This window comes from Lissotriton vulgaris, chromosome 2_2, assembly GCF_964263255.1.
Source record: "Lissotriton vulgaris chromosome 2_2, aLisVul1.2, whole genome shotgun sequence".
Classification (NCBI taxonomy): Eukaryota; Metazoa; Chordata; class Amphibia; order Caudata; family Salamandridae; genus Lissotriton; species Lissotriton vulgaris.
In genome coordinates, this window is record NC_141688.1 from 114,518,262 (window position 1) to 114,806,619 (window position 288,358).

General features: G+C 46.2%; 2 protein-coding genes across 2 annotated transcripts in view; one reads left to right on the forward strand and one right to left on the reverse strand.

Annotated features, from left to right (window-relative positions):
- The first annotated feature begins 11,781 nt into the window (after nt 1-11,781).
- Nucleotides 11,782-177,376, forward strand: SH2D7 (SH2 domain containing 7). Its single transcript, XM_086959406.1, has 7 exons — nt 11,782-12,011; nt 52,195-52,284; nt 77,326-77,491; nt 96,264-96,458; nt 153,829-154,809; nt 175,560-175,935; nt 176,200-177,376. Exons 1-6 carry the CDS (start codon nt 11,869-11,871, stop codon nt 175,608-175,610), a joined length of 1,626 nt encoding a protein of 541 aa, XP_086815532.1. The 5' UTR covers nt 11,782-11,868; the 3' UTR covers nt 175,611-175,935; nt 176,200-177,376.
- Nucleotides 177,377-206,730: 29,354 nt separating this feature from the next.
- CIB2 (calcium and integrin binding family member 2) overlaps nt 206,731-288,358 on the reverse strand; it is a 517,364-nt gene continuing 435,736 nt past the window's right edge. Inside the window, exons 4-6 of the mRNA XM_086959408.1 lie at nt 274,475-274,622; nt 271,149-271,344; nt 206,731-208,250 (exon numbers count right to left, since the gene is read on the reverse strand). Of these exons, the coding sequence (XP_086815534.1) occupies nt 208,229-208,250; nt 271,149-271,344; nt 274,475-274,622 (366 nt within the window). The 3' untranslated portion in view covers nt 206,731-208,228. The remainder of the gene's footprint in view (nt 208,251-271,148; nt 271,345-274,474; nt 274,623-288,358) is intronic.

The following is a 288,358-nucleotide window of genomic DNA, read 5'->3' on the forward strand; positions in this document are numbered from 1 at the left end:
GTTTTCTACTTGCTGTTCGTTAAAATCTAATTTGAGTTCTTCCAATATTTCATGCCAAAGTTGGGGCTCTATGACTCCTTGGGGAACTCGAGCCCCATACAAATCCCTTAAGTACTTCACCCAGGCTGTCTCACTACCGACACATTTCATTTCTCCATCTGTTGGGGCGGAAGCTGCTTTTACCAGTTTCCAAAATTGTCTTAGGTTTTTATCTTCAATTGATTCTAACAAATTTACCCAACATTTCTCTTTGTATGACCTTTTTGCATCAGTAACCATTTTTTTAAACTCAACTTTCAGCTTATTTAAGTGTTTTTGTCTCTCTTGGTTGAAATTTTTCCTTTGGCTTCTTGATACTGTCCGTATCTCCCTTTTTTTAGATTGGCAGTCGATGGACAACCATTTCAGTCGGCTTGCCAGGATTATTGTACCCTTTCTTTTATAATTTTTTTAGTTCTATTCTGAGGCATTGAACTACTTGGGCTATCTTCTCCACAAACCATTCCAAGTTTTTACTCCTGAGGTCTCCTAGTTCGACCTTAAGTTGAAAGGACTTTAATTTTTCCTGATACTCCTCTGTTAGTCTTGTCGTAGCACGTTTGGGGTAATCATCTTCTTGTGGGAATACTTTCTCTCTCGGCTCCCTTCTTCCCCTGTATATTGTTAATTGCAGTGGATTGTGATCGCCGGTTTCGCTTTGATGTATCTTGAATTCCTGTACTAGAGGGAAATTCCAGGCTAACATAAAAACTTAATCAATTGGGCAGTTTTGTAAATCTATTTTGAAGGCCTTCTTTGCCAGGCAGTCTGTTTTGACTCTGCCATTTAGGCAAAAGAGACCCCTCCCCCTAAAAAGTTTACTAATTCCATATCCTGTTTCAAGGGATCACATACTGGGAAGCTGGCATAATTAATTCCATATGCATCCAACAGTTCTCTATTCCAGAGATCGGCCTTCTTTGGGTGTAGATTATGGTTGAAATCCCCCATAATTAGCAGTACGTCTGAAGCATGTTTTTAGGTTTCGACCTGGCCGGAGCACTGCGAAGCAGTGCTCCGCCCAGGCGAAATCTTTTGTTTACAGTATGGGGGACTTGAATCCGCCCCTTCTTCCATTGGCTAGCTCCATAAATGGAGGCTAATCATTGGAAGAGAGTGGCTGTCAATCACGCTTTCCCCGTGAAAACGCGATTCGGGGGCGTTTCCGTGTCTTTTTTTAAGTCCCGCCCTCTCCTCTTCCCATTGGCTGGAATTTTACCTTCCAGCCAATGGGAAGGGGAGAGGGTGAAAGATACGCCCCCGAATCTGCCGGCCGGGACACCCCTGTGACGTCATTCCCCGGGCTGCGCTGTGATTGGCTGCCGGCCCGGGACCTGACTTGTCATTTTATTATTGCCTATTCAGACCCCGGGGAACCCGCCCCACTGAAAGGTAGGCCTATTTAGAGCTTGTAAAATGTTGTGATTAAGGCCTGAGTGAATTCAGCGTATGTTGTTCAGGACGTTGAAGAAGGAACTGTTTGTCAGACCCGTGACAGCCCTGTTTGCATCCATCCTCGCCTCCTTTCATCTTTCAGAATGCTTTCGGCGCAAACGAAGAAGCGGACACCCGCAGCCCGTCGCAGTCACAGGACTGGCACCTCGTCTCCCATCACAAGGCCGCATTACACCCTTATCTCAAAAGAGTTACGATCGCCAGGCATGTACATTACCTCTTGTCTCGAAACAGTTGTGCAAGTCAAATAAAACATATGTGGTCGAGGTTATATTGCTGAATTGCCTTTCGCACTCGGTGTCCCAATTTCAGAGCGTTGCCATGCTGATTACTAAGCTGTATCCGACGCCTGCTCAGCGCCTTCCTATCACAGCCATTATCCCACCCCCTAAATCTCTTCACCTTCACCGTGCAGCGAGGCGCACTGCCTGCGCGTGGACGGTCAGGTGTCTCCAGGCGCTTCCTCCTCCTCCTCCTCCTCCTCCTGCCGAGCGCGCGAGCCCATTAAGTCTCAGCTCGTGCCGGTGTGTGTGTGTGTCAGTGCTCGTACGTCAGAGGCCTGTGGAGCAGGCAGCTCACCCTTTCGCTGCCCTCCTTTGATGCTTCACAAGGACGGCGGCGGTCGCTGACGGAGCCGCCACCGAAGATGCTCTGTCAGGATGGGCCTGTCCCTGGGGAGGGTGAGTCGAGACTCCCAGTCAAGGCAACCGAGATAGTAATGGACTGCCACCTGTATCTGTTTATTTTGTATTTACTATCGCACGGACTGTCTTTCGAAGTTAGAGTTATTTACACTTTGGAAAAAAGTCTCACAGTGGTAGACTAGTGCTGTACGGTTTTTAGCAATTAAATACACGTGAAGTCTGGTGCTCAATAAATCCTATTCTCAAGGAGTGGTCGGCTTAATTTCCATGTTCAAGGTCTTATGATCTTTATTGTCTTTAGAACACCTGGTGCTGAAGGTTGGCCGTCATTTGAGCCTTTCGGAATGCCCACGGAGTCTGTCCATTAATAAATGAAGGGACCACATAAATGCCGCACCACCGGCCCTATCACCTCAAGAATACCCTTAGAAACATTTCAGAAAACTCTATCACCCACTGACATGCACTGTCAACAGATAAGAATATGATCACATTCTACAGAGCGTGCAAAAATGTTTTATGCACTGTGCTTCCACATTACACATGGACCCTGGCATCATAAGGCTTCTGAAATGATGGTCGTGCTCAGAAAGACTTATTGTGCATTAACATGCATAATGTCACAGCTTCCTTCCAGGGAACCTGTGCAATTAAAGAATGTTATCACGCCAAGATAAACATGCAAAACTCTCTGGGGGTATTTTTAGATTTGCTAGCCTTTCACATCGGCGTATTGTACTTACCTTTTGGGTAATGGATAAGAGTAAGGATGGGGCATTTTTTTATATATATTATGTAATTTTTAAATATTTATGTTAGCGTTTTGTACAAAACTTACAGGATAGTCTGAAATTATGCTTAAATTAAAAAGTAAAGATAAAGTACAGTACAACGCCTTGTATTCTCAGTAATCACACCATGCATCTCTTTTCCCCACCCACTTCCCGTCTGACATGAGACCATTACTGGGTTAGCCATGGTCCCCCTTTTGACCCATTGTCCATATGAGCAATTTAGCAGGTTACATTAGGTATTTATTATCATGTTTTCACTAATCTGTTCTCTTTTGTGTATTTGCTACTATTTCTTAGCTCAGCTTTGTCTCAGCACCTGTATATTCACTTTATTAGTCTTTAGTCAATAGATTTTGAATGAACGGGCAATATCTCTATTTACTTATCTAATAAATCTGTATGTAATGGTCCCCCAATATATCTCGGTCTTCCAGTGGGTAGGTGGAGTAATGCACATAGTTCTAAGTTGCAGTGAATTTGATCATTTACTCATTTGCCTGTTGTTGGGGTAGGAGAGATCTTCCCTATCCAATTCCTACTTCTCTTTTTACTGGCAACAGCCTTAGCGCTGTAAATTTGCGAATGTACCTATAGCGCTTCGACGCCTGTGGGGTTCACTGAATGAATTCCCACATTGGGGCCAGGAGCGAGGCCCGGCGTCGCGACAGCAGTGTGTGCCCTGCATCCAGGATTCTTACCCTCTCCAGCCGGCCAGATTACCGTTCAAGGTTGGAGCAGCCGCTTTCCCTCCACCCGACTTCTAATTACAACACTCTCCCGGCAGCCATTATACAGGGCACATCGGCGATAAGGACAGGGCACGGACAGGAGCACACAGGGCAGGGGTGACATCTCAGGAACACCGCACAGGCTGCTGGGTGTGTGCACAGAGCAGATGGCGCGCTTCTGCCGAGCGCATGATTGGTATTCAGCAGGAGTTGCCTGGCGCCATGCACCGGTGAGTGCACACGGGCATGAGCACGGAAGAGTCAAGAGAGGGATGAGGGGGGCACAGCCATGCCACTCTCTCCGGCCTCCAGCACACTGCCGCCTCCAACCACATCCACAGCATCTCTCAGCTCCTCTTCCCCAGTAAGTCAGATCTGTTCTTCGGCCTGTCGTCTCCTTCGCACATCACCATCTCACATCTGCCTCCTCTGAAAGGACAAGCGCTCCCCATTCCCGCTGTTTATTTTTCATTGCGCTTTCACTTTAAAGTGAAGGCGAGATGCAAAAATAAATAACCAAGACCTAAAAAACACCAACTCATGATGCTGAACAGGATCCTCTCTCACATATGGGCTTGCTGATTCGCACTTAGAAGGCTTCAGGTATTATTTTAGAATCTCTGGGTGTGTCTGTGTGTGTGGCTCTGTGTGTGTGTGGCTGGCTCTGGGTGTGTGTGGCTGGCTCTGGGTGTGTGTGGCTGGATCTGTGTGTGTGTGTGGCTCTGGGTGTGTGTGGTTGGCTCTGGGTGTGTGTTGCTGGCTCTGTGTGTGTGTGTGTGGCTCTGGGTGTCTGTGGCTGGCTCTGGGTTTGTGTGGCTGGCTCTGGGTGTGTGTGGCTCTGGGTGTGCGTGTGTGGTAGTAATTGCTGTCTGATGAGCTCGTCCAGTAGGGTACAATAGGTCTCACATTTGCGAGAGATTAAGCTATTGGCAATGTAAATGACAATGCCATTTATTTATCTGTTTTCAAAACCAACACAAAAATACAAATGTTGTCATTTACAATGCCAATAGCTCTAACTTTTCCAAAGGCGAAACCGTTGCATTGTAAATGCTTGTTCTAATAAGGAATCAATGTCTTCTTTGAGAGAATAAATTAAATGTTTTACAAAGGGAGGACAGCTCGTCTATACCCCTCTTTGAAGATTTTTTGAAGGTGGTAACGTCTGTTGCTAGAAAACCTTCTCGACAAAAAAGGAAGAAAATGATTCCTAGTTCTATTTTGTGTCTCAATAGGGAAATAAATAAACTAGTTAGGGAACAATATCTTTGCAGATCCCTCGATCGAAACAATAAAATAACCCTTCTGAGAAGAAGGAGGCATAGGGTTAAAATGAAAATAAAAAAGGATAAAGAGGACACAATATGGGTTAACTTGCGTGAGGCCGCAGTGCGCGGGCAAGCAAGGTTGTTCTGGTCCTTAATTAGTGAGGGCTGCGGAACAAGGTCTTTTCCTTCTCCAATTCCCATTGCTGAAGCCATTTGGACTAGTTTTATTTCTAACCTTTATGCGAGCAACGGCTGTTTAAATGTCTATGAGGATTGTAAAGAAGATAGCTCCCTTATAGATCCTCCCTCTGAGAGGGTTATCGAACGGGCTATAACAGAATTGCGCTCCTCTGGTGCAATGGGCCCAGATGAGCTACCTGTTTTGGTTCTAAAGCAGGATCCCAGCTCTTGGAGCAAGATTTTGTTTCCAATATTTAGGTACTGCTTTATGAGCAAAACAGTTCTGCCATCTTGGAAGGGTAGCATTTTGGTGCCGCTGTTCAAGAAGGGCGATAGGAATGTTCCTCAAAACTATCGCCTAATCGCCCTTCTTGATGCAATTGGTAAGGTCTTTTCCAAATGCCTACTATACTCAATAAATGAGTGGGTAGCTAATAGTAATATATTGCCCCTCGAACAGACAGGCTTTCGTAAGAGTCATGGTACTCTTGATAATCTCACGGCGTTACAGATTATTACAGACAAATATGTGAGGGTCCGCGGCGGTAAAGTGTACGCAGCGTTCATTGATTTCTCAACAGCGTTTGACAAGGTAGATCGTCCGATGTTATGAAGGAAGCTGTCTGCGCTGGGTATGCCTCTTATTTTGTTAGAGCTGGTGCTCGCACTTCACACAGATACTTGGTGTAAGGTCCTTTTGGGGGGAGAAAGAGGGCTATCCAAGGTCATTTACTCTGTTAATGGCCTCAAGCAGGGTTGTTTGTTAGCCCCTATTCTTTTTTCTTTATATATCTCGAATCTATATTCGGGAGCGCCGTTTGCGCGCCGAAGGCGCGCCTAAGGCAAGCCCGTCTGCGCCCGTCCGCGACCAGACTGCGGCCGGGGCCAGACATGCTGCTAAAAACGGTACATCTGGAGGACAGATAGTATGGTCCGGCGAGGATTTAAAGGTATTCAACTTACCATCCGACTGCTGCCCTCACTCTATAGACCCAACAATTCCTGACACCGTCCTAACTTGTAGCAACTGCGGGATAACATTTGACAGCGCTGCCCCCGCAATACAGCCCAACCCTAAAACCCCCCCTCAAACTAACATCAAAGCGGGCCTACTCAATTGTAGATCCCTTGTCAAACACACTGATGAGATCTGGATCTTATTAGAAGAACAGAATTGGGATATCCTGTTCCTAACTGAAACATGGATTAAAGAGGACAGCCTGTCCTCTATCGCTTTGGCCATCCCTTTGGGATTTAAAATAGGCCTCGCCAACCGGCCTAGGACAAAAAGAGGCGGTGGTGTAGCGATCATTTTCAAAGAGCACCTAATACTGACATCCTCGGCTGCCACGTCGATTCAAGGTATTGAAGGTCTTCACTTCTGCTTCCAAGTAAGCCCTCAGCTCTCACTAGCAGGGCTAGTGATATATCGCCCCCCGGCCAGCGCGGATCCCATCCTTACTACCCTATTAGATACGATAGTACAGAGTTCACTTCTGCATCCCCTTTTTCTAGTGGTAGGTGATTTCAATATCCATATGGATAAAGTAGAATGTGCCTTGGCAGAGACACTCCGAACAACGTTAGATGCGGCCGGCCTCACACTGATCAATGAGGGCCCCACACATACTGGGGGCCATACGATTGATCTCATCTTTACTAATATTAAGGATGTGCGACCTGAAAAACCTCTCCCTCTGATATGGTCAGATCATTCACTTATCACATTTACTCTGAACATCCGATGCGATATCAAGGTGTCTAGTAAATGCTACTTTATGAAAAGACAATGGAAAAAACTGACCCCCGAGGCTATGCTCCCGGCGCTGGCGCGTACCACCCCCCTTCTGACAAATAATCCCAACAGGGACGCAGTGCTACTTAATGATTGGATAGGAGGAATGGTTTCCTCTATTGCCCCTGCCTCTCGTGCTCTATCAAAAAGAGAATCCCCCTCAGCCCCCTGGTTCACGCAGGAACTTAGAGAGGAGAAATCGGCCTGTAAAAAACTGGAAAGACTCTGGAGAGAAAATTACGGTCTAGAAGAAAAAACTATATATAAGGATGCACTAAAAAAATTCCAGAAAGCCATCAGGAATAATAAAAAGCGCTTCTATGCGGACTCGATTAGGCAGGCAGAACAATCCAGCAAACAAGTGTTCAAAGTTGTACAGTCCTTCCTTAAACCGCAATGTATTGAAAGAGAGGTTACCCCCACACCATTACTTTGTGAGCAAATTTCTGAATACTTCGATCATAAAATCAAGAAAGTATATGATTCCTTTGGTCCAGTAATAAATACTGAGAAACAGGACACAGCGTACAATAGCGAGTCAGAAGAAACCCTCACTCAGTTCGCGCATGTCCCTTTGAACGAGGTGAGGCAAGAGCTCATCCGTTGCAAATCCGGTTCACCTGATGACCCATGTCCGGCTAAACTTTGGAGCACCATAGCGGACTCTGTAGCGCCCACACTCCAAAGTATCTGGAACTCTTCCATTACGTCAGGAATTTTCCCTGACGTCTGGAAGCATGCCACGCTCCTCCCCCTAAAGAAAAAACCAAATGGGGACCCAGATGATCTGACGAACCTCCGCCCAATATCCCTTCTAGCCGCTCCGGGAAAAATGCTGGAAAAAGTGATACAACGCCAATTGAGTAAATTTGTGGAAACCAGCAACATTCTCCATGAAACTCAATCTGGTTTCCGGCCCGGTTTCAGTACTGAAACAGCGCTCCTAGAGGTAGCCGAGTCAGTGAGGTGGTCGATGGATGCGGGAAGCTCAGCTATGCTGGTACTCCTGGATCTATCGGCCGCCTTCGACACGGTGGACCACGCCAGATTACTCAGTCGGCTGGCAGAGATAGGCATTCAAGACCACGCGCTGAGCTGGATTAGCTCCTATCTATCTCAGAGAACGCAGAAGGTGGCACTCGGGACGATCTCTTCCACACCTAAAATCCTCAACTGTGGAGTCCCGCAGGGCTCGGCCCTCAGCCCTCTCTTATTCAATATCTACCTGGCCCCCCTCTTCACGCTTATTGCCAACTGGGGCGTTAAGGCAATTTCATATGCCGACGACACCCAGTTGGTATTTCCTTACACGGAAATGACACAGGAATCCTTTGCAAATTTTAAAGGCTGTCTCCAGGACATTGCACACTGGATGAATACCAACAAACTAAAATTAAACGCCAATAAAACCGAAGTCATCTTCTTCGGTAAAGGCCCTGTCCCCGCCCCAGAGCTATGGTGGCCGGTGGAAATGGGCTCCTCCCCCTTGCCCAGTCATTCGGCAAAAAACCTTGGAGTGAGATGGGATGATAAGATGTCTTTCTCTTCCCATATCCAACAAGTGGCCGGCTGCTGCCTTAGTAAATTAAGAAACCTCCGAAAATTTCTGAAACTTCTACCCGAGAGCTGCAGAAAAATGGTAGTCCATGCAACTGTCACTTCACGGCTGGACTACGCCAATGGTCTTTATCTGGGCCTCCCAAAATTCCTAATCCATAAACTGCAGGTAGTTCAAAATGCGGCTGCGAGGCTGCTACTGCGAATTCCTTTCAAACAGTCAGTCTCTCCGCATCTTCGAACCCTGCATTGGCTCCCTGTCGCCAACCGGATAAAATTCAAAGCCCTGACACTCGCGTTTAGATCTTTGCACGGCTCCTGCCCACTCTACCTAAAAAAACGCCTTCCTAGGTATACCCAAAACTGTGTATTACGGTCTAATGACCGTATCCTACTGGCTGTCCCACGAGCAAAAAAGGCACGTCTTGGTGGTCGCACCTTCTCAGCAAATGTTTCTGCGCTGTGGAACTCCCTACCACAAGCAATCCAGCTGGCTCCATCTGAACCTTGCTTTAAGAAGCTGCTAAAGACCTGGCTCTTTTCCCAGCCTCGATAGGTCTCCCACTCCTGCCCCAGGACCTCTGTGGTACGTTTTAGCGCCGGGACACCTCCTCGCGAGGTAGCTGTTCGCGCTCTATAAAACACAGTATTATTATTATTATTATCTCCCTATGACTCTGGCTGCCTGTGATGGAATAGCGCCCATGCTGGGAGGTGTCGGGATTTCTAGTTTACTCTATGCCGATGATATTTTATTGTTGGATTTAACGCCTAAAGGCTTAAACAACCGCCTGCATGCCCTTCATTTATTTGCTGAAACTCACTTTCTCAAAATAAATATTTCCAAAAGCAAAATAATGTGTATCGCTGGCAATAAAAAATCTAAATCTGTGAAATTTGGATGGACAGTTGGGGGACTTAAGTTGGAAGTTGTGAATAGCTATGTTTTCTTGGGGAAAGTAATAACTAATAACTCCAGTGAGAAACCCCATATCGATAATAACATGCGGAAAGCAGCGGCCCAAGGGAAAAGTTTACAAGCCCTTTATTCAGCCACAGGGAGGCGCCATTTTTCCTTCCTGTTAGAAGTATTTTGTGCCAAGATTCCGTCCACTTTGCTATATGGACTTGAAATAGTGGATTTGGGGCAATGGGGTTTTTTGCAGTTGGCAGAGGGGAAGATTTTTCGGAATCTAACCTCTACTAATAATTCATGTACAGCTGCAGCTTTTAGACTGGAGTTTGGAGCCCGTAGTAGTTGGGCCCAGGGCCTAGCAGGGTTGGTGCGCTGGGTTGCCTGTTTGGCGAAGGGGGAAGTGGGGACACTAAGACGCTTAATGAAAGACCAATTATTGGGGTCTTTCAATGAATTCTCCCTTCTTGTAAAAAATTTCAGAAGGGCAGTGACACTTCTGAAATTAGATGAGACCTCCCTTTTCTCCCTCTCCCCGGGCCAATTAAAACTAGTTTTGAAACGGGCCTCATGGGCACTTAGTTTCAGATTAGATAGGGAGTATAATGTAACTAGGAAGGGAGTCACTCCATTTATCTCATCTTGTGTAATCAAATATAGGCAACCCTACATATCCTGGAATTTATCCCATGGTGTCCGACGATTTTGGTTTCTCTTAAGACAAGATCTCCTGCCCTTAAATATACTTCTGTCCAAGTGGTATGGTACTTCCGCAGCTTGCAACTTTTGCAACTGCCCCAAACAAGATCTGAGTCACGTTATATTTATATGTCCTCCCCTGCTCCCTTTCCGTCGCAAATGGCTACGCCACATTTGCTTGAAATTGAGTATTCTTACAGCTAATGCTTTTGTACATGCATTAAATAACCCTCCTAATGAGATGTTTTGTTTTAATGTTTTTAACTTTTTTAAATGCTTTTTAGATATTTATTGAGGGGCTTCTTCTTTTAGAATAGTATGAATTATTGATTATTGTAACCCGTATTGGCCTTTTGTACAGAAATTGTAACTTTGTAATGTGCTTTGTTCTTTTTTCTGTAAAAATTGGTTTTGTATGTTGCATTCATTGTTTTATTTTTGTGGATCTCTTCGGAGTTCCGAATCAAATAAAATAAACTTGAAACTTGAAACTTTCTTTGAAATTCCCCATCTCAGTTACATACTCTGCCACATTATCCCACGGCATATACACATTTATAACATTCACCATTTCATATTTCTTATCCAAGGTCAGTAGGTCTAATCTACAAGCCAATAGTCATTTACATTTCACTAGATGTAATTTTGGGCATATGATACACCCTTGAAAAATGCTGGAGCTGGCATAGTTGAGGAAAATCTTGGCATGGGGGCCCCCATGGCAAAATGCTGACGCTAGCACATTGGAGATGATTCTGGGCATAAGGGAGGACAATTGTGGCATGTGGCAGAGCAACACTAACAAAATGAATGGCGGGACCACCCTAACAAAATGAATGGTCATGACATAACAGGTTACAAATAGCAAATTGTGGAGAAAAAAAACAAAAGCAGGGGCAACTCTTGGAGAGCATCAGATTTCATTGGTTGGGCACACCACAAAGAACTTGAAAATGTAATTATTGCCTCTTTAGAGTCCATGGCTTTTGAGCAAATTTATGTGAAAACTTTCCAATTAAATGGACTATTTGACTCTATTTTTTTCTACATTTTCTGGAGGGAGAACTGCCCTCAAACGCAGTTACAAGAAGTCAGACTCGCTCATTTTGCTCGCTCTCTACCATTCAGGGTAAGTATTATTCCCCATCACTTTCAAAAATCATGTCAGCCCCCTACTTTAGGACGGATTTAATAAAGCATATGTTTTGTGTTTTTTTATAATAATCATACAGTTACTTTGAACTTTAGCGATGTTAATTCCATGTCATTAGACTCTAGGGTTATGTCACAACACTTCCTGGGATAGAGTCAGGGTCAAAGCTCATATGAGGCCACTTCCTGTGACGTCATTAAGTTCATAGGTTGTGTGTAGTCTCACTTCTGCTGCCCCAGGTATTTTGGCGAGTCGATGCTCATGCTTTCAGAGAAACGTAACCAAGTACGCTTTTAACTTAACCTTTGTATTTGCCCCAAGGAGGTGAGTCTGTGCCGAGGGAACGATCACGCGCGCTGGTGATGCTGTGGGCTTCGAAAGTGACGTCCCCACCTCACCTGGGCAATAGTTCAAAACTGAAGCTGAATGGAAATGACAGAAGCTTCCGGAACAATAGCCGCATTGACACCTTGTTTACCAAAAATGATAACCTAGGACATACGCAAATGAGTATACAAAGTCTAGGATATAGTCAGCGCGCAGTTTTCCTGCTATCAAAGCGCCCCATGTCTGTTCGGAGGTAGCACATTAATTCTCACGTCACTATTGACGACAGAAAGGCCCCGCCGGGTGGGCTGCAGCAATGGAAACGTACACGGAAGAAGAAATCCAGTCTTTGGCCATGCTGAAACAGCTGACGCTCAAGTGGTTCTCGGAGACGCAGGCCCCCCTCCTGCTGCACAACGGCGCCTTGCCAGAGTGGTTCCATGGCTTCGTCACCAGAAAGTAAGGATGCTTCTGGAAAAGGCTTAGCATGCTGATATCAAAGGGTAAGGTCGCTCGGCAGGTCCAACGCTTACTGCTGAGATGCATCTGTGGGTATCTTTCACGTCACAGCCTTGCATCCGGGTGAACCGACTCAGCCATTCATCTTCGTAAGGTTGTCAAAAGTTGAGCTGGATAATGACACGTGTTAGCAGTCTCTGTGCAAAACTGAGAACGTTCTAGCCAATCAGGAGGCTTACAAATGCAAGTATTGAATATGTTATTATTTACTATTTAAAGAGCTACTGAACAGAAGTAAGCGCTCTGCAAAAATATAACATATTATTAGTCGTCCCCACACGCTACAGAAAACGACACTGTTCGGTAATTTGGGCACCACACCGCTAGGTGGCGATATAAGGCTGCTACTTAACATTCCATGCGGAAGTAGCCCTGGATCATGCAGCTGAAGTAAATAAACACGTTTCCCGCTTTCTTACAGCAAACGTGCCCTTCCTCTCACAAATGCAAATAAAAACTGCTCTTCCTGATAAAGCAACGTAATCTAACGCATATCATTTCCCCATCATGGTCCAATGTGGTCTTCAAAGCTTCCAAATAAAAGACATGTAAATAATAACGATATGCAAGGCTGCGTTTTTTTTTTAAAACTTTATATAAATGCAGAATAATTTAGCGTGTGATTCTACGCAATAAGTGGACCTTGTCAGTTAAACACTTTTGCAAACATAAAAAGAGAGGAGAGATTAAAGCGATGACAGGCATGAGACCTCAGGCGGCGCAGGGTTCTTAAGTGCAACACATATAATTGAATATTATTGCATGAGTGGAGAGTACCATGGTCGAAGGCTATATCATGTAGAATAAGGCACCTACATTAGGTTTAAAACATAGGCTGCAAAACATATGACAGATCACGCTATGAGCAGGCAAAGCATCTGAAAACAATGTCAGTTCAGGTGGGGCTCCTTGGTACATTGCTTTAATGGGGCCCTGGGGGGGGCGGCCGACCGAAGGGAGGCCTGCCCCGCCCGGGGGAATTTGGGGCCGGGGAAAGGGGGGGGGGGGGGGGGGGTAGAGATGGCGCCGCACGGGGACGGGTTTTGGGTGTTTTTGGTAGCTTTTGGGCTGGGGGGCGGGGCCTGGGTGGGCTTCCTTTTGGGCTGGGCTGTAGTACCCGCCCGGCCACGCGGCAGAGACACCATTTTAAGTAAGGTGTCTCGGCCGCCGGGCGGGGGGTGGACAATTTTTTCCCTCCCACCCTCCCTGGGCCATGATTCGGGGGGGGGGGGGGGGGTGCCCACGGGCAGGCACCGCTCTTTACGGGGGAGTTTCCTTTGCGGGGGGCTTGGGGGCGATGGGGATTTTGGGCATTGTTTTGTTGGAGGCTGGTGCAAGAAGGGGTTTGAACGGGGGGATGAGTTTGTTGGACGTTACATCTTGGTGTCCTTAGGCTCAATACTTTTTTGTATGAATAGAATCAGAAGAGTGTGTGCTTTATGGATAATTGCTCTTTATCTGTATAGATAAAAATGTAAACAGCCGACACGTGCTTCGCCTCTGTGGCGAATTGCGCCAGGGTTTTTTCAAGGCTATTTACAATGTTTTGTATTTTGTGCAAAAAGGGTTTTTTTTGGATGGGGTGGGGGGTTTTCGCATGTCGCTGGAGCAGGTGTGGTGCATTCTGTATGTAGGGGCGGTTCTTCCTAATATATGGGGGAAGAGTAGGAGAACTGTTTGGAGTATCGGGGGGTAGGTCAAGCACAATAAAGTATTTAGCCAGGTGGAGAGGCAAATTGACGTTATGCTAATTGTTACTGTTTGTGGATTGTGGGAATCAGTTAGGGGAGGGGGTGGGGGTGAGGCAGGAAATTACATATTTATGAGGTTTAGATTGTGCGGCGCAGGCCGAGGATGTTATTGTGTAGGATGCACCTGCTTCCAATAAAGCGGCCTTTATCACACTTACATTGAGTCTCGGGTCGGTGCTTTCTCCCCCCCCCCCCCCCTTTCTCCAATGGGCCCCAAAAAGCAGTGTGTAGTCACGTCATTGTTTAAGCATTCTCTTAGAGACCAATATCTCGCCGTGACATAAATAGCGAAGTCAGTACCTCACTAGGTGATATGAGTAATCCAAATGCCAACTGCAATTTAAACTGGTGCACGTGTGAACATGAAATTGCCTTGAACATCGGGGTATTTATTTCGCATCCTGCGTGAGAAAAGCAATGTATAGCATAATACGGGTTCATTAGTAAATGTGTTCAATTAGGTAAACAAATGTCCTTTGTTTTTAGTAAATATTCATAATTGTAAATTAAGATTCCTGAAAGCCATATGGACCTGTTAAAACACTCAGTGGTTATTTAGAGTAACTCTTTATGTGAATTTGCCGATTTATGTGTGTATTTGTGCACCCAGCAAAACGCAATTGCCTTCAGGTTCTGTGGTTGGCAGTGTCGAGTATATAGCACCATATAACACACACTACTGACAAATGATACGCGCTACAGCATACTATATAGGTACCAAAAGAACCGATTGAATCCAGACGCAGTGGAACCCTCAGCAGGGACTGTCTGGCACCACCACCCTTTTCCACCTGAGATGACACCAATTTACTTCCACCTGGTAACGCTTTTTACACGTCACGTTTGACCTCCATCTCCGACCTGTGCCTATAATGGTAACGTTCTCGCTCATACTCCTCAGAGAAGTGCTTTATTGTGGCATGTTCAGCTCCTTTTACATGGATGAAATATTTAAATTATTATTGTTTAGTATTCATTCTGTCTGTAGGAATCATCTGAGTCAGGGGTGTCCAGTGTAAGTCCATGAGGGTTGGGTTCACGCCACATTTTCAGGATAACCACTAATTAGGTACATTATTTTTTGTTGATTATTTGTAGTGCTGGGGCTCGGCTTCTAGGCACAATATACACCAGTAAGCAAGAAAAGGTACAATATTCAAAGGTGTTCATGAGCAGTCTGCATATCAGAAAGGGGAACTGTACTGTGAGAGGTACAATGAGGTGGGAGAAACATATTCCAAATCATTCGATTTATATTCATTTGCATTCGTATTACATTTACGATGTACATTCATGCAAACATTTACATTCACACTGACTGTAAGTACATTTACGTTCTATGGATAGCTTCAAAATCTGGCATGGATTCGGCTCTCTTGACCCTATATTGTTCACCTTTCACACAGGCTGATAATAGTGTTTCCATAAATAGGTTCTGGGGTTGAGGTGGCAACCTGTGTTAGTAAAGGCCACCCCCTCTCACAATCACAACCCTGCTTGATGTTGTGTAGACTCCTGAACTGTTTGGTAAGTATTTTTGTTTGCCTCCTGCTACGCACACTGGGTTGTAGTGTGTTGTACTTGCATGGGAGTGGTGTGCATTGGGTAGGTAAACTAATGAGTGGAGCACAACTCTTAATCAATTGATTGTTCAATTTATCACATCCTTAAGGTAAACTCATGAGTGGAGCACCACTACTGGTCTCAAGTTATCACATCCTTAAGGTAAACTCATAAGTGGAGCACCATTCTTGAATGGATGTTCAGTTTATCACATCCTTAAGCTCATGAGTGGGGCAAAACTCTTAATCAATTGGTCGTTCAATTTATCACATCCTTAAGGTACACGTATAAGTGTGGCAACACTATTGAATGGATGTTCAATTTATCACATCCTTGAGCACATGAGTGAGGCACCACTCTTAATCAATTAGTCGTTCAATTTATCACATCCTTAATGTAAACTCATGAGTGAAGCACCACTCTTGAATGGATGTTCAGTTTATCACATCCTTAAGGTAAACTCATGAGTGGAGCACCACTCTTGAATGGATGTTCAGTTTATCACATCCTTAAGGTAAACTCATGAGTGGAGCACCACTCTTGAATGGATGTTCAGTTTATCACATCCTTAAGCTCATGAGTGGGGCACGACTCTTAATCAATTGGTCGTTCAATTTATCACATCCTTAAGGTAAACTCATAAGTGGGGCACCACTCTTGAATGGATGTTCAATTTATCACATCCTTAAGGTAAACTCATGAGTGGAGCACCACTCTTGAATGGATGTTCAATTTATCACATCCTTAAGGTAAACTCATGAGTGGAGCACCACTACTGGTTCTCAAGTTATCACATCCTAAAGGTAAACTCATGAGTGGAGCACCACTCTTGAATGGATGTTCAATTTATCACATCCGTAAGGTAAACTCATAAGTGGGGCACCACTCTTGAATGGATGTTCAATTTATCACATCCTTAAGGTAAACTCATGAGTGGAGCACCACTACTGGTTCTCAAGTTATCACATCCTAAAGGTAAACTCATGAGTGGAGCACCACTCTTGAATGGATGTTCAATTTATCACATCCGTAAGGTAAACTCATGAGTGGAGCACCACTACTGTTTTTCACGTTATCATATCCTTAAGGTAAACTCATAAGTGGAACATCACTCTTGAATGGATGTTCAATTAATCACATCCTTAAGGTAAACTCATAGGTGGAACACCACACTTGAATGGATGTTCAATTTATCACATCCTTAAGCTCATCCGTGGGGCACCACTCTTGAATGGATGTTCAATGTATCACATCCTTGAGCACATGAGTGAGGCACCACTCTTAATCAATTGGTCATTCAATTTATCACATCCTTAAGGTAATCTCATTAAAGGAGCACCACTTCTGTTTTTCACGTTATCACATCCTTATGGTAAACTCATAAGTGGGGCACAACTCTTGAATAGGTGTCCCATTCATCGCATCCTTAAGGTACGACAAAGTACGAGGAGGCACAGGGGTGCAGTGGACTGGCTCTGTGGTCCTGCGGTTCTGAATGAGATTTGGGCCCCCTGCTTGTCCCCTGGGGTGGGTGTGGACCCATAGCTTGGAACTGGTCTCAGTGAGTACTGCCCGTGCTTTCCCAGACATCTGCTCCTGTCCCCGGCGGGATTATATCCTCCCCCCTGCCTGCGGCCCACAGACTGTTTCCACTGTGCCATTTCTGCCCGGTGGTGTGTGGCCCTGACGGTGTGTTGGGGGCAACGACTGCTGCGGGTGACTAGTGGCCCTTCCAATTCCAACTCTCGTCATTGCGCACATTGCCATGAGGACCCGACGGGGGAAGCATCCGGAGGGATATGGGACTTGCGCCAAGCTATTGAGCACCATAAGGGCACGCTTACTGCGGGCTTTAACGTCCTGCAAGTAGATCATGCCAACCTTGCAGCTACTGTCAAGGACCACACCCGCACACTGTCTGACCTGGTACCTCAACAAAAAGATCATGCCGCCCAGCTGGTGCATTTGAATGATCAAATGACCATCCTGCTGGACAGAACCGATGATGTGGGAGGGAGGGCGCGACGAAATAACATCAGCATTATTGGGCTGCCGGAGTGCTCTGAAGGTGCTGACACAAAGCACTTTGTTGAGCAGTGGCTCAGAGAGAAGGTGGCCCCGGAGGATCTTTCTGCCTTCTTTTGCATGGAACGAGCGCACCATATCCCTATGGGTAGGCCGACTGCCGGACGTCTGCCCAGACTGCTTATTGCCCGCATTCTCAATTATAGAGACCGTGATCTCCTCTTGCAGAAAGCCCAGGAAAATGCCCCGATATTGTTTGAAAATGCCAGAATTTCACTGTATCCGGATTACACTGTACAGGTGCAGCGCCAGAGGGCCTCCTACAAGCCGCTCAAGAAGAGGCCCCAAGCCCTTAATTTGAAATACGTTCTGCATTCCCCGACGTTTAAAAATCATCTACAATCAGAAGACCCGTTTCTTTGTTAGCCCCGAAGCGGCGAACGACTGGCTTGAACACACTATGCCCGCTCAGTCGCTGGATGGCTTCGACCAGCAGGAGCGTGGGGCGAAGGCGCAGTCCAACCGGCTCAGACCCCGACTTGGTGGTACTCTGCGGTCTCTGCCTTCTGCACAGAAACCAACCCTGGAACAGACTGTGAAGGAGCAAGAATCGGCGCTGGAAGTGGCCACTGCAATGCGGGACCCTACACAGATATCTTCCTCTCCAGAACAATCAGAGGATGACGTGACGCCTTTGGACACTGGCAGCAATGACCCTTTGCTCCCCTCGATCACTCCCCAGGTGGTCAAGGACGTGTTTGGCTGAGGTGGAGGCCTGGCCTCTGCGACACTTTCGTAACTATGTCTTAGACTCAGCCATATGTTGATATTATTTGTGTGGTGTGGAAACAGCTTTCCACTTAATTTACCTTTTTCTCCCTGGTTGGGCATACCTCATGGTTCATCAACCTACACGGTCCCGGCGGGGAGGTGCTCTTGGTGTTTATGCGGCGAGTGTTTGGTGTTGGGCCCGCCCCCCTAGAGTTGCATTCACTGCATGGTATAACCGTTTGGACTCAATGATTGTTAACCAGAGTTTGGACCAGCACAGTTCGATGGCTGGCCCTAGTACTGAGGTTTGTTTCTTCTGGGTTGTTTATTTTGGTTCCTGGTCCGTGCCCTATTCTTTATTGTGTTGTGTGCACGTCGTCACCCTGGGTCGCCCTTCTTTCACAAATGTTGATGCATGGCTATGCTGGCTAAGTAGAAAATACTGACATGGAGTGTGCGGGGAATGGGATCTGTGCATAAGCGACATCGCATTTATGCTCAATCGAACAGGCGCAAGGCCCACATAGCCTTACTCCAGGAAACGCACATGACTGACTCAGAGGTTGCTAAACTGCAGCAGAAATGGAAGGGGCAAATATATAATACATCCTATTCTGCCTTTGCACTTGGGTCGCTTACTTGGGTGAGGATTGGAGTGCCTTTAGAGCTGCTGGAACGAAGGGTGGACACTGCAGGGCGCTATGTTCTCCTGCGGGGCAGGCTGGATGGAACCCCAATTGTTTTGGACAGCCTGTACATCCCAAACTATGAACAGACTGCTTATCTTACTAGCCTCAATGCGGTGTTGTTGGATTGGGTGCAGTACCCCTGGATTCTCAGGGGGGGATTTTAATTCTGTTTCAGATGTGCAGTTAGACCGTTCTAATCCCCCAGTGCAGGGCGCAGTTCCTACTAAGATAGCGGAGTTCCTACATGCCTGGCTGGTGGGTTGGGGAATCAATGACATATGGCGCACACAACATCCGTCCGACCGCGAATATTAATTTTACTAATCCCCCACACCAACTGCACAAATAGATATGATTTTCTGCTCCCTGTCCCTATCATCCAAGGTGCTTGAATCCATGTACCTCGGGAAAACGTTATCCAACCACAATCCACTGGAGGTATTACTCGAATGGGGCGGGCCCTCCCCCAGTCCCAACTAGGAGACTATGGCCACTCACACTAGAAGATGGGGTGTTCAGGGACACTTTGGGGACAGCTATTGCCAATTCACAGAAAATACAGGTTTGGCATGCTCCTGTCTAGTTGAATTCGATGAATTTAAGTCAGTCATTGGGGGGTGGCCATCGGGACTACTGTTGGGGCCCGGCATGAGCTACACCGGAGGACTCCCTGAACACACTGCAAACGGAGGCTCTTGCTGACCCTACCTGGCAGGCGCCACTGCAAGAGGCCAGGATTCAATATGCAGAGCTCCTTGAACTACTTTGTCTACTAGATTACAATATGTACACCCAATATAGTCATAAAGAGGCTGACGAATCAGGGACTCTCCTGGCCCGTCTCATCCCCGATACCCAACCCCCGCACCCTATACTGGAGGTATTCCTCCCGGATGGCACTGTGGCTAATACCCAGGCTGATATTAACATGGTGTTTTTCACCTATTATAAGTCCCTCTACGCTGCCTCGCCCGCTCTGCTCCAAGATCTCCTGACTACTGTCCTGGATGACCTTACCTTCCCCGTACTGACGACAGATGCACAATCGGACTTGGAGACCCCTATATCTAGAGCAGAAATAATGGGAGCCCTTAAGCGCCTCCCTAAGACTAAAACACCAGGGCTGGACGGACTCCCAGCCGAGTTTTATTGGACTTATGCAGAACAACTCACTCCACTCCTGTTGACTATTTACAAGACAGCACTAGAAAAACACACACTTCCTGTAACAACTATGCAGAAACTCGCACTGCCTTCAGCTATAACCTAGTTGTGCTGCGCTATCAACACCTGGATGTGACTCAATTCAAATTGTGCACTAGACAAGTAATATGCTGCCTGAAAACAAATAATAACATCTTGGGAAAATCAATTACTCATAGGGAATGCAGGATTAAGTAAAACATGTAAAAAGTAAGCAGAAACAACGTGGTCTTAACAGGGTGCAACAAGGAGAAATGCTTTATTTCTCCTTGCTTTGCTGTTTTCATGTGTGCTGCATTATGCAGCACACATAAAAATAGCAAAACCCCATCCATGATTGTTTATGTATGGTAAGGTGTCCATTTCTGTACATAAACAGTCATTTAAAAAATGACAAGTTGCAACTTCTATTTGTGCTGCACAAAGCAGCACAAACAGAAGTTACAAATCCCCATTTAAGATTGTTTATGTGCAGGAAGCAACATCTTCCTACACATAAACAATCATTCCGAAGCAACGCAGGCACCCTTTTACTATGGTGCAAGGGTGACTGCATTGGAGACAGGAAGCTGAAATTATCACCAAAAAAGGAAACGCAGGTCTGCACTGTATTGTTGTAATACAGTGCAGCCCTGCAGAAGTGCTGCAGTCGGCTCAGTCACTTCTTTATAAATATACCCCATTGTTTAAAGAAAGATGACAAAACAAAAGTGGTGCTTCACTGGCAAACTTGTAAAGGGGCCCTAATGTGTTTTGTTGTGAATAAAACCAATCTGGTCACTTTGTGACCACTTTGACTTGCTTTATTTACTTATTTTTAGTATTTTGAACCATTTTGTTCTCCACCCTGAGGCTGCTCTTTGGAATTGAAAAATCTCAGAAAAAGACATTGTGGCATGCTATGCCACTATTTCTTTCTTTTAGGTCTATTTTTTTAAAAAGTTTTTTTATTTGGGTATTGAGAAAAATCACATTAATACAGTACATGATTGAACGACACAATTCAAAATAACATCAGAAAATTACAAGTCACCATCATTCAGTAACTTCAAGGTACATCTCTCACCAAGCTTTCCTGCCTGCGAATTTCCATTTCTACCATGGGTGTCATACATATATCTCCCCTATGTCTTCTTTTAGGTCTATTTTTATGTAAATTGGAATTAATAAGGCTATTGGATCCCTTCATGTCCTAGTTCGGAACTCTGTTGTGTCTGTTTGAACTCTATGTCTTTGCTATTTCTGCCCTCTTGGGACACATTTCTAAAAACAGAAAAGTAGGGGTAACAGATTGCTTAAATTTTAAGAAATAGGGGCACAACGTGCCCTTCCGATCCCGCCCACTTCGGCCACTAACTGCAGATCTCAGTAGTCCTTGTATTTAGGTACTTTCCAATGAGGTAACAGTTCGGCCGGCTCTAAGAAACAGAAAACAAAATTATTCATATACAGCAGTTCAAGATCTCCCGCCACCCGCGTCATAACAGCAAAGGTGCTCACATTTGTTGCTTTTAGTGGGTGCCATAACCCGTTCCATGCTCGTGACGGAACCGCTCCGTCACGAGCCTCGGGTGGGCTGTACTGGTGACAGAACGCGGTTCCGTCACGGCCCGCCCGCCGCGCCTGCGCGGCGCGTTCTATTGATCCGCGGGGCCGTGACGGAACCCCTCCCTCATGAGCACAGCCCACCAAGGCTTGTGACGGAGCGGTTCCATCACGAGTACGGGAGCGCCGCGCAGCCCTCCCTCCCCCATAGCGCTGCGGCGGAATAGCCGCCGCAGCTAAGGGGTTAAAGAGGTAAAAACATCATATTTAATGAGTTACCAATATATTTTTTAAACGGTGTAGCATGACTAGACACTTAAGGTTCCAAGACCGCTGTAAACATGACAAAGTTACGAAATACTGCTTGTTTCCCTTTGTGTTAATAAAATGTTTCAGGTGATACAAAAAATCCTACTAGTATTGCTGCTACGTTTGTGTGTCTGCAATGGCAGTGCAATTGTGAATTCTTATCCTGTTGTTCATTCTTATCCTTTTCTTTTGTTGTGTGGAGTCACAATTGTTTTTACTTAGAATATTAAACACACCTTTATTTTTTGTTTATTGAGCAATTGTTACTTTAGGTTTAGGTCAACACAACGAGAAGCCTGTTTTGTATCTGGTAAAATTTAACACAGGCTTTCAAACTCTGGACAGTTTTGGTTAGTCAAATGTAATGTTTTTCACTCTTGTGGTGTGAAACATGCTTCAGTGACACTTCGGGGGCCTCCGAGGCTACTGTAAAAGGAACAACATTGCCGTTTACAACGCCAATAGTGCTAACTTTCACCAATGCAAGACCAATTGCATTGCAAATGCTTGTTTAAAAATACACACTGTTTTCCTTAAAGGAAAGCAGATGCATTTAAAAAATAAAAACAAAACGTTTCAGTTTCATTTTTTAAGGGCAGGCAGAGGTCCGCGGAGTCCCTGCCTGTTCTTAAAAACATTTTTGCTGCCAATCACAAAGAGGAAGGGATCCCCTGGGGACCCCTTCTTTTTGCGACTTGCTTACCACCAATTTGAAATTGGTGGTAAATGCCTGTGTTTTAAGGCGCATTTGTGGTCGCAAACGAATCTTACATCCCCCTACGACTCGCTATTACGAATGGACTCCCTATGCAAAACCTATTTTGCGAATCGGTAACAGATTGTCGACTTGCAAAATAGTTTCGGTACATGCTACAATCCTTATAGCAGTCGCAAACCGGGCATTTCCACCATTGCGCCCACTAAAAAATGGTCCTACATCTGGCCCTCTGTCTTTTGTTACCTCTTCCTGTTTGTCCTCTTTACACTTCAACCGCCTTTCCTGTTGAGGGTGGCGATTCGTACCCTCACTCTGGAGACGGTATGCAAATCTCTTCTGTACTGAGATAGAAAATAGAATGCGATTTAAAAATATTTTAGAGCTAGACCTTTTTAAAGGGTGTGGTTGAACTAGTGGAGGCCAGGAAATGTCCAATTAAATTTAGTTTTTCATAGTTTTCAGTTCTATAGGTCTCTGGTTCTGGCATAGCTAACATAACATGTTACTATTCTTTCGATGGTACAAACACCAACTGGTTATAGGTGAGGGTCCTGGATGCCATATCCTTGTCCCATTGAATAGTGTGTGATACTTCAAAGTTCTAAGGCATGTTTGAGTTGGAAAAATAAAGTGACATGGTCAGGATGCATAGACTGACCTGGGGGCATGTTAACCCATTTATCAGTGTCACTTGTATAGCGCATGATTCATGACAGATCAATTTTCTGTGCATCTGGTGTCATTGAGGGCTAGAGGCGATAGTGTTAAAGACTCAGTTATCAATTTCATAAACTTGTAAAAATCCCATCCTTAAGATTTAAACTGAAGCTTGGTGTTTGCATCACGTGACACCTAGCAGAAAATATCCCAAACTCTTGCCCTTGGGGTACTGGGAGAATTTAATCTGAGGACATTAACACAGGTGTGTTGAGTTTATCATATATTTTGGGTAATTATTTTAGTTGGTTACATAGAATTTGCACTTGTTTTAGAGATAATATAGAATGTTTGCATGGACAATTTTGAGGAGTTTGAAAGTGACCTTGTTTCTCGAGAGTCTAGTGAAAACTTCTAGTGAGGATTGCCCATGGTTCTATATTATCTGGATGCAGCATTATGGCTGGAATGCGTAGTGTTGAGGTCAACCCAAGCACTGGAGGCTACTTGTAGGATGGGAGTGAGGTGGTTCTTCAGCAAAACCCTCAAGCAATTGACTTTTTTCTTTATGAGGTTTCAGGTGATGTTTAAAGTGGGCGAAAGGTGAGTTTCTTGGGGATTTTCTACAAGCCTTTTTGCGTGGTACGCCCACCCTGCATACATTATACCAGACTCAAGTATAATGTAGGGCAGGAGTTTACGAAAAGACGCATCTGCTTAGATGCAGCACTTTGTAAATATGGCTCAGTGTGGCATATATTTTATGCCGGCAGTGCATCTAAAAACGGGACGCACTGTCGGTGCAAGGGACTCAGAAATAAGGCCCCTTGATTTTAACATTTATATAAAAATGCTACTACGTGGGAGGGGTGGGACATCGGTCCTTCTCCTGCGCCTCTGAGAAGAGTATCAGGCTCAGTCAATGTCTGCTTTGTTCACCTCTGCATTTTGACATTTTTAATTTCCAGGCCTGTCCAGTAATAGGGCAGCCCAAAATTGTCTGCTTAAACAGCTACATAGAACCTTATTCCTTGCGCACCCATAAATTGTCTTTCATGTGCAAACAGCTGTTTTGCACAAAGATTGCAATTTTAAATAGTGCGATTTAGCACACGTGGTAATTATCACATTGATCAATTCTGAGCCCTTCGGTGTCGGATTTTATATGACAAAATAATTATTGCATCCAACAATGAGATACTTATGGTATTTTGAATAACACCAATCGAAAAAGGTATTTATTTGTCGAACTTACAGTAGCTACTAGCTACAGCGCATTCACTAGGAGACTTGCCATACCCGAGATATCTCTGTCTCCTCTGCATATAAGACGCAAAGCTGTGGAAACGGTTCAAAGTGAAACAGAGCACCTTGGATATTGTGAGACATCTGGGATAGAGGGTACCGGGGCATTTAGCAGGTACCGGGCCTTAACTGGGGTCTTGATGAAATAAAAGCATTTCTCCTTTTTAGGTCTCGCCTGTCGATGCGCATGCGCATTGAGCAAGCGAGACTATGGGGGCTTATCCACTCTTTATCCACTGCAAGGAATTGTGGCGATTCCTTGCAGTGCCCGTGACTTTTAAGCTCAATGGGCATGCGCATTGAGCTTAAAAGCGCGTGCACGTCCGTCTTGTTTTACCCGCTCCGCCCCCTCCCCTTCCCGCCGTGTCACATTTCTCCTCCCCCCTCCCCTCTCCTCCGTCCGTCTTGTTTGTTTAATTTAACCCGCTCCGCCCCCTCCCCTTCCCGCCGTGTCGCATTTCTCCTCCCCCCTCCCCTCTCTTCCCTCTGTCTCGTTTGTTTAATTTAACCCGCTCCGCCCCCTCCCCTTCCCGCCGTGTCGCATTTCTCCTCCCCCCTCCCCTCTCTTCCCTCCGTCTCGTTTCAGACTCCCTCCCATCTTTCAAGAGACCACCCTTGTGTGCATGTAAGCTGTATAGCGCCATGTGGGTGTAGTAGGGTATCCTCTCTCCCACCCCTTCAGAATTTGGGGCGGGGCATCTGAAAAGCGAGTCACCCTCTTGTCTGACTGCCTGTTTGCTGCCTATAACCCTTCAGTCATTCAGGCCGAGACTGAGTTTACGAAGGAATTCCCCCTCCAACCCCAAATAGCCTCAGAACCACAGGGGGCGCAGGATTATGAACCTGGGCCCTCAGTAGGAGTCTCTCTCTTTTTAAAAAAAAATTAGTTTATAACACAACGAGGAGAAAAGGGCAGTTACAAAAATACGTAGGCTAAAAGGAACCCAAACAAGTCCAGCCAAGGCTACTGAGAATATTCAACACACGTGATGGAAACATCCGCATTGGAACATGCAAATTATTTTTATACCAAGATGTTTTACCCCATAATATTACAATTATAGAACCAAGAGCAAAAAAGTTGGCGTCAAGGTTCTGTTTTTTTTTTCTGAAAGCCCCAAATGTATATTCCTTCTTTCCTGTGCACCCCATCCACAAATGCACCTTTTCTGTTCGTTTTAAGCAGTTAAATAGAAAAAAAACATTTCCACACGCTCGTATTTCTGCACGCGCACTAATGTACACGAAGCCACAGCTGTTTTAGCTCTAAAACGTCGCGTGGTGGCTATGCGGGCTCTAAGCCACTGCCCGGGGTGATGCCAACGGCAGGCTGGTTCTCCACAATGCCCCCTCCCTGGGCACTGAGGCTCCCGCCAGCCTGGGAATCTTTCACGAGACGCGTGTTGTTTCCGAGAGCGAGAACCCCGTATCGCTTTCTCCTGCCAGGCGGCTGGCGTCTCTCTTTTCAGGCCTGGCAGGCGATAACCACCCTCCTCCTCCCCGTGCACGAAAGGCAGGCGCTGCTGCCGCCAGTAAATAGAAGCCACGGCCGGGGTTCCATTCTTGCGCTATTTGGCCATTGAACCGCTCAGTACGAGCCTCCATATTCTCTTCCCTCAATTTTTCCAGGTGCCATGTTAATGCTCTATTTGGAATAACCCTGGTTGGTCAAACTGCAGGGTAATGTAATGCACGCTTAATTACCCCGCAGAGGCAGGCACTACAGAGCGGGGCTTTCTGAACTGTGCTTCACTTCACTGAGTTTAATGTTTCCGGCTTAGTTTTGCCCCCGATTCTTTTTTACGATGCTTGCCAAAGTTTTTATTTTTATAATCTTGGAGCGAACCTACCGCATTCTTGCGTACTGTATTTGCGGTCTCCATCAGTCGTTAGCCGTGTGAATGGTGAGTGTAGTGGGCTCTCTCTGCCTTGTACTGGTTCGCAGTAAGGGGTTGCGTTTCGAGGCCCTTCACCCATCTCTTGGCATCCCACATTCGTTGCATGCAGATGGGGTTCATGTGGACGGCCTGTGGGGGCGGGGAGTGGGCAGTGCCCTTTTATTGTCCTATTGTGGCGAGAGCAATCAACAATATTGTGATGGGCTACTAGCCTTTCTAGTATGGTAAGCAACTTTTCAATAAATATTTTACTCTGAGTGATAGAAGGGGCTCTGTTAGTAAAAAGCTGTTACGTACTTTAGGATGCAATTTAATCACTTGTTGAGTAACATTTTAAACCCCTCACCCTCCCTCACCCTCACCCACACTCACCCTCACTCACCTTCAACACCTCACCCTCACTCACCCTCACCCACACTCACCCTCACTCACCCTCAATGCCTCACCCTCACTCACCCTCAACACCTCACACTCACTCACCCTCACCCTCTCTCACCCTCTACCCTCACTCACCCTCAATACCTCACCCTCACTCACCCTCACCCTCACTCACCCTCACTCACCCTCACCCTCACTCACCCTCACCCTCACTCACCCTCACTCACCCTCAACCCCTCACCCTCACTCACCCTCAACCCCTCACTCACCCTCACTCACCCTCACCCACCCTCACCCTCACTCACCCTCACTCACCCTCAACCCCTCACCCTCACACAGTGCAATAGGTCTCGGAGCATTTGAGTTAGAGCTTTTAGGTTTAAAGTATTTTATTGAAGCAGGGTGGGATCGGACACAGAGGGGTGAGAAACATGTGACCCACAAGATCCGCGCACCAGTGCGCATCATACAGCCAATACAATAATACAGTTACAATTTCGTAAGAGGCTCCGTCCGACTCGGGAGCATAGCTTCAGCACCTGTGGGCACGGACAAACGACAAGGGGAGGGGGGGGGGAGGGGGAGGGGAGGGGAGGGATGAGGAGAGGAAAAAAAATCAGGAGGGAAGGAACAAAAGAAAGAACGCATGGGGAAGGAAAAAAGAAAAAAAAAAGGGGGGTGGGGGGGGGGGTGAGGGAAGGAGAAACAACCCCGCTCCAAAAAACCTACCCAACCAAACTGAACCCCCAACTACCATACCCCGACCCACCCCCTGTACTGTGCCAGCATCTACAGTCCCCGCCACTGTGAACTCTCCATGAATCAATACTATGCAACACCAACCCCACCCACTCAGGCAGGCGGGTCCGGCGGCGGCGTCAGCCTCAACAACCGCAGATATCTAGGGCAGGTAATCTCTCGAAACTCAGAACATAACAGGCTGTGAAAGGGCTCCCACAATTCCTCAAAGGTATCAGTAACCCCCAGGGCCACCAAGGACATCTTTTCCATTCCAAGAACATGCCACAATCTGTGCAGCCAACCAACTACAGAGGGAAGTGTTGTGGTGTGCCAGTGTATGAGAATATTCTGCACCGCTGACCCCAGCGCAATTGCGATCTGTCTACCCCTCTTGGACCTAAGGGGATACATCAACCCATTCGGCAACCCCAACAGGACATAGGCCGGGAACCTAGGCAGTTCTATCCCAAAGCATTTGTCAACCTCGCTCAGGACCTCTTCCCAGTACGGAGCCAGCAGGGGGCAATCCCACAGTATGTGCGTCAGTGTACCAGTGTTGCCACAGTTGCGCCAGCACGTCCCTGGTATCGCCCTATCCATCTCGTGCAGTTTCTCCGGAGTGCGGTACCAGTAGGTCGAGATTTTAGTAAAGGTCTCCGTAAGACCCGTGTGGTAGGCCGAGTGGCGCGCGCGGTAGGAGATGTTGTCCCATTCTTTATGACTCAGCTCGCGCCCAAGCTCTCGCTCCCATCGTTCCCGACCAGGGTTGTGAATGTGAAATGAGGGGGGCTGCAGCATTCTATACAGGTCCGAGATCAGTTTGGCGTCCGACGTGCGAGTAATTAACCAACGCTCATACTCCGTGATTTCCCTGTGTGCCGCGTCGCGCACTTGGGGTTGTAATGCCCAGTGGCGCGCCTGCATGTATCGCATGCGTTCCGTCTCAGGGAGGCCATAATCCCTCTGCAAGTCCTGGAAGGAGACAACTCCCTCGGGGGAGTACAAGTGGTACAGAGTGCAGCAGCGGGCCACCCGCCAGCGTTCATAGGCTCCCTGTTCCAGCCCCGGGCCGAAGTCCGGGTTGCCAATGAGCGGCGTGAAGGGAGAGGGGAAGGTAGTCAACCCGCATCTGGCAGCCACCGAGTCCCACGTCTGGAGCGGGACCCGCGTCACCAAAGACGCGTAAAGATTGGGGGGTCGATGGGCTCGCCTCAGGAATGGTACTTCCTGCAGCGTCCTACCCGCCACCGCCTGATCTTGGAACAACCAGTGTTTATCAGATTCCCACCGGCTCCATTCCACGAGGTATCGGAGCTGAGCGGCCTGAAAATATTTCCGTAAATCCGGTATCCCCAGCCCTCCGGATTCCGGCGAGAGCATAGCGATGCCCCTCTTGATCCTCGGCCTACGGCCCTGCCACACGAAACGCGAAATGGCAGTCTGAGTCTCCGCGAGCCACCCCGCAGGAGGGTGGAGCGGTAATGCTCTGAAGAGGTAAAGCACCTGAGGCAGAAGGGTCATCTTCACTGCGGCCACCCTACCCAGTAGCGACAGCGTGCCTTTATCCCACCGGCCCAATTCCTCCTTGATTTTAGTACCTAGAGCTGCGTAATTGGCCTTAACCATCTCCGGGAGGGAGGGCGCCAGCAGGATCCCCAAATACGGGATCCGGTCCTTGGACCAGCTCAGAGGGTAAAGCCTCTGCAGTTCCACTCTAGTGGCAGCAGATAGCGAGATGTCCAGGGCGGCCGACTTACCCAGGTTCACCTTAAAGCCCGCCACATCAGCGAATAAGTTCAGTTCCTCCACACAGGCCGGTAGCGATCTCCGCGTTCATCCAACGTCAGAATGACATCGTCCGCGTACAAGCTAATCGCGTGGCGAAACCCGCCCATCCGGACACCGATAATGTCAGGGTTCTGCCTAACCCTCTGGGCAAATGGCTCCATGTACAAGGCAAAGAGCAAAGGGGAGAGCGGGCATCCCTGTCTCGTGCCCCGTTCAATGGGGAAGGGTCGGGAGCTGCCGCCGTTCACCCGGACCACCGCAGATGGGAACCGGTAGCAGTTAAAGATCAGGTGACGAAACTTCTCCCCTATCCCGAATTTGCTCAGGACTTTCTCAAGGTAGGGCCAGTGCACCCTGTCAAAAGCTTTCTCCGCGTCAATGGACAGGAGCATCCTCTCTCCCGGGATCCTAGAAGCCTTCTCGAGAATGTGCGTCACCCTCTTCGTATTATCTACCGTTTGCCTACCGGGCACGAAGCCCGCTTGGTCCGAGTCAACCATGCCGGGGAGATGCAACGCCAAGCGTGCCGCTAAGATACTGGTGAACACCTTCAAATCGGTGTTCAGCAGCGAGATGGGACGATAGGACCCACAGGCGGTCCTGTCCTTGCCCGGCTTAGGGATCACTGAGACCGTGGCCTGGAGAAATTCGGAGGGGATGGCTCCCGGCTCTGCGAAGGAGTTAAAAAGGCGAGTCAGCAGAGGCGCCAGCTCCTGACAGAAGGTTTTGTAAAACAGCGGGATGAAGCCATCCGGACCCGGGGCCTTGCCCAGTTTGAGCCGGGATATCGCCGTAACCACCTCCTCAATGCGTATGTCACGCTCCAGATACTGAGCCTGATCCTGAGTCAGCGACGGAAGCGGAACCGAGTCCAGGTAGTCCCCCTCAGCCTGGGCCGAAGGGGGCTCCCCGGAGTAGAGGTCCGCATAAAAGCCGCGGAAGACATCCGCTATGTGTTCATCGGTCGTGACTCTGCCTCCGGCCGGGTCCAGCAGTTCCTTCACGCGGTGCTGCTGGTGCTGCACCCTGAGTTTGTTAGCCAGGAGCCGCCCACACCGATCGCCCCCTGTGTAATATTTGTGCTTCAGGCGGAGCACTGCGTACTCCGCCCGATCCGTGTCTAGGGCTGCCAGGAGCTTCCGCGCCGCCTTCAGCTGCCTCCACACCCTGGGGGCCCCTGTCCTGTGATGAACCTGTTCCAGCTCCCTCACCTGCTGGGTGAGCTCATCTCTCTTAAGTTGCCGGTCCCTATTCTCGGCAGCGGAAATCGCGATAAATTCGCCGCGGAGCACGGCCTTTAGGGCCGCCCACTGTGTCGCACGGGAAGTGTCCCCATTGTCGTTCACAGTCTGAAAAGCCAAAATGGCCGCCTTGATCTGATCCACCACCGACCGCCTATGCAAAAGCGTATCTCGGAGCCTCCAAACCCCCCTCGACCGAGCCACCGGCGGAAGAGTGAAAGTGCCCTCAACTGGGGCGTGATCAGAAAGAGAAAGGACCCCCATGTCCGCGTTCGAAGCCAAAAGAAGCAGCGGGCCCGACACTAGGAGGTGGTCTAAGCGCGCATAAGATCTATGGGCGTGTGAGAAATAAGAGTATGCGCGGGTGGTGGGGTGGAGGCAGCGCCACATGTCATGCAGGTCCAGCTCCGCAAGTCGAGTTCGAATCGAGCCCGAAAGCTCACCCAACTGCTGGCGCCGCTGCACAGACCTATCCAGCGCCGCGTCAAAAACCAGATTCAAATCACCCCCCAACACTATGTGCCTATCAGAGGTGAATGCAACGTCGTCCAAGGCCTTGTGTAAGAATTGGTCCTGATGATCATTGGGGCAGTAAACGGAGCCTACAGTCAGTGCTAAGCCCCCCACCTTGATTCCATATACCAGGAGTCTTCCCTTCTGCTCCGCCACCTTGCTCACCACCCCGCCCCCGAACCTTCTAGAAAACAAAATGGCCACCCCTGCCGTCTTGGAAGTGCTAGAGGAAAATAGCTGTGTGGGGAACTTGGGGGTTCGCATCCGCGAGCAGTCCTTAGCCAGCAAGTGGGTCTCCTGCAGCAGGCAGATATCCGCTTGTGAGTTTTCCAACAGGGATAACACTGCCCGCCGCTTAACCGGATTATTCAGCCCTTTCACATTGAGAGTAAGCACCTTAAGAGCCATCAAAGAGAGAGTTCAGGGAGCACATATCAAAAGGCAAAGCCCCGTCAGCAAACACAGAAGGCACCCTTCGAGACCTCAAAACAGAGCAACGTTGAATCAACCATTGGCACAGTACAGTCCCCGAACCCCAACACCCCACGACCAAACACCCCCCCCCCCCGCCCCTACACCAGCAAATCCACACCACCCCCCGCTACTGGCCCCCCCTCTAGGTCCCAAAATCAAAACAGCCACCCGTCCGCCCCAACCCCTTCCCCCGCTTCTCAAACTTTTCAAAAAAGACATTGTCCCAGTCCGGCCCGAAACGGGCAAGGCCGTGGAAAGTCAACCTAGTGGACGTCCAGCCACCACCTTCAGCACTCGCCCTTCCTCCCGTGCCACCCCCCGAAACCCCGCACCTGCAATAAGAATGTGCTAAAATAGACTCCCCCCGGAGTGAGTTCAGGCCGTCAAGGCCACTTCGCCATTCGCCGCCACTCTGGAGGCCTCCTGGATGGCAGCCGCCATTTCAGCCCGGATTGCAGGCGAGCCCGGGCGCTCCGCCGGGGGAGAGGCCCCCCCCTCAGCTCGTTGCCAGCCGTTACGATTGCTGCGCCTCCGTCGCGGGGCCGGGGTATCCGTGTCTGTTGCAGTGAGGCCCAGCACCGCGCAAACATCTTGAAGGGACCGAAGTTGATGTAAGACACCGTTCCACCTGAAGATCAGGCGGAAGGGGTGCCCCCAGGAGTACTGCGTTTCATGCTCCCGCAGGAAGTCCGTAGCGATCTTGAAGGATTTCCTCTTCTGTAACGTGACTGTGGATAAGTCCTGAAACAGTGTCACAGGATGGTCCCGGAATCGAAAAGGCTGCTGCCCTCGTGCCTCACGGAGGATCCGCTCCTTCAAAGGAAAGTTCGGGAGGAAGGCCAAAATGTCCGGGGCGGGCGCCGTGGCCCTGCGGGGGCGACCCACCCGGTGCGCCCGGTCAATGCGAATCCGAAAGTCCTCCGGCTCTCCCAGGATCGCTCGGAAGAGGGCCACCAGATATGCCGTCACGTCTTCACCCTCCTCACCAGACGGCACTCCGCGGACCCGGATGTTGTTCCGCCTGGACCGATTTTCAAGGTCCTCGGCGTGGGCCTGTAGCTCAATCTGTTGCTCCCGGAGCCGCAGGACCTCCTGCTGCAGATGGGTGATCTCCTCATCCCTGGAGTGGCCCGCTTCCTCCACCGTGTTCACCCGGTCCCCCAGGGAGTCCATCTCTCTCCTCACTTCGCGGACCTCCCCGGCCACTTCATTCTTGAGTGCTTGGAAGTCTTCCCTCAGGGAGCTAAACAGGGACTCGAGAAAGGACCTCGTCACCGGGGGCTCTCCACCTTCTGCCCCCCTGGCTGGTGCCGGGGAGGTCGCGGCCGGTTGGGCACCTCCGCTGCGCAGGGCGCCCCGTCCCAGCATCTCCGGCAAGGTCCGGTCGCCTCTTCGCTGTCCCCTGGCATTCGACATTGTAGAGCGAGAACGGACACTGAGGCTCGCCGAACAGCAGAGAAAGCGGCTATATGCCAGCCGGGAGTGGTCGCAAAGAGCGCCAGGAGGGATGAGCTGCCCGGCCGAACTCCACAAAATGGCCGCTCAGTAGTGTTGTGGGGGCAACGCCCAAGATGGAGACCCTTTGTCCTTCTCCGACCCAAGAACCAGAAATCCGGCCAGGGGGCTAGGTCACAGCGCCACAGCCACCGGGGTCCGCTGCTGCAGGGTGAGATCAGTCTCGGGAGACTCAGTCCCCAGTTCCGCACAGATAACCAGCCGAGGCGACCTCCTCCAGTAGGCCTCGTCAAGCCACGGGCTGGCGTAGCGAGGTGGCACCGACTCCGCTACCGCTCTGCACCTCCGCTCCGCTCCGCTCCGTACAGCCGCTGCTGGACAGCTCCCAGCTGCGCGCGGAGTCGTCGCCGAATCCCACTCCAACAGCACATGCACCACAGCGGGCTTCACACCTCAGAGGCTGATCGCCCCGTCGCGCTCCGAGGGTCGGGAGACTCGCGGCTTCCAGCTCTCACTCGGGTCGTACAGCGGGGTCCGATCTGGGCAACACCGGCCAAAATCTCGTCCCCGACGGCGCCAACCAGGCTCAGCAGGCTCTCCACACCTCCACCGCAAGCACCAGGCTCGGTGGCCGCGTGATCCGGGGGGAATCAGCGGTTCCGAGCGGTGCAGGAATTCAGGGGTCCGGGAGCCCTCGGCAAGTGCGACCGCTCAGCCCGCCATCTTGGCCACGCCCCCAGTTAGAGCTTTTAGAAATGTTTATGGCTTTTTTTTTTTTAATTCTTTAGCATTGGCTACAGGAAACAAAAATGCTAAAGATTTACAAAAAAAACCCATAAACAATTCTAAAAGCACTAACTCTAATGCTGCGAGACCTATTGCATTTCCAATGCTTGTTACACCTGCTTCAAAGTGGTGCTGTTTTTTATGCAAAACCTGGTCTACTATTGTTAGTGGTTAGGGTTTTGAGTCAGAAACACTGGCTGGTTGCTTGGGAACGCCCAGGTACCACCTATGGAATGCCCCCTTGACGCAAAGTAATGAAAAGCAAAGCAATGCTTTAAGGCAACTTTCCAGCACAAAACATGTTTTGTCCTGGAAAGTAAATTGAAATAAATATGTTTGCAGGTTTGCGTCACTTTTGCGACACAAATCCAGCACAAAATGTTTGCAAATCTGGGCCCAAGCATCCCTTTTAGCACTTGACTCTCAGGGTAGTGAGACTGAGTGTTACAGATCTGACTCAGTTAGAGGTGCTAGGAGGTAGAAACTCAGAACTCAGCAATGCATCAAACAACACTTAACAAAATCGTCCACTTTTTGGAGGGAGTTCAAATCTGTCTAGAGTATTGTGCGGGGACTTCAGTAGCCAAAGTCGCCGAGCACATGGTATTTCAGTCCGCTACCAATCTGTTGATATACCTCTGGACAATGTATCCCACTGTGTTAACCATATGGGCGCTCCCATGCAAAGACGGGCAAGTGTGGTTCTATCCCGTGCCCGTCAGCGGCTGGAAGAGGCTGGGTGGCTTCAGCCTTCTTTCATTGACGTTGCCTGAATTTTTGTGGGGCTGATTGTTAGTAATTTCCATTTATTTCGATTTTTCCCTTTATAAGTAACTTTGGTGGAACATTTGATTTAACACCACGAGTAAAAGAAAGCAGTAAACCCTGTGGAGCTGGAGAGAGTGACGGAGATTCCAGCAGTGTCCGTGGCTCCAGCCCCCTACCCCACCCCCCCCCCCCCCCCCCCCCCCAAGCAGGGGGCAGTGAACTCCCTTTTTAGCAGTTACAGTGTGGGCGGTGTTCTTTATGGGCCTCCCCCATCTCGAATGTGGTGGCCGAATGAGTATGTGGGTGAATGAGGGGGTGAAAGGAGTGGATGGATAGCAGCGTGGTTTGAGAGATGGCAGAGTGATTGGATGAATGATAGATGGATGGCAAGGTAATGGATGGCAGAGTGAATAAATGGATAGTTGAATGGCAGGATGGATGGCTGGTAGAGTGGATGTGAGGACGCATGGCAGAGTGTATGGATGGCAGAGTGAATGTGTGGATGGATTGCTGAGTGGATTGATGGATGATGATGGATGGATGACAGATTGGATGAATGGATGGAATGATGGACGTGTGAGTAGATAGCAGAATGGAGGACAGAGTGAATACATGGATGGATGGCAGAGTGGATTGCTGGATGGTCAAGTGGGTGGGTGGGTGGATGGTTGGTAGAGTGGATGAGTGGATGATGAATAACAGAGTGGATGGCTTGATAGCTGAGTGGATGGGTGGCTAGCAGAGTGGATGGATGGCTGGATGGGTGCAAAGAGGATGAGAGGATGAGTGGATGATGAATAACAGAGTGGATGGCTTGATAGCTGAGTGGACAGATGGCTGGATGAGTGGATGGGTTGGTAGATGAAGGGCAGAGAAGACAAGTGGATGAATGGATGGAAAGCAGAGTGGAATGAGGCATTGGAGGGTGACAGAGTGGATTGATAGATGTAAGAGTGAATGGATGGATGGCAGAGTTGATGGACTGATGGATAAATAGCACCCATTAGTGGATGGATGGCAGAGTGGATAGGTGCCAGAGTGGATGTGTGGCTGGATGGCAGAGTGGATAGATGGATGGCCGGATGGACAGATGGGTGGAGGGCTGAGTGAATGAATGGATGGCAAAAAGTATGGATGGATGGTGGAGTAGATTAATGGATGGCAAAGTGGATGAATTTATGGATGGCAGAGTGGGTTAATTGATGAATGAGTTACAGAGTGGATGGGTGTATGCAGCGTGGATGGATGGCAGAGTGAATGGATGGACTGCCAAGTGGATGAATGGCAGAGTGGATGGTTGCATATCTGTATTGGATGGATAGCAGATTGGATGGATGACTAAATGGATAGCAGACTGGATAAATGGATTGATGATGGATGGATGGCTGAATGGATTGATAGATGATAGACTGAATGAAGGAAGGTAGAGTTGATGGACGGATGGATGAATTGCAGAAGGGATGGGCAGATGGCAGAGTGAGTGGATGGATGGAGGGCTGGATGGATGGCAGAGTGGATGGCTGGGTGGATGGCAGAGTGGAAGGGTGGGTGGATGGATGGATAGATGGGTGAGTGAATGGCAGAGTTGATGGATTGATGGTTTAGTGTAGGGATGGATGGAAGGCAGAGTGTCTAGATGGATGGATCATGGATTCGATGGATGGATTGCACAGTGTATGGATGGATGGATGGCATAGTGGATGTATGGATGGATGGCAGAGTGGATGGGCAGCAGTTGACAGGATGGATTGATTCATGACAAAATGGGTGGATTGATGGCAGAGTCGATAGGTGGAAGATTGGATGGAAGGATGAATGGGTGGAATGGGAAAAGATTGAATGATGGATGAAAGAATGATGGATGACAAACTAAGGGTGAAATTATGGATATTAACAGTGTGAGAAGTTGGCCTGATAGGTAGTGTTTCCAATTCTGGAACCACTGGTTATCAGTCCAAACAAACCCCAAAGATGTCAGGTTGTAAGTCAACCTTGTAGACAAGCTATCCTAGTGGTAGCATGGACTAAGCAGCCTTAAAGGCTTAACTTAAGAGGTCGTGTTAAGCGAGCTGTTTTACCACATACAATCCTGTAATCAAATGAAAGGACACCACACAAGTATATATTATAAAAATATATGTATTTATTTCTAAATTACTCCCCAGTACTCTTTATGAGGAAAGGGGCACAAGCGTTAAATCAAAAGCACTGTTACACATATAAGGTTGCACGTTTATGGATGAGGGCGGGTGGCCACTCAGACCATATATCAAAAAAGTGGTATAAGTAACACTTTACGAACAATGGTTAGGCCTAGGGCCTAGAGATTCGCTGGGAGCAGTCAGGACAAGCAATGAAGAAGTCGGGAGTAGCCCACAGGAGACGGGTGCAGCACGGAAAGTGCGGCGCGCACCAATGCACTGTCAATGGTGCGTAAAAGTCAATAAAAGTGAATAAAAAGATACTTCCGCTGAACCTAGGAACACAAAACTTTAGACACAGACCCTAGAGGTGTGTACCAGTGTAAAGACACCGGCGTTGCAAAGTTACCTCACCCACAGGCCGTGGGTGCACAGGGTCGAAGTGGCGTCGGGTTCTGTCACGCAGGTTCTTGGTGCTTGGAGCTGTTGCAGCTGCAGGCGCTGTGAAGCAGAAGTGTCCGGTGCGATCCAAGGGTGGATCGATGTAGAAAAGTACCTGAAAGCAGAGGGGACAGAGTCTGGGTCACTCAGCAGTGACCAGGGTGGAACCAGGACGGAACCAGGCAATGTCGGGCGCAATCAGGCGGTTGTCGATAGGCTTCTCTCCGCTGCCACGTGGGCTCTGGGGCATCTGCGACGTCCAGGAGCAGGTCACGATCTGTCCCACGTAGGCTCTCGCCGTCAGCACCGTCGGCTTGAAGATTGTAGCAAACAGCACTTGGCAAAAGCAATCCACGCGGACCCGGGAGATTGCTTATCACTCGAACCAGGAGGGTCAGAGTGGGTGCTCCTTTTCACAGGAGCTGGTGCAGATCTGGAGCAACCAGAAAAGCAAGTCGGATTTCAAAGTTCGTCGGCACAGGGGCCACAAGCCAGCTGGCAAGTGACCGGGCCAACGCGTCGAGCGCACACAAGCAGAAGGGCCCCACGCAGCACTCAGCGAGTGTGGAGGGGTGAGCTTTGGTGCAAGTGGAGCTCGGGGCTGGGGCTTCTCAAACCCCGGTGTACAGCTTCGAGGGTCACTCGTGGGCCGCACGGTCAGCGTCTCGTGGCCTTTTCAAGATGGCGTGCCCCACGCTTCCGGTCGCCTCCACGGGTCTCAGCTCTGCAGGGACTGTGGATCGGGCAGGTAGAAGGCAGGCAAGCTTGATCTCGTCGATCTCTGTCGCTCGAGTTCCGGCGGGAACTGCAACAAAGCAAGGGTCGAGGGCTGGATGGTGCCTGTTTGCACAGGGTGGTCACTCCTTGACCACAAGGGAGATTCTTCAGTCTTCTCACGTCGTGTAGAAAGTCGAAGGGTCCAGATTTCGTTTCTTATGTTTCTTCAGGATGATCTGATCCGTTGGGACTGCTCCCCCTCTTATTCGAATCTAGGGGGTTGGACATCCTGCTAGGTCCCCTCCTATGGGTGGGACCCAGGAAGGGGGTGGTTACACCCCTCTCCTTTGATCCTGGCCGCGCTGGGACAGGGGCTGGGAGGCCCCAGAACCGGTTTGGCCGGATCCTGCAAGGGGCAGCCTTGTGCTCCCCAGGCAGTGTCTGGTTTCATTGAAACCTCCCTACTCCAATCCACTATCTCTTGTCTGGGGTGGTTTGACACCGCCCTGTGACAGGAAACTCTTTGTCCAGGCCTCCTCTGCCGGGTTTCGGTCAGCAGCAGGAGGTCAGACCCGTGTCTGTGGCAGGGGCATCCATTTTGTGGATCTGAGGCTCATTTTAAATCAACCGCGTTTCAGTAAAGTAACATGTCTTCTCCCTCTAGAAGGGTGGAATGCTATCCCCGTCGCCAGAACTGGCGAGGGGATAGTATTCCAATTCGTATGACACCTTACACGACATGTTTTGATAAAGCCAAACCAAAGTTGCTATATAACCGCGAGGATTATAATGCGCTTAAGAGTATATGGTATGGCATTATCCCGGATCAGCTTAGGGAGTTGTTCCCGACAGCTGCAGACAGGCTCAGCTCATGCCAGAGCACCATCTCACATAAAACCACGCACTCTGCCTCCAGGATTGATGAGGCCTTCCATAGGAGTGGCTTACAGGCTATATATGTGTCCAGATATAGGTTTAGATATAGGTATACTATATCTAAGCAAGGGGTGATTACACCCACTTGCCCCAGCTGAGTGTTCAGCCAGTTGTGTCAATTTAAGAACCAGCCAGGGGTGGCAAAAGCTATGCTTCAGCCCCTGGTAGGCCTTGGTGGCACCTATGCCCTGGGCACCTATAGTGCATGGTACAGGGGCTGACAAGGAGTCCATTTCCAATTATGGTATGTACCTATAGTACATGTATTATGAATTTAGAGAGAGAACAGCAGGCTGGGGGTCTGATTAGCAGGCCCACAGCCTCAGTAAGTCGAAAACCAGTGAAGCAAAAAGCAAAAATTGGGGTGACCATAGGATAGCAGACCCTACTCTCCTACATAACCCCCCCCCCAAACGCAGGGACATTAAACTTAACCTTGACCAGATAAGTCTTCATGTTCTAAGTGGAAGTACCTGGAGAGACCATCTGCATTACCATGGTCAGTCCCTGGGCGGTGCTCCACTGTAAAGTCCATCCCCTGTAGGGAAATGGACCACCTGAGCAGTTTGGGATTTTCACCCTTCATCTGATTTAGCCACAAGAGGGGCTTATGGTCTGTCTGAATTAGGAAGTGAGTACCAAACAAGTATGGCCTCAACTTCTTCAGGGCCCAAACCACAGCAAAGGCCTCCCTCTCAATAGCTGACCAACGTTTCTCCCTGGGGGTCAGCCTTCTGCTAATAAAAGCAATGGGCTGGTCTTGACCATCTTGATTAAGTTGTGAAAGCACAGCTCCCACCCCCAACTCAGAAGCATCTGTCTGTACAATGAACTGTTTGGAGTAGTCAGGACTCTTCAGGATAGGTGCAGAGCACATGGCCTTCTTCAGGTCATCAAATGCCTTTTGACAGCTAACTGTCCACTGAACCTTTTTGGGCATCTTCTTGGATGTCAAATCATTCAATGGTGTCACAATGGACCCATAGTTCTTTACAAATTTTCTGTAATACCCAGTCAGGCCCAAGAAGGCTCTGACTTGTGTCTGGGTAGTTGGAGGAGTCCAGTCCTGTATGGTCTGGATCTTGCTCTCCAGTGGTTGAACTTGACCCCCACCTACTAGGTGGCCCAAGTACACAACCTTGCTCTGCCCTATCTGGCACTTAGTAGCCTTGATAGTCAGGCCTGCCTTTTGCAGGGCCTCCAGAACCTTCTTCAGGTGGATCAGGTGATCCTCCCAGGTGGAGCTAAAGACAGCAATATCATCTAGATATGCTGCGCAAAAGTCATCCAACCCAGCAAGGACTTGGTTCACCAACCTTTGGAAAGTGGCAGGTGCATTCTTCAAACCAAAGGGCATTACCACAAACTGATAATGTCCACTAGGGGTAGAGAATGCTGTTTTGGCTTTTGACTCTTCAGCTAGTCTGATTTGCCAGTAGCCAGCTGTCAAATCAAATGTGCTCAGAAACTTGGCAGAAGCCAATTTATCAATGAGCTCATCTGCTCTTGGAATGGGATGAGCATCTGTCCTAGTGACAGCATTGAGACCTCTGTAGTCCACACAAAACCTCATTTCTCTCTTCCCATCTTTGGTATGAGGTTTTGGCACAAGGACCACTGGGCTAGCCCATGGGCTCTCTGATGGCTCAATCACTCCAAGCTCCAACATCTTTTGCACCTCAGCCTTTATACAATCCCTGACATGGTCAGGTTGCCTGTAGATCTTATTCTTCACAGGCAGATTGTCACCAGTATCCACCTCATGGGTGCACCAGTTAGTCTGACTGGGTGTGAGTGAAAACAATTGTCTGTGGGCCTGCAATACCTGTCTGCAGTCCACCTGTTGCTGCTGAGTGAGGCTGCCTGCCAAGGCTACTCCATCAACTGAACCATCATCAGGGTTCTGGGAAAGCAGGTCTGGGAGAGGGTCACTCTCTTCCTCCTGTTCCCCATCTGTGGCCATGAGGAGACTCATGTCCTCCCTGTCAACAAATGCTTTCAAACGATTGACATGGAGCACCCTGTGGGGGCTCCTAGGGGTGCCAAAGTCAACCAAGTAGGTGACTTCTCCCTTCTTTTCAAGGATAGGGTAGGGTCCAGTCCATTGGTCCTGGAGAGCTGCTGGCCCCACTGGGTCCAACACCCACACCTTCTGCCCTGGCTGGTACTCAACCAGAACAGCCTTTTGGTCATGCCAGGCTTTCTGTAATTCCTGACTGGCCTCAAGGTTTTTGGATGCTCTCTCCATGTATTCAGCCATCCTGGAGCGGAGACCAAGTACATAATCCACAATGTCTAGTTTAGGCTTTTTGAGAGGTAACTCCCATCCTTCCTTCACCAAACTCAGTGGACCTCTTACAGGGTGGCCAAACAAAAGTTCAAAAGGGCTGTAGCCAACCCCCTTCTGTGGGACCTCTCTGTAAGCAAAGAGCAAGCAGGGTAAAAGGATGTCCCATTTCCGCCTAAGCTTCTCTGGTAAACCTTTTATCATTCCCTTTAGGGTCTTGTTGAACCTTTCCACAAGCCCATTGCACTGTGGATGGTAGGGTGTGGTAAACTTATAGTTTACTCCACACTCTTTCCACATTGCTTTTAAGTATCCAGACATGAAGTTGGTACCTCTGTCTGAAAGAACCTCCTTTGGAAAGCCCACTCTTGAGAAAACTGCAATGAGGGCTTTTGCCACCACAGGAGCTGTGGTGGTCCTCAGGGGAATTGCTTCTGGGTACCTGGTGGCATGATCCACTACCACCAGTATAAATCTGTGCCCAGATGCTGTTTGAGGATCCATGGGACCCACAATGTCTATTCCAACTCTTTCAAAGGGTACCCCCACCACAGGTAGTGGTATCAGGGGGGCCTTTGTTGTGCCACCTGACTTACCACTGGCTTGGCAAGTGACACAGGAGCGACAAAACTCCTTGACATTTTCTGACATGTGAGGCCAGTGAAAGTGTGGAACAAGCCTGTCCCAAGTCTTGTTCTGGCCTAAGTGTCCTGCAAGGGGAATATCATGGGCCAAGGTAAGAAGGAAGCCCCTAAACTTCAAAGGTATAACCAACCTCCTGGTTGTGCCAGGCTTGGGGTCTCTAGCCTCTGAATAAAGGAGTCCTTCATCCCAATACACTTTATGGGTACCTTGAGCATTCCCTGCAGCCTCAGCAGCAGCTTGCTGTCTGAGGGGTTCAAGTGAAGGGCAATCTAATTGGGCCTGCCCCAGGTCTGCCCTTGAGGGTCCCCCTGTCCCCAGAAACTCAACCTGATCAGGTTCAAGCTCCTCAGAGACAGTCTCCTCTTGGACTGCAGAATCAGTTTCCTGTGAAACCTGATCCTCAACCTGGGGCAAGTGGGAAGGCACAGCCTTAACCCTCTTGCTCCTTCTCTTGGGTTGTGGTTGGTCTATTGTTTCAAGATCCACCACTGGTTCAGGAAGGCACTTCTTAGCCTGAGACCTTGTCACTGCAAGGACATGAGCTGAAATCCCTAGCATTTCTGCATGAGTCCTGTACTCCACTTCTGACCAAACTGAGCTTTCAAGATCATTGCCTAACAGACAGTCTACTGGGAGGTCTGCACTCACAACAACTTTCTTTAGGCCATCTACCCCTCCCCAGGAGAAGTTCACAACAGCCACACTATGGGAAGTAGTGGAGTTGCTTGCATTGGTCACTAGGTAACTTTCACCTAGTACAATTTGTCCAGGGTCCACAAAGCCAGGTGCCACCATTGTGACACTAGCACAAGTGTCCCTGTAGGCCTGAGCCAGTTTCTCATTAATTAAGGGAGTCTGCCTATATTTGCCCAGGTTACTGGGGCTTACTGCAGTGGGCAAAGATAAGTCCACATCATATAGGAGAACTGCCTGTGTGGGGATTCTGACTAGGCCAGATTCCACCTCAGTACCCAGGGTCAACCCTACTAAACCCTTTGGCTGTGTACCACCACTGCTGACTGTACTAGGGGGTGCAGTTGCTTTAGGAGCTGCAGTGGTGGGGACTGGATTTTTCTTAGTGCATTCACTGCCCCAGTGTGAAACTGATTTGCAGGTATTACACCAAGGTTTCTTTGGGCCATCGTTCTTCTTTTTCTTGTTTCCATTTTGGGAACCCCCCTCCTTATTGCTAGTTTGGGGGCCTGAAGACTTCTGGTCCTTTTCTTTATCTTTCTGATTCCCACCCTTCTGGTCTGTTTTCTTCTGGTCACCTTGGTTCTGGTTTTTCTGCTTAATCCTTGTTCTGACCCATTTGTCTGCCTTCTTTCCCAATTCTTGGGGAGAGGTCAAATCAGAGTCAACAAGGTATTGATGCAACAGCTGGTTCTGACAGTTATTAAGGATCTGTTCTCTCATCATAAGATTGTACAATCCTGTATAGTCTGAAACTTTACTTCCCTGCAGCCAACCCTCCAGAGCCTTAGTGGCACAATCTACAAAATCAGTCCAGTCCTGAGTCTGTGCTTTTTGGGTGTCTCTGAACAACAACCTGTATTGCTCAGTGGTTAGGCCAAACCCTTCAATAAGAGCACTCTTCAGAACAGAGTAGTTTTTGGCATCCTCAGGTCTAACAGTGAGGAGCCTGTCCCTCCCTTTCTCAGAAAAGGAGTACCATAAAATTGCTGCCCACTGATCCTCAGGGACCTGCTGTACCATGCAGGCCCTCTCAAGAGCAGTCATCCATTTGTGGATATCATCCCCTTCCTTGTAGGGGGGCACAATTTTTGTCAGGTTTCTATTGTCATAGGCCCTGTCTTTTTCTTTAGGAACTTTGCTGCCACCAGTGGCATCTAAGCCACTTATTTTCTGTTCCCTAGCCAAGGTAAGTTTAGCTTGAGCTAAGGTCAGTTTAGCTTGAGCCAGAGCTACCTCCTCCCTCTCTATCTGGAGTTGGACAGCCCTCATCCTGGCCCTATGCTCTTTTCTCTGGGAGGAAGTCATTCCTCTTTGAGATTCTCTTGAGGCACTAGAAAGGTGAGAGTCCCTTGACAGAGATCTCTCCCTTCTATTACCTGGGAGAATTTGGTTATGAGATCTGGAGTGGTGCTGGCCCTCTCCATTCCCATGTAGGTCCAAGTTGGCCTGGTTAAGCCTGGCAACCTGTACCTGGTTTCCCTGCTGATCCTGATCTTCAGGCTCTTCTACATCAGAGCCTTCCTCTTCCTCTTCCTCCTCCTCTTCTTCTGGAAGATTCTCATTCTCAGGGGAGTTTATCCCTTCCTCTGTTTCTAAGGGAGTCTGACTCACCTTGTCTAGGTCATCCTTTTCTAGGAGAGCTATTAGGGAAGGAATGGTAGGGCCTCTGCCCTTTTTTAGCCCCCTGGCTGTGCACAAGGCACCCAGGTCTTTGTGGCTAAGGTTGTCATATCTGGATGTTGTCCCTATAGGATCAACTTCTACAGGAGCAGAGCCTGAGGCTCTACCTGTATCAGACATGACTGCTAGTGAGGTGTAAGTGGTGCACTTACCTACACTAAGTGGTTTCCTACTGTACCTTGCTAGTGAGTTGTAGTCAGGGTGTGCTAATCCCTTTAATCTACAACTACTAAGTTCAGTAGAACTTAATATGCTAAGCTTTTGATTTATATGTACCTAGAGGTACTTGATGTGATCTTTCAATTTGATAAAGATTGCAATGGTAAAACAAACAGCAAGCTCAAATCCGCACCGCTGCACACCAATGTGAGAAGTTGGCCTGATAGGTAGTGTTTCCAATTCTGGAACCACTGGTTATCAGTCCAAACAAACCCCAAAGATGTCAGGTTGTAAGTCAACCTTGTAGACAAGCTATCCTAGTGGTAGCATGGACTAAGCAGCCTTAAAGGCTTAACTTAAGAGGTCGTGTTAAGCGAGCTGTTTTACCACATACAATCCTGTAATCAAATGAAAGGACACCACACAAGTATATATTATAAAAATATATGTATTTATTTCTAAATTACTCCCCAGTACTCTTTATGAGGAAAGGGGCACAAGCGTTAAATCAAAAGCACTGTTACACATATAAAGTTGCACGTTTATGGATGAGGGCGGGTGGCCACTCAGACCATATATCAAAAAAGTGGTATAAGTAACACTTTACGAACAATGGTTAGGCCTAGGGCCTAGAGATTCGCTGGGAGCAGTCAGGACAAGCAATGAAGAAGTCGGGAGTAGCCCACAGGAGACGGGTGCAGCACGGAAAGTGCGGCGCGCACCAATGCACTGTCAATGGTGCGTAAAAGTCAATAAAAGTGAATAAAAAGATACTTCCGCTGAACCTAGGAACACAAAACTTTAGACACAGACCCTAGAGGTGTGTACCAGTGTAAAGACACCGGCGTTGCAAAGTTACCTCACCCACAGGCCGTGGGTGCACAGGGTCGAAGTGGCGTCGGGTTCTGTCACGCAGGTTCTTGGTGCTTGGAGCTGTTGCAGCTGCAGGCGCTGTGAAGCAGAAGTGTCCGGTGCGATCCAAGGGTGGATCGATGTAGAAAAGTACCTGAAAGCAGAGGGGACAGAGTCTGGGTCACTCAGCAGTGACCAGGGTGGAACCAGGACGGAACCAGGCAATGTCGGGCGCAATCAGGCGGTTGTCGATAGGCTTCTCTCCGCTGCCACGTGGGCTCTGGGGCATCTGCGACGTCCAGGAGCAGGTCACGATCTGTCCCACGTAGGCTCTCGCCGTCAGCACCGTCGGCTTGAAGATTGTAGCAAACAGCACTTGGCAAAAGCAATCCACGCGGAACCGGGAGATTGCTTATCACTCGAACCAGGAGGGTCAGAGTGGGTGCTCCTTTTCACAGGAGCTGGTGCAGATCTGGAGCAACCAGAAAAGCAAGTCGGATTTCAAAGTTCGTCGGCACAGGGGCCACAAGCCAGCTGGCAAGTGACCGGGCCAACGCGTCGAGCGCACACAAGCAGAAGGGCCCCACGCAGCACTCAGCGAGTGTGGAGGGGTGAGCTTTGGTGCAAGTGGAGCTCGGGGCTGGGGCTTCTCAAACCCCGGTGTACAGCTTCGAGGGTCACTCGTGGGCCGCACGGTCAGCGTCTCGTGGCCTTTTCAAGATGGCGTGCCCCACGCTTCCGGTCGCCTCCACGGGTCTCAGCTCTGCAGGGACTGTGGATCGGGCAGGTAGAAGGCAGGCAAGCTTGATCTCGTCGATCTCTGTCGCTCGAGTTCCGGCGGGAACTGCAACAAAGCAAGGGTCGAGGGCTGGATGGTGCCTGTTTGCACAGGGTGGTCACTCCTTGACCACAAGGGAGATTCTTCAGTCTTCTCACGTCGTGTAGAAAGTCGAAGGGTCCAGATTTCGTTTCTTATGTTTCTTCAGGATGATCTGATCCGTTGGGACTGCTCCCCCTCTTATTCGAATCTAGGGGGTTGGACATCCTGCTAGGTCCCCTCCTATGGGTGGGACCCAGGAAGGGGGTGGTTACACCCCTCTCCTTTGATCCTGGCCGCGCTGGGACAGGGGCTGGGAGGCCCCAGAACCGGTTTGGCCGGATCCTGCAAGGGGCAGCCTTGTGCTCCCCAGGCAGTGTCTGGTTTCATTGAAACCTCCCTACTCCAATCCACTATCTCCTGTCTGGGGTGGTTTGACACCGCCCTGTGACAGGAAACTCTTTGTCCAGGCCTCCTCTGCCGGGTTTCGGTCAGCAGCAGGAGGTCAGACCCGTGTCTGTGGCAGGGGCATCCATTTTGTGGATCTGAGGCTCATTTTAAATCAACCGCGTTTCAGTAAAGTAACATGTCTTCTCCCTCTAGAAGGGTGGAATGCTATCCCCGTCGCCAGAACTGGCGAGGGGATAGTATTCCAATTCGTATGACACCTTACACGACATGTTTTGATAAAGCCAAACCAAAGTTGCTATATAACCGCGAGGATTATAATGCGCTTAAGAGTATATGGTATGGCATTATCCCGGATCAGCTTAGGGAGTTGTTCCCGACAGCTGCAGACAGGCTCAGCTCATGCCAGAGCACCATCTCACATAAAACCACGCACTCTGCCTCCAGGATTGATGAGGCCTTCCATAGGAGTGGCTTACAGGCTATATATGTGTCCAGATATAGGTTTAGATATAGGTATACTATATCTAAGCAAGGGGTGATTACACCCACTTGCCCCAGCTGAGTGTTCAGCCAGTTGTGTCAATTTAAGAACCAGCCAGGGGTGGCAAAAGCTATGCTTCAGCCCCTGGTAGGCCTTGGTGGCACCTATGCCCTGGGCACCTATAGTGCATGGTACAGGGGCTGACAAGGAGTCCATTTCCAATTATGGTATGTACCTATAGTACATGTATTATGAATTTAGAGAGAGAACAGCAGGCTGGGGGTCTGATTAGCAGGCCCACAGCCTCAGTAAGTCGAAAACCAGTGAAGCAAAAAGCAAAAATTGGGGTGACCATAGGATAGCAGACCCTACTCTCCTACAAACAGGTTGATGGAAGGGTGTAAGAATGAATGGATAGAGGCATAGATTACATAGTGGGAAGGGAGTTTGCTTGCTTGGTGGCATCAACACATTTGTTCAAAGTGGGGGATATATAAATAAATTTTCTGGCTACTCCCTTACCCCCAAGTAAATGCTTGATTACATAAATAGCCAGTCTATCCCTGGATTCTAGGGGTACCAACCCTCAACCAATGTTTCCTAAACTCTGCTCCTGGAATCTGGGTCACACTGCCATTGTGCTCAGACTGGCGCTGTCCCTCACCATCTTCTTGTAAACACTTCAAACTTTGGAGCATATTAACAAGGGCTTTATCACTGCTTTTTTGGCTTTAAAAGGCAAAGAAGCAGAGATAAAAATATCGCCCTATCAACATCAGGGTGCTAACATGCAAAATCGCATGTTAACGCCTTTATTCACTACGCTTCCCTTTGCATCTCTAATGAGATGCAAAGTGGGCGTTCCAGTGCAAAATAATAGGAGGAATGTCACGAAGCAACATTTCTCCAATTATCAAGCTTCACGCTAACCCTGTTCGAGACAAAAAAAGCAGCGCTAACCACGGTTAACGCTGCTTTTTACATCTGCTAATTTTCAGATTCAGCCATGTAATCCAATGGGAGGTGGATTACATGGCTAAATCCGTCATGGGCCATCAACAAGGATATCCCTATCCTTGTAGCTTTATCGCTGCATTACCAGCAATAACCTCCCAAAATGCCGCTAGCGCTGGATTTTTTATCGTCTGGGCGGTTAGCGTTATTAATAACGCGATAACCAGGTGAAATTATCCAGCGATAGCGGGTGTTAAAAAAATTAACGCTAAGCGCCCTTAGCGTTAATTTTCCCAGTTCCTGCCCCGTAAATTTTGAAGTCATTCCTCACAAATAGGCACTGAACAGGTGTGTAAGGCTCACTATAAAGCAGTTGTATTTCTGATTACCCTCCCCACTGATTACCCACACTCCACGGCGTTGGTTCTGTCCAATGGTAATCCCACCATGGTGTGATCCCATGGCTGCACCTGTAGTTGTTAATGGCTATGCCACTTTCTACTTGTTGGAATCATAGATGTTGAATATTTCGACTTATTTCCAAGCTGTGAAAAGACTTAGATCAATGTTCTCACTTACCTATGCCAAGGCGTTCTTGAATTCAGAGGTTGCCCAATCTGGACTAGAAAAAACCTTTAATCACCCATATCCAGAGGTTTCTGGTGCTCGGCACCAGTACTTAAGCATCAACATTGGCGCTTTTCATGAGCACCATTTAATGACACATTAATTTATGGTAGGCATGGAGAGATTAAGTAATTTGCCCAGATTCACAGAATGTTGAGCCAATGTTGAGACTTGAACCTGGTTCACCAGCTCCAAAGTTGGCAGCTCTGGCCAGTATGCCACCCCCCCCCATTTTCATGGCTATAGTTGGTTCTGTTTTACGCGGCACTAACAGGAGAAATGGGGTGATGCAAGCTGTCTTCTGATGAGAGCCCGGCACTTTTTTTTTTTTTTTTACAAATTAGCCACTGCCCATATAAAATAAATTTTTTCATAGTCCTTTTATAATTGAATTTAACAGTGTAGCACACATGCTGCTCATGCCTAATAATTCAGCTTGGTCTTCCACTAATCTTGTCACTCCCAATACTGTTTAACCTGATTTAAAGTTGGTCAGCCATTCTCCCCTGGATATTGCGTCACCTTCGTGTGTTTGATGTAACACCCTAAGTGCCCAAGGGTGTACCCAGACATGGGTCCCATGCTCAGTGTGCAACTTGGAACCAAGTAGCACGCAACTGAAGAGGCCCAATCAGGCCACAACCCGTCCTAGTCTTGGTTTGCTTGTGTTTCGCTTCAAAAAGTAGCTGACTTGGCAGTTTGAACTAAACTGTTCCTTTGGGAGAAGGACCAACGTGTATATGCGTATGACTGCGTCTAATCTATGGTGGCACAGTGGGCAAAATAATGATGGGTTGGAATGCTAACTCAAGAGATTAACAGTGGGTAAATTTACTGCTAGCATTTCCCCCATCACCTTTTGTGCATTTGATGTAACACCCTAAGTGGCCAAGGGTATGCCCAGATATAGGTACCATGCTCACTGGGCCACTGGCATCAAGCTGCACCTGACTGACGAACCCCAATCAGGCCAAAACCAGTCTTGGGTTGCTTATGTTTTGGTACAGAGAGCAGCTGGCTTGGCCGTTCAAGCTAGACTGTTCCTATAGGAGCAGGACCAAGACTGGTTTGCATGTGGCTGCGTCTAATCTAAGGTGGCATGGTGGGCAAAATGCCAATGGGTTGGAACGCTACCCTGAGCAATAGGCAGCAGTTAGCCTTATTGCTAGCATTCTTCCAGCGCCTTTTATGTGTTTTGACATATACTTGCTGCTGAGCAGCCTGTAATGCACTATCTATGTCTCCTGGTTTTATTTTTCACTTGAATCTGCAAGTGCCCGAGGATAAGAGGTATTCTCCTCCTACACTTCTCATCTCTCACCCTTTTCACTTTGATGACACTGGCCACTTCTATGGTGCATGACTCGCTCAGGACCTGAGGCAGTTGTTGTTCGGTGGTCTTGGTAGCATTTTTAAATCCAGTTGCTCCAAGTGTTTATGCTGTCTATCGGCGGCGGCTGGCAAGTGCAACTCTTGAAAATGCTGGGGCATAGGGTATTTGCTTACAGTTTTATAGCAAGAGATGCGCTTTGCCATTACATGACACAAAGAAAAACAAGATAACAAATCCACAATTAACTTACCTCTGCAGATCTTCTTTGCATCCGTAGCCCGACTCCTTGAAATCCACACCTCTTGAGGAGAGGAACAGTGCATGCTGGGCGGGCAAAGTGAAACAAAAACACCATACATCTCAGCCAATGAAAGCTCTGCTCTCATGCTGTTTATAACAGTAAACAGCATAGGAGCAATGCTAGGATTGGCTGGTACAGGTGACCACAACGCTCCATCTGAGATCGATTGGGCTTGATTGTTGCTTCCCCAGCTCCTTGACTGCTATGTCTGGGGAAACATTAACTGTGCATGTCAAGTTGGCCATAAGCGAAATAAATGCAGACATGCCAACCCTCCCGATTCAGGCGTGAGACTACCGATTTGAAGGCTAGTCTCCCGCCTCCCGATTAGTACAAGCAAAAACCCGATTCGTCTGGGGTTCCAGCTGACAGGGCTTGGTATTGTGTAAAGTGCAAATACTTCCAACAAAGAGTGGCGATGCAGGGGCTCTCGAAGGGGTGAAAAACCAACAAAGCGTCATTAACTTGGGAATCGTCTTTCAAAAACCTGCGAAGTACTTGGGGGGGGGGGGGGGGAAGGGGCTGCCACAGGGGGGGTGGGGGGTGCATGCACTACCAACAACCTGCCAGGCCAGTGCCCAACACTTGCATCACCCCCTCTCTGCCTGCCATTGCGCTCCATGCTTCCGAAAGGTAAGAAAAAAAAACGTGCATTTACGTTTCAAATGTCCGATCCTGCAGCAGCCACTTCCAAAGCCCATACATGCCAGTAACCCGATTCAAAGCCCCATTCTCCCGATTTATTTTTTTAAATCTCCCACTTTGCTCTCCTGAAATGTTGGCATGTATGTAAATGCAAAACCTGACATGTGCAGTTAAGTCAAATAGCCCTAGCTTTTTGTCACAATGAAGCCACGCCTACTGTCTGCCAGGAGAGGCAGCTCAGCGTGGTAGCATACATACAGTTTGTATGTATGCATTTGTGCTAGTAAGTAATGACTTGGTCAGGGGTCAACGCCGCCACTCCCATATGTAGACACTGCCGCTGGTGTCTCTTGCTAGGCATGCCCTCTTTTGTAGCAACCAGTGTCCTTGAATCACTTCTTTTGATCCTGAAAATCTCCCCTACATATAATGCCATATAAGAGGGAAGATGCAAATATATGTGCAACACTTATGTTGTCATCTAAAATCTATAGGCTTTTTGCAAACATCAGCTATTACCTCGTACTAGAAGTTAAAAGGCAAAGGTGGTCTGAACCACTGTTTGTCTACCTCACATGTGCAGTTCATGTATTTAATGCCATGGGGGTGTCATTAGATCCCATTCCTTCGTCTGCTGGTCTTCTCTAGTGCTTGGAAAAACAAAAGGCAGTGAAAGACCTCAAGGAGCCAATAGTTTTTAATAAGTGGGAATGTGTAACGTGACCTCATATCTCATGGGCGCTGAGATGTGGGCGTAAGTGGGATCAGATGGGGCTCAAAATCAGGATTGCTTTAGGAGACTCCTAAGATGAGTAACCTTAGGATCCCACGAAGAACAATTACACTTGTGTGGTCCAGATCTGAACAAGCCCCGGCATTTGAAACACATAAGATGAAGGTAAGTGGGAATGTGAGAGAGCGAGTATGGATTAAGGCACACTAAGAGGGTTCTGGGTGGGGAACTGGCTTTGAGGTTTTGGGTTGTGAATACTTTGGAGGTGTACTTTGATGTCTGGGGGAAACAGGAGGCCTGGCACAGGCAGCACGATCACTTTGGGAAGCCTGCAGAGGGGCTGCACGCTTCCCACTGTTCCTTAGTATCTGAAGATGCAAGTGCCAGGGGTACAAGACTTACAATGGATAGGGAAAGGGATCCCAGGTCCATAAGACAGTGCCTTTAAACTGGTGAATATGTAGAAGGAGAGTCAGGATGTTCTCAAGACAGGCGATCACGCGAGGTTTGCGAATACTCACGCGGATGGCAGTAGATTAAATGTTGTGTGTGCTCGGCTGAAGGGGACTAAAAAGACTCCAATACATACATTTAAAGACAGTGCTTAACATTAAATTACATTTGTGGAGTAATTATGTTCTTGTAATGGCACAATTCAACTCACAATCATTCCATTTTTCTTTCAATAGATATACTGAAGACCTCCTGAAAGACAAAAGCCTTGGTTGCTTTCTCATCCGATTGAGTGATCGATCGATCGGTTACATCCTGTCCTACAGGTAAGGCAGCTCCTAATAGCTGATATGCCACTCTACTACATGCCCTTACAGGCAGCGTTTTCTATTTTTCCTGTAAATATTTAAGGAGCAGATCAGTTTTCTGGGAAACCTTCTTAGAATTTTCTAACTCATATATTAGTAAAATAGTTTGAAATATTTTTTTCATGGTAGGTCCAAGAATGCTTGCCGTCCATGATCCTATGCAAACATACATTTTACCACCCTACACCCATTGCCCTTACATTGATCAGTTGTTTGATGGTCTAATTACATATTTGATGACATCACACGAATTGACCTAACAAGGCCTGTGAAATAACCGCTAGAAACAGTCGTGGCTGCACAGTAAAATGATAAGCGTAAACTGAGAAAGCAACTTAAATTTCTCTCTGAAATTGATAATAATGCCCTAGATTGTTCTCAGTTAGATTACAAAGTACCTAAAATGTACTAAACAAATACAATGTTATTGAAACAACATACGTTTTTTGCCCCACGTTTTTGTCAAACTAGAAATGTCAAATATTTTGTTCAAATAAAGTTTAACCTAATTGTGCTTTTGAGATTGTGAGTCCACGAATAGTGTTCCATGTTTTTCAATGCAGTAAGTCTAAGGCTGGTGAAAGATCATGTTGGGCCCTAGGAACTTCTCTGATCTGGTCATAAGGAGTAAGTATGTTGGTGCCAGTGCAGGCAACATGGGGTACCATAGTTTACTAGCTGCGGCTGTCAGCACCATCTATGGGGCACATTGCCAGCCATTGTGCTCAACTCTTCAAATAATATGATCTCAAGTAACTCTGATAAGCAAATGAACACATTGAAAGGTGAATTTTATGATGGCGTGCAATAAGTTCCTGACAGCTACAGTACTGGGCCTGAACTGCTTATAATGATAAAAAGTTGCCCATTAACAATGCAGCTTTAAAGAAAGCTTCTGTCAGACCCCATTTGGAGGAGGGGGCACTGGGCAGACAGAGGCTTTTCAGCTAGGATCTTTGTGGTCGGGGTTGTTTCCCTCTAGTGTCCTGGGGTCTGTCCTACTATGGCTCTGCAAACTGGACCAAGTGCACCCCTTCCACACTTGACCTTCAGGGTAACAAGGACGAGCATTCAAAGGCCTCTCTGGTCGGCAATACATTAAAATTCACCAGTTGAACAACAGACACAGTAATACACGGCCCAGCTCAGTGATTGTCTTCATAAAGAGAGAAGTACTTTAATGTTCCAGCAAATTTAATACTACACACACTAATAGGGGTTCAGTACAGGGTTCGATGATCCCATCTATGGGTTCTAGCTAAGTGACCCACCACCTCTAAATCCCTATTTCTAGTTCCTATGGTGCCTCTAATATCTGTGCTATCTAGCGAGGGTAACAAGTGAAAGGGAATGAAAGGCAGTGGTGCATGTTCATTAAGAGACCACAATGGTAGGTAGCTCGTAGGTCAGTTTGTTTGATTGAGGTGATAAACTTCACACTAGTAAAGTTACGGTAGACTTATCATCGCAGTTCAACTCCTTTGTCTTCACCACCGCGGGCTGTGGTTCAACCTGCAGGCCTTCCCTTCTCTTCTCGGGCACACCATGGTTTTACACGGCGGCCTACTGTTGGTGTCATGGCGTTGTGGCGTGTCGCACGACTCCTACACATAATCAGTTACGTTCAGCTCGCGGCTTATCTCCCCATATATCGGGCACACCATGGATCCATGCTGCCTCCCATTGCTGTTTCTTTGTCATTTCAAGGACACCACAGTTCGAGTTTTGGAACTATAGCTCCCTATACAACGCACTACTGGAGCAATGCTACACTTAGCTTACATGTGGGACATAAGAATAACAAACTTTAGCAGCATCATTATGTCGGGGAGACATTTTCCTGCAACTCTTCTTCCCATAATTCTCCAGCCTTGTTCCCAAAATCTCTTGGGAGTGGTTTTCTTACACCATTCTAAGATGGCTACTTTTCTTATCTTTTTCACTACTACTTCCCTAACCCAGATAGCGACTGTTCACTTCCTGTCACATCACTTTCTGTCTCTGGGTATATAAGCGTTGGAAAACGAGGCAGTATCTGTTAGGCCTACACAAATAACAGGACTACATTTGACCTTCACTGGGAACCAAACACCTAATTGTAGCGCCTGACTCTCAGAGGGTAGCGTTGCAGAGCAGTCAGATGGTTTCTCAAGGGCGGTAGTGTGGGCTAGTAATCGCCATTACAGGTGCGCAGCAATAACACTCAATAATTGATTGTCCAGTCCGTACTTTGCTTTATAAAAGTAAGAGTACATTTATTAAACACACACACTACTCAATACTATGCACCGATTTACAAATATACATAAGCTGTTGGAATTACTTTGTGACATTGCATAACATCTCCACCCTTCCAGCAGGGGGGTGGGGTCTAGTACAACCACTCCCATATATGTACATCATCTTGCCCCTAAATGCATTTAGTTGAACCTAACCTAGAGCGATGGCCCTGCGTTCTGGCATCATCCCTGCGGCAAATCACCACATTACCTCAACAAGCATTTAAAATAGGTACACCTGCCCTGATGACACACAACCCTGACCAAGCATTTCCTACTGACCTTGAAGTATACACCTCTACGTCTTAAGGGCTAACAGTCTGTGTTCTTCACCGAAGCGCTTGACATCACCTTACACAGGTCCTTCACATTACACATGTGACCTTCAGTCCCTCTGAAAGAAATAACATTAGCAAATGCACAAGTGCAATTACACCTCTTCACCTCCAGGGGATGCCATTCTCCAGACATCTTCAACTCAGTTCTACATCCCTTGGTGCACTTCTCAATACACCCCCAGCTGTAGAACAAAATTTCCAGCCCAGAAGGTGTTTAAATTCTGGCTGAGCCCTTGAGGGGTTATTCTTCTGAAGTCCCCATGAGATTTAGGGGGGGACTTCCATTTTCTTGCAGGGGGAGACTGTGTTGCTCCTGCAGCTCCCTCTGCACCTGTGCACACAGGTGGTAGTGACCCCGTTCGCCTGGGGCCACCACAAGCAAAGAAAACACAGACTTTTCCTTGCAGGCCGGTCCGGGTCTGCAAGGCATTATGGTGTCCCCCGACTGGGGTTCTGTTCTTCCTCTTTGGGGCCTGGGGATGGGACCCGGGCCCCTGAGGCAGATTTTGTCAGGGTGCGACGGTGCACCCAGACTTCCGCGGGCCTGGAGTTGGGATCCCGGGCCCCACCCCCACACATCTTCAGGGGGAGCGCAACGGCTCCGGGCACCCCGCAGGGGCAACTCTTCATGGGGAGCGCAACGGCGTTCCCCGACTTCCATCTTCACGGGTGGCTCAACGGCACCCCAACCTGCAGCGGGGCCCGGAGTTGGGATCCCGGGCCCCCTTTTCACCCTCTTCACGGGGAGCGCGACGGTGCTCCCCGCCTTAACTTTGGTTGAGATCAGCCCCCGGGACATGACCCACACCGGGGGCCCATTTGAGACCCGCGGCGGAGCCCCATGCGCTTCGTCGTCGGTCATCTTGGAGGTCAAAGGTCGCCTACCTTCTGTGGGGCATATCTCGGCTTGGATTGAAACCATTTTTCATAGGGAGAGCTTACAGCACTCAATAAAGTTACGCCGAGCTAGTAGGCTTTACCATTTTTTAATAGTGAGAATTATATATTTGTATTCTCACTCTAGTGGGCACTTGCAACGATACTATGCACTAACAGTTCATTTACATGTATGTTTCACTGTCCTTTTGTCCTCACTTCATTGTTTTGAGATTTTCATGATAGAACACACACATTTCTTTTCCTGCATGGAGAGAAAGTAACCTATGATGATAAGTGGGTATACTAGTGAGTACCAGCCAGCAACCCCCTTGGTGTTATGACTGTGAGGTGCTTTCTCTCCTTTGTCACACTTTTCTACCTTTGGGTGGGAGTGGTTCTATGATGGTATTTTGATGTTTTTGTTATAAATTAACACACCACGACACTCTGACTAGTGATAGGGATCGCGCTTGAGAGGGAGTTGAAAAGTATGTGCAACCCCTCCAGTGTCGATTGTGCAGTACTAGGTGTGTGTCTCTAGTCAGGCCTATTGTTGTTTACAGGGAATATCTCAGCCCCCAGGCTGCGGATTTGCACAATTTTGCCTCCTCTTGCTCCTGGTGGCGCTCCCCAGCCACTGGGAGCATTCTCTTCTGCCCTCCTGGTCTCAAGGAGGATGCATTCAGTAGGGAGCTGTCTTCACTGGCTCCCTGCGCCAGCCTTTTGCCTGGCTTTCCTCTTGGTCCTCTCTTCTCTTCCTGTGCAGATGCCCCTGCTTCTGTGCACTGGTCCTTGTCTCTTCTCCTGACGCTGTTCAGGATCCTGGGACCGTTCCTCCTTCCAACTGCCCATTGCGCCAGGCTTCAGCACCGGTCTTCCTCAGCAGACCACGCCCCAGAGAGAGCTCCTCTTCCTGTGCAAGTTCTTTCTAAAGATTTGGGGAGGGGGCTGGCAGGAAGTCTCTGTTTGCCCTATCACACAGCGACACATCACTTCTCGGCCCTTGCTCCCTCCTTCCCGCCCAGGCCTCTGGGTTTGTTCAAAATGGCGTCGTCCAGGGTCTCCTGCCACATGGTCTCTGAGAGCCCCTTCCCCTGTACTGCCTTCTCCCTGGTGCAGCTTTAGGCCTGGCACCCAGTGACAGCTGCTGATGGATTAGCCTGTACCTCCACCCATCTTCTGGCCTTGGAGGGAAGGTCATAAATCCAGGCTGCTGGGGTCAGCCCCCAGCTAGGCCCTGGTTATGAGCTGACTCAGAGAAATATAACATTTCTGGATGACCCAAAACCAGTACAAATATGACTCTGGACTCTGCAGAATACTTCTTCTCACACCAGTTACAGTGGACTTCAGTGCGTGTCTGGATTTAGTAGGCCCTAGGAAAGTGAAACTAGCACATGGTCTCCACATCCCCATAGGAGAATGATGAAGTGAAAATAGTAAAACACACTGATTTTCCCTGGCATGTTTCTTGCCACTGTATAAAGCCTATTCCATGTCACCACCCAATTCTGCATAAGTCCTACCACACCATTCACTTTGTATCTGCTCCTGGGCTGCGCAAGCCAGGAATCTCTCCTGCGCAGCCCGTACACGTGTGCACACGCATGTGTTTGCATGTAACCAGGCCAGTGCCCCTTACTCCAGCTGCTGCGCAGCGGCCTAATCAAGCTAGGGGTACACCAGTAAAATCCAAGTGCAGTCTCTTTCATTATAAGTTCACTGTGAGTGAGTCCCAACTTATGAGGCTCTCCCACAGTAAAAGCTCAACAAATAGGTGCTCAAAAAGTGAAAAATCCAGGCGGCTCAGAGTGTTAGAACCACCTTCTAACAATACGGTATTGAATCTTTCATCTCCTTGAGTTGCAACATTCCTCGCTCCTGCTGGTGTGTCTTCGTAATTGTTGGTATACCTTGGCTCCTGTTGTTGTATCTTTGCTCATGTTGGTGCTCCATGTTGGTGCTCCTGTTCCTGTTTGGATTTCCTTTTGGACCTTTCTTTCTGGTCCTTACCTGGTTCTTCTTTCTGGTTTTCTTCTGTTGTCTTCTTTCCATTCCTGGAGTCTGCCGTAGGTTTTGCCCTTCAAGGTTTTTTGCTCATGGGGACTCCTTCTAGAAGGTACATTCTGCCCTGGTGTTACATTGTCAGCGGCACTGTGGCTACTGGAAAGGGTCGCCCTTACCTTGGACAGATGGGAACCTTCAAGAACCGGTACAGAGAGACATCCATGTGCACCAGATTTGGTAAGAAAAGGTCTGAACACAACCAATTGCAATCTCTAAAACCCTGTTTTGTTCTAGAAGCCATGGATGTTTCCCAAGCATTACCTCCAGAAGGATAAGTAGAGGTAGCACGAGCCTTAGTACAGACTGTTCAGCAACACGCTCAGGATTTATCAGCAGGTACCAGATGAAAATTTAGCGCTACATCAAGTTCTTGAACTAGGACATTTGGTGTACCAACAGTTTCAACCACCATTCCTCTTTATACTGGTGATCCAAACAAATAGAAATATGTTATACCTGCTGCTCTTCCTGTGTGTCTGTGCAGTGGAATGTTGGTGAGAGAAAGAGAGTGTCAGATGGAGTAAGGGCTGAGCAGCAGGGAGGCTGCTCCTGGTGGGGCTCAACCTTGTAGCATCTTGCTTATAATAAACCTACATGGAAATCTACCTGGACTGCCTCTTCATTATTCCAACATATTTTGGCGACGTTTTATGGAAGAACCTATGTGTACAAGTTGAATTAACTACTACTTAAGGAAAAGGAACCCCTTCAGAAACTACAAACTGCGTACTTCAAGAAGCTGGCAACTCTGAGCCCCACCAGTGACCATCCCATCGGTCGCCCACATCTCTTAGGTACCATTTCCAACCTTAATGTGCCAGTTCTTGTTTTACTTTCCTTCCTCCCTTGTTCCCTGTTACTGCCTGGAACAACCATGTCTTATTGTCTTCCTAACTATTTCTGTTATCGTTACTGCCAACTGTCCTCTCAATATTCCATTACTGGCAAAATTAATTGAGAAATGTGTGCAAAACCAACTGAGTCAACACATCACTAAGTTTATGCTATTGGACGACTACCAATCGGGTTTCAGAGCAGGACACAGCACTGAAACGGCAATCCTACATATCGTTGATGACGTATTACACGCTCTTGATCTTAACAAAACATGTCTACTAGTCCTGCTAGACCTGTCCTCTGCATTTGACACTGTAAATCACACAAAATTACTAAGCAGACTGAATAAAAGGATGGGAATGTCAGGAAAGGTGCTGAATTGGTTTGAATCCTTCCTTCAGAACAGAACTCAAAGAGTCTTAGTCAACCAGGCACTATCCCCATCATGCCCTAATGTGATCGGAGTCCCTCAAGGATCTACACTATCTCCATCACTTTTCAACCTATATGTCGAACCTCTCACAAAAATTCTCTGGGGCGCACACATATCGTATCATATGTATGCAGACGATACGCAGATATACATCAATATAGCATCCCTGGAAGATATCAACTTAATGAATGAGGCCTTAAAAACGTCATTAAACTGGCTGACAAGCAACCATCTGAAGCTAAATGCACAAAAAACTGAGTTCCTTTTAATCACACCACCAAAGAACCACACAGAAGTGAAAGAATGGACCAAATTGATCACAGCATTAAGTATGGGCGGAAAATCCGTTCCGCTCGCGGATTTTGCGGATTTTCGGTAAATTCGCAATCCGCGAGATTCGCGAATTTCCCGCAAAATCCGCAAATCCGCGAGCAGCGGATTTTATGGCTTGCTCGCACTGTTCGCGTAAGTTCGCGGCTTCCCAGTTCAACTTCGCGCCCCGCGAATAAGCACTAAATTGCAGAAATACGATCTTAGCAAAACTGAAACTACTTACCAGGTTCAAAAGTTCAAGCTCATCATTAGTAGCCATTTCCTGTAGTGCTTCCTGAGGGGCCCCTCCAGAGCTCAGTTGCCTACTTGCAACTATTATGTGACCCTGCTCTGACCCTCAGAATAGTTACACATATGCCACAAAGGTCCTGAATTACAGCTAAGGGAGACAAGCAGGAGCCAGGCTGGAAGTTCAAATCCAGTGACACATTAATCAGCCCCTAATTCATTATTGTCAGTTGGGGCAGGGCAGGTGTTGTAACTAATTTTGCAACAATGAAAGCACTTAGCAAGTGCAAAAGATCACTAATCAGGAAGCACTAAGGAAGCAGGTGCCAGCTAAAAAAATATTCTGTGACACATTAATCAGCTCCAAATTAATTCAGGTCACTTGAGGCAGGGAAGGTGTGCTTTGCTTTGCCACAATAATGTACACTGGACAACCAGAGGGTGCTGTGATGAAACAGAGGGTGGCATGGGTGAGCCAGAGGGTGGCATGTGGTGACAGAGGGTGGCAGTGATGAAGAAGAGTGTCCCAAACAGGCTGGACACGTAGAAACAACAAGTTTGCAAAACTTGCGACCCGACAGGTAAGTTCCAGTTTGCGAAATTGTACAAAAACCCTCGCGACCTGGCAGAAACCCGCGCGAACAAACAAAAAAAAATCCGCAAATTCGTGAGAATTCGCGGATTTTGCGGATTGCGAGTTTGCAAATCCGCAAAATTCGTGAACGCAAGATTCGCAAAATTCGCCCATGCTTACACAGCATTAAACTGCACCCCCACTGTAGTGGACTCAGTGAAATCACTAGGAATCACATTGGATAAGAACCTAGACATGAAAGCCCATATCAAAACAATGGCAAAAAATGCCCGCTTTCACCTGAACTATATTAGGAAATTGAAACCATTCATCGCTACAGCAGACCTCAAATTGGCAGTACAATCCTTGGTTATCTCGAGAATTGAATATGGATGCACAACCTTAGCAGGATTACCAAAAATTTCCACAGCACCACTAAAAGCATGTCTCAATGCAGCAGCAAGGCTCATCACCGGATCGAGGAAATTCGACCATATCACGCCACACCTGAAATGGTTAAACTGGCTCCCATACGAAGCCAGAATCCAATTTAAAATGGCATGTTTCACACACAAAGCGCTCCACTACAAAACACCAAGATACCTGGCTAAGAGGATACAGCTATCTGGAGGAGACAGACCAACCAGGAGTGCTAACAAATTACTGTTGAGACCACCCATCTTCCGGAAGAAGAAAACATACGACAGAGCCTTTTCAGGAGCAGCCCCCAGAATCTGGAACTCTTTCCCTCCTAACATTAGGAAAATCACAAACACAATCACATTCAAAAGGGAAGCTAAGATCTTCCTAATGAGTAAGTTCCTGAATTAGGCGAGAAAGAACATCACCGACAACATGACAGAATGATACCAAATCGGAAAAACAAAGGAAGAATAGAGGAAATCATTGTTATACTGGAGAGAAACTCGAGACGCTATACTTACTTACCTGGAAATCTGGAGAACAAATACACAGACAAACTGGGACTAAAAAGATGGTAATATTATTTACAATTCATGGACAAATAGAAAAACTGTATGAGAACATGGGAGAAAGACAGAGACTGGAATTATATAGACATGCAATCATGACGAGGTCAAGTATTAGCCATTGTATAATGTTGCTATACTGCCGACCGTCATACTCCCAACCTACCTCATAGCAATGTGATCTCAAACCTACCTCAGATTATTGTATATGTGATGCGCTCTGATTCCCAAGGGTCACGTTCGCGCTATATAAAACTTTCTAAATAAATAAATACAACCCCCTGTCACGGTTGTGTGTAAAGAAGCCCTACATTCCCATTTTGCAGGTCTGTGGTGTCCATCTTTTGCCCTTTATGAGGAGGAACTTTTCAGCCATTCTGACCTATTGCTAGAGCGAGGTTGTGTGTGGTATGAAGGAGGATTTCCCTGTCTACTGCAGTCCGGACCTTATTGTGCAGAGTGTGTCTTGAGGGAGCCTCGTTTTTGCCGCTTTCGCTTATTTTTCTTTGACATTGCTAAAGGCAACTGGGAACTTCTATGAAATTTTAAATGCATAACTTTGCTTTCTTCCCTTTTTAAACTACTAAAAATGTCTCGCTAGTAGTGCTTCACCCTAAGGAATATTTTTTTATCAATAGAGTTGGATTGCAGGATTGGGCATATAGAACAGAATTTATTGCAGTCTTTTTTGTATAAATGCTCGAAACTAAATGATCATCTATAATCTCTAGATTTAGATTAAAAACACAAAATGTGCCTAGCTTGCCTTCATTATCAGGTTTATAGTGAGTTGTTTTTCAATTCTCCAAATATGTCACCTTTCCAAATTAGTAAAACATCATTAATAAAGCTCAACGAGAGCTGGAGATTTTTCAACAGTTCACTTTTTGTAAAGATTTCTTGCACGTTATCTCCCATCTACCCATTCTCAAATTTGTAAATGAGATTGGAATTTTTAGCAGATACCCGTGCTGCAGGTTTACAAGATAAAAATTCCCAGCCATACAGAAAACGTGATGGGAATCTGTATCGGAAGGTTCAAAGAGGCCAAGGATTTAAGGTCTAGGAAACATTAAAAAAAGTTAGTGAGCCAAAAACCAGTTGACAAAGAACCTGCTTATAAAACTTTGCAGGCAGTGAGGAGAAAGCAAACTCTCTTAAATAGATTTTCCTACCATGTGACTACTTAATGGTAACGAGCAGGTGATGTCTACCTGTTCCTTACTATTACCAGAGGTGTAACCCACCATTTTGCAATGGAAGATAATGTCAAACATTATAGATTGTTGACCACTGTCTACCATCTTGGTGTAACGGTTAAGCTCTATCTGTGACTTTCCTATGTTGATGAATGTCCCTGACTCAGGAAGCCGACACTCAACAAAGAGCAAAATACCATGCTGGTATTTTACCAGATACCTTCAGAGTTCATGCCTCAAAAACAATTTTTCGCAATTTCCGAAGTTGCATACCCATTAAAAGCCCCTTGCAACCCATAATACCGGTAGTGCACCCGTGATCCTAATTTGTGGAAAAGTAGGCTCAGGAAGTTAGGCTGACACACAAGATTGGATTAGCAGTTGCTGAATTATTGCAGTAGACGGATGCACACACTTCTTCTATGTTGTGGTGATAGGTCAAAACTATACTGGCTGGAAAATAGAGGATGAAATGCAAGTATATTTGACTAGCTAAATTACAAAGGTTACATATGGATAGGTTTGCAAGCTTACTGCCTTCGGCATCAGGTTTTCTTCTGATGAGCCTTTCCCTGACTTAGAATCAGCCGTGAGCCAATAGATGAAATCACAAACACATCGGACAGAAGTAACAAGGAGGCAAGACACAGCAACAAAAGGAGGAAAGGTACTAGGAAACTATAGGTAAACTGAGGAAACCAAAAAGGAAGAGAATAATAAAGGTGAAGTATGGATACAGGTGTTAACTTGTACATATGCCATCATTAACACAGATGTGACCTTACTCCCAGGAAGCATGTGAGAGATCATGCAGTTAGCGGTCTAGTGTTTCTGTTCTGATGATTTTTCTATGACCTGTCTTCCATTGTTTCAAGCACATGTGTATTCTAGGTTGCATACGTTTTCCCTGAATCCTTTCAATTTGAAACCACTGTCTTCCCATCTGACTGCTGGATCCCCTCTGCCTCATTCTAGAAGGGGAATGAGTAGCGCAGCGTTCCTTTGAGAGTGCATATCTTCACGTTACTTTTTCAATGCCAGTGTGTATGTGTATTGAATGTTGAATGGCTGTGCGTGTATGAGAGTACGATTGGATGTTCAAACATAGGATATTTATATTTTTGTAATTGTAAAAAGGTTTGTTTGTAAATATTGTGTTAAATGATATATTGTGTTTAGGAGGTCTTGTAATGTACATTGGATTGGTGAAATAATAACCAAATGTCTTTTTTGTGAAAAATCAAAAATAAAATAAAAGATTCACTCAGACATAACTATGTCAAAGTACCATAGTGTATAATTCGTATGGTTCTCAGGATCGTTAGTTGAAAAATAGAGACAGTACTGGCATCTTTTTGTTAAATAAAAAGAGTCACTCCTTACGCCGGCTTCAAGCAGGCGTAATGTTTTGATGCAGTGGCATCGTAAAAGTGACTCAATGAAATATTGTAGATTTCACTAACTCACTTTTACGAGGCTTTCATACGTCAGAACGCCCACCCTGAATACATTATACCTGATGCAGGTTTAATGTAGCGCAGGGCTTTACAACGTGAAGCATCTCCCTAGATGTGTCAAGTTGTAAATATGTCGTAACATGGAGCACTGTTTACAGTGTCGCTGCGTCACAGAAGTGATACAACGGCGGCATAAAGTTGTCGCAAGGGGCTTGTAAATCTACCCCTTTGAATCTTCTTCTCGCATCTACTGGGAGACAAAGCTATGATTTTAAAGTTAATTTTTTGTGGTCATGCCACCACAAGTTCAAGTGCATTTGTTCAGGAGTCTTTGAAGTGTGTTTATAAGGTTCTCAGAGCCCAGTGTAAATGATGCTACAGTAATCTAGATATGCCCTCAGAACTGCTATTGTCATCTCCACCCACTGGTCACTTCAGAGGAGTGGAAGGGGTTTGGACAGCTGCAGATTGATGCCATTGACACATATGGAATGGGGAATGAAGGAGAGATCAGAATCAAATATGACTGCCCGATTCATGAGTCTCAATGAAGCGGAAGGTGATGTTTCATTATTGGTGGGTCACTTGGATGGCAGCGAGCTGGATTCATGACCTCCCATTCTATGGATTTCTACTTAGCCTCCTCTCAGGCAAAAGGGACCTCCTGTCGGTCACAAAGCCTCCCTCTGCTTCTTTGAGATTCACGACTTTTCAGATGCTAAGATGAATTTTGTGAAATACCTACTTCTGCCAATCAGATGCTACCACTTGTATCTTTAACAATGCCCTCCAGATCCACCTAATAGGAATTGCAAATAAACTACTAGAATGCATGCCACTGTATGGAAACACACTTCCTATACTTGTTCGAATCTATGTATATGGTATTCCTGTAACGCAAAACTACAAAAGGCAGTGGAATGCTGTACATGGTCAAAGACAAACATGGCAACAGCGACTGATAGGAGAGGAAGCTGAGCTGTGAAAAGTTAATGCATTGTGATGTAGTGTTCTTTAAAGTGGTGAGTGTTCAGCACCAAAACTGGAGCAGCATTTGAGCAGTTCCGATGGATAAGGGGATGTTGTGCCAAATCCTGGGTATATAGATGGAAAAGGCCTTCTGTCTTGTTTTTTCTTTTCTACACTCCTTATGGCCATATGTATCAAGGCAAAATGGGTTCGCAAACACCGAAATTAGCAGAATTCCGGCGTTTGCGAACCCATTTTCGCTAATTGGTATGTATGAAACATATTTGTTGCAAAATAAGGAATCACAAAATTTGCCATTCCTTAGTTTGCGATTGCATTTATGGAATTGCAAATTTTGCGATTCCTTAAATGCAATGTATCAAGGAAAAAAACATTCCAAAATGCCATTAAGGAATCGCAAATTACCACCAACTTCTAGTTGGTGGTAAGTTGCGAATTATTTCAAAAAAGCATTATTTTAAAAATCCAAAGGTGCCATGTGACGCTCATACATGCCCTTAGGGCATGTATGTGCGCCATATGCACACACATGTCATTTTCAGAGGTGCAGCAGGGTGTTCTTGAGACACCCCTGCACCTTTGAAAATATTCACAATTTGCAATTAGCAAATTGCAATTCGCAATTTCCCCTTCATTCCTATGGGCCTCCTGGCCCATAGAAATGAAAGAGAAATTATTCCTTAATTGTGATTAGCAATTTGCTAATCGCAATTATGGAATTTTAAGGAATCGCTAAAAAGAAGCAATTTTCTACATACATACCATTTTGCGATTTCTAAATAGCGATTCCTTAAAAATCGCTTTTTAGGAACCGCAAAACGGAATGTTGATACATATGGCCCTTAGACTCCAGTCTGATAGTGTCCTGGCTGCGGGTAAGCTGAGAGCTGCCACTATCACTGTGTTATACTAAAAACACTATATTCTGCATACCCACACAAAATGGTGTCACTTGTACCACATCCACCTCACAATGTGCAGTAATCAACTGATTAATCTACTCATGTCTCAACTTATGTACTGCGTTATTAACAGTGTACTGCAGTGCTTTTGGAAGGAGTAAACAAGAAAAAATACATCCAAAACAAATACACAAAATGAACTACAAGCACACTTCTCTAGAACCTTTGCTTTTACCTAGAACCGCTAGAACCTTTTAGTGGCGACTACTCCGCTAAGGCGGAGGAGCATCGCCCTACTGCCAGAGCAGCAAAAGAAGTAAAAAATTAAATGATAATAATGGAATGTTATTATCGTTTTATTTTTCCCTCCTGCTGAGGCTGTGCGTGTGGGGGCGGGGCGGAGCTGCAGGGGAGGAGTGGTAGAATACTCCTGTTCGCAATGATGGTTTGGTCGAACTGTCATGCGCACTTTTCTGTTCTCCGTGCAGGCTTCATTACAGTCTGCATAGAGAACATGCTCACCCCTCCTGCCCCTGTCTGAGCGCTGTGTCACAGCGCTCAGACCAATCACAATGCTGCATTGCAGCGTTGAGATTGGCTTAGGGATGGAAGCCTGGCTGCCTGCTTCCTTTTCCAAGTCAGACACAGGTGAGCAGGAGAGAAGACGTGGGACCCGGCGGCAGCAAGGTAAGTTTGATTTTTAAAAAATGTAAAGAAAAAAAAGAAGCCCGTGCCTGAACCCTCCCACCTTTCCCCCTTGCACCTACCCCATACCCTCGAGCCGTGCCAGCCGGCCCTGCCTTTGCTATGCAAGGCTTTGCAAGGCTGCTCACGGACATTCCGAGGAAACAATCCGCGAAACCAGCATTGAAGGCACTGCATTGGCTCCCCGTGCGGGAGAGAGTGACTTTTAAAGCACTCTGTACCGCTCATAAAATTCTTGCAGGCAAGGGTCCCCTTATTTTAAAAAATCTAGTGACTCCCTACAAAGCTGGCAGAACGTTGCGGTCAGACACAAAACATCTCTTGATGGTGCCCAGAGTCAAAAAGGCCCGCACTGGTGGGAGAAGATTTTCATTTAACACGGCAAAGCTCTGGAACTCGCTTCCCCTGAAACTCCGAGCTGAGCCCTGCACACTGCGTTTCCGCAAGGGTCTTAAAACCTTCCTGTTCCCAGCATAACGCCTCGATGCTGTCTCCTTTTACCATCCGATGTTGTCTTGAAGCGCCGGGATGCCCTAGGGTAGCTGCGCGCTATATAAGATTTTAAAATAAAATTAAAATAAATAAATCTACCTAATGTTCCATCTCTAGTCCCATTCGTAGCCCCTCAGCAACAAATAAGAGGATGTTGCAGAGGCTAGAGCAAGTGCACGGGTAGGACAAGGGGTGAACGAATTCCCTAATCCTCTAATGTTACCAGGGAAAAACAGGGCGTGGGAACTACCGCCTGCCTATGGATGCCTTGTGGTGAAAGATAGGTCACATAAGCTGCTTCTCCCTTCCCAGTAGTGCCTAGACTCACTTGCATTCTAGGAGGTATACTATTCCAAATTCCTGCGGCCCCTAAAGCAAGTCGTTGTAACGACTTGTGTGGCAAAGTTACTTGTGGTAACGTCGGTGTAGTGACTTAGTGGTAAATGCATACTGGGTTCCATCATAAAACCCCCTGCTCCCCCACCTTTGGCTTCAAAGAGGTGGCAATAGGAAGCTCGTAGAGTCCCTGTAGGGAGCAGAAGCAATGCTGGGAATGAAGCCACTTTGTCATCTCCTGGACCAGCTAATGGCTGAAATCCATAAGGATTGTCCTGCTGAGTGCCACCTGCTGCTGTGTACAAAGGCACCCCACCTGGCCGCTGATGCAGAACTGACAGAGGGGCACTTGTAGCTAATCCTGGTTCAAATACATCAGCTTCGCAGGCTTTGAAAAAGTACTTGTGCAATGCAGAGGAACTATCATGTTTAGATTCCTTCAAGCTCAAATTTCAAGGAACTTTTAAAAGTAAAAGGTAGAGAGTATGCTCTCCCACTAAAGGTAAAGAGAGACAGAATTAATGACTCGATGTAAATAATTTGAATCGTTTACTTAAAAAAAAAATTAGTTTGAAGCATATGCATTGCCCTATTTCTTAATGTAACATGTCTTGTAGCTGATGTTACTTTAAGGACTATCATTTTCGGCCATATTCTTTCTAAATTGCATTTAGTTATTTTGACTATCGCAGCCTATGCTATATTGTCTGCTCTAATTCGTTTGTTTTTCTAAGTATGGGTGTGCTGGTCTAGCCCCTCCCCCCAAGCACCATTTTTAATTTTCACCATCCAAGTCGGAAGTTTCACCCATCTGCAGTACAGTTTCTAAGATCAATTTCTCCTGCATCTTTCAGGGTCCACTCCTTGTCCTCAACATGTCTCGTTACCAAATAGAGCTCAAACTCTTCCCTCTTTAGTTTGGCGTGGGAATATTGACTTGCATTACACACCTGCAATGCCCAACTTACTCCTACCTTCCCTTCAGAACCTGCAGAATATGTCAGCATAGTTTACGAGTGGCCTTGGGTGCTGGGGCCATGTGTGAGCCGCCACCTGGACACTATACTTAATGTCAGCGAAGGCATGAACTTAGTTCAAGCCTGCCTGCTTGCTGCATTGGGCCATCCTCAAGACATTCTTGCCTTCATTATGCTCAGCCCAGCCACACCTGGGTACCATTCTAAGTGGTAGGAATACAAAGACTGGAGTTAGAACTTTATGTGCTGAGGCATCCCGAACCTGGCTCACCACTCCGCTTGAGGACCACTGAGATATTCTATAAACACCCCAAATCTGTTACGGTTTATTGATACCCCAGTGCCAGAATATGGTGTACAGAGGCTGACATTCAGGTCTTCATCGCATTTTGAGACCCAAAGGGTCTGTATAATGTAATATTTGATATGTGGGTTTAATTATGTATCAGATGTATGACCATAGGGTTTTTACCGTTTTTTATGACACTTTTATGTATGTATTGTGTCTTTTATGATTCTGAACTATCGAATAAAGACTGAACTGAACTGAACTGTAATATACCTTCACCTTTGAGGCTATTTGTGTGTTTACGGGGCTGCAACGGCCAAATGGGGCAGTACCTTTAAAGCATGAGGCAATTCTTTTTGTTGGTATATTTTTATTGAGAATTACATGTCAATATATAAACAATAAGTTAAAAAAAGAAAATTAAGCAATAAATCAAATTATGATCACACAAGAAATTACTATGAAATCGCAACTTCTCAGATTTCTAAACACAAATAATCATAATACAGTCGTTAATAGATACAATCTATGAGATACTAATAAAACCATGAAAGGAAGGCGGACAAGGGACAAGATGATGTAGATAGTGTACAAAATGTATTAAACCATATATTATAGATGGGAAACAGCCACTACAACCCAGCTGTTTCCACACTATACTTAACCACGCATGCTTTACAACGCATGAGTGGTTACCACGTATAGCCTTTACCACGCATTCCTTTACTACAAAATACGTAGTAAAGGAATGTGAGTAAAAGAAAGAAATACAAAAGGGGGCTCGAGGGAGTCTCCCCCCCAATAAAAACACACACGAGTGGGTTTAATTAAAAGAAATAAAAGTCTTACCTATAAAAAGCTCTTCCATGTGTCCGTCTTTCAATGAGCCTCAATACCTACATAATAACGTACGTGCGTCTACGTACTGAATTAACAAAAAAATAGAAGAAGGACCACATAAACAGAGAATGAAGAAGGAGAAGTTTGTCAATAGAAAAATAAGGAAAACTGTGAGTAATTTTATTTTTATATAATAATTTAAAATAGGCATATTTAAAAATGGATTTATAGTTATATTTGAGAATATTTCTGGATACTTGAATTTGTACTTTGGCATATGATGGTTGTGACTAGGCATTTGATTATGTTCATGATTATTGAAAGTTGTATTTTGCCATTTGATGCTGTGCCTAGACCAAATGTGGTTTTGCCTGGAGATGCAAGGCTCTGCATAGGCTTATATGGCTATATTTGTCATATGATAGCTTAACTGGGTATATGAAGTCTGGCATTTAAGGTTCCTTTGGGCATATAGTTATTTTGCCTGGTCATGGAAAAATTACAATGGCTGTGCTGCAAGCATATTATGTATCCCTGGCATATAATGGGAGATCCCTGGGTGATAGATGGACATTATCTCAAATAAACTTGAAGCTTTTTCGCCATTTTATTGAACATGCACATTATTGTATATGTTCAGTGGAATCAATTTCAGTAATGTCACCAGGGCCAAAGGTTGTGCACTGGAGATTTTGGGGAATCGACCCCCTCTTACCCTCCTTGCATTCGATACATCTGTTTAAATGAAATTGTGGAAACCAGAGAAATTCATTCTGCATTTTCCTGTATGCTTTTTCACATTTTCATGAAAGTTGAAGTCTGATCTATATATACATGTATGATGATCGAATATTACCTTTGGAGAATTATCTGAAAATAGCAGGGAATAACATAATGCATCTGGCGCAGTTCTCTTACGCTAAAGGGAAATGACATCAACTAATCCTATAATCATTAAAAATAGTAAAATGTTAATTTGGTTAGTTTGTGCTTCTTTTTCCATCCACATGCCCACTCGGCCTATGACTAATAACTGCAGTTTTGTGGAATGGCAAAGCTGACATCTGGCTATGAGGATGAGCAGATGAGAGCTCAGTTAATTCTGAACAAACTCGGGATCCATTTTCATTTCTGCTCCGAAACAGGGCAGATGTGCATAAAGTTTATTACACCTTTACTTCCGTGTACGTGATCCCTAGGCTCTTCCAGGTCATTGTGATTAAATGCGGAAATGGAGGACGTTGAGTGAAAATAGACGATCATTCATCATAGGACCACAGAATCATCGACACAAAGATGCTGTACACAATATGTAAAGACCTCCCCCAATGAGATAGGACTGAATACGTAATGAATTAATTTTCAAGTTGAGTAAAGTTGAATGTAGTGTGTAGAAAGATCGGGAGTCACACACAGGTTGAGTTGAAGTCCAAGTAATTTATTGTAGGTTTCAAGGTACAGAACCTCATCCACAAAACTCCTCCTCTCCTCCAACCTTTAGTCCCTTCTGAATCATAACATTCTAGGTCTTACCAGTACACTCTCTTTACCGCTGCAGCCGCTATTTTTTGGAAGGGAGCAGTCTAGCTGCTCATTCCATCATCAACGTAAAACAAAAGCCTGCTACAGACCCGCCACAAGCGCGCCAAGGGCAAGCCCATCTGCGTCCTTCCATGCCGGATCTCATTTTTACCACTTTCAGGTCTCTTCAAGCTGACACTCCACTCCCCCTAACCTGGACTAACCATTTTCTGATAGGTTTTCAGATTCCCACCATGATCACGTAGGCCAAACCAACAGCTCAGAAGCTCATTAGTGCGAGAACATGGAAAAAGCTAACTTTGGAAACATTCTTTCTTTTTCCCGCCCCCATCCCAGATATTTCCAGAACATAAATTTAGCGTTAGCTCAATTTCATGACACCTTTTTATATGCATTTGACATTTTTGTCCTCCAAAAGCAACTTCCTGCTAAAATGTGCAGACCCAACGCTTCGTGGTACGCAGCCGAATTCAAAAACGACAAATAAGTTGCAAGAGAGTAGAATGTAATGGAGAGCTTCTAAATCAAATAGAGCCAAGCACACATATAAATCAGCTCCTTATGACTGCCACTGCACAATAAGATTAGCTTGAAGGCATATCATTGTCAAAAAGACAGAGCAAGCAGGCAATTCCTCGAAGGAACTATATAAAATCCTAAACGACTTTGGTAAACCTCAAGCCTGCTCTGCTGCCCTTCTTGCTTCACAATTACTTTGTGACACCTTAACCTGTCACAATCAAACTAAAATCAATAATATCTACAGTAGTTTACATTCAGTGGCTAATGCACCAGATTATGTCCAAAACCACTGAACCACCTCAAACGATTACATCTGTTATACTGGAAAGATTTGAGCCTATCTCTAAATCCCAGATGCATGACCCGCTGGTTAAAGCAAAATCCGGTTTACCCTCTGATCTCTGCCCCTCTTATATCACTACCACTGTCTCCTCTCCTCTTGCACCAGTTATCTCAGCTTTGTGCAGCCAGTCTCTGACTCTAGCCTCTATTCCACAACTTTGGAAAGCAGCTCATGTTACACCAATCCTGAAAAAATGTATGCAGACCTGGCAACCCATCTAACTTATTTTTTGCATCAGGCATCTATCATTTGCAAGAGAAGGAGAAACACATAAAGCAATCCCGGAGGATGAGAAAGGTGGAAAAATGTCACAAAGGGAGAAAGCAGGAATCTGCAAGAGTGAGATAAAGGGACAGGGATTGTCTGGTAGTGGATTGAAGAAGCCTAAGGCGAATTGAAGGCTACACGGCTGTGTTATTCAGGGCACTGACTTTTAATTGCACTGGCTGCATGCTTCTGAGCAGAGCTTAAGGCCATGGCACTCTTTCATTAATAAATACACACTGATCATCGTACTTTGATGTAAAGCAAGGGAATGACAGAGAAGGGAGAATGAGGAAAAGGGAGAAATAGAATGATAGGAAAAAATGAGGGAAAAGGAAGATAAAAACCTGCTAGAGTGAAATAAATAGGCAGTAAGTGCATGGTGGGGGAAAGAAATAGGCATGATGAGGAATCCGGCCTAGAAAGTCTTGGTATTCGGTAAACCATAATAATTCCGTTGCACTTCTGCAGGGATCTAAGAAGACCCTTTTTTTCCTTTTTCTTTACAAATAAAAACTCCCAGGCATGACACCATCTCTATTGGCCTGAACCCCCATCAGCCCACTGTGGATTGCCTATCATGGCAGGTCTGGTCACTCAGTGGACTAGTGCATCTGCTAGAGGGATCTTTGGTTGATCACAATGAGGCAGTTACAAGGGGATGTCGCCACTAGAACGTCACTATTAGTGACATTCAGGTGACGATATCCCCTTCTCTTATTTAGAAAGCGGTGTTAAGCCACTTAATGTGGCTTTATGCCACCTTATAAATAAGGTGCCTTTTCACACTTCACTAAGCGTGAACGGGGCGTGCAATGGGTGTTGCAGTGGGTGTTCTGCCGCAACAAACATTGCTATTTGACGCTGTTCCATATTTACAAGCAGTACTAAAAACTAAGGCCAGATAAAACCCCGTCTTAGGATGTCAATACGAGGAGAAATCATTAATTTTGCTCTTTCTATGTGTGCTGTGTTCTGCAGCACACATAGAAACAGCAAATTGCCTTTCAAGATGGAGGGAAGGACACCTTCCTGCACATGAACATCGCCCCTGCAGCGCATGCATCCTTGCAACATGGCACACGGGTGCGTGCGCTAGTGCTAGGCAGCTTATTAAGCGCTAGTGCTATAGGAAATGCAAGGGTGCGCCGTATTTTTGTAAATACAGTGGAGTCCTGCGTTTCAAATTTTTTGGAATACGATGTTACCAATTTTGGCGCAACACTGCACTCTGATATTTTATTGTGTGTTATGGATTGCCTAAGAAGCTGTTTTAGGACCTGGTGAGAGTTGTTGGGGCATCAACAGGGCCCATGTACAGGTGGGCAGGAGTGGCCCAGTACGCTGCCCATGTTTTCTGTTGTGGCCTTGGGATCCTGTAAAAGGGCGTGTGGAGGGAGCAAATACTAGCTTTGCACCATAGGAAATGTGTGTAAGTGGGTGCAGGACATCTATCAGCCTTTCCACCACTGCAGTGAACTTCCATTTACTATAGGAAAGATCCTTCTGGAGCCACTGCTTGTCTCTCTGGCTCACTCTATACATCCCCCCTGGTCCCAGCAAAAAGAGATAAATTGCATCTTGCCACCGTTGCAGTGGAGCCCCACCTCACCAAGGCCATGGAAGAGGAAGGAAGGAAAGGAGGCTTCACCCAGAGCCCTGATTGTGATGCTGAGGGAAAGACGTGAATTGAACAGCGACGATGAGCTCCACCTGCACGATGGATCGAAAAGAAAGCCCACTCTGACATCGGTGTTCTCATGTCTTCCTTGTGCCTCGTCCCATCTGCCACCTTCCATGCATGCTCACTTGCTTTTCTCCTTTTCCTTCTCTCTTTCTGAACACCTTGAACGCTTGCTTGCCCTCTTACTTTAAACGTGTTCTTCTCCTGCACCTATTTCTATCTTTTCTCGACCACTTCAAGACCATTTCATCTGTTCATCATTGGCACCCTTGTGCTGCTGCAGTATGGAGGGGACTGTCCTCATTGTTTGCCCCTCTGTGTCTGCCCATAGAGAGGCAGGATTTGTGCTTGTTCTATATATGAGTCTAAGTTCTGAGGGGGGGGCATCCCTGCCTGGTCAGTCGAGATACAGGTAGGGGTCTTCTGTTTCCCTTCTTCTTTTTTTTTTTAAACAGTTCTTTATTCAGTACATTTTTGCATTAGTCCCTTCCCAACTTTAATCCCTCCCCACCCATGCCCAGCCAGCTTATACACTTTTTTGGTCAAGAATTTCATTACGAAAACATAAATATATACACTTATTTCACTAGTTTGTGCTAAATATGGTAACATACAATTAATGACATACTAGCACATTGTTAAAGAAAAAGGGAAAGGAGAAGAAAAGAAAAATAGCTAGAATATTAAATCCATAAATTATAAAAGTTAGGGATATTTATTTTCTATTTCCATACTCATTCGTCCATTTGTTTGCATACTATTAAGTCATGTTATTTTCACATGACTTATAAGTTACTTGTTGCCTATCATTATTCGTTATTTTGCAGCCAATTAATTAGGGGGCCCCAGATCTCGAGACCCCTTTTTTTCTTATGTATCCCCTTCCTCCTGTATATAGCTATTTCTAGGCTATAGCTAGCTAGAAGTCTTGATCGCCACTGTTGGAATAGCGGAGGCGTTGGATCCAGCCATCCAGTTGCCAAACAGATCCTAAAGATGGCCATAGATATAGATATCAAGCCCTGTGTTTCCCTGGATCTTAGACCTTGTTCTAATCCCAACATTATTTCTGTTGTCGTGATAACAATTGGACTTTGAAAAATTTCAGAAAGAAATTTAGAAATGTCTGATCTGATTATAGTTAGTGAGTGGCATGTGGCAAATATATGCACTATATCGGCGGCATGTGTAGCACATTTTGGACAATTCGTACCTTTACCCATACTCCATTTGGCAATCTGAGACGGTGTGTAATATAGTTGAAAGAAAGTCTTATAATATTGAGCCTGTAATTTCGTAGATATTAGTGATGTTTGAGAGAGTTGAAATGCTGATTGTACGCCGTCTATAGTGATATTTAGTTTATTTTGCCACTTAAGACTATATTTATCCAGATCATCTGGTAGTAGTGAGATTAAAGATTTATAAAAATCTCCTATTTTCATAGGGGTCTTGCCTATAATATATTCTATAATCGGGACTTTATGAAACTCGGCCCTGCCTCCCCCTTTTTTTATTATGAAATCTCTAATTTGGAGGTATTTAAAAAAATCCCTATGTTCAAGCCCAAATTCCATCTTTAGTTCCTCAAAAGATTTAATGGCCAATGGTGAAAAAAATACCCCCAAATGTGTTATCCCAGTGTTGATCCATCTGATCGTGCATGTATCATGAAATATTCCTGGGAGGTTGTAATTTCGGATGAGATTAGTATAATGAGAGTATCTGCCTATTCCTAGTAATTTCCGGATGTTAGACCAAGCGCTGTAGATACCTAACAGTGTTTTAAATCGTACTTTTTTGAAGTGATTGTCGTATGTTAGTCGCCATAAATGATCACCGGTTTCTGCTCCCAGAATAAGTCTGCGCGGAGAGGGGACGTCCCCTTCAATAATCCGAGAATCATCCGACATAAGTAATCCTTTGCTGTAGCTCAACAATGAAGCCCACCAATATATTTTAAGATTTGGGGCTGCAAGACCCCCTCTCATTCTTGGAAGTGAGATGTGCTTATATGCTCGACGTGTCTTTTGATATCCCCATATGAATCGAGAAAAAAGTGTTTCGATTTGTTTGAATATTAGTGTATAGAAATTTAAACATATAGTGCGGAAAAAAATATAAAAACTTCGGTAAATAAATCATTTTAATTACATTGCATCTCCCTATAAGAGTTAAATGTAAATTATTTAGTCTGCTCAAGCTGTCCGATGTTTGTTTTAGGAGGGGATCTATGTGGATTTTGACAAGTTCGTTCAGATTAGAGGTGATATTAACGCCGAGATATGTAGCATTTCTAACTATTCTTTCATCGCTTAAATTTATATTCTTGTTGATTATTATCAGGGTTTTGTTTTCGTTTAATTTATACCCCGAGATTTCTCCAAAACGTAGGGCCTCTTCTTCTAAAGTAGGGCCTCTTCTTCTAGCGTAGGGCCTCTTCTTCTAACGTAGGGCCTCTTCTTCTAACGTAGGGCCTCTTCTTCTACGTAGGGCCTCTTCTTCTAACGTAGGGCCTCTTCTTCTAATGTTTCCCTTCTTCTGGCTCCATACAACAAATCACCATCTAATGCGCTATGTAATGAGAGCAGCACATTATTCCAGCCACACTATTTCATCCTCACTGGCCTCTTCCACTGCACTATCAACAACATGTAAGTCACATATGTTTTTACAAGTCGAGAGGGATTACTATTAGTGGGGGTGGGGACTTTCGAGGGTCACAAGAGTCAACACCTATTTCAAACCTTTGCTTTGATTTATTTTGTGACAAGCCCCTGAGGCATGTGTCTGCTTGGCCCCTTACTGCACAAATCACATGGACCCCCCATGGATGACCCTTTCCTACTAATACTCAAATCTAGACTGCCTTCAAAGGTTATACAGTTTTGTATCGACTGATGAAGTCATATTAGCCCCCATAATTATTTCTATTCCCTACAATATTACCTAAGTATACCTATCATGGTCTACATTTGGACACTCACAATTTAAAAAATGTCAATATAAATTTGCATGGTCTAAAGAAAAAAATAAATTTGCATCGATGAGCCACCCTCCTGGATGACGGACATTATTGTCAGAAACAAAAGCTTTCCAGGGATCAAATAGTGTCTATTTCCGAAAACCTTCCCTTGAAATATAGAAACACAGATCTCTTCAGCCATGCCCAATGTTCAGCGGTGATATCTTCTGCTTCATTCGTGCTTGTCTTTCTGCTGAATTCTCTTGGTGCCAAGAATAGTTTATGCTAGAGCATCACGAGAAAGCTGAAGAGGATTACCAGAATAGGAGATCATTTCTAAATCTGTGCTGCAAGGGCAGTCAGTGGCTCAAACCCTTTCTAGGTCGGATGTGACGTAAAGCAATCACTATCTTTCAGTGGGCAGTGCCCCCCTCAATTTGCCGGTGGCTAAAATTTCCAATAAGGCAACACTTATTCCGGGAAGGTGTGCAGTTTATCTCAGTTAAAATTGACCAATTATTTACTTCTTTTCCAGGGGCAACGACAGGTGCCGCCACTTTGTCATCAACCAATTACGAAATGGACATTACATTGTTTCAGGAGACACTTGTGCACACAAGAGCCTCGCCGCACTCATCAACTACTACAAGACTTCACACATTGAACCTTTTGGAGAACTACTCACAGCCTGCTGCTCCCAGGTACACACATTATGAGAAATGTATTTGAGTTCAGTGACAGCTTGCACAGTTACAGGAGATGGTTGAAATTGCTAATGAATGCCGTTTTGTAGTTATCAATGGTTGATTCTATTGTTTCTCGTATAAAAAATAAATGTGGGTCCTATTTATGAGCCAGTGTGTGTCGCTCTTGCGGCATGAGACGTGGTGTAAGGGCAATGCCAACCTCACATGTGATTTATGAAGCAGCGCAAGGCTACCTTGCTTGGCTCTGAGTGGCTCCATACTATGGTGGAAGGCACCGGAGCACAATAGCTGCGTTGCCTCACTCTTCCCTCGGAAGGGGTTCCATGGGCGTTGCGTGGGTGTTCCCAAACAACTCCCATGCTTTTGACACATTCCCAGATTCACCAGAACTGGTAGAGCTGGTAATGAGCCAAAAAGATACGCCTTCTCGGTGAGGCTTTCACCGCGTTATTTTCTCTTTCTATGCACTCTGCATTCTGCAGCACACATAGAAAGAGGAAAAGGCCTCTCAGGATTGTGTTTGTGCAGGACGTTGCCCCTTTCTAAACAAAAACAATCCTGCATGCAACGCAGGCACCCTGTGTTGGCGCTAGGCTGCCAAAAGGGAGCCAGTGCAGGGAAAAGGCAGGAATGCATAGTACTATCTTAAATATGGCACAGTTCTGCCCTTTCCATGTCACGCAGTGAGTCTGCACTGCATGACCTTCTCGTAAATTGGCCTCATAATTTTTAAGTCTTCGACATACCATTAAACCTGCTTCTACCAGTCTATTGTTTTGAATTCCGCACAGTAGTATGCTCTGGCTTCTCTCATGTGCCAGCCTAAGGTTCCTGGAGTGATAATACAGTTTGAGCTATCTAAGCAGAAAAGGCATATGGCGACCTCTTCAGGGGCCACACACCATCTTCAAAACTGCTGGGTTAACCTATCTGGTTGCTGCAAGGTTGACTTCACTGATCTTTGCTGTTCCACAGTTTTGCTAGCTAATGCTACTGCTGTAAGATATTGATGCCATCAACCACTGCTGTCATGCTACTCCGCATTCAAGTGGTGATGTTAAACTTACCCAGGAGGCAGCTCTATATTGGCCCGATTCACAGAACTAACTTAAGACAAAATCCTAAACTTACTACCATTATGGTATTCACATAAAGCACTTACTCGTTTTGGTATTCACAGAAGGCACTTCCTCATTTTGGTATTCACAGAAGTTAGGAGTCCTAACTTTAGGATTCCTAAATGCCTTCTGTGAATACCGAAAGTCTTAAAGTTAGGATTCCTCTCAGTTTAGGAGTAGTAAAGTTAGGACTCCTAAATGTACAACTGCTAAATTGAGAAACATCCTAACTTTCAGACTTTTGGTATTCACAGAAGGCATTTAGGAGTCCTAAAGTTAGGACTCCTAATTTCTGTGAATACTGAAATGAGTAAGTGCCTTCTTTGAATACCAAAAGGAGTAAGTGCCTTCTGTGAATAACAAAATTGTAGTAAGTTTAGGATTTTGTCTTAAGTTAGCTCAGTGAATCGGGCCCTATGTAACTAGTATTGCTTATTATGCCAGTGTACATCTTAGTGCACATGATGCCACTCAGTGTGCCTCTTTGCTTCTTAATTTGCCATGGTGACATTGGATATGCTAAAAATGTCCATGGAATGACTTGTCATTCCAAGGGCTGCTCAGTATATATTGGTGATGCTCACTAGGCAAGGGGCTGCTCTGTATGCCAGGAGCTGCTCAGTATGCATCTGGAAAGCTTGGTATGTGAAGGCCGCTGCTCAGTATACATTGTTAATGTTTAGTATGCCAGAACAGTACACATCGGTGATGCTCAAGATGTCAGGGGCTGCTCAGTATGCATTGATATGTATAGCAGGAGTTCCTCGGTGTGAATTTGCCATGCCCAGTATGCCAGTGGCTGATCATTAGCCATTGACATCACTTACAAATTCACCGGCTGTTCAGTTTGCCTTGTTTTTTTTTTTTTTTTTTTTTTTTTTGAAAACCTTTATTGTGCTTCAAGTCAGAACAAATACGGGCCTACAACCTTCCGGCCGGCCACGAAAACATCTGTGCATCAATGCAACTTTACGGCGACACAGTAATATCATTCGTTATAGGCAAGCATTCAAGGGGTCACACTGTAATGATCACATTACCATGTCCCAGGATCGGTTAAGGTTAATTTTAAGGTTTTCATCGCGACAATGAAAGTCAGGTCTTACTATTCCGCACTGATACCAACAAAAAGAGAAAACTAGGGCCATGTAGGTGGGACTCAACAGCAAACAGTCGGTTAGAGCAGCGCTACTCGCGGCATGTAAGTCCCAGCCAGAGGACGGTCACACAGCCTGCACATCCCAAAGGAGGACGCTACATACCCAACCAACACCGCGCCACCACCCATCCCCCAGTCTGCCTAACACGGGCCTAGAAAAGAAACAATAGAAAGAACAAAAGGCACCATAGAAATTAACACCAACTAAAACATACCCCCCCACCCTACACACATGCAGAGGCTACGGCCTGCCCCCCCCCCTAGCAGAGTGTTTCATCTCCCCAAAAACCCGAAATGCAGTAAGAGAAGAGAATTCGAGAAGAAGAAAGAAAAGGGAAAAGGAAGGGAAAAAGAGACACAAAGCACATAAGCCCCGGGAGAAAAAGAAGAGTACACTACCCAACTACTCCCAGGAAAGGGAAGGGGAAGAGGGGAAAAAGCGGGGAGGAGCCCACCCAACAACCAAATTCCCGGTCTCCCTCGCCGCCATTACATCCTGCGCCCTATACAACACGGTGTCAGAATCTATAAACCCGGTGGACCCGAATCAAGAACATCCAGTACCCCACCACATCACAAGTCCTCCCCCCAGCTTAAGAGGTGAATCTCAGGGGAATTCGACAGCGACAAGTAGCAAACATCAGGATATTATAGAGTACTCAGCCAGTATTGCAAAGTGTGTGCCAGTCCAGGTCTCCGCCAGCCGATCTATCCAAAGCGACAACCACCATATCATCACCCCTGTCCGGACCGGCAAAAATGTTTCAGGCCTGTCCATTGCGGCGAAGCACCTCCAACCGGGACAAAGAAGCAAAATGGCCGCTCACGAAGAAAGAGAACAATGAAGACGGATCGTGTCGCAGGGTCCCAAGACCAAGAGTTACGTGTCACTGCTGTTTCAGGGAAAAATACAGCCAAGGTCGCATTTGGCAAGGAAAGTGAGGAACTGGGTTCCGATAGAGAGCTCTGAGGCAGAACCACAGCGTTCAAAGTGAAGGGCGTCTGCGCTACTGTATCCTCGTCGAGGAGCAGGCAAGTTACATTGTAACCATAAGTACGCCGCACCACCGTCCCATCGCTCGGCAACATTGTGTCCCTTCCAGGAGAGAGCAGGGGCGGCGGAAGATACTCAAGCCGGGGCTGTTCCGTGGCAGTCATCGCGTCGTCGAGTCTCCGGGCCAGTGCCCGGGCAGTGCTCCGCATCTCCACCCTCAACGCCACTAGGGCAGCCAGGACCTCGCCACGGGTCGGGTCACGCAGTTGCAGACACCGGTCCCCACAATCCCGCCGCTCCCCCGGTACTGTCAGTGGCACCGGGGCATGTAGGCAAGCAAATACACTGTACACAGGGTCAGCCTGTGTCCCAACAAGAAGGGCAGGCGCCATGGTCGCCTCAGCTGCAGACAATCCGTGAGAAGACGGGGGTGCCCAATGAAGCCAAAAATTCCAGGAGCCAGCCACCGGGGGAGCACCGAAGAGAGCCGGGAACAGCACAGGGAGAGGCACTCCACGCTGATCGTGAGAACCGGCCGTCCCCCGCAGGAAGATGCACCAAAATGGAGTCTGCCCGTTACTCGACAGAGTGGCAGGGGAGAATCAGTCACGGGAGCCTCCAGCTTCAGCACGACATAGGCAGCGCGAGGGGGGATTCTGGCCCAGACAGAAGGGTCCGACCCCGATCGCGCGGACAGCGCATTAGACCCCCGTGATCAGCAGCAGCACCCCAGCTCGTCTTGTCGTCCACGTCCCTCGGCGGTCAGCGGCAGCCAGCAACACAGGTACCGGGGGAAGCGTTGGAGGTCAGAGTAAACGCCGAATATGCAGCCAAATCCGCCGGCAAAGGTGTCGGAAGAACGCCAATCACTTCTGCGCCAATTTCCCACGGCATTGAAGCGGCGCAGGTCAGGAGAAGTGAGCAGGATTGTCGAAGGAAGCCAGGCGGCTCGCGGAGCCGGGAGCTCAAGCATCCGTCCCGTCCGCCATCTTGGCTCCTCCCAGTTTGCCTTGTTGATGTTCACTGTGGCAGGCAGGGGCTGTTGTGAATGCACTGCTGACGAACAGTACTTGTAGTTGATGCTAAAATGCCAGAATGTTGCTCAGTGTGCATCTGTGACAGTCACGATGTCAAGGAGCTGCTCATCTACCCGAGGTGCTGTACACACGTACCAGGGTTTCTCTTTCTCACACTCAGATCCTTGAGGCTCCATCTCCAATGTCAGATTAACATGGAGCCTTATGATGCCCATCGGTAGCGGCCCCCACCTCCCCCCCAGCGCCTTGAGACCCTCACAGTTATGTAGTGCGCATAACAAATGACTGATTGATTGATTGATCGGTGCTGCATACTGAGAGGTTGGAATGGTAAACCAGTGTTAGGTTCTCTCGAAGGGATGGGTGAGACAGGTTCTATTCTTCTCCCCTCCACACTCTAAATTTGCTGAAGCTCCTACATGTGGTGTGGAAATGAGTGGTAGGAGTAGCATCTCCTGACCCTTTACTCTCTCACAGATGCCTCTGAGACCTCTAGGAAGCCACTGAAGCAGTTAGTAGATGGATGCAGATAGAAAACTACTTATGCGTAGACCTGGCAGACATAAAGAAACCATGCCTTCTTCCCACCACCCCTAGATTTTACTGGTAGCTATCGGGCACATTGAACTGCTGTTTTGTATACCCTGTCATACAAAGACAACACCATAGCATATAATGGCAGGAATTGTAATGGTGCTTGTTAGAAATGGGGGTCTCTAGCTGGCAGTGGTATACACCCGGTCCAAATAGGGACCCTTCCTTCTAGTCAATGTGAGGGAGTTACACACCCAAGATAACCACGCAGGAGAAGTGTTGCGTCAATTTTTTACTGGGAGGAGAAGCAATGCCCCAAATTCTGAAAGTGACTTCTTACTCTGGGATGATGCAATCGAAACTTAGCTCACAGGTGCAATGAGTGGAAAATCCAGGCACTCATGGTCGATGCAGTGGCAAAACAGATGCTCCATCAATTCTTCCAGCTGCAGGCATGTAATGCATTGATTCTTTCAGAGCGGGGGTCTCAGACGGAGACACTGTGCTCTAGATTCAGGCTGCGGTCGTTCTCCCAGCTGTGAACAGGCCCTCGTCGATTTTTCAGCTGAACTGTGATGATGCATTAGTGTTAGAAGGTGGTTCTGACACAATGGGCCACCCGGATTTTTTGCCCTTTGAGCACCTAATTGTTGAGCTTTTACTGTGGGGGGCCTCATAAGTTGGGACTCACCCACAGTGAACTCATAATGAAAGAAACTGCATGGGGATTTTACTGGTGCCCCCTGGCTTGACCAGCCGCTGTGCACCAGCATGGATAAGGGGCACCGGGCTAGTTACATGCAGATACATGTGTACATGCGCGTGCACACGTGTAGGTCTGCGCAGGGGAGATTCCTGGCCCCAGAGCAGATACAAAGTGAATGGTGTGACATGACTTATGCAGAATGGGGTGGTGATATGGTATTGGCTTTATACACTGGGAAGAAACATGCCAGGGAAAGTCAGTGGGTTGTACTGTTTTTCCTTCATTATTCTCCTATGGGGATGTGGAGCCCACGGGCTAGATTAACTTTCCTAAGGCCTCCAGATTCCAGACACGCACTATAGTCCATTATAACAGGTGTGAAAGGAAGTATTCTGCAGAGTCAAAAGTCATATTTGTACTGCTTTTGGGTCATCCAGAAATGTCATATTTTTCAGAGTCAGCCATAACCAGGGCCTGGCTGGGGGCTGACCTCAGCAGGCTGGATTGATAACCTTTCTTCCAAGAGCTAAGGCCTCCTCTCCAAGGAAGGAGAAGATGGGTGGAGCTACAGGCTCATCCATCAGCAGCTGTCACTGGGTGCCAGGCACCAGGTTGCACAGGGAGAAGGCAGCTTTGGGGGGAAGGGGCTCTCTGAGACCATGTGGCAGGAGACCCTGGACGACGCCATTTTGTACAAACCCAGAGACCTGGGCAGGAAGGAGGGAGCAGGGGCAGTGAAGTGATGTGTCGCTGTTTGATAGGACAAACAGAGACTTCCTGCCAACCCCTCCCCAAATTTTAAAAAGTGTTTGCACAGGAAGAGAAGCTCCCTCTGGGGTGTGGTCTGCTGAGGCAGAGGGTGCTGGAGCCTGGCGCAATGGGCAGTTGAACAGAGAACCCCTGACTGCCCAGGATCCTGAACAGCACCAGGAGAAGAGACCAGGACCAGTGCGCAGAAGCAGGGGCCTCTGTGCATGGAGAAGAGAAGCCCAGGAGGAGAGCCAGGTGAAAGGCGGGCGCAGGGAGCCAGTGAAGACAGCTCCCTGCTGAATCCTCCCTCTCAGAGACCCAGAGGGTGAAAGAGAGGCCTCCCAGGGGCTGGTGAGCGCCACAAGGAGCAAGAAGAGGCCAACATGACCACAATAGGACCCCTGGGGGCTGAGAAATTCCCCCCAGAAGGTAGGGGACCTTTGACCTCTGCCATTGACCGTCAGCGAAGCATGTGGGGCTCCGCCGCCGATCCAGAAAATGCCCCCAGAGTGGGTCTGGTCCCGGGGGCTGCCCCCAAGAGAAGAAAAGTCGGGGAGCGCCGTCGCGCTCCCCGTGAAAACTGCCCTTGTGGGGTTCCAGGAGCCCACCCTGGCCCCGCCGAAACTGGAAGCAGGGGAGCGTCATTGCACCCTGCTGGGATGGGGGAGAGGGGCCCAGGATCCCAACTCCAGGACCTGCTGAAACCGGGGAATCGCCGTAGTGCTCCCCATGAAAATATGAGGAGGCAGGGAGCGCCTTCGCGCCCCCGCAAAGATTTCCCCATGGGGTGCCAGGAACCTACCTGGACCCCCGGCGAAGACGGGCAAGCCGTGGGCAAGCCGCAGAGCGCAGGCTCCCTGCAAAGAGGAGGATGGGCCCGGGACCCCATCTCTGGGCCCCTACGCTGGAGGGAGGTGGTGGGGTGCCGTCCCACTCCCCTGAGGTCCGCCTGAACCGGTGGGAACCTCCATGTCTGCAGACCGGAAGACGAGTGCCGGCTCCTGCAGCAGCACGCAAGGGTGCTTGCCGGGCGGGCAGCCAGCGGGGGCAGCCGAGGGTGGGCTCCCCTGGCTGCCCTCCACCATGAAGGCATGCGGGGGTCCCGGGTGGGATCAGGACCCCAAAGGAAGAAGGAAGTGCGGTGCAAGGGGCCCGGGTGGGACCGGGCCCCGGAAAATGGAATGAGCAGCCGGGGTTGGCCTGAGGATCCAGGTGGGATTGGGCCCCCACCGCGGAAGGAACAAAGCACGAATCGCCAGCCAGAAGGGCAGCTCGGCTTTCCCCGGAGCAGTGGGGGAGTCCCTGCTCTAACATACAACAGTTCCCAGAATGCCTTGCAGGCCCGGACCTGCCTGCAAGGGGAAAACCACTGTTTCTCTGCGTGTGGTGGCCCCCGGTGGATGGGATCACCACGAGGTGTGTGCAAGGGTGCAGGAGGAGCTGCTGGAGCATCGCAGGCTCCCCCAGCACAATGAAGAAAAGTCCCTCCCTAAGTCTCATGGGGACTCAAATAGAATAACCCCTCAAGGGCTCAGCCAGCTTTTCAACACCTCTTGGTCTGGAACTTTTATTCTACAACTTGGGGTGTATGGAGAAGTGCTTCAAGGAGTGAAGGGCTGAGTTGGGGATGTCTAGAGAAGGGCATCCCCTGGAGGTGAAGAGGTGTAATAGCACCAGAACTGCATTTACTAAGGTTATTGCTTTTAGAGGGCCTGAAGGTCACATGTGTAATGTGGAGTACCATGTAAGGTGATGTCATAAGCAAAGTGGGGTAATGTTGACAGACATTCCTGCTAGGGTGTCTGGCTGTATATGTGTAATCCTGTGATTTCATCTGTGATGCCTTTAGGGGCTGTAATTGCAATGCATTCTAACGATCCACAAATGTGATGAGTGCCACAAATGTGATGAGTACTGTCATTCTAAAGTGATGCTTAAACATGTATTCTTGCTGCTGTGCTTAGGTAAAGAACCCAGACTGTTAGCCCTTAAGATGTGGAGATGTATACGTCATAGTCAGTAGAAAATGCTCAGTCAGGATTGTGTGTCACCAGGGCAGGTGTACCTATTTTAAATGCTTGTTGAGGTAATGGGGTGGGTCGCCGCTGTGATGATGCCACTGTGCAGGGCCCTCGCTCCAGGTTATGTTCAACTAACTGCATTTGGGGGCAAGATGATGTGCATACATGGGACTGGTGGTACTAGACCCCACCCCCTGCGGGAGGGGTCGAGATGTTATGCAATGTCACAAAGTAATTCCAACAGCTTATGTATATTTGTAAATTGGTGAATAGTATTGAGTAGTGTGCGTGTTTAATAAATGTACTCTTACTTTTATAAAGCAAAGTACAGACTGGACAATCAATTATTGAGTGGTATTCCTGCTCACCTGCAAATGGCGATTACTAGCCCACACCACCTCCCTTGGGTAAGCCTCAGACTGCTCTGCAATGCTACCCTCTGAGAGTCAGGTACTACAATTGGGTGCTTGGTTCCCAGTTAAGGACAATGTAGTCATGTTATTTGTGCAGGCCTCACAGATAAGGCCTCGCTTGGGTGGGAAAAATGGAGCTGGATGCATGTATTTTCAGCTTTTGAAGCAGCAAACCCACCCCCATGGGCCCAGAACTGGAGTTGGCACCACTTGGCAGGTCAGAACGCCCAGCAGAGGAATTCAGGAGATCTGCAGATTAAGTCTTTAATGGCCCTGAGACTTCCAACAGAAGGCAAGCACGCACAAGCCCTTGGAGAACTTTGATAAGCAGGATAAGAAAGCAAATTCCAGTTATTTCACTACCCACAGTCAGAAGCAGCAACTGTAGGCCAACACAGCAAAGCAACACAGCAAAGTGGTATCACTCCTCCTGACTGCTCTTATTCTTGGCAGTCATCCTTCCAGAAGTGTTCTAAAAATGTGAGGTTCCAGGTCCAATAATTATTCCCTATTAGGCATACTTCAAAGGATAGTCTTTGTAGTGCACAGCTACTGCCTTGCCCTGCCTTGGCTCCAGCAACGCTACAGGGGGATGGAGACAGCATTGTGAGAGGATAGGCACAGCACTATTCAGGTATCAGTGACAACTCCTCCCACCACTCTAGTTCAGGAAGGCCTTCAGCCTGGTGATTGGAAATCAGTACATGCAGGGCACCCAACAGCCCAATAGTCAGTCTAAACCAGACATGGATTCCAGAGGCAGAAAGAGGCACAAGATGGTAAAGCAAGAGAATGCCCACTTTCTAAAAGTTAAACCCAAGAAAGTAGTAAGGGCCTTTGGACAGGACTTAGGTAGGGCCGTGAGATAAATACTTGAAAAAAGATTTACCTAAAGTCCTATTTTTCAATTAGAAAAATCACACCATATGCTTTTTGTGATTTGGGTTGTTTATTTACCCATTTTTTACTTGTTTCAACTTTTTTTGTAAAAAGATATCCTCTTATTTTAGAGAATCACACATAAACTTTACACTTACATTTACAACGAATCAAAATCTCAAAAACAAATCTACACACCATGAAAAAATCACATTAATAACCACATGGAACGTACGATATGTCACTGGGCTATTCAACATTAATTACACCGTATACATATAATGTATATGGGCTCTCACATACGCCACCACCTATTTAGGCATATGTGAACAAAAACCAATTTGACTGATTTGAAAAGCAATTATTGAACATCAAACATTGATTCAGCCACATCAAGCATTGATTCAGCCGACGCGTTTCAAGCCTCGTTGTTTTCTTTACGGGCTTTCATCAGGGCTTCTTAGTTCAAGAAGTTTGGACATATCTACAAACAAAACATGACAAACCAATTCAGTTTCCTCCCTTATCCTTTTTCACTAGAAAACCTCCACCTGGAAGGCAGACCGTACCTCTTATTGGTTAGTTGAATGTCAAATCATTTCATGTCTACAAGTCTGACTCAAGGCAGCAAGATGACCCCTACAAGAACAAACCAGTCGGATGGTCTCAATTCAGTCATGTCTAACTAAGATTCGTAGTTCTTGAGTGGGACATGGGGCATACACCACATACCTTGGGCAATCAATAATTATCTCCTGTTCTTCTTCTTTTCCGACGTCTACGCCAATCTAGAACTCCTCATCTAGAACAGACACTGATGAAAGCCCACCTTGGACATCATGTGTTGTTTGGGCACAATTCACAAAAGATTATTATCTCATGACCTTCTTCCTCACCACAGTCCTTACTGTATGAGCAATTCTTGCAGCTTTAGCAAGGATTGTTAGAAGGAATGCTTGGTCAGGAATACATATTTAAGTAATCAGTGCTTTTCCTACACTTTGTCTTCCTTGCACAGTCCTTACCATATGAGCACTCCTGCTCATACGGTAAGGATTGTGTGGAGAAAGACTTGCCAAGTGGGTGCAGGTTGATTTGTTCATCTTTAATTTAATTCTGCCTCATGGAAGTGAAACGGAGAGGATGTTTCACACATTTATCACTAGGAGTAATGGAGGAAATCAGGAAATTACCTCCTCATTCAGCCTTCCTCGGTACACTCCTTACCATATGAGCACTATCCGCTCCTTCGGTAAAGACCGTGAAAAGGAAGACTTGACTTGCCACTTGGATGGAAGTGAAACAGAGAGGATCTTTCACTCATTTATCACTATCACAGATGCAGCTCCACCCATTGCCTCCACTGTTAGAGGATAGGAAAGTGCCGCCGACGCAAACCACTGCCCACCTCCAATCACTCTGAAATAGTGGTGCGAAGGCCTTGCTTGCATTGCATTGCTGTCCGGCTCATGCTCAGGATTTTTGCTATGGAGCTTTCACCTTGAATCTCAGGCTGGGTCAAGTTCAAAATATTGGATGTCAGTTGTTACAACGCGTGGTATTACCATGCGTACCGTTACAATGCAGGTTTTACAATGCAAGTCGTTACAACGACTTGTGTTGGGGCGCTGGATAGTGGAATAGTTTAATTTACTATTCCAACTCCAGTCCCCGTGGAGAGTAGGGAAGGTGTTGGATAGTAAATTAAACTGTTCCCTATCCTACAGCGCCCTCCAGCGCAAGTCGTTGTAACGACTTTCGTTGTAAAACCTGCGTGGTAACGGTACCACGTTGTAAAAGATTTGTGGTAAAGGATGTTCCCCAAAATATCAAGCCCCAAACTCTACAATATTGAAAACCTCTTTTTAGGGAATGTACCTTCTCCTGTGGTATCCACGTTTTGGTTTAGAAATACCCTGGTCTTGGGACAAGCTAAGCATGATCAGACAGTGTGCTAGGATGCAGCAAGCTTCATGGGAAACTATACCGCACAGTTTATGTTGCAACAGTCCACTAATCACGACTTCTTATATTAGGGTCTCCTGGCATTGTGTTGGTATTCAGAGGTTTGAGAAGGAGATCAGAGGCACTCTTCTAACAAGCATCCATCATGCCCTCTTCATTTTCAGCATTTCTAATGCAGATGGTAGGGAAAATCCAGGAATGCATCTTGAAGCTTTATTTTCAAGTAACTGAGGGGCATATTAGCAAGAACCTCGGTAAAATTATCGCCGCTTAGCGTCAGGAAACTGCCGCTAAAACGGCGATAATGGGCTGCTAATATGCGTTATAGAATTCCAATAGAAGACCAGGTTAGATGTCCTGCACATCCAACCTGGGCTTCTATTGGAATTCTATAACGTATATTAGCAAGCCCATTATCACCGTTTAAGCTGCAGTTTCCTGCCGCTAAAACAGTGATAATTTTGACCAGGTTCTTGCTAATATGCCCCTTAATTGTTTTGGTTTAATTTCCCTTCTGAATATCAGTGGTATAAGTGACCAACCTTAGATATTTTTCTAAATCTGTAACACAGAATTGGCATAAAAAATCTGCTTGAGCAATTCAGGAACCCAGTGCTTTGTGAGAGCCATGCCATGACTTTTCTAAGCTGTGGATATTGCAAAAGGCTATCTAGGAAATGTAAACTTAGATAGCCATGGTTCTTTCTTCTACTGGGGCACCCAATTTAGAATTGGTGTTTGTGACAGTATTAGGAATGATAAAGAATGTGGCAACATCAGTACTTTCCCAGCTTCACATTTTCCTAGTTTAAAATTCGTGAAATATCAGGGTGGGAATGGGTCTTCCAATGGGGGATTTACTGCAGGGATAGGGTGTGGTATTTCCATAGCAATTCCCATTAATATTGGGACCACCTATGCACGTTCAGAATCCTACAGGGCTCGTGCATTCAAAAACTACCAATAGCTGTGTGGGGGTCATGTATGTTATTGCTTTTAAATAAAGCAATTTCTTTTTTTAATGCGTCCCGTTTTTCTTACAAACTTTTCTTAAGACCAAGTAGTGGTCCATGAGACTAATGTCTACTCTTAAAAAACGTATTTTTCTTGTGGTCCCTTCTTGTTTATGAATAGATTACCAACTCCTTTTAGGTGTTGATAAAATATTAATGTTTTGCAACCAGATTTCAGTTGCAAAACATTGATACATCCCAATGAGAATCACTATTTGGAAAAGACACCCTAAACACACCCATTCCAAATAGAAATTCCGTATTTATTGATTTAGTAACCTGTTACCAAATCATTAGATGAAGTTAGTACATTCAAAAAACACATTTTGTGGTCACAAAACCTGTGATTTGCTGTTCTGCAAATGCGTTTGTGCACCTGACTCCTTGTCTGTTTCTGTAGTAGGGACATGTCACCCATGATCAATAAGCTTGGAATTCTACAATGTCAATTGAGAGAAGGGCACTGAGCTCTGTTGCATAAATCAATGGTTATAACGTAATAATATAGAATTAACTGGATATTTAGCTAGAATAAACCAAATGTCGTATGCCCCTGTGACCTTACAAAATTATATAGCTGCCTCCAGAAATACATTGTGTCAGTTTTTAAGGTTAGCATAATACACATGTAATCTGGTGCTACAGAACTGTGTCTTACCCAAGAGTGGATGGGCTCAACATTGGCATCACCGGAAGGTATATGTCACTGGCGGATTCAATGAAGATATCAACTCAAAGCTGTAATGCGCAAAATAAAAGAAGCACAAGTATAATTGTACTACCAGTCTATAAGCAGGCTCATGGACACCTAAGTACATTGCTGAATGTTGTAAGAACTTGGGTTGTTGGTTTACTGGAGTGTGATCCCTGGTCAAGCAGCAAACACAATCCTTGTCAGGGTGAGGCACAAGCCAACCCTAAATTAACCTGGCTCCACCCTCTGGTATCTGGGCACAAAGCAGTTAGACTTCATTTAGTGGAAACGTGCAAAGTATTTGTGCAGCACTACAAACAGTAATAAAGTGAAAACGCCACACAAAAAGGGCCCCACGCCATGTTAGAACAATAGAACTTTCTTTTATAAATAAAAGAAAACCAAAATGAAAGAAATCTAATCAATTGAACCGTAGATATGCAATTTAAAGACTTCAGTGAAAATTGCACCAAAAAGCAAAGTGCCAACTGTGGATATCTGGTTGCGTCAGACCAGGACAAAGTCACAAGTCCAGGCCGACCACGATGGAGCATGGGCTAGATAGGCCCATTGAACCAAGTACCTTAAATCCTGATTTGCAGAGTGTTGCGAGGATCCGCATTGAAGATGTGTCTGCCATCCCAAGTGATGCATCAGTTCCGAGATGCCGCGATGCTGCGATGCAAGGGCCTGCATTGTCATCGAGGATCCCATCCTTAGGGCTTGCGATGTGATGCTCAGCATCAAGGATGAGGCGCAGTCTAGGCGATGTATCGGTTCCAAAGAGCTGTAAGGATACGATGCACATTCTGGCATTGTCGTCGAGGCTGCCAGTCGACGAGGGATGCGAGTGCCTGAGCCAAGGAAGCATCGCGCAGTGGCGGTTCTGATGGTCTGTGATGCAGGTCTATGCAACAGGTCCAACCTAAGCAGCATCAATACATCAGTTCAACTCGGGTTTGTGCCACACAGCTGAGGAGATAAGTCAGTTCGCTAGATTCACAGAGACTGGCAGAGCACCTAAAGCCCACTTCCAGTGGTCCAGGACTGGGTTTACACACCGGTTAGCAGAGTAGACTTACACATGGCAGAGTCCAGGTGTAGGTGTAAGGTTAATGGAAGCCTGATGTGTCCCTGAGGCTACAGATCAGGAAGCAGCCATCAACCCTTGGAGTAACTCTCTATTCTGGATTCAATAGAAGCCGGTGCAGTCCTTCTCACCCAGGCACGAGGCAGCAGGTCAGCACAGCAGATCAGCAGTCTTTCACAGCAGCAATCCAGCAGAGTGGCAGTTGTTTCAGCAGCACAGTAGTCATTCTTCCTGGCAGAGTATCCACAGATATAGACGTTTACTGGAGAGTTGGTGTCTGAGGTCCAGTATTTGTACCCAGTTGTGCCTCTGATGTGGGGAGAAGATTCTAGAGACATGCCTTTGAAGTTCACAGGTGTCCTGCCTTCATGGCCCTGGCTCCCAACTAACTACAGGAGGTATGTAGCCCTTTGTGTAGAGACAGGACACAGCCTATTCAAGTGTAAGTGGGGCTGGGTCCAACTCTTCCTGGTCATCCTGCCAGGGATGACCCATCCAGTCACACCTAAGCTCCCATAGTGTGTCGCTGTCTCACATTAATACACAAAGCCCAACTGTCAACGACATCGAGTCATGTGACCCAGAGGCAGGCTGCAGGTGCCAAACGGCTAAGGCAAGAAAATGCCAACTTTCTAATGTGTCATGGTCAACTTTGTAATTTAAAATCCGACTTCACCATCAGCTAGGATTTTTCATCACAATTTCAGAGACACCTATTCCCATTTGAAAATTGCATTTATAAAAGGTAATACGATAACTTCAATGTTATCCAATGGGAGAGGTAGGCCTTGCAGTAGTGAAAAACAAAACATACTAGTTTTTTGCTACCGGGACATGTAAAACTTAAAAGTACATGTCCTACTTTGTAATTACATTGCACCCTACCCTCTGGTCTGTCCAAAACGTTTACTTAGCCAGGTCGAATTGGCAGTTTAATACTGTACACATACAGGCTGCAAGGGCAGGCCTGGGTCATGTTTAAAGTGCTACTTAGTTGAGTTGAGTTGAGTTGAGTTCTTGTATAGCGCTGCTATCACCCTACGGGTATCTAGGCGCTCAGAGATTGAATATGGGCGTGCACAATCAGTCTTGCAGGTGTACTAGTAGCATTTAATTTACAGACCCTGTCTACAGGTAGTGTTACTTTATTAGTAAACTAAATATGCCAGTTGAGCACAAGCCAATTGAACATGTTTTAAGGAGAAGCACAAGCATGTTAGCACTGGTTATCAACAAAAACAAAAGTTCTGAAGGCAAAAAGTTAGGGGAAAACCAAGGCAAGGATGCCAGGTCTAACAAATATATTTCAAACAAACTATTGTGAGAACGACTGTGAGAACTTCCTTTGTACAGCATGCTAAAATGAGTTTTCTGGGTTTTAACTCAAATAAGAATTATTAATTGTTAGTAAATATCTATTTGAATGGTAGCTGCTAAATGTATATTGTTTCTTAAATGGGATGTTATGCATAATTTAAGTTATGGGGGTCTCTTTTTATCCATATTTTATTTAATTAAAGTGCAAAAATTATGCAGTGTAATTGCAGATATGGTTAGATTCCCCAAAACATTTTTATCAGTTTAAGTAGTGCAGATAGTTAAAAAAAACATACATGTAGTGTTGGGCATGAGTGACACAAAAGGGACATACAATCTTACCTCTTTTTAGCACATGCAGCAGCTGGATGCATCCTGTAATGCATGGTGTTAATAAAAGGATCTACAAGGCTCTGATGAGGGTCATCCAGGCATGATCCCCAGCGTTACTAGTGTACGTGGGCCCCTATGAGGTGCTGTGCCTGGGCGTCCAGCTCACTCAGAGTCCCAACATCACAATGTATACTGTGGAACAATTAATTTTATGCATGTACTAATTCAGAGAATTGGCACATGCTCAAAGTGGACTGCTGGGGGTTTATTTACAAGCTCCTTGCACTGCTGGCGCTTCACATTTTCCCATATTAAAAGTGATGCACTGGTGGTACAAGGGGTTTGTAAATATGCCCCTTGATTTTTAAAATGACTTACGCACCTGCAAGTGCCATAGAAAAAAATTTGCACTAGGGCATTCCAGATTGAACTCAGCCTTTATGATATCTTAAAATCTGTCCTCTCCTATAGCAGTGTTGCTACAGAAACAAGCATTGGTAATACATTGGTTTTGCCTATGTAATGAATAAATGTAAATGTAAATGTACATGTATTTATATAGCGCAAATCGCCCACATCGCAGGCATCTATGCGCTTGCTTAGGGAACCCGTCCTGGTATTCCCCTGTGAGATACCCCGGCAGGGTATCCACAAGGTAAAAGCCAGGCATCCCGCCGCGAGGGGCCGTTGTGGAGATTAAGCAAGCTATTGCCCAGAGTCGCAGAGTGTGAACCCGTGAGTCGAGTAGGCACCGGAGTGAGAATTATCGAGTCCGTGGAATTATTGAGCCCAGCCCCCGTCGGGACGGGGAATTGAACGCTGGTCCAGGGCCGATCTCAGCTTCCGGGTCTGCCGTCTCTAACCCCTGAGCCACACTTCTCCACTACTGTTTTCATAAATCATTGTCTGACAGAAGGAAAGAGCTCCCTGACAGATAACATGGGAGTGAAGAGGATGTGGCACAGCGGCCAGAGCTGCTGACTAAAGAGCTGAGGATCCCGGTTCGAGTCTCGGCAGCGGCGCGCAACATCCTGTGATTCAATGCAATTAATCTTTCTGGGTGATAAATTGTGAGATAAATTTGCTGCAAGAGTAAAAGGCAAAACTTTATAAAAGTTTAGTTCCACCAAAGCTGATGTTAACAGTATTTCGGTGGCGGAAAACTGATAAGAGAAGCAGAGTAGGGACAAGCATTGATAAATGCAGGAAAATATGCTACAGGCAATAGAAATTGAGGAAATTTAAGAAGAACGCATAGGAACCAATGAGAAGCCAGAAAAGAAAGGCGGCAGGATGTAAGACCCTTTTAAGTTAGTATTAAAAACAATACATTTCTCAAGCAAGCGCTGTGCAGGCAAAACCTATAAAGTGCCCTCTGTATTGCAGACTCCCAACATTCAAAGCTTACAGGTGGGAAAGTATTTCTTGACATTGGCATATAAGGGCCCTTTAAGGTCCACAGGGATGTGGTTCCAAAGGCAGGAAGCTTCTGACATCACCAGACTGCACAAAAGAGTAACATATGCTTGACAACTGAACTGCTATGCTTGAAAAGCGGACCGGAAGGGAGTCCTTGTCTGCAGGTCGGTTCATGAATTTTGGTCCAAAGAGGATCCTTAGTTTCATGATACTCCCTCCCCTACCATGGTCTCTGTTGGAATGTGGTGCAGAGTTTTTAAAATTATTTTCTGCATAGTAATCTTAACACGACAAAAGAAAATTAATGTAATTGTAATGAAGACACGTTGTTGAGCGAATTGTGCTTATGCTAACATTCGTCAAAGTAGGTCTCAAATTCAAAAAAGCAAATTTGCTTGCAGCCATCTTTAAGTACATTTCCATCTTTTCATTTCTGTCTCACTCTGCACACAGATGACTCATGCACCAGTGACCTTGCATACAGTGTTTGAGATGTAATGCCACATTCCCAGGTACAGGATAATGTGGTTTTTCTTAAAAAAATGTTCAATACCTTACCTAATGGGACCACAATGGTTCCGCATGAGCTGTATAGACACTCTATTAACAAGGAGTGTCTATACATCACTCCTTGATGTATAGACACTCTATTAACAATTTAGGTATCTGGGGATGAGAACCGCCATGTGTGAATCTGTGAGATAGTGCTAAATCATTTAATTTTAGAATTGTATTGTGTTCCATTAACATAATTGATCCAATCTGTGTTATTCTAATATAGTTGTATTCATCTATGGATTTTATAGATTTCTTTGTATTTTGCATTATAAAAGAAGCGCTCTTCTGAAGGGTTGTGGGCTAACTCCAGCTTGACTTTTAGGAGGTGACTCAACTGTCAGTTTGCCCTTTGATTTATATCTTCAGTTCGTTTCTTAGAGCTGAACTGTATTTGTCTCTGTTAAAATATTTCCTTAATTTTATTCTGTTTACCTTGCTGTTGACTAATTGACTGACTCTATTTATTTTGCCTGAGGTAATACCTTTAATATTTGAATAAACCATCATGATTTTCAGTATATTATTTGTCCAGTCTCCGTTGTAAAGCCTAATGTGCTTTATATTAGTCAGTGAATTGCTATTGAATGTTGAATCAATTTGCTGGACAGGTTAAATTGAGGAGCAACAAAATCCTTGGGGGATCCACACTGCTCCTGTCCATCAAATAGCGCTTTAACTTGGCACATCCAAAAATGGCACTAAAATGTGACTATATTATGTCACAACAGGAACTGACTACATATTTTCTTTTGTTTTATTTTGACAGTATCCTGACAAAAGTGAATATGATGAAATTTCACAGAACTTTTCTACGTTATTCAACCACAACAAACCAAAGGGTGAAGCTCTCTCTAATATGTTCCTGGTTCAGAGGGCTCCAGCTATACTCCCCAAAACTGGAAAGCAAATTCAAGAGCAATGGATGAATTTCTCAGCAGAGGGAAACGCCCATAGCCCTGAGGTACCAACATCTGTTTCTGATACTCAGCATGTTTATTCCTATTTGTTGATTTTCAAATCTACAGGCTTCGACCAGTCTCTTAGTTTGGCACCATCTTGCTTGGCTGTAAAATAGGCAGTGTCTCTGTACATCTCATATCACACAGTCAGTAAATGGCTATTGAAGCTACAGAGTGGCTTCATTCACCCTCAATGGAGGAGATATCATAAATAATAATAATAGTTGCATTTATAAAGCGCCTGGTTACACTGAACCAGTGTGTCCCTGCGCTGAGGTAACAGCTAAAAAGAGAGCAGCATCCCCATGAAGCTGGTATCAGAGTAAATTAAACCACAGGAAACAAATAGGTCTTCAGACCTTTCCGAAAAATTGATTCAGAACACTCCAGCCGGAGTCTCTGAGGAAGAGTATTCCACATCTGGGCCGCCAGATACTGAAAAGAGCAGCCGCCCATCCTGGATCTCATGATTTTGGGACTGTGCACCTTTCCTTCCCCACTTGATCTTAACAGTCTGGTCGGTAAATAAGGAGTGAGAAGGTCATGCAAATACGAAGGCCACTTCTTCTGTAAAATCTGATGACTCATGCACATGGCCTTGAACTTCACTCTCTCCCTGTTGGGAAGCCAGTGCAGGGAGGCCAACGCTGAGGCTCTCTTCGGTAGCATAAGAACTAGTCTTGCAGCCGCATTCTGGATACACTGTAATCTCTGTATGCATTTGACGGTTGCACCCAAATACAGGAGATTGCCGTAATCCAGGCCAGAAGTCACTAAGGCATACACCATGATCTTCCTAGATGCCATGGGAAGTGTGTCAAGGGTTTTCCATAAACCCCGTAAGATACTGAAACAGGTGCCTGCCACCCTCTTGGTATGGTAATCAAAAGACAACTTGTTGTCCACCCATACCACAAGATTCTTCGCTTGTTTGCACGGGGTAGGGGTAGAGCCCACCGTCTGGGGCCACCATGCAGATGACCATACTTACTGACGGAGCCTTCCCTATTACCAGCACCTCGGTCTTGCTACCGTTCAACTTCAGGCAATTGTTTGCCATCCACCCAGCCTGTTCTTGAAGGCAGGATATGAAGTTGGAGGCAGGGTCAGCCCGGGCTTGAGTCATAGAGACCAGGGCATTAATCCCTAATTTAACTGAGACTTTTGCCAGGGGGGCGACATAAAGATTGAACAATGTCGGGCTCAGCGTAGAGCCCTGAGGCACCCCCTGCGTCAACTTAATGTTCCTGGAGTAATTAATACCCTGCATAACTTGGAAACTGCACTCGGACAGAAAAGATTCCATCCACTTCAGGGCCCCACCGGTGACACCACCTCTCTCTAGATTCTGCAACAGGGTATGATGAGCAACAGTGTCGAAAGCAGCACTGAGGTCTAAATAAATTTAGGCTGCTGTTTGCCCTTCGTCCACATACTTCCGAATGGTCTCGGTGGAGTACAGCGGAGTCGATTAGGTGGAATGAAGGGCACGAAAACCAGACTGAGAGGGGTGTAGAAGGTTGTTTTTGCAGATATGTGCTGTAAGCTGTATATTTACAATCTTCTCTGCTACCTTAGCAAAGTAAGGGAGCAGGGAGATGGGTCGCAAGTTGTCAAGTTGCTCAGCACTGATATGGGGTTTCTTTTGTAAAGGGAGCACCACTCCCTCCTTCCATATGTTAGGTACCAGTCCTGAGCTCAAACACGTCTCTATGAGATATCTTATGAAAGGCTCTAGTATGTCCATGCTCCCTCTTAGCACCCTAGGGGTAGCTGGAACACTTGGGGAGCCTGATTTAATACTGATGGCTATCTGTTTAAGAGTGTCCGGGGCGGGCACACTAAGTTCATGGAGGCACTGTAATGTCAGATCATCCACAGGTTCCTCCTCCAGTCCCCCGCTACCACGAGCAGAGTCAGGGAAGGAGGAATATAAAACAATTTATTAGCTCCTTGTCCACTCGTTCTTGTCACAAAGTAAGGTTATCCCAAACCATGTGGATATTAATTATATGTCTCCCCCAACACATCCTGTTTTGTTTTATCACCTGCAGGTAGACAAGCACAGCCAACTGTGAGGCACTGGCTGCAGGCAGGCAATGCCCATTGGGCGGAAAGGGCTTTAGCCTTCACCCCATTGTCCGCCCTAGCCCGGGCTTTGGAGAACACAGGCAGGTCTTGAACTGTCCTGGGCTGGGGCAGCCCAAGGTCTGATGTCTTGGCCTCTTCTAAAGTATTTTGCGGATCTTCAAAAGACCATTCATCAGTCCACGAGTCTTTGTGTGTTTCAACTGCTTATGGCCTCCCTGCTCCCCATGCTCTTGTCATAGGCTGTTTCTGCCAGAGTTATAGAAAGAGTTTCATTAACCATAGAAAGGTGGGCAAGCAGCACACGAAGAGGGAGTGCTGAGCCTGGACCCAGCAAATGCTCTGGTTTGGCTCCAAGCTCCAAAACAGGAACTGAGCCCTCTGCTTAGTATATCATTTTCCATTTAAAAATGTACTAAAGACACAGATTTCGAAAAGTCAATTTCTTTAACGTGGAAGCGTGTCATTTCAGTACACCAGAATGAATTTTTGCATTGACTGTGAAATTTATCAGAAGTCACAGTTTCAAAACTTAAACTGTGAAACATTCATGCCTGCGATGACCATGCTATTAGCAGGGCCACTGGAATTATGCGTTTCTGGCACTGCAGTGTTTTTCGAATAATATTGGCTTTGCCGTATTTGCCACAAAATCTGTTGTCTGCTGCGTAATCTGTAGATGTCATCAAAAAGAAAACTGTTGTTATCTCAAGGTCTTTCTGCAAAAGCTGAGTGGTCATATTTCAGTTGCTGATTGCTGTATTTAGGTGTTAAATTGATGCTAATAAGGTGAAATCTTTTCAGAGACAGCGCTATCATGCCTTACAATTACAAAAAAATGTAGTAATACTATCACAAAATGCACTGCATTAAGCACAAAATTTGCCATTTCATACCACATAATTTAATCAAAACTCCTGCATAATTGGGTCCTCCTCTGCCGCATAATTTCAGTGGCTGTGGCTATTAGTGAACGAAGAGGCAAGTCAGTTGTAATGCGAACCCTGCTTAGATTTTTATTACATGTGAGCAACATTAAAGTCTATTAAAACATAAAAGTGAAGTTTTTTGTAGAGGGCACATCCTAAATGTAGTTTTTTAAAGCTTTTCTTAAAAGGGACGATCCGTGATATGGTGGCACAGTGAAATAAGGTAATTGCCTATGGTAAGACAAATTGTGTCCAGCAGGTAAACCAGGTTTCTTGTTTACACGGTGCACTCCAAGTTCCAAGAGGACTTTTGCCAGAGCCAGCGCTCAGCATCTGGCCTGCAGTGGCTCTCCCTTCTATAGAAAAGTAACTTTCCGCATGCCAAAAATTATGACATTCTGGTGCAGGATCCGCTTTGATTATCATAGTTCAAATTACACCTGAATCCCCATTTGCCAACTGTCAATGACAGAGTGTCTAGGGTAGATCATCCTGCGTTCACACAGCTCACACTACACACATACAGGATCTCTAGTCATCCTGCCCTGACACGGGCTCACCTTTTGCTCTCTTGATCCACTCACAAGAGCCCCCTGGTCATGAATTCCCACACGGATGCACCACTCACACATCTCACCCTGCACTTACACCACTCACCGACCCTCTGAACTTACACACCACACCTTTAAAACAGCATACATGAAACCAACCAACACTTGTGAACATGCACACATGCTTACAAATGCACCCATAGACATCCTGACCTTCCTGCAGCACGGGATGTCTATTCAGTTTCATCTGTAACTACAGGTCCAGGCAAGAGGGGAATGTACTAAGACTGTGGGATGGTATGGAAAATGAGATTCATCTGAAGCTGTGGGGGCTGGTTTGAAAGGCAGGATCAGTCTTAGGTTGTGGGGATCAGGCATGAGGGAGTAGTGAAAGCAGCCTAAGGCAGCAGGAAGGGGAGCAGCACAAACAGGGTAAGAATGACGTACTGAGGTGATGAAATGGTGTGAGAGTTGACTGGGACTGCAGGCTATGGGTGTGGTGCAGTCGGGGGAGGAAATTACAGCTCAAGAGGCACTTGTTGACCCTGCGTTGAGCTCCATTGCTCTTTCTAACAGCTGGTGAGGAGAAAGGTGGGGGGTCACCTGTGGCCAGACATGCTGTTTTTGCTGCTTCAGAAGCCATGATGTAGACCAAAATGTGTGCCCTCTAGGCCTGCAGGGCCGGAGCGCTCTGCAGGCGCTGGTACCGGAGGGCTGCAGCTGTTTTTGAGATGGGAGCAGGCCGTGGGGAGCAAGTAAAGTTAGGTAGAGTGAGTAAAGTTGGGTAGAGTGAACTGAGACTGTAGGGTGGTGTAGGAGGAGGGACTGGCATGAGCCGGTTGCGACACAGGACCACAAGTTAAGGCTGCTCTGAGCAGCACATCTGGAGTACCAGGAAGGTTGGGCAAAACAAACGTTTTTCTTTTTCTTCTGAATGTCACTAATGCAAATGGAAAAGAAAAACATACAGACTGAGCTGTCACTGCGTCATCACGGTGCACATAGCAACCATTTTGTATGGGGGAAATCCCTTATTGGGAAGACATTTTTCACCATCACTTCTACCAATTATACTGGTGCTTGCACACAGAGCAATATTCGTAGCCAGTACTATCACATCGTTGAGAGTATTTTTCGTGCACACTGTTTTCATGTGGCAGCCATGCAAGGAGAGGGAATACCACGCAGGCATCAACAAGAGTGCAAGAAGCACTGCACTCTTTCTCGGCGGCACCACACAAGTTCTGCCGAATCATATGCTGTAATCAAGGTAAGCATGTGGGTGGGCGGAGCCAAAGTCTTTCTGACAGTTGTGCTTCTTAAAGCTTTTTTCTGTTGATCACTCAAGGTATGGCTGTCAAACCAGACCTAAAAAGTATATCTCAGAAGTAGTGAAACACACCTAGAAAGGTGCTTAGAAACACATATCATAGCACTATACATTAATTTAAGTACCTTCTATTGTGAGTCTAGGCAGGACCCCATTAGGTTAGTTTTGTGAGACATTAATCAAGGCTCAGATGCAGGTGCCCCAGTTCAATTATGGATGGGCTCAGTTCGGTGTGGTCTCACATTATGCAGGTCTCTGTTTGTTTCAGCATCACATGTCTCCCATCTTGCTCGCTTCTAGAATAAGACAGCATGGCTGCAGGAGTTCTGTAGATCTAGGTAGGCCGCAGAATGATGGGACAGCCAGAGCTGCTGCCATCAGTCCTTCAATGAATGAAGCTAGTGGGAGTCAATGATGGCAGGCGACAATCCCATTTCTGGGTTATTCAGCAGCTGATGGACCGCCACTTACATAGCATTCTACAAGTCTTTGGATGCACTTTGCAGATACTGCAGTGGTGACCTTCATGTACACAAGTTTTGGCTTCAAGGGTGACGTCCAACACCGACACAATTCTTAACTTCCATGGCAATGTCAGCCACAGGAAAAGCTCTGGGTTTCGGCAGCTACATTCTCCATGGGCACAGCATCTGATTTAATCAGCGAGGTCAACCGTAATTGTTCCTATTGCATAGCAGCAATGTTAGTTGTCCACCCGCTATTCCCTCTTGGAATGGTATTTCTGAAAAGACTGCACCCACTATGTTTGAACTTGCAGATCCATCTCTGCTATCTTCTTTCTCCTGGTACATCCTCCACACTAAAGTCTGGTGGTTTGTGTCATTCCCTGGACTGTCACTCCTCCTGCGGCTTGACAAGCTCTTTCATTCTCTAAGCAGGCAGGCTGACTTCCTAGTGCTTCTAGGTCAGGGATATAGCTCTTCTGGCAAGTAAAGACTCCAGGTGATGTACCCTCTGCTCTGGGAAGCTGGCTGTCACACAGACACGCGTTCTGGTGGAACAGCAGTTCTCAGAGAATGCGGCGTAATACTCCCTTCTTGGTGAAAGGACCTGGCACTGGAGCGACAAGGATGTAAGGGCCCGATGTAGGTAAATGTAATTTACCACTTCTAAAATACCGAATCATACGATTCGGTATTTAAGAAGTGGTAAATTAGAGGGGGGAAATATAGGTAATTCTGTTTCGGTAAATACCGAATCTGTAAGATTCGGTATTTAACGATTCTGTAAATACCGAATCGGTATCCCCCATTGATTCCTATGGGCCTTGAAGCCCTTAGGTATCAATGTGGAATACTGAATCGGTATTTACCGATTCGGTAATTACCTATTCTTGCAAGGGTGCAGGGGGTGTCACTTTGACACCCTCTAGCACCCCAATTAAGGCTTGTGTGCCATGTGGCACACATACATGCCCTATGGGCATGTCTGTGTGTCACATAGTACACGTGTGCATGCACAGATGTGCAGGCACACCTGGATTCGGTATTTTACCACCCAATTGGATTGGGTGGTAAAATACCGATTCCTAAAGCCCTGTGGCACTCTGACATGTGCCAGCTACATCTGCATTTACAGAATCGGTATTTTACCGAGTCTGTATTTACCGATTCGGTAATTTTATCGAATCGGTAAATACAAAATCGGTAAAATACTGATTCTGTAAATGCATGCCCTACATCTGAAAACCCTAATACCGGTCGGAAACGGCCAAAATCGGCCGTTTCCGACCGGTATTAGGGCTCCTACATCTGGCCCTAAGTAGCTACCGCCTTTATGCAAATAAGGAATGTGGATTCTCTGTATGCAATCTCAAAACAGGTTTGCGGCGGAGTGATGCTCTGCAAAGTAGGGTAGTGTCCAGTCTGACGCACCTACAACAGAGGCCCAAACTGAAGTGAGGTTTCTGCAACTGTCTTGGCACCAGCCATGGCGAATTGTTATCCGGATGAAGACAAAAGTCTAGCCCCGCCTAAAAGATCACTCTTACCCTGAACAAGAGTCCCACCCTGACAACCTACCATAGGAAAACTAATCGGCAGCTCCACCCAGCAGGAACTGCTTAAGTGAATTTCTAAAGGAGCCTCGCCTCCTCCCTCTATTTTCAGGACTGGCAGTAATGCTTTTTCACTATCTGTGAAAACCATCTCACCTACATCGTGTGCACAAGAGCAGGCTAGGTTCCAAAATGGGACCCACAGGCTTCCATTACTCTGGCTGACTCATGCTTGTACTACACAAGCCAAAAACACAATCCTCTTAGGATGTTAAAACTAGGAGCTAGGTTACACATTGATGCAGAACTTTACACAAGTGGGGTCGGCAGCACAGATAGAATGTATGGACATGACTGTGGATTCAGAAAACATGGTATGCTGCCACCACCACTGTACATACTAAACCCATGACAAGGGTGGTAGCCCACTGTCACCAAAATGAGGAAATGCTTGGTGCACTCCTCCAGGTCATAGGACAGTTCCAGGTCTTTGTTTGTGTCAGGGACAGGTGTAAGCCTCTGCACCTGTAATATATTAGCTTAGAGCCAAAATCAAAAACCGGGACACATAATAGTCAAAGTCGGGGTCTCAGGACATGGCACCATGTTTGCACACCCCGCAGGGAACATTCCCAGTCCAACAGCATGTTCAGACAGTTATGTTTTTCCTACATTAAATGACTCATCTTATGGTCTTTTCACTACATATATGTTTAGTGGACTGCAGAAAATATGCTATTTTGCAGATACTAAACAAGTGCATATTTGTGTCCCAATGTATAATCATTGGTGTAAATATACATTATTACCAATTATTGCCAGTCCCTACATACTGCACCCATTCTGGAGTAGCTGCTCCTCACCCTCTAAATGGTGAGTAGCTCGGATGTTTTACTTTCTTTTCTTCACAAGACTGATGAGGTAGTAGCAAGGAAAGCTGACAGGAGCCAGTAATGTGAACAATCCTTGTGACTTGGTGTCTGCCTTGCTCAAGAGAGACCTGGCCTATGCCCTGGAGAACTTACCTACTCCCTGAAGAGGGCTGAGTGGCCAAAAGCCCTTAACATGGGGCAGAAGATTTGAATAGGGAGAGCTGGTGAGGGGCTTGCAGACCTGATGAGATGCTTCAAGGTCGGAAAAACAGGCTTGCTAGAAGATTTCAGAGAAAAAAGCGTCCACCAGCTATAATATCTGAAGTGGTAGTAACATAGGACATTCTGATTCCTTGGCAGTGCAGCTGAAGGTCTCCTCATCACTGACCCTTTCTGTTTGGAGAGCAAACCTGCATCACTTCCCCACTCCCAATTTTACTATTCTTTCATCCCTTCCCACTTCTCAACCACAATTCCAGAAGCTCAGTACAGTTCACCATATAGCAAAACCCAAAAGAAATCTATATTCACTCACCTTTAATCTCATCAAGGCTTCATCAATTCTGCCTTAATTTTGCAAATGTCTGTTGGCCAGCAGAATCACCTGCAGAACCATGCTCTTATGACTAGCTCTGCCGCCAATCCAACCAGAACAGTCAGCAACTTTTTCAATATATGTATTTTCTTAAAGGAACTCTTGGGGCCCGATGTAGGTAAACGCGATTTTCCGATTTCAAAATACCGAGGCGGGCCGAATCGGTATTGTGAAATCGGAAAACGAGATGTAGGGAAAAAAAACCGAATGAATACCGATTCGGTCGGCATCGGTAATGAGATTCGGTACGTTCCGATTCTGCTCGGTCCGAATCGGAAAGTACTGAATCGGCCAACAACGATTCGGAAATCACCGAATCGGCTACCACCGAATCGGATATTCCCGATTTGGCGAATACCGATTCGGTAAAAGCCGATTCGGTAAAATCCGATTCGGCAATCATAGACCCATGGCGAAAAAGCCCATAGGAATGCATTGAATGAACCGATTCGGCTTTTACCGAATCGGATAATACCGAATCGGATTTTACCGATTCGGATATTACCGAATCGGTAAAAGCCGATTCGGCAATAGGCGATTCAGCCAATGAGGTGGCTCCCCCTCCCCCACCCAAACAGGGAGTGGCAACCCTGGCAGGTGCAGCCAATTAAGAAGTTTCTGGAAGTTTCTAGAAAGCCTGCCTGAGCCCAACACACACAGTTAGCAGCAGTGGGAGAAGGAGGTTGCCAACTGAACAGGAGAAAATGGCAGATCAGTCAGGAAGCCAGAAGTCCTCCCAGAAGAGGAAGCCCAAGTTCACCACCACCGAACTTCAGGTGCTGGTTGAGGAGGTGGTGAGGGTGCACCGCCAGCTGTTTGGCAAGCTGTCCCTCAACGTGCCAGACAACACCAAGAGGAGAATCTGGGCCGACATCGCCCAGAAGGTGAATGCTGCGGGTGTCACCCCCAGGTCCATAGAGGAACTGAAAAAAAGGTTTTACGACATCCGCAGCCTCACGAAGAGGAAGCTGGCTGACATTCAAAGGCAGGCTGGACTCACTGGAGGAGGCAACAACCCGGCGCCACCCCTCACCGAGCTGGAGGAAATTGTCTCCAGCACCATCGAGAGGGAGAGTATCGTAGGAATCGGGACCCTGGACAGCTCTGCGAGAGCCACAGCTACAGGTAAGAAGCATCATGACACACCCTACCAGACACCTCCCCATTAGATACAATGCATAGGCAAACACCAGCACTGTACTGTCACCAACATACAAGAGACAAGCATCATGGTACATGTAGTCAGCAGAAGTTAGCCAAATATGTCAGTGCAGAATCACAAGACAGGAAACAGTGTGACACGGTGTAAGGAGATGCAAGGACATGTGGAATGCCATAATTGTACTGACTGTAATACATCGGCACTCAGTTTACAAATGCTTCTTTGTACCTAGGGGCCCCATCAGGCGGAACAACTGCGACAGCAGAGGGAGCAGCAACGTCCAACACTGCAGTCGCAGGGCCGAGCACCAGCCAGGCTGGCCAGGAGGAGGAGGAGGAGGATGAGGAAGGAGACACCCCAGGGCTAGGAATGGAGGGAGTCCTGGTCATTGACTTCCAAGCAGTGCACTCACCAGTACTGCCCTGCACACCCCCCTCGCAATTCTCACCAGAAAACTCCCCTACAAGGCAGACCATTCCGCCTACACCAGCTCCTGCCACAACCGTGGCCTTGCCACCTGTCCAACCTGTCCTGGGAGCAGGGGCTCTGGGACCGGCCAGCACCACACCCCCACCAGTGGCACCCCAGCCCACTCAGCAGGCCGGAAGCAGCAGTGCCCGACGCCGTGCCACCACCACCACTGCTGCACCAGCACGGGAGGGCAGTGTGTTCCTGGGCCTGGAGGGACAGATGGTTAAAATCCAGCGCCAACAGGCCAGATCCACCATGGCCTGCCAACGCCAGCTCCTGCAGCACAACATGCAGATGGGGGAGTTGGTGAAGGGTTTCCAGGCTGTTGTGGACAGCAACAAGGAGGTGGCAGCAGGGTTAGGCAGGCTGACCACTGCCATCACCCACTCATCTGCCAGACAGGAGGAGCATGAGGTTGCACGCAGGAGGGATGCCCGGGTGCTGAACCGGGCCATGGCCCGCCTTGCAGCGGCGACCGCACAACTGTGCCATCGCAGCTCCAACCAAGAATCTGTGCTCAGTCAGCATATGGCTGAGCTCACTAGGGGGGATGGCCAGGATCACCACGGCCATGGAGGCCATGATAATATCAAACACCGCCTCCAATCCTGCCCTGGACCTGGGTGATGCTGGAGACAGCAGCAGCCGCAGCAGCCCGGCCAGCGCTGCATCTGAACCACGGAGGAGCACCACTCCACATCCGCTGATGCTGCTGGGCATTCGGGGGGGGCCGAGGGACACCCCAGTGGGTCTGGCAAGCGGGCAAAAAAATAGCCTGGCAAGGGGGGATGAGCAAACCAGAACCCTGGACTTTATTTGATTTTACACACTCCATTTTTTGATGCACATCAGTGCTGTAACTGTGGTGCATCACTATTAAAATTTGATTTTTTGCAAGCAACATTTAGCTGTCTTTGCATCTGTACTCAGTCAGAAATAGTTCTCAGTGATCTCCTCACGTCTGTATCTGCCATCACTTGGCGTACACACCGCAGCTGGCTGTGTCAGTGGCACAGCTTCGTCGTCGTCATAGTCCTCGTAGTCAGACAACTCCACCTCAGTGCCCTTCTTGACCGCAAGGTTGTGTAACATTGCACATACAGCTATGATCTTGCAGCAGGTGATGGGGGTATACTGCCTTGCACCTCCACTCTTGTGCAGGCATCTGAATCTACTTTTCCAGATGCCAAAGGTCCGTTCGACAACATTCCTTGTGCGTATGTGGGCCCGGTTATACCTCCTTTGGCTGGGTGTGGAGGGGTTGAGGTAGGGGGTGAGTATGAATGAGCGGAGGGCATATGCACTGTCGCCTGGAAGAGAAAGGGGTCACATTAGACACATGCATACATGTATTCCACCTACCTACTATGTGTTATGGGGGTCTGATGATGTGTCTCACCTAGGAGGTATCCTTCTCCAAATTCGCCAGCCATCAGCCGTGCATATATGCCGCTCTGTTGGAATATATAGGAGTCATGGGTACTCCCTGGAAATTTTGCTACCAGGTCTGTGATGGTGCACTTGGCATTGCAGATCACCTGCACGTTGATGGTGTGTGTAGATTTCCGATTGCGGTATATGTATTCGGTGTCCGCTGGTGGGCAAATCGGAATGTGTGTGCCATCTATGCAACCGATGATTTGGGGAAATTGTGCCATCTGGTAGAAGTCAGCTTTAGTTTGTAGCAGTTCTGCGTGGGTTGCAGGGAAAGAGATGTATTGGTCCATCCTGTCTATCATGGCGTCAAGGAATATGTGGAAGAACCTTGACAGGCTGCTCTGGCTCACCCCTCTTGCTGCTGCTACTCCACTTTGATAGCTGCCAGACGCAAGCAGGTGTAGGCTGCATAGCACCTGGACGTGCGCTGGGATGGCGTGTGCCCTTGGGGTGTGGTGGTCCAAGAATGGCTTAAGGTCCCTGATGAGCTCGAGTATGGTGTCAGAGTCCAGCCTGTATCTCTGTAGGATCTCAGCCTCAGTGAGCATGAACAGGGTTACCCTCTGTCTGTAGACCTGTTCATTTCTTAGCCATTCCCTCTGTCCTTCCTGCTGTAGCCGTAGCCGCCTCGCAATGACATAGAAAGCTGCCATCCTGCAAGTTGCAATGCATTTTGGGACTGTTTATATGGGTTGGAGTTGGTTACCACCTGATTGGAATCCATGGTAAATACCGAGTGAATTCTACCGATTTTGAGCCGATTTCGGTGTTTCTGTGCCTCCCTACATCTCCCCAACTGTCGGAATCGGGGAATTTCCCGATCGGAGAATCATACGAATCGGCATGTTTTCCGATTCAGATCATGTCCGATTCGGTATTTGTACCGAATCGGTAATTGGACCGAATCGGTGATTTTCCGATTCGGTGTCACTTACGAATCGGTAATTGGACCGAATCGGTGATTTTCCGATTCGGTGTCACTTACGAATCGGTAATTGGACCGAATCGGTGATTTTCCGATTCGGTGTCACTAACGAATCGGTAATTGGACCGAATCGGTGATTTCCCGATTCGGTGTCACTAACGAATCGGTAATTGGACCGATTCGGTCTTTGCATCCGATTCGGTGTTTTTCCGATTCGTTACATATCCGATTTTCGGTATGTACGTATCGGATTCTTTCCCATTCGGTACTCATTCCGATTCGGTTTTCTATCCGATTCTTTCTGTTTTTGGTTCCCTACATCTCGATGGCTGTTTACCGATCGGTAAGGGCCAAAAATCGGTATTTTCGGCCGTTACCGATCGGTAACGCCCTACCTACATCGGGCCCTAGATGCCTTGCATAAAACCCTCCTTAAACCAAACAGGCTTTGAGCCACGAGAACCTTCGAACTGCTGGCTAATAACAGACTGTTTTAGTCAAAAAGATAGAAGAATTGAAAGATCTACCTCAAAACATAAACCTACATTCAATAATTATAATCTGCTTTCAGCTTACCCAAACAGATTGTAGTATGGTTGGGGTGCAGAAGCAACAGTGATTTCAATGTGGAATGATTTTAAAACTACAGTGGATTAAAAATGGAGTACGGGCACAGCTATTACTTGACCTCTCCCTTGCCTTTAATGCTGTTCATCATCCTAAATACTAAACGTAGAAAGATCTTCATTTAATTAGGTGGTGATATCCTCTTTTAATGAGCAGTGTGTGAAAGCTGCTGCATGATTTTTAGGTGTAACTTGCAGCTGTCTGTTGTTGAAGACTTATTTTGTACAATATCAGTAATTTACAATGAATCCTTTACGGGTTCCGAAGTAGCGTGCTACTCGCCGAAAGAGAGCTTTAACAAGTGCTATATAAATGCTAACCTTTTTCCCTATTCTATCCTTCCACTATCCTTCTCAATCCAAATAAGTGACTAACATATCCACCGCTCAAATTACTTTAGTTTTTCACTATACTAATTCACAACTAATACTTAATGGATGTTTCCCCTTTGTATGTATGCTGCATTGGTTCCCTTCTTGCAGAACAACAATCCTGCTTGCAACGCAGGCACCCTTGCACCATGGTGCCAGGGAGCCTGTGTTGGCGCTTAAGAATGACAGATAAGGGTCGTTGAGAGCATATGCTGTTCTGATGACTGTCGCTATACCTATCACTTCTGCAAGCCCTGGTCGTGTGCTTGCACTCGGGTCATCACCCCTGATCGAAGCTCATAAGGCGCTATCTTCTTCCTTGATGGTAAGTAACAGTTTTGTCCCTTGCACTTGGTCGTTGCTGACTTTAACTTTTTGCATTGTACCTGGTTGTGGCTTCCTTTAGCGTTTCGCTTTGTATCGATAATGACTCTGTGTTATGGTGCAGCGCAATAACTCTTTTTTCCAGCCTTAGCAGCAGATTATGGTGGACTTTTTGAATGCGTCCTCTGCAGGGCCTTCAATTTCTTCAACGGCCAAATCTGGGCTGGAGTGGGGCTTTGACTCCACAAAAGCCAATTTCAGACGGCTTTGCGTCGACTTCGGACGATCGTGGCACGCACAAGCAGTTTGCTGTACCATTGCAAACTCTCAGGGAGGGCAGCCTTGTTTCTTCCGGTCACATATCTCCTACTCGTCAACGGATGTAGTGGCTCTCCCAGCCAGGGAGCATCTAAATGAAAACGCCACACATAGAGCTCTGTAATAGACACCTTTATTCCTCAGCATACGATCACACACTGCACTCTCATTACATCATCACCGGTAATGACCCCACCTTAACACCAGCTCACAAGTCACGTACTTCATCTGTTTAGTCCACCCAGAGCCACCACGGGCCTAGAGCACATAGTTACACAACTCAACAGTACCTATGTGGCTTACACAGCTCAATCATTAGTGTTGTTATGGACTTTGAATATATGGTTAGTGATATGCAAGAAAGAGTGCTCTGAGTTGCTAGTCCTTGTGCAACAGTATGCACAATTTCTCTTTGATATTTCATGCAATACTATTAGAGCATCAACTTTTGCATCAGGAATTTTTAGTCTGGCTAGCTGCCCTATGTGGGTAAGCGGCAGGTGTATCAAGGTCATTTTTAGTCGCAAACGCTGCGATTCGCAAAAAAGCAGCGTTTGCGACAAAAAAATAGCTATTTGGAATGTATGAAGCAAAATGCATAGCAAAATTAAGGAATTGCAAAATTTGCGATTCCTTAATTTTGCGTAAGCATTTAAGAAATCGCAAATTGCGATTCCTTAAATTCTATGCATCAAGCATTTCAATATAGCGATTTGCCCTTAAGAAATCGCAAATTACCTCCAACTTGTAGTTGGTGTTAATTTGCGATTTCTTTTACAAATGCACTTTTTGGCATTTGTAAAGGTGCCATGTGGCGCTCATACATGCCCTTAGGGCATTTATGTGCGCCATATGCGCACACATGTAAATTTTGGGGGTGCAGCAGGGTGTCCTTAAGACAGCCTTGCACCCTTGAAATTATTCTCAATTTGCAATTAGCAAATTGTGAATCGTAAATTGAGAATAACTTCCCATTCCTTCCTATGGGCCTCCTGGCCCATAGAAATGAATGGGAAATTATTCCTTAATTGTGAGTGCAACAGTAGGGAAAGTGTTGGATAGAGGAGGGGTAAAACTTACTATTCCCACTCCAGTGAGTGAAAATCAGGGAAAGTGTTGGATTGTGGAGGGGTAAAAAGGACTATTCCCACTCCAGTGAGTGCAACAGTAGGGAAAGTGCTGGATACCACACCAATAAATACAAAATTCTACATTTTTATAAAATTTATTTCCACTATTAACATGAATAAAATTGAAATTTTAAACATTCATTAATTACACATTGTTTAACACTATAACATTCACAACACACACCTAAAATGAATCGCACAATTACAATTACTAATTACTAATTAATTTATACAAATTAATTTACAAATAATTAATGATTCATCAATAAAAATAAATTCCTTCTCACCATTTCCACCTTTAAACACCACAACCCACATTTAAAATTAATTAAACAATTACCATAATGAATTAGTAATGAATTAATTTAAATTAATTAACAACTAATTAGCATACAATAATTAATTAATGTACACATTTAACTCAATAACATCACAATTATATGAATAAAAATAAATTATTCTATAAATTTCATATAATTAAGTTACTTCCCACCCTATTCCCCAATAAACACCCAACCCACTACGGAACTAAAAATGCAAAATTCTATTTAAAATATTTTATTAACTGCTATAAGTAATAAATAAAATGTACATAATTAAATTACTTCTCACCCTACTCCCCTATTAACCCAGAACCCGCTATGGAACCATAAAATGCAAAATTGTGTTAATAAAAATAATTAACTACTACAATTTTAACACATATAAATATACAAACATTTCTCATACAAAATATTAAAATAAATAACATTAAAAATATATATATTTTTAACAACTATATTTTTGTGAACGATATTTAACACTTCGATATTTTTTGTAATCGATATTACTTACCTGACAATCGATATTCTTTTCCACGATTTTTTTCCATCGATATTTATGACCCACAATATTTTTACCTCGATATTTATGTATATCGATATTTATACATTGATATTTTAGCTCTGTACCATCCTGACTATCATATGGACGGAAAAGGGTGACTTCCAGGACTCTCTTTGTACCTGTGAAACGGACCTTTGGCCTCCCGCTGGATTTCTAGTGCTGTCTGTCGCACAGCGCCTCGCTGGACCCACTTCCCGGGTCCCGCAGCGCTTTGGGAGTGTGGAATCTAAGGACTGCTGTCTGTGAGGAGCACCCGGTGAGGAGCGCGGGGCAGGCAAGTGTGTCGGCGGGGCTGCGAGTAACATAGGCAGGGACTCCAGTGTCCAGGAGTCCCTGCACGCCCAATCAGCAACACCTAGGCTGCTCTCCCCGCTGGCCACGCCCCCCCCGCCCATGGAACTAAAACGACCACTGCCCATAGCCTCCTGGGACTCTCTTCGTACCTGTGAAACGGACCTTTGGCCTCCCGCTGGATTTCTAGTGCTGTCTGTCCCACAGCGCCTCACCGGACCCGCTTCGCGGGTCCCGCAGCGCTTTGGGAGTGTGGAATCTAAGGACTGCTGTCTGTGAGGAGCACCCGGTGAGGAGCGCGGGGCAGGCAAGTGTGTCGGCGGGGCTGCGAGTAACATAGGCAGGGACTCCAGTGTCCAGGAGTCCCTGCGCGCCCAATCAGCAACACCTGGGCTGCTCTCCCCGCTGGCCACGCCCCCCCACCCACAGAACTAAAATGACCACTGCCCATAGCCTCCTGGGACTCTCTTTGTACCTGTGAAATGGACCTTTGGCCTCCCGCTGGATTTCTAGTGCTGTCTGTCGCGCAGCGCTTTGGGAGTGTTGAATCTAAGGACTGCTGTCTGTGAGGAGCACCCGGTGAGGAGCCCGGGGCAGGCAAGTGTGTCGGCGGGGCTGCGAGTAACATAGGCAGGGACTCCAGTGTCCAGGAGTCCCTGCGCGCCCAATCAGCAACACCTGGGCTGCTCTCCCCGCTGGCCACGCCCCCCCACCCACGGAACTAAAACGACCACTGCCCATAGCCTCCTGGGACTCTCTTCGTACCTGTGAAACGGACCTTTGGCCTCCCGCTGGATTTCTAGTGCTGTCTGTCGCACAGCGCCTCGCCGGACCCGCTTCGCGGGTCCCGCAGCGCTTTGGGAGTGTGGAATCTAAGGACTGCTGTCTGTGAGGAGCACCCGGTGAGGAGCGCGGGGCAGGCAAGTGTGTCGGCGGGGCTGCGAGTAACATAGGCAGGGATTCCAGTGTCCAGGAGTCCCTGCGCACCCAATCAGCAACACCTGGGCTGCTCTCCCCGCTGGCCACGCCCCCCCGCCCACGGAACTAAAACGACCACTGCCCATAGCCTCCTGGGACTCTCTTCGTACCTGTGAAACGGACCTTTGGCCTTCCGCTGGATTTCTAGTGCTGTCTGTCGCACAGCGCCTCGCCGGATCCGCTTCGCGGGTCCCGCAGCGCTTTGGGAGTGTGGAATCTAAGGACTGCTGTCTGTGAGGATCACCCCGTGAGGAGCGCGGGGCAGGCAAGTGTGTCGGCGGGGCTGCGAGTAACATAGGCAGGGACTCCAGTGTACAGGAGTCCCTGCGCGCCCAATCAGCAACACCTGGGCTGCTCTCCCCGCTGGCCACGCCCCACCGCCCAATAGCCTTAGAGTCCATTGTTATAGTGTTAAAAGCGATTAGTGCCACCGCTTCGCGGGAGCGAGCGGGAGCGCGCCGGGAGAAGCCCGGGACAAGGGCGGGACCGTCTTAGGCCGTCCCAGGCCGGAGCAGGCTGGGCTGGGCCTACTCTCTTGGTTTTGTCACCTGGCTTCTGGTCCAATTAACTGATATAGGGCCCCATTGTCTTTATTAAACCCTAGACACCATGCCGTCCCCGGCAAGGGAAGGCACCCCCATGAAGCAGGGAGGACATAAAAATAAGACATTAGAGAATTACTTCCCTCGGGCTGTGGGGGACGGGGACAAGGAGAGCACTCTAAACCAGCTCAGGGCTGAGTGGAGACACTCTATAGACAACCTGAAAAATAGACCTCTTGGAGAATATCCCACCACGCCTAGAGAAGAGTTGACCCCAATAGATGATGTCCCATTCTTGCTGAGGGATCGTACAAAACCCCCCCTAGCGTCACCCACGAGCTCAACCCCAGTGAGCAGCATAAGCCCAAGCAGGGTGACTATTGATCTAATTTCTCAACCTCCCCCAGCCCCGAAATCTAGGAAAGCTAAACCTAAGCCAGCTGCAGCACAAGGAGTATTTGGGCCCCCCCAAACAAACGCAGGAGGAAGACGAGGTGTGCCCAAGGGAAAAATAAACCCAAAACCCCTCATTCCGAGTTTGGGAAGTCATCTAAACCTCCCATACCGACTGTGACAACAGTGGATGATTCACATCCTAAACCTGCTGCACAGGCCGGTTTGGTCCCCGTTTTGATTAAAGATATAGCAAATAACATTGCTAATGCCCCCCTTTCTGTCGCCCCGCTAGGTAACTTGGAATTTCTGCTCAGGTCACTATTGTTAACAATTAGTGAAAGCATTAAAAAGGTGGAAATTAGATTAACCATCCTGGAGGCTACACTAAGTAGCATGAAAATCCTAGTCAACTCTCAAGGAAGGCCCCCTGAGCTCATCGCCACTCCAACAGCCCCTAAACAGCCCCCAAAAGCGCTATGAGTTTAGCCCCGACGCAGGTTGCGACTGCGGCTGCCCCACCACAACCCCAGAGGAATAACCCTGCTCCAACGAAGTCATCTAATCCCATCGGGCCTACCCCCCTGTAGATTCTGTTCCTCCAGCACAGCCTTCAGATAGTGCCGCTCTAACACCACTAATGAAACTTCCCCCCAGGCCACGCAGACCTTACTTACCACCAGAGGCAAATGACTTTACTGTAGTCATGGCGGGCGTTCCCCCGCTAGAGGTGGGTGAAGCTGAGGATTTTTGTGCCCTAAAAAGCAGGGTAATTAAGTGGCTAAACTTGAATAGACCCTTACCAGTACATTTAAATAACGAAATTATAATGGTCAGAAGGGTCCCATGGGTGGGGAGAACACGCAAATCCATTATAGGGGATTGCATATTGGTGAGCTTCAGGGACGCTGGAACTGTCTCTCACATATGCCAGGGAAAGAATAGATCGCAGGTGTCAACCATTCAAACCCTTCATGTGTCTTTCTTCTTTCCCCCTATCCCTGCCCCTGCACATACGCTTCGAACCTATGACAACTGGGAAAGGGTTGGTCGGAGGGGAGATCGTCACGAATTTAACCCCAGGCCAGCATTCAGCCGCCCAGAGCCACCCCTTCACACATTTAACTGGTTTCATTGTCTGGATGGCCTAGAGGGGGTAGATTGACAAATGGATAATGGTGCTCGGGGAGAAGGGGGTAAAGGGGTTTCGAAAGAAGAGTTGGAGGAGCACAGTCCTGCGGCAAAGCAAATGCCATCGAGTTGTGGCATGACGCCTGCACTGGATGTACCTAGGGCTGTAGTTACTGGATGTATAGGAGGGGGACATGGGCAGGACATGGAAAAGTCAGGGTGTGAGCTACAAAGGGGGCACCTTGGGGGAGCGGAGCAGGGGGGCGAGGCACTGAGAATTATCTCATGGAATATAGCTGGTCTGGCTGGAAAATTTAATAATAAAGAGTGGCTCGACTATATTAGGAAATTCCATGTAATCTGTCTGCAGGAGACTTGGGCATCTGAGAACAACTTCCACTTGCAAGGGTATAAGTGCTTTTTTGTACCCGCCCAAAAATCAAGATCAGGGAGAGCCATGGGAGGATTATCTATTTACATAGACCTGGGCCTTCCGGGCAGTTGCTCTTGCCTAGACTGGAACTCCCATAGGATTCAGGCAGTTAGGTTCTCCGGGAAGGGGCTCAGATTTGTAGCCTTCAATATCTACAACAATGAGACAGCGGGAACCCACACCCCTCTCGCCGCTGAATTGGATCATAGGTTGGGTCAGGAAACAACGGGCCAAAAAAAGGGGCAGCCACATGCACTGTTGGTTATGGGGGACTATAATTGCCATCTGTGCCCGGCACTGGTTCAAATAAATACAGACTGGTCCCAATGCCCCATGGAGAAGGGGCCGCACTTTTCCCATACACCGATAGGGCTAGCTTTCAGCATGCTCCAGCTGTATGACCTTGAGCACAATATTAATATGATGGGGACGCAGGAGGATGGTACACTCCCACCCACATTTAAGGGTAGAGGATGCTCATCCTTCATAGACTATATCCTGGTCTCAAGATCTCTGATAAATAAGATAACTAGTGCAGGGATTGAATGGAGCGGTTTCAGTGACCATAACCCTCTTGTCTTCGAGTAGTTGTACAGGGTGGGCTCAAGAAATAGAGCCCAAAGCACAATCACTGAGAGGGCAACAGATCAAGGCAGGAGACTAAAGTGGTCCAAAATTGATGGGGAAAAGTTTTATAAGGACCTGGTGGATGCCGGCAAACTTGCCATCAATGACTGTTTAGACACAGAAGTTCAAGGATTGAGGCTACTGGAGGCATTCGATCAGATTGCTAATCTGATCGACGGTCTACTAAAGACTAGTGTACCCTTAAAGAACCACGGGAATCCTCGATGGTTCGATAAAGACTGCTCTAAAGCTCTAAGAGAGCTGAAAAGCGGCCTTAAATCTAAACCAAGTGTCCCCCATAAAGTTAAGGCGTGCAGAGAAAATTATAAAAAAGAGATTAAGAGGAGGAAACTTGTCTTGCAGGCAGAAGCGTGGGCAGATTTAAGAGAAGCAGGGGAAAGAAAAGATCTAGCGGGTTTCTGGAAAATTATTAATAACCCAACTTTCCAGGAAAAAGACACCCCGGAGATAGGAGCTAATATCCTCCCAGAACAGTGGGTTACCCACTACAGGAGTCTGTATAACCATGAGCCTGGCATCACCGTAGACTTATCGGCTACCCTAACTCAGTCTCCACCTGTTGAATTTACCATCAAGGAGATCACAGCAGGGATAGAGGGCCTGACTAAAAATAAAGCCCCGGGGCCCGACGGAATTCCCCCAGATCTGTTTTTGAGTAGCATTGAACTTTGGGCCCCTCTAATGACAAGGGTCATTAACACTGCTATTACCTGTGGCCTGCCTTCGTCCTGGTCCAAAGCGGTAATTGTGTCGATTTTTAAGAAGGGCAACAGGGACGACCCCAAGTGCTACCGCCCGGTTTCCCTGATTGATGTGTCAGCAAAACTCTTGGGAAGGGCAATTCTTAACAGACTGTCCGAGTGGACCGAAGAAAATAACATCTTCTCGGACACTCAATATGGATTTAGGACAGGGAGGTCTACTAGTGACCAATGCCTGAACCTTTACATGCTGACTGCCAAATATACCATGGCTAGTGATGAATCCATTTACATGGGTTTCATGGATTTGGCAGCGGCATTTGACCACGTCAATAGGGAGAAATTGTGCGGCATGATGTTTAGTATGGGGATAGAGAGTGGCCTAATTAATATATTGAGGGAATTGCACAGCGACACCACGGCTAAGGTCCGTTTCAATAGGGAGGGGGGACTGACTAACTCTTTTCCCTGTATGAGTGGAGTCCGACAAGGCTGTATTCTTGCCCCTTTTTTGTTTTCCCTTTACATTAATAATTTGGAGCAGTTTCTGTTAGGTCTAAAGGCAGATTGCCCAAGGGTCGGGTCGCGTCATATTCCTGTTCTGCTATACGCAGATGACGCGGTGCTGATTGCACGTACACCCAGGAGCTTACAAATCTTGATCGATGGATTCGTCAAGTTCATGGGTGAACTGGACCTCTTTGTTAATTTGGGCAAATCCTATGTGCTCCTGGCGGGGAAAAAAACTACCTCTAAATTCACTTATACAATAGGGAGTCACATTGTAGAAGAGGTTAAAACGTTTCCCTATTTGGGGGTAACATTTGATGGCGCCTTACAGTTTGATTCCTTGGTGGAGGAGCGTTGTGGTAAAATTATTGCATCTAACGGGGCAATAGCTAGCTATGGCAGGAGGCTAGGAAGATGGTCCCCGGAACAGGTGATGAACTTGTACAGCTCTGTATCATGCTCCAAAGTAATTTACGGGGCAGAAGTATGGGGCTTTGTCAATACCACAAGAATCCAATGGGAAGAAAACAAGTATTTGAAGTCAATCCTGAGGGTACCCCAAAGTACTGCTGGATTGATTGCCCACAGGGAGTTAGGGAGGCCGTATATAGAAGACCTGGTAAAACTGAGGCCCATTGTAGCCTGGTTAAAAATCTGGGTCAATCCTGATGCGTCACTCAGTAGAGAAATCGTATCAGATTGTTTAGAGAGGGACAAATGTATGCGCATTCCCTGGCTCCTTTATGTGAAGAACACCCTTGAGGAACCAGGCTTTGGGAACCTCTTTACTAACCCTGCAACAATCGTAGCCCAGAATAAGTTGCAAGTAGGGAAAATTTTTCTAGAGCGGAAAAACCTATGCAGAGCTGAGGCTGAAGGGTGTAAAAAGACAGTGAGGGCCCATAACCTAGTGAAGAGCGTGGAGGGTATGGAACCATACTTGTACCTCATGTATAACGCACAGAATAGGTTCCTGATGTGCCGTTTCAGAGTGAACCTACTTCCAATTATGTTGGCATCACCAGCAGGATTTGCATCATCAATTGAACAGAAGGGGTCCTGCGGCTGCGACAACAGGTCTCCGCAGGACTCCCTTCATTTTGTTTTACTCTGCCCCTTTTACTCAATGCCCAGGCGCAAATTTCTTGTAAACCTCTTAAAAAAAGCTAAATTGGTTCACGCTAGGGAGGCACTAGTATTTCTACAGAAAGCTTCGGACCCCTTAACATTGTGTAGTATCATGAATTTTATTAAGGTAGCGATCCGTTTAAGGCTTACCAGGGGAGAATAATGAAATGCTTGTAAAATTATCCCTTTTAAGTGTCATACACTGTTTTACTGTTTGTATTTTATGCTTTGTAATACTCTGTACAAAGGATCTTGGAAATGTTTAATGGTTTTTTATTATGTATATATGTGTGTGCTTTTATGGTGTTTTTTAATCACCGAATAAAGATTCTTTGAATTGAAAAATTGAATTGGGTGACTTCCAGTCGTATTCAGAATTTTCTCAGCTACTGGGAGAGGTTTTTTGCAGACCAGTGGGTGATATATACATATAATTCATCAATTCCACTCTATTCTTCCAGACTCAGGGTACATTCTTACTCCTAATCCAAAGAACAATTCTAAATCATATGGTATATGGCCATGAATTTCATCATTATTGCAAAAAAATGCAATTGTTGCAGGGATTCTGTTCAGGAACAGAACTATAATTGGGACCATAGAACATCAGTAGGTATGAAACGAGTCACCATACCACCTCATTACCCATGAGCCTGAGTCTGATTATAGTGTTTCACTTGCCCTCCTAACCATATCCAGAGAGACCAGTGAATCGACATGCCAGAACACAACACGCCAACCTTCTCAGGGATCGCAGTAACAGGATACCCTCTTTCACTCTAACATTTGTACTTTTCCACAATAAGATATAACAGAGTCACAAAGGCAATTTGAAATGTTTATTTAAACTATCGTGCTCTAGAATACAGTATTCGTACCATAATTAGAAAACGAATGCTTAACAAAAATACCATCAGCATAGTCATTCATTCATTCAAATATCTTTATTCGGCATTATGCAAAACACCATAAAAGTACAATTTAAAATGCTAAAAATACATATGTTTGTTATCTATACAGCAGGAGAAAAATGATACCAAAATATTCATTACAATTCATTAGTCCCCCATCTGGTCCCCACTCCTTCCAGCAAATCCTCTCGTTTCTCTGAGTTTAAATGCTAGTCTCGTAATAGAGAGCAGGATCAGGGGGTCTTGGGCCATTTGTAAGTATTAAAGGGCCACCTTAGCATGCCTAAATTTGAGTTTCTTCAGCAGACTAATTAGATAAAGGCACCTGGGCAGTGAATAAAAAGAGCAGAATACAAAATGTAGGGTGTCCTGCGGAGATCGTTGATCGCAGCCGCAGGGACCCTTTGGCTCAGTAAAATTAGTAAAACCTGCCGGATCAGCTAATAAATAATGTAAAAGGTTGAGCTTAAAACGTATTATTAAAAATCTGTCATGGGCAGTGTGTATGAGGGCTAAATACGGTTCCATTCCTTCATTAGAGCTCACTAGGCCGTAAGCTCTGACTGACTGTTTGCCCCATTCCCTCTCTTCTCTAGAGGCAGTTTTATAAGTAATAAACCTCTTCTTCACACTATCCTTATCCCGGCCTACCCTTCCGCTCGGGTTTGGGAAGAGATCTTTGGAACCAATTTTTTCCAAAACAGCCTTAGGATACTTCAGCCAATGAATGTCCATTCCCCTGTCCCCACCAAGGCTATCCATAATTATTTTCCTGGGCAGTGTTGCCTCCGGGTTATCCCAGATCTTTAGCCATGCTAGCAGGGGTCTAACCTGGATCTATCAGCATAGTCAGTAAAACATATATATGAAAAGCCCTGTCATATTATAAGACAAATTAGCCTAACCCCATTCCCCTTCTACAGAAGCAGATGATTATACAGCAAAGATCTCTGGGATTAGTAGCGGACTCCTTAGTTTAGCATACACAGTTGGATGCTCTACATCTCTGGTACAGCAGTGATCTCCTCTCAGAAAGGCTCTCTCTTTAATTATGTTACATTACTGTGCATACCTATATTACAAGGCGTATATGCTCACAAACAACAGCTGCACTTATGTCTTATGTCCAGGTGCTAGTGCCTGACCAGAACGAATTTACAAAGGACATTGTTGTTTGACCTTGTCTGCTGTGTTCAGACTAAATCCCAGGAAAGACCAAAATGCGAAAACAGCTGTAAGTTCAGAGTGAAAATACAATGTGGCACAAAGATAAAGTATTTTTATAGTAACGTGCACCAAGCAAATGCTGCCTGTAACGTGCACAGTTAGACTAACATAAGGAAAGCTACACTGGGCCATGAGCTAAACACAAGGACAATCTCACTGGTTCCTTAAGAGAAACAAGGAAAATAATTGTATTCATTTTTCTAGTAGAAAATGTGTCAGGAGCATTCGGGCTTGTGCTCAATCTGAAGGCAGTCAATTCTTGGGCAAAGACCAACCATGTTAAAGTGGAATCTCTACAGAAAGTAACACAGATGGGGATGCTGGGAGACTTTCTAATAGTAATTGACACTATGGATACCTGTATAAACCATCCATTTTCTTGGGTCATCAAAAGTATCTGATAATTGTCATACAGGATCTTCATTACCAGTACACAATATTGACGTTTTGGTCTGCAGTCGGGTTCCAGAATGTTCACAAAGGTATGACCAGCTTTACTTGGCATTCATAACAAGGAAGGAGTGTCTCTTCATCCTTATTTACATGACTGGTGATTCATTTGCTTTGAAAGAACCAGGTTATCAAGGACTGCTATACAGTTCTGAAGATGCTCTTAAACTATGATTCTCTGGTAAATTGGGAGACGTTTCAATTACAACCATCCCAAGATAAGGAATTTATAGGAGCAGGGTTCCTTATGGATGTAGGACTTGTATGTCTCCCAGAGGATTGGTGTCACTACAACGCATGCTTTTACATCGCATGCCTTTACAACGCGGTTTTTACCACGCAGTCCATTACAACGCATAATGCTTTTAGGCGCTGGATAATGAATTATTTAATTTACTATTCCAACTCCAGTCCCCGTGGATAGCAGGGAAGGTGTTGGATAGTAAATTAAATATATTCCCTATCCTAGAGCGCCCCCCAGCGCAATGCGTTGTAATGGTATGCGTTGTAATGGTTGCGATGTAATGGTAGTGCGTTGTAAAAAATGCGTTGTAAGTGATGTTCCCCCTCCCAGAGAATAGGTTTCGGAAAAAGAAGAGGTACTTGTTGAACACCCTGGCTCAGTAGGTGCAAACAGCAAGAGTGTGGCTTCAGATCCAAGGAGGCATGGCATCAACCATCACGTTCCATGGTGCATATACCATCTTGAGATCCTAATGAATAACTTTCTAGCATTAGGGTCTCCACTAACCTAGCAGTATGACACCAGAGTGAAGTTGAACCAAGGGAGACCTCCAAGGGTGGTGTAATCTTTCACACTTACTGACAGGTGGTCCACTGCCAGTTCTCACAGACTGTAATAGTAACAGATGTCAGCAAAGATATGGTTTATCTACAGAATTAGCAATTGTGATCCAAGCACCTAGAAAGCAATCAATCCTTAGGTCTTAGTCTTGCTATTGGGTGTCATTCAAGAAGTGATGTAAAAGCTAAAATATGAATCACATTTTGATAGAAATCTTAGAAGAACAATTACATATTTGTATTTCTATATCAAACACAACATGTATCTGGATTTAAGCAGTAATTAAAGTTTCAATCGTCAGCAGACCCTACAGCATCAAGGAGCCATCACAGATTGACCTTGAATCCCTTTGCCATCTACAGATGCCAACATCATCCTCGTGGAATAATAGTACATAATGTAAAACCAATCAAGTGTTACCAGAGTCCCTAATGACACATCAACATCACTTGCCTCCATAATCCCTCTATTACTATAGCAGTAACAGAAGAGTGGCCTCCCTCCATGCTTCTCCATCTCCTTTGCTCTGGTGTGTCAAACGGAGTATTCAATATGCAGGTCCATGCCAAGATTTCTGATATTACATGCATATTCTACAGTGGGGGCAAACACTTTCATTATCTATTAAAAGTAATGGCAATTAAAATGGATTGGCATAAGTAATGGCTCAGAGCCAAGACATGTTAGTTGTGTGTAGCTTGGTTCCAATGGCACAGTGAGCAAGCGACCCATGTCTGGGCATTCTATTACCACTTAGGGTAGCACATCAAGAAAACAAAAGGTGATAGGAGGATGACTGTAATACGACTAACCACTATTAATTGCTTGGAGTAGCAGTCCAACCTATTGATCTTTTGCTCACCATTCAACTTCAGGCTACAACAAGCTCCAAAGGGAACAGTCCAGCCCGAACTCTACGCCAGATCCTTCATGAACCAGAACACAAGCAAACAAAGACCAGTTTTGCCCTGATTGTGGCTATTCAGCTGTGTGTAACTTGGCTCCAGTGGCACAGTGAGCAAGGGAATTACTTCTGGGCAAACCCTTGCCACATAGGGTAGTCCATCAAACACATGAAAGGTGATGGAAGAAATGCTTGCAATGAGCCTAACCACTGGAAGATGCTCGGGGTAGCAGTCAAACCATTCTTTGTTTGTCCACCATGCAACCTCAATTCGGAACACACCATATGCAATTTAGTCTTGACCCTGCTCCAACAGTCCAGCCTGAACTAGTACATTGGGTACCTCCCGAATCAGAACACAAGTAACCCAAGTCTGGTTTCGCCCTGATTGAAGTACTTCAGTCAGGTGTAGCTTGGTTCCAGAGGCACAGTGAGAAAGAGATCTATGTCTGAAGTTCAGACATCTATATTGTTTATTAACCCTGAAGGAGCTTTCAGGTTCAAGTGCATGCCATTCAGTTTGACGTCTGTTTCTTCAGTTTTTCAGTAGAAACTATGGGCCCGATTCACAGAACTGACTTAAGACAAAATCCTAAACTTACTACCATTTTGGTATTCACAGAATGCACTTACTCATTTTGGTATTCACAGAAGGCACTTACTCATTTTGGTATTCACAGAAGGCACTTACTCATCAATGAGTAAGTGCCTTCTGTGAATACCAAAATGAGTAACTTACTAATTTTGAGTAACTTACTCATTTTGGTATTCACAGAAGGCACTTACTCATCTCTGACGCATAGAATTTTAAATTTGAAGGCGCACTTGCATGCTCATATATGTTAGACAATTTTGCCGTGCCGGTGCTTCTTGGCAGTGTGCCTCAATTTCAGTATTGACAGAGGGGCGCTAGAATAAGTGACTAATGCATTTTCATGCAGTGATGCGGACGCTAGCATTAAAATGCGTTAGTCGAAAGCCTGATGTGGCCCTACCCTAACCCAGCCCTGAAACTGCGAAAAGTAAAATTATAATAACAGCGTTATTATAATTTTATTTTTCCTGCTCAAAGTGAGCATTTGTTAAAGTTTTCTTGTTAATCGCAGAGCCCATCATGAGCTGAAATTAACATGAAAACTTGAACAAATGCACACAATCACCCCGCAGCCCAGATCTATTAAGAAAAGAAATGCAGCAACATAGCTGCCAAGGTTTCAAATTACTATGTGGGACAGTTTCAAACATGCCTTAACACAGTACATGTGGATCTGTATGTGAGGGAATGCACTGTCTTTTCACACCTTTAAGCAAAAGTTTGGAGTGATATTTGGCGCTGCACCCACACGCTCGGTCTGGTTACTGGCACACACAGCCTTGGTTGAAGCGCACATAGACATTACACTGGCGCATACAAAAATTAAATTAGAGGGAGCATTGCCCATCACTCTCCCGTCGTCACTGTTACCCCAATGGCCCGCCTCCAAAGACTCGGCCCGGGAAGAAAAAATAAAACTATAATAATCATGTTTTATTATTGTTTTATTTTTTACGTTTTTAGGCTGCTGCCAGGGGTGGGGGCGGCGCTCCTCCACCATAGTGGAGGTGCTGTAGCTGCTAAGATATGAATATAGCAGTTGTCTACAAATACATTAATAAGCAGTGGAAATTGCATTAGGTGTGGCTTGCATTTTGATTGCGGAGTAAAACATCTAAAAAAAAATAATTTTTTCAATAAAAACGATTGCTTTCTGCATACAATACATCATTGAAATAATTAATTGAAATGTATGAAGGTCCAGGCTACCATAATAATAGTCGCTCATGTAATGAAAGCGCTCCATTGGAGTCAGAATGATACACCAAACCGCCAATAGCATGAAGTTTAACCCCTTGCATGCTTGTGACGGAACCGTTCCGTCACAAGCCTCGGGTGAGCTGTGCTTGTGACGGAACGGTTCCGTCACAGCCCGCTCGCCGCGCCTGCGCGGCGCGAATTCTGCGCCTGCGCGGCGCGAATTCTGCGCCTGCGCTGACGAATTAATGGGCGGGCGGGTTCGTGACGGAACCGTTCCGTCACAAGCACAGCTCACCCGCGAACCATGACGGAGCGGTTCCGTCACAAGCACGGAACCGCCGCGCGGCCGCCCCACCCCCTTAGTGCTGCGGCGGAATAGCTGCCGCAGCGAAGGGGTTAAGAGAAATACGATGGGCGGAGCCAAACCCCGTTCTATGTGTATTTTAAACAATTGGTAACAATAGGTAGAGCAAATATTTGCGCTGTCAAGCCAGACCTACAAGAGATCACCCTCAAATGGCTGAATCTGAGAAAACACCGCCATTAGGGAAGCCCTTAGAGGCAACATGCGCTCGATCTTGTTTCAAGCTTTAACTTCCGAATGAAAGTGCAGTGTTTCATAACAGGAAGCAGAATGGATTATTCTGTAACTCTTCAGTGATGACAGCTTGTCTGCTTTGTAAACTATTGACTTCGATCAATGATTGCTACTAAATGCCTCCCGTATCTGCTCAGATCTGTAGAATACAATACTTCCACTCAGTGTGCCGGGACTGCAGTATTGATTTTTCTTGGAAAAAATAAAGCTAAATGCAATAGTGAAAGCAGCCACTTTAAAACATGTGTTTAAAAGCTGTTTAGAGCCTTTCTTGCTCCATGACAGCAAAATTCAAAACCATTGCTCATAAGTGCCTGACAAGTGTTCCATTAGCCGAAGTAAAAACTGAAAAAAACACAGTACAACACTGGTGGAAAATGAACATTTCTGCAGGGTCATCCCCAAACATTTTGCCATCCCCAAACATTTTTGCTGAATTCGTTTCTGGTGGCTTTAGGACTCTGTACTCTTTACCACTGCTAACCAGTGCTTACGTGCTTCTGCCCTCTCCTTAAAACATAGTAACATTGGCTCATACCCAATGGACATATTTAATTCAATTATAAGTCCCTAGTATAGTGCACTGTGTGTGCCCAGGATCTGTAAATTTAATGCTGCTAGCGGACCTGCAGCACTGATTGTGCCACCCACATAAGTATCCCTCTAGCCATGTCTCAGGCCTGCCAAGTTAAACATCTTGCCAGGCCCAAACTTTGCTTTTCTTTCAGAGTGTACAGTACACTCGTACAAATAATTACAAATATGCCCCCCTATGGTAAGCCCATAGGGCAAGTGCAATGTATTTACAAAGCAGGTCATGCACTTTTTAGTTTTCATGTCCTGGTAGTGAAACACGTTTAAATTAATTTTTAACTACTACAAGGGTTTTTTCTCTCCCGTAGGATAACATTGGAGTTGCCTTATTTCATATAATAACTTGAATTCCCAATTGTGGAGGGATAAACTTTTCAAGTGCGGTGACTCTGGAATCACAATTTAAGATCCAAATTTATGGTGGTTGGCTTTTAATTTGCAATTCTGAAAATGCCGCTTTTAGAAAGTCAAGAGAACAATTGATGGATTCAGCATTCCGTCCACCATTTGCTCCTTTTGGTTTTGTAGCCCTAAGTGGGAAAAGTGTATGCCCACTGCACCACTGCATTTAAGCTAGCCTGGCTGATGAGGGGAGAAGCCCCAAAACCAGTCCCAGGATGCTTGTTTCTGGTCCAGGGAAGACCTGGCTTGACAGTTCGGGCTGCACTGTTCCCATGAGCAACAGGGTCAAGACTGATTTGCATATGGCTGGGTCCAAACTGGGGTGGCGTGGTGACCAAAGGAACAATGGATTAAACTCAGATCTGTGTGACTAGAGGTGAATGCTTGCATTGTTCAGCATTCCGTCCATCATTTGCTCCTTTTATGTTTAGAAAGTTGGCATTTCCTTAATTTAGCCACTTGATTCCTGCTGCTGGTCTCTGATCACATGTCTGGAGTGGGTGACAGCTGGGCTTTGTGCATTCCCCTTATACAGCCACACACAATGGGAGCTCAGGTGTGCATTGTTGGACCATCCTGGAAGTATGGAAGGGGGGAGCAGGACCAAGTCTCACTTACATATGAATAGGCTGCGTCCTGCCCACACACAGAGGGTGGCATGCTCCTCTGTAGTGAGTCTGAAGACAGGAAAGGAAAGAAGGCCATCGGAGGACTTCAAAAGTATCTCTTTGATGTCTCCTCCGCTTCAATGACACCGCTGGGTATAAGTTCTGGGTCTTTGACATCACCAACTTAGTGCACTTCTGGACCTGAGACTACTATACCAGGAAGAGGACTACTGTGCTGCTGAAGGACTGCTACTCTGCTGCTATCCTGGACGCCTGTCCTGCTGTGCTGTCCTGCTGCCTGCTGTTCCCCTGCCTGGGTGAAAAAGACTGGACATGCATCACTTGAACTCAGAGGCTAGCTGGTTGGCCTACTGATGTGAAGTCTCATGGACATAAAAGACTTCCAACAATCCTGTTCCTACACCTGGACTCTGCCTACTTTCCTGCTTAGCGGTGTCCCCCCAGTCCTGGACCATTGAACGTGGGCCTAAGGTGTTTGCTCCAGCGGACCAATGCATTTTTCGCTGTGGGAACAGAATCAACGCATTGCCACTACTGCATGGATCAGAACCGACGTTTTGCAGTTGCTGCATGGTACAAAACTGGTGCAACGCTGCTGCTGCGTGGATCAGAACTGGCACATCACTGTTGCTGTGTGGATCAGAACCAACGCATCACTGCTGCTGAGTGGACCCGACCCGACGCGTTCGCCTTCTGAACCACCACTCCACAACACCTCTTCAAGCTAAATCCCCACAACGCTCCGCAACAATCCGCTTATTCTGCATGAAGAAACAATGGGACGAAAGATTAGCGGGGATTTTTTACAATCCCTTTGCACAACTGGTGTGTCACTTTTTATATGAGAAAAAGTGATGCAGAGGCGGTGCAAGAGGCTTGAAAATATGCCCCAGCGTTTTTAAATATTGAATTGTTCACTTTAGACAAAGTAACAAATTAAGGGGCATAATTACAAGCCCATTGCACCGCCGGTGCGTCACTTTTATTGACGAACCGGCAGCACAGTGTGGTGCTCCATATTTACAAGGCCATGTGAAGGCACCCTGCATGGCCTTGTAAATACCGCCCCATTTCACGCAGCACTTTGTGTGAAAGGGGCAATCCATGGGCCTTGCTGTGGGCGTTCCCACGCAACACCCATTAATTCTGCTGTATTCCCAGATTTACAACGTTTATTAAACCTGGGAATGCATCAGAATCCCACGCCTACCCAGGGGAGGTGTAAGAAGGCACAACTAGGAGAAATACTTTTATTTTTCCTAGTTTTTTCCTCTTCTATGCGTGCTGCATTTTTAAAACACCTTTGATTATTGTTTTTGTGCAGGAAGGTGTCCCTTTCTGCACAAAAACAATCATCCCTGCAACACAGGCAACTTTGCACCATGGTGCAAGGGTGCCTGCATTGGCACATTGCAGCCAATTGTTCACCAGCGCAGGGGAGAGCTCAGAGATACGTCATATTGTTGTAATTATGACGTATCCCTGTGCTTTGAAAATAATGCAGCGCAGTTCAGCCAAATGGCTTGCAGCAACCCGCTTTGCATCTTTCTTGCAAATAATGCCCTAAGAATGGAATATAGTTTTGAGCTGGATACAGCATAGGACACATAGATGGATTATGGCCTTGAATCACATTTAATTTGAATGTCCTGATGAAGCTCTATTCAAAACACGTGTTGGCATTTCAAACGAAGAACTCTATGTATCTTTCTGCTCAGTAAATGTAGTGAATATTGGCGAGGAATCTGAACGGCCGATCATTTTACCAGGATGCAATGCAAACCAAACCTGATTTATTAACAAAATAGAGGTGCTCAAAAACATTATCAAATACTGAAGAAGGATTCCTGAATTCTATACAATTTCTTGTATGCCACAACACAAAGGTACTCTCGTTGTGAGAATACCTTTGAGGTATTAGTTTATTTCTCAGAATCAGACCCCAATGGTGGGTGTTTTAGAAGGGGGAGTGGGCAGGAATCAAGGCAATCCCCGTGGCAGTGGTATGGCTGGAGGGTCAGAAGTCATTGTAGTCCACCAGCCAAATCAGTAGTCATTGACCAGGGGTCAGTCTGATTTTTTTGGGATATTCATTTGTATCCCATTACAGCCCAGTGCCTCTCTAACTTTACAAAACCTTAAAACCTTAGAAAAGTATCTCTCTTTCCTCTGTTAAGTATCTCTCCTTAAATATCGTGTTCAAGAAAGGTAAGCAGTGGTTGTGATTTTAAAGCCTTCTATCGCCAGATTACAGATGAGCAAATACATAATTTTAAAGCTATTTTTATGGGTACCAGGAGGGTCTCTTTTAAAAAACTATGGGGCATATTCTCAAGAACGGCGATAAAGTTATTGTCGCTTTAGCGGCAGGAAACTGCTGCTAAAATGGCGATAATGGGCTTGATAATATGCCCTTGTGAATGCCCATAGCAGCCCAGGTTCTGGTGTTAACCCAGTAGGATGGTGATTTTTGTTTTGCCCCTATTTTGTTTTTTATAAATGCTGTTCTGAATGCTTATGAGTTATTGTACCATCTTAACTACCCACAATTTGAGAGTTTTGTTAAGTGGTGATTTATTCTTGGCACATATAACAAGAATACTGCTAATAAAATGAATAGCACAAATTAAAAACTAGTAAACACCACTTTTTGTGTCATATACCTGCAAAAAATATGTAACCAGTTTTCCAAGGCAACATCTGTAAGTTGTTGCAATGCTCGTCCTACCATGTACAGAAAAATTGCAGTATTTTACTCTAAATAATTGTGGACAACATATTCAGTGTGCCACTGTATAGTACTAAAGGGTATACTGCTGCCCCCTGTCGCTGGTTCACAAAACGGAAGTATGAACGTAGTATCGGTCTCGAGTGCTGCTAAAATGTTGATAATTGGTTGTGTTCTTAGGTATGGTTGCAGGGGCTTATTGTTAGTTGAGCAGTGGTTGAAAAGGTGTAAGGTCTGTGCAGACATTATTTCTATTTGGTGAAACCAATTATAGCTAATGCCATATTATCCTTCTACCCTCACCATGTATCCTTTTGAAGAATGGCAGTATTAGTGGATACCACCATCAGAACAAGATCCAAGTGTGCATGAACTTACCAGCACTTACAGGGGTGAACTATACCCTCCCTTTTAGTTGAAGGCATACCACTAATGTGTCCTTCTCTGCATCATGACACGTGAACAGGGTGATAAAGGAGCCATGGGATCATGCCTAGAGTCTTGCTCATGTTTGGTTGTAACCACGTATAGGTGGCAACCTTCCCACCCTTAGAATCTTCGCTCTCCTCTTCAGAGAGTGGCCCTCCTACAGCCGAGGGAGAGTGCCTTCACCTCTGCAGTTTCTGCTTACTAGCCCTTCCTTTGTAGGCACAGCTGTCCATACGTTTTGTGTGGTTCTTTGTTCTTATTCTTATTCAGTCTACATTGGGAGTGGAGCTGCAGGTGGAGTTCTTTGGGAATCTCGCTCATGTCAATACCTAGTTCTCAATGCAATAAAAGTTTTCAGGTGTGGGGTTGATTCAGGCTTTATAGCTCAACCATTCTTTCCTTCTCTTGAGTATCCAGTGACCTTCTCAGCCTGAAGTGTGATAGTTTCCTAACACTGTGTGGAGCTGGCTGCCCACCTGTTAGAAATTGGATTTCTGGTTGGCTAAGGCTTGCGCCAAAGCCAGGCAGAAACCCCCACTCTAGTTAGAGCAAGGGAGTTACACGCTAAAGATAACCCCTGCTCACCCCCTTGGTAGCTTGGCACGAGCAGTCAGGCTTATCCCAGAGGCAATGCATAAAGTGTTCACGCAACACACACATACAGCAGCAACACACTAGGCACACCACAAAGGAAACTCCACACAGGTTTATATAAAAAAATAGCCTTTGTATTGTCATAAACACACTAGAAATTAATCACACATTTACACTTTGCCAACTAGCACTAGGCAATATTCACAGGCTATTATATACAAGACAGGGCCAATCGGGCCACTGTCAAAGCCATCACGAATGCAAAGGTAATAACTGCAAAATACCACCAGTAACTACTGGTTCTAGCACTTAGGCATAAATCAGCAGTGTACCTGTGCCCTCCTGGTACACACAGGTACCAAACCTGACCCCAGGCCAATTGGCCATATACTGGGGCTCCAATGCCCTATGTCAAAAATGTCAGGGCGCTAAACTGCCGCTGGCAGTAAGAGCAAAGTGTACAGTTGCACAAGCCTAAATGTGGCAGCTGCTCACTAATTGCTGGGCAGCTGTGTAAAGGAGACCTGGCACCAGTGTGCTTCCTGAGCTCCTCCTTGTCACTCAAGCAAATGCTCCACGTCCAGCACAGTCAGGGTTTAGCTGCCAATGCAGTGGTCACCAATGTGCGCAATGAGCTGGGGGGCCTCTCCCCCCTTTCCTGCTGGAACCACCAATGCCCCCAAGTCCCATTTCGGGACTTCTAGAGATGATCTGGCCCCCAAACATGAAAGGACACTATCACCACGGTCCATGCTGCAGCCCCACTCTGGGACTCTAATAGACTTTGCCCGCAACTGTGGCGCTGCCGTGGAGTAAAGGAAGGAACACTGGCACTTCTGGGGCCAATCCGTCCCAATGCTGCTCTCCTCCCGGCCCTGCTCACCAGGCTCTTCGGGTGCTCCCTCTAGCAGGGGGAGGCACCCACCATAGGCAAAATCAAGCCTCACTCACCTCTTGTCTCATCTGGTGCCGTTTTTGGCATCCGTAATGCTTTATGTAGCTCCCCTTCACCGGGGCTCCTCTGGGCAACGACGTGGGGGCCGTGGGATGGCACCAGCAGTGTGCCTTGGTCAGCCCCGCCTCTCTTCCGTTCTCCCGGCCTTCTCCTTGGGACTCCCGTGGTTGCCCCGGGAACGTCTTGGTGAAGGCTCCTCACTGCGGGGTAGGCTCCCGATGGACACGTCTGGCACCACACGCAGGGCCCACACCGCGGCTGCGGGAGCCCTGCCTCTGAGACCTGCCTTCACTTCCTGCTTTCCTGGCCAGGCCCTGCTCACGTCTCAACAGAGGTTGCCTGACTTCCTGTATTGCCTGGGCTGCGGCAGTTATTTCTATAATGCGGAAGTAATACTGGGTAGGCTTCCATTTTCAATAAATACAAAGCAGGGTGGGCACCCGCTCTCTCTCTCTCTGGTGAAACCTCGTGGTGGGCACCCACTCAATTTGCAGATACTTGTGGGGTGGGCAGCTGCTTCGTGCCCTCAATTAGGGGGAATACCCACGCCGGGGGTACCCTCAGAATACCAGTGTGGCACGAATGCAGGGTGGGCTCCCGCTCGATTCCCAGCCAAGTTCGGGAATCGCACACAACACAGCTTTGCACTGCAGGCCACCAGCAGTCTTCCTGGGGCATAAATATGGCGCTCACAAGGACAAAAGTCAAGCGCTCTGCCAACTAAGTAAGTAAAGCGCTCTTCAGGCGCTAGAATCCAAAGTCTAGAGGGGCAAAGGCTGAATTAAAGAGTCTTTGGTGCTGGAGAGACCCCAGCAAAGCGCAGCCAGGCAGGCCAGCACACAGGGACCCCCAGGAAACAGCAGCTGGGTCCCACGGAGGTTCCTCCTGGCAGAGTGTCCCCTCAGAGTAAGCACAAGGACAACATTTTCATGGGGTCACAGCCCCTTCTTTTATAGGACATTTTCCTTTGTGACACGGCACAGGGCTTGGGAAACCAGATGCAACTGGTTTTTGAGCCCTCTGTTTACCAGGCTCCTCTTCCCTATTGTTAGGTGGGGGCTCAGTGATCAGACACACCACAGGGGGCGGGGCCAGCATTGTGGAGGGAAGGCACAGCCCTATTCAAGTCCCAGGTGCAACTCCTCCCTCCCATCTAGATGCAGATCTCGCTATTCACCACTGGGCTGACTCACCCTATCTCCTGGAGCCACCCACACCATCCAGCCCCTGTCATTGACAAGCCAGACATGCAATTCACCTCCGGCAGGCAGACACATAGCACACAGAAATGCCAACTTCTACAAGTGGCATTTCTCCACCAGTCACCATAAATCTGCGCACGCCATTGCGCAGCATTTATTCTCACGTGTTCATACACACTAAAAACTTGCCCCTGCACTCCTCTCATACCAGGAATTACCATGGACACACATATCCCCCATGCATTCCTACAGGAGGGCAGGCCAATCTCACCACACGCACTCAGAGCGCACACACACTTTACACTGGGCCACAGTGCTAAAGTGTGCAAAGGTAAAAAACTACCAATATCAGGTCACAGCAAAGGCAAAAAGTTTAGGGTGAACCTGCCAAAAGGGCTAAGTCCAACACCACCCAACTCTTAATATCAGTTTAGCCAGTTTAGCACACCACAAACTCTATTATCCCCAGTAAATCTATTCCATGTTATACATTTGAGGAGCACCAGAAAATACATACTTTTGAGAACCCTTGATCAGAACAACTCTGAATTTATTACCTATGTTAGCTAAAAACAGTTGAAAACTCAGGCTTCCAAGCATCAACCTGCTAAATATTTCCAAAGTATGACTTGAACAAGCGATTTCTTTCTGTGTTCGGATTTAGATTTTTATTTTGTCACCACAACAATTTTTACCTAGAATTCAAGATCTAACTAGCCTAATCTCCCCACTGTAGGAAAGACACCATGAGCGTGACTTAAAGGATATTTGTGGACTAGTGCATATTATTGAAATGGCAAGTACATATAAACATTAAATGCATCTTTAATTGCTGGATATTTGCAGTCACAAATAAATCCCTCTTCTTAACAGTTGTGGAATAGGAAGATGGGCGTGGTACACTGAGGAGTGTAATAGATAGAATGGTAATGCAGAAAGAAAGCTGTGCTAGAGAAAGTTAGATATGTAGAAAAAGGGTAGGGCTCTCGGCCTATTTCAAGATTGCCCGGCATTAACCGCCTCTATACCATTCTGGTTACCAAACAAAGAGACAGGCGCTGGAGACTGGAAGGCAGGAGACAGAGGTTTTTATTCCGACGGAGCAGAACACATCAGATCAGACAACAAGGTATCGTCTCGAGGTGCTCTAACAGCCTCTCTGAGGCCTGGCCTCTTATACACTGGTTTATGGCATGTGACCTTTCTTTGCAACAATCAAGACATTGTGAAACAAGGAAAAAAAAAGACATCCCCGTAATCCTCGTGTCAATCCCACCCCCACATGCATCCACAATGGAGGTCCTCAACCTGCTGATAAGAGGAGGGGGTTATCACGCAGCTGAGTGTTCCGCCGATTCTTAGGATGTGAGCGCCTGATCGTATCCCAGGGGGTGGGGAGGCCATGATCAATAGTGGGTCCTTTGAAGAGGAGTGACTTCATACAATAGAGGGCAATAAACTGCGTCTTCCGACTAGGTGAAGGCATGGGACCTCGTGCGGCCGGTCGGATTCAGAGGAAAGGGTCATCAAAGGAGAAGTATTCATGAGGGGAATGGTCTGAGTGGACAAACAAACGCGGGGCTTATCAACAGAGGGGTATTCATGAGAGGAGAGGAGGTGTTGGTCAGGCGCGGGTGCGACTCCCAAGGACAGGGTCATGCAGACTTGTGCATGTGAGGGAGGGGGCAGCCAGGGTGCGCGGAGGACGCTCGCAGGGTCAGGGGAGCGCGCTGGCGATCAATCGTGAACAGGGAGACCATGGTTCCCAAAATGGCTGCCGTGCAGGTTATACGTGGGTGACAAGCTGGCGCAGATGATGTTCAGTTCGTAAACTTAAATTTCCACAGATAGAGTGATGCAAGGCAGAGAGACCAGTGAGGTAACAGGACAAACAGTGAAGAAGTAAAGGCAGGCCAACTGAAGAGAGTAGCGCATAAGAGGTAAAGGTAAAGGGGGTGAAGAGTAGACATAGAGATGGGGTTTAGTGAGAAAAGAAGTGAAGTATATTGATATGGGGTATAGAAAGAGGGGTGACATAGATACAGAGGTAAAGTGACAGACAGGTAGGGAGAAGAAGAGAAAGAGTTGTGAGGTAGAGACAGGGAGAGAGGAGATGCAGAGAGAAGTATAAAGATAGAGTAAGGGAAGAAAGAAAGAGTGTGTTGTAGAAGAGGAGATGTAGAGAGTTATGAAAGCTAGAGACAGAGGCGGTGATGATAGCACAGTGCACCATGTGTACCACTTCCCAAACTGATGTAATAACTCACAATTACACAGTGCCCAACCTAAATGCATTAAATAGGCAAATTCAACTTCACTTCATGAGGACTAATTGTTTGATATGGTGCTTTATACCACATTTCTGCTTTTTCCAGCCTAAGTAAATACCAGATCTTACTATTACGTTTTATCTTTATTGGACTGGATTTACCAATATGAGAAAGATGGAAAGTTGAGTCTACCTGGGTGGGATTCAATCTCTTCATCTGTATATTAGAATGTGTTTCATAGTGATCTGTTGTCCTGCCTACTCTAAATGTTAGAATGGGCAAATGGAATTTTAATGCAGAACATTAGAAAACTACAACCAACCTATCCCTGTATTAACTACTGGTTGGCCAGAGCAGAACTTCCTTTTATGGAGTATTGGCCACTTTATTAGTTTACCTAAATACATACAGCATAATTACTCTCATTACACAATGTAGCAATACCCTAATAGAATTCCTTACCCACTTTTGAGCTCACACAGCTTCTGGTTCCTACCACACCCAACTGGTGCCTTCCTCTGAAATTCACCCGTCCAAGAAGTGCCTTACTCTGTAAATTTGTAAGTCCTATTTAAGATCTCCTCCATTGCCTCTTCAAGATGAAAGATAGTTTCCACTCTGTACTAGTGCAAGAAAGAAAAAAATCACTTAAAGAGTGAATGTCTTTCACTGGACCAATCCATTTAAGGTATCATCTTCTCCACCGCTGCATGATGAAAACCATTGTAACCTTTTCTACTTTCCCACCTTTTAGGGCCAGATGTAGGTAATCCTAGATTACCGATTCTTAAATACCGAATCATACCGATTCGGTATTTAAGAATAGGCAAATGGGATGTAGGTAATTTTCCGAAAAAATTACTGAATCGGTAAGTTTCGGTAATTACCGAATCGGTATTTACCGATTCGGTAATTGCCATTCATTCCTATGGGCCTGGAGACCCATAGGAATGAATGTCAATTACCGAATCTGTAAACACCGATTCGGTAATTGGGGGAAACATTGAAGGGTGGCAGGGTGTCACTTTGACACCCTGTTGCACCCCTCAATTGTGTATGGGTGCACATGTTGCAGACATACATGCCCTAAGGGCATGTATGTCTGCAACATGGCACTGAAGCAATTTGCATAAAATTGCTTTTTGTTTTTTTTCTTTATTTACCACCAACTTGTAGTTGGTGGTAAATAACAAATCCCAAAAAGGGAAAGCACTCATTTGAGTGCTCCCTACATTGCTAATTCGGTAATTTACCGATTTGGTACTTTAAGGAATCGGTTATTTACCTATTCCTTAAAATACTGAATCGGTAAGTTACCGAATTAGCAATTTGGGCACCTACATCTCAGTAGCCTAATTCCGGTCGTAACGGCTGAAATTCGCTAATTTCATCCGTTACCGTTACGCTTCCTACATTTGGCCCTTAGTGAGTTTTGCCTTGAGCGCTATTACCCCAATTACACTACCCACCAGCACCAGGTGCGCTTTACCCTAAGGGCTCCAGCACAGGAGCCAGCACGTGCACTAACTATTAAAGCCCCAATCACCCGTACACGTGTATAAGAAACTGATGCACTAAACTGCCAGCGCATACCGTTAGGATTCCGATAGGTAACGCTCCTACTACACGCATGCGCAGCAGACCTGATCCACCGCACATGCGCCGGTTGAACAAACCGCACCGCGCATGTGCAGATATCGCCCACTACACTGCGCACCAACGCGGAAGAATCGACACTCACCTGAGCGCGATCATGACTCGGCATACACGAGTCTTTCCACCATTCCTCCCATCCTCCAGGTGCACTCGTTCCACCAATCAGCCACAGTATATAAACCGGCAGCACAGGCCATACCTTACCGGTTCTGCGAAGGAGGCACAACAGGTCCAAAGCCGGCGCTGGCCAGAAATCCTGTGAGTATGCTGGAACTACCACCTCAACTATGGGTAAGCGCTACCGCTCTTTTCTCCCTACAGGTTTCCTAACCCCAGTGGTCCACCCTTTATCTCCCACATAGGGTCAACCCCTTGCCACTTCAATAACCTTGAAGAGGAACCAAGTTAAAACTAGCGTAAGAAACAGCTCTTACGCCTCATTTTACTCACTTCTTTCACCATTGTTGTAAAATTTCGTTTTTTTAAACCACTTCACCAGCGAAGTTCTAGTGCGATCTTTCACCATAATGGTACCACCAATACCATTACACTTGAGCCGCTTATAGCCTGCACCTCATCGCTATTAAGCCGGCTGCCATTACATATGATCCATATCTTGTAGTGACTCTTTTTCCTTTGTATGTTTTGTCCTTGTCCTTCATGTTAAATGTACAGGTGATCTTGAGAAGGGAATCCCCCCCTCTCACAGTTAGATACACTTTAGGGCATGTAGACACATAGCCTACACTACACACCCACTAGTTTTAATCACACACCCCCCTTTTATCAGTCCTGAAGAAAGCCAGCATATTGATAAGGCACTGGCTGAAACATGTTGACACTCTAAAGGACGTAGGAGGTCGTAACTCGCCTCTAACGTCCCTCAGCCTTATTTTTAACCGCTGACGGAGGCCCAATTAATAAAGCTCCTTTACCCTCCCGGGTACTGGGACCCCCGCCAAGCCGTTTTAAACTCACTATCTCACCACCCTTCACCGCACACACAGTGACATACCTGCTCCGCTGTAATCAGGCGTCGTAGCACACCCGGGACACGCTAGGTGTCACTGGGTGGGCCCGATGATGAAGCATGCCACCAACTAGGTTGGTGGGTGAGGGCTTTCTAAAGACACCCAACAGGTGCCACCCCCAATCGACAAAACTTAACTGAGTCACCATGATCTTTACAATATAAATATCATACCTACCCCATTCATAGCTAGTCTCTTTTTGATTAATTGACATATAAACCGTGGATCTGGACTAGCTTTCTGGTCCTCTCTCTCCCTCTTGATACACGCACCCCCTTAGTGAGTTGTAGCATCAACTCTCATCTTCCTTTGAGTAGCAGCATCCCTGCAAAAATAACACAGCTCTTAGCAGCGTTACACATTTCTTCTTTGGTGTATTACCAAGAACTCTGTTTTGAAGGCACTTGCACCACATCCCAGTTTTGTGGCTCTGCATCATTACAGTCCTAATGCTGTACATCAGGTCTAGTAAGTTCATCAGATCTCCTGCACCATTGTAGTGTAGTTCTGAAAGTACCCTTTCATGCAGGGCCTACTCTGCTTACGGATAACATATACTGTGGGCTTGGTGGCAAACTTACTCTGTACACCCCCACCGAATATGTCAGCCTATGTTTTCGCATTAGCTGGCTCGCAGTGCAAATAGAATCTCCTGGAGAGGTGAGTGTACCTCCTGGAGAGTGTACTCATAAATTATTCATATGTGCTAAGGATGACATCTTAGCAATATCGATTGGGAAAACCCACCCTCTGCATGGAACTAGGTGAAAGGTTTAGTCCAGGAAATGCTACAGTCCTTATAAGGCGTTATGTCCATACAGGGCAGTCTGTCCTTATTTGGAGCTATGTCCTTATAAGGCTCGTTCATATGAAATGACAGGGAGATGATGTAGGGAAAGTATACGATGTTCCCTGGACCTATATCAGGGTACCAATATGAGATAACACCATAGCTACTGAAACCGGGCCGGACAGACGTTTGATTCAACCAGGCATATTTTTGATGGGCTGGAGCCTATGGATGCCAGTTATGAAATCTCAAGGCTGCAGCCCACTTGTGCTTCAGTGGAAGTGAAAATTGATAGTTGCAGTATGTGGAGTCAAAGCGCCACTCCACCAGTTTTAAGACCTGTGAAGAAAGTGAAGGACTTATAAATAGTTTGTTTGTCGTTGGCTAGAAATTGGCTGGTGAAGTCGAGACAAGAGATACTAGGCCACAGCCGGACACATGGGCTGACATTCATACAGTACAGAAGTGAGAAGTGTAAAGAAGCTATGCAAGAAACAAAGCCTCTACTCAACACCAAAGAAGATAACATATACTGTGGGCTTGGTGGCAAACTGACTCTGTACACCCCCACCGAATATGTCAGCCTATGTTTTCACATTAGCTGGCTCGCAGTGCCAATAGAATCTCCTGTTATCAGAGAGATTTGTTTTTGGCAACCTCAGAACATAAATACCTCATACTCGTGGAAACAACCTACTACTTTTCACCCAGTCACTCGTGCTTGCTTGTTTTGCTCTCAGAGAGATACACAAAAGAAACAGTGAAACGTGTATACAATAAGAATTTATTGTACTGTCGTTCTTCTCATGTAAAATAAGAGCGCTGCTACCACTGTGACACAGTAGCAGCGATACAGAATCAGCAGTACAGTCAATAAAAATAAATAGTATTGTTCGACCATTTTGCAATAGTCATGAACACATACATGAATATAAAAGGCATTTATATAATAAAGTGTGTACTCCTAAGATGTTTGTCTAGATGTACCTAAGTGTACCTAGCATGTGAGTAGGTGCAGAAGAGCCTAAGTCTAAGAGCGAAAAATCCCACTAGGATTTAGTCAAGCCCCCACACCGGAATAGTGAGAGTGTGGGACTTTGTCATGGACTTTTGCTGGACACCCCGCAAGGGATCGTCAGACCCCTGTCAGCTGGAGCGATGGCATGCCAGAGCCCCAGCATCTCTGGTAAGTGTGTCGGCCTTGAAGTCTCGGTTCCCTCCTGCTTTCTGATAGCAAGAGGTGCTGTATTCATACAGTCTATGTGCGTATGTTCCCCATTGTTCGGTATGAGGATGACGCAAGGGATTAAACCTTGTGCGTCGATGGGAGAGGTGAGTGTACCTCCTGGAGAGTGTACTCATAAATTATTCATATGTGCTAAGAATGACGTCTTAGAAATATCGATTGGGAAAACCCACCCTCGGCATGGAACAAGTGAAAGGTTTAGTCCAGGAAATGCTACAGTCCTTAAAAGGCGTTATGTCCATACAGGGCAGTCTGTCCTTATTTGGAGCTATGTCCTTATAAGGCTCGTTCATATGAAATGACAGGGAGATGATGTAGGGAAAGTATACGATGTTCCCTGGACCTATATCAGGGTACCAATATGAGATATAACACCATAGCTACTGAAACCGGGCCGGACAGACGTTTGATTCAACCAGGCATATTTTTGATGGGCTGGAGCCTATGGATGCCAGTTATGAACTCTCAAGGCTGCAACCCACTTGTGCTTCAGTTGAAGTGAAAATTGATAGTTGCAGTATGTGGAGTCAAAGCGCCACTCCACCAGTTTTAAGACCTGTGAAGAAAGTGAAGGACTTATAAATAGTTTGTTTGTCGTTGGATCGAAATTGGCTGGTAAAGTCGAGACAAGAGATACTGGGCCACAGCCAGACACAGGGGCCGACATTCATACAGTACAGAAGTGAGAAGTGTGAAGAAGCTATGCAAGAAACAAAGCCTCTACTCAACACCAAAGAAGATAACAGTGCCTCAACCGGAGGGCAGGTGCCACGACCCACATGCCAGCACGCGGTTAGTGCTTGATGAAAGTGCCAGTACAAGCGTGCAGTGGATGCTTCCAGAGTGAGATCCGCTCCCAACAGCAGAAAGTTCCACAGGTACTGATGCTTCTGCATTCCTAAAACCACCACCTCGCTTTGATAATGCCTAAAAGCAAAAAATTGGATACAGATGGACTGCCAGAATTGAAACCGTTGATGATTTCATTGATGCACTGGAAGTAGCCAATGACACAAGATCATTAGATATCTAAAGAATTTAGCCGGTGATGGAATAAAAGAAGTGATACAGAAAATACCACAAGGTGATGAAGTGACATGCTGTCAAATCAAAGAGTCGTTAAACACCAAGTTCAATCCAATACCAAATGTCAACTATGAAGGTACATTTTCAGTCTGGAAAGGCAGGAAGCTGGTGAAACTATGGATGAGTTTATAGAAAGACTTGATTCACTCATCCAGCATTGCAAGTTCAATGATAAACAGGTTATGTGTCTCAGAGTAATATATGGTTGTCTCTCCAATTCCTTCAGACGACAAATGCTTAAAGAGACACTCAGCATTAAGCAAGTACTCCTGGCTGCCATAGTAGAAGAAAGAGCTGATAGACAAGCAGCTAACATGGAGGCCAGAACGGCTAAAATGAATCAGCGCTGAGTATGAATAGCAAGTAGAAACATAAGGCCATTAAGTAATGTCTCCAAAGAAAAAGAAGATGTGTTTTCTTTCCACATGAAGGTGGATTTTCCTTTCCACATGAAGGTAAATGTCCTGCCATTGGACAGTTATGTAAAGGCTGCGAGAAAGATAACCATTTTGAAACAGTTTGCAAAGCGAGGGAAAGATCAAGTGTGTCACATTGAGAAAACAAGATGAATGACAGAACGTTCCAGGCACGATGATCTATGCACGCCCACAAGGCCAAGCAACCACATCAGTTGAGACAAGTAGAAATTGAATAACATCAATTGTCGTTATATTCCTCGTCTGAAAGATTGTCACAGTCATCGTCAAACTACAGTGAGGAAGATGGGTGGGCAGTGTCAATGTTCTACATTTTTTTAATTCTTTTATTAAACATGGTCATAAGACATTACAGAATTGAATATATGCACATGCATAGAACTAGTTTGAGTTAGTAACAAGAGTGCAGCTTGGAAGGGGTTATACCATCATACACAACATAAGAATTATCATAGGGTTGGATTAACCATTCTGCCTAAAAGCAAGGAAATAAAATGTAGCAAACTCAATATTGTTCAAAACAGAGCACGTGCGTCGGTGTGATCGGGGGCATTAGTCCTCTCTATGCACTTCTGTAGTTATGCCTGGGGGACCAAATTTTCTCCCTATTCTTCAAGCATCCTCTAAATTTATACACTACTTTTTCTGCTCATTTGTACCAATCTAAGTTGTTCTCCCATTCCTCCACTGACAGCTGGAGGTGTGCACCCCATCGCCTGGTGATGTTGCGTTTTGCGACTCCCACCACCAGTGCCAGCCAGCGCATATTGTGTCTAGGCCATTTTTCCTCCCCCTTAATCATTAAAAGGAGCCATCTGGCATCCAACAAGATCTCAGTCCCTGTTACATTTGACATTACTGCTGTAACTCTCTGCCAGAATGAATTGATCATGGGACATTCCCCTAGGATATGGAAAAAGGAGCCCTCCTGCTGGCAGCCCCTCATACATAGCAGCGTCTGTGCCTTCCTCACTTGTGAAGGCGTGTGCTTGAGTAATAAAAGTGGTTATTAAATCTTGAGCTGTACTAACCTAAATCGTGTGCGAATTCCAATATCTCTGGGGCTTTGCAGAACCTCTGTCCAGTCTTCATCCTTTATATTGCCCAGGTTGTCTACCCAGGAACTGTGGAGGGGAGCTAGGGGATCTGGCATATTGTTTATGAGTTTCCGGTATATTGTTGATGTCCCTTTGTCAGGGATATGGTCCACCAGCAGCCTGTCTTCCAAAGGGGAGTTATCCGGAAGGATCATGCCCCGCTGTATGTACTTGTGTGGTGCGTGTATAAGCTTCAAGTGGTGAAATCTTTGGGATAACGTCAGGCTATAATCTCTTTGTAAGTCATTTAGGGGGAGGGGTGCTCCATCTCTCCACATGTCCCCCAGGTGCTCAATGCCTATAGTCTGCCAGCCCTGGAACCCCTCTAGCGTGGCCACTTCCCCCAGCCGGTCTCCAAACCATAAGGGTGTCATGCCAGTCAACTGCTTCTGCCATCCCAGAAACGTATTTGCCTCGATCTAGCACTTGACCACCACTGCAGTGTGTGCTGGCCTGTCTGAGTGCGTCTTATGGGCGTATAGGAGTGACTCATGATTTCCACGCGGTATCACAGCCTTGTCCAATCTATAGGCCTGTTCCTCCTTGTCTGCATAGACCCAGTCGTTTATAGCCAGGAGTTGTGAGGCCCAATAGTATAGCCTAATATTAGGGAGAGCCAAACCACCCTCATACACCCCTCTCTGCAGCTTGTTTAGTGCTATCTTAGGTGTGCCTCCCTGCCACATCAGTGCGCGGAGCTCTTGCGCCACTTGCTTAAAGAAGGTTGGAGGGACCGGGTATGGAGTATTTTGTAGGATATATAAGAGGCATGGTAGGGCCATAATTTTATATAGGGCAGCCCTTCTAATTAAGGACAGTGGCAAGGTTCACCAGTGTATTATATCCATGTAAAGAAAATCCAGCTGGGGAGTCAGATTCCTCAATAGGAACAATCGGTGGTCACGGTTTATCAGAATGCCTAGGTCTTTGTAACCGTCCACTGTGATTGGGCGGGACATCTCACTGTGAGCCTCAGGGGGCGATAACGGGAACACCACTGACTTATGGTGTAGCCCAAGTTGCTCCTGAATAGTTCAAAGATATGCAGGACCCTTGCTATGGAGTAATAGGGCCTTGAGAGATACAGGATGATGTTGTCTGCGTATAATGAGATACGCTCCTCCCAGCCCATGGGTGCCGATAGAACCCAGATCATGAGGTCCATCCTGATCCAGTGCGCCAGGGGCTCCAATGCCAGAGCAAACAGCAGCAGCTACAGGGGGCAGTCTGGTCAAGGGCCCCTGAACATCCGGAAGAGCCTGGATAATGCTCAATTAACTTTCACACAGGCCAGCGGGTTCTGATAAAGCAATCCCAAACCTGTAAATTACAAAAAATAGGTAGAGCCACTCTATACTGTCGAAGGCCATCAAGGCATCTTGTGCCATCAATTCCGTCTGTTGGGGCGAAAGATTGTTTGTTAGGTGTAGGACTCCGGATAGCCTCCTTAAATTATGGTGAGTGCTCTTGTGTGGCATGAAGCCTGATTGGTGGACATGTACAAAGGTGGTGATTACTTTCACCAGTGTATTGGCTAGGGCCTTTGCCAGCACCTTTGCTTCCATATTCAGCAGGGTGATTGGCCTGTATGAACTGCACAGATCTAAGGGTTTGCCTGCCTTGTGTATAACTACGATTGTAGCAGTTGCCTGGTCTGTAGGTAAACACTCCTCTTCCCCAGGTTCCTCAAACATTCTCTTTAATGGTTGCGCTATTTAAGTGGTGAGATTTTTGTAAAGCTCAACAGGGCGCCTATTTGGGCCTATTTCCTTCCCTGACTTCAGTGACCCAAGGGCGTTGGACAGCGCCTCGTCAGTCAGATCTGCCCCCATGACTTCTCTTGCGTCAGTGGATAACGTCTGTAATGGGAAATCCTTTAGTAACTCTTCGCAGTCCATCTCGGAGTGCACACATACTGGGGAGTATAGGCCTTCATAGTAAGAAGTTAAGGCTTCTGCTATTTCTACACCAGATGTTTGGAGTATTCCAGTTTTGTCCCTAACACAGACTACCCAAGACTTCTCATTTTCTCTTTTGTCAAGCCAGGCTAATAGCCTAGAGGCCTTATCTCCTACATCATACAGTCTATGCTGTGTTGCTATAACATATGCTTGTGCTTCATTGCCCGCTAAGCCACGTAGTTCTTGTTGAGGTAGGGTTAGTTTATATTGCGGGTCAGCAATCCCGCTGGTTATTGCCTCTTTTTCTATTTCATGGATCTCCTGCAGTAGGGTGCACATTTTTAATGCTACTTCTTTTTTCTTCCCCCCCCCCTATGAATGCTTGAGTTTGTCCCCTCAGAACTCTTTTAAGAGCCTCCCATAGGGTCTTGTGTGATTCGACTGATCCTTCATTTTCAAGTACAGGTCGTCACCCCGTACAGTGTCAATGTTGACCGCTGGATGACATGCACATGTAGGATTAGCTTCTTGCAAGGAAGAATGCTGGTCAAGGCTAGTTTGTCAAGCGAAAGTGCAAAATTCATTTGAACACTGTCTCAAAATCACACTGAATGTGAATGGGTGCTCCATACCTTTTACCATAGACAGTGGCACGTCAATAAACATTATGCCAGCAGAAAAGTATGATAAACTGTCTCCAGTGCACTGTTTAATCCAGTTGAAAACCAAAGTGTATAAACTGCATAGTCAAGGTTTATTCATATCAACTGTGAAGCATGAAAAGACGAAGGTGCAAGCACCAATTCATGTCCTGCCAGGCACTTCATCAACTGCATGTTTACTCAGTTTCAGTACTGAGGCTAACGTGGTACTGATTTCTGTAAACTACAATGTCAATGTCGATCATGAGATAGTGAATCAGTTTCCATCCTTGTTTCATGGACTAGGAAGACTTAAGATCATGAAAGTGTAACTTCACATAAATGAGGGCATCCACCCTGTTGCTCAACAACATCCTCGAATTGCATTTCATTTACAGGAAGCTGTTGAAAAAGAACTTGAGAAACTATTAAAGGACCTCATTATTGAGAAATCCACTGGTACGACGCCATGGGTATCACCCATGTGGTAGTGCTGAAAAAGTATATCAATGAATCAATCAGGATTTGTAAAGCGCGTCTTATCACGCATATAGAGGCGCTGAGGAGTATCATGGAGGAAATGTGTGCATCTGTTTTGATATGCTCCAAGTGAACAAGGCGATTGAAAGAGAACAACATTCATGTCTGCACATTACTGATATCATTACACGGCTGAATGGAGCTCAAGTCTTTTCCCGCCTTGATTTGAACAAGGGTATCACCAGCTCGAACTCGAAGAGAATTGCAGGTACATTACTACCGTTTCGACTTGTTGATTTATCTATACTACTATTATAAAGAGAGAACAGAAACCTTTTGGCAAGGTAAACTCGGGAACCACAGCGCCAATCCACACACCCAATACATTGTTGTAATCCTCAGGGTGTGTAGATGGACATAGGCTGCATAAAATAAAAAATAAAACGTAAATTAAAAAATGTAACTTTAAAAACAAAGTAGTCCCCTAAAAGTAGCCCCGGCCGTGACCTAGCACTGGCCGCGACCTAGCGATGCCCGCAACGTGTGTGATGACGACAGGCGGGGAGGAGCGGTGATGAGCGGCAGCGAGGAGTGGCGGTGAAGTCCGGAGCGTGGGGAAGAGCGGCGGCTCAGGTAAGGCAAAGGCGAGGCGGAAGGCGGTCTGGGCAATGTCGGGGCGGGCGGGGTAAGGCAAAGGCGAGGCGGGAGGCGGGAGGTGGGCGGGAGGCGGTCTGGGCAATGTCGGGGCGGGCGGGGGCCGGGGTGGGACTGCACCCAAGCCTGAAATGTTGCCCCCAGACCCCTTCTGCCCCGGGCAATGCTGCCGCAATCCGGAAATGCTGCCCCCAGTCCCCTTCTGCCCCAGGCAACGCTGGGGCGGGCTGCTAGTTTAGATATAAAAGGCTATATTTCAAAGTGTCATCAGCTGTAGACCTTTTTCGTGATGTCATTTGTCGCATAATGCAGTCAGTCACAAATGTTTTCAATTAAAGTAATGACATAATAGTTTTTCGGGCCACACAAAAGGAACATGATAAAGTTCTTATACAAGTGTGCCATTTTTCTTGCCGACCCAGGTCTCATTTTAAATGCAGCAAAGTGTGAGTTTCAAGAGACCGAATTTAAGTTCTTTGGTCAATTTGTTTCTGATGGGACAATGGCTCCGGATCTAAATAAAGTTCAAGCCTTGTCATCCACTTTGCCCCCACAAGGTGTAACTATGCTGCCATCTTTCCTTGGTATGACTAGTTACTGTTCATGGTACATACATAACTTTATTAACATAGTTGCGGGTTGCACACCTCGTTGCTCCTAATATTTATAACACTTTTTAAACTCAAGTTTCATATTTCGGCGTGCTCACTGCTTGACATGCCAAGCCCACTCCACATGTGATGAATATAAACATCCAAACTGTGGGGCTGCGTTTAAGCCCCACTCCAGTGGCGACAGCCTCTTTTTTCAAATGCATTTGCATCCATTTCTTTAACTGTATTCACTTTCCTTCTTGTTTTAAACCCGTCCGTTTTATGCAATTATACTCCTAAATCTTGTGTAGATAATCCTTCTTAAATCATCCTCAAGCAGGGGTTTGCTGTTTTTCAAAATTTCTCATACTTTGGTGGGCCAAAAGAACCTCTCTCCCCAGTTAAAGAAATGGATGCAAATGCATTTGAAAAAAGAGGCTGTCGCCACTGGAGTGGGGCTTAAACGCAGCCCCACAGTTTGGATGTTTACATACATAACTTTGCCACTGTAAGTGCCCCATTGAGATACTTAACGAAACATCCCATTTTGATGGTCAAGTAAATGTGAACTTGGCTTCAGGAAAATCAAGCATGTAATTGAGAACACCACTGAAATGGCATACTTTGATCCGACATTACAGAGAGGTTCTTGTTGCTGCAAGCGCAGTGGGGTGGGTGCCATGCTTGCCCTGCACACTGGACATCTCAGTGGCCCAAGACACAATGTGGCTTATGCTAGCCGCAGTTTATCATTGATGGAACGTTTCTATTCACAATCACAACCTATAAAGAAAGCTTAATTGTGGTGTGGTTTTGTGAGCATTTTCATGTGTTCCAATATCAAAAACATTTTGCAGTCATCACCGACCACTAAGCACTGCTCACCATTTTCGGCAATCCTAAAGCCAAGATACACTCTTGCATTGAGAGGTGAGGGTTGCGATTGCAGGAGTATGATTATACGATTGTGCATCATTCAGGCAAAGATCAAAACCCTGTTTATTACTTGTCACGTGTGCCAGGGCACTACTTCTAAAGCAGCTCATGCTTATGTTAACTTCATTGTGAAATCCAATACCCCTACTGCCATATCAGTGGAAAAAACCATTGCTGCCACGAGCACTGACAGAGATTTGCTGATGCTTAAAGTCATTATAGCACATCAATCATGGCGAAAACATACTCAGCCTATTCATGATGACCTTGAATACAAGATATTCAAAAATGTGCAAGTAGAACTTTTAGTTACCCCAAAAGTCATCATCTTATGAGGGTCGAGAATCGTCATACCAGAGAGTCTGAGACAACAAGTTATTGTAATGGCCCATGAGAGACATTGTGGAGTTGTTGCTACTGAACGAGCTCTACAGGACCAAGTGTGGTTCCCTCATATTGATGAAAGATTTGAAAAAGAGTTAAACACATGTCATTTGTGCAACTGCTTGTCATCCAAAACAACCCCACATCTGCATCCGTCTGATCTTCCAAACCATGCATGTCAGGAGATTGCAATTGATTTATTTGGACCCCTTTAGAATGGACATCAGCAACGAGTAATTGTTGCTGAATATTCCTATTTTCCCCTTGTGGAAGGTCTGTTGTCAACTAACAATGACAGAGTCATTGAGAGACTAGAAAGTCTTTTTACAACATGAGGTGTTCTTTCGATTTTGAAATCTGGCAATTGCCCGCCTTTCCATTGTCAAGAATTGTAAGATTTGCTCACTCACCTAAATGTCGAGCATTAGAAAAGCACACCTCTCTGGCCATAGGTGAATTGTGTGGTCACAAGATTTATGAGCATCCTCAAGAAGATAGTTCAGCGCGCTGTGCTAGAAAAGCTTGAACTCAAATCAGTTCTTTTCAGTCTACGCTTTGTGCATACAGGTCAACTCCCCATTCTACCATGAGTGAAGGCCCTACCACCTTAATGTTTGGAGGAGCCATAGGCATCAAACTGCTGCAATGGACCACTGAAAGATGTATTGACATATATAAACTTCACACAGCTGATTCATCTCACAAACGCAAAATGAAGACCTATGCGGATAGATGCTGTTATGCTCAGAGCACTGTGTTGAAAAGAGGAGACCAACCCATTGTCAGACAGAAATACAAGTCTGATGCTACTTTTGGTGCTGTCCCACTGAGGGTTGTGACTAGTAAAGGACAAATGATGACTGCTCACCGTCCTGGAAAGTCTATTTCATGAGATTCTTTAAATTTTAAGCATCTGTTTCACAGTCGTAGCTAGCATGGCTCGCGTGGGGAGGCGGGTACAGGGACGCGTGGGGTGAGTGATGAGTAAGTGGTCGCGAGGGAAGGGGGAGCGCAGGGAGGGGGGTTAAATAATTTTTTTAATTTAAAAACGTACCTTTCCCAGGTTTCACGTCTCCACTGCCCGGTCTGCTCCTGCTTTCCTCCCTCTGCAGGAACAGGAAGCAGGCAGCCTCCTTCCCCTCCCCTAAGCCAATCACAATGCTACAATGTTAGCGTTGTGATTGGTCGGGACGCCGACCAGACAGGCGCCTATGAGGAGGCCATTTTCTCCATGCAAGCTGCATGCAGCTACATGGAGAAAAGCCAGAGTTACATGACTGGTTTGGTTGGCCTCATAGGGATGACTTAACAGTCAGCGCCCTCAACAGTGGGCAAGCTACTCCTCCACTGCCCTAGAGCAGGACAGAACACCTGCCCGCCCCCAACCAAACCCTTCTGCTTTCTCGCAGTGTGAGAAATAGAAACATAAAATGGTATATTATAGATACCATTTTATGTTTCTGCTTCTCACACTGTGAGAAAGTGGTGCGGCGTCGCTCCTTCGCCCACATGGAGGAGCTGCCCCTGCTTTCATGATCTTTGCCAGCTCCAGGTGTCAGAAGTGAGACTTATTCACCTGAGAATCTGGAGAGCCAATTACTGTACCAGTGTCTCTGTCACTAGGGCCAGTCATGGACACTTCTCCTGCGGCTCCGTAGCCTCACATGACCAGATTGGACACTTGTTTCGAGCACCAAAACTGCTTGATGTATATATGTATTATTTGTACTTAATATTAACAGTGATGTAGTGTCTTGTGAGTTAGAGATGACAGGACCCTTTTGGTTTCTGACAGACTCTGTAGAGCAGTGTTGTAAGTCTGTGGGTGTAGGTGATGGAATTCCTAATGTAGAATGTTCAGTTAACGGCTACACACTGAGAAATGAAGACGTGTAATACCGAGGTCCATGTGTGGTGTGATCATTTGCACGTTCTCAAGCTGGGGAGGACGGTACAAGCTGCAACGGCCTTCAATGTCAACAGTCAAGCTGTGTCCACTCAAACGGCTTCCATAAGATACACAATCTTGGATTGTTATTTGTCCCTTCCGAGTAAATTGAAATCCTGCATACTGGGCAAGGCAGCAGTGCCAAAACCTTAACAGAACGAGTTCTTTGGAATGAGGTAAATACTGTTTCCCAAATCTAGATATCCATACATTCATCTTTTAAGATTTGTTAATGCATATGTTTATGATAATGTTATGTTATTTCAGAAATGAATTAGTGCCTTTGAGTACTCTTTCCTATTGATGTGCACAGGCACTGCATATGTATTGGTTGAGGATATGCATTTGTAGACCATGTCATTATTGATATCAAATCCCTTTTAAAATTCGATTCTTTTTTTGCTGATGTAACAGAATACTGTTAAAGGGAAAAGTGGAATTATAAGAAAATAGAATGTATCAAAGGAATGGTGTGTCCTCAGACAAAGGCAAATAATTGGAGGGTTAAATGCACAAAACAAATTTCTTCACAGTTGTTCTAACATGGAAGAGAGCACAGTTAAATACTATGGGGCCGAGTCACAGAACTAATCTGAGACAAAATCCTGAACTTATTACTTTTGGTATTCACAGAATGCATTTAGTAGTAGTAAAGTTAGGATTCCTAAATTTACTACTACTAAGCTGAGACAAAATCCTAACTTTACATCTTTCGGTATTCACAAAAGGAATTTAGTAGTAGTAAAGTTAGGAATCATAACTTTACTACTACTAAATGCATTCTGTGAATACCAAAGGTAATAGGTTTAGGATATTGTTCTGCGAATCGGCCCCCAAATGTGGACTATGACTGAACAGCGTATTTGAGCGTAACAAACACGTTTTGATAATTTCTGAGCACCAATGATGATAGTTTGTGCCAAAAATCAAAAGAGCTCCATTCGACCCAGTGGGTGGAGGACATCTGCCCAATTGTTACGGGTCATCAGCCATATTCTCTTAGATGTGATCATATTGATTTGGAGGAATAAGCTAGTAGGAGTTTGTGTTCATTATCTGCATAGCTTTCCTACAGCCAGATATAGAAGAGAACTGACTTAGACATCAGGGGAGAGGATGTAGCCTTACCGCTAGAGCGGTCGAGCTTGAAACTGGTGAACCGGGTTCGAGTCTCGGCAACGACCTTCAACATCCTGTGATTCTGGGCAAATCACTTATTCTTCCCATGGCTATCAAAAATTAATGTGTCCTTATGTAACGAAACTGGTGTTCATGTAAAGCGCTCTGATACCCGATGTCTAGGGTCTAGTTCGCGCTATAATAAACTATAAAAAAATAAAATAAATAGATGATCTCCATTCATCTGAGCCTAGTTCTTTATATGGAGCAGAGGATCCCACACCCCGGATCCTTGGATTTGTATGTGATCAAGCCCTAAGGCTCTTCCCGGCTTCCAGAGTGTTCTCTCTAAAACATCTGCTTTAGAGAGGATTAGGATGAGGATTTACCCTTCTCTGGTGGGATGGTATTCCAGTTTTTTGGCACTGCACTCGAAAGGGATTGGCAATTTTTTGTAATTGTTTTGAGAACTTTGGGATTTCCAGAGTGATCATTTCGTTGTTTCTGGAGTTTTCTTCCCAAGGCTTGGTTTGGTTTGGTGAAGAGCTCTGTGCCTGCTGTTTTTGTGCTGGACTAATAAAAACCAATATGTGACTATGGGCCATATGTATCATACTATCGTTTTGCGAATTCCAAATAGCGAATTTTAAGGAATCGCTATTTGGAAATCGCAAAACGGTATGTATGTAAATAATCGCTATTTTTCAGCGATTTCCAATAATTCCTTATTTGCGAATTCGCAAGTTGCGAATTCGCAAATAAGGAATACATCCCATTCATTTCTAAGGGCCTCTTGGCCCATAGAAATGAAAGGCAAAATTGCGATTAGCAATTTGCTAATCGCAAATTTTGCGAATTTTCCAGGGTGCAGGGGTGTCTCAAGAACACCCTGCTGCACCCCTGAAAATGACATGTGTGCGCATATGGCGCACATACATGCCCAAAGGGCATGTATGAGCGTCACATGGCACCTTTTGTTTTTAAAAAAAATGCTTTTTTAAAAGAATTCGCAATTTACCACCAACTACAAGTTGGTGGTAATTTGCAACATCTTATTCCAAAATCGCAATTTTTAAATATTTCATACATATCATTTAGGAAATTGCATTTTGCGATTTCCTAAATGCTTGTGCAATGTTAAGGAATCGCAACATTTGCGATTCCTTAACATTTGCGATGCGATAATTTCATACATCGCATTTCACGTTTTTCTTGTCGCAAACGCTGCAAATTTCCGATTCGCATCGTTTGTGACAAGAAAAACGCTTCATACATATGGCCTTATATGTACTTCCCTCACATACTTCAGAGACACCAAATCCGTGGCTTCCTTCACCTCAGCTTGACCTATCTCATACCCTATCCATTTGACACCCTCTGTACATCAGACCCAATAGTCCACTGGCTGCTACTCAAGGGAATGGAATAACAGAAACATTTGCGGTGGTGACACATGCTAGAGGTGAACAGCTGCAGGCAGTGTTTGCCCAATACCTTTAACATTGAAATTGTTTGGTAGCAGAAAATGTTTGTTAATGGAAACTAAATTTATGTTTAAACGTGTTCATGTGTCCATTTATAATGAATTGACTCAACAAAGTGTCAGTACTGCTGTGGCATAGATTCACAGGAGCACCAACCAACATTTAAGGTTTTGTAACATCTTAATGTGCCTTAGTCACCAAACTGTAGGAAAAGCATAGGCGGAAATCTGCACCGCTGCTTGAATTCACTTGATATTCGAAAACATTCCCAGGACCATGCCTTTACCTGCTTACAGTAAAACATAAAATCATCTTTCTAAATACCAATTTTAACAACACCATACAGAGTCTTAAATAACTGAAACACTAACACAATGCATTTTTACCAAGTATTAATTTAATTTCGAGCATTTGTCAACAATGAAAAACACTATTCCAGCGAAAATTGTTGACTTTGTTTTAATAACCAAAACTTGAGTATAGTATCCCTCTGCTGGGATGATTCCTGTAAACTAATGACCAGCTTATTTTACATTGTTGCAATTTTGTTTGAAGTGTAAGCCTTCAATTATAACTTATCTTATGAATTTAAAAACATCTTTTTTATAGGAATCTGGTGAACCTCCACTTCCGGAGAGAACCGACATGTTGAGGGCTTATCTGCAGCAGGACATACGTGAAAGCGGCCCGATGAATGTAGAGGGCATGGTCTATGCACAGCTTAACAAAGGCAAACTAAGCAAAAAGAGAGGTCCAGAGAGACCCAGTATCAATTCTGATGGACCAAAGACATCAATACAAGACATAAAGGTTCAGGAAGCGTCTGATGACATCATGTATTCACAAGTCAAGAAAGTAAGCAGTTTCTATACTACCATCAAGGAGCCACAGTCGAGTCAGGCATGTGATCCTCACAGACCAGCCGCCCCTGATATTGTCTATTCTGAAGTCAACGTTGAACATGGACGAAACCAATCTTTGGCCAGTGGAGTTCGCAACAGTTACTCGTTGCCCTATCCTGAAGTTTCAAAAGTGCAGAAGGCCCCAAGTCCTGAAATGAAGAAGCTAACTCTGAAGACACCACCCTCCACACCACCTAAGCTGTCACCAAAATTAATTTCTAAAATGAAAACCTCACTGGAAATTGGGGTTCCAGACCAGAATAATCAAATGTACGCCACCTCATTCGCAGATGGAAAAGAATTCCCCAAAATAGGAGAAAGTATGCCATATAAACTATCATCAAATAGTAAATATAGTGAGTGTTATAATGAGTTTAAATATCCGAAAATGTCTGCTGCTCGCGACTGTGAGAAGGACAGTGACTATGAGCAGGTCAATATTAGCTGGTCAAAAACTGCATTTCAAGACCACTATTCGCGCACACCAGACAACTCAGCATTCCCGACCATAGCCTATGACCAGATGCAGCCAAGACCTTCTAGCTTACAAAGCTGCAATGAAGAGAAGTACGAGACGATTCCGGCACGTTTTCCAAAGGAAGACAGAACTGCAGGGGAAGAAAATATGTATGAGACAGTTCCTCATATTTTTCTGAAGGACACTGAGATGAAACAACAGGCTCGTAAGGTAATACCATTTTTACAACTCTCTGGTAGTGCATATTTGTAGACACCGAGTCTTCTAACTGATTATAAAGGGTCAATTAAAAGTTCAGATTTTACGACCAAATTAAAAATGTCCTTACAGCAGAACACAGTAGTTGGCTCCCGCAGTTGTACATTGAAAAGTTTTTGACTGCCATTACATTTTGTTCATGGATAAACTATGCGTTCATTTAGGTTACAAAAGAGTTTTTCAGACTTCTTCCAGCGACTGCTCCCCTGCAATGGCAGAGGAACGTCGCCCCACTGGCTCCGAGCCAGCTGCTGGAAAATAAAACTATATTTTACTATGGTTTTATTTTTTAATTGCTGGCCAAGCCGGCCTGTGTAAGGGGGGAGGTGGGCAGTCACAAGGAGTGATTGTGCTCTTCTAAGTGCGCATGTCTGTTTGGCCGGCCGTCTTAAGCTGGCTAAATAGACATGCACAGTGATGTTTCTCAATCTGGCTGTGGAGAAACGGCACGTACTATCTGTGCCTGAGTAGAGCATCAAAGCTGCCCGCTCAAGCCAATCCCAGCGCTGCTCTCATATGAGAGCAGCGTCTGGATTGGTGGGGAGACTGTCCCAGAGACGGTCGGGAGCAGATGCAGCAGGAGAACGGAGGAGAAGCGTGAGGCGGCCCTAGGACCAGGTATGTTTATTTATTTATTACAATTCAATCCCCCCCTACCCCTCCCCCCGCTGCTGCCGGCCACCCCCCACTGTATACTGGCAGCAGTCACAACTGAATTTGTCTATTCCATGTTTATATCTTATCAACATTGCATATTATGGGGCGTATTTAACTTTACCAAACGCTCTTTGATTTTCTGACATTTTTCACAGTATTGATGTTAGATCAACAATAACAAAAGATGTACGAAGCAATCATGAGTTTTTAAGAAGTGTTTTTGATTTGTTCACTCAATATAAGGGTGGTTGAAAAAAGCATACTATACCCAAAATACACATTTTTGAAATTTGACTCATGAAATTGATTAGACCCTGTCAAGCAGCACTTTATACTTTGATTTAAATAAAAAAAAATGTTTAACTTTATTTACATTTTTTCCAAGTGCAGTCAAGCAGGCAATACAGTTGAAATATTCAAGTGTACAGCTTGGATCATTATGCGCAAAGGCAAACAAAAAAGAATAAACAATTATATATTACATCACAATATATGTAGGTGATACTATTATCCTGTAGGTGATGGGGCCTATGGTCCTGCAGGAGGCCTGGAGCTTGGTGGCCACTCTGCTTCGTGCCTCAGCGTACTCATGCCAGGCATTATCTGCCTATGTACCCTCTACGGTGTTCTGGACCTGGCCACTTTGCCCGCCCAGCTCACCCTACGAGGCCGACTGCCATATTAGATATTCTTGAAGTGGACCCCAGATATTCTTGGGTCCACAGCGGGATGAGATTAAAGCATTGTAATTGTCAGATTGTGTGGAGCAAGAAGCTAAGTCCGTGTGCCACTCAGTTACTTTAGGCATTGGCCCACGCATCCAGCGCATGGCCACTCTACGCTTAGCTAGTAATAAACTGCTAGCGCCCACTTTACGGGATGACTTTGGGATATCCTTATCGTAACCCAGTAAAGCTACCAGGTATGTCTCAGGGATCTGAAGTTCCAGCATCTCTGTTATTGTGAGAAACACTTCCCTCCAGAATGCACAGATACCCGGGCAGTCCCACGCTAGCTGTGTGAATCCAGCCCCCTCGGACCCGCAACGCGGGCACCTATCGTCCTCCCTAAGGCCATATCGGACTAGGGTATAATAGACCCTATGCAGGTATTTGAAATGCGCCAACCTGTGCTTCCCATTCTGCGAGATGGACTTCATGTTGGCATAAGAATGTGCCCATTGTGCCTCTGTGATGGTTGTTGTGTCCCCGAGGGTCCGCCCCCGAGGTCCGGAGGGACGGACAAGTTGGTCATGTGACCGCCCTATAATAAAAAGAGGTCGAGCACGTGAGAGGGCGTTCAGAGACGCGCGCCGACCGACCAAGCAACTTTATTCCCAGTGTCTGGCTGAGTTTATTCTAGGACCACGTGCTAGGCCTAGTCAGGGTTAGATGCCCCTTGATGAGCGTAGATCACCCGACACAACAATTGGCGACGAGGGTGGTCATCGATTCCCCGCTAGGGGTGCGTGTGTGTGTCCCTATTGGAGTGAGGCGGCTGCGGGCACTACCACGTGTCCGCGGTGCTCGTGCCTTGCCACCACACACCCCCCCCCGCTCTGCCTGCCTGGAGGAAACACTCTGATCCCTGGCTCTCATCAGGTGAGCAGCGCTGGCCTGCATCTCTCTGCGGCGCACAGAAGTCTGATTGGTCGCGCGAGGCGCGTCCGGCGCTCCGGCTGCCGCTGGATCACATCCCGGCTACCCACGGACATCCTCCCTGCCGTCCAAAGCGATGGCTAACATTCCGCCCATTGAGCCGTTCGTGGTGGAAGGTGCACCGTCCACTCTCGCACCGAAGTGGAAAGAATGGGTGGACAGGCTATTCATATTCTTTGAGGCCACCAAGGTCCACAAGGAGCAGAAGCGGGCCATGATCCTCCATCTTGGTGGCAAGGACATTCATTCCATCGCCCGCACCCTCACGGAAGCAACTCCCAAAACCCACCACACGCTCATAAATGCGCTCAATGCGCATTTTGAACCCATGGCCAACCAAGACTATGAACGGTTCATCTTCAGGCAAGCGCGGCAACTGCCAGAAGAATCACTGGACGCCTATCACTCGAGGTTGAAGAAACTGGCACTAACGTGTGGATTTCAGGATGTCACGGAGGAAATCAGAGGACAGATCATTCAGGGATGCGCTTCTGCCAAACTGCGCGAGAGGATTCTAGAAGAGTCCGGGAAACCCCTCCCAGACATCCTCACGCTGGGCCGCACGAAGGAGCTGTCCAAGGCCAGGGCAGCCCACATGGAAGCAGCTCTGCAGGCCAATATGAAAGTGGAACCGGTGAACAAACTGCAGGTCCGCCCACAGCCCAAATGGGTGAAGAGAACAACAACTCCGCAGGGCGGAGCCTCGGCGCAGTCATGTGGTTACTGCGGAGGCCCGAGACACCCGGCGCCAGAATGTCCAGCACGGGGCAAGATCTGCTCCGGGTGCGGGAAAATGAACCATTTTGAAAAGGTGTGTCGGTCTAAAAAGTTCAGCAAGCCCCGCCAGACAGTACACGCGGTGGTGGAGCCTGAAGGCGCGGAAGGAGGGCCCAGCAACAGTGACATGGACGACGACGAGGAGGAAAGGTCCCCACACAAGGTGCACATGATCGGCACAGCCACCCGACGCACAATGACCCTACCACAATGCGCAATACAAGTGGCTGATCAGGACATCATGGCGACGGTGGATACGGGCGCATCAATAAACCTGATGAGTGCGTCCCTCTATGGAGACATGGCTGCTCCACCCAGCCTCCGCCCCACTCCGATCACTGTTTTTGCCTATGGCCAGGATGTGCCCCTCCGTATTCGAGGAAAGTTCAAAGCAGCAGTCCGGCACGGAGATAAGATCACGCGTGCCAACATCTTTGTGTCGGAGGAAGGCCAAGGCATGCTCCTGAGTTGCCGGACGGCAGAAGACCTGGGAGTGGTCTCTTTTGCATTTGGGGTGCACGAGGAGTCAGTGCAGCAACTGATCATAGACTTTTCGGACCTGTTTGAAGGGATCGGCCGATTCAAGGGCCGGGAAATACACTTGCATGTGGACCCCACTGTCCAACCGGTGGCCCTGCGACACCGGCGGGTCGCGTTTCATCTGAGGCCCCTGGTTGAAGAAGAGCTACGGAAGTTGGAAGCAGCGGGCATCATTGAGAAAGTGTCCGGACCCACCCCCTGGGTATCGCCCATCGTGGTCACTCGGAAGCCCAAGCAGCCGGGAGCGGTCCGGATATGCGTGGACATGCGCCTCCCCAATGCGGCCATCAAACGGGAAAGACACATCACCCCCACGATCGATGACCTGATCGGAGAGATGGCGGGAGCCCGGTGGTTTTCCAAGTTGGACCTCAGAGCGGGGTACCATCAGCTCGTGCTGGATAGAGAGTCTCGGAACATCACGACGTTCTCCACTCACGTCGGACTGCGCAGGTACACCAGACTGAGTTTCGGGATCTCCAGTGCTGCCGAGGTATTCCAGAATGTCATCCAAGAGCTCATTGCTGGCATACCGGGGGTGATCAATGTTAGTGACGACATCATGGTGCACGCGAGGACAATTCCTGAGCACAACCAACGCTTGGCACAGGTGTTCCGCAGGCTCCGCAGCGCTGGACTCACTCTGCACCGAGACAAATGCGAGTTCCTTCAGACCAAGCTGGGGTTCTTCGGCTATGTATTCTCGGCCGATGGCGTCACTCCTGATCCGGACAAGGTCAAAGACGTCAAAGATGCACCTCCGCCCACGACTGTCACGGAAGTCCGAAGCTTCCTCGGAATGGTGAACTACTGTGGTCGCTTCATAAGAGACCTAGCTAACCTGACCCTCCCTCTGCGTGAGCTAACCAAAGACTCCACACCATGGAACTGGGGACCGGAGCAGGAAAGAGCATTCCAAGCCATCAAGAGTGCGCTGTCCAGCGACACCACGCTGGCGTTTTTTGACCCCAGACGTTTCACCCTCATTGCTGTAGATGCTGGACCGGCGGGATTGGGGGCCGTCCTGATGCAGAGAGCCCGGGACGAGGTGGACTGGGCCCCCGTCGCTTTTGCCAGCCGGTCCCTCACGGACACTGAACAAAGGTACTCCCAAATTGAAAAGGAAGCTATCGCGATTCATTGGGGATGCCGGCACTTCCATCTGTATGTATATGGCAAACCCTTCACAGTGGTAACGGACCACAAGCCACTGCTGTCGCTGTTCTCAGGTACATCATCCAAACCACCCCCCAGAATTGAGAAGTGGATTCTGCAATTACAGGAGTACAACTGTACCATTGAGTACCAGCCAGGGGCAAAGAATCCGGCGGACTATCTGTCACGACACCCCCGGGCGGCCACCCCAGAGGAGATGGAGGAAGCTGAAGAGACGGAGGCCTATGTGCGATGGGTCGTGGCCAGATCATGCCCGCGCCCCATATCCCTGGAAGAGGTGGTGAGCGCCACGACTCAGGACGCCTGCATACAGCGGGCCAAAGATCTGCTCCGGACAGCCAACTGGCAGAAAGCTAGGGAGAGCTGGAAGGTGCTCACCCCCGTGGCCCAGAAAATCATGGACGGTCTGTACCACGTGAGGGCTGAACTGAATGAAGACGAGGCTGGGTGCCTCCTGCGAGGGCATCGTCTGGTGATCCCGACGGCCTTGACGAGCCGAGTAGTTCAGCTGGCGCATGTAGGACACCAGGGAATGGTTAAAACAAAGGCCCGGCTGCGGACAAAGGTGTGGTTCCCGCTAATGGACGACATGGTGGAAACAGCTGTGCGCACATGCACGGCCTGCCAGACCACAGGTGACAGCCCCCGCGAAGCACCCATTATCGTGGAACCCAGGCCCCGAGGTCCTTGGGAAAGGGTCAGCATGGACTTTGGCAGCCTTCCGGATGGACGGCACACGCTAGTGATGATCGATGATCACTCCAAGTACCCGGAAGTCGAAATCATCACCAGCACCAGTGCCGACTGTGTGATTCCCAAGATAGAGAAGATTATTGCCACGCACGGAGCCATGAAAGAACTCAGAACGGACAATGGCCCGCCATTTCAGGGCCAAGACTTTGCAGACTATCTCTTATCCCAAGGAATTCGCCACAGGCGCATCACCCCAAGATGGCCTCAGGCCAATGGAGAGGCCGAACGATTCATGAGAACATTAAACAAAGTAATCCGAATTGCACATGACAAAGGACAGTCTGTGGAGATGGCCATCTTCACCTTTCTCCGTAGCTACCGCCAGACCCCTCACTCTACAACGGGGGTAGCTCCTGCACACCTTCTCGTAGGACGAGTAATAACGGACTCCATTCCTCATCATCCCCAGTGGGCCCCTGAACTGATAAAGGAACAGACTGTAGAAATGAAGAGGCGGGCCGCCTATGATCAGATCAGCAAGAAACGGAGGGCGGTGGCCCCCCACATCAAAAGAGGTGACCTTGTACTCATAAAAAATCGGGCCACTGGGGGAAAATTCAAACTCAGTTATGAAAGACGACCATGGCGAGTCAGTGGTGTGAAGGGCACCCGCATCACAGTTACTCGAGGACGAGACAAGGTGACTCGCAACGTATCCCATTTCAAACTCTACCACCCGGCGAGTAGTGAGCCAAGGCGCCAGCAAGGCGACAGAGAAACCGAAACTGCAACTATGGTGCCGCCTGGTGAATCAACATCTCAGCACGAGGTCCGGCCACGTGCTGAGCAGCCGATCCCTGGTGAGGATGTGGGCGGAGACCTGGAGGCCCTGGATGAGGCCCCAGATCCGGAGGGGGCCGACAACGAGGCGCCAAGCCAAGAGGTGGAGACTGGAACCGAGCCGATGACGCAGCGAGGGTCCCAGCGCCAGCTACGTGCTAACCCCACCCCCTCCAGCTGGCTGAGAGACTACTTTACGTAAGACTGTTCTAATTTATACGTGCGCCTGCAATGTTTTGAACCGAATGCGCTAGCATTTGTGAAAGACGCTGAAGGTATCAGTCCCGATGCTAATGAGACAGTGGGCTCGATCAGGCTATATTTGCAGTGTTACATTGTGTTGTTGGTTGTTGTTGTTTTTCGTGTTTTAGGAGGAATGTTGTGTCCCCGAGGGTCCGCCCCCGAGGTCCGGAGGGACGGACAAGTTGGTCATGTGACCGCCCTATAATAAAAAGAGGTCGAGCACGTGAGAGGGCGTTCAGAGACGCGCGCCGACCGACCAAGCAACTTTATTCCCAGTGTCTGGCTGAGTTTATTCTAGGACCACGTGCTAGGCCTAGTCAGGGTTAGATGCCCCTTGATGAGCGTAGATCACCCGACACAACAATGGTGAACCCCAGCTCGTTGTGCCTCTCTTCCTGCATCTTGTCCAAGACTGGCGTGTCATGTTGTCATGCGTGTCATGTTGTTTGATAAGTGTGTTTAGTGCTGTGATACCAGCTTTTGGGGTGTTATCCCGTGGGAGATAAGTAAGAGAGCGCATTTCCTGAGGTTCCAATAACTCATCTCCCAGTTTGTCTTTAAGAGCCTGCTGCACCCTATGGTATTGATATGCATCTAAGGTGGTAGTCTGGGGACATGACCAGTTGCCTGGACCCATGTTTTGACTTTCCCCTGTGCAAAAAAATACCCCATCGGCGTTATCTTCAGCTTGTGCAGCGTTTGAATGACAGCCCTGTCTTTCCTGGATGGAGCCTAGTCACACCACTCCACAGGCAACTTAGGGAAATATTTCAATGTGAGTCAATGCCGCTTTATGTAGGTGTGCCATTGAATAGCCGGTCGGGTCTATTACTCCCGTTCTACCCAGGGGCCCACCCAGTAGTGTTGCAGCTAAAGCAGTGGGGCTGACTACCGCGCTTTCTACGAGTAGCTGAGGGAGACCTTGGGGCCCATGGATTCAATGTTGGGCATGCAGTAGCTGCGCAGCCGTATAATACTTTTCTAGTTCTGGCACATTGGGTCCTTCTTCTGCATATGCCCTAGTCAGTATCTCCCATTTAATTAGGGGTTGCTTCCAAGCCCAGGCAAGGCGTATCATCAATGTGCGTAGAGTACAAATGAATGACCTTAGTAAAAGCATGGGGATGTGTACAAATAGAAAGAGAAACTGGGGGAATATGATCATTTTCATTAATGCAATGAGACCCACAAGGGATAGGGGGAGTTTAATTTATTTCTCTATGGTCTCCGATAGTTTCTGTGTTTTTCGCCCATTGTTTTCTCTCACTACCACATCTGGGTCCTTGTGGACCTGGATCCCTAGATAGTGCATGGGCTCTTCGGTCCATGCAATTGTATAATTAGTAAGTGTGGGGGTGGTTGTGGGCTTCAGTGTGAACATCATTGACTTGTGGCAATTTATGTGCAGTCCTGAATGTTGACTAAATCGTTTCACCTCGCAGAGCATAGGGTTCAAACTCATGTCTGGGTTGCGCATATATAGCAAGGTGTCCTCTGTATACGCTGCAATAACTAAGTTATATTGCGGAGACCGAATGCCTCTGTGGGAGTAATATTCCCGCATGGCACCAGGTAGGGGCTTCGCCACCAGGGCATACAACAGTGGGGACAGGGGGCAACCCTGCCTAATACCCCTTGTAATTGCTTTCGGCTGGGTAAAAGTCCCATTGACCCTCACATGCGTTGTTGGGTTGGTGTACAGAACTTTGACTAGTTGCAGAAACACCTCGCCCACCGCCACTTTCCTTCACACTGCATATAAAAATCACCACTCAACTGAATGGAATGCTTTTTCTATGTCAATAAAAAGGCAGCGCTGTTTTTCGTGTCTATGTGTTTAATTGTATCAAAGAGGGTTCGCAGGTTGCATGCTAGGGAACGTCTGGGAACAAACCCGGTCTACCCCTGACCTACCAATTTGGGCAGAAGGGGAGACAGCCTATTGGCAAGTATTTAGCAGTGAAAGTGGCCTGTAGGATGAGCACTGGTACGGTTGTTTCCCTGACTTCAGCAGAATGATCAAAATGGCTTCACGCATAGAAGGCGGCATTATACCACCCTGCGCCATCTCTTCAAAAAGATTCATTATATGTGGTACGAGTTGATCTTGAAATGTTTTGTAAAAGGCCACCGTCAGACCCTGGGGCTTTTTTATTGGGCATATCTTTGAGAGCGGATATCATTTTGGTTGGGTGGAGGGGGGCCAGGAGTCTCTCCATTTCTGAGTTGTTCAACCATCGCATCGCTATATACTCACTCTAGGTACTCTTTGTCTGATTCGGTCAAGGCGGAGTTTCGTGAGGTGTATAGTTGGTTGTAATATGAGCGGAAGGCCTCTGCTATCCCGTGGGTATCCTGCATCAACTCTCCCTTTTCATTGTAAACGTGTGGAATATCTTTATCACTTCTAGAGGGGCGCATCAGGGCTGCCAGTGTGGTGCGTGGCCTATCTCCCTCAACGTCAGGCGCGGTGCATCCATTGGGGCGTAGGGGCGTAGCCCCACTAAGCCCCATGGACCCACAGCGTCGCCACTAAACCACATACACATTTTTTTAAAAATCGCACTACCTGCCGGCCGGGAATCCGGGAGACACCCGACTTTCCCGGAGTGCGCAGGGGGGTGGGGGCCTGATGGGCCTGCTAAAGCTGCGCATGTCGACTTTTGGGCACAAACATGCCTGCGCATGCGCAGATTGTTTCCCCCCTGATTTTCCCTTTAGAGAGAGGACATGGGGGCGGGCGGCAGCCCCCGGGGTTGTACAGGGCGACTGGGCGAGCAGTTATGGTGCCCCCCCAGCCAATCCTGGCTGGGGGGGCACCATACAGCGCCAGGATTGGCTGGTCTATACCTAGCCCGGGTACATAACCCCTGTCTGGGGGGCCAGAGCTCTCTCCCTCCCTCGTACTGCGGCCTCTGTTTGTTTATGGGGTTCGTTTGATGGAAGACTTGACCTCAGACCTGACCTGACCGGACCCAGGAAGGAATACTTGAGAGGGCGACACTGCGACAGTCAAGTCCCGAAGGAACAGCTCGGCCAGGGAGACCCGGCGTTCACACCAGCTCAGGTATGATCAGAGTGCTATGAAGGAACATTGTTTACTAAACGGGTTCACTGTAGTAGTGTAGTGTACACAGAAAGTGAAATCCGACCTTGAGAAATATTGATGCCGAGTGATTTTTATTTATTAAATTATGCCGCAGTAGCAATCGCCAGTTAGGCAGCATAGGTTTGCTTATGAAATGTGGTGATAGAAAAGTAAATACCTGATTAACTCATTAAAGAAACACTATAGGAAGTAACGTCGTTATGCACGCGCTTGGAATGGCGGTTTTTGGCGCGCTGCTACAAATGAGTGTAGCTTTGTCGGCAATCTAACTGCTAATGACTCGTTTTGCTGCCCTTATTTAGACTCGTTTTGCTGGCCCTTCTGCCCTCATTTACACTCGTTTTGCTGCCCTTCTGCCGTCAATTAGACTCGTTTTGCTGCCCTCATTTACACTCGTTTTGCTGGCCTTCTGCCGTCAATTAGACTCGTTTTGCTGCCCTCATTTACACTCGTTTTGCTGCCATTCTGCAACATTTGTGTTTGTCAGTGTTATATGCAATGTTTATTCCCCACGATCCCCACCCCTTTATGAATGATGGATGCAGGATGGATGCAGGATGGATGAGTGGATGGATGGATGGATGGGTGGATGCATGAATGAATGATGGATGCAGGATGGATGGGTGGATGGATGGATGGGTGCATGAAAGAATGATGGATGCAGGATGGATGGGTGGGTGGATGGATGGGTGGGTGGATGGATGGGTGGGTGGATGAATGAATGATGGATGCAGGATGGATGGGTGGATGGATGGGTGAATGCATGAATGAATGATGGATGCAGGATGGATGGATGGGTGGATGCATGAATGGATGCAGGATGGATGGGTGGGTGGATGGGTGGATGCATGAATGAATGATGGATGCAGGATGGATGGGTGGATGGATGCATGAATGAATGATGGATGCAGGATGGATGGGTGGGTGGATGGATGGGTGGATGCATGAATGAATGATGGATGCAGGATGGATGGGTGTATGCATGAATGGATGCAGGATGGATGATGGAGGGTGGATGGGTGGATGCATGAATGAATGATGTATGGATGCAGGATGGGTGGGTGGGTGGATGGATGGGCGGATGCATGAATGATGTATGGATGGATGCAAGGTGGTTCCGGCTCGCTTGCTGCGCTCGCTCGCTGCGTTGCAATATGCAAATTAGTTTACGCCCCACCACTTTCAAATGTCACTAGCCGCCCCTGCTCAACGTACACCCTCACTGTAGCGTATTCACCTAGATGTGTTATCTCGGAGCTAGCGAGCGCATCAAAGTCTGCCATCCGAGCACTGATTTGTGATAACATTTTTGGATCTCCATTTTCTTGAAATTGCCTCTCCAGGTTTTTCCCATCTTTTTCTGCCTTGTCCAGTTGGGAGCGAATCGAACTGAGAACCCCTGAGTGTTTAGATCTGTTTATGCCGCAAAAGTAAACTTTGAATATTTCCCAAATGATGCACATTTTGGGGACACTCCCAATGTTATTGCCAAAACATTTGGCTATCGCCTTCCCTAGCTCGTCTTTAAATACTGGGTCTAATAAAGAAAATTGCAGGAATCGCCAAGTATTTTCCCTTCTGGCATATTACTGCGTGATAACGTTAGAAGGACTGGTGAGTGATCTGAATAGGTGCGTGGTAGGTATTTACAATCTACAGTGGAAGGCAACAGTGAACGTGAGACGAACCAGTAGTTTATCCTGGTGTGTGTATCATACGCTGAGGAGTAGTGAGTGTATCCCCTGCCCTTGGGTGACAGATGTCACCATGCATCTACAAGGTTCTCTGGGGCATATTACCAACAACTAGCGATAATTATTGCTATGTTGGTTTAGCGCCGATATTTTTATCGCCGAGCTGCGGCGATTTTTATCGCTTAGGAACCGTGCTATTATCAAGGTTTATCTCCTAATCGATAAAAATCAGCCGAAATGCATAAATATCGCTGAAAAGTCAGCGACATTCATGCATTACCGAGCTAATGCTCTTAGCCATGTTATCCACCTACCATTGGATACCATGGCTAAGAACTGCTCTGGGGCAGGTGTTAGGTTTTGGAGATATTCACGCTTAGCGCGAATATCTCCAAAAGTTGGTAATAGAAGATAGCGATGTTAGCGACTGTTTCCAGTCGCTAACATCTTGGCACGCCCACTTTGCATGTCATTAGTTATAAATATCACTGACATGCAAAGCGGGGCCCAAGATGGTCGCTATCTCCTACTAGCTGTCGCTAACTGGTGTTAGCGACAGCTAGGTAATAGGGAGATAATTTTATCTCCGCTTTCTTGGCTTTGAAAGCCAAAAAAGCGGAGATAAACCCCCTTGATAATATGCCCCTCTGTTTCTGCTATGGCAGCACTGGCAGTGGCAGCCCTGGATGGACGCCTGGGAGGCCCCTTCGAATGATCTAACTCTGGACTTTGTATGCAATTGAAGTCGCCGCCCCACAACTGAGGTGCATGGGAGAGCCTAGCAATTTTGTTATGTAAAGAGTGATAAAATAGCGGGTCATCGTGAATGGACCCATATACAGCAACCAGGATTGAATTGAAACAATTATTGCGGCATTGTGCTATGACCTATCTACCGCCGGGATCCACCTCTACTCCATGAATTTGCAAGCAGAAGCTTTTACGGACCCAGATCAACACCCCCGTTGCATGTGATGTAAAACCAGATGCCACACACTTGTCCCTCATGCGCTTCTGTGTAATCAACCCAGTGGGGGGCACCAGAGGGGTCTCTTGCAGTATGGCCTCATCCACATGTTGCCTATTTAAGTAAGCTACCAATTTTAGACTCTTCCTGTAATCATTAAGGCCTGCACATTCCATACATGAAATTTAGTTGTGTGTTAGTATTCACGTGATTTTCCATAATCATAGTCATCCCTTAGCGTGATGTTGAATATGTACCTCCCTTAGCACTATGTACAGGTTGTGTGCCGGCAGGCTAAAGAGTACCCCCCTGCCTGCTCACGGCGTAACTAAACAACCCCAACCCAACCACCCAGCCACGGCCCGTGGAGGGAGTTTCGGTGGGGCGGAGAGGCTGGGCGGGGGAGGGTCAGGGTGGGGGGTGCTAACAACTGAAGTATGGATAATTGAAGGTAAGTAAACAATTCAATAAATAAAACGAATTTCGTAGCGCACCCTGCATCGCATTTTGCGATGCAGAGCACGCTACAAGATTTGTTTTTATTAATTACATTTTTTACTTACCTTCAATTATCCATACTCCAGTTTTTAGCAACCCCCCCCCATGCCCCTCCCCCGCCCCGCCTCTCCCCCCCACCGAAACTCTATCCACGGGCCGTGGCTGCACCCACCCACGCCACATCCCGAAACATTCAGCATGGCTCACTTTAAACATTGTACCCATACCCCGAATTCAAACAAGAAAGGGAAAACATGTAAAAACACGAAAACAAACAATGGAAATTATTATAATAACCCCGGTTGTGAAATACACGCAGGGAGCAAAGGCTGACTGCCTCCCAACCACTTCCTGTCATTGCCTCCGCCTTCGTTGAAGAATATACCATCCAAGCTATTTAAGTCATAGCTCATTTACAGTGACGGATGAACCTTCATTTTTATGCAGTCGCTGTCTATGAAACAGGATAGTGAGGACTTGTTCCACTGATGGGCTTGTTCAGTCCGAAGTACGGCCCATACCCAAACACAGGTACCAGACTGTGATGCAGCAGTACGTCCTTGTTTCCTGTGAAGTCGCTAAAACACGTGCTGTGGGGGAAGTTGCCACTTGCCTCCTTTACCTCGATCTAATTAGTCCTCTTGTTTACTGTGCACCCTTTTGCTTCTCTCCGACTGTTCCTGTGGCCGCCTTGTGAGCCCTGGTTTTACCAAATTTCTTAAGGTCTTGCTGCAAAGTAATGGGCTCATTGTAGATTTTGGTCTTGCTGGCGCACATAATCTTTAATCTAGCTGGGTAAAGCATAGCATAGTCTATTTTGAGCTCTCTCAATTTGTGCTTCATGGGTGTGAATCGTTTACGAGCCTCTTGAACCTGCGGAGTAAAATCAGGAAAGAGTGCAATCTCCCAGCCCTCACACTGAAGCACCTGCAACTCTCAGTCCTTACGTAAAGCCGCATCCCTAGCCCTATAGTTGAGAAGGCTCACTATTATAGATCGAGAAGGGGGGCCCCGGAGGTTGTTTTGGGGCTAGAGAGGGATGGGCGGGCTCAACGATGAATAATTGAGAGAATGTATCGCGCCCAAGCAAAGATGCCAGCAATTGTTCAGTGAACAGTTCCATATTGCCGGTCACCTTTGTCTCTGGTAGGCCCAAAATACGTATGTTATTACGCCTGGAGCGCGCCTCTAAATCCTCAGCCTTATCATGAAATGAGGTAATCTGCTTCCCCAACTGCTTTCGCTCGGCCACTGCCTCAACTTGCATATCCTCTGCTTCGGACACTCTGCGCTCAACCATGTTAAGCCTCTCAGCAGGCTTATCCTCACACCCTAACATGCGATCCATCCTGTAAGAAAGCGAGATGAGTTTACCATCAATTGTGGCTAGGCTTTTCGGCATTGCTGAAAGGATGTGGCCGATGTCTTCTTTATCTGAGCCTCTAGCCCCCTTCTCTGATAGCACAGTGTCATCTGCTTCCTCGCCAGTCTTTGATGAGTTGCGGAGCTCAAACTATATGTTCGTCTGTGTTTTATCAACCTTTCTGATCTTTGCTATGGTGCTGCTGAGGGGAGTGTAAGATATTGTGGCCCTCCTGAAAGCGTATAGATCCTCGTGCAGTTTATGGGGAAATACCCCTAAGGCTGTAATCCAGTATGGCACACCACACCCGGCAGCACCTATCTTGATTAGGGTCGTCCGTGGCCTTCAGGACTACTCTCTGGGGTTCCCAGCACGGCCCCTGCTGCCCTCCGGGCAGGCCAATCACGTCAACAGCGTTCCTGGCCGGTCACCGACGACCGTCAGCAGGGGCATGCCGTGCACCGAGAAACGCCAGACACACTTCTTGGCAGTCTCAAGCAAGGTCCGCCACCAAAGCACCTTGCCGCCACAGTCAATCAGGTCTGTCCCAGGCCGTCAGCAAAACTTACGGCCCTGTTGCAGCACACACCGCATTGGCGCTCAGCAGGCCGCATCGCTGCCCTTCGTTACGCGATGGGTCGCTCCAAACAAAGGCTCAGGCAGCGCGTCGCTCCCAGCTCCTGAGCCGCCACAGATGATGCTCTCCGGACCACTCCGAAAGATGAGATAAGGTAGGCCGCCTGTACCTATGTCTGGCAGGCAGGATACACAGCCGCAGCACTTCCTCTATGCCATCCGCCTCGCCGCCATACTGCTAGGCCGCAATTTTCGCTGTGCTCATCCTCGATACAGCGCCCGTGGAATTGCCCACTGGAGGACTCCACAGGTATCTGGCAATATACCGCTCCTCCATGTGCATCGATGGCTTAATTATCGGCTAGGATGAAGGCGAAGGCTGGAAGATAGTGAAAAGGCAGATCGCAGCTCGCTCACAATGCGGCCATTTTGGAGTCAGGCATGCAACCATACTTTAATAAAATGAGTTGCCTTTTGGCAGACATGATGCGAAACTATAAAAAGGCATTTTGTAATATGTGAATTAGTATTCCCACAGTATGAATGTATGCCCAAATTCCGTATGCGTTTTTGACGGATGCCTTAGGAACTCTGTCATTTGAACAAATGCGTCTTAGCTCGCATTTGTTTTGAACGCAAGTTGTATTAACAACTTGCCTTAGGGGGGCGCTGGATATTGGACTAGTTTAATTTACTACTCCAACTCCAGTATGCACACCCCTATAGCAAGTTGTTGTAACGAATTGCATGCAGAACGATTACGTACTAAGGACCCATTCGTTCTGTTACCGGTGCTGTGAAGATGCAGCGTGATTCTGGCTTCTTCCTAAAGGACATTTCCCCTGCATTACTCCTTCATGTACACCTGCATGTCTTTGTGAATTATTTTTTTTTGGTTTTAAAAGAGTTCACTATTCTGCTACCGCAAGCTAAACCAGTCCTTAAAGCCCAAATTCCATATTTTGGCCTTTGACCTCAGCTCAGGCCAACCGATTCGGAGATGGCCATTTATTAGCTAGAAGGATACATTAAAACATTGGAATGTTAGGGGCTCCATTGAAGACATCAAAGTATCTATCTTTGTCTACAGCGATCCGTTGCTTGTGTTCCTGTTTCTCTCGGTTTAACTTAAAACATTCCAGCTTCTGTAGAAGGAATGTTCAAAGAGCAATATAGCTGTTCTGCAGAGTGCTGAATTGTTTCTTAAAGGTCCGCTTCCTCGTTGACTCAGGTAGAGGGAATTTTAATGATGGGACAGGCCCAAAGAAACAGGCGAAACTGCTATATTAGAACATTGGAATCTTGAAAACTCTTTGAAGATAATGGAGAGGAAGTGGACCATAAACACTAGCACAGGCCAGCTGTATCAAAATTGGAATATTTTATTCTACAGCAATTGTGTTATATTAATTCAACCAAGCACAAGCTTTATAATTTAATAAGCTGGGCTGCACACAGATGAGCTACTCAGAGGTAGCTGGAGAGCTACAGTAGCTCACAAGATACTGGTTGGAAAACCCTGCTCTTCTGTCTCTGACTCACCCCCCATTTGCCACTCCTCAAAGGAGATAGGGAGGCAAAGACTGTGGGCAAGGAAAAAGAAGTGCCTCGAGGGAGTGTTAAGTCTCCTAGCTTATGCCTATGCTTTTGCTTTGCCATACAACCTGAAACAATTTGGAAAACGCTGTGGACACTTCATTATGTCTGCTTTTAAAGTTCCTGCAGTTCAGTTACTGTTGGGCAGGTGCAGCCACAGCACTAACTGAACAAAGAACAGCACAGCATCCGCTGTGAATGCAAAGAGATTAAAGCTTCAAAGAGCCACAGGAATATTGACTGAACAGTGAACACAGCAGCAGCTATAAAAGCTGAAAGATTCAAGCTTCTGAGAGCTCACAATGGCTATTTTCCATTGCATTGGGAATGTGTACTTAAAGCACCTCAATATCCTCAAGGGTGACAAGTAGCGCTTTGCAAATCTACTGATTGATTGATTGACAGTCCCCCACAGTGGCTCCGGCCAGTAATGCTGGAGACTGCTTTGAAAAGACTGGTATAGCCCGTCGTGGCAGACTACAAGACTAAAATACTACTCTGAGAGGAACGTTGGGAACCGGTTAGGCAATCAGAATGTTCAGTTTGTTACATATATTTAATGTTACAGACCCCCACAGGGGAGTATTATTGGCTGGCCAGCCCATCCGTTGAACAAATAGAGAGTGCTGTGGCAGCATGAGCCGTCTCTCACCTGAATGTTTGGGCTGCATCCTCCCATTTCGCTCTCCGTGCCGCTATCCTCACAGCTACACAGATGGAGGTCCGGGCTCCTCCCCGTGCTTTCGATGATAAAAGCCCAATCAGCGAAAGAAAAGTATAAAAACGTAAACAAATATTTTCTTTTTTTATTTTGGCTGATTGACTTTACCTTCACCAAAAATAAGTGGAGCATCCCACGCAGCCATTCATGGCCTGGCAGCTCCATTACAAGAGAATGTGGGAGCAGTAAAGATAGATGGAGTCGTTTTAAGCAGCCAAAAATGCATTTGAGAGGCTGCTCATGGTCTTTCAGAGCTCCCTATTTTGGTTGTGTTTGTTTGTGTGTAGGGTGTCAGTAGCTTTGGAGCGGGGGGTGTTTGGAGTCTTACACCCCCAAATAAATGTACTCTGTAGTAAATAGTTGGGTACAAGTACTTTAAATCGGTGAAAAGAAAGTGGCATAACAACCACGACTGACATAGATACAAGGCCTAGAGCCTTTAGAACAGCTGGGGCCACCAGGAACCACCCAAGGTAGTGACACAGGGGACCCACGGGGGCCGCGTGCAGTGTCTAAACACAGCCGCGAATCATCATTAACTTCTATGGGGAAAGTCGCGGTTGGAAAGTTACAGATTAAGGACACTTAGAAGAGGATTTGGAGTAAACCCCTTTAGAACTAGGCAGTTCTAGAGTCAATACCCATGGGAGCACCGAAGTACTCGAGTTACCTCACCCAGGGAAGCCAGGTGCATAGGTGTCTTTTGGTGTCGGGTTTCGTCATCGTTTTCGATGGCGATCTGCTGCAAAGCGCTGCTGGCGACCAAGTCGAAAGTGTCCGGGTGGATCCAAGGGTAGATCAAAGATCTGAAGAACCTGAAAGCAGAGGGGACAGAGTCTGGGTCACTTGCCAGTGACCCGGAAGGCGATGAGAAAATGCCCACCGATGTCAGGTGAAGAAGGTGAAGAAGGTGAAGCTTGACTCTTCATCCACGAGGACCAGGAGGCATTGACGATGACCAGGAGCTGGATTCGAGCTGTCTCACAAAGTATGTTGAGTGCTGCAGTGTTGGTTTCCGGATTGGACCCAACAAGCCTTGACAACAGCAACCCACACAGAAAGCAGAGATTGGCTTTGTTGCAGACCACCAAGATCTGAGGGACTCACCCTTTGGAAGAGAGTCAGGGCACATCTGGAGCAACCAGGAAAGTTCAAGGAACAGAAGAGTTATCTTCGTGGGGACCCACCAGTCGACGGACCAGGGATCGCAAAGGAGCCTCAAGCGGAAATGCTAGAAGAGGGCCCACGGAACTCTCGTGGAGTGTAGGCCCACAATCTTCGGTGCAGATGGTGCTTGGGGCTTGGACTACAAGAAGCCCAATGCACAACTTCGGTAAAGCTCGGGAAATTGATGCACTTGCAAATGTGCACGATGTCCAGAAGTTACAGTCTCACGTCACTCGTGAGGGCAGCGGGTCTCAGCTTTGTTGGGATCTCGTGTTGGCCTCTGAGAAGTCTGGAAGTCGCAAATCTGTTGGGATACGGCTGGAGCCTTGGAAATGCAGACTGGCAAGATGCTTCTTCGGTGCCTGTTTGAACAGGGGAGTCACTCCTTAACCCCAAGGGAGGTTCTTCCATTTTCAAGTCGATGTAGAATGTCGAAGTTCCAGGATATATGTTGCAGAGTTTCGTCCAGGGGTAATCTGAAGTCTTAAGGACTGGGGGTTCCTATACTTATACTAAGATAGGGTGTTGGACTTACTCTAGGGACCCACCTATGGGTGGATCCTGGAAGGGGGGTGGTTACACCCTTTTCCCTTTGTTCACGCCAGAGCAGGGGCTGAGTGCCCCTGCAAACGTTTTGAACTGGGGTATGCACAGGGACACCAAGTGTGCCCCCAGCACTGTCTGAAAAGCATTCTATGAATGCACCGACCCAGCCCCAATACACTAAAGCCTGTCTGGGAGGTGGTTACACCTCCCTGTGACAGGAAAACCTATTGTCCAGGCCTCCCCTGCCGGAGTTTCGTCCAGCAGTGGGAGGTCAGACCCGTGTCTGTGGCTGTTGCATCCATTTTGTGATGCCAGGGCTCTTTAAAACTATTACCGGTTAGACCAGTGTGTGCATGTCTCTCCCTCTAGAAGGGTGGAATTCTACCCCACGCCGCCAGGACTGGTGGGGGGGGGGGGTAGAATTCCAAAGTGTTTGGCACCAAACACGACATGTTTCCATGCAGCCATTCCAAAGTTAGCATTAACCGCAAGGTTATAATGCACTAATGAGTATATGGTCTGACTGCATCACAGAACAGCCTCAGAGAGTAGATTCTAAAAGCTGCAGTGGGGTCCTGCTCATGCATGGGCACCACCTCACAAAACCAAGCACTCTGCCTTCAGGATTGATAAGATCTGCCATCAGAGTGACTTATAGGTTTATATGTGTCAGTGATATAAGGTAGATACAGATAACCTATATTTTAGTAAGGCGTGCATGCGCCACCTTACCCAGGCTGCAGTAGCAGACCTGTGGTGCCATTTTGGAAGGCTTCCCAGGGGTGGCATAATACATGCTTCAGCCCGTGGTAGGCCTCTGGGGTACCTGTGCCCTTAGTACCTAAGGTACCATATACTAGGGACTCACAAGGGTAACCCAGTAACCAATCTAGAGTGTAGCTAAAGTACATGCAATCAATTTAGAGAGGAAGCAGCTAGGTTGGGGTCCTGTTTAGCAGGGCCCCAGCCAGACTAAAGTGAAAAAAACAGTGAAACACCAGCAAAAAGTTAGTAAGCAGATCCTACTCTCCTACACACACATGCAGACAAAAACACACACACTCGTCTCTGTTTCAAAGGTCTTAAAAACTGTTATTTATCAAACACTGAGTTATAAGTAGCCCTCACAAGCCACACTCCTCTCCCTTCCTTCTGCTCCTTAAGGCCCCCTTCCAGCTTTGCTTCTTGTATAATGTATTTTCACCCCGTGTGATTTTTAGGAAATCAGAAGCTCCGAGCCCCTACCGCCCAGTCTTACTGACCAAGCTAAGTCCCTGGTTGTTTGTAGACTAGTTGCCTTCATCTGCAGGGCAATAACTGCTAATTACCACCCCTTGCTATGCACCCTCATCTGTGGCTCGAGAAGTGGGCAATAAAGCTGAATTAGAATATCAGAATGTTGGAGCTGCACAAAGGCCAATGCTATGCCAGAGGGCCAGTAATGCTAGGATTGTTCTAATCTTTCAATTTCTCCATGTCTAGTTTAGATACGTCTACCTCTAGTAGGTGTAATAGTCTAATAGAATTATAGTCCTCTGCCCTTGGGCTACATTGATGTTAAAGGCTCTCTCTATCATTATAGTCCATAGTTTCTAGCTTGGGTCTATACTCCTGGGTAGAGATCCTTTAACAGCCACATCATTCTCAGCATCTGTCTTTAATCCTCTAATCCATTATCAGAAATAGCAGAATGAAGTATTTATTAAAAAAATGTGCCTCTTACCCTATATTCAGAGTTTTATCATTTTTATCCTAAAAGCATAAGATGGGGTGCTTCCTAATACATTGACGCACAACCCAATAAAAAGTGCTTATAAGTTACTGTGCTAAAGTTTCAGGTAGTATTAACTGGGTTTTAATCCATCTTTTTTTTGTTCACAGAATGACAACCGAAAAGGATTCTTCTTTGGTGGCCGAAAGAATAAGAACTAAGTTCCAACACATATTATGGTTTGCTCATCTCAGTCATTTCAAAACAGAATATAGTGTAACTCAAACACAGTCTAAATAATGTTCAGTCAGGGAGACAGCTGTTGAGACTGTGGATGTGCTAGCTTGAATATATCTAAATATGAAATGATATATTATTTTGTGTAATCTTGGTTCATATGTTTATGACTGAACATTATAAGACTCCATGACATTGCTTTAAGATTGTTACAAGAAGAGATAATTTGGCTGACCAGCATTTTTTCTAAAAATAGTAAGATCAACACAAACCAGCAAACCTAACGGAATCCTTTTTAGGAACAAAACAGTGGGGCATATTATCAAGCCTGTGCGCTAAAATTATCGCCGCTTTATCGGCCGAAAACGGCCGATAAAGCGGCGATAATGGGCTTGATAATATGCTCTATGGAATTCCAATCGAAGCACATGTTAGATGTAAAGACATCTAACATGGGCTTCGATTGGAATTCCACAGAGCATATTATCAAGCCCATTATCGCCGCTTTATCGGCCGTTTTCGGCCGATAAAGCGGCGATAATTTTAGCGCACAGGCTTGATAATATGCCACAGTATTCCTTAAAATGAGTAAGCATTTGACTGGAATTGGTCCAGATGACCAACAGCTGTCTGAAACTCAACGCAGAGAAGACAGAAGTCCTCGTCTTTGGAACTACCGCTTCAGCATGGGACAACACCTGGTAGCTGACTGCCCTTGGGAGCTCACCCACCCCCTCAGACCACGCCAAGAACCTGGGTATCATCCTTGACTCCTCCCTCACCATGAACTGACAGATCAATGCCGACACATCCAGCTGTTTCAACACCCTCCGCAAACTCCGTAAGACCTACAAATGGATCCCCCCGAGTCAATGAAGACGGTCACTCACGCACTCATCACCAGTAGACAGGACTATGGAAACGCACTCAACGCCGGCATCAACAAGTCCCTACTCTGCATAGTACAGACCATACAGAACCGCAGCCAGACTCGTCGTCGGCATCCCCAACAAGAACACATCAGCCAACACCTACGAAGTCTCCACGGGCTCCCTGTGGAGAAAAGAATCACCTTCAAAATCCTCACCCATGCCTACAAAGGCCTACACAACAAGGGACCCAAATACCTTAACGACAGAATAAACTACCATGTACCCAAAAGAAACCTCAGATCCTCCAACCTCGCACTGGCCGAAACTCCGCACATCCACAGAGCCAGATCAGGCGGAAGATCCTTCTCTCACAACGCTGCCAAAATATGGAACGAGCTACCGGCAGACATCAGACGCGCCCCCTCCCTGACCACCTTCAGACAGAGCCTCTAGACCCTCACGGGTGAGTAGCGCGCTTACAATTCCCCTGACTGATTGATTGATTGATGAGAATCTTCCATACAACTAAAGAACATTTCATTGGCAGCAGTAGGTGGTTCTTAACTTGTCAGTGGCCCTTGTCTATGCCGTACCGTAACAAATGCTCCAAACAAATACTGCATTCCAAGATCATATTAAAATGTTTAATGTGTAGTTATCCATATCATCTATTAATAAATATGTCCTTATAATTTCCAAATGCTATTCAACTAACTGCCCACTATCATCAGACTGAAATGACATGGATTCCTGGAGAATAGATTCAGAATGTTTTGTGAAATATTTTACAGAAGTACTTAGTTTACAATTATGTACATTTGCTTTCCATCCCTATGGTTGTAGCATATACACGAGACAATAAAAATGGTTTTAATCCTTGCACCATCTACCTTTTCCATTTTATAAATCGGCTGTAATAATGCAAGAGGGTTCCCTACGCTCCGTTCTATATATTATTTTATCATTATTGAGTAAAAAAAACGTACACTTGTAAGTATATTTGTTTCTCTACTTCGTAAAACTGCAAGAAAAAAGCACAAATTAAAACAAGCATTTGCAATGCAATAGGTCTCGCATTATTTAAGTTTGAGCTATTAGCATTGTAAATGGCAATGTTTTCATTTATGCGTTATTGTTTTTTTCTTTGCATAAAAAGGTACATAAAAAATATGTGTTGTACAAAAGGTATTTATGCAGTATTTTGAAAATAGCTAAATTAATAGCTTTGTCATTTACAATGCCAATAGTTATAACTTTCGCAAATGTGACACCTATAGCATTTGTAATGCAACATGTTTTGTATTTACGTGACTTAGCTGTATTAATAATACAAATTACAATGTCTTTTAATTTTTTTAAATAAGTAATACTTAAATAAAAGGGATCTTAATTTATAATGGCAATAGCTTAAACTTTTTTAAGTAACTTTTGTGAAGATTATGTTCAGAGTATTTTATTGTGACGAAAATCCAAGAACAGAAGTGAAATATTAACATCTTTTGTGACATTTGTAATAAAGTTTGAAACATTGAGAGAACATATTTTAACCAGTTGTTGTTGAATGGTTGCGCAGATTGATGCTGGGGTGGAAACGTACTATAAAAACACGCTCAGAGCATGCCATAATATAACACACTTTGTGATGTGCTGTAGTGTAGGTGTGCTGCGTGTCTGCTTGCGGTTGCATGTGTGTGTTGCAGCATAGATAAATATCAACTGTTGCTGTTTATCTATGGAATCGCATTATGGCGCTTTTTCAAGAGCTCCTCATCTGTAAGTCTATAGTTCCATGTATCATTTTCCTGGTTAAGATTTCACTTGACCATTTGCAAATGGATGCAAGACCCTTTTGCTAGTGTATGGGGTTCTGCGCTTTACTGCGGATAATTTTTCTGATGTTTGCAGTCGCATATTGGCCCTAGCCGAGGATGTTTTTCAGGTTCAAATGCTACATTTATTTTACCTGTAGAATTTCGTGTTTTTCTCCATAGCAACATATATAGTCCATTACCCAAACCCTGTTTACGCAATGCATGTTAAAGGAACCATTTAGTACTGGACGACTGGAATTGACATCGGGATTTGCTAGTTTATTATTGCCCTTTATTCTTGTACCGTTAAATCAGCCAATAGTAACACCTGCTGTATACAACTCTTAGCAACGACTTCGAAGCGCTATATTGAAATAGGTTAGTCCCACTATCATATTTAGCTCAGATGTAGACCGATCCCGCCTCAGCCACTTCCTCGGAAGGGACGAACCGCTGAACAGAGAATGTACACCGATGGTTGACCATCAAGTGTCATCAGAGTGAACACACCGCAATACGTACAAGCGCTTTATGCACAGTTTTATTTGCACACGCCGTATATTATTTCTAACATCGAATTCAACAAAGGCACTCCTGTTGCCTGTCATGTCTGCCGTGCTTGTTCATGGAATCCAAGCAGGACCCCGTAGGTGAGGGCTCCAGCCGTCCTAATGCAGGTAGGGGCTTCTGCCTGGGGGAGAATAATATATAATAATAATACATTTATATAGCGCTGTGTACACCGTCTAAGCACTGTAAATCGCATTTTCTAGGAGGTTTGCTAACCTCGCAAAGATAATAGACTGAGTTGGCTTTGCTTGGATGAAGAATCGTGATCTCGGCGGCTAGCGCCTAAGTGCATGATAGTGCCCGCCGAGGCACGATCATCAATGTAACTGCCCAGGGACAGTGCGCCTCTCTTGGACGCTCAGCCCTTGCACCCCAAGTCTGCGCTTCCACAATAGCGCCTAACTATTTCACCAAGTGGAATCTGGCTCCAGAAGGAGAGCAGGGCTGGGGCGGCAAAGTCTGCCGTCTCCATAGCAACATATATAGTCCATTACCCAAACCCTGTTTACGCAATGCATGTTAAAGGAACCATTTAGTACTGGACGACTGGAATTGACATCGGGATTTGCTAGTTTATTATTGCCCTTTATTCTTGTACCGTTAAATCAGCCAGTAGTAACACCTGCTGTATACAACTCTTAGCAACGACTTCGAAGCGCTATATTGAAATAGGTTAGTCCCACTATCATATTTAGCTCAGATGTAGAACGATCCCGCCTCAGCCACTTCCTCGGAAGGGACGAACCGCTGAACAGAGAATGTACACCAATGGTTGACCATCAAGTGTCATCAGAGTGAACACACCGCAATACGTACAAGCGCTTTATGCACAGTTTTATTTGCACACGCCGTATATTATTTCTAACATCGAATTCAACAAAGGCGCTCCTGTTGCCTGTCGTGTCTGCCGTGCTTGTTCATGGATTCCAAGCAGGACCCCGTAGGTGAGGGCTCCAGCCGTCCTGATGCAGGTAGGGGCTTCTGCCTGGGGGAGAATAATAAATAATAATAATACATTTATATAGCGCTGTGTACACCGTCTAAGCACTGTAAATCGCATTTTCTAGGAGGTTTGCTAACCTCGCAAAGATAATAGACTGAGTTGGCTTTGCTTGGATGAAGAATCGTGATCTCGGCGGCTAGCGCCTAAGTGCATGATAGTGCCCGCCGAGGCAAGATCATCAATGTAACTGCCCAGGGACAGTGCGCCTCTCTTGGACGCTCAGCCCTTGCACCCCGAGTCTGCGCTTCCACAATAGCGCCTAAATATTTCACCAAGTGAAACCTGGCTCCAGAAGGAGAGCGGGGCTGGGGCGGCAAAGTCTGCCGTTTCCAGTTCACTATTGAACACGCCTCATTCGTGCTTTTTAAAGATTTCGAAATGCGTGTTATATCCGAGTAGGGTTGAAAGGTTTGCCCGAGATTGTCACGGACACGCTATGCCCGCCTCCCTGCTCGGGGCCGCGCTGCCATTGGCGGACCCCTGAGGCAGGAAGCCAGGCAACGGGAGAGAAGACGTAGGCCGGGCCAGAAGAAAGAAGGAAGTCCCGCCTGCTGCTCGGCTATGATTGGCTGCCCGCCGAGATGGAGCAAAGAAGCCGAGTCCTCCCGCGGCCCGGGGCTCCCGTGAGCTACGAAGAGCCCCGGGGCCACCCCGGAGAAGCGAAATCCTGCGTAGCCGGTGAGTGGGGTCCGGTGCTGGTGTGTGTGTATGTGTATGTGTACGATTGCGGCGGCGGGGGGAGGGGGGTCTTTGTATGTGTGCGTGCGTGTGTGTAGGTGCGCTGGTGTGTGTGTGGGGGGTCTCTGTGTGTGCGTGTAGGTGCGCTAGTGTGTGTGTAGGTGCGGGGGCTGGGGGGGTGTGCCTGTGTATGCGGGTGGCTGTGTATGTGTGTGGCTGTGATGTGCGCATGCGTGAGTGTGGGTGCGTGTGCACGCAGCTAAATCCAGCCGAGGAAAAGCTTGTGGCAGTTTCCTGTCCTCCCATTCCCCCGTGTCAGATAGCTATAAGTCTCCGACCCTGGACGCATCCTTCGGATGCGAATTCCAGGGCGAGACCTAAAAACTAAGACAGAAACGTGAATTAAAGGCATTCATTATTGAAAATAAAACTATGCTTTAATATCATGAATGTTTCTTTACTTTTTTTCACCTTTGGTACGAATTCAAAATCTATTGGCCATTGTAATCATTTTTATTTACCTCTTTTTCTTGGCCTGTGTTGTACATCATGTCCTGGTATAGCTGGGAGTGTGACAAGGCTGGGTGGCTGTTGTTTAAGGAGGTAACTTCAAGGAATGACGAATCATCCCCATGTCCCACCTTAAAGTCCCTGTTAACTGCCTCCACCTTGTTCATAAAACATTTAGCTAGATTATCATATAGATTTTGCATAGGGGCTAAGGTATTAGCATTAGTGAGGCATAAGAGAATCTGGGCAGTTCTATAAAATTTCAGATGACAAATGACATCAATGGATGGGGTCCAACCCCTGTTTGCCCACAGAGAAGCAGAGATATTCCTCCTCCAATTATCACAGCTCAGTAAGGTTAGAATTAACAATATCCCTCAGCACATAGTCCTGACCTCTTGGACTGGTCCAAACACCATCCATATAGAGTGGATTCAAGAGAGGTGTACAACTTTGTGCACATGGAAATCATTGATGAATGAAAAACCTTAAACCAAAACAGACATTTGAGTACCCCATTATGCTCTAATAACTACATTATGTCTGGCAGCACTGTAATATCAAATGAACATCATTTTCTGCTGAGTGGTGTGTTCCTTGCCATCACTCTAGACAATATCCTAATCTACACCCGCAGTCTCACAAACTATGACACAGGGAGAGAATCTAGCAAAAAGACCAGATAGAGTTCCTGAAATATATTTTTTCCCCATCATTTTTTTAGGTGGCACATACCAGTGCAAAGTAAATGTAATATGAAATTAGCCTAATCTGCAAACCATGAATGGAAAACTGCAGTGGTTTTGGGAATTTGCAAACCTCCGAGATTCCGTGCGGGTCTCTTGGCAGTAGCCAGCTGGCTTCGCACCAACTGCCTCCAGTTGAATGCCACCAAAACGGAGGTGTTGGTCCTAGGGAAGCACGCTGAGCTATGGGGCAACCAGTGGTGGCCGTCAGAGCTTGGTGTCACTCCTATTCCAGTGGCTGGAGTGAGAAATCTAGGAGTCTGGGTGGACTCTGCGCTTACCTTCAGGGACCACACCAAGAAGGTGGCTGCCACGTGCTACGGAATATTGCGTGGTATCAGACCAGTCTTAAAGTACTTTGATCCCCCTACCAGACAGCTTGCAGTTCAGGCCTCTATACTATCTCGGCTGGACTACGGCAGTTCACTGTTGTTAGGGGTGAATCAAGCGGAGGCCTCCAGGCTCCAAAGAGTACAAAATGCCGCGGCACGAGCCATTGTGGGCCTTCCCAGACACTGTTCAGTGTCTGGTACCATCACGGCCTTGCATTGGCTTCCGGTTAGACAGCGAATCATGTTCAAGACGCTGTGTCTGGCCTTCAAAATTCTGAAATCTTCTTCGCCACCTGCACTTATCAATCTACTCACGCCCTATGTGCCGTCGAGATCCTTAAGATCTGAGGGGCTGCATCTGGCTGTCTGTCCACGCTTTAAGCTGAGCAGGATGGGTGGCCGCTCTTTTAGGGTGCTAGCGGCAGGCCTATGGAACTCGCTCCCAGTACATATTCGAGCTCTTGAGGATATGTTCGCCTTCAGGCAGGCGATTAAAACTTTCCTCTTTCCAGTGTCTAGCTAATTCTTCTCTTTATTGTGTGTTATGTTACAGCATCTGTCAAAGCGCCAGGACGCCCCTTTGCTGGGGCAGCTGCGCGCTATAGAAATATAAATAACATAACATAACATAACATAACATAACATTTATATCTGTCTTGTACGCCACCTCCTCTCTAACAGAAAAAAAGGCCAGCACATCTTTAGTAAGGGAAGCCCTTTTGCCTTAGACACCTTACAGGACTACTTTGTTTGGCACATTCTCTGTTATAATCCTACCTCTACATATCAAATGTACACAAAACTGGTGTCCTGGGATGGTGCAGCTGGAGCAACGGTGTCACAACATAATACTAATATGGGTCCACGACCGATTATTTTTCCAAGAAGAGTTTGCCTGCTGAATTGAACTAAATCATCTACAATAAAATGTTTAGGGCCTATGAAAATGGATTAAAGCACTTGGACAGATGTTTGGTGTACTCTCGACTGATAAACTCGTTGGATTGCTCACTACTGTTGTCTGCCGCAGACTTCGGGTTGGCTCCAAACCTCTGTAGAGCTATGTACTTTGAGACAGGTTTTGCAGTACTTGTCCATGACACACTTCAGACAGCACCTGGATTATGCTTCTCCTTGCCTGTCTCTTTCCTTGAGTCCTGTAGTCTTGTCACTTACCTGTGTCTGGAGTCTGATGACACACCTCACCTGCTGACAGCTGTCCTGGCGAGGGATTCATTGATCCTGGCATTGTCCCTTCTTTTCGCTCATTCACTGCAGAATCTAGAAAGTTGCTGCCTAACCTGGGTGTTTTCTTCCCATCTTCATTCTCCCACCGATTTTAACAAACCAGAGAGCTCGCTCTTGCACACTGGTCCTTCAAACCAGCAGAAGGCATGTGCTAATGTCCCAGGACCTGTACTAGTCAGTGGGGGCTTGCAGTGCGCCCATCGGTTCCTGTGTATCCAAATTCCACCTCATGGTGAGTGTCATAACAAAGTTACTAATGATTTTCCAGTACACTGTATGTAGGTTAGTATTGTGTTGTATGTGAGAATCCCAGGAGACTGAAGATGTTGATGCCCCGTGGTACACGTCGGATGAATCTGAATCCATTAGTGAACATGTCGGGGATGTCTGTGATTCATCCATTTAAAGCAATACACTTTCAGATGCTGAATAGTCACAGAAATGGAGACAATTTAGTGCCTGACTAATGGGACTCACCTGGATTGGTAATGTGGTAATAGAGGCCGGCTACAAACAAGAGCTAGTGTATAAAAAGGCTGTAAAACATAACAAAAGGAGAAGTGACCTAGAAAAACTAGCTGAAGATGCATTAGATCAGTAAAGTCAGTGACCATCGCAATTCTGGTGGGATAGCAGAATGTGCAAATTGTTTCTTAGGTGGAACTCATGAAGGGAAGGGGGAAATAAAGTAAATCACAGACTGTTGACCAACGTACTCTTGCTCTGAATGCGTTTTTTAACTCGCTTTTTTAGGTGATCACAGGCTCTTGCTGTAGTTTTAGAAAATCATTTATCAACTTTACATTTCCACTAGCTGCACGGACATCCATCAATAACATTATTTAATGGCCCCTTTTGAAACTTCCAAAACGGGTGCCGTGGGGGCCATATATGTGTGAAAGTTCAAAGGCAGCTTTATACTATACTGCAAATCTCAGAATTTCGTGGCTTGAGAATATGGAAAATATAGCCACTGTCACTGAAGAAATTTAGGGGCATGTTATCAAGACAGGCGATAAAATTATCACCACTTTAGCGGCAGAAAACAGCCGCTAAAACGGCGATAATGGGGTTTGATAATATGCTCTATGGAATTCCAATTGAAGCCCATGTTAGATGTCCAAGTAGTTCTTCGAAGTCATACAAAGCAGAATTCCATCATTTTTCAGGTTGCACTATGCTAAATGCCTAGATTTTAATTAACATTTTGAAGGAAGGTATCGCTACTTTCTTGTGTTATATGCCTAGTAATGTAGTATCCACTCTTTTAGTAAATAGCTTGCTGTTTGGACAGAACTAGGCACCAAGCGGACAATGGGCAGGGCAGTGACTGCGCAGAGATTCTAACATCTCCCCTCTTCTGGATCCACCAACACGAAACGTGCCAAAGAAAGAATAGGATCAAAACCTCATCATTTATCAATTACTACACCCAAAAAGAGACTCAACAAAAACAGGATAATCCAAGAGGTTGGTTTATTATACATTTGTTGTCATAGACCCGGCAGCTGGGTTGCAGCGCCACTTTTATTGTTGAGCTATCAGTTTGAAGGTGGAATCAACTGTGATGAATATCGGAGGACGTCTCTATGTTATGCTATTAAAACTAATCAGTTATTTTACCAAATGGCCCGTGTTCTGCATGTTTTGATCCTCTAGTATTTCTATGGCATTGGCACAAAAAAGAGAACTGGAAGAATGGTGGACTGAAACACACAATAGTTGGACGGGTTTGAAAGGCCAGGCAGGAAGTGATGGCAGAGGCTTGACAATTCAGAGCAAAGAATGAGGACAGCGTAGAAGTACTAATCAGGAAGGAACACTTCTGGAGTGGAACAGCAGGAGACATGAGTCTCTTGAACATGTGGTCCTGAAGTGTTCAACTTTGAGCATAGACAGATCTTAGTACATCGCTATTAGTGGATATTCAATCGGAGAACGACATGCACTTACAGTCCATCCAATGAATGGCTGATTATATGGCAAGTTCTCTGATTTCTTTTCAGGATTTGGGGATGAGCAATCGTCCTAAAAGCGTTTGATTCGTTCCTTGATATGCAACATCTTTTACGATTTATCTAAACCAAAAGACAATACGAAAAATGTATTTATCATATTTATGTTGTATCACGGCAGTTGGATGTATTCGTTTGTTTCGTTGGTGTGGTACAGCTTCTTCGCTTTCATGTCCTTTGTAAAGAGGGATGCGTAGTGACCGGTCTCCGTCCTAATCTGCTGTGGAATGTTGCGTTTCCATGCTCTGTACCATATATATCCCTTTCTCTTGGAAGTATAGGCTAATGCAGCAGTGATAATTCACATCATGGCTCCTGATGGGCTTCCCATACCTGTAACCAGTTTCTGAATAAAATATTATTTTAGCATCTGCCTTCCACCCGAGTCATCCCGTTATCATTTGCCATCTTTCACTAAAACAATAACTTTAACAGGGGGGCCACCATCTGGTGTGAACGGGATTTATACAGTTGGGAAGTTTAAATACCAGGCATCAAAATAAAGCAATGGCCGCTGCTTCTACAATGTCCTCGCTCTCGAGGGGTGAGAGGATTGCCTATAGGCAGCCGGTTGCTCTCTGGATGGAGGCCGCATTAACCACGTAGTGACAGGTTTATCCCTCGCTCCACAAGCTGTCAATATAATCCCATATGAAGTTCCGGCATGAAAGCGCCGGTTGCTATGAACGTAAACTCTCTGGGATGAGAACAAGGCGCCGCCATGCCTGGCGGGACAAGCTCTGCAACTGACGGATCTTTTGCAAAGCGCACACTCGTGCTTGTGGCGCGCCGCTCTGCACTCCCGCAAACTGTATGCCGCCACAAGCACGAGTATGTGCTTGGAAAAAGAGGCGTAGGCAAGACCTAAAAACAGACAACCTAATAAGGTCCTTGTGGTCCAAGAATCGCATCTGCAATGCAATGCAGTAATCTACTATAGAGTGAATGGTCACACAACCTTGAAAGATCTTTCGGACCATGGTTCTGCACCTAGAAACTGAGCTCTCTTCTCTAGATGCCATATCCCATTTCAGAATGAAGCGCATGGCCTTCTTGGTAAACAATCTGTGGGCACGGAATTAACAGAAAGAGACCACATGTCAATAGCCCTGCCAGTAGAAGCATGTCTCAGAAGATAAGCATGGTAAAGCAGACTTCCTACTGCAAAGCCTGTCCTTACTCTATGAATGGAAGAGAAATTGACATTGGCCTGGAAACACCTTGGGAGAGAAGAAAACACACGTCGTGTAACACGGAAAACGTAATCTATCTCCTGAAGTGCCCTTGTAATATGTTATACGTGGGCATGACCACAAGGAAAGTCAAGACCCGTATCCTAGAACACATGAGTACGATCAGGTGCGGAAAAACTAACACCAGAATGACAGCACACTATCAGGAGAAAGGCCACAATGAGAAGGATCTCCAATGGACGGTGCTAGACAAACCGAACGTACCAGCTGGCACGAGGAACGTGGGTGAAGTTTTGATGTTAAGAGAACAACGGTGGGTGGAACGATTACGCAGTAGTACAATAGGTCTGAATGATGAAATACCCTGGTTCCAATTATATGGCATGATGACAAGATGAAGTGAGTAAGGGGGTTATTGTGACGAAACATAACGATGTGCACATGGCCTATTGACTCACGGTATCCAGTAGGATTAAGAATCTTGATCTTACACTGAACATGGGATGACAATACATTGAGCTAAAAACACCACCTTCACGAGAATTGTGCTTTCTTTTCACCCTCCTTTTACTTGGCTTAAACGTTCATAGAATTATCATCTAAGGAGGGAGAAAATTCAATTATGTTTTCTACAACCAATGCACTTTTTATCATGGAAGATATTTTGATCTGGGTGTTGTTTGGTTGATAATAGGGTAAATTAAAAGTAGAAATGCAGCCCGTGTAAAAATTAGCATTACTATGCACATATGAGCCTACATGTATCCCGATACTAAGAACTATATAACATCGTTGCTGTTATTCTCCGTTCTGTTTTATACAACAAGGAGATTTTTTCATTTACCAGGGAAATAGGGCGCACACCTGTATGTCCGCAAAGTAGAGAGCACGGTGAGGTGGTTGGTACAGGCAAAAAGGGCGAGCGGTAATCTCACACAACCGCTCAAGGTTGGACCAAGAGGATCCACACAAATAACATTAGAACAACAATGCCCCTGCACTATACAAATTTAGAACATAATAGTGATGATGTCGTAGAAAGCGACGATCAGTTAGTATATATCCACACTTTCGGAGTGACTTTAAGAGAATCAAATATCCAAGTTCAGGTACAAGAGTTCCAAAAAAAGAAGAAATGTTCTGTTCCTGGTGTTTAAGTAAATGTTTTATTGTTCCTTTGATAAATAAACAATGAACAATAAAACATTTACTTAAACACCAGGAACAGAACATTTCTTCTTTTTTTGGAACTCTTGTACCTGAACTTGGATATTTGATTCTCTTAAAGTCACTCCGAAAGTGTGGATATATACTAACTGATCGTCGCTTTCTACGACATCATCACTATTATGTTCTAAATTTGTATAGTGCAGGGGCATTGTTGTTCTAATGTTATTCTCCGTTCTGTCCGACCTCTCTATATTTGGCCCTAATGTCATAGAAAATGAATAATTACACCACTGTGACGTTAGTAACATATGATATTTGTAGTAATTGTGAGAGGGCATTACTCTAGTGAACCACGACATTTACCCTTCCAAGATGGCGCCCGCGTAATATGGAATAACATAGCAAGCGCAGAGAGTCCTGTAACTATGTTTAGCAGTGTCCAGGAAGTACGACCGACACGTGGTTTAGTGAGAATGGAGTATTTAGAAACAGCGTCTTTTTACACACACTGCATCGGCGGTGGACTGCCAAAGTGGGAGAATAAGACCAGCTGTTCTCTTGTGACTAGAAAGTGTACACTCGGGAGTAATGGACCTTGTGCAAACCTAATGTTAATGATTGAGGGTGACATATAAATGATTATAAATAAATCTTGAGCTTGATTTTTTAGACATTAATGCGCTCTTTAATATCTACAGTGTTGAGGTTCCGTGACAATTGTAAGTGGTGTTTTCGACTCGCACGAATATGGTCGAGTCTGGTATCTATGAACCGCAAATGACGAGTTTAGTAAGTGTGCGCAGTTTCGCTGTGCTAACTTAAACCGTTCGTTTGTTATGTGGGTTTTTCATCTGTACCCACGGGTTCCATCTTAGATACGGCATCCATTTTGTCTCTTGCCCTCAAGTAGCCAGCGAACGGACGCTGTCCGCTTCGCGACCCTGGGACTCCCAAGATATTTGCGGAAGACACATGTTCTTTGTAAGTGTCTTTATGACAAGGGGGATGCTACTGTAAGGCAGATGGCGCCGCTTGGGGCTCATCTTGCCGCACGGACTTATTGTCTCAGCCGTGCATCTCATTAGGCACGTCCCTTTGATGTCTGTATCTCGTGTTTCCCGATACCTCCCCTTTTACACCCTTTCCGATCTCCCCACTGTTTCCGTCTTCCTCTGCACCTGTCTTCGTTCCTATTTCGATCTATTTTACTGCTGATTGGAATTTGCTAATGGTGGGAAGATGGGTTTTTACAGTTGGGAACCGCCAAATGTTTCCGCACTTATGTTTCGGACCTTGTGTGTTTCAAAGTGACCAAAGCGACCCCTCTGGGGGATAATTGTGGGAACCGGGTTGTAAACTTTTGTGTATCATGTTATCCTATGGGTAAAAACTGTATAAAAGGAGCGATCCACAGAACCAATTTGAAGCAGTCTCCCCAAGTTGCACGCTGTGTACTTGTCGTGATCTCTGTGTTCCCTGCAGCAAATAAACCTTGAATCTTTGACGTCAAAGGAAGTGTCCCGTGTCTCTGTGACTTGTACGCCGGAGCAGGTTACCCACGAAGGTTTCAGGTGTTGTGCCCTGGCACCGCTGGGTCCAAAAGAACCCAGTCCTTCAGTTGGCGCCCAACGTGGGGCTGCATCAGTGGTACCGGTCCAAGCCCGACGATCGTGAGGAACTTCGTGTGAAATCTCCGAGGGAAGGTGCACTCCGCTTCATCGATCCTGTTGTCGAAATAAGTGGCCCGAAGACTTTTCCCGCGAAGATTCCCGCCTCCTGACGGCTGCGACGGACTGCTGCCCTGACTGTAGACCTGTTTTGGCGCCTGGCGTAGACCTTGGTATAGCGAGACGATTGACGGGCCTTCCTGGTGACGCCATCGATCTTTGAGTTAAGTATTTGTGGGTCGCTCCCAGAGTTCTTGGTTGTTGAACACTTTAGCGAGTGTTTTTTTTGTTGTTAACGCTGTGTGAGTGTTTTTGTCGGTGACACTTTGCTAGCGTACTTTGTTGTATTGTTTGACGACTGCAGCCGCCAAAAACCGAGGGTTTTGTTCTTTGCTGGGACTTGGTAAATCCCGTAACCCTTGAAGTTTGTGAAACTCGGCTAGTGTGCAAGATGCCTGGTCGCAGTACTTTGTTCAGTTGTTTCAGACCTTGTGGTGCGGATTCCCGACTGGAGGACTCGTGTCCGATACCTCCGGTTGGGACTCCTACTTATGACTTGTATAGCAAACACGGGCTAGGCCCGATTACCTTTAACGATTATTGGATTAAATATACAAAGAAAGACGGCGACCTTCGTTGGCCACCTCACGGTAGCTTCGAGGCGTCGATCTTAGATAATCTAGAAATGAAGTTGTTCGAACGTAAATCAAGGCCGGCCATGTTTGATGCCTTTCGGTTGTGGCGCAAAGAAGCCCGACAGAAAGAGATCAGACAGAATAAACGTAGTCAGCGAGATAATGTTGCTACCATAGTGAAGAAAGCTGAGCAGTTCCAGCGTGATAAGGAGGATAAGGATAAGGAAGTGTTTGAAAGACTACAGCGTATGACCGTAGATAAATGTTATCCTGCTTTGCCTACAGAGTCGGATAAGAAGGAAGAGGCAGTTGAGGATCCTTTAATGTCCTATCTTATGAAGTCGCCACCTCCGTACGTACAGGGTACCGCAGCTCCTGTGGTCCCTGCCGTACCTGTTCTTCCACCTATTGTTCCTCCGCCTGTTCCTCAACCTGCACCCGCTCTTCCGTCTGTTCCTGCACCTTTGTCTGTTTCTATTCCTACTGCTCCTCCGCTTCCACATACTCCTGCTCCCGCTACTGCTCCTGTTTTGTTAACCCCTGTTGCTGCTACTGTTTCTACTCCTTCTCTTGTTAGTCCTGTGTCGTATCTCTCCCCCTCTACTCGTAGTCGTAATTCTCCTCTTGCAGCTAGTTTCTTCCAGTCGCTCGGACCTGTTCATGGGTCTGCTGGTTCCGATGGTCCTCAGAGACGTAGCCAGCTTCCTGGTAACAGAGAACGCGTTGCGCTATATAATATGGCGATGGGTTGGATGGTAAATCCTCAGAGAAGTCCTCCCCGTGTTGTCCTCGAAACATTTAGTCAATTCAACATACCAACTCAGAGATATGTGTTTGACGAAATGTGCAAGTTCCTTCATGATCAGATAGCGGCCGACGCGCCTGACGAGGTGCTGACCGCCCTGTCTGAACTTCGGCTTCAGTTCGCAACTGGACTGATAGTAGATACTAACGTTCGACGTGCTATTGAGCGGTTACTATCCTTCCGTCCCGCTCCAATACCTCATGCATTGTTTGTTGAGGATATTGAACACCAACCAGACGAGTCTGGCCAATATCCTATGCGTGAAGTTCCGCCGGTTTGGATACCAGCTGATGGTAATGCTAATCCTCCGGTATTGGCGCATTTCCAGCAAGTGTGGATACATCTCCCATGGAAACGTTCGGAAGTGCTACAGGTGAAACAATCTTTGCCCGATCCTCGCAAAAATCCTACTGGGTATTACAAGGAATTATCGCAGCTCGTAGATGCTACGATAATGAATCTTGCCGATATTGACATGTTGTTTGGCAACGTCGTACCGCAACCGGTATGGGCTAAGATTCGTCACCAAGATCACGCAAATGAATTAGGTGGTGATTGGGCTGCCATTACAGCGGCAGATGCTGGACAAGCGGCTGCTACTAAACCCGACCAATTGATTACTGCTCTTCCTCAGCGAATAATAACATTAATGAAGACTCTTATGCCAGCTATGAGAGTAACTTGGGACAAATTGTCAGCTTGAAAACAAAAGAAAGACGAGAGTGTTTCGGATTTCTTTACGAGGTTTGAAGAAGCATTCATTGACCATAGTGGACAGGATATGGGTACTGAGGGTGGACAAAGGTTGTTTGTGGATAAATTTGTGTCGAATTTGTTGCCCGATTTGAGCAATAAATTAAAGAATTCGGAGAGTGCATGGGCCGTTTCTACCTCAGCTCAGATATTGGCTACGGCACAATATTACGAGAATAGAGAGAAAGAGGAGAGTGACCGTGCTGACAAAAAGACGAAGGAACTGAAAACTAAAGTGTTGTTGCAGCAAGCGTATCCGCCGCGTTCTAATCAGAATGCGCCCCAACAGAATAGATCGCAGTCGCAATCGAATCGATCGCAGCCGCGTAATGATTCCTCCTCCCAAAGATCTTCGTTAGGGTACAATCAATGTGCTTATTGTAGACAGGAGGGACACATTAAATTCAATTGCCCTGCTTTAAATGAACGTAATAGTGGTAATTCATCTAAAGGAGGCCGTGGTGGTTCACAGCACGCATCACGTGGTAGAGGTCGTGGTGCTCAGAACGATCGCTTTGACAATTCGTCAAATTCTAATAACTGTTTTGATCAACGTGGATCATCGCAAGGACGATCTGCGCAGTACAATGTAGATGATTATTACGTCGATCAGGGAACTGACGATAGTAATTACTAGGACAGCCAAAGACAAGGAGAGGGAGTGGTATCAGTTCCGGTTGATCAGAGAGGGCCTTACGTCGCAGTTGCTACATCGGGCGTCGTTGAGCCTTTTCTGTTGGACACTGGTGCAGCGAAAAGTTCTATCATGCATTCGAAACTCCCTGGCGCACCTTTGTCTGGCTTAACAAATGTTTCCGTTGGATTCTCTGGCGCCCCCGTTAGCAATCCAGTTTCACGCCCTTTGCCCCTTCAAATTGGGCCACGTGAGCTAGAAGCTCCGTTGATTTTGACTACTGGTTGTGGTGAAAATCTTTTGGGTCTGGATTTGCTTAAACGTTTGTATGCAACTTTGTATTGTTCTCCTGCGGGTGTAAAGCTTACGTTAGGAGAGAGGTTAGTCTCTCCCATGTATTTGTCCCTCGATAAGCTTCCACCGGAATTGAGTTCTCTTCCTGCGTCTTTGTGGGCGACGGGTCCAAATGATGTGGCCCTACTTGATATCTCCCCCTATGTTGTTCAGTTGAAATCGAATGTGCGACTGCCGCGTATTCCCCAATATCGTATCTCCCTTGATGGTGAACGAGCTTTGTTAGCGATCATTTATGATCTGATCGAGAAAGATGTTATTGAAGAGACTCGGGGAAACGTGTGCAATAGCCCTGTACTGCCCATTCTTAAACGTTCAGATCCTACAAAACCGCCTGTTTATCGCTTTGTTATCGATTTACGGGAGGTAAATAAAATTGTGGTTCCTCAATTTCCTGTTGTGCCTGACATCACGGCGCTACTGACTCTGATTCCAGGTACTGCTTCATGGTTTTCGGTGATTGACTTGAAAAATGCGTTTTTCAGCATCCCGATTGCCGAAGAGAGCAGGGACCTTTTCGGTTTCTCTCTCGGTGGACGTAGCTTCCGGTTTAAACGCGCTCCTCAGGGCTACTGTGAAAGTCCTTCGATTTACAGTCAAGCCTTGAAGGGTCAACTGGATGCGTTTCGGTTGCCGGTTGGTGCGGCTTTAATCCAATACGTCGATGACTTATTGGTGGCTGCTGATACTCAGGACATTTGCAAAATTGCTACAGTGTCGTTGCTGCACCATCTCTGTGAATTAAATCACAAGGTGTCACCTTCTAAACTCCAATATTGTTGTCAAGAAGTAACCTATCTAGGTCACTTATTGTCAAAGGAGGGAAGGAGATTGACCCCAGAGAGAATTGCAGCGATTGCGCGAATGGCTGTGCCAAAAACCCAAAGAGATGTGCGTTCCTTCCTAGGTATCACGTCGTACTGCAGGCAATGGATTCCTAATTTTTCATTGCTAGCGAAACCATTGGTGGCTCTTACGTGCAAGGATGTTTCAACTCTTTTACCATGGACGGAAGAATGTCAGAAAAGTTTTTCTGAACTGCGTGATTCATTGTGTTCGGCTCCTGTGTTAGGTACCCCTGACTACGGCAAGCCGTTCACGTTATATGTTCACGAGAGGGAAGGTTGTGCTTTGAGTGTTCTAACGCAACCTTTTGGTGGTAAGCAACGTCCATGTGCATACTTTTCCTCGACCTTAGACCCAGTAGCTAGAGCATTGCCGAGTTGTTTGAGAGCGACTGCGGCAGCTGCGGTCTCCATCCGACAATCAGCAGGATTGGTCATGGATAATATGCTTACGGTGATGGTTCCGCATGCAGTCGATACTCTTTTAAATCGAACGAAAACTCAGCACTTGACGAGTGCGAGGTTGTCTGGGTACGAATTGACGCTCTTGGCAAGCCACATTCAGATAAAACGTTGTAATGTCCTAAATCCGGCAACTTTGTTACCAATTAGCACAGAGTCAGATGAAGTAGCAGAACATGACTGCTACTTGAGGACTGAAGAGGAAACGAAAGGTCGAGTGGACCTTAAAAACACCCCATTGGAAGATCCGGATGGCACTCTGTATGTGGATGGGTCATGTTTTAAGTTGCCGAATGGCGATGTGACTACTGCTTATGCTGTTGTAACATTGAACACTGTTGTTGAAACTGCAAGATTGAATCAGAATTCTGCCCAAGCTGCGGAGCTGATTGCTCTTACTAGAGCATGTGTGTTAGCAAAAGGGAAACGTGTGAATGTGTACACCGATAGCCAATACGCTTTTGGTGTAGCGCATAGTTTTGGACGATTGTGGCGAGAGCGTGGTTTCTTGACATCGCACGGTACGAAGATACAGCATGGCCAGCTTGTGAATGATCTTTTGGATGCATTGACTTTGCCTATGCAAGTTGCGATTGTTAAGTGTAGTGCGCATCGTAAAGTGACGGATGATGTCGGTCGTGGTAATGCGTTTGCGGACGAGATTGCTAAGGAGACTGCCCGGAACCTTAGCACTCGGATGTATGTGACGAGTTCGGTTAGGTGGCCTACAGAATCGAGTATGTGTGAAGATACTATAGAGAGTGTGAAAGCAATTCAGAATGAGGCCACTGAGACTGAAAAGACGAAGTGGAAAGAAAGTACGGGAAAGTTGGATGCGAATGGTTGTTGGATTGATTTGTCGGATCAGAAAAGATGGATGTTGCCTGATGCGTATGTGCTGGCCGTTGTGACAATGGCACATGGGTTAGCACATATTAGCGCGAAAGGTATTTGCAAGTTGTTGGCTGCTGTGTGGAAGAATGATGGCATTACGAAATGTGCTGAACGTCTGGTGAAGAATTGTATGGTGTGTATAATGTACAATCCTGGCAAAGGAACCCCAACTCCTCCTGGCAGTTTTGCTCCCCCTTCGTATCCCTTTGAGGTGATTCAATTGGACTTCATCCATATGGACCGATGCAATAACCTGAAATACGTTTTAGTTGTGGTCTGCGCATTCTCCCGATGGATTGAGGCCTATCCCCTCAAAGACAATACTGCTTTGTCTACTGCGAAAATCCTACTGAAGGAATACTTTCCTCGGTATGGAATGCCTAGAGTCGTGTGGTCAGATAACGGAAGTGAGTTTGTTGGAAGTGTGATGAAGAGTGTGTGTAAGGGCCTTGGAATAAACCAAAAATTCCACAGCGCAAATCATCCCCAGTCAGCTGGATTAGTTGAGGGGTACAATGGTACCCTTAAACTAAAGCTAGCAAAGATTCAGGCTACGACTGGTCTTTCGTGGCCTGACGCTTTACCTCTAGCATTACTGTCAACTAGGGCGACTGTACACTCCCGAGTAGGGCTTAGTCCCTATGAGATAGTGTTCGGCCGTCCTGCGAATGTGTGGGGGGTTCCTAGGCCAGGAGTGTTCTCTGATCTTGAGTATCCAATGTTGATTGACTATTTACATGACTTGACTGCTAAACTGAGGTTAATTCACCAACAGGTTTACGACGCATTGCCGACGCAGACGGAGGGTCCAGGCCACCAGCTCCAGCCCGGAGACTGGGTGGTAACACGCAACTTTTCACGCAAGAATAATCTGGACCCAAGATTTACTGGACCTTACCAGGTGCTCCTGGCCACGAGGACTGCCGTTCGTCTTGAGGGGCGCAAAAATTGGGTGCACGCTACGCACACCAAGCGAGTCCCTATCCCTTTGCCGGCAGACCCGTGGGTAAGGAAAGGCATTGCGTCAACAGAAACAGAAACATTGCCGGCGTTTGTGCCTTTCAGCGACGCACAGCCTGTTGGAGAATCCTCAGCGCAGCAGAAAGCCACTGTTGAACATTTGTCAGCAAAAGACTCAAGACCAGAACAATCAACTGATCAGCAGGACGCTGTCTCTTCAACGGATCCTTTGTTCGACGAGCAGACACGTCCCGGGAAACATCGATATTCTTTGCGATCTCGCACTAAGGACAAATAAAATTTTCTTGCTTTGCTGAAATTGACTACTGCATATCCTCGTTTCCCGTGATCAATTTTGAACTTTCGTATCACTGTGATTTGTGTACATATATATATATATTGAGCTTCCTCCCTTGTATCTTTTTACTTCCACAGCCGAGAGACTTTGTGCTTGTATATACATATTGTGTATTGAAGGCCGTAGGGCCGCGCGCGTACTTCCTTCTGGATAGTAGGTCTTGACGCTAGGTCAAAGGCCGTCGGTTCCTAGGAACTCCTAGGGATTGACTATTGCTGCACAGAACGAAGTGCGTCAAGAAACGTTGCGGACGGTCGTAGGGAATGGCATTCTCGAAGCTGAATGATTTGGAAGGGGCTCAAGTCTATAGATTCAAGCTGCAGCAACTCAGTCGTACCAGATGTTTCATATTTCAATTGTTTGTATTATTTTTGACTGCTTCTGCATTATTGGCGGGTGGGGTGTATTACACGATGTCTTACTTCTTACCTGCTACACCTACTCCTACTCCTTACCCTAATCTTACCTCTACTGCTTCTCCCCATTCCTTTCACATGTTACCGGAACACGAGCAGGCTAGACGTGTAGAATTCCGCAACAATTCCTTTATTCAGCTCCTCCATCAGCATCAGTTAGTGGTTAACACTACTAATTGTTGGGTGTGTGGGTTGATGCCACACACTACGGATAAGGGAATTCCATATCTGGTGTTACCGTATAGTTCTCAGGGGTCAGCTCGAGCATTTCAAACAATGTTTCGAAGCGCACTGGGTTTCCACCCCATTCGAGAACCACGTTCCCCCTACTCTGGCCCTACCTCGTATCAGAAGCCTTTATCAATAGCTATAGAGGACCTAGATAGTGAGATCTATGATCCTTCGCTTATCCCTGAAGAAGAGGTACAAGCCTATAAGGTCCTAAGTAGAGGTGAATATAGTGTGTTCACTAGTGAAAAGCAGCTTAAAAGCTCGCCTCCAATATGGGTCGTACCCCACACTGGTAATTTTTGTCTTATGGGTCGTGGCCGAAGATCGCAAGCCCGACTTGGAGCAAGTGCTTGCACTGAAAATTACATTTTGCCGATGTTCTCGTCCCCTGTGTTTCTGGCTGCCAAGGGCACATACTTTATCTGTTATGATCGTGCGTACACATGGCTGCCCGCTGACTTCATGGGCTCATGTTTTATTGCAAATCTGTTGCCTCCGACGTTCACTGTAGATGCCGATTATCATAAGACTAGAGTTGTGCGAGGCGTAATTAGCGAAGAGGATACTGCCGGTCAAGAGGCAGGAGACTTTTTCAAGGGTTTCCTCCCGTTTTGGGGACCTATGGTTAATAGTAGGAACCTGAGACAGTTGACTCGAGTGGTAGAATCGACAGCTAATATTACTGCCAGTGCCCTTGGTAATATCACCACAGAACTTCAGGCGGAGAGACTTATGACGTTACAAAACCGTATGGTTTTAGATGTCATTTTAGCAGATCGCGGTGGGGTATGTAAGGTGATCCATTCGAGCTGCTGCATTTTCATTCCAGATAATGCTCCCACTGTCTATCAAGCCATCTCGAGGTTGCATAAGATCTCCGAATCCATACACGTGGATGTAGGGGATTGGACGCTACTTGGATGGTTTTGGGGCCTGATGTCGACTTGGGGTTGGAAAATTCTGATGATCATTGGGGTTGTGGTAGTGTTCCTGTTCACGTGTTGCCTTTGTGTGCAGTGTGGTCCTGCCTTATGTGGCCTCTGTGCTACAACGTGTATGAGACAACCATCTGTTACCGGAGGGACTCGGTTGGACAGAGCTATGCTACAGCAACATCTCGATGGTTTGATGAATATTGAATATGATTCAGACTAGTGGTTGCCTACATGAGGGCAAAAGGAGCGTCTGAGGTTCCGTGACAATTGTAAGTGGTGTTTTCGACTCGCACGAATATGGTCGAGTCTGGTATCTATGAACCGCAAATGACGAGTTTAGTAAGTGTGCGCAGTTTCGCTGTGCTAACTTAAACCGTTCGTTTGTTATGTGGGTTTTTCATCTGTACCCACGGGTTCCATCTTAGATACGGCATCCATTTTGTCTCTTGCCCTCAAGTAGCCAGCGAACGGACGCTGTCCGCTTCGCGACCCTGGGACTCCCAAGATATTTGCGGAAGACACATGTTCTTTGTAAGTGTCTTTATGACAAGGGGGATGCTACTGTAAGGCAGATGGCGCCGCTTGGGGCTCATCTTGCCGCACGGACTTATTGTCTCAGCCGTGCATCTCATTAGGCACGTCCCTTTGATGTCTGTATCTCGTGTTTCCCGATACCTCCCCTTTTACACCCTTTCCGATCTCCCCACTGTTTCCGTCTTCCTCTGCACCTGTCTTCGTTCCTATTTCGATCTATTTTACTGCTGATTGGAATTTGCTAATGGTGGGAAGATGGGTTTTTACAGTTGGGAACCGCCAAATGTTTCCGCACTTATGTTTCGGACCTTGTGTGTTTCAAAGTGACCAAAGCGACCCCTCTGGGGGATAATTGTGGGAACCGGGTTGTAAACTTTTGTGTATCATGTTATCCTATGGGTAAAAACTGTATAAAAGGAGCGATCCACAGAACCAATTTGAAGCAGTCTCCCCAAGTTGCACGCTGTGTACTTGTCGTGATCTCTGTGTTCCCTGCATCAAATAAACCTTGAATCTTTGACGTCAAAGGAAGTGTCCCGTGTCTCTGTGACTTGTACGCCGGAGCAGGTTACCCACGAAGGTTTCAGGTGTTGTGCCCTGGCACCGCTGGGTCCAAAAGAACCCAGTCCTTCAGTGTGACGGCGAGAGAACCTGCCCCACACAGTCCCGGGTTAAGAGAAGTTCTCTTAAACCCGTGTAAGTAAGAACCCATACGTGGGTTTTTTGACATAATACATGGAAGAAATGTTTTTTGGGAGTTCTGTGGCACCATGTGTGTTTTATTAAACCACATATTTTAAGTGTGTGCGAAAGTCTTGGTGGATGGTACACAAAGGGTTTTTAATGGCTGCGTGAAAGTGAGAAGATGACGTGAGACTCTTTGAAAAACGAGTAGAGTGAGAAGCAAAGATATCCTGATGGCTACATACACACTCATGGAGTATTTTATGTGTGTTTACTTCCTTAGGTTTCTGTTTCCCCACAGAATTTCTGGCGAGGGTGACAAACAAGGTGGAACAGATTTGTCCATTTCGAAAAATGTAATTAAGGTAATATTCACCCGATTTGGGAGAGGATTGGAAAACAGGGACCAACACCCTGATGAAAGCCTAAAGCCATCCAGTTGGAGGCACTCGAAGAGGCAGAAACATGTTGGTAAAAGCAGAGGGGATCAAGGGAGCATAACTTCCCTATATATACCCCCATTATCTCATTTTAATCCAGCCAGAGTTTTTCCTATAGAATAAAGTAGAAACTGGGAAACCTCTAGTCTGTTTTACTTTCACTTTACTGCTAAGTTTGGTCCTGTCAGTGTGGGAAAGAAGTAATCCCGCCATATATGTTTTGTATGTTTTCCTTTCCATTTAATGTTGCAAGTGTCCTGTGTGTATTATCACCCTCACTTTGTTTATTTTACTACCCTTACCACCTGTCTTCGTCAAAAAAATTCTTACGCTCCACCTAGAGTGTTGGTCTGCGCCTAGGTGTCTGATGCGGCCCAATGATGAAGCATGACACCGCAAGGTGTGTGAGGGCAGTTTTAGGACACTGGCGGACCTCCGTCTGGTGTTTCTAGTGAGTCTCGTGTGTCATTATTTATGTTACTTTGGGAACTCAATCTGTTACCACTTTGAATACAGATGAGGTCCAATATTGATGCAGTATAGGTTTCTCTGCTACGTGGGCTTGATATATGAATAAGGGAATTAGAGAAACTACTATCCCTTGTCTCTCTTTTGTGGTTACTACTAAAGCAGACTTCCTCACAGAGTACTTGCATTCAGGATTACGTGCCAAAAAGACCCTGTTAAGTACAGCCAGTTAAAGAAAGGTAGGAAAAAAACTCAGCATTTCCAAAGTTACTCATGGAAACAAACACCAACGCGTTCAAAAGATTAAAGTATAGATTGTCCTCGTCAACATTACGTAGAAAAGTAGAGTGAAAAGATAAAACAAAGAAGAAAAAAGGTAGAGCCATAATGAGGATGGAGCCAGGGGCACTGTGGGCCTGATGGTCTTCCATTTTAAATGCACATGATGCAAATGGAAATGTATTATTATTAATTTGCAGCTTAAAAACAGTCTGATTAGCATTTTAAAAATCACTTAATTCCAGCAACCCAGGAGATTAACTTTAAGCTGGTGGTGTGTCAAGAGCAAACATGTGTATCTTCTGTTCTTGCTGACTTCCAATAACAAGTAACAATGTATGCATTGAAAACTAGCATCTGTATCATGAATAAATGGGTTATTGGCTTTGTGTATGTATCAGTGGGGCCTCCAGAACTGAAAACGAAGACGGGCCCTGAAGGAAAGGGGTAATGGGCCTCGGGCCTTGATCCCTGATCTGGAGTGGGAGCAGCTCAGCCCGCATATCACAAGACCACGCGCCACAGAAGGCCGGAAGTCTCCCCAGCATGCAGCAGGCAAGGCAGGGGTTTGAATGGTTGGGTATGTATAGGAACCTGTTATTAAAGTGTTGGACGTGAAACGTTCATGGAGGAGGCTTTAGAGTTTAGAGCCTTCAGGGGTGGGCAGTGTTTAGGGGTGGGTGGATGGTTAGAGGTTACTGTTAGAACTTTATTTAGGGTTATTTACCGCATGCGGCACCGGCGATTCCTTAAGGCTGGGTTGCAGTGTTTCTGGGATTCGCTTTCTTTCAATAAAGCAGCCTTTTACGCAAACCCAATGTGCCAAGAGTGGTCCCTCCGTCCCCCTGCTGCAGCTGGCGGTGGCGGAAGTGAGAATCCGACACTGCCACCCACGGTGACGTTACCAAAGTAATGCAGAGACCACAGCGTGACATTTACAATACAATCCCATTAGCGCCGCTCGGTGTTTTTACAGTTTCAGAAACATTATCCTGCAGAGACCCTCTTCCTGCAGCGTGATGCGCGACAGAACAGCGAGTCAGCAAACAAACTGTTTCCGCGGAGACAACGGGGGGAGGGAAAGTGAAAGAACGCAATGTGCACGTTGTAGGCACGCCGTGAGCGTGCACATCAGCATGTCCTGCGGCTCGTGCCCAGTGACGGCGCCTGCGGTCTTCGCCGCTGTGCTTGAGGAGTGCTGCGCAGCCCTGGGAGGGGGCTTCCAAAGCAACAACAAAAAAAATCTGCCCCTGTACGCCATGCTACACGCCCGAGGAGCCTGCCTGCCCGAGAAGAGCTACTGGGAGGCGACCCAGGCAGGTGAGTGACGGCACTGCCGTGCCTGTGATTACTGTCTAGCCGCAGTGCGAACTTATTCACTAAGAGTTCTTTAAAAAAGGCACGTGGACAAACATATCGTCTAGTGTCGCAATACACGTGTTAATTTGTAAGAGAACTGTTCCTTGAAGATTGTTCAAGTATGCTCAAGGCTGACGGGGAAGTGCCATCTGGGCGCCGTGAATGCAAGCACCGGGTGGTGCTATACAAGTGTGATATATGTGTATATGCCCTGGGTTGGTGAGATAAATTCTATGTGAAAAGTATTTATAGGTCAAGAGGGAGTTTTCTAGTTTGTTTTGTATTGCTTCTTCCCCTCTACTCCCTGACCTGAAATTACCTGTTAGAGGGGGTCCCCTTTTCTACTCAATTGAGCACCGGGTGGTGCTTCCTTTACAAGTGTATGTACTAAATGGAAAGGCACGCGTGTCAGCACAAAAATAAAGGGCGCACGCACACTTTTCCAGGACAGTCTGAACACTCCCAGCGCAGAGACTCTAGACGCAAGGGGTTACGTGATTTGGCCACGGCACATATGCATTTAGCACTAAGCCAGTGGCTCTCGTCAAGTCTCGCAGCGCGCGCTCAGGCGTCTGAAAAAGTCTGGTGTTGGCGCCCTGAAAAGCAGTGTGCAAACGATGTTTACATTACAAGCATCGTGAGAACAATGTGCAAATCGGAAAAATGCAGTGACTTCAAAATTAGAATAATTAGACCATTGTTTTCACGTTTAATCGGCCGCAGAAAAACAACTTCAAGGTGCACTTCAGTGAGAGTTGACGGGCCGTGGAGCCGGCGGCGGAGAGGGGAGGGAAAGTGAAAGTAACTGCATGAGGCTTGCAAGGGAGACAGGAGATGAACAACTCGTGACTGTACGTGGTGAACGCGTGTGTTCACATTACCAGTCCGGCCGGCCTGCAGCCTGCGCGTGCCCATCTCCTGTCTCCCTTGTAAGCCCTTGAACGCATAGTCGACAATAGGTCTCGCTGGCGGCAGCGCTTCGCGCTGCATCGCCAGGTGCGAGACCTAAAAAAGCAAAGCCACTCGAGGCATTTTTACAGCAGAAATGGTCTACAAATTTAAAAGATTTATAAACAATTAACATAATCAAAGTATGCAAATTGACAAGGCCTTTAATTGTTCTTAAAGTATAAAGGATCTCCCCTCACTTCTATTATACACCTCCTTTGATTTCCCTATCCTTTCGTTTCCAAATAGATCATTAATATAGACTTATTATCATCCCTATTGATAGGACTGTGAATGTTCTTGGAAGGGTTTAGACTGAAAACATAAAAAGTTGTACAGAGTACACAATCTCAGAGGTTAGATCACAGGTCCATCCCTCACACAAGACAAATACAGGTTCAGGAGAGCAGGGGTTCTGCGCACTTACAGTCGCAGGCATCACTGTATGAGTCCTTAAATAACGATATGGCAGTGCCATCGGCAATCTAGGGTAATTTTGGAATATCATAATTAGTAACTGCCCACGAACCATAAATCACCATCCAGATAATACCTTGGATTTATTTGGAAATGCACCCGTTTGATTACAAACATCATTTTAACATTTTTTGGAAAAGAAATACATTTATATCCAAATATAAAATTAGTATAAATAAATGTTGTTCCACGCCGAATTATAGCGTTAATATTTTCTGAACCCTCATTACGTACCTGTTTTATTTTAATAGTGATAAAAGTGATTTATTTTCAAACACTAGCCCGTAATTTTCTGAATATACAGTTATTAAAACAAATGGGCACTGTCATTTTAAAAATATACACAATGTACTCCAGACCAGTCTGTCAATGTCTAAAATAAAAAAAAGCTTTTTTGTTTTTTTTAGTAAATTGGCATTTTCAGTAAGCATACGTGTTTTAATCTCAAATACAGTTCTTACATTTTTGGTGCAGTAATGTATGACAAATCATGCAATTATATTCCAAGTTTTGGCCAACAAGTACCATCCTGTGTTCACCTATCTCATCATATGACAGTCAGTGTGGTCTATGTATGCAGATGCCAAATGTATGGAGTGGCAGGAGGTCATGGCTACACCCACAGCCGTACACCAACAAGCAATGTTCTGCCCCTGCTGGTCAGAGAAAGATCCCAGGAAAAACACAAACACAAAAGTGGAACAATAATCTCAAAGTGTGACACAGCACACTTTCAGTGACATTGAGATCTCTCATCCTGTTGCAGCACAGAGGGCAACGCCTCCTCTACATAACAGGGCCCCAGGTGCCCAAGTGATGCAATGTCATCATGTATCAAGGTGTGCCCCTGCCAGTCAATGCCGCCTAGTGTCAGTGTATACTGACCAATTTCTACTAGTGCCTCTTGCTCTTCAATGCTCATTAATGTCTTGTGCCTGTGTGTGCTCCACACCAGGCAACACTCATGCCTAGTCATTGCCATCATATGCCCTGTGTCAGACAGAAATTAAATGCCACCATGTACCTAGGTGAGCCCTGCCATCCAAGGAACAACACATACTTTTATACATTCATGCACAAACAAGCACAGGCATTATGCATATGCACTTCTACACGAATGAAGAGACACACATACACACATACAACACACACATTCATTCAAGGCCACACCCGTCAACCCTATCCCCACTTGCCTCCAGCTTACTATGCTGTTACACAACCATGCTATTCTCCTCTGCATGTCTTCAGCTCAGTACAGTCCTAGTTAGGTTGGTGGTAGTCAGATAGGGGAATAGAGGAGGACATCAATACAATACAGTCCGGATAAGGCGCACACAAAGGTAGTGTCACAGACAGTGAATGCCTACACGAATAAGACTGTCTCCATGCTAAATACATGGCAGGTGGCTATTTATTGCACCTCTATGGTATCATGGACACACCCTGAGAGTGCATGTGGGTGAAATGCAAATCAGCTAAGAACATAGCCACACCTTACTAAGAAACAGCATTGAGGCTGATTGACTTTCCTGTGTGCAGAAACACAATTACTTGGCAGACACTTTGGTGCATCCTCAGAACCCTAGATCATAATAAGGATTGGTGGGGCTCAGGCAAGACACATTTTGGCGCCCTGTGTTCGCATGGATAGAGAGTGGAGGTCAACAGATATACAGAGACAGGGAAAGAGTCAAAAACGAAAGGGCAGAAGAGGCGAGATGAAGTGAAGTGGAGAGGAGAGCAAGTACAGAGAGATATAAGAACCAGATACAGATGGGGCACTGACAAAGGCAGGAGGGCTATAGGTGACAGTGGCACTAAGAGAGGGGGTGATATAGAAGTGAGGTGGAGAAAAGGGATGGGATTTAGTGATTACTGAGTTATAGAGCAGTAAATGGAGAAGTAGAAAAAAATAAGGTAAACACAAAGTGGGAAGATAGAGAGAGGCGAGGTAGACATGGAGGGGAGCCGGGGAGTAAGTTAGACGGTGGTGGTGAAAAAGTAAAAACATGGAGACCAGGTTGACAAAGGGTAGGTAGAGACAGTCAGAGAAAGAGGTAGGTAGAGATGTTGGGGTAGTGAAATTGAGAGAGGTAAGAGAGACAGATAACTTTAGCAGGGGCCACCATGGGCAATTACCTGCTTTGGCCACGCCTAAGCACCGAGCCTGCTAGATTCTCTGAAAGTCAAACACTGTGCTTATGGATTGGGACATTTACCCTGTCACACCCAGAGGTGTTCCATGGACAACTGCCAACACCTCTGGAGGGTGGAGCTGTTCACATGGCTGGTCTGCCAATTATGCCACTCTGGCATTTTCCCAGTGGGTTGCAAGTCACAAGGCTGTTTTCAGTGCTCAATAGGCTACCATGAACCACCTATGCCCCGTTCTAGTTATGGATGTAAATGTGTTTGTATTTATATAGTGCCTTCTACCCAGAGGTCTCGTAGCGCTGTATTCATACCGCTGTGGAACCCTTCCTGGCTTTTCTGTGAGACGTCCACTCCTGGGCACCCCCAAGGTGAAGCCAGGCATCCAAGCGCTGCTGGGGCCGTTGTGGAGATTAAGCAAGCTATTGCCCAGAGTTGCAGAGTGGGACCCATGATTAGACTAGGCACCGAGGCGAGAATTATCAGGTCCGTGGAGATTGAGTCCGAGAGCCACCGAGGCGGGAATTGAACCCTGGTCCCTGGCCAGATCTCTGCATCAGGGGATGCCGCTCTAACCATTGAGCCACGCTTCTCCACATGGATACTGCTGTGTTCGGCTGGTTGGTACTTACCTGCTGAGTTGGATTTTCATTTCCTATTTAAACAAGGCTGTGCCACAGCCCCTCCAGATCAGTGCAGGAGATGGAGTAAACACTACTTTTAATCATTATACCACACAAATGTGCCCCTGGTTGCATGTGCATTGTAATCAAGGCCACTGGAATTATGAGATTCTGCAGCAACATTTTTTTTTTGCATAATTATGGATTTGCTGCATTTACCATATAATCCATTATGTACAGCATAATCTGCAGAACAAACACGTTTGTTTCTGGCTCAAAGGGATCAAAAGTTACTAAAAACAAGTTGACGTATTTGCCCGCAGTGGAAGACCCTTTGCAAAGGTTAACATGTCACGTTTCAGTTGCTTATTGGTTCTTAAACTGGCACTAATAATGAGGTGAAATATTTACCCGGAGTATTACCATGGGTAAAAATGACAACGTACTGAGGTAATGTTATAAAAAAAGTGTGCCCGCTAGGTCACTTAAATGGCCTTCTCTCGCTGAATAAGTTTGTCAACCCAATCTTAAAATCTGGTGCGGCCCTGCCACATAATTCCAGGGGTCCTGATTGTATTACATGTAATACATGTGCTCTGTAATACTGAAAGTGGACTTCCCAACACTAGTAGGTGGTTTCCTGTAGGATCTCCTAAATTACGGAAGTATTTTATGTAACATCCCTATTAATGGTAGTTTTTCCCCCTATGTTAGATCGGTGTTCTAGATTGTTTTTGTTTTGTTATCGACATTGTTGTTTCTCATGTTTTTTTTCTTAGTTGTGACTTATTTTAGTTTACGGTTTATATTGTTTCCCAGTATCTAAAATCAGGAGAAGAAAGTAAACCATTTACATGAACTATAGTGAGTAAACAAATGATGCTACTGAGAAGTTTGTTGTTATTTAGATGAAAAATAATAAAAATAACCATGAAGTGAAGGTGAGGCGGATTCCGACACCTTATGTCCAGACGAACCAGAGACCAAGCAGACCTCGCCGGCAGAATAGAGCAAGCGTGCCAAAGAATGATGGTTAACAGTTAATTCAAGATTTATAAAATGTGCATTTTTATTTGTAATATCACCCTAAGAACACTATTTTACAAACACATGAATGGAAAATAAAAAGACATATTTAATAGAATTGATTACTCCGAAGGTCTGTGAAAGCCCCAAAGTGAACGTAGTATTAAAATAAAATAAAAAATAACCTGTTGATTATTAAGAGTTTTCAACCCCTTTAAGGTACATAAAGTGATCTGTCGCTTTGTGGTTATATGGTATGGGCACGGATAGTTGTAAAGATTCTGCATGATTCTGGTGCAATAACATGAGGAGTAAAACAAGTAAATGGAAACATTTATTTAAAAGAGTTCATTAGATCAACAAGCAACAGAAAAAGTCATACCATAAAAAGAGGATGCCATAGTGTTAAGATTACTCAACTGGAAATACAAGAAAAAATGCAAACCATCCCTAAATTTAAAGCAGTAGTTAGTATTCTAGAGTAGCCCAAAATCCGCAGGGCCGAGTAGTAAAACCAGTGAAAAGTCTTCTTTTCGGGAGACGCAGTGTGATGACAGAGCCCTTCTATCGACTGTAGGAACAGTTCTATGATTGTCGTCATGCACCAGTACCCAACCAACACTGGAGGAATCATGACAAAGCGGCTTCTCCGGAGCGGAACCCAAATCCGAGCGACATTCATGCAATTTAGAAGAAAGATTGCATAGCTGGTCAGGAAAAAAAGACTGTCTTTTTTGCCCTTGGTACTGGTGCTGTGCTTCTGGGTCATGACTTTGCGTGTAGCGTCAAGTCTACGTTTGCGAAAGCTATCCTTCCATCGTCGACCACTCCACTGTGGGTCTCACAAAAGATTTAGGAAGGCAAACACGTTGTGAAGGGTGGTTTTGAAGATGGTGGGGTTCATATATGCGGGTTTACAAAGGGTGAGCGCTTCAAGTTTTCTGCTGACGTAATAGGTGAGGGCAACCTGACATTTGGAGGATGACATGGCATGATCTGTGCACATCAATTCATGATACTATTAACATGATTGGGACAAAAATGTTCAATGTAACCCGATTCCCATGCACCAGTCCCAACTGTGTTGCACCATGACGGAGACATACTGAAATTAAGGCCTGTGCTTTCTTCCATGCCATTGGCTTTTATATGCTGTTTAGCTTGTTCCACTTTCCTTCTGCATTTCCTTCACTTTTTTGCATGAAAGACAATATTGAAATTCACAAATAAAAAAAAAAAAACAGCAGGGAAATTCATTTCCGGTATTCTAAACAGGTCAGAATGCCACAGTTGCTTTTCCTGCAGGGAGTGTTCCTGAACTCCAAACACTCCCATCTGTACAGCGATTTGTTGATGCTTCTTGTCCTGTAAGCTGGAGGCCATTTCATCATTTTTTGCAGATTTCTATAAAGTCAGTGTAGTGTGGGGCATAAGCCCCCAAAGTGCCTGAGATTCTGAGACCGACACAGTGTCGCTTCCAACCATGGTGGGTTTCACCGCAAAAGGTCTGACGTCTTCAGATTCTTATGTGAAATGTGCTGGAAAGATAGAAAAGAGATCAAAATTAGGAGCTACTACTCAGATCGTTGTACAGCTTTGACCATATATGCATGCATTCACTCTATTGACAGTGCACGTTCATCACCCTACAAGGAATGGCTGCCATCAGTGTATAATTGATGTAACTAGTGGTTGCTTGTACATTATGGTATTTTATTGGCCGAACTGCGCATTGATGTTCCTCAAATGACAGTAGGCGAGTTGAAGCCCATGTAGCTAAAGTTATATCATCGTCTAAACATTGGACATTTGTGCTAGAAGCATAGGCATTCATTGACATCGTACCAAAAATAATTGTGCATGATCTTTTTAGCTACACAATATATGGCATTTGTGGTATCTTCCATCACTGTAGATACGGTACCTCTAAAAGGCCTAATGAGCCACACTCAAACATATGCATACATCATGAATTTAAATATGGCTGCATCGATCCTGTATTATATGGATTGCATGCCTGGGTTGGGCATCTATGCACAGGTTTCGTTATATATCTTACACATTGGGTGTTTTCTAGACTATCCTGCACGGGGTACTTTTTGGTGATTGTAGGAATTTCATCACAATTGGGCTGTGGGCTCCCCCAGCACTTCCTTATTGGTTTAGTCATTTTAGAATTATATAGCTTTAGCTACATGGGCTTCAACTCACCTACTGTCATTTGAGAAACAATAATAATGTGACTAGAATTTCTTAATAGGATTTACCTATTGCAGACAAACATACCATGTACTTATATGTTTTTCTCCCGTTTGTGTCCGTTACAGTGATATAAATGGCGGCTCCCTGATGAAGGCATACCCGCCGAAACGTCCGGAGTGTCTATACACTGTCGGCTTCTATGCTCATATATTGTTTAAAAAAATCTTTTCCGATTTTCAGGTCTATTATATCATGAACTAATTGGTATCTCCATTGCAGTTTAATGAATTGACACACTATGCACCGAAGTACAATTGTCTAACATTTTCAACAATGTATATAAATAACATTTGCATTTAATAATGTACAGGATAACAGAATTGTGAATCATGCTTTTAATGCAGTACAGATTTCTATTAATTTATAATAGAAAAAACATTTTTATACAAAAAATATAAAAGTATTTTGTGATAATACTACATTAAGTCCTTCATGTTATTCAATGAATTGCAATCTCATGTATATATTGTATGCCTGAACGCTTTTTCTCTATTTTCTCTTGCCCAAGTCTGTTTCATAAACTAATAGCTATGAGATCACGATTGCTGCAACTTGACAGAGGGTTGGAGGTAATGGTAGAAGATATTGGGCCGTAAGGGCTCCCGTCCCCAATACCAGTTTCATACAGGTTAATACCAACCAACCATTGAGACATCCACTGAAGCTGGGCTGAGAGATAATATGACTCAAAGGATGGGGCTCCCAATCCACCCTTCCCCACTGGTAGCTGGAGTTTGCGAAGAGCGATGCTGCAGCGCTTGTCATCCCAGAGCAATTTCCCCAGTAATGAGTCCAGCTCTAATCACCATCTTCAACACCTGTAAATGTATTGTATGTAAATGTATTGGCATTTATATAGCGCACTACTTACCCGTAGGGTCCCAAGGCGCTTCGACCGCTGCGAAACCCTTCCTGGCTTCCCTGAGAGATGGTCCCTTAATGGGTATCTCCAGGGTGAGACCAGGCATCCCCGGCGGTCTGGTGGGGCCGTTAGTGAAGATGAGGCAAGCTAATGCCCAGAGTTGCCGAGTGTGATCGCTGATCAGAGTGGGCACCGAGGCGAGAGAATTATCGAGTCCGCTGACCCTGGTCAAGAAACCTGCCGCGCCGGGAATCGAACCCTGGTCCCGGGCCGTCCTCTGCTCTCGGGTCTGCCGCCTCTAACCAGAGAGACCATACATCCTCAAATTTAGTTGAAAGCATTCTATTAGCTCAGATATTAATTCATCACAAAACAGCGCTTCAGTGGTGCTTCTGCCCCTAGATGCCATCGCCCAATGGATGTAGGCAGCCTACGGATTTCCAATCACAACAACACCGGTGCATGGTCAGAAAGTGCCCGAGCCAGGTGTCTCACCTCCTGCACCCAGGAACTAATATTCTGTGCAGACAACCAAAGCCCAGCTATGACTACATGTGTAATATATAAAAATATGTATCTACTCTTGTTGAGGTGTGTCTGTGCTGCCAGATGCCTATCAGTTAATGTTCTGACATCATAGTCTTTAAGGAGCTGGCAGTGACAGGCCTATGACCAGCTGAACCGGGGAACCAATCAAAATGTGTTTGCAAAGTACAGGTAAAGTCACCACTCCAGAGCAGTGCTTTTGGTCCATTGGCCAACAGCTGACCCCACAAACTGCTAAAGAAACCTGGGTAACTGTTAATATTTTTCTATGCGTATCTCTTATTATGCCCCACAAAATCGCCCTGCCTTGATCATCTGTTTAGTGCATTGAAGGTTGAATTGGACTCCTTTTCTAACCAGTTTTGCTGCCCCTTCCACATAAGAGGAGAATGATGAAACAATGCGGTAAGTTGCCCATCTTTTTGGGAACGTTAGAAAGAAAGGGTAAACCCATAGGGAGTCACTCGGACCTGGGTACGTATCGATACAAAAGGAAGGGGTCCCAGAACAAATATGAATGCACAATAAAGTTAGCTTAATGTCAGAATAAAGAACAGACATAATGAACTTGAGAGTGCGTTGTTATTTAATCACAAAGTACTAACGCACACATTTCTGCACACGGCATGAGTTCACATAATGACAAATCGCAGTGCCCAACAGGTAGTAAGGAGGGAAGTGAAAGTGGTAGGAAATAGTGCAGGGTACGACGTTTCGACCCCACGGACGGCTCGGGACAAATGAGGAGCAGCTCCTGTGTTTTTGGCACCGATTTTGCCACCTCTCGGGCCAGGGGTTGAAAAGGCAGTGCCAGCAGTCGCAAGGAGCAAGCAAGGGTTACAGCTGCAACCCCTAAATGACGTCAATGCTACTAGTCCAGGAGCAGGGAGATTAATTGAAGTGCCGTCCAATCTCTCTTAAGACAGGCGTAAAGCAGTATCTCTATTTACTGCAGGGGATGGGGTAGTGGGGGGGGGGGGGGGGGGGGTTAGGAGGCCGTTGTACTTATTCCACCACCATGAGACATAAAAAGGCATTGGATAAAAACATCGCCAGCAACAGTCACTCACTGTTGTCTTCTAGCTTGCTAGTGCTGTGCAAATTCCGGGATACCTAGTATGTGGATATTATTGCACCTTTAAGTTTTCATTTTCTAGCTGCAGTATCATTTAGTACCTTTGTAACAAAGTAAATACGAAGACGAGAATGGTTTCGAGAAGTTTAATGTGTGGGATAATTCACACACGGCATGCCCGTCCATCTGGCTTGCTATTAGCAAGGTTTATCTCAGAAGTGATAAAAATCCTCACGCTAACTGCCAATTGAGAGATTATCGCTGGAAAACCAACGATAATCTCTCAAAGTTTGGCATTAGCTTGATGATAGGGGCTCACAAACTTAGCCATGATATCCACCTTCCATAGGATATCATGGCTAAGTCAGGAAAATACCAGGTGTAAAAAAAGCAGTACTAACTGCGGTTAGCGCTGCTTTTTTTTTATCACTAACAGGGTTAGCGAAATCCTTGATAATAGGAGAAATGTCGCTTAACAACATTTTTCCTATTATTTTTCTCTGGAACGCCCCCTTTGCATCTCATTAGAGATGCAAGGGGAAGCGTAGAGAAAAAGGGTGCTAACATGCAAATTTGCGTGTTAGCACACTGTTGCTGATAGGGAGATAATTTTATCTCCGCTTTCTTGGCTTTTAAAGCCAAAAAAGCGGAGATAAATCCCTTGATAATATGCCCCAACATTCTTTAAAAAAATATAAAAAAAAATATATATATATACATATATATATATATATATATATATATATATATATATATATATATATATATATATATATATATATATTTGCAATACACACAATCTCTTAAAAATGCAAGTTGCAATACACAATTTCCTCAAAATGCAGGTTGCAATACACGCAATTTCTTAAAAATGTATATTAATTTGCAATTATTAAGGTCTTGGAATAATATCTAATGAAATCATCAAACCTTTTAGGTATTCTTAGCACAAAAACCTGATAGTTCCTCCTTACATTTATTAATTCTAACATCATGGGGCGCTAGAGGGCGCGCAAGCGGAATGGCTGCCTAGCTAAGCAGCTCCCGCTCCTTGGACCACAATCCTACAATTATCTGCTCCCAAAGGCGAGTAACTTCACGAAACAAGCCATTATCCGACGCAGGGGACGGTCCCGATCACTCGACCCGAAGCTCGGCCCTCTTGAGCTGATGGGACCGCTGTAAACGGCATCGGAAAATTGACCCTGAGTGACTGATTTACTGCTTGCGGTCGCTGTGGCCGGCGGGCGCTGCCGCCCTCTTTGTACGGCCTGGGGAACGGAGAGGCCTGCGGAGGGAGAGCTGTGGCGGCCTCCGCGGCGCCCGCAAACGCCAGGAGTTACCGGACTACCATCCCACCCACCGCTACCATATGCAAGGTGAGGAGCCTCTGTTCCTGGACTGGCCGTGCTCTCCCCACTGTCGGGCGTGCTGCTGGGGGCTGCGTTTTGGACGGATTGCGGTGCACATTGCAGGGGCTCTGGGCCTAGATAATTACTGCTCCTGAACGCTGACGATCACCCTGCTATACAGACGGCATTGCAGACATCACAATACTGGGGAGAATGCTGAGGACTGCCGCCACAGTACGTTGAAGGGATAATTGGGTGTCACGGAGGCTGGGAGGCTTTGTCTGGTGCCTGTGGCGGACATATTCCTAGATCGGAGATTCAAACCCGTGCGCATTCCCGCCGACCATAAGGCTACCCGAACACGGAGTGTTCGCGGGCCACGTCCTCCACCACGGCATACCAGTGCCCTGCCTCTCCGCGATTCTTTCTTTGCCTCGGCAGCGTGGATTGGGGCTGAGAGGATCCTACCCCACTTGTAAAGCCCCCTGCGAGCGCTGGGTGAGAGACAGGCGACTGCTGGCATGATTGGGATGCTGTAGTGCTGCTCCATCAGGATTCAAGCAAGCCGGGCCGAAGAGGCTGAAATGCCAGAAACCGGTCCCCGGTAGCTTGTCTCCTTTCTGGTAAAGAATTGGCGTGGTAGTTCAGTCTGCCCTGTTCCCATGATGCACTGGGCCAGGGACAGACTGATTTGCATATAGCCAGGTTCTGAGCTGGGATGGGGCAGTGAGATAAATAACGGTGATGGATCAAGCCCTGATCTTTGGACTGGGTAAGAGTGGTCTGCTCAATTCAGACACTCTGTTCATCACCACCCCCTTTTGTAAATCGATTTTGGCCACTATAGGTGTGGCAGGGTATACTCAGACATGAGTCCCTTTCTCACTGCTCCATCAGGATTCAAGCAAGCCGGGCCGAAGAGGCTGAAATGCCAGAAACCGGTCCCCGGTAGCTTGTCTCCTTTCTGGTAAAGAATTGGCGTGGTAGTTCAGTCTGCCCTGTTCCCATGATGCACTGGGCCAGGGACAGACTGATTTGCATATAGCCAGGTTCTGAGCTGGGATGGGGCAGTGAGATAAATAACGGTGATGGATCAAGCCCTGATCTTTGGACTGGGTAAGAGTGGTCTGCTCAATTCAGACACTCTGTTCATCACCACCCCCTTTTGTAAATCGATTTTGGCCACTATAGGTGTGGCAGGGTATACTCAGACATGAGTCCCTTTCTCACTGCTCCATCAGGATTCAAGCAAGCCGGGCCGAAGAGGCTGAAATGCCAGAAACCGGTCCCCGGTAGCTTGTCTCCTTTCTGGTAAAGAATTGGCGTGGTAGTTCAGTCTGCCCTGTTCCCATGATGCACTGGGCCAGGGACAGACTGATTTGCATATAGCCAGGTTCTGAGCTGGGATGGGGCAGTGAGATAAATAACGGTGATGGATCAAGCCCTGATCTTTGGACTGGGTAAGAGTGGTCTGCTCAATTCAGACACTCTGTTCATCACCACCCCTTTTTGTAAATCGATTTTGGCCACTATAGGTGTGGCAGGGTATACTCAGACATGAGTCCCTTTCTCACTGCTCCATCAGGATTCAAGCAAGCCGGGCCGAAGAGGCTGAAATGCCAGAAACCGGTCCCCGGTAGCTTGTCTCCTTTCTGGTAAAGAATTGGCGTGGTAGTTCAGTCTGCCCTGTTCCCATGATGCACTGGGCCAGGGACAGACTGATTTGCATATAGCCAGGTTCTGAGCTGGGATGGGGCAGTGAGATAAATAACGGTGATGGATCAAGCCCTGATCTTTGGACTGGGTAAGAGTGGTCTGCTCAATTCAGACACTCTGTTCATCACCACCCCCTTTTGTAAATCGATTTTGGCCACTATAGGTGTGGCAGGGTATACTCAGACATGAGTCCCTTTCTCACTGCTCCATCAGGATTCAAGCAAGCCGGGCCGAAGAGGCTGAAATGCCAGAAACCGGTCCCCGGTAGCTTGTCTCCTTTCTGGTAAAGAATTGGCGTGGTAGTTCAGTCTGCCCTGTTCCCATGATGCACTGGGCCAGGGACAGACTGATTTGCATATAGCCAGGTTCTGAGCTGGGATGGGGCAGTGAGATAAATAACGGTGATGGATCAAGCCCTGATCTTTGGACTGGGTAAGAGTGGTCTGCTCAATTCAGACACTCTGTTCATCACCACCCCCTTTTGTAAATCGATTTTGGCCACTATAGGTGTGGCAGGGTATACTCAGACATGAGTCCCTTTCTCACTGCTCCATCAGGATTCAAGCAAGCCGGGCCGAAGAGGCTGAAATGCCAGAAACCGGTCCCCGGTAGCTTGTCTCCTTTCTGGTAAAGAATTGGCGTGGTAGTTCAGTCTGCCCTGTTCCCATGATGCACTGGGCCAGGGACAGACTGATTTGCATATAGCCAGGTTCTGAGCTGGGATGGGGCAGTGAGATAAATAACGGTGATGGATCAAGCCCTGATCTTTGGACTGGGTAAGAGTGGTCTGCTCAATTCAGACACTCTGTTCATCACCACCCCCTTTTGTAAATCGATTTTGGCCACTATAGGTGTGGCAGGGTATACTCAGACATGAGTCCCTTTCTCACTGCTCCATCAGGATTCAAGCAAGCCGGGCCGAAGAGGCTGAAATGCCAGAAACCGGTCCCCGGTAGCTTGTCTCCTTTCTGGTAAAGAATTGGCGTGGTAGTTCAGTCTGCCCTGTTCCCATGATGCACTGGGCCAGGGACAGACTGATTTGCATATAGCCAGGTTCTGAGCTGGGATGGGGCAGTGAGATAAATAACGGTGATGGATCAAGCCCTGATCTTTGGACTGGGTAAGAGTGGTCTGCTCAATTCAGACACTCTGTTCATCACCACCCCCTTTTGTAAATCGATTTTGGCCACTATAGGTGTGGCAGGGTATACTCAGACATGAGTCCCTTTCTCACTGCTCCATCAGGATTCAAGCAAGCCGGGCCGAAGAGGCTGAAATGCCAGAAACCGGTCCCCGGTAGCTTGTCTCCTTTCTGGTAAAGAATTGGCGTGGTAGTTCAGTCTGCCCTGTTCCCATGATGCACTGGGCCAGGGACAGACTGATTTGCATATAGCCAGGTTCTGAGCTGGGATGGGGCAGTGAGATAAATAACGGTGATGGATCAAGCCCTGATCTTTGGACTGGGTAAGAGTGGTCTGCTCAATTCAGACACTCTGTTCATCACCACCCCCTTTTGTAAATCGATTTTGGCCACTATAGGTGTGGCAGGGTATACTCAGACATGAGTCCCTTTCTCACTGCTCCATCAGGATTCAAGCAAGCCGGGCCGAAGAGGCTGAAATGCCAGAAACCGGTCCCCGGTAGCTTGTCTCCTTTCTGGTAAAGAATTGGCGTGGTAGTTCAGTCTGCCCTGTTCCCATGATGCACTGGGCCAGGGACAGACTGATTTGCATATAGCCAGGTTCTGAGCTGGGATGGGGCAGTGAGATAAATAACGGTGATGGATCAAGCCCTGATCTTTGGACTGGGTAAGAGTGGTCTGCTCAATTCAGACACTCTGTTCATCACCACCCCCTTTTGTAAATCGATTTTGGCCACTATAGGTGTGGCAGGGTATACTCAGACATGAGTCCCTTTCTCACTGCTCCATCAGGATTCAAGCAAGCCGGGCCGAAGAGGCTGAAATGCCAGAAACCGGTCCCCGGTAGCTTGTCTCCTTTCTGGTAAAGAATTGGCGTGGTAGTTCAGTCTGCCCTGTTCCCATGATGCACTGGGCCAGGGACAGACTGATTTGCATATAGCCAGGTTCTGAGCTGGGATGGGGCAGTGAGATAAATAACGGTGATGGATCAAGCCCTGATCTTTGGACTGGGTAAGAGTGGTCTGCTCAATTCAGACACTCTGTTCATCACCACCCCCTTTTGTAAATCGATTTTGGCCACTATAGGTGTGGCAGGGTATACTCAGACATGAGTCCCTTTCTCACTGCTCCATCAGGATTCAAGCAAGCCGGGCCGAAGAGGCTGAAATGCCAGAAACCGGTCCCCGGTAGCTTGTCTCCTTTCTGGTAAAGAATTGGCGTGGTAGTTCAGTCTGCCCTGTTCCCATGATGCACTGGGCCAGGGACAGACTGATTTGCATATAGCCAGGTTCTGAGCTGGGATGGGGCAGTGAGATAAATAACGGTGATGGATCAAGCCCTGATCTTTGGACTGGGTAAGAGTGGTCTGCTCAATTCAGACACTCTGTTCATCACCACCCCCTTTTGTAAATCGTAGTGGGAGGGGGGGCGGGTTTGCTTGGGGAGAAACAGTTTACACACGAGGGAGGCAATCAAGTCACAATACACTATAGTCGATGTGACGGGGTGGACTCGGGTCCGCCTGGCTTACCTGTCTCACCTCTCTTTGAACAGCATACAGGCGCCTGGCGGGGAGCTGAGGAACTGGACGACACGGACACGGAAGATATTGGAGAACACTGTTTCTTTAATTGGGCGGAGCTGGACAACGATAGCATCACCGGACACGCCCCCTCGGCTCAGGTAAAGGCCGCCCAGGAACAATCTCAGGTGTGTTATGCACTCGGAGGAGTCGGAGGTGAGAGCGACGAAGAGCGGAGTGAAGGAGAGGACGAGCGGAGATTGAAAGCGGAGACGGAGGAGAGGCGGGAGTTGAGGCGAGAGGAGGAGGCAGGAGAGGAGGCGAGAGAACACCGGAGGCAGGAGGCAGGAGAGGAGACGAGAGAGCATCAGAGGAAGGAGGCTGGAGAGGAGACGAGAAACCATCGGAGCCAGGAGACGGAGACGGGACCAGCGGAGAGAGGACGACGGGGAAAGCCAGGAGGCCAACAGGAAGGCTCTTCGCCCAGCCACACTTCATCGAGGGAAGTGTGGCTACCAGAGGTACGGTCACGGCTTGCGGGCTGGGCGGGCTTTAAGTGGACGAAACCGCCATAGGATGACCTCACTCACACCCTGTGCACTACCCCCTCCCTCACTTCCCTGCACCCTAGAGCCGAGTTGTGCACATGTGAGTCCTCACTCCCTTTCCCTGTGAGATCGGTCCGACCAGGAACCTAAAACGCTGTTATTTTTTTCTTTCTAACCTGACGAGACGCCCCGACACCGTGGAGGAGAAGGATCGGACTCCCAGTCCCAGAAGACACCGGGACGAGAGGAAAACAGCGTCTGAGAAACGACTGCAAAGACTCACGGACGAAGCAGAGACAGCACTTCCTTATTACCGTAAAACCACATATCGTAAACGCACTTTCAAGTCAATAAAGCCTGCGTTTCCCAGATTCCCAGTGTCTGTGAGTCTCCTTTAGGGGATAGTACCCACCCCCACGGCCCCGATCATACCCCTACCTACGGTACAGGACCAAGACGACCCCGAAGCGCTACAAGTGGTGGAGAATGCGGGCACCTCGATAGCCATCTGTGACACAAAGATGGAGGAATTGCTGCAACGGCTAGTGAAGGGGCAGGAGCAGTTGGGGTGGGCTATAGAACAACAGATAGCCACTGCCCAGGCGGATAGAGATGCGCTCAGAGACTCTGTAGTAAAAACCTTGGGGGAGCTACAGCCAATAAGGATTGATCAAGCCGCCAACCCAGTGCGGGAAGTGAGACAACCCCCCACCCCATCCGGCATATCCCTACAAAAGTATATTGCAGGAGAAGACCCGGATGCCTTCCTTGTAAATTTCGAGAGGGTAGCCCTCGTATGCGGATGGCCTTTGGAGAAATGGCCGTTTTTTCTGGCCCCTCTGTTGACAGGTGAAGCCCAGGCCGCGTACCAGGTGGCCAATGGAAATGGACAGACACCCTATGCCCAGATAAAGGTCATAATCCTGGACCACCTAGGGCTAGACGCAGAGGCATATCGCGTACGCTTCCGCAAGGAAAGAGGGACCCCTGGCGAAAACCCTAAGACTCTGTTCTTTCGCCTGAAGGCAGCAGCCGATAAGTGGCTAACCCCCGCCCAGAGTAGTAAGGAGGCTATAATGGACAAGATTTACTTAGAGCAATATCTAGAGGCTCTGCCATTCGGGACCCAACGCTGGTTAAGGCAACACTCCAACCTGACCACCGCACAAGCCATTGAAATGGCTTCAACATTTTCAAGGGCCCAACCCCGGATACACCCGATGGAACCCGAAAAGAATAGCAGAGCTCCGCTTCGAGTTGACCGGAAACCCCGACCCCCTCCTGGGTTACCTGCACCCAGACCTGTGCATCCAGACATAGCCCCATTCAGAGACCCTCAATGCTTCGATTGCGGCACATGGGGACATATTGCTTGATTTTGCCCTAAGAAGAGGGTACAGGAAGAACCCATGGAGGTTGGCTATCTACCCCGACCGGTGATGTTTTCAGTGGAGCTGGGAGGGGCCTACCACGTGAGTGTCCAGGTGAATGGTAGGAGCGTTAAGGCTCTGTTGGACTCGGGGTGCAAACAGTCGGTGATGCAGGGTAAGTTTGTGTGTGTTTCCCAGGTAATACCAGAGTCACTAGTACATATAAAATGCATCCATGGGGACGTAAAGAGTTACCAGGTCGCTTGCGTCCCCTTAGAGTTAGAGGGGGGGCGGCGGATAGTGGTGAAAGTAGGGTTATTGGACTGCCTACCAGAAGAGCTCATATTAGGGACAGATAACCCACACTTCCTAGACCTTTTTTCCGAGACCTTGAAAAGAAGGGGGGTGAACCCAAAGTCAGTACTCATAGCCCCTGATCCCTGGGAGGGTGACAGAAGCTTTCAGTTCGCCCAAGCCAATGACTCCACATTGTTTAATGCCTGGGAACAGGCTCATGCCGAACAAGATAACCCCAATCCCAGATATCCCCGATTTCTGATACAGGAGGACTTGCTATACAGGCAGGCGAAGCAGGATGAACCTAAACAGCTACTTGTCCCGGTATGTTTCAGAGAACAGGTTATGTTCTATGCCCACACCCATCTCCTAGCAGGACACACAGGCACTGAGAAAACCACGCAGAACATCCTAAAGAATTTCTACTGGCCAGGAGTCTAACAGGACATCCAGACTCACTGCCAGACCTGTGATGTGTGCCAACGCAAAAAAATACACCGACCACCGGCTGCTCCACTGCAGCCACTACCGATCATAGGGACCCCATTCGAAAGGGTGGCAATGGATCTCATCGGCCCTCTCCCGAAGACCAGCAGAGGAAACCAATATGCCCTGGTCATTGTGGATTACGCCACCAGATATCCCGAGGCTTTTCCACTCAAGTCACCCACCTCCAAGAACATCGCGGAGAAGTTCCTGGAGTTATTCTCTCGGGTGGGATTCCCGAAAGAGATACTTACTGACCAGGGCACTCCTTTTATGTCACGGGTAATGAAAGAGGTGTGCCTCATGCTAGACCTCCATCAAATCAAGACATCGATCTACCATCCTCAGACGGACGGTCTTGTGGAACGCTAAAAAGTATTTTAAAGAAAATGCTTGCAGCCAACCAGACCGATTGGGACCGTTTGCTTCCCCTGGCCCTATATGTTATTCGAGGGCAAAAACAGAGCAGTCTTGGCTGTTCATCCTTCGAAATGTTATACGGAAGACACCCCAGGAGCCTACTAGACAATAACCAAAGAGTATTGGGAGGCTGAACCCACAAGAGGCACAAAAACGCTGCTGGAATATAGCCAGGCGCTCAGAAATCAGATAGGAAAGATAAGGGAACTGGCTTATTCACAACTGGAGAAAAGTCAAACCAAGCAAAAATCCCACTATGACAAGGGGAAGAAGTGGAGAAAACTCGAGGTACACGATTGGGCCCTGGTGTTGTTACCCTCAACCACGAAGAGGTTCCAAACGGAGTGGCAGGGACCCTATCAAGTCCTGGAAACCATCGGGAACACCACCTACCGGCTACGATTACCTGGACGGAAGAGTCAGATTTTCCACATCAACGTCCTGAAAAAGTGGCTAGGGGCGCCTCCCCTCACCGCCTATACGATCCCCGACGAAGGCCACAAGAAAGACAGCACTGTACACAACCTGGTCATCAACGAAGAGATATTTCAAGACCAACGAGAAGGATTAGAAAGACTCCTACAAAGATGTGCGGGAGTCTTCTCTGACCTCCCCCGGATCCACGAACCTGGCCGAACACCAGATTGAGACCCCGAAAGGGATCATCATCAAACAACGACCATATCGGATACCAGCCGCCAAACGAGAAACTATCAGCAGGGAGGTGAAGGAAATGATCCGCCTAGGAGTCGTCCGTCCATCAAAAAGTGAATGGTCATCCCCAATCGTGATGGTGCCTAAACCAGGCGGGAGCAGCAGGTTCTGCATGGACTTCCGGGCCCTAAACGCGGTATCATCCTTCGATGCCTACCCCATACCAAGGATCGATGAGTTAATCGAGAAGTTGGGGGAAGCTAGATTCATCAGTACCCTGGACCTTACCAAGGGCTATTGGCAGGTGCCATTACGCGAAGAAGACCGCAAGAAAACCGCGTTTTCTACCCCTGACGGTTTATACGAATTTACCGTGCTCCCGTTCGGACTACACGGAGCCCCTGCGACGTTTCAGAGGCTGATGAATGAGGTGCTCCGGGAACATCAGGCCTACAGTTCAGCGTATTTGGACGATATCATCTTCAGCCCCGACTGGGAGACACACCTCAGACATCTGGAAACCGTCCTGCATCAGCTAACTAAAGCTGGTCTTCACGTCAATTCAAAGAAATCGAGGATCGGATTTCAAAAAGTAAAATACCTGGGATATGTGTTGGGCCATGGACTCATTGAGCCCCAAGATGAGAAGGTCCGGGCTATTGCAGACACCCCGTTCCCCACCAACCTCCGAGACATGAGGGCCTTTCTGGGGCTGGTAGGGTACTACCGAAGATTCATTCCCTCCTTTTCGGACATTGCCGCACCCCTCACGGATACCTTGAGGAACAAAACCCCAAAAAACGAGTTTCAGAATCCCACCCCTGAGATGAGACGGGCATTTATGTCCCTCAAAAAAACAATAACTTCCCGCCCGGTCCTCGCCTCTCCCGACTTTACCAAACCCTTCATATTGCACACAGACGCCTCCGATTTTGGGATCAGGGCTGTTTTGTCACAAGTGACGGAGGAGGGGCTCGAACACCCGATATTGTACATAAGCAGGAAATTGTTCCCTAGGGAGGTGAGGTACCCCACGATTGAAAAAGAATGTCTGGCGATCAAGTGGGCAGTAGATAAACTGCGGTATTACCTGGAGGGACACACTTTTAGCTTGTACACCGATCACTCCCCTCTTCAATGGATGAGCCGCAACGCATCCAACAACCCCCGAGTCATGAGGTGGTTCCTGTCCTTGCAACCCTTTTCCTTCCAAGTCTTGCACAGAAAAGGGAAGGACAATGTTAGTGCGGACTTTTTGTCCAGGTTTCCTCTCCCCGATCGGGAGAATCGTAGGGGGGAGGTGTGTGACGGGGTGGACTCGGGTCCGCCTGGCTTACCTGTCTCACCTCTCTTTGAACAGCATACAGGCGCCTGGCGGGGAGCTGAGGAACTGGACGACACGGACACGGAAGATATTGGAGAACACTGTTTTTTTAATTGGGCGGAGCTGGACAACGATAGCATCACCGGACACGCCCCCTCGGCTCAGGTAAAGGCCGCCCAGGAACAATCTCAGGTGTGTTATGCACTCGGAGGAGTCGGAGGTGAGAGCGACGAAGAGCAGAGTGAAGGAGAGGACGAGCGGAGATTGAAAGCGGAGACGGAGGAGAGGCGGGAGTTGAGGCGAGAGGAGGAGGCAGGAGAGGAGGCGAGAGAACACCGGAGGCAGGAGGCAGGAGAGGAGACGAGAGAGCATCAGAGGAAGGAGGCTGGAGAGGAGACGAGAAACCATCGGAGCCAGGAGACGGAGACGGGACCAGCGGAGAGAGGACGACGGGGAAAGCCAGGAGGCCAACAGGAAGGCTCTTCGCCCAGCCACACTTCATCGAGGGAAGTGTGGCTACCAGAGGTACGGTCACGGCTTGCGGGCTGGGCGGGCTTTAAGTGGACGAAACCGCCATAGGATTACCTCACTCACACCCTGTGCACTACCCCCACCCTCACTTCCCTGCACCCTAGAGCCGAGTTGTGCACGTGTGAGTCCTCACTCCCTTTCCCTGTGAGATCGGTCCGACCAGGAACTTAAAACGCTGTTATTTTTTTCTTTCTACCCTGACGAGACGCCCGACACCGTGGAGGAGAAGGATTGGACGCCCAGTCCCAGAAGACACCGGGACGAGAGGAAAACAGCGTCTGAGAAACGACTGCAAAGACTCACGGACGAAGCAGAGACAGCACTTCCTTATTACCGTAAAACCACATATCGTAAACGCACTTTCAAGTCAATAAAGCCTGCGTTACCCAGATTCCCAGTGTCTGTGAGTCTCCTTGAGGGGATAGTACCCACCCCCACGGCCCCGATCATACCCCTACTTACGGTACAGGACCAAGACGACCCCGAAGCGCTACAGTCGACTATCTACTGTAAATGGTACAATACCTGTTGTATCGCCACTTCTGGGGTGGGGTGCAATGATAAGTAGCTTCCTATGGCGGGCTTAGGGTCTGATACGCAACTGAACTGCATCTCATGGAATGTTAGGGAGCTCAACAATGCTAGAAAATGTCGTGATGTAATTGCCTATCTTAACAGACATAATGTTCACGTAGCCATGCTACAGGAGACTCACCTGTCACCAATGGTCAGAGCCACTTTTGCAAGCAGGTGGGCTAGACTCCGTGCATTTTCCTCCTACTCCACATACGCTAGAGGAGTAACTATTCTGCTTAAACGTACAGTGCCCTTCCATAAATACGGAGACTTACTGGACGGCGAGGGACGCTATGCATTATTATGGGGGCGCATGGGCCACGACACAATTACATTCATAAACTGCTATGCCCCCAATTCATACATGCCGTCCTTTTTTACCACACTTTGGGGCAAGGTCCTGGAAGTGGGATCCCGCCATGTCATATGGGGAGGAGACTATAATCTGGCACCAATACCTCATTTAGATCGATCAGATGGAGCGCATCATTATAAACCGAAGGCCAGGGAGGCTCTGGAGGGTATCATTGCCGAGGGCAGCCTTGTGGACGCCTGGAGACACATACACTAGCTCCAGAGAAAAGGCACACACTTCACATCGCACATGGGCACATGGTCACGATTGGACTACTTTCTCATCTCCAAAGGGATCACCTCGGAGGTTCTGGGGGTTGTACACGCCAAGAACGTACTCTGATCACAGCCCTGTCCTACTACATACATGCATCCCTGGATGGGACAACCCTAGGCCGAGTTGGAGATTACAACCGGCGGCACTGCTGGATAGTTTGTTCCGCGCTGAGTTGGGGGAGGAAATCGCCGCTTACTTTCCCAGGAACAGGGGGTCTGTGGGTTCAGTCGAATGCATCTGGGAGGCCTTTAAAGTCACCATAAGGGGGCACTGTATATCTAAAAGCTTCGGGGTCCTGCGTGACATATGAAACACTATCCACTCATTACACAGGGAACTTAGAGCATTAGAACTTCGCATGGTTGAAGACGATAATCCTGATCTTCACGCAGAATTTAGAGACAAGCTGTCGAAGTACGAGGAAGAGGCTAATAGGGAGGCAAAATTTTGGGGGAAACATTGGCAGGCCAGAAGGTATTGCGAGGGGGACAGACCGGGGAGGGCACTTGCGATCCTTACACGCGCCCCACGAGACCACATTATCCTAGAAATTGCAGATGACCAAGACCACATCATTAGGGACTCAGATGCACTACTCGAAGCCTTTACATCTCACTACAGCGTGCTCTACACTACTGATACTACGGCTGATGCACCATATGCTGATTTCCTCGGAGATGTGGCGCTATGCTGGCTCAGTGATGGAGATAGGGCCTTCCTGGCCGCCCCCTTACGAAATAGATGAGATTCGTGATGCCATCTTGTCATTAAAGAACGGTAAGGCACCGGGCCTAGATGGCATTCCCGCCGAGTTCTACAAAGCCTATATCGACATAATGGACCCTGTCCTCCGAGAGGTATACGAGGAGTCGCTGACCGACGGCATCCTCCCTTGCTCCGTGCGGGAAGACGTCATTACCTCGCTCTTGAAACCAGGCAAAGATCCTGGCTCTTGCGGATCGTAACGCCCGCTTTCCCTTCTAAATTGCGATGTTAAGATCCTGGCAAAGGTTTTGGCCATTCGGCTGTCCCTCCTTATGACCAGGATTGTTCTACCTGATCAAGCTGGATTTGTTCCTGGCTGCTTTACCTCGCACAACCTACGCACCCTGTTCTCCCTGCTTCGCACAGTCCACTCCGACTTAGCAGTAGCTGCCGTCTTCCTAGATGCCACCAAGGCATTCGACTCTGTCGAATGGCCCTGCCCTATCTGTTCTCTGTCCTGGCGAACATGGGGTTTCCTAGACTCTTTATTTCCTGGGTCCAGCTACTCTATACACAACCCACCGCGAAGATCCTCATCAACGGTTGCCTATCACACTCCATCGCCATTACCAGGGGTACGCGTCAGGGGTGCCCCCTATCCCCCCTCCTCTTTGCCATTGTGGTCGAGCCTCTAGCCTGCAGACTACATCAGCTGCATCGAGCAGGTGTGGTACAGTGCCTCCAGCACCAAAAAGATGTGTCTCTATACGCCGATGACATTACCCTCTATGTCAAACACCCGGACCTCCACCTCAATTCTTTATTACGAGAATTTGTAGTATTTGGCAGGATGTCGGGGATACACGTAAATTGGTCCAAATCACAATTCTTCCCCCTAACCGATGCAGTGATCGACTTCTCCCTTGATTATCCGCTCGAGTGGTGTCGGACAGATCTCCGTTATCTAGGTATCAAAATATCACGCGACAAAGATGAAACGCTCCGCGCCAATTACGGAGAAGCAATTACAAAACTCACAGCCATGGTTGACCGATGGATCGCACTGCCGCTCTCCATGGCGGGCTGAGCGTCCCTTATCAAAATGGTGATATTGCCCCAGTTTCTATATCTTTCCCTCAACATCCCATACTATCCGGGTGCGTTCTTCTTTAAAACTTTGAAATCAGAACTCTGTCGGTTATTCTGGGGAGGTAAGAACCCACGGCTGAGGTGGTCCACGCTGACTCTACCTTGCGAAGTCGGAGGCTTCGATGTCCCTGACTTTGAGGCATATTACCTATGCGCACAAGCACATTATGCGTTTCACTGGCTAGTCCCGACGCCCTTCATGCCTCAGCTAGCGGTAGAGGATGGATCGTACATCCCATTCCACTTAATGGCCTACTTCTCTGTCCAGAGGCACTGATACAGACACCAAACGTCTCGGTCTCTTGCACTCTGGATGGGTGGCGCCGCATGGCTAAGAGGATGTCCTGCTGTCTGTCGTACTCCCCCAGAATGCCGTTGACGTTTCATCCTAACCTTGCCCTTTTACAAGAGTGAGGGTTTCGGTTGCTTTGCGAACGCCTGCGGATTACCTCGTGGGGCGAGCTATTCCTAAACGGTAAATTCAAATCTGCAGATGTTTTTTTCGCCTCCTGCGGTCACACCCCGCTGGATGTCTTTTACTACCTGCGCCTTCGTCAGGGCATGAAAGACATACTGCCTAAGTTCCCTGAGGAACCTGAGATCTTTCTCCCCCGCCACTTTCTGTTATGCTCGCAGGAAGGGACACACCTGGTTGCTGGACTTTATCGCCAGCTCAGATCTGTCGCCACGCTACCCGAGGCGGGGGCTCGAGCGCGCAGGAGTGCTGATCTAGCCACGGAACTTACTGACGACCACTGGCAATACTGCTGTGCCCTGACGGCTCGAATATCGGCCAGCAGAAGATTTAAGATAATACTCTACAAATTCTTGCACCAACTATATTATACCCCAGTAAAAAAACACAGATTCCACCTGGCCGATGACGACAGATGTGAGCACTGTCATGCTGAGCACACAGGCTTCCTGCACCTGGCTTGGGAATGCCCTCCTGGACGTTTATACTGGCAGCAAGTGACTGACGCTCTTACAGCAATGACTACGGAAACCATCGCTGCTTAGGCCGATCCTCGCACTACTCGGGCACACGTCCCACATCTCGAAAACCTGCAGGAAATTCATGGACATGGCCTTGCTCTTGGCGAAGCGTCGAGTGGCATGTCGCTGGGGCAGAGGCAGAGCCCCCAAATTCAAAGAGTGGCTGACAGATATAACTTATTGTCAGGAGCAACACCTCACCTTTACTGAACTCCTACCGATCTCTAGCCAACCCAAAGATATCTGGAGTCCGTTGGTCAGCTATTTGCTTGTCCAGGCGGATGACAACGGTATCCCTGCGGAAGGGTCTGTTGGTGATTAACTAACTCAGGGGCACCTGGGGCTTCCGACTGCTACCTGCAGATGCATACACCACTCCCAACCTATCACTTCGACACACTGCACACATGTTGCCCTACTGATCGCACGCCTGCATAACATTCTCTGCAAATTATCCACTGACACTACATACGCAGATGTTATCGCCGGACCCTTGCCTGACATGCACTCCCTGCTGCCCTGGCAATCCCATATACCTTTATTACCGGACCCGGCACTGCCCTGTGGTGCTACACTACACCCCTATCCTCCAGGTGAACAAGTACCACCATGACTGTCATACGTCATTGCATTGCTTTGGAAGACCTTTGATATGTACTGCTATATTTTGTCCCAGGACTCTACTCTCGAGTGTGGCTGTTAGACCTCACAGTTTTGTTTTAAAGTTGGGAACTGTTTAATTGGACTACAAACAAACAAAAAACAGAAAACCCTGTTCTGCTGCGGTAACTCCTAAGGTTCATGTCTTCTGCACTAGCTGTTGGACACTCATTGTATAGTGCTGAATTGACGCTGCCGGGCCCCCGGGATGCCGGTTATACAGCTGTGTTATTCCTATTACAACTTCGTCGCTCAGATGCACACAATGCTGCCGGCCTCCGGGTTGTAGGCATAAAAAGCTGTGTACTGTCTATAATATTCAATAAAAGCAGTTTGAACACCCAAAAAAATAATAATAATAATAATAATTTTTAACATCCTGATCTTCAACAGTGCGTGAAACCTGAGCAGTAGTTAACACCTGACCAGTGGTGCCATCATATTATTCACACATCCTCTTATTCTCAAAATCTAATTACAACCAATGCGCCCAATTATGGTCATGTGTAGATAACTCACTTTTCTCCTGTTGCATGATGTTAGACTATACAGGTGTAACTTTTACTAGTTGCCTTTTGTTCCACCAACATTTGCCTGTGATAAACGCTGCCCCTTGGCTAACTCTGCTGACTTGTGCAGACATAGGAAATTTGGACTCCCCTTTTCTGACTTTAATGTTTTGCTCTTATCAAAACCCAATCACCACTCACAATATCCTTTTTCCAGTACACAATTTTCTCTCAAAGGCGACTTTCATGGCTACTTACTTCATGACAACTGTAACAGTAATGCCTTCTGTATCAGTTAGTGTTACCTTTCTTTTCATTCAACCACAAAAGAAACAGAGCAATATGCACCTCACTGCCTCGAATAAGCGAGAAAGGTATGGCGAAATATTGTAGCTCCACACTTTTTGTTCAATTAAGTCCTTGAGATCTACCCCTGAAGCTCACACAGTTTGTATGCCTTCCTTCATGACTTTATTTCCATGTTCCACTAAACCATTTGAAGTGGGTGAGTACAACGCCACCTTCAAATGTTTTATTTCTTGTTCAGACATAAATTTGCACATTCACTCCAAAACAAATTGTGTACCATTGTCTATGACAATGACTTCAGGAGCTCCTTCAATTAAGAACACCCTACAGAGAAATTCAATGGTCGCACTAGCATCTGGGTTGTCCTCAAAAATATAGTACATCCACTTTATTTATTTATTTATTTATTTGATTTGTATAGCGCGTTATAGCCACCGGGGCCTCTAAGCGCTACTTTGAAAAGTAGTCAACAGACAAAATGAGATACCACTTGCTGATGGGCAAACTACATAAGGTCCAGAGAAGTCTATGGTAACTTGTTCCCATGCCACATCTGAAAACTGGTTAAGTACAAAGTGGTTCTGTTGGGTAACAAGAAATTACTATCAAGACAGGCTAGATCAGCTCATTACACATTGAATAAACCTCTCTGAAAACAACTGAGAATAAAGTCTTTATATGAGTAAAAAACAATCACGATACACAAGAATTTCTTCATTCTGTGATGCCACATGTCAATAGATGGTGAACCGTTAAGAAAACATGTGATAAACGTGACTGTTGGTGAACAAAGTGATCAGTGCAGTAAATTCAGTGACACATATATACAAATTATACATGGGGAATTAGGAAGGCCAGAGTGTTGAATTAATACTCCTAGGAGGCAAGAAGTAGCTATACAAGCTCATGGAGTTATCTTGACCAGTGGTCAATAGCTGGCCACCAATAATGTTGTTTCAATTTGATACATGTTTTTGTGGAACCCAGACGACCTTAGTGTGCCTTGTTTATGATTGCACTGCATAATGCTAAAGGTGGGACAAAACGGTCACCACGGAGTACAATGCCATTTATGACCGACAACTCCTCAGCAATTTGTGAATAGATTTTCAACTCTCCCCTCAAACATCTGGTTTCTGGCCATTTAGCAATAGAATATTCAATGACTTTAGTTAGTGCAGAATCGTTTGTGTAAGCCTCTGACCTGTCCTTTTCAGTTACAACTGCTTCATAATCTGCCACCGGATCCACCATAGCCACCCATTCAACGTCGTCTGTAAAAGACTCATCATCATCATCATCCACTGGCATTTGAGACCAGCAATCTGCCCTGAAGTTTTTTCCCTAGGGATGTGCTAATAAGAAAAATTGTACTCCTGTAATTTAGACACTAGTCTAGTTAGCCTGGCTGATAACTTGTTGCTGCTAACTTTACTGATAATGTAAATCAGTGGCTTATGATCAGTGAAGAGTTCAAACTCGCTTCCCCGGAGGAGCCGCCACTGAATCCAATACTTTGATAAATCCCAGGCTCATTACTCTGAGTAAATCAAGCAGCACCTCTCTGATTAGGAGAAATCTGAGACTGCTACACCCCTGTGTAAAGCACACAATCCATGATGGACTGCTCACCTCAGACATGTGCAAGTCTAAATCCAATATGGTTGGTCCTGATCTGCAGTGGCATAGAAGAGCTAAAACAGATGTAATGGAACATCAACCAGAGGAATGGTGAAGAATTTCTTGCATAAGCCTTTCCATCGATCACCATATGGATGCTACAAAATCCGTTGGTGCATTGCCTAGCCGATGGTTAAAAACCAGCATGCTCCAAAAGGAGGTCCAGTGTGTGTGTTTTGTCTGTGTACCATGTCTTAAAGCCACAATCAAAACTAGTGTCTTTGGCATTACAGTCATCAATCATTTTATATTTGCAGTTGTGTGTTTCCAAAATGTTTTTCGTATCTGCCATGTTAGGATAAAAGCGAACACGTTACATTCCTACTAGAGTTGTGATGGGAGGTTCCTGTATTATCAAAACGTAACTATTCATTCAAATATGTAAAGTTTATTTGATCTCAATTACCTGGTTAGCTGAAGATAATCTGGTGCCCAGGATGAGCCTGATGACAATTGTGGATTTAAAGGTTAAACCTTAGCATTGTATATTACATTATGTTTGCATTTCTAAAGAGACACAATGATTTACTGGTTGTAGAAACATGGATTAAAATGTATGAGTTATGACTGGGTGTAAATCATAGCCTTATCTCTTGAAGGTTACTGTTTCAGCGCTAGCTCCTCTTTGCACATATCTTAGCTCCTCCCTCAATAGGTGACATGCCAACTCTTAGCTAAGTTGAGAGACACCTATCACTGAAGGATGATTAATAGGTGAATAATGAAAATAGTTGTTAGACCTGGCCCTTTTGAAAGGTGTATCCCCAAGCTGTTTGCCCTTTGCCTCCTATTTTTCTGACCCTATTTGTGTTGGCTATAGGATTCTAGGCACTTTACCACTGCTAACCAGTGCTAAAGTGCATATGCTCGCTGTATAATTGTGACAATGATTGGTTATCCATGATTGATATATTTGATTTACTGGTAAGTCCCTTCTAAAGGGCACACTGTGTGCCAGGGCCTGTAAATCAAATGCTACATGTGGGCTTGCAGTACTGGTTGTGCCACCCACATGAGTAGCCCTATAAATGTATCTCAGACCTACCACTGTAGTGTCTGCACACGCAGTTTGTAAACTGCCATGTTGACATGGCAAGTGCACCCACTTGCCAGGTCCAAACCTTCCCTTTCCTTACATATAAGGCACCCCTAAGGTAGGCCCAAGGTAACCTCATGGGCAGGGTGCAGTGTATGTTAAAGGTAGGACATGAAATATTGTGTGTGACATGTCCAAATAGTTAAATACAGTGTATTTTATGTTTTCACTGTTAAAAGGTTATCTGTCCCATAGGTTTATAAAGGGGTTGGACTGTACCATGTTTACATGTTTGACTTACCCTAGGGACAAAATGGGAAAATCATGTTTTGACTCTCTGAATTCAAGATTTATTAACGCACCTTAAGGTGAAGGTGTTTTTTAAATCCTGTGTCTAAAAATGCCACTTTTAGAGAGTGAGAATTTTCTTATTTCACCATTCTGTGTACCTCTGGCTGTATGTGGATTCAGCATCTGGTGTGTGGGTGACAGAAGCAGAGATGTGCATTCACTCTAGACAGTCACAGAGGGGGGTTGAGGTGTGCCCTGCCTTACCTGGGTGACTCAGTGCAGAGCTGAATAGACCTGGTTTGCATTTAGAGTGGGGTGAGGAGTGTTATTTACACCTGAATAGGCTGTGTCTCCTTTTACACACGCTGTCTCCACCCCCTGTGGTCATGCTGCACCAGTGAATGCAGAACTGGTTTGGACTGAGGTCAGGGACCCTTGCCACAAACAGAACAAATATATTTTGGGGATATAAGTATCACACCTAAATCCTCAAAACTTTGGATTACTACAGGGAACGAGAGCAACCTGCCAAGAGGAATAGCAGAAGGACTATGTGAGGAGCACTACCTTTTCTGAGTGAGGGGTGGGTTGGCTCTCAGTTGCTGCTTCTATCTGTGGTGGAGGAAAAATACTGATTCTTTTTGCCCTGCTGTGGTATCCTGCTTGTGAAGAATCCCCAATGGCTTGTCTGGGCTGGCACCCGTCCTCCCCCTGAGGACCAGTTGGGAGATACCTTGGATTCTTCTGTGCCCCCCAACAAAACCACAAAGTAGAACTGGTGCAGGGAGTCAGGGGGGCCAGCTTTTAGAGGACTGCAAATGGATAGAGTTGGTCACCAGGAGTAAAACTAGCCCAGGATAGTCCAAATCGTCTCAACAGGGCACGAGTTATGCCCTGTTAAAGTGTGTAGAACTTCCTCACCGGGAACACGTGGAACGCCACTGCTGTTCGATCAGATTCCCCTGGGTGGGCCAGGGCCTTGGGGAGAGCTACTGTGGTTGTTGCGTTGGGGGCGTGTGTGTGTGTCCCCTCCCTGTGCCTCCATCACACCCAGGGACCCCATCCCCCGAGCGGACTCATGGTAAAGAGGGCCTGGACCTCATCTCTCGCCCTGTGTGCTTTCTGTACTAGGAAAGCACGATTTGTAAGGACGGAGGAGGGCTGCTGCCTCCCCCGCGTGGTCCACTCTCCCAACTCCCCGTGCCTGTGTCTGGAGGGAGTGGGAGGCGACCGTGAAGGGCTGCTGTCTGCTTGCAGGCAGACCTCCATAGCAGTTGCCTGCTCCTGCCGCAGTAGGCGTGGGTGCTCCTGGGGCAAGGAGCCGGCGAGGAAAGCAAGGGATGGGCTCCCCAAGTTGCCCTCTATCAAGGATCAGTATTAAGGTGCCCGGTGGGATGGCCACCTCAATGAAACCCTTAGACCCAAAGGAAAACAAAGCCTAACAGGGAAGCGGCTCTCCTGGCACAGCCGAGACCCGATTCTATGTTATTCACTGCACTCTGGAATCTCGCATCATAATGGTTTGCAGGCCCTTTGGTTTTGATTGAACTTTTGCCCATAACTTTGCTTGGGGTGGTCCTAGGAGGATGGGACCACCACCGAATCATTCAGCATGATGTGCTCTTTCTGTTCGAGTCATCTGCGTGGTCCTCATCCTAGGTTAGCAGGGACCCCAAAATCATCACCTCCCTCATTGTTTGTTGGAATTCCAAGCTCACTCTTGTAGGGGCTATGTGGTCTTCAGCATATTAAAGTAGATTTGTTGTATCAAAAGTGTTGGGCTTTGTTGTGGTAAGATTTACTCTAATTAGAGGAGTTGCAGTGGTGTGCTGTACAAGATATCACATTTACTCGCTGCCTCAAATGTAGTGTACATTTACTGACAGCTCCCTTTTAAGACTTACAGACATCCTTAGTTGTGCACCAGACCTTTCATTACCAAAACATTAAAGTATACAGAGAGTGTGCTTTGACACCATCAAATGTATTACTTCTCTGTCATGTCATGGTGTTTGGTGTACTATTTACCTTCCTATGGAGTCCTTGCACTACAGTGCACACTTTACCATTTCACATCTAACAAGTACACTCAACCATCAGACCTTTTGTTACACTTAAGTCTTCATTTCATGCAACTTACGCCAGTATTATACAAATACCACCACTGTCAATAACGATACGACATTACAAGTGCCACCACTAATAGAAATACAAATGTCACAATTACCACCACTAACAACACTTTCACCAAAACCTCATCTTCAGCCACCATCAACACTGCCAACACTAATTCCACCAAAATGCCATACACCACCACTATCACCACCAACATTATCATTGGTCGATGGAACCTGTCTTTGGTAACCAGCCTCTCCCTTCCAGTCTCTAGCTAATTTTCTTTTCACCAAAGTGGCCATTAATGTTTCATAGATCGCCTCCAACCTGTGCACCGTTGTTGAATAACAGACTGTATTCTGTTAGCCTCTGTGCTTTGAGAATGTTCCTGAAAATAACATCTTGCACTACACGCAAATGGGGTTCCACCCAGGACATAGCACAGAGTCGGCCCTCCCAACAATAACCGATAAACTAAATTTGATACTGGATCAAGGGGGATCCGCCGCCATTCTTCTTTTAGATCTAAGTGCGGTTTTGATACCATGGATCATAATATCCTTATACAGAGGCTAAGCAACATCGGGATAAAGAACGAAGACAAAAAATGGCTTATCTCTTTCTTAGGTTATAGATCATTCCAATGCATGGAATCGGTCAATCTATCTGATATATTTCCAGCCCACTATCGAGTACCTCAGGGCTTGATGCTCAGTCCGACCTTGTTCAACGTTTACCTGACCCATCTAGCACAAATTGTACAGGAGTTTGGACTAACCATTATGTCCTACACTGATAATACACAATTGGTAGTCTCAGTGTCAGTAGAGATGAACTCTAATCATCTTCAGCTGGCAGCATGCTTGGAAAAGATAGCCAAATGGATGGCCAACTTCAATCTAAAATTGAATGGTGACAAAACAGACCTGATGTTTCGGGCACCTGCCCAGGGCCCTGGGCTAGGATTAGCTGGCCATAGGACTGGGGTGCCCCTCCTGCTCCAATGCCATCCATAAAAAAACTAGGGAAGTGGCTAGACAACAACTTTTCCATGGAAACTCAAGCTATAAAACTTTCAGAAGTCTGTTTCGGCATATTGCGCATGATCTGTAAGATCATGGACCTCATCTCTGAACATAAGCGTTGTACTGTGGTCCAGGCCCTAGTGATTTCAAGACTAAACTACTTGAACTCCTTGTATTTGGCTCCCCTAAATACGTGGTCAACAGGCTACCAGTTGCCCAGAACGCTGGTGCCAGGATGCTCCTAAAAATCCCTAGCCAGGAGTCAGTTAGATCCTCCCTAAAAAGAACTGCACTGGCTCCCCATTCAGTCAATACAGTCCAGGGTTAAGTTCAAAGCCCTTTGTCTAGCTCAAAGAGCCATGTACGATAGGGGTCCAGCCCTGTTAAAAACCATGGTCACCCCTTACATCCCCAATCGATCTCTCAGGTCCTCTTTTAACTACCTTAAGAACACTACAAGGATAAAGAGATCAAGATGGGGAGGGAGATCCTTCTCATACCTTGCCCCAAAACTCTGGAACTCAATGACCAAGAAACCTCAGACTGACCAGAGAGGAAAGAAGTTTCAGGAAAAAACTCAAGACGTGGCTGTTCCCTTAAATCTTCTTCTCCACAATCTGCCTCCTCTCTGCAGCGCTGGGAAGCCCCTGGGCAGCCATACGCTTTACAAATACCATAAACATGAACATGTGTGCGCAACAAGATTCCACCTGATCTTCATGCAGTGGCTTCTCCCCAATGAGTATACACAGCTTAAATAAAAGCAACTACGTAAGCAGCAGCTACTGTCGGTGGATTGTTTCCCAGCCTGTGCCTGCAATTTAGCACCTGTGAAAACCAGGAAGCAGGTAGCTGTAAGTGGTTCCTACAGGTATAGCCTGCTTGTTGCCTTCGCTTCAACTCCAACAGCTGTGATCCTGGTCCCTTTATATACCTCTGTTAAAAAAATTGCTGTTCAGAGATTTTCATTTTTCATTTGTGATTCTGTATAACTAAAGAAGTAATTTAGCTTGGTAGACATTGCTAATCCAGTCTAATCTGGATGGCATTTTTATAAATGGCGGATGTGTTGCAGTGATGATGTAATATTTCAGGACCAATGAGAGTTATATACTTCATTTTGGTGTCAAAACATAGGTTTTGGGGGTCAAGTAGTTTTATAGAGGCAGAAAATAACTTCTCAGAGAAACCCTCCCACCATTTTCCTATTTTTTAAAATGACGGCTATAATAGATGAAGAAGAGACATAAACAAAAATGAAACAAATAGTGGCTTTTAATCCTTTTATGTATACACCAAACAATGTGTATGATCTAAATATGAAAAAAATTATGTTTTTTTCACTCCTGTTTTAGACACATTTTCATAGTTCACTTTATTAATTTGTTTCGGGAATCACTTGTGGTACATATGCAGAATGTTGAACATTTGAGAAAAGCACATTGTCTCTGGACAACAAGTTTTTATACAGAGTTATGTCAGGCTACTGGGATTATCCTCTTAAAGAAAATCTAGCAGAGGCAACATCATCTGAAGCCGGCAACCAACCAGCCAGGGGTAGGAGGAATGAAATTTAGGACTGGAAGTAGAATGGAGGAGGTGGTCCGACTGATACATAATGTTAGCAGCCACGTTGGAAAGGATCCCACTGCGAGTTATATATTAAATAAATTCACATTACAATTAATGAAGAACAGAGAAGACTGCCTCACCTATATATAACCGTTGCATATTAATGACGAATATGTGCCACTCACAGAAAAGACAGCCAAGCTTGCTGAACTCTGATGGGGGCATGTCCTGAAATGTGTGTGTTGTTGGTGGATCCGATCCCTCATTGTTGATTTACTAATGGGCCCAAAGGGTGGGCTGTGAAGTGGAGCAGGAATGCCTGTGCTTATATATAAGGCTGCTCTCATACAAAACTCGGTAAAAACTGAAAGAGGCCACTGACACCGGATATTGAAGGAACGATAAATAATAAAAACATAATAAAATTATTAAAAATGTTTAAATAATTTTAAAGAAATGCACGTACACAGTAGTAAACAACCGTTCACCTTAATGCTGGTCGCAATTCAAAGATGACCCACTCCCATGCTGCAACTTGCAATAAAACTGTGGTGACAGAAGCATGGCATGGGTCTGAAAAAACATACTGGAAAAGTATCTTAGCCCGCTAACAGGAGTACAGGATGCATAAAAAAAGGAATGTTGTGGGAAGTTGAGTTGTTGGTTGAGGAACGTGTTAGCCCTTCTCAAACAGCATCCACAATCCTTGTGTTAGACTTGACATCCTCAGTGTGGCTTCCCCTGACATTTTGCCTCCTGACCTCCTGTTTTTCTGACTTTATTATAGCTGGCTTTAGGATTGTTTTATAAATTTCAGGTCTGAAAATGTGACTTTTACCACGTTGACATTTTCTTAATTTAACCATTCTGTGCCTCTGCCTGTCTCTGGATACATGTCTGGGTTAGGGTGACAGCTGGGCTTTGTGCATTCCCTCTAGACAGTCAGACAGAGAGCTGGGGTGTGAAATTTGCATCCTGATGGTCCATGATTAGGGTGATGGGCCTTCCTGAGGTAGATTCGGAGGTAAGACTGACATTTGCACATGAATAGGGCTGTGGCTATCCCCACACAAAGAGCTGCATACCCCCCTGTAGTGTGTCTGGAGCCAGGGCAGTAAAGGCAGGGACATCATGATCCTCAAGGGCTTCTTCGATATCTTCCCCACTTCAAGGGCACATTTGGGTATAAGTACTGGGCCCCTGAAACCACCAGATCAGAACTTTACTGGAACCGAGGGCATTCTGCCTGGAAGAAGAGCTGATTTGCTGTAGGAGAGACTGCCACTTTTCTACTGCCTCTGCTGTGTTGGCCTGGTGATTGCTGTGCTACAGGAGAGACTGTCACTTTGCCACCTGCTCTTCCAAGTTAGCCTGCTGCTTCTCGCCTGGGAGTGAGAGGGACCAGACCTGCTCTCTACATCCTTGAACCCAAGATTCTCCAAGGCCTTGCTGGCTTGCCTCCTGTTCTCAAGAAGTCTCAGGATCATAAAAACATACCGCAACTCACCTGATGCTGTTGAGCTCTGCAATCTGTGAGTTCTACCATTGTCTGAGGTGCCTCCTCCAGCCCTGGGTCTCAGAATTGGGTTATGCAGCTGATTTCTGCAAAAACTGGCGCATCGACACGACTGTGCGAGAGAAATCGATGCATCGGCCTTCGAAAGTTGACGACATGGGTCCCGACTGTGATGCTCGAAGACTGTGCAGCACCAATCCTGCGTGGATCAATGACGATGTATTGCAGCTCCTTGACACTGTCTGTGAGGATCAAAGTGGATGCAGAGGTCAGACTGCATGAATCATAAGCATCGCATTGTGTTATTGACATCAACGCTTTGCTCCATAAAAGGTACTTTTTCAGCAGACCCTGGGTGGGTTCTGTAGCCGGCCTACACTCCATCACGGTCGTTCTGAATTGTGGATCTGTACCAGTGCCTTGCAACCTCATGTAACTTTTCGACCGCTAGTGACTTCTAAGCAGTGTTTTCACATTTATTTTAAAAAAAATCATATCTTGACTTCTATGTATTGGATTTTTCTTGTTTTAATCAGATAAATATTCTCTATTTTACTAAACTGGTGTTGGGTATTTATGTGGTGTTTACATTGAGTTATTGTAATTAAAGTGTACACAAATACTTTACACATTGCCTCTTAAGTTAAGCCTAACTGCTCTGTGCCAAGCTACCAGAGGGTGAGCACAGGTTTATTTAAGTTGTGTATCTGACATACTCTGACTACAGTGGTGATCCTACTTTGGACAGGATGCATACTTCTGCCTACTAAGGACTCCATTTCTAACACTGGTGATCAGTGGTGAGGATAGGACTTGTGTTTGTGCAGTACCTTACAGTAATGTGGTGAACACTACTATCCACATCTAGACCAATTCGAAAAAATTATCTCTGATCCCACTGGCATTATTTTATTACTACTCTCTTCAATTGGCATTTAAAAACTTTACTTTCTCTCTGATTGCCATTTTTGCTTTTTCATAAATTCATGTCTGATTGGTAGTTCATCATCTGCACCAGCAAGAATGGAGTTTGAGCTGGCCAAATGTGAAGGTTACACTGTGCTCCAGGTCAAGGACTTCGGCAAGGCGTTTGGGCTTCCCGTAAAGAGCACCACCAGGAAGATGGAGCTAAAAAAGGCACTGAAAGCCTATTTAGAAGCCCATGCTGCTTTGAGTGAGACCCCAGAGAGTTTTCTAAAGGGCCCCAAATTAGTTCTGAGGTTCAGGGTTCCCATCCCTTCTCTTTTCAATTGTCATTTTTTATTTTTCATGGGGTAAGGTAAAATAAAGATGCACACTGCCCCAGCAGCAGATGGCGGCAGTCTCTCTGTTGATCTAGGGTCAGTGCAGGAGAGAGCCTGACACCTTTCACTGACCCATCCTGCTCTATGGAAGATAGGAGGTCGGGGAGATGTTCACTTTCCTCTTCCACCCCATCATCAGTTACCAAGAGCATATTAATCTCAGACCTCTCAAAGTGGGGCTTGAAGCGGTTCACATGCAGGACCCTCAAAGTCCACTAGGTAGGTGACATTGCTCTTGCACTCCTTTACCTCATATGTGGCAGACCAGGGATCCTAGAGAGTACAGGGCTTCACTGGGGTCTATTACCCAAACCTTTTGACCAGGCTGCAACTCAACCGGAATGGTATTCTGGTCGTACAAAGGTTTCACATCCTCCTGGCTAGCATCATGGCTCTCCTGCGTAAGCTTCCTGAAGCGAGCTGTATGGATCAAGAATGCCAGAATGTAGCTAACTACATCCTGGGTGGCTTCTTGGGAGCTTGCTCTGAGCCTTTCTGAATCAAACTGAGAAGGAGAGCTGCTGTGCTGTAGGAGGAAATGCCACTTTGCTTCTGGCTCTGCTGTGTTTGCCTGTTGCTTGCTGATTGCTGTGATACAGGAGGGACTGCCACTTTGCCACTTGCTCTGCTGTGCTGGCCTGCTGCTTCTTGCCTGGGAGTGAGAGGGACAGGGTCTGCTCTCTACATCCCTGAACCCAAGATTCTCCAAGGGCGTGCTGGCTTGCGTCCTGTTCTTTAGACGTCTCAGGGCTTCCTGCAAAAATGGGTGCATTGACATGATTGTGTGAGAAAAATTGAAGTAGCGCTCTTTGACACAATGCAGTGCCGAATTGAAGATGACGTAGGTCCCGACTGCCAGGCTTGACCACGACTCAGCACTTATCCTGTAGCTTGACGAGGATGAAGCACCGACCCTTTGCCACTGTCTATGATGCTTGACGAGCACGCAGAGGCCTGACTGTGTGAATCGGAACCAACCCACTGTGTTCTCGACATCAACGCTTTCCTCCATACAAGGTAGTTTTTCAGAAGACCCTAAGTGGGTTCTGTAGCCAACCTACCCTCCATTGCGATTAGCCTGAACGGTGGATTTGCACTTGTCCCTTGCGACCTCAAGTAATCTTTTGACTGCTTGTGACTTCTAAGCGCTATTTTCACATTTATTCATTAAAAATTCATATCGTGACTTCTACTTATTGGAGTTTGGTCATTTTGGTATTGTTTTAATAAGATGAATATTCTACATTTATCTAAACTGATGTGGAGTATTTTTGTGGTATTTTTATTGAGTTATTGTAATTAAAGGTCAGCACAAATACTTTACACATTGCCTCTTAAGCCTGACTGCCTTGTGCCAAGCTACCATAGGGCGAGGACAGGTTAATTTAGGGTGTGCATCTAACTTGCCCGGACTAAAGTGGATGTCCCTACTTGGACAGGGTGCATACCTCTGCCAACTAGAGACCCCATTTCTAACGCCTTGTCAGGGTGAATCACAAACAGTCACTAAATTAACTTGTGCCTAACCCTCTGGTAGCTTTGCACAAAAGCAGTCAGGCTTAACTTGGAGGCAGTGTGTTAAGTGTTTATGCATCACATAAACAGCATTAAAGTGAAAAAACAATTCAAGCAAAATCCCATAGTAATTTCGAAAAAAATTAGTAAAATGTAATACATTATTTGACAGTTAAACAACAAAATTTAAATTCCTAGAACCGGAGATATGAATTTTCAAAGTTTTAGCCCCTTCGCTGCGTGGGTAATTCCCCAGCTGTGCTGTGGGGGGGAGGGGGCGCGCACAGCGCGCGCATGCTCATGACGAGCTCAGCTCGTCATGAGGCACGGCGCTCCTGTGCTCTCGTCACAGGTGCACCAGCTCCCATGGAACGCTCAGCACAGCAGGGGAATTATCCCCGCATGCGAGCGTTCCACGGCTCATGACGAGCTAAGCTCGTCATGAGCACCGGAGCACCGTGTCTCAGCTCGGCTCGTCATGAGCATGGAAAAGGTTAAAGCAATCCTGAAAGCAACAAAGTGCCAACTGTGCTTATCTGGTTGCACCGGACTAGGACACAGTCACAAGTTCAGTCTGACCATGATCAAGTGTGGGTTAGATACAGGAATCAGGTTAGTCCCACTGAGAATTGTACCTTATGTCTTTGATGAGGAGCGCTGAATCGGTTCCGATGACGAGCTTTGAGAGCTGTGATGCGTGATCCTGCATCGGACTGCATCACACCGGTTCCGATGAGGCGCTGCAAGGGCTGCCATGCAAGGTCCTGTGTCGAGCTGTATCATGCTGCATCGGTTCCGATGAGGAGTTATGAGGGCTGCAAGGCAAAGTCCTGGGTCGGGTTGTCTCATGCTGCGTTAATTCCGATGAGGCCACCGCTTACAGGCTGCCAGGTGCTGCAGGGCAAGGTTCTGGGGTGCACTATGTTGGTTCTGAGGAAATCCACATTTGGGCCAGGAGGAGTACACTCCAATGCCAACCAAGGGTCTAGGACCTGGTGGGCACCTCTTGGGGATCAGGACTATCTCCGACAGAGGCCAGCAGCAAGGCACAGGTATGTACATCTGAGTCTGTGCAGCACTGCAGATGCAGGGTAGGTCTCTGGAGCATCTTATATCCATGTAGCTCAGAACAGGAGGCCAGTCAGATAGCCCTTGGAGTCACTCTGGTGGTTCTGGGTTCAAGGAGCAGGTCTTGTCCTTCTTGCAGCAAGGCAGTATTTCTAGAAGCAGGGCAGCAGAGCAGCCCTTCTTGAATCTTTCTCAAGTCCAGAAGTGATCTGAAGATTTGGTCTGAGGGTCCAATATGTGCAACTGGTGCTAGCTTTGACATAGGAAAAAGTTCCAGACTTCCTTCCACATCTGGTTATAAAATGTACTGCATCACTGCCATGGCTCCATTGAGTCTGGTGTTACAAAAGGCTAGTCTGAAGTTCTTTGTATGTGGGCTGAATCAGTGTCTTTGAAGTGCAAGTCTGACAGGTGACAGCTCCACCCCTCCTAGCAGGTCACAATGGCCCATCCTGGCAACATCCAGTCTCACTCTTGTGTGGCTGTCTGTGAGGAATACACAAAGGCCAACTGCCAACTACACCTCTTCATGTGACCCAGGAACAGGCACTAGATGGTTAGGACAAGAAACTGCCAACTTTCCAAAAGTGGCATATTCAGAATTGTGCCTTAAAATTAGACTTTACCATTAAGGAGGGTTTTAAATTAAATTAATTTGAGGGTAAACATGATATTTCTACCTCTTCCCAATCAGAAGTTATCGCTTATTAAAAGTAATAAGGTAATTCAACATTATACAATGGGAGAGGTAGGCCTCTCAGTAGTAAAAAACGAATTTGTGAGTTTTTCACTATCAGGACATGTGAAGCTTAAAAGTTCATGTCCAGCTTATTAAATACAATACTGTATAGGACCTAATCTTGGAGTGACTTATATGTACTAAAAATGAAGGTTTAGGCCTGGCAAAAGTTTTATTTTGCCAGTTTGAAATTATAGTTTAAAAACTGCATACATGCTGCATTGGCCGACCTGAGACAAGTTTTAGTTTCAATTGTGTTTACATTTTATCATATATGATAAGGCAGGCATACCCACCTGTATAACGGAGCAATCTACTCGAGTTGAAATACCTGACCCCCCCACCCAACTTACCCATCCCCATCATGTTGCCTATAAAAATAAATCAGCCAGTAACTAGCACCCACAACAGAGTTATGAGTCTTCATCAGTCTGCGCTTTATTGTGGGATAGTAAGCCCAATGCCCTGAGCTGATTGGGGTAAGTCAAGCCTTGATTGCCTTCATAAAGCTACTCTAGGATCAAGCCCCATATTGTAGTGAAATTGTCCTACGTCTCCTGCATATTGTACTCTATTTTTTCATTGGCTTAAAGTTGCCAAATCTTCTGCAGGGACATGGAGGTGTTTCGGATGAGGTTTCCCCCCTACGAACAGAATAGTCTGTTTTGAGGCTAAGAGAAGGTGGGAGATCCATTCCCATTAGGAGAGTGAAGCAGGTATATATATTCTTCTGAGGAATCCCTAGTAGGATTGAGGCAGGTTCCTTGGACAGGGGCTTCCTGTCAATACTCACTATGGTGTTCAGAACCTCCACCCAGATGGGCAGAACATGTATATGGTCCCTGCCCCTCTGCCCCCATCCAGCATTCCTCGAGACTGTTGTTGTCCCAAGTATGGAGTTGAGCTGGTATGTAGTGCCAGCTGTACAAAATATTAGTGTCTCTCCCTTCCCTGAGCGTGTCTCGCAAAGTTGGTCCTGCATGTGTGAATTCCACCCAGTGTTCTTCTGCTACAGTCACCAGCACTGTTTGCAATCAAATATCCCTCCTCTCGTTAAGTGCATGTGGCTAGCAAAGCATCCTCCAAGCTACTGATTCAGAACACCAGGGATCAGGAACAATCACTTGAATAAACAACCACTTCCTCAATAACCATATAGTTACTTAAAATCACAATAAGTTGATCACCAACTTCCTGCCCAAATAACATCAACTAAAGTGTCCCACTCATTCAGAGAAGAATGAGAAGCATGCCAACATATGCCAGACTAAGGTAGAATGGCGCTAACACATTGATAGACAGGTCCCCACCTGACCATAAACTGACTTGACCCTTGTGCTCTCTGTATGTTAGCCTCTTGCCATCAATATGTGCACACAAGGTATAATATAATACATGAGTTATCTGGCGCAATGGCCAAAGCTGCTGACCTTGGAGCTGGTGAACCATGCTCAACATCCTGTATTTTTTGGCAAATGACTTAATCTCCCCGAGCCTACCCAAAAAACAAAATTATATATATATATATATATATATATATATATATATATATATATATATATATATATATATATATATATATATATATATATATATATATCTATATCCAACAATGCAGGAGTCCTTTTGAATGAAGCCTCGGAGAGTATTTACTTTTCTCGATGATTTAATGACTGCATGCCAGCAAAATAAAACGGGACCCAGGGCTCACAACTTTAAACGCCAGACGCGTTTCAGAATAAAATTCCTTCTTCAGTGGCGTGGTGTTCTCCTTGGAAGTGAACAGCGCAGTTGTACGGCGCACTATTTATCTCCAACACCTGTCCCGATGGGCGTGGCCGCACTGCGGCCTCATGGTTGTTGTAGTGCGCCAAATGTCATGTCCCAGTGGGCGCTGAATTCATTTTCAAAATGTACCCTTATTGTAAAATCCCATGTGGGTGGAGATGGGTAACCGCTTGCCTTTGCCCTGCTTTAGGTGCTGTCATTACGAGTGGGCAGGCACCACCCCGCAATGGCGTCATACCTTCTCTCTTCCTTGTGTGCAAGTGCCGGACTGACACTTGCAAGAATCACCAAATCTGGCGTCAGGCCTCATTCACGACCGGAAAGCCGTTATAAATCCAACAATGCAGGAGTCCTTTTGAATGAAGCCTCGGAGAGTATTTACTTTTCTCGATGATTAAATGACAGCATGCCAGCAAAATAAAACGGGACCCAGGGCTCACAACTTTAAACGCCAGACGCGTTTCAGAATAAAATTCCTTCTTCAGTGGCGTGGTGTTCTCCTTGGAAGTGAACAGCGCTGTTGCACGGCGCACTATTTATCTCCAACACCTGTCCCGATGGGCGTGGCCGCACTGCGGCCTCATGGTTGTTGTAGTGCGCCAAATGTCATGTCCCAGTGGGCGCTGAATTCATTTTCAAAATGTACCCTTATTGTAAAATCCCATGTGGGTGGAGATGGGTAACCGCTTGCCTTTGCCCTGCTTTAGGTGCTGTCATTACGAGTGGGCAGGCACCACCCCGCAATGGCGGCATACCTTCTCTCTTCCTTGTGTGCAAGTGCCGGACTGACAATTGCAGGAATCACCAGATCTGGCGTCAGGCCTCATTCACGACCGGAAAGCCGTTATAAATCCAACAATGCAGGAGTCCTTTTGAATGAAGCCTCGGAGAGTATTTACTTTTCTCGATGATTTAATGACAGCATGCCAGCAAAATAAAACGGGACCCAGGGCTCACAACTTTAAACGCCAGACGCGTTTCAGAATAAAATTCCTTCTTCAGTGGCGTGGTGTTCTCCTTGGAAGTGAACAGCGCTGTTGCACGGCGCACTATTTATCTCCAACACCTGTCCCGATGGGCGTGGCCGCACTGCGGCCTCATGGTTGTTGTAGTGCGCCAAATGTCCTGTCCCAGTGGGCGCTGAATTCATTTTCAAAATGCACCCTTATTGTAAAATCCCATGTGGGTGGAGATGGGTAACCGCTTGCCTTTGCCCTGCTTTAGGTGCTGTCATTACGAGTGGGCAGGCACCCCCCGGCGCTTGAAGTTCCAGGAAGGGAGCAAGGCTGGCAACGTGCAGGGCGCTGCCAGTTTTACCTCAATGCCAGCAACTAAGCGGGGCAGGTGACTACGGATGCCCACACCTACCCACTGGGGATTGAACTATATTTCAACTGAGATTGAGTGAGCGCGCCCACTGCGGAAAAACATTTGTGACACTACAACATCCAGGAGGCTGTGCTGCAGAGGTGTGGCTCACTGGTTAGAGGCGGCAGACCCGAGTGCCGAGAACGGCCCGGGACCAGGGTTCGATTCCCGACGCGGCAGGGTCTTGGACCAGGATCAGCGGACTGATAATTCTCTCATTGGTGCCTACTCCGACCAGGGATCACACTCGGCAACTCTGGGCATTAGCTTGCCTCATCTCCACAACGGCCCCACACAAACGCCGGGATTGCCTGGTTTCACCTTGGAGACCCCCAGGAGGGACTATCTCACAGGGAAAGCCAGGACGGGTTCCCCAGCGGTCTATAGCGCTACGAGGCCTCCGGGTAGCAGTGCGCTTTACAAGACACAACAACAACAACAACAACAACCCATTGAGGCCAGGTGTTAATATTTAAATGTGCCACAAAACAGCGCTTCTCATTCCGAAAGAGCACGCCATTGAAGAAGGGATTTTCAGTGTCCCGAAACGCGTCTGGCATTTTTATGTACTTGCTGTGGGCTCCGTGATGTTCATCTGCTTGCCTGCTGCCATTAAATTGTGGAATATACTTACCTCTCTGTGGCCTCATTTCAAATGGTTCCTGCAAATGTTGGATTTGTAACGGCTGCTCCGGTCGTGAAAAGAGGCCTGCCGCAGCAGAGGCGGATCCTGACAAGGGCCGACCCGGCGCTTGAAGTTCCAGGAAGGGAGCAAGGCTGGCAACGTGCAGGGCGCTGCCAGTTTTACCTCAATGCCAGCAACTAAGCGGGGCAGGTGACTACGGATGCCCACACCTACCCACTGGGGATTGAACTATATTTCAACTGAGATTGAGTGAGCGCGCCCACTGCGGAAAAACATTTGTGACACTACAGCATCCAGGAGGCTGTGCTGCAGCCACACCCATTGAGGTCAGGTGTTAATATTTAATTTAAATGTGCCACAAAACAGCGCTTCTCATTCCGAAAGAGCACGCCATTGAAGAAGGGATTTTCAGTGTCCCGAAACGCGTCTGCCATTTTTATGTACTTGCTGTGGGCTCCGTGATGTTCATCTGCTTGCCTGCTGCCATTAAATTGTGGAATATACTTACCTCTCTGTGGCCTCATTTCAAATGGTTCCTGCAAATGTTGGATATATATATATATATATATATATATATATATATATATATATATATATATATATATATATATATATATATATCGAAACGTAAGACCGTAAGACTCTGCAAATTCCGAGCCACTTCCACGGCGGGTAGCGCGGCAGGGACGCCACTCCCAAATACACCAACACAGTCCAGTCGCGTGAATAATCAAATAACTCACTGGTGCCGTGGCCTCAATTCAAAACGGTGTTTATTTTAGCAACGGGTGCCCAACGCGTTTCGCTGTTAACCTCACAGCTTGTTCGCGTGAACAAGCTGTGAGGTTAACAGCGAAACGCGTTGGGCACCCGTTGCTAAAATAAACACCGTTTTGAATTGAGGCCACGGCACCAGTGAGTTATTTGATTAATCACGCGACTGGACTGTGTTGGTATATATATATATATATATATATATATATATATATATATATATACACACACACACACACACATATATATATTGCATTGTATTGTAATCAACACGTGTATGATGGCACCTGCTCAGTATGCAAATGTAAGCCATCATAGCCATCACCAATTGAAAATGTGGCTGAATTCTTAGAATAGGGTCCTACTCTGGTGTGGCTAACTTTAATTATGGAATGATAATACCTTCCATCTTGTTTGATGCTCTTATGGATTCATTGCCATTCCATAAATGGGCCTAATCATAAAACGCTTCTTTTTCCTCTGTACCTATTTAATTTCTTCCTGACAAAATTTTGCATCCAGGAACGTGTTTTTGGATCCCTATCTCAAATTGCAAAGCATTACAAGTCTTTGAAAGAAGTGAACGCTTCCGTGCTGATTTATAATACAATTTCCTGTGCAGCAGAACAGAACACTTAGCCAGTGCCAGCTCGAGGTGCTAATGCTTCCATTAGGCAGCAGGCAGCCTGCTAATGATAACATTTCAGAGCGAAATAAACCAAGTGGGATCACACTGTCTGATCCTCCAGCTGTCGCGGTTATTTACAGCTCCTTCAGGTTTCTAGGACTAGTGCCAGGAATGCTCAGGCATTACCTCAACGTGAGAAACATGGCGCCTTTCCCACCAGCAATCAAATCAAGTTTGCAGGCTTCACAAGGTCTGCTCTTATGGAATGACCATCATGTGAAGAACATATCAAAGTGAAAGTTTCAATTTATTTTGAAAATTGAGGTTTTAACTCCTGCATTTGGGCTAGGTCTGCTATACTTTTTTCGGATGTACTAATTCCAGTTTAGGAGTTGGAAAATGTATACTGATTAGGTATCTGAAATCAGTAAACAGTAAGTATTCCTCACAAGTACCCAATCACCATGCTTTAGATCAATATTTTGAGATAAGAAATTTGATTTGCAAAATATGGAAAATTACCACCGGGACCACTTCCCTTTTGCAGAGATTAGGAGGGGGCATAGGGGACCAATACTAAGTTCATGAAGAAAAAAAATAAAACTTTTCTTTTTAGACACAGTCCCACTTCCTTTAAGGAAAATGAGCTGCATTAAAAAAAAAAATCTTTATTAAAAAAAACAATCAGGCATGGTGGTCTACTGACCCTAGCAGGCCACCATTCCTGTGATGGTCCCCAATGGTAGTAAGTTGCAACCTGTGACCTATCTTATTAATATCCATGAGGCAGGTCAGATTGCGCCCCACTACAATTCGAAATTTTACATTCTCACTTATTAGTTGGTTAAAAAAATTATTGGTTGCAAAATAATGGTCACAATTTATAACTAGTATTTTGAGAACAGTTATTTGTACATTTGGTGGTAGATTGCATGCCTGACTTACTCTAGGAATATATTATTTGTAGGTGACTGTTGTCATTTAACTACTTTGATATTTAGAAAGCCAAAACTATGCAAATAACTTGCACATGGAGGCTACCAGAGCATGATTCACAGTTCCAGATTACCAAATAGGTAAAATGGCACCGGCCTAACTGACTGACTGACATACTTATAAAGCGCTCGAATCCCATGGCGTCTTGGCGCTAGAATGACTAAAGAGAGCGGTGAGAGCCGATCTTAATGCGAAGAAAAAAGCTAGGTTTTCAGTGCCTTTCTAAAACACAGTTTAGACTTTTGTGAGAGAGTGCAGGGGGCAGAGAGTTCCATAGTCTGGAAGCTTGGTAGGAAAAAGACCTGCCACCCCATCGCATTCTTCTTATTTTAGGCTGGCATATTACCAGCCTACGGGCCCCACTCCTTTTAGGGACCTGCAAGAACAGATCAATATACAATTAAAAGTACATAAACCAGAGATATCAGATTTGCATAACATTTCGGGCCCGATGTAGGTAATTCCTATTTATCTACTCTTAAATACCGAATCATACCGATTCGGTAATTAAGAGTAGGTAAATAGGAAGGGGCAGATGTAGGTAATTATTATTTTAGAATTACTGAATCTGTAAGATTCGGTATTTACCGATTCGGTAAATACCGAATCGGTATTTCGTATTTATTCCTATGGGCCTTGAAGCCCATAAGAATCAATAGGAAATACTGATTCGGTATTTTACAGAATCGGTACATTAACCGATTCAGTAAATTTACCGATTCTGTAAAATAATGGCCCCTACATCTCAATCACCAAATACCAGTCGGTAACGGCCGAATTCGGCCGTTACCGACCGGTATTTGGTGACCTACATCGGGCCCTAAGTCCCTTAAAAGCTCATCTTCTGGCAGCTGTCATGTTGTAAAAAAAATCAGGTGCATTGGGTAGTAGGAGATAATTTGAGACGGGGTCCGCGAAAATTCGACTGCTTTGGGCCCTCCACAGGGTTTAATCTAGCATTGATGATTCACCATCAAGAGCAAATCCCTGGCGGGGCAAGCACAGGTAACCGTGGTGGAGCGGGGCACGGGTAGAAAAGTGGACAAACGATGGGATAGTGAAACTAAAATAAAATATCAAATAAACCACTTACCTTGCACTCACCACATCAGCGGTTAGTTTTTTAGTCAGGCATGAAATGAAGCTACCATTGCCTTTTTTATCCAGGCTCAAGATGCAGCTTCCATTATCTCTTTGAGCTAGACACATGAGTCAGCTACTGTTTTCTTTTTTTAGCCAGGCAGAAGATGAAGAGATCAATATCTTTTTAAGGCTCGCCCCTTGCGATGCAGTGCGCAGCATTGCTCACGCAGGCGAGCCATTTTGTAGGGGGTTTAGAAACGGACCCTGGAATCACACACGCTTGTGCGTGTGCTTTTTCTTTTGGGTTCCGCTATTGGGCTTTGCGCGCATGTTTTTTTTAACAGACCACGCAATAGGCCAAAGGCGGGTGCATTACTCCGCCCATGGCCTATTTGTGTCTGTTACGGGCACCAAAGCCCATGTGGTTTCAATTATCCAGACACGGGCGCGATAATTAAAATCATATGGCTTGCTGTGGCGCTTGTTTTTCCTACATTCAACACTGAAAAAAAAGTCTTGCTTTTTTCTTCCGAATAGCTTTATATAAAATGTGAAACATTGGTAAATGTTTACTGATTGCCTTACGATTCAGCATAGGATGACAGACTATAACAGAGCTGACTATCTCTAAATGATTTCTTTAGTAAAGGCACACATAAATAAAATGCCCTGCAATGACATTCAGCAATTTATTTTTTGTATCCAAGTTAGCATTGGCTTGAAAGGTTAAAATAGTTTCAGAGTGACGTGTTGATATACGGCCGCTGGATGACCAGCTCTCAATCGCATTCTCTCTTAAACTGCTGCACGTGTTGCTTTACATGGTAGACCCCGGAAACATGTTTAGGTTAAAATGCTCTGACCAGTCTGGGAATTAGTGAGTCATAAATACATTGCGGTACTGCGATTTGTACAGAGGTCAAAAGAACTGGTTTTAAAGATACAAGACCTTGGAATGTGCAATTTACCTCTGCAAGGGGCGTAGACGTCATTGTGTACTGTTGTGACGGCCCTGATGCAAGGATGGACATTGTTTAGCACACCATCTGCCTGGGGCCAGAACAGAGAAGCAGCGGCATGTGTTTAAGACTGTCAAGGCTCTTGCCCTCCCTTAGGACAGCATTGAACCGGAGGCGATCGCTTTGATGCAGCAGGTGCATCCGTGACTCAGTTTCCGATCATCTTTACCTGCATTGTTGATGAGCAGAAGCTGCTACTGCCCCCAGGGTAGCTCCCGCATGGCCGTCTCCGCCCTTCGCATGCCCTCCTCGGTGCCCAGGTCTGCCGCCTCCCACCTCACCTCCAGACTGGGGAGGAGGGCCTGCAGCTCCCCCACCAGCCCGACCAGGGCATCCTCTGAGCGGGCGAGCAGCAGGAAGCATGAGCCGGGGCCCCGCACCCGTGAGGTGAGCGCCAGGGCCAGGCTGCGGCCCAGACTCCGCGAAGCGCCCCTCAGCACACCGACCACACATGCTCAGGGAGCGGGCGGCATCCGGGGGCGAGGCAGCAGCATTGAGGCGCTCCTCCATCTCTGCCTCTCCATGCCCTGTCTGAGATTTCTGTGTGCAGCAAGGGCTGGATGGGAGTGGAGAGAGGTGCAGACCTGGCCCCCGCCTCCTCTCCAGGCACAGTGGCAGGAGAGGGGAGCGCCTCCTGAACTTCCAGCCAGAGGCAGCCGCCAATCATTATGGGCGGGTGCGATGCCGACAGAGGATTTTGCCAAATGTCTTTTTAGAGAAGCAAAGTTGATAGGTCAGTGAACGGTTGTTGGCGTTCTTTGTAGACTCACTTCCAGTGCTTTAAATGGGCCGGTACTCACCGGTACTGAGAACCTGCACTTCTTCTTTTTAGCAAGCTGTCTATTGACACTTCTCCACTGCCAAGCAGAGTACCGGTACTCAGGGATGAATTGACGAGGTTGGCACTGGGCTGGTGCTGAGGGCCAGCTGTGTTCCTGTTTTTTAGCACCATGTTTGCAGTTTTGCCGTTTGTCTGTGTCATTCAGGTGTGGCAAGATGGGGCCTGAGCTGTGGCAAGTGGGCCTCTGCTCCCTCCCCACCCAGATGAAAGCTCTCATTGTCCTCATCAGCCCCCTGCCGAGCCTCCATGCTTGGACATCTTGCAAGATAGTGTATGGGCCATTTTCTACCTGGGGCACATTGATGTGTACAGGCTGAATGAGTTGGGGGGCGGTGGGGTGGAGCCTGCTCAGGAGTCGCCACATAAGAACCCAGGTAACAAGGGCCATTTTCACCCCTTGGCCTCTCAGGGGCCTGACTGTCTTTCCTCTGACTCACTTGCCCCTGCAAATCAACCCCCACCCGACTGCCTGGTGTGACATTGAGTCCTTGATGGCAGGGATGAGGTGGTGGGGATTACCTAGGCGGACTCCCTTTATGCCTAGGTGAGGTGAGAGGTGGAATACAGACCTTCCCATCCGAGGCCAGTATTGTACTGTCCCTGACATCTACCCTGCTGGACACGGCACATGTTCGCGACCCAGCAGTGCTCACTGTCTGCCACTGAAAGCTTACCGTCTGTAGGGCCTTCTGCTGAGGGGAGAGGACGGATAATGGGATGAGAGAAGGCGAAGAGTGAAGGGACAGAGATAGACGAAGCAGAGAAGTGTTTAAAGGGGAAAAAGATAGACAGAAGGGGTAAGCGCAGATAGAGATGGGGAAGAGATTGAGACAGCAATGGAAAGAGTAAGAGAGGCTCGTAGAAATAGAGAGAGTGATGGTAGAGAATGATGGGATACAATTGGGGTGAAGAGAGAGGGACGGAGTCAGATTCAAATGGGAGAGAAGTGAGGGGGAGGGATCAAGAGGTTTGAGATTTAAAATTGATAGAGAGTGTTTGTCTGTGAGAGAGAAATTAAATCAGAGCGAAGAGAACCGGGACACTCAGGAGCTATTTTAAAAGAAATGCGTGGAATACTTATTTTGTGTGTATGCGTGTGCACCTTGAATATAAAAGGACTGCATTAAATGCAAGTAGGAACAGTATGACATTAAGAAGCTGCAAATATTGTGACACAAGGAAATATTAACATGTGGTGTATATCATTCATTTTATGTAACAAATTAGCAAATTGTGTTTATTTTCATACATTTCTCACATGTATGGTATGTCTTGCAACTGGTGTAAATCTCTTTCTCTGCACATATGAGAAGTTTGAGACAACTATCAAGGACAAAATGAATACTCAACAGAAGTGTTTTGTATCATCATGTCTCACCCGCCTCTAACCCCGCCCACTGCCACGCCCCTAGCTCAATTTAATGAGTACCTGCACATATTCTGTTCCATTTCAAGCACTGCTCACTTCTCTTTTCATTACTTCCCTTGTTTTGTTCCATGTACTGGAGGCTCGGGTCCAAATCACGTTTCTGGTAGTTGCTGTGCGTCTCCTGGGCTGCATGGTCTGACCTTTTCTCAGGTCATGGGCTCTGTTATTGCCAGTTAACTTCAACTTGAAGTCTAAAAGCCTCCTCATTTTAGGATGACTTTATCTTTAGAATCAAAACCCAGGACGGGCCCAAACATAGAAGTTGTAGTAACTGTTGGTACCCATAGCTGCCAAGTTTTCAGTTCAGAATGCTTGTGTGTGACATTTCCATGGTTTCAGTTTACTTATGAGTGACATTCACAGACCAAATGGATGACACGTAGAGTGACCCTTTCTCCAGAGTGAAAGCAAGCAAGGAAATGCATGCAAAGAAATATCAGAGGAGAAGGAGTCAAACTGATAGAAGTTCTGGCGTATTTTGAGGACTTGCCTCTTCTATTCTGTCTCTAGTTAAATAATCAGTTTCCACTATTTCTCTGTCTCGGGTATCTCCTGCATCAGCATTTAACTATCGTAATTTTTCCCCTAATGGCCATACACCTAAGACCATTCTTGACACACATTAAGAGTGCCAGAGGCCAAACCACTCTTCTTTTGTACACTCAATGCTGAAAGGCTTTACCATCGTTTTGCCACATGTGGCTTTTATGGATTGTTTGTATATTAAAGGTCGCATGGTACACAGAGGTTGCCCGGCTAGGCTGGTTTAAATCCCCAACCCACTGAACAGAGTTCATTGTGAGTTTTCTATGTTATATTCTGAAGAATAAAGGATCACAGTGTATTTCTACACAGCAGGCTCACACAGCACATCACACTCACAGCCATAGCTGGAGAAGTGTGGCTCACTGGTTAGAGCGGCAGACCCTGATGCAGATGTCTGGCCCGGGACCAGGGTTCAATTTCCGACGCGGCAGGGTCTTGGGCTCAATTTCCCCGGACTTGATAATTCTCGCCGGTGCCTACTCTAATCATGGGTCCCACTCTGCAACTCTGGGCAATAGCTTGCTTAATCTCCACAACAGCCCCAAAAGCGCTAGAATGCCTGGCTTCACCTTGGGGGTGCCCAGTAGGGGGCATCTCACAGGGAAAGCCAGGAAGGGTTCCACAGGGGTATACAGCGCCAGGATGCCTGAAAGGTGATAGTGCGCTTTACAAATATACATACATTTTCATTTACACATAGCACTTGCTGCTAAAATGTAGCTCCTTGTTAGTGCAGCTCATGGGGTGGTTATTTTATGTAGCGCTAAGCATCGCACTTGTGTTGCTTCTAGGCGCTCTAAAGAGTGTTACATTTGCCCAATTTATGGTGCATAAGAATCCACTTCGGAAGCATGAATTGTAAGCTGCGATGGTTCAGACCAGTAGATAATAAAAATAACAAGCATTTGCAATGCAATAGGTCTTGCATTATTTAAGTTTGAGCTATTGGTGTTGCATTATTTAGCAATGCCAATAGCTCAAACTTTAATAATGCGAGACCTATTGCATTGCAAATGCTTCTTTTAGCTAGACATAAGATCAAGATACCAATATCTTTTTTCAGGCAAGCACAAGATAAAGCGGTCATTATCTCTTTTAGCCCGGCGCAACATGAAGCTACCATTATCTTTTTATCCAGGCACAAAATGCAGGTACTGTTACCTTTTTTAGCCAGGCACAACATGTATCTACCATTATCTTGTTTTATCCAGGCATGAGATGCAGCTACTGTTACCTTTTAGTCAAGCACAATGTGAACCTTACATTATCTTTTTGAGCTGGATACAAAATGCACCTACGATAAAAAAAAATTTGTCAGGCTCAAGATGCAGCTTCTGTTATCTTTTTGTAGCCAGACATAAGCTGCAGCCACCGCTACCTTTTTAGGTCGGGTACGAGGTGATGATATTATCTTTTTGAGCTAGACACAAGGTGAAGCTTCCCTTATGTTTTTTAGCCAGGCACAATATGCCACTGTGTTCGTATTTTTTAGCCAGGCTCAAGCTTCAGCTTCAGCTTGTTTAGTCAGGCACAAGCTAACGCCATCATTATGTTTTTTTAAGCCAGGCACAAGATGGAGCCATCACTATCTCTTTTAACCATGCACAAGATGCAGCTACCATAATCTTTTTTTAGACAGGCAGAAGATGAAGTAACCCTTATTTTTTTTAGCCAGGTACAAGATGCAACTGTGATTATAATTTTAGGCACAAGATGCAGCTTTCGTTATCTTTTTGTAGCCAGACATAACCTGCAGCCACCGCTACTTTTTTAAGTCAGGCACGAGGTGATGATGATGATCTTTTTGAGCTAGACACAAGGTGAAGCTACCCTTATGTTTTTTAGCCAGGCACAAGATGCCACTATGTTTATATTTTTTAGCCAGCCACAAGCTGCAGCTACCGTTAGCTTTTTTAGCCAGGCACAAGCTGCAGCTACCGTTACCTTTTTTAGCATGGCAGAACCTGCTGCTACCGTTATCCTTTTTAGAATGGCAGAAGCTGCAGCTACCGTTACCTTTTTTAGCATGGCATAAGCTGCAGCTACCGTTACCTTTTTTAGCCCGGAGCAAGCTGCAGCTACCGTTACCTTTTTTAGCATGGCAGGAGCTGCAGCTACCGTTACCTTTTTTAGCCCGGAGCAAGCTGCAGCTACCGTTACCTGTTTTAGCCCGGAACAAGCTGCAGCTACGGTTACCTTTATTAGCATGGCAGAACCTGCAGCTACCGTTACCTTTTTTAGCATGTGTAATGGCAGAGTTTTTGGCTTTATTTAGCAGTGATATAGATCATTAATCTTGCTCGCATCTAGTATAGGTATTCTTAGCCTGTGTTGGCCCTTTTAAGCCCTTTTTTCCAGATCTAGAAGAGGATAGCTGCTTAATATGCCTTTATTCTTGACTTTAACCTGTCTATTGCCTATTGGCTTTGACATATTAGACACATTGGTATGGTTTATGTAGGTATTCTGACAGAGCTAAGGAGCATTTTACCCCTTTTAGGCCTACAGGCCTAGAGCTAGAGGGACTCCATCTTGATGAAGCTGAGAGGCTTTTCAGGGCAAAGGCAAAGTTTATAGTTAAGGCTGTTGTTCGCTTGGAGAGAACCGGTTCAGGCTGGCCCTTATCGAAGGAATGTATTTTTCTCCACTCCGAAGACACAACTTCAGGCTGGCCAGCTGGGAACGTGTCCTTGGTACGGGGAGGTACAAGAATTTGGTGGGCGGCAGGTTACTGGCCGTAGCTTTCCATGAAAGGACAAGCTTCCATATTAGTGAGCTACAGGAGAGGAGGAGTGTTCAGTTCAGTTCAGTTCAGTTTGGTGTTCAGTTCAGTTTGGAGGTCAGTCCAGCGTGGTGTGCAGTTCAGCGTGGTGCTCAGAACAGCTTGGAGCACAGAACTGCTGGGAGCTCAGAACAGCTTGGAGCTCAGAACAGCTTGCAGAGAGAGAGAGGATGTCTGCTGGAGCTGCAGAATAGAGTGCAGTTCTTGAATGGAGAAAGAAGGCAGACGATTGCTGAAGATGAGGAGAGAGAAAGCAGTGCAGAGAGCATCAAAGAAGGCTGTCAGCTGGAGCAACTGAACCAGAGGCGTGGTGATGTGGTGAAGGAGGGAGAGACAGAGAGAGCCCTAATCCCACCAGAGGCAGAGAGAGAGCCCTAATCCCACCAGAGGCAGAGAGAGAAATCTTCCTTCTAATAGGTGAGGTAGTCTGAATTAGTTACACTTACACTTTATGTCTAATCTTTTCCCTTTCAGCGGAGTGTTCCTGTTATGTTTAATCTTTTCTTTTTTCAAGCGGTGTGTTCTACCTATAGTCTTTGTCAGATCTGTGTAAAGGTTTATATTGTACTAATAATAAATGACCCCATTAATTAGTGAATTAGTGTGCATGAGTTCTTTTATGATAAAGTTATCCTGGCTTCAAGCCAGTTGCTGTTGAGCCACTGATGGATCAAAAAGGGGGGTAGGAGCGCTTAAATCAAGAAATAACTCAGTCACATAGTGTGTATATCTTTATCCCCATACAGTGAGGTTAATCACTCCTGGTAGTTATTACTGTTTGAACAGATGCTACCCCTGATCAGGTAAGTAATAGTGAGGGAGAGAGGAGACTTGCAACCAAGGGACTAAGTTAGTACACCATCCCATAATATTATTGTAGTAGCAGACCCTTAGTGAAGAGACTTCCCCATATATATATATATATGTATAGGTGTTCATAGGAATGTGGTCGTCGTTGATATGCGGCGTTAGTGAGAGCACTGAATATGAGATCAGTGTGGATACCCACTGGATTGTGGCTTGAATAAGTGAGAGCGTTAGGAGGTCGAACTAACGTGTAGTTTCGCAGGATTGCGAACAGTTTGGAAAAGGGAGCATTGGGTTCTGCAGGCCCGTGTGTAGACGCACCGGATTGTGTGTCATATCTGCCCTAGGGTAGAACGGTCTGGGTCAGGGTGGCCGCGAGACCAACCGATGTGAATAAGTGTGGTGTAGGGTATGGATATCCCTAGTAATCAGTGAGTATTCTTAGTATCCCTATAGATTTAGTGGTGTTTTTAATAATATGAGCTTGTATATTGCGAGTTCCCCATCCTCAGGTAGGTACCAGGTGCCTGGATAGGTGGTCCTGAGGAGGGAAGGTGAGTACGTTCTGGCTGGGTTGGAGGGGCCCCTGGGGGCTGATCCCACCTACTCAGAAAATCCAGCCATTACAGCATGGCAGAAGCTGCAGCTACCGTTACCTTTTTTAGCCGGGAACAAGCTACAGCTACCATTACCTTTTTTAGCATGGCATAAGCTGCAGCTACCGTTACCTTTTTTAGCATGGCATAAGCTGCAGCTACCGTTACCTTTTTTAGCATGGCAGAACCTGCTGCTACCGTTATCCTTTTTAGAATGGCAGAAGCTGCAGCTACCGTTACCTTTTTTAGCATGGCATAAGCTGCAGCTACCGTTACCTTTTTTAGCATGGCAGAACCTGCTGCTACCGTTATCCTTTTTAGAATGGCAGAACCTGCTGCTACCGTTACCTTTTTTAGCATGGCAGAACCTGCTGCTACCGTTATCCTTTTTAGAATGGCAGAAGCTGCAGCTACCGTTACCTTTTTTAGCATGGCATAAGCTGCAGCTACCGTTACCTTTTTTAGCATGGCATAAGCTGCAGCTACCGTTACCTTTTTTAGCATGGAAGAACCTGCTGCTACCGTTATCCTTTTTAGAATGGCAGAAGCTGCAGCTACCGTTACCTTTTTTAGCATGGCATAAGCTGCAGCTACCGTTACCTTTTTTAGCATGGCAGAACCTGCTGCTACCGTTATCCTTTTTAGAATGGCAGAACCTGCTGCTACCGTTACCTTTTTTAGCATGGCAGACCCTGCTGCTACCGTTATCCTTTTTAGAATGGCAGAACCTGCTGCTACCGTTTCCTTTTTACAATGGCAGAAGCTGCAGCTACCGTTACCTTTTTTAGCATGGCATAAGCTGCAGCTACCGTTACCTTTTTTAGCATGGCAGAACCTGCTGCTACCGTTATCCTTTTTAGAATGGCAGAAGCTGCAGCTACCGTTACCTTTTTTAGCATGGCATAAGCTGCAGCTACCGTTACCTTTTTTAGCATGGCAGAACCTGCTGCTACCGTTATCCTTTTTAGAATGGCAGAACCTGCTGCTACCGTTATCCTTTTTAGAATGGCAGAACCTGCTGCTACCGTTATCCTTTTTAGAATGGCAGAAGCTGCAGCTACCGTTACCTTTTTTAGCATGGCATAAGCTGCAGCTACCGTTACCTTTTTTAGCCCGGAAAAGCTACAGCTACCGTTACCTTTTTTAGCATGGCAGCAGCTGCAGCTAGCGTTACCTTTTTTAGCATGGCAGAAGCTCCAGCTACCATTACCTTTTTTAGCCCGGAGCAAGCTGCAGCTACCGTTACCTGTTTTAGCCCGGAACAAGCTGCAGCTACCGTTACCTTTCTTAGCATGGCAGAAGCTGCAGCTACCGTTACCTTTTTTAGCATGGCAGAAGCTGCAGCTACTGTTACCTTTTTTAGCATGGAGCAAGCTGCAGCTACTGTTACCTTTTTTAGCCGGGAACAAGCTACAGCTACCATTACCTTTTTTAGCATGGCAGCAGCTGCAGCTACCGTTACCCTTTTTAGCATGGCAGAAGCTGCAGCTACCGTTACCTTTTTTAACCTGGAGCAAGCTGCAGCTACCATTACCTGTTTTAGCCCGGAACAAGCTGCAGCTACCGTTACCTTTCTTAGCATGGCAGAAGCTGCAGCTACCGTTACCTTTTTTAGCATGGCAGAAGCTGCAGCTACCGTTACCTTTTTTAGCCCGGAACAAGCTACAGCTACCGTTACCTTTTTTAGCATGACAGCAGCTGCAGCTACCGTTACCTTTTTTAGCCCGGAGCAAGCTGCAGCTACTGTTACCTTCTTTAGCCCGGAACAAGCTGCAGCTACCGTTACCTTTTTTAGCCCGGAACAAGCTGCAGCTACCGTTATCTTTTTTAGCATGGCAGAAGCTGCAGCTACTGTTACCTTTTTTAGCATGGCAGAAGCTGCAGCTACCGTTACCTTTTTTAGCCAGGAACAAGCTGCAGCTACCGAAGCTGCAGCTACCGTTACCTTTCTTAGCCGGGAACAAGCTACAGCTACTATTACCTTTTTTAGCATGGCAGCAGCTGCAGCTACCGTTACCTTTTTTAGCCCGGAGCAAGCTGCAGCTACCGTTACCTGTTTTAGCCCGGAACAAGCTGCAGCTACCGTTACCTTTCTTAGCATGGCAGAAGCTGCAGCTACCGTTACCTTTTTTAGCATGGCAGAAGCTGCAGCTACCGTTACCTTTTTTAGCCCGGAACAAGCTGCAGCTACCGAAGCTGCAGCTACCGTTACCTTTCTTAGCCAGGAACAAGCTGCAGCTACAGTTACCTTTTTTAGCATGGCAGAAGCTGCAGCTACCGTTACCTTTTTTAGCCCGGAACAAGCTGCAGCTACCGAAGCTGCAGCTACCGTTAACTTTCTTGGCCAGGAACAAGCTGCAGCTACAGTTACCTTTTTTAGCATGGCAGCAGCTGCAGCTACCGTTACCTTTTTTAGCCCGGAGCAAGCTGCAGCTACCGTTACCTGTTTTAGCCCGGAACAAGCTGCAGCTACCGTTACCTTTCTTAGCATGGCAGAAGCTGCAGCTACCGTTACCTTTTTTAGCATGGCAGAAGCTGCAGCTACCGTTACCTTTTTTAGCCCGGAACAAGCTGCAGCTACCGAAGCTGCAGCTACCGTTACCTTTCTTGGCCAGGAACAAGCTGCAGCTACAGTTACCTTTTTTAGCATGGCAGCAGCTGCAGCTACCGTTACCTTTTTTAGCCCGGAGCAAGCTGCAGCTACCGTTACCTGTTTTAGCCCGGAACAAGCTGCAGCTACCGTTACCTTTCTTAGCATGGCAGAAGCTGCAGCTACCGTTACCTTTTTTAGCATGGCAGAAGCTGCAGCTACCGTTACCTTTTTTAGCCCGGAACAAGCTGCAGCTATGGTTACCTTTCTTGGCCAGGAACAAACTGCAGCTACAGTTACCTTTTTTAGCATGGCAGCAGCTGCAGCTACCGTTACCTTTCTTGGCCAGGAACAAGCTGCAGCTACAGTTACCTTTTTTAGCATGGCAGAAGCTGCAGCTACCATTACCTTTTTTAGCCCAGAACAAGCTGCAGCTACAGTTTAGCTTTTTTAGCCAGGAACAAAATAAAGCCTTCATCTCTTTTAGCCAGACACAAGATACAGCTACCATTATCTTTTTTTAGCCAGGCAGTAGATGAAATAACTCTTATCTTTTTTAGCCAGGCACACGATGCAACTGTGATTATAATTTTTAGCCATGCACAAGCTACTGTTACCTTTTTTAGCCAGGTGCAAGCTGCAGCTACCGTTACCTTTTTTAGCCCGGAACAAGCTGCACCTACCGTTACCTTTTTTAGCCAGGCGCAAGCTGCAGCTACCGTTACAATTTTTAGTCAGGCAAAAGATAAAGCCATCATTATGTTTTTTTAGCCACGCACAAGATGGAGCCATCATTATCTCTTTTAGCCAGGCACAAGATGCAGCTACCATTATGTTTTTTAGTCAGGCAAAAGATGAAGTAACCCTTATCTTTTTTAACCAAGTATAAGATACAACTGTGTTTATTATTTTTTGCCATGCACAAGCTAGTGTACCTTTTTTTAGCAAGGCACAAACTGCAGCTTCTTTACCTTTTTTAGCCAGGTACAAGCTACAGCTACCATTACCTTTTATTAGCCAGGCGCAAGATAAAGCCATCATTATGTTTTTTTAGCCATGCACATGATGCAGCTACCACTATCTTTTTTTAGCGAATGCACAAGATGCAGCTACCACTATCTTTTTTTAGCCAGGCACACGATAAAGCCCTCATTATGTTTTTTTAGCCAGGCACACGATGCAGCTACCATATCTTTTTTTAGCCAGACACAAGATAAAGCAATCATTATGTTTTTTTTTTTAGCAAGGCACACGATGCAGCTACCGCCATCTTTTTTAGCCTGGTACTAGATGCAGCTACCATTACATTTGAAGCCAGGCATAAGATGAATCCAGCATTATTTTCGTGGCCTGGCATAAGAAGAAGCGGACCGAGGTGCATGAGGGCATCGCTATTCACTATCACTAGTCCGCATCATTAAGGACTGATGGGAAATAGTAATCAAAGAAGCTAGATTCTGGCTTCTGATGTGATCCTGGATGCTCAGGAAAGACGAGCACGAAAGAACAGAGGAATCATTCTATTTACATCATTACCTATTTATACCTGGAAAGAAGACCTCGAGAGGAGAAGGAACGAGATACTGCATGACAAGTGGCGCGAGGGCACGAGGTAAGAGACGCTGAAGCCTATTGTGTTGGAAAATGTGAAATGTCCGGCGATACACGAGCACTGCACATGGCCGCGCACATTAAACTATATAGAAGTAGCTGGGTAGAACAAATTAGCAATTAGTACCTCTGCAATCTTACACATGGGGAATATTTTACATTTCCAGGATTATGTTGGAAAGAAACGGACAGATTGCTCGTGTCGACCCAAATCATAGTTTGGCTCATTCAAAATGTTTATTTGAGCCCCCCCCAAACCCCCCCCCCAAGGACGCGTCTAATTGACAGAATAATGAAACCGCCAATAAACAACACTTGAAACACTTCAGTAAGAATGCATCAAGATGTGAAACAGACAACCAACATCGTGCGCATACTCCAACAAGAGTAGGGTGAAATTGTATAAGAGATTTTTTTTTAAAAACAAAAGGAAGTAAAAATAAGGTTGCTTACTATAAAGTGAATGCTACCACTGCAGAGAATGCAAACACAAGGAGATGATAACCGGAGCCCTGAACCTTTTCAGACACTCACCCCCAGTCACGGATCTGGGTTGAATCCATCATGGTTCTTTAGCTCACTTCATCATCCCAGTTCAGACCCAGCTATATGCACATCAGTCTTGACCCTGTGCCTCATGGGAACAGTCCAGCCCAAACTGCCAAGACATGTCTTCCCAGGGCCGGAAACAAGCATCCTGGGCCCGGTTTCAGGCTAAAATCCCTCATCAGCCAGGCTAGCTTGAATCCAATGACAAAGTGAGCAAGGGACAACATCAGGCAATAGCATACTTTCGGTCCAAAACCAGAACAGTGCAACCAGGGGACTCCGGGAGGCTGTGTGCTTCCTGTTGCTGGAGAAGAGAAGAGGATGGCGGTATCCAGGTAAGTGTTTTTTCTTCTTCATTCCCCACTTCCACTCCTCCCCCACCCCACCCCACCCCCTTAGTTCGGTAGCAGCTGCTATTGCACAGACATCCTATTGTCTGCTACCGAACGGGGGAGGTGGGGCGGAGTGAGGGGGGGGGGATTAAAAAAAAGAAAAGCACTTATCTGGATACCAACCAGCCGCCACCTCTTCTCGACCTCTTCTCTTTTCCAGAAGCAGGAACCACACAGCCTCGCAGAATCCCCAAGCCAATCACAATGCTGCATTACAGAAGGGTTGCGCTTGGTCTGAGCACCGTGGTTTGGAGCTCAGGCAGGAGCTAAGAGGCTGTGCATGTTCTCCACATCGGCGGCACAATACAGCCTGGTGGAAAACGTGCTAAGTGCGCATGACAGTTTGTCCGGCCCAAGACAGCCGGATAATCCATAATGCGTACTTGTGAGAGTGCTCACCACTCCTTCCCCACTCCTCTGTAGCAGCCCAGCCCTGCCCTCAACGAACTGAGCCACGGAAAAAAAAATGATAATAACAATGCCATAATATTTTATTTTCCCTTTCGAACTGCTCAATGAATAGTGGGGCAATGCTTCTCTACCTTAGTGAAGGATCAACCACTGCCCATTGCTGTAGATTTATAGCACCCGGGAATTAATTGGTGATGAAAAGCGGTGTTGGGAACTGACTGATTCAATCACTGTGAATTCCGCAGACTATTTGAGCTTCCTTGCACCTAGCTATGATCTTCACAGCAGTCTGTGTAAGCCAGAGTCCAGCACCCAGTGTGTACACGCTCTGATCTCTGTTACTGGCACTTGGTTTTGCAATAACTGAGCTGTTCTCATAAGACTTACTGCCCACAGCAGTTACCATGACAATGCAGCCCTTAGTGCATTGCATTACCAAACCTAGAGGAAAAGAAGGTTCGAACTCCCAGGGTTAGACGATGGACCAACCTTAGGCGAACAGGGACTAGACACGCCTGCAGTCAGACTGAAGGATAGCATTTAGCCCATGTGCAACCCGGAAGTGCTTCACATGTCATTATAGCTCCTGTTTTGTAACTTTTCTCTTCCCTTATTATACACAGAGATATGTGAGCTGCGACTAGAAAACCTGATACTATAAAACAGTATTGGTTAATATGTCGAGGAGATGCCACATAGAGCAGGCGTAAAGCTCTGTCAGGAGATTATCCATTCAAGGAGGAGGCCTAAAGTGAAGCTTGGCTCTCAATCAACAAATACCTCCTGGACAAAGATGTCGAAACAACCCAAGATCAAACAGTCATGAATGTTCTGTAGGGCAGAGAAGGACGTCCACTTTACAGGTATGGCACCTTAGTATGAGGCGACATTTAGGCAGAAGCCGCACTTCACATCACCACAGTCACATGATCATCCATGTATTATGTAGAAGCTGCTATAACAATACGCAAGAGGGACTAACAATATAACGTAATCGGACTTTTGACGATAAAATAAAACGATGTGCAAAAGCTGTGTGCAGAAGGGACAACCAGAAGAGGGGAGCTGCTGCCATACATGTGACTGCGCTTGACTAAGAAGAAGGCTGTTGGGTGGTTCCTTGGAGTAGCCCTAAATATTATCCTTCTGTACCACAGTTGTTCACAGTAAGAGGCATTGTGTCTATGCTGGCAAATGGATCGAGCCTGAATTTCTTCTTTGCGAAACTGCAGCTATAGGGTATTACAAATTGCATGTAGGGGAAATACAAGGGAACACTGGCAAGCCTTCTGTAAAACTGTATACCAGAAATAAAGAGAGCCCATCCATCACTCTTGGACTTGACTTGCACTTTTAGTTTGGAAAACAGAATGTTTTCTTTAGATAACCCTCACCCACCTGGGTTTCCCCTTGGCGGCATTCTTCATCATTGGGTGTTTCCCATTCTAGTATGGAATGGGCATGCTGCGCCCTGCGAGTTACGTGGGAGCGCTTTTTGGTGTTGTTTTTAATAGATGAAAAAAAGATGTCAAGAAAATAGGAGTGGGGTGTCTTTTTGTAAAAGATGTAAAGATATCTGTCTAGTAGGACATATAATTGTATCCGTACCTCTAGCCGGTATGGTTAAAAATGGGGAGAAAGTGAAACTCAGCGGAATTATGCTCCTGAGATTCAGAGGTCTACATGTTTCAAGCTCTACCCCTAGGCTTTTCTTCAGGACCAATGATTACTTCTTCCTGATTCCACTCCTGTTAACACTCTACTTGCAAAAGGTAGCGAGAGGCTCTCTTTGTTTATGGTTAAGTTCGATAAGAGGACGAGTCCTTTTTGTCTATCTCCTCTAAATCCCCACTTAGATTTATATAAAATGTATGCCAGGAAATATAAACTCCTCAAGTATCCAACCCTCCTGTCTCACCCCAATTCATCGCTTGGAAACCCAATCCCAGCCACCACTTATCTGCCCCAGGTCCTCTGTGCCAACGTATTAGATCATTCCCAGTAGAGAAAGTCTCTCTGTGGACCCCATATTTTCTCAAACTTTCGAGGGAAGCCCATGACTTGTTGACTGTTGCTCTGCTAGCATACACCAGCCCATGTGTGCAGTCCATTGATTCACCTCTGGAGCCTCCGAACTGCCCCTCTGTCAAATAATGTCTCTCCTAGCCACCACCAGTGCTATACTGCGGAGGAGCAAGTTTGTTGAGGCAGAGTCTTATCCCCACAGATGCCCAAGACAGCCAGTGGTAATCCGACTGAGATCTTCGCCTGTAATCTCCCCCAGTCTGAACGCCCACCCGGTACAGGTGAACAGCTTCATAAGGTATGCAACAGTGTACCTGTCTGGCCGCCTCCTCTCAGGCAATATTCATTGTCTGCCTTCCCCATGCCGTACAGTCTGGTTTGAGTAAAATAAGTTTGGTATAGGATTTTCGTTTGCACCAGCTGAAATCCTGCCCTGATCACAACTTCCAGAGGGTGTCGACAGGCGCATCTAGTCTTCCAGTACCCCCAAGTCGCACTTCCATTTTGCCCTCAGCCCGTCCAGGGAGGGCTAACAGGCGCTCTTTAGTATTTTGTAGATCTGTGATGTGTTGTGACTGTGCAGGGGTAGTCTCTTTCTCCAACTCCTACAAACTGTCCCTGTGCCGTGCTAGGGCATGCTGCATTTGTGTGTACCTATAACTTTGAGAATCTGCTGAAATGGCTTCTGTAGCTCTTCAAAAGGAAGCAATCCCTGTGTGCCCCTAATGTCTCCTAATTTGGTGATGGACAAGCTATCCCATTGTCTCCATCCCTCCAGTCTCTGTAATCCGCTAGTAGAACCGTATCCCATAAAGGGGTCTCTAGTATGAACTTTTCCTCCAAGTCCAGCATTGGGATTCTACAGGTCTTGACTTTAAAACATGATGGTTGGGTCTCACATGCAAATTCTTGGTGGGCAGGTTCTCAGGATTTCATCTAACCTACAACTTTCGAGAGGGAAATTGAACTCTTTTTAAATCCCCAGGTGGGACCTCATATCAAGAAATTCTGGGTCAATCAGTCAACATAATGTCAGATAAAAAGAAAAACAGCCAAGTTGCGGTATCCCTCTGCAGGTAGACCTTGGGGCTCGCCTCAGGACCCTGTCAAACCTGCTAACGTGCAGCTGCCACGCTACAGCAGTGCTTGTTTTACCAGTTAGCTTATGCCACATCCACCCTCTTCCTCCAAGCCTCCAAGGTTTCTCCTAGACCAGTGTCAGGGCCAGCTTGTTCATCTCCCGACCACGGTTGATCACAGCACTAATGAAATGTTATCTCCTCCTGCCCTTCCTAAGCAGAAGGGCTCCAAAGTGGCCAAAAAGCAACATTTCAACACTTTACATATTAAACAATTGCACAATTAGAGCTTACTTCAATAGTAATTGTCGTTTTTCATCAAGTTGGGGCAGATAGTGCTGCTCATCTCTAGACAAATGTTTTTGGATTTCATGAAATCGTTTTCTGTTCTCAACTGATAAAGGATGACATCCTGAAACCCTTGACCCAGGAAGCTGCAGAGCTGTGAAGATGCACCTGCACCGGTCTGGCTGTGAGACCTTTTAAGACTTTGGTAGCATTTCCAGCAACCTCAGATAAAATGATTTTCTGTTCTCTACGAACGTAAGATGAAATCCAGAAACACGTGTGTCTAGAGATGTGTAGCACTATCGGCACCAACTTTGTTGGTAAACTATAGTTGATATTGAAGTAAGCTCTAATTGTGTAATGCATTTACCATAATGCAAAGGGGTGAACTGTGCTGGGATTTGAGGCAGTGTGCTCCCAACCCCCCTCCTGTTTGAAAGTCTCCCTTGAGCTAGCAAGTGTACGAGCTTTTGCAGAAACACCTGTGTACCTGTGAGTGGTAACGAGACCTGTGAAGACTCTCGGCATTCCAGCAACCCCATATGAAAACTGTGCTGGGATGTAAGGCAGTGTGGTCCCAATCCCACTTCAGACTTTGATTTGTTTCTCTGCCTGCTTTGAAGTGGACAGGGAAACAGATTAAAATGTTGCTGCCACCCAGAGAGCAGTACAAAAGGGGGTGGTGATGGACGGAGCATATGAATCAATCAAACACTCACACCCAGTCAAAAGATCTGGGTTTAATCCATCACCGTTCTTTAGCACACTCTGCCACCCCAGTTCAGACAGAGAGAGCAACATTAGTAGCTGCTCTCTCTGGGCTGGACAGTGCCTGGTCCCATTGTATGCAGAGAGTCGGCTAGGGCTGTAGGGGCCTTGGGACTCCCCCTACAGGCCTCAAGAAAAGTGTGGTTGGTGCCCTAGCAGGGCACCAGAGCACCAACCTTTATTGATGTTGGCCCTGGGGAATGGGGTCCAGAGGGCAAATAACGGCTCGAGATGGGGGTTGTGCAGCCCCCCCCCCCATTATGGGGGATGGGGTCTGCATGATCAAAAAAGACTCAGGGTGGGGCCACACCGCCCCCCCTCCACTTTAATAAAAAACATTGGTCTGGGGAATCAGGTCCCATGGCCTAATAAGGCTCAGGGAGGGGGACCTGCGCCCCCTCCCTTTTATTTTAAGTAATGGCTGTGGGGATGGGTTCACCAGGACCTAACGAGGCTCGGGAGGGATGCCACACCACCCCCTCCCCTTTAACAAAAATCCAATGCCCTGGGGGATGGGGTACCCAGGGCCTAATAAGGCTCAGGGAGGAGGGACTAGCAGCCCCCTCCTCTTTCATGAAAAAAGACCCAGGCCGATGGGGTCGCCGGTGTCCAAGGAGGTTTGGGGTGGGGGGTGGGCACGGAACCTCCTCCCCTTTAAAATATTAAAATATATATGTCCCTAGGGATTTAAAAGGTTCGGGATGGGGACCACTTGGCCCCTCTCCCCTTGAAAAAAGGCCCTATGGAATGGAGCCACCCAGGGGTAGACCCTGTGGCCACCCCCTCGCTGCGCACAGCCTTTGGTGGGTGGGAGTACATATATATGTCCTCGATCCAGTGTGATCAAGGACTAAAGAAGTTCGAAACGCATTACTGAGGGGAAATAAAACCATCTAAGACATACCTTCCCGTGGTCCGTGTCTCTCTTTTCCGTGGCAGGGGATTGTAGGAGAGTCGTTTGGTGGTGATATATATATATATATATATATATATATATATATATATATATATAAATAAATATATATATATATACCCAGCTACGTCACGGAAAATGCAAGAATGTATTGATAGACATGCAGAAGTCAGTTCTTCCAATTTAATGTGAAGAAACGTCGAGTCAGCAGAAATGAAGTTCCCTAATAAACTGGTCATAGCCAGTAGTCAGTGCCTGCCGGAGCACGGTATGCTCATTAGGCTTGGCCATGGTCTGGTTGCCTGTGGCAACCAGTGCCCATCCTCATGGTCGGCAAGCTCCTGCCATCCAGTTCATCATAATTTACTTCACTGGCAATTTTTAGCATGGATAGGAAGAAAAATATAAACGGCTCTTAGATCCAAGGATATATGTGACACAAGGGCTAATGACATAGCAGGCTACTCTAGGAATTTTGCCTAGTATTAAGTTATCACAAAATATTGTTTTTATTCATTTATTAACCTGGCTTTTGCCCCCACGTGGATCTATTTCCGACATTTGCATTCTCAACCGATCTCTTATTGACATTTAGCAGTGGACTTACATGCCCCTGTGCCATAAGGATATATACAACTAAAAATACAACAGCAAAGTAACAACTCGTACTTTTGCAGGAATAGTTTAGGTATGAATCTGCCAAATGTAATTCTACAAAGCGTAGAGTCAAATCTGTTGTGTCTATGCAATTTGGTAGTAAACATTGTAAAGATTAGGAAAACAGACACCACTTGAAAAACATTAAAAAAATAAACAAGACACACACACCTGACCACCATTACTGGTAGCATATGAATAGAGCCTGCACCCTGGGCTCTGCCCTAGAAACCTTGTCCTGCGAGATAGTGTGGGTACGTGTGTTTGTGTGTGTGTGTGTGTGTGGGTGTGTGTGTGTGTGTGTACACATGTAATGTTATGATGTGTCCAAGTGTGTTTAGAGTAGAGTGAAATGTGAGATCAGTCATGTTTTTATATATCATTAATAATCTACATTTGTAATTTGCGCCTATCATGCTAACGTTATGGTTTGTATGGCTGTCTCCAGTGTCTGAAGTTGACACACATATTTATTTATTTTTATTTATTTTATTTGTAGGTTTGTAACGCGCTCGAATCGACTCCCGGAGGAGTATCTCTGTGCCTGTGACCTAAAGAACGCTACACCCAACCTTCCCCACTGAGGGTTCAGTAACAACCTTGTGAACCTTGATCCACTGTAAACAGCTCTGCAATGAGCCACGGTGTGGGTTTCACCCACACACTGTCCTCTGGTGTGTAACAAGAACGCACTGCACCCTACCACCTCCTCTCTGCCTACTGAAGATGACTACAATCTGCTCAACGTGGTGCATTCTCAAACCCACTGCACTTGAAAAAACACCTGGTCATTAGTGGTGGAGCTCAGCTATCCTGGAAGTGATACAAAAAATTAGAAACTAAAAGAACAACCATAGCAGTTGTCATGGAAGATGCTGCAGGACGCTTGTCCCAAGTGGTTTCAGCATTTGTACGTGAGTGTGCACGTTAGGAATCACTGCCTTATAGCTTTCTAAGCTCGTGTATTTATTCTGCCTAAACCTAAGAAGTGTGGTCTCAGGATGTGATTTGTTGGCAGCAACGCTTAAGACACACTTCTCTAAAAAACATTGCACCATTATGCAGTAACAAGATTTGCAATTGTATAAATAATACGTTTCATATCATTTCAAATATGCTTTGATTTGCACATCAACACATTTCCTAATGTGCAATTCACAAACAAGGCCATTCTGCACAAAAACAGAGCAACCATAACACCTGTCATTGAAGATGCTGTAGGTCACTTGTTGAGTGCAACAAGTGATTTCAGCACTTGCACTTGAGTGTGTATGTTGAGAATCACTGCCTTACATCTTTCTAACCTCCTGTATTTATTTTGTCCCCTTTCTATAAACCTAAGATGCGTGGGGTCAGGATGTGATTTGTTGGCAGCAACAATGAAAACAACTCTTTGAAGAACACTACACCATGATGCAGTAACAGCCCACTTCCGCTCTCAGCAACAACTACCTCGGCAATCGCATCTTCACTGCATCTTAGACTTTGAACAGTACATTGCTCGGCACTCATGCCAGAAAAGGCACAACGCAGATGGGACACATTTGTGTTAGGAATTGTATAAGCTACCATGTGAATAGCTGATGGTACCTTTCAGGCGATCCATGGAAATGAACACCTGGGGCCAGCTGGCTTGTAAACTGGGGGTCTACAACCTAATCAGGCTATATACTCTCCTCTTATGGCTTGTAATAGCTAATAAAAATGCACTGGCTGCTTTGAGGTTCATGAAAAGGGAAACAAGAATCTAAGTTGCAGTTTCATTCTGTCCAAGTTCTCCTGCACAATGGGGAACTAGTGCAGGAAAAAAGAATTTTCACATTTGCGTTGCATAAAATGTGCATTAGAAATGTGTGTGCCAGCTGTTCTGAATCTGCACTCTAGCCCTCTATTCTCTGTTAATACAACTTTTTTTTTATGAGTGAAAGTGTGTTAAACATATTGTTTGATAAAAATCGAAGGTTGGGAATCATACATGGTCCTTCTTCATCTACCGTGAAAACTCTATAATATATGTATGTATTTACTTATATTATAGAACTTCTGCACACAAATGGCTTTATATATAATTCTGCATAGCCGAAGTGATTTTAACAAAGTTAAATAAATAAATAACAGATGGCTTGATAAAAAGTTCAGTAAACCCGAAGTGCAGATTTTTTTCAATGGTTAGTGTACAATGCAAAATCATTTTCGCAAGTAACCTTGAGGAGAGTTTGAAATAGGAACTATTTGACTACTAAGCATCCGAGCAATGCAAATATTTAATTACAGAAATTTTAGCATGTGGGGAAAATATTCTGTTACAATAAAAAGATTTAAAAAAGCAACGAGATGAATATTGGTACCTGAGGAAATCTGGTGCTTTGGAAATCATGTTTTCAAAATCCGCAAAGGCTAGCTTCCCATCTCCATCCATATCTGCCTCTTCTATGACTTTTTCACAAACCAGAGTCACTTCCTCTTCCTCCAACTCTTCGCGTGTCACCTTATTAAGGGTTTTCTCCAAGTCAGACTTGCAGATATAGTTATCCGTGTTAAAATCTACAAACAAAAAACAAACAAGATGAGGTCATTTGTTAGATTAGGCACCCTCTAAAATATCAACATTTGTGTATGTATATATATATATATATATCAGCGCTTAAGATGGTTATCTCTGGTGATATGTCTTACAAGGCAGCATTAACATCTATGGAAATATTTCATTCAAGACCTTCTTGTGTAATAACAGTATGTAGTATTATAGCTGAATACTTGCCCAGCAAGTGCTAAAAACAAAATTTAGAGTCTATTATCTGCTGTCTAAGATTGTACCGGGCCGAAGACATCTCTACAATGTCACACTCAATGCAGACGCTAACTAAAGTTATCAGACCGAGAGTGCCATGGTAGTCATTCTCAGCCATTATTCTTTCTATCACAAATATGGTGTAGGGAATGATGTTATGTGTATTTGTAAAGCGCACTATAACCCGTGAGCGTATCCTGGCACTGCCAGGCGAGAAATGCCGGATGAGAAATGCCATGATTTACTGAGTGAGGCGTATTGCGGCACATGGAGCCTTCATTTAGGAACTTACTTTTGATGACCATAGGAAAATCACATTTTCTGCCAATGTCTTTGAACAACAATACAGAATGGGGGTCGATGTCCCCCTAGGTGTTAATGGCATGCCAGTCTCCTGTTGAGCTCAAACAAAGTATGTATTGATCACTATGAGGAAATTATTTTTGAGTTGATATTCAAGTTGGGTGACCATGCGTCCCCGTTTTGGCAGGACAGTCCTTATTTTTAACCATCTGTCTCAAGAAATTTTATAGAAATTTAGCTCATGTCCCCATTTTAGAAGAGGGTCGTCTGAAAATGGTGGGAGGTGTTTTTATGTTTTACAAAGCAGGGATAGTTAGCAGTTGTTTTAAGAAAGCAATTTAATTAACGGGCAAGCTACTGGGCTTAACAATTGCATTTTATGTATGTTCTTACTGCCTGTTCTGTAATTCTGTGCCGAGGAGCGCTCTCATAGCTTGAAGTAAAATTGTAGTCCTTCTTCAATTTTTGTGAAATGTCCCCGTTTTTGGCTTTCAATTCCTGGTCACCCTATATTCAAGGCAATATCTCCGGCAGATTAGCCGCCATGCGATTACTTTGGCCGAATCTTCTTTTGTTCAATAGTTTACGATGTAAAAAGTCAGGTGCAAGTTGCTTTACCAATGAGCAGATACTCTTTGAACAAGTTTTCATTCAGCTTCTTTAGTGGCTAATGTTGATTTATTGGGGCAAATGTCGCTTTCCCAAAATACTGCTTAGTTTTCTTTTTTTGTGTGAATATTTTCGTAATACTAGGACTTGCTCACCCACACAGTAAGTTCCATTCAAACAGAACGCTTATAATAAATGTCGAAGCTTGTTATAAATGACAAAAAAATCAAATAAAAAGTGTTCCCTACAAGAATTCAGATAAAGACGAATGAGATTCTCCATGTCAAAGAGGTGTACTTGGCAGGGCATTTCGTGGCTACAATAACTCACAGGGAAAGCCACGAAGGTGCAGAATAGGAATCCAGAGTTTTTGGGTATGTAATATAAAGTCAAAATATATTTTTGTGCATCATTGTGAGCATTTTCAGCTCTTTTATTGAAGGCTACAATTAATCAATTATAGCTCAACATATCTGCATGTTGTATCTATCTAAAGCGCACATATGTAAATGATGTGCATTTAGGTGTCCTAAAAACTACCTAATTTTGCTAGCCTGTGTTGAAGAAAAACGTAAGACTAGTGAAATACCGAATTTGCCTAAGGCTTGATTTAAGCTTTGGTGGGTGGCCCACCATCCTGCAAGCTCAGCAGAGTCCATGGCCTGCACATCTCCAGCAGAAGACCATAGTTAAATATTCCTGCCTGCCTAGCAGAGATCTCACTGCCTTCAGTGCATCGCAGGCACCTGTGGATGCGCTGAAGGCAAAGAACTTTGGCCAGCGGGTGTTATGCTCTTTCTCCCGCACAGAATTTGTTTTTTACACAAATAAACTCCCACAAGCAGAAGTTTGGTATAAAAAAACAAATAAAATAAATGGTCCTGATGCGCTGGAGATTTGTTGTCTAAGTGTGTGGGGATCACTTGTGTTTTATCCTGTTTGGTCCTGAACAGGAAAAATGTGAGTCGGAAGGACGTCACTAATTAGGGTAGACCATCTCACATTTGTGAGATGGTCTACCCTACTTAGTGGCGTCCTCCCGACTGATTGATGGTCCTGTAGCAGCCAGGCCATTGGTCATAGGCTTTCAGTGGCAGAGCCAGGATAAATTTCAAATGGCAGAAGCCTGAAGCTTCACCGACCACCAAATGGGGTCGGTGACCCACAAATTTAGGAGAAACCAGTATATGCTGCTCTTTGTCAGACACTACACACCTACTAAACTCCAAATTGACCTGCTAACTCTTATATCAAAATTACTGAAGGTCAATAAATCAAGGCTTCTAAATAGATAAAGACAGTAGACAATGCTTTCTTGAAAAGATTTGTGCAACTTGAAGCAGTTTGAGAATCTGCAACACAATTATGAGCTTTGCTGCCTCAAGCAGACATTTGTAATGGTATTATGGTGGAAAACCAACCAAAAGACTGGCTGTGAAACTTATATTGACATAAGCACATTCTGATGTGTCTTACTAGCGTCAAAAGGATGAGGCTGTATTCTGGCTGAGAAGTCTGTCCCAGTTCTCCTCATTGAATACTGTCTTCACCACAGTAAAACAGTAGTCCCTTGAAAGTTCAAACTGAGCCAAGTGTTGGTGACCCTGGACATGGGTAACAGCGTCGATAATCTACACTACACATACCCAAGTCAACTATTAGCACTTTGCTCAGTCTGCTACTTGTACACCACTGGCTATCATCCTTAAAAACACTACCAGAACTAAGAAATGGAGATTGTAATTACATTTGGGAGGGTTCTAGAGATGAAATGATAAAGTGGATAAAAGGAAGCATGTATGGTTATCATATACATTCCAAAACACAGAACAATCTTGGCAATTTTTGTTAAGTTTTGTTTTCTTGTAATTTTTAGTGGCTTGGCAAGACTACTTGTATTAAAACCCATCATTTATCAAAATAAACAACATAGATTTTAGCAGCACATCAGTAATGTATTTAACAAATTACCATAAATTTTAAAGGCATAGATTGCTTTCAGCTCTCTGGGAGCCATCTCACTGAGCACGGAGAACATGTCGACAAAGTCGTTGAAGCTGAGATTTCCTTCGCCATCTTCTGAGAAAGCCTGGACGATCCTTTCTTTGAAGGGATTTTCCTGCATAAAACAGAGGACACTGTTTTAGTACAACACAAAAACTATACCACTTAAGGTACAGAGCATGCATTCATTTTCATTAATCTTTATATTTCTGGTATTATTGTTATATAACACTCATGCGGTCTAGAGACCGCTTCAAATCACTCTGCAAAAATTTCACGATCAGGTCACTTATTGTAGACCTTGAATAATATTTCATAGTGTGTTAATACAATAATAGTGTTTATTTTCATTATAGGATCTTATCTTATCTTATCTTAAGTGGAATTTATAGAGCGCGCTGTCACCATAAGTTTCCTGGCGCTGAGAGAGAAAGTGCGAGAATTGTAGGGGGCGGACTAACCAGATTGGGTAAAGAGCCGAGTTTTCAGGAGTTTCCTGAAATTCAGTAAGGAGCCACTAGACTTAACTGAAAGAGGGAGAGAGTTCCAGAGTTTGGGAGCCAAATAAGTGAACCTGCGGCCACCAGAATTTTTGAGTTTTACTTTGGGGGTGACCAGTAGGTGAAGATGTGCAGAGCGAAGGTTGCGCACCGGGCAGTGTGGCAAGATCAGGGTCTTAAGAAAGTCAGGACTGGTGCCGTGGAGGGCTTTAAAAGTCATGCAGCCAATCTTGAAAGCTGCCCTTTGCACGACTGGTAGCCAGTGAAGTTTTTGCAGGAGTGGTTTCCCAGATTCCCATTTAGGGGTTTTGTGGATGAGTCTGGCAGCCTGGGATAGCACTAAGGAGATCACGACCTGGACCAGTGCCGCGTGTGGTAGCAGATAGACTATTTTGCGAATTTTTCGCAATTGAAACATGCAGGAGGAGATCACAGCACCAACTTGGGCCTTGAGAGGGAGTTCCACATAGATGATGACCCCCAAGCTCTTAACTGTATTAGCTGGGGCAGGAGGGGAGCCCAATTCCGTAGGCCAGAATTGGGGGCCCCAGAATTCTGGGCTATTACCAGGAAGGATGAGTTCAGTTTTCCCTGGATTTAATTTCAGTTGGTTGTGATTCATCCATAGTTGTATATGGATCATCACTGCTTGGAAGCTTTGAGCGGCATCAGGGGAATCAAGAGGAAAGATGATCTGCAGATCGTCGGCGTAATTGAACACTGTGATGTCCCAATTTTTGAGCTAGTGGATCAATGGCCGGAGGTATAAATTAAATAAAAGGGGGGAGAGGGAGGAGCCCTGAGGGACTCCGCAGGTCGTGAGTGCCCTGGCTGCCGTGAAAGGGCCCAAACGAACAGCTTGTGTTCTGCCGACAAGGAAAGATTTAATCCAGTTAAGAGCCAGTCCCTGGATGCCGGCCTGTTCGACACGGTGGAGAAGGATGTTATGGTCCACCGTGTCGAAAGCGGCCGACAGATCTAATAACATGAGGGCCTGGGGTGACCCCTTGTCAGCATTCCCCCTCAAGACATCCATTACTGCCAAAATGACTGCCTCGGTGGAATGGGCCGGCCGAAAGCCGGCTTGATTAGGTTCAAGATACCCGGAATTCTAGATGAAATTTGAGAGGCATCGGGTAACATGAGCCTCGAGGTGTTTGGACAGATAGGGCAAGAGGGAGATGGGACGGTAGTTAGCTGGATCGGCAGGATCCACGCCAGGTTTTTTCAGCAGGGGTACAAGAGTGGCCTCCTTGAAACTGCAAGGGACTGTGCCAGTGCTGAGGGAGGAAATCAGCAGGGCAATATGCAGTCCAGTAGAGTGAGGCAGATGTCCCGAAGGACCGAAGGAGGGCAGTAATCGTTGGGGGGCCCAGATTTAACACGAACCGCCAGCTCGGCGAGGGAGTTGGGGTTGAGAATTGGGAACTGATCAAAGATGTGGTGATTGGTAGGGGGAAGTGTCTGGCAATCCAATAGGGGTGAGGAGAGGGGTGGAATTCTTAATTTTTACTATTTTTTCAATGAAGAAAAGGTTCAGGGCATCGCAGGACTCATGAGATGGGGCCTGGGTAGGGAGAATTCTATCATCTGTGGTGAACTCGTTCATGATTTTAAAGATTTCTTTGGGTTTATTGTCAGCTGATAGGATTCTGTCGGAGATGTGAGTGGATTTGGCCAGGGAGATAGCACCTTTGTACTCTTTACGAGCCACCACTAAGAGTAATCTGTCAGAGTCCGTATAATTACGTCTCCAGATCCGTTCAAGCTGGCGCACTGAGGGCACCAGAGAACCATCTGTGTGAATTGCTGTGTTTTGTGCGTGGAAATTTGGATAAAGGGGCGAACTGATCACTGGCCGTCTTTAGCCATTCCCCAATATCCTCTTCTATTACCTCGACGCTAGCATTAATGTCGATGGTAGGACGAGTCTTGGCTAGGGCGGCAAGAAAACCTTGGGCGTCATAAGAATTCCATTTGCGAGATGAGCCGCCAGCCAAGATAGGGGCCTGGGCCCTACCACTGACAGTAATGGTGGTGCTGATTAGGTGGTGATCTGACCAAATACAGGGGGAGACAGCTGGACAGGAAAGTGCTAATTCATGGGTCCAAATATGGTCCAGAATGTGACCTTTGATGTGAGTGGGCACGAAGATTTGTTGGACAAGATCAAGGCTGGTTAGGGTTTCAAATAACTCTGTGGCATGCGAGCCAGCATTCTTGTCGTTGAACCAGTAGGTAACATCTCCAAAAAGAGCAATTCTGGGGTGATGAGTTAATAGGTTGGTTATCTGTTCCACTAAAGAAATAGGGAACAGGGGCAAGAGTATGAGTGTAATTGCACGGGCCTCTGTTTCTAAACTAATGACAAGATTGTCCACCTCAGGGAGGACTAAGGAAACAGAAGAGATAAATCTAATTTGTTTTGATATGATGGCTGCCACCCCGCCCCCTGTGCGGTCTGACGGGCGGTCGACGTTGAGTATGTAGTAGTTAGGAGGGAGGGCCGCAAGAATGTCGGGATGAGAATTGGTGGTAAGCCAAGTCTCTGTGAGTAGCAATATATCAGGTGCTTCTGTAGTGAGGAGGATAAAAATGTCTGAGTGGTGCTTTACCAAAGAACGTGTGTTCAGATACAACACACGAAGGGTTGTCATACTCCTTGCAGGCCCTGAGCCGTATTTAGGGCTCTCGGAGACAATGGAAGCCCTGAGAGCGTTACCCGCAGAATTAAACCGTCGCACAGCACCAGGAGAGGGTATCGAAGGCCAGGTTTGTAGTTTTTTTTAGAAAATTTGGCGAGTATGATAGCGGGGATGGGAGAGAATGTAGAAGAACTGCTAGAGCAGCCAACTTTTGAAGCAAGGGGGAACCAGGTTCAAGTCTGGTGGGATGCTCAAACATCCTGTGATTCTGGGATATCACTCAATCTCCCTTGCTTAAAAATGAATGTGTCCGTCTGTAATGCAACTGGTGTTCATGGAAAGTGCTCTGATACTTTCAGGTCAAGAACGAGCTATATGAAGCTGCAAAAGAAAACAAGCATTTTCAAAGCAATATGTCACACATTTGCCAGAGTTAGAGCTATTGATATTGTAAATGACAATGTGATTTTCCCATATGTATTGGTATGGAGTGGTGAACACATAAAAACAAAGAAGGCTGTTTCTAACCTGAGCCTGGGAACAGCAGTCATCCTTGTCTATGAACTTTGGATCCGTAAAAAGAGACTGGTGGGCATGGCACAACATCAGGCCTAAACATATTTTACGTCTCTACAGGTGTGAGTAGCTGGTGGAGTTTCATGCACGCAAGTGAGTCACAGTCCCATAAAGTGGCTTACATTTAATGTTGTTCCTGCAAGGGGCTCCAGGCAACACGTTAATCTCTTCTTACGCTGTGTTCGTGCTGCACATTTGGGGGATTGACAATTATATGCAAGTTGTGGCTCAGAAATAACATTACTTCCATTCCAAAATGGTTAAAGAGACTGCAAGGAGGGGCAGCGCAATGAAAAAATGCAACGGGCGGTAGGTAACAATATAAAAAACAATTACATGAAAAGCAGCAAGACGAACAAAAAAAACTGCACCCGGGCAAAGGAATACAAACTGCGATGGGCGGAAGCCTAATGAAAGCAACATGAGCATTAAATACACTCACCCAATGTAGAGGGACCAGGGGCACAGTAGCATCGAGCTGGGCTACTGTTGCCGCCCTGGCAGAGGGTGTGAAACTGTAGGGTGCAGCCACTTAATGGGAGTAGTAGGAAGCCCCGACACAGCAGCTGGTGTCTGTAATGAAGGGCAGACTGTGAAGTGGTGGACCCTTCCCTGCGACGAGAGCTGCAGACTGCAGCAAAGGAGCAGCAGCGGCACAGGTAGCTGTGAGGCCAGCCAGGCCTGTTGATTGTCTGTTAGGTAACGATTTGGAGAGCTCCCCTTGGGCGAAGGTAGAGCGAAGTGCTCATTTGAACATGTTGGGTCTGCCAGAGTGGGCGTGTGTGACCACACAGTCCATGGCAGCCAGTAAGGGTCTTCAATAGGACCTGGAGCCTGAAAGAGTGGCCCAGGTGCCTGCCTTAAAGAAAAGAGGCTGGGGATGCTGGAAACCCGGCCCCCACAGTTCCCACGGTCCAGTAGGAGGCAGACCTTGAGGGAGATGCCCTGGAACCTACAGGGGAGCAGGTAGCTGAACTGGGGACCTGCCTGAGCTGATCCATTGGCAGCAGGAAGGAGGACCCCCCTGGGAAGACTTCTGTGAGGAGGAAAAGAAGTGTCCTTCTCTTGTGGGTTTGCTGCAACAGGCTGCAAACCAGGCAGCAGGTGATCAGTCTGGATCACATTGGATCTACCGGGAGAATGGTCTCCTGTATAGTGAGCCTAAGATTGCTGAGCCTGGGTCAGACGGTGTGCTGGTGGTACCCCAGCGCTTCAGAGCCTTCCTACTGGGGCTGGCTCATGATGTGCCTTTAGCAGGACATTTGAGGCAGGACAAGACCTTTGAAAGGCTCGTCACCCACTTTTATTGGCCCCAAATGCGCAAGAGTTCAGATACTCATTGCAGGGCCTGTCAGACTCGCCAGGCAAGTGGAAAAAGTGGGAGGAAGCAGAAGGCTCCTAGCCGGCCCTTCCCTGTGGTCAGCACTTCCCTTTGAAAGGGTGGGCATTGACATTGTGGGGCCTCAGGAGCCCCAGCTAACAAGAAATCCCATTTCTACCATTTTCCTAGACCAGAGGTCTTTAATCTGTGGGACACGTCCCCAGGGGGGCCCTGAAGTCCTGGGAAGGGGGTCGCGCATTTCCAGGCCTGGAATACCAAACGTGCCTTTCCTTTGGGACAAACACAACCGCGATTGTTAAAATGCTTCAGCTGGCATTCATTGAGTATCATGTGCTGTAAAACTAAGAGGCCCAGCAGAGAGGTAAAACAATCCTTCAACTAAGCCTTCATACCAGGGTGCCTGCTTGCCTGAATGAAATACAAATATACCCTAGGAGTTAATCTGCAAATGTAAAGGATGCATGGGAGTGGTTCTGGCTTTAATTGCTAGAATCACTTCAAGCATTGTGGTGGCAAAGATGTGTTTTTTGTGTGATGGTTAGCAATTGGGCATGCTTTTAATGAGAACTGTATTTACATGACGCTTAGTACCCCTGAAAAGGTGTTGAATGGACAGTTATGCCAAAAAAATGTGTTACTTATGGTCAGATATTACACAAATCTACATCTTGGAAGCTCCATTTTATCCTAAAACTCTCTGCACATTTTGTAGCAGTCTATCTTGTAATGTGTGTAATGCTAGTATCAAATAATTACTTCCACATTCACAGTGCTTTCTGTCACAGGCTGTTACCTCATAGCACAAAAAATACACAAGGCACTATTTTCCTCCGCACCAACCAATTTTAATTCTGTGGCTCTCTAGTTACCCACAGACCTATGCAGTGCATTAAATAATAGATTATATGATGTACTACATAGGGCATTTCCCACTGAGTAACAACTTTTAAAATATATGTTTCATTTAAGCTACTCATTATTTTATATGTAGCTACCTGATGATGAAAGACCTAAAAACGAACAAAATATTTTAGGACTGATTTATAAGAGGCTTGCACCACTGAAGCGTCAGTTTTTATGAAGCTTCGGTGGCGCAAGCATCTCAATCATATCTTTGTGGCGAGGCAAAGTCACCCTGCGTGGCTTTGCATGGCCTCTTAGAGATGGAGTAAGAAACGAAAAAACACCGCAAGTCGCTGCGTTGCCTGACTCTATGTCAAGTGGGTGTTCCATAGGCATTGGGTTGGGTGTTCCCACGCAACCCCCCCACGGATTGTTATGCTGCCCCAGATTTATAATATCATGTAAACCTGGGACAGTGCCAAACCTTATGCCTCCCCACATCAGGCGTAACAAGGGGAAATGTTTAATTTCTCCTTTTTTTATCCTTTTTCTAATTGTGCTGCATTTTGCAGCACACATGGAAAGAGGAAAACCCCTCTCAGGATTGTTTTTGTGCAGGAAGGTAGCCCTTACTGTACAAAAACCATCCAGCCTATGTTTGTGCTAGGCAGCAATTTGTGTGCCAAAATAGGGGGAAATGTAATAAATAAGCTACATTCCTGCCCTTTCACATTGGCGAGGGGCAGCGCAGCAAGAAGACTTGCGGCACTGCCCTGCGTCAATGCCTCATAAACGAGGCCCTTTGTTTTTAGCCGCACCTTTGACCACGCCATCAACCACTGACGTTTGGTTTGCTAAACACGGTTTAATTTATTTCCCCAATGTATAAATGATTTGCTGTGGGAATTGGGGGTGTTTATGATTGTCGATAGTTGGCAATGATTAGGAGGCTCAAGTACTAGACATTTTTGTCAGGAGGGGGTCCTTACGCCTAAACGTTTTTGATAGGGGGGTCTCGGCAATAAAACGTTTGAAGACCTCTGGCCGAGACATTTTCAGTGTATATCTACAGTCGAAACGCAGTCCACCCATATACGAACAGATTAGAGGGTAAAACATAGTGTTAATTATGTAATTGCATATCCCAATACTTGGACGCCTATTTCTGTTACTCCTTGATCATTTATATTTTGGCACATACACACTTTATAACTATTTTCAGACTTTCCACTCTGTGATCACTTTTTGGAGCACATGGAAGTTAAATACAAATGATGATCAAGCTCCTAAACTTTTGATAACGGTGCTAAATGACTATACATTCATTTGTTTGAACAAAGGTAATTTGTTTAGGAAAGAAATGAGAAATGTTCCTTAAATTAAGCTATGTAGAAATATTGTATTATATCCCAAGGTTAATATATGGCATACTGGGTTACCATTGTACTCTATGACTACTATATCTCACAATGACTAGCACTAAGCAGTTAGGGGCATATTACCAAGCAATAGCGATAATTATCGCTATTGCTTGGTTAGCGATAAAAAATTATCGCTGAGCTGCGGCGATTTTTATCGCAGATAAACCTTGGGTTTATCGCAAATGCGATAAAAATCGGCAATAATGCATGAATATCGCTGAAAAATCAGCGATATTCAGGCATTACCGAGCTAATGCTTTTAGCCATGTTATCCACCTCCCATTGGATAACATGGCTAAGAACTGCTCCTGGGCAGGTGTTAGCTTTTAGAGATATTCGCGCTTAGCGTGAATATCTCCAAAAGTTGGTAATAGGAGATAGCGATGTTAGCGACTGTTTTCAGTCGCTAACATCTTGGCACGCCCACTTTGCATGTCATTAGTGATAAATATCACTGACATGCAAAGCGGGGCCCAAGATGGTCGCTGTCTCCTACTAGCTGTCGCTAACTGGTGTTAGCGACAGCTAGGTAATAGGGAGATAATTTTATCTCCGCTTTCTTGGCTTTTAAAGCAAAAAAAAGCAGAGATAAATCCCTTGATAATATGCCCCTTAGTTCTTTCAGCTGTACATTTCTGTCCATTACTAAAAGTGGGAAAGGGAGGTGGGGGTACAAATATTGGATATGAATGATCTTCTGCACCCGAGTCAGTCTGGATTCAGACCGCACTTTAGCACCTGTTTGAGGTCGCTGAGCATATCATGGGCACCTTTTAGAAAGGAGAGAAGGCCGTCTTAATTATGTTGGATTTATCGGCAACCTTCAATACTGTCCCCCACCTGAGACTTCTTGCCCGCCTCCAATCTGTTGGGATTGGTGGCCTAGCCTTGAAGTGGATCACTTCCTTCTTGGATGAAGGAAGTCAAGAATTCTGGATCCCCCCTTTCTTCTCCACAGTTCGTGAGCTAACATTTGGAGTTCTTCAGGGCTACGCACTCAGCCCCACCTTATTCAATGTTTATTTCATGCCTTTAACTGTGTTAGCTGAGACCTTAGGGGCTAAGGTAATCTCAAATACTGACAACACCCAGCTTATTTTCACCTGTGGAAAGGGAGAAAAGTACACTAGAGAGACCATTCAAAACTGACTCTCTAAGGTGTTTCACTGACTGCCCATCAACAAATTAAAATATCATCCTAAAAAAAGAGATCATATTTTTTGGCCCTCCATCGCCAGATGTATGGAGGAGCTTTTGTCTGAAAGACACCCACCTCTCCCTGGCTCACAACAAGGCACCTTAAAGAATTTTGGAGTTCAATTTGATAGGGCCCTTTACTCCCAGCCACAAATTCAGGCACAAGCTGGTTCTTTTTTCTGGGCTGCTATGCACTTTGAAAAAAATGTCTTCCTTTTTGTCTTGAAAACTCTGATCCAAGCCTTGATAACCTCCAGATTGGATTATGGGAATGCACTATACTCGGGTCTCCCAGATTATTTTTAACAGACTTCAAGCGGTCCACAATTATGTGGCCAGAGTCCTTCTCAATGTTCCCCCAAGAACCCATATGTCCTCGCATTTGAAGATACTTCACTGGCTTCCTATTAAAAAAAGGATCCTTTTAAATTCCTACTCCTTGCTCACAAAGACCAGCATGGGACTGGAGCTGGCTGAGAGAGAGGATTTTTGAGTATGTCCCCCCAGAAACTGTATGGCTTTTCTCTGATCAACTGGCTAAACTTCAAAAAATCTGCTGGACTAGAACCAGTGGCAGGCCCTTTTCCTATCTTGGACCGGTCGATTGGTAGAAACTTCCTCTAGAGCTTTGTACTACAACTGAGCAATCCATCTTTAATAAAAAAATCAAATCATGGCTTTTCAACAAGCTTAACGGGATGATCTGTGTTGTGTAGGTAGCCTCCAATCTAGTGCCAGGACACTCCTGGCAGTTTCTGTGTGCTTTTTAAATCTCATATCATCATCGTTTCTGGGTAATTTACTACCTTTGTTTTGCACTTGAATGTACTTTTACTTTTTTTAAATGTGTGTTTATCATTGTAACATGGCTGCCCACCACATTAGAACACAGGCATACACATTGGCATGATTCATGATTCATGCATCAATTAAAAAAAGCATTGCCATGGTCATTAGCTTGGCCTTTATTTTAGCAGAGACCCATTGGCTTTGAGAATGCTTATTTAACTAGTAAGGGAAGCTTGGGAGTACTAGGGTTAATTCTTAGCTGCGTGGACTCCACCAGTGTGCTTATCAGTGGCAGGTGGTGTTGGACACTTGTGTAGAGTTGGCCACAAACTTTGTTAGCACCCACTAACGGTGGCATTGCTGCTTCGTGAAAGTCATGTTATAGTTTACAGAAAGCATTATTCAATGTAGATAATGAACAAGCGATAAAGCTGAACATGTGTGCATGCCACATGGTTTGTGATTGATTGCAATGGCGGATAGCCATAGATAATTATAAGCAAACAAATGATCCCAAACTCATATCAAAAATTAACATAAAAGCATGCAGGTGATGGTCCACCTAATACCCATCTATAATCTGGCCAGAAAAGCTTGACTCGTTATCTAATTGCTCCCTGATATCTCTAGTGAACCATACTAAGAAGGCATGATTTTGCCTGATAAGACGAGTATATCGTAGGTACGAGCTACCAACAGTCCAGGACTCTAAGAACAGAGGCTCACCATTGAAATGAACATCATGGAATCTTACCAAGTTATTAGATAGCTAAAGAGAATCCATAATGCAGCTGCATTTCTACTTCCCAGCCTCAACAACAGGCCATGGCGTCATTCAATAGAGAACCATCAATCTAGAACACATCAGTCCAAGGTGGTTCCACTCTTTTATGTCATCCGCATCAACAAATACTGCACCCCGGGAAACTCCTCCTCAGTTCAAACAGTAGTTTTGGAACTTTCTCTCCACAAGAATAATTTCATTAACTTTTTCAGTCCAGGTTCTCCCTGGACTGAAAAACAAGTTTCCTAGGACCAGTTTCAAGTTTTCACTACTCATCAGCCAGGCTATCTTGACTCCAGTAGCATTGAGGGCGGGGAACCCACTCCTGGGCTTACCCGTCCCAGGTGCAGAGACAGAATATCTTGTACAAAATATCGAGTTGCACAAATATCGTTAGAAATATCGTTTGCAAAAATATAGTTGTTAAAATTTTCATTTTTTTAAATGTATTTTAGTATATATTTTATATGTATGTGATGTATTTTTTTTGTATAACAATTGTTTGTAATTTTAATACATGTGTTACTTTTTTAGTAGTTATTAATTGGTTATTCATTTAAATTTTAAGCTTTTAGTTCCGTAGCAGGTTGTGGGTTTATAGGGGAATAGAGTGGAAAGTAATTTAAATATATAAAATTATTAACTTTTTTTTTCATTTGAATTTTGTGATTTTAGTTCCGTAGCGGGTTGTGCGTTTAAAGGGGAATAGTGTAGGAAGTAATTTTATTATATGAAATGTATTGATTAATTTGCATTTATTAATATTTAATTGAGATGTTTTAGTGTTTAATGTGTAAAGTAATTATTAATTAATTCATAATTGGAGGTTAATTAATTTTAGTTAAATAATTTGTAATTAATTATGGTACTGTGTAATTAATTTTAGGCGTGTGTTGTGGTGCTTATAGGTGTAAAGGGTGGGAAATAATTTATTTGTAATTTATGAATAATAATTGGCTGTTAATTAATTTTAATTAATTGGTTATTAATTTTGGTAATTTTGTAATTAATTTTAGGAGTGTGTTGTGGTGTATATATGTGTAAATTAATGTTCATAATTTAATATTTATTTTGGGTAATTATTTATTTTTGTGTGAGTTGTTTTTACTTTTAAAGGGGCAAAGGGTGGGTGTTATTAGTAATAGTTTTTAATTTTAAAATATATTTTAATTGAATTCTATAATTTCATTTAGGTGTTTGCTGTCGATATTATAGTGTTAAAGGTCTGGTCATTTAATGTTTATTAGTTTTTTATTACTAATATTTTTTTATTGATTATTAATTATTCAAAAAATGTAATTAAAAATGTTGATGTGTTTTGTTATTGGTGTTATTGGTGTGGTTAAGTACATTTATGTTTTAATACATTATTTTGTTTGTGAAGTTTTTCTAGTTTAAAAGAAATATTGTTTGTAAATGTATGTATTGTTTTATTTTTATATTATATTTGTAGGCAACATCCTGGACTCTTCCCAGTCCGGGTTCCGCAGCAACCACAGCACCGAGACTGCCCTCATCGCCGCCATTGATGACATCAAGCCCCTGCTGGACAACGGAGAAACGGCGGCCCTCATCTCCTGAACCGGTCGGACGCCTTCGACACAGTCTGCCATCACACACTACAAACACGCCTCCACAACGCTGGGATTTAAGATAAGGCCCTGGACTGGACCACCTCCTTCCTCTCCGGAAGAACACAGAGCATACGCCTTCCCCCCTTCCGCTCCGGAGTCACCGAGATCATCTGCGGCGTACCCCAGGGCTCATCCCTCAGCCCAACTCTGTTTCTACATGGCACCGCTTGCCCACGTCACCCGTCGGCACAACTTCAACATCGTCTCCTACACCGATGACACCCAGCTGATCCTCTCCCTCACCAAGGACCCCCAGACCTCCAAAACTAACCTTCACGAAGGAATGAAGGCTGTCACTGAATGGATGAGGAACAGCCGAATGAAGCTCAACTTGGACAAGACAGAGGTCCTCATCCTCGGAACCACCCCTTTGGCCTGGGATGACTCCTGGTGGCCGTCCGTACTGGGAACCGCCCCAACACCCACCGACCACGCACGCAACCTAGGGGTCATCCTCAACTCCACCCTCTCCATGACTAAACAGGTCAATGCCGTCTCCTCCTCCTGCTTCAACACCCTCCGCATGCTCTGCAGGATCTACAAGTGGATCCCCACTGAAACGAGAAGAACGGTCACCCAGGCCCTCGTCAGCGGCAGGTTGCACTACAGAAACGCCCTCTACGCAGGAGCCTCGGCCAAACTCCTGAGACAGCTCCAACGCATCCAGAACGCCGCTGCACGCCTGATCCTCTACATCCCTCGCCGCAGCCACATCACACCCCACCTGAGAGACCTGCACTGGCTCCCAGTCAACAAGAGGATAACCTTCAAGCTCCTCACCCACGCCCACAAGGCACTCCACAACACCGGACCAACGTACCTCAACAGACGACTCAGCTTCTACACCTACACCCACCAGCTCTGCTCCGCCGACCTCGCCTTTGCCACAGTCCCCCGCTTCCGAAGAGCGACCTCCGGAGTCGGATCGTTCTCCCACCTCGCCGTCAAGACCTGGAAGACCCTCCCCATCCACCTACGGCAGACCCAAGACCTGCTGACCTTCAGAAAACTCCTCAAGACCTGGCTTTTTAGCAGTAGCAGCAAACACCACCCCAGCGCCTTGAGACCCTCACGGGTGAGTAGAGCGCTTTACAAATTATTTGATTGATTGATTGATATGTAATTATTATAACATTTGTTATTTCTATATGTTCAATATTTTCTTTTTTAAATATTGATTAATTTTAATTTTAATTTTTAATATATTTTGTTGAGTGTTTGAGTGTGAATTGTTTCTTTTTTTTCTTCTCCAATATCCAGAACTTTCTCTACTGTTGCATTCATTGGAGTGGGAATAGTAATTTTTACTGCTCCACTAATCAGCACTTTCCCTACTATTGCACTCACTGGAGTTGGAATAGTAATTTTTATCCCTCCGCTATTCAGCACTTTTCCAACTGTTGCACTCACTGGAGTTGGAATAGTAATTTTTACCTCTCCGCTATCCAACACTTTCCATACTGTTGCACTCTCTGGAGTGGGAATAGTCATTTTTACCCCTCCACTATCCAACACTTTCCCTACTGTTGCACTCACTGAAGTTGAAATACATTTTTTCACCCCTCCGCTATCCAACACTTATCCTTCTGTTGCATTTAGAGGAGTGGGAATACAAATTTTTACCCCTCCGCTAGCCAACATTTTTCCTACTGTTGCACTCTGGAATGGGAATAGTAATTTTTGCCCCTCCGCTATCCAACACTTTCCCTACTGTTGCTCTCACTGGAGTGGGAATAGTAAATATTACTCCTCCGCTATCCAACACTTTCTCTACTGTTGCTCTCACTGGAGTAGGAATAAAAATTTGTACCCCTCCACTAGCCAGCAATGTCCACACTGTTGTATTAACTGGAGTGGGAATTGTAATGTTTACCTCTCCGCAATCCAACACTTATCCTACTGTTGCACTCACTGGAGTGGGAATAGTAATTTTCACCCCTCCGCTATCCAACACTTTCCCTACTGCTGCACTCACTGAAGTTGGAATAGTAAATGTAATTATTTTGCTATCCGACACCTTCACTCCTGTTGCACTTACTGTATTGGGTAATTTAATTTTAAATATTTTTATAGTTTAATGTTTTAATTTATAAAAGAATGTTTTTTTTATATTTTAAATT

Bases quoted from the DNA above. Each gene is read 5' to 3' on its own strand.
- SH2D7 (XM_086959406.1), top strand. From the start codon at position 11,869: ATGGAAACGTACACGGAAGAAGAAATCCAGTCTTTGGCCATGCTGAAA. The intron at 52,285-77,325 runs GTAAGGCAGCTC...CTTCTTTTCCAG, and splicing joins GGTTACATCCTGTCCTACAG to GGGCAACGACAGGTGCCGCC. The intron at 154,810-175,559 runs GTAATACCATTT...TTTTGTTCACAG, and splicing joins TGAAACAACAGGCTCGTAAG to AATGACAACCGAAAAGGATT.